Source organism: Schistocerca nitens, chromosome 4, assembly GCF_023898315.1.
Source record: "Schistocerca nitens isolate TAMUIC-IGC-003100 chromosome 4, iqSchNite1.1, whole genome shotgun sequence".
NCBI classification, from domain to species: domain Eukaryota; kingdom Metazoa; phylum Arthropoda; class Insecta; order Orthoptera; family Acrididae; genus Schistocerca; species Schistocerca nitens.
In genome coordinates this window covers 754,248,505-754,536,862 of record NC_064617.1, presented here as the reverse complement: position 1 = coordinate 754,536,862, position 288,358 = coordinate 754,248,505, and the positions used below count along the sequence as shown (strand labels likewise).

Here is a 288,358-nt window from a genome sequence, read left to right as displayed (position 1 = left end):
GAATCTTGTTTCTGACCAGTTACCATAAACTATATTAAATCACAGTAACAGTGAATTTTTTAAATTTTATTTCATAAATATGGGCTGAATGACTGTAAATAATTAAAATTCAACTTAAACTGATCAGTCCCTTAATTAAATCTATAATGTGAAACAAAAAATCTTAAACGAAACAATGTTTTTCCTTGGTTGTAAGATCTGATATGATTTTTTATGATTACACAACATTTTAGTACCTGCTTTAGGGCAATCCATACACCAAAGTAGTTACAGTGTGATTATAGCACCCCCCCCCCCCCCCAATTCTGTGATGTCTTAATAAACATGGTGGTTACGCAAATTTGGAACAATAATTCCCTCAGAAATCCATGTGTGAGGAGGAGATGGTTTCAAGAACTACCTGATAAATTAATGGTGAGCGAGGGATGGCATACAATTATTTTTGTTTCCTATCAGCTGGGCTATACCACCGATAAGCAATAGTTTAACCAGAGCTTTTAAACATCAATTTATATGGAATAATATTCATATAATTTATACACTTTGAAATATTAAGTACTTTAAAATTTGTGATTTATAAAAATCAAATTTCAATGCTACATTAAAAACACAGAAGACCTTTAGATTTTAAGATATTCCTGATTTTCCGATAAAATCGCCACCCTGATAAATGTAACTATGAAACAAAGGTTGTGCTAACAGACTGATTTGTGGCACAGTCTATCAATACTTGCACCATATCCAACACATTTTTCATTATAAAAACAAATCATACAGTAAATTCAGAAAACCTACACTACATAATGGAAAAGTCTCTGATTAATATTTTGACTCTTATCATTTGCAAGTACCACATACATAAAAAAAAATATATAATGGGAGGTAAACACAGGGTGTCCACTATTTGGCATTAGGGAAGCGTCCAATTCCACTCGTCTGTTTTGACTCATGATGTCATCAATATGGCAGAAACACCTACTTCCAGCATATACAAAATAGCGAAGATGTTGTCACTACGTACACAGGAACAAACGTGAACAGAAATAAAAACTTTCAAACTGAAAACTAACCTATAAGAAATAAAAATGACAAGAACTTCTAACTCCAACAACAAAATGAAACTAACAGGCCAACCACAGTAAATAGCGGGTTTAGGGTATGGACAAGCTAAATATATAACAGTACAAAACACTGCACCATCCCAAAACAAATAGGCTATTATAAAAAAACTGAACTTACAACATAACACTACACCCACAAAACAAAACGAACAGGAACCTTATGCTTCACTATACCTATATAGGCTAGTTCAAATGAAGCTCTCTATACCAAAAACAAACACCCTCGAAAACTGGAATTGGGCATTTCCTTTAACCTATATAGCTCAAACACAGCTGTGCTCTCGACACACACAAAAAAAAAACCAGCACCTAAAACTCCAAAATGTGGAATCCAATGTTTTCCTTCACTCTTGATATCTAAGGGGGGTGGGGGAGAACCTTGCATAACTCACAAAACACCACCAAAACCAAAACACCAGTAACTTGAAAACCCAAAAATCCCCATATTCACTAGGTCAATTGAAACAACCAAAATACAAAACAAAACTGTCAAACAAACAAGGAAAAAACCGTAACAACTCACTGAAAACAAAGTAAACACTTCAAAATCCACATTACAGCACTAACTACCCTACACAGACATAAACCCACATTACCATGGTGATAACCACGACTCAAATGAACCCAATACCACATGTTAAAGTCAACAACTGCTACAAGAAGACATCATCAAGTACAACACCATATTTACAAACAGGAACTAACTCAAAAACACCGTGCCACAGTGGTGTCACACACTGCATTAATGTCTTAAGTCAAAGCAGACAGGTGGAGTAAGTTGCCTCCAATGACCCCATTACGTAACTTTAATCCACCAAATATGACTTGACACCAGAGAGAGCTAGTGATTATGTTCATGAAACTTTCTGGTAATATCCCAGTACGTAACTGGTAATTAGTATGAAAGAGTAATAGTACACAACTTTACATGCTGAGGGCATCAAAACATTAAAAGCAGGGCATTCAAGTGATGGCAATATAACGCCACTTAATTTATTCAGTATAATTTATATTTACAAGCTATGTCGGAATTTCTCCATATAGTCATAGTATATACAATTTCTTTTTTTTTACATGTTCAATACCTACAGTTCTCTACTCTGGTAAGTTTCATTTATAAAATCTGTGTTCTCAGAATAAATTAAAGGATAAAGATATAAAGTCACAACATACTGAAAAAACACCAATATTTTAAATAACATTCAGCTGCAACCAACTTTTATAACAATCACAGTAAATCTTCACTATGTAAATGCTGACACATAGGGAATGTTTTCACTTTATGAAAAAAAATTATCCTACATTATAATACTGGTGAAAAATGGGCATTTACATGGATATAACAATGAATATTTTTACAATATTATCAGCTATTAACATTGTATCCCACACACAATTTCAACAAAAGACTTTTATACATTATCTACACTCAATTATATTCCAGTAAATCAACAACCATTACACCAAAAATTAGATGTTTCATAAACATACAAAATAAAATTCATTCTTTGTGCAATGTGACTACCTAATGTGAGCTTACATGTCACATTCAACTTCTACCTGTTCAAAAACCTTACTGTTTTTATTGCTCTTCAATGTCACCTGCACAGTAACAAGCCAAAAAACCTGAAATAGCTGTTACAAATTTCCCTCATGTCAATTAATCAGTGGCATTAATGGTGATTGTCTTCCCCTTTGGATTGTCAAACTGATCCATGGTTTTGATATCCATTATCATTGTTAGGGCCCATATCATGACTATAGCCAAAAGTACAGTAATGAAAATACCAGACCATATTGGAGCAGAAAAAAAGGGGACGCAGTCATATGCATCGTTAAATGTATCATTAGAAGAAACATAGGGCTCCACTTGGAGCCCATAAAATGTTACACTTGCGTCATTGTCTTTAGATGTGAAAATAACGTTGGAAGAACAGTGGTACGAGAAATGGAGTGGTGCAGTTATGGGAGCTGATGGCAAAAGGGTATAATTTTGCGTGTCGTTCTTCACTTCAATTTTATCAAAGGACCAGTATCCGCTAGATTTACTAAAAGTAAGTCTCATGGAAACAGAACTTAAACTCTTTATTCTAACACTTAACATGACATTGCCTGCTATTGTTGAAGTGGTTATCGATATCACATCAGTAATATTAATTTCGTCGGTTCCATGACGAAAGACAGGTGGGCGTTTGGTGTACACAAGGGTATTATTCCGATTCCAGAAGCTACCGTTAGTTTCGAGTTCACTGCTGGTTTCTAACAACTGCCTAACCCTGCGAACATTGGGTTTTAAATATGGTTCTATCCACGATGAATGATGGGCTGTGTATACAGCAAGTACATCATCATATTTGTTAACCAAACTGTTATATACTTCACCAATTATATTATCATGACGCTTTAAGAAGTCTGGACGATCTTCTTCTGACCGAGCGTCGCCCAGTTTAAACACTAAGATACTTTTTTCTGCTTTTGGAAACGTGTAATCAAAGTCCTTAACATTCACAGCTTTCATTTTAAGTCCCAAAGTTTTCAAGGCTTTATAAGGAGATTGGACAGATGGCAGAAAATTAACATGAGATGAACTGGTTATATTTTTCAAGCTACTGAAAGTGTCATCCAAATTCAAACCTCCAAAATCTTCCATACTTAAGTTCTCTTCCAGAAATACCACAATATGTTTCCGCTCACCAATCTTCTTTGAAAAATAGTCCGAAAATTGTTCAACACTAACTTTTGCAAGAGAAGGTGGAGATCCAGCAACTTTACCATTAGCTTCATCAGGCTGCCACAATAATACAGGTATGTATTCGGAGTTCGTTCCAACAAAGGAAATACACAGCACAACCACATACAAATTGAACATCATTCTGGCTATATGTTCCACAATTCCAGCCAAATTTGCACCAAAACTATGACTTCTTACGCCCTATCGGTCATATGACTCAAAGATATTATTGTTACATCTTTGGCGTCGTAAAATCAAAGTTGCAGAGCGCATCTGCGCAAGAGTTCTATCGATTTATACTTGACGGAATGGAACGTCAAAACATTACACAAGACGTCAACGGGAAGGGGCGTAACAAAACGTCAGCTACAAGATTCACCAGGAAGAAAGTTTTGACGATGTTGGTGGGCTGGACCATAACCTAGTCTACACAAGACAGAGCCTTCAATATGAGAACATCGTGTGGGTATCAAATAGACTACCGGGAGTTCAGAAAAGGCATCTCGTTGTAGTTAAAAACGAAGTTATTTTAAGGCTACTTCACACGTGCAGCATCATCAAAGCGTGCCACGATGCATTTCGAATGGCAACATTCATACGGTCCATCAACGGACTGTTACGTCACGTCACCGTTCCCCGGAAGAGAGTTATGCGGATGTCGTTGTCTGCTAATATCGGTAGCTAACCTGTTTCCACCGCGGCCATTCGCGTTCTAGTACCTAGTGAATTTCGTGCTATTGTATCTTCTTAATCTTTATTTTGTTATTCTGCTTTGTGTTCCTGGAAAATCCCAATTTTTCCATGACGACTAGTGGGTTTATTTATGTATTTCGATTAGCAGCTTTGGATGTACATATTTATTTACTCGTCTATAGACCATTTAGTACAATAGAATCAGACACATTACGGAAATAATATATAATGTACATATACAAAACATTAACAATGTAGGATAGGATTAGGTTAGGATAGAGTAGGAAATCGGTCATGGCCTAATCAAAGGCACTATCCCAGCATTAACCTTAAAGGCCCGTCCACACGTTACGATCTGTCTGCGCAAATGTCTGCGCACATCACATCTGCGCAGACAGATCGTTGCGTGTGGACAGAAGATTTGCACCAACCTGAGGTGTGTACAAACCTGGAAGTTGGAGTTGGAGGTTTGAGCGAAACCTCTCAAATCTGTGGGTTCAAACCACATCTGCGCAGACAAGTTGGAGCGTGTGGACAGGAGATCGCCGCAAATCTGGCGCGAAACAGCTGTTTGCTCATCTAGTGTTTGTATTTGTGCGCACCGAGCATTAAATTGGCTGATACTCGTCAGTGTTCTCGAGAGTTTGTAAGTGAATTCATTGAAATATGTAGAAACCACCCATGTACCCATGTTTGTGGAAGATTAAAAGTAAAGAATATAGTGACCGAGACAAAAAGACTGCAGCATACAATGCTCTAATTGAGTTATCCAAAGTTCAGAAATCTAGATCTGGTGTAGGAGTAGGTCAAGTATACCAGCCAACGTTATGGTATTTTGATCTGCTTGGCTTTCTTAGTGATCAAGAAACACCAAGACCAAGCAGGAGTACAACTGAAGATGAAATTGGAGTGTCAATGTTACCGCCAGCCGTTCATGAGGAGAAATTGCCCTTCCCATACAATTATTTTTCTCATAATATGAAGGGTTACGAGCTTTAAGAGATAATTATAAGTTTCGACATCCATCCGCAAATAATTTCGCCAGTCGTTAGGTTCGTCCTGCAACTCTCTCAGTAAATTTACGTGAGAAAACTGCTTTCGCTTTAGCAGCCACTGTCTACACCATTTTGCCCGCTTTCTCTGTTTCCTGCGGTTGGTCTGAATGTTTTTTGCAACACAAGTTGCGAACACAGACCACAACAGAACTTCCTCCATTTCTATATTTCAAAATAACTGAATTAAATGTTTGACGTTTACGGGGAGCGTAGTCGCTTGCCACTGATATTTCTTTTCTACACCGACAGATGGCGGGCGAGTAGTAGATTGGGGTTTGTGTCGTGTGAACACACCACATTTGCAGCGATCTTTTGCATGTACAGACATCTGCACCGATGTCTGCGCAGACAGATCGTTGCGTGTGGACCGGGCTTAAGGCCTGTCCACACACAACGATCTGTCTGCGCGCGTCACATCAGCGCAGACAGATCGTTGCGTGTGGACAGAAGATTTGCGCCAACCTGAGGTGTGTGCAAACCTGGAAGTTGGAGTTGGAGGTTTGAGCGAAACCTCTCAAATCTGTGGGTTCAAACCACATCTGCGCAGACAAGATGGAGCGTGTGGACAGGAGATCGCCGTAAATCTGGCGCGAAACAGCTGTTTGTTCAGTCTAGTGTTTGTATTTGTGCGCACAGGGAATTAAAATGGCTGATACTCGTCAGTGTTCTCGAGAGTTTGTAAGTGAATTCATTGAAATATATAGAAACCACCCATGTTTGTGGAAGATTAAAGTAAAGAATATAGTGACTGAGACAAAAAGACAGCAGCATACAATGCTCTAATGGAAAAATTACGGGTATTATTTCACTCAACTCATGTTTCGATATTGCAGGTGAAAATTCCACATCCTTGTAGCTCCTCCCTGTTGCTAGGAATCTTAATGTTACCGCCAGCCGTTCATGAGGAGAAATTGCCCTTCTCTATACAAGTATTTCTTCACATAATATGACTGGTTACAAGCTTTAAGAGATAATTATAAGTTTCGACATCCATTCGCAAATAATTTCGCCAGTCGTTAGGTTCACCCTGCAACTCTCGCAGTAAATTTACGTGAGAAAACTGCTTTCGCTTTAGCAGCCACTGCCGGCCGCGGTGGTCTAGCGGTTCTAGGCGCTCAGTCCGGAACCGCGCGACTGCTGCGGTCGCAGGTTCGAATCCTGCCTCGGGCATGGATATGTGTGATGTCCTTAGGTTAGTGAGGTTTAGGTAGTTCTAAGTTCTAGGGGACTGATGACCACAGATGTTAAGTCCCATAGTGCTCAGAGCCAGCCAGCAGCCACTGTCTACATCATTTTGACCGCTTTCTCTGTTTCCTGCGGTTGGTCTGAATGTTTTTTGCAACACAAGTTGCGAACACAGACCACAACAGAACTTCCTCCATTTCTATATTTCAAAATAACTGAATTAAATTTTTGACGTTTACGGGGAGCGTAGTCGCTTGCTACTGATTTCTTTTCTACACCGACAGATGGCGGGCGAGTAGTAGATTGGGGTTTGTGTCGTGTGAACACACCACATTTGCAGCGATCTTTTGCATGTACAGACATCTGCGCTGATGTCTGCGCAGACAGATCGTTGCGTGTGGACCGGGCTTTAGTAACTTGGAGAAACTCTGGAAAACCCAAATAGGGATGGCCAGACAGGGAATACATAAACACAGCATACATGGTACATCAGTTAGGCGAATTAAAGCAAATCAACAATAAATAAGGGTCTAGTAGTCTTTTAAGCTAATGCATTCATTTATGTTGTAGAAATACTTCTAAAAAATGAGTTAACTCTGTTCTAAAATCTGTTTCCATCTCCAATGTCTTTATGTATGTTGGTAGTGAATTATAAAGAATAACACCAAAGTGGCTATATGGAGGGACCCATAGCTTCAAATATTATAACTATGGTAATCGAAGTAGGTTTGCAGGTCACCAAGTCTACCTCTAGATTTTGTATGTCCAACCTTGCGCCAGGAGATCTGGGGTACTATGGCCATTCACTAGAGTAGGAAAATGAAACACCTACAGCCTTTATTATGCTGTCATTTAGTATGTAGCTACCAGTTTCAGCGCTTCAATGCACTATCTTCAGGCCTGTATGCATAAACAGTGATGATAGCATTACGAATTTATCAACCTTGTAGTAAAAAGACAGATTAAAAACAAAATGAGAATCAAAGACAAGACTCTACAAGTGCATTTAGAGTAATCATTTAATAGAACGAATAAATACATTCACTGCCACATACCTAAAGTATACCATAACGAATTTCCACTCATTACATTGTACGAGTATACTATTTATTAATAGCTTCATTAAACAAATATTCCATAATTTTTATTGGCCAGTCAGGTGATACATTATCTGCACAGCCTGAAATAACACCTGAAGGACAAATAACTAGAAAATGATAAATGTGTGAAAGAGACTGTTGTGTCAAAGTATAAAATGCTGTGGTGTAAACTTTTGAGGGGCACACACTCATGTCATATAGATAAAATGATTGTCCAAAACATGTCAGAGGACCAAATGTAGGACACCACCTATGAACATAACATATGCAGAACATATGAAAAACCTCCACAAGAACTGTTCGTGGTGAACAACTTTCATAGGTGAATGCATCCATATCTCATGTACTGCCATGAAACAATAACACAGAAGAACACTAACTAGCTTGTGAGGATGCAATGCACCATAAAGGATGCCTTAGCGGTATCTATTCATGAAGTATCAGTAAAGCTTTCTGACTAGCAAATCACCCAAAAAGTACTCATATGTATTAAACACAAGTGAACACAAAAAATAAAATTAAATCTAAAATGACATATACTTATTAATAAGAATACTTTACCAGTACACACATTGGTTTTTCCACCACATTAAAACAAAAAGTCATTACATCCAAGCAGGAAAAATTTCAAAAGAAACATACCAGGCATACATATCGTCCAAAAGACAAACCACATTATTAATTGGCCAGTGATTAGGCTACACAACATGACAGAATGCCACAAATTGTTTTCAGTGGAACTTAAGTGAGGGTAATGTAAATCCATGGAAAATGGAAGATGGGTACATACACACGAAATGTGTCACAAGAACGAAGGGGGGCTATCACACTACCCTAAGGTACACCTATTTCTATTGTCCTTGCATCAGATACTAATCTGATCTTATGACTAGCATGAGGTGATGGTAGATTAACAGCATATGATCGATTTTGCAAATGGCATCATGAATAAAAGTTTCTGAGGTGTTTATGTCATTTATGTAAATAACGAAAGAAGGGGACCTAACACACTACCCTACGGTACACCTATTTCGACATTCCTTGCATCAGATATTAATCTGATTTCATGATTAGCATGAGCTGATATGAGCTCCACAACCTGTGATCTATTTTTCAAAATTAATTGAAACTACTTGTTTACTACATATTTTATTCCCATTACTTCCAACTTAGCTAAAAGAACTTCATGACTAATCACACAGAAAACTTTAGAAAGATACAAATTAACTCCTACAGCAGTATTGTCATCCAAATTTCTAATTATTTCGTTGTTGTAAACGTTTATGGCTGTTTCTGTACTTCTATCTGTTCGCAATCCATGCTTATTATTATTCAGGAGGCTGTGATTGCCTAAATACTTGGCGATTACGTGTTTCATTTATCTGTCAGTTAAGTTAGAGAATGCCAAGAGGAGTGAAATGGCTCGGTAATTTTCGACCTTATGCATATTCCCACTCTTGAATGACGATATCATTTTCGATAATTTTAATATTTGGGGGAATGCTTCCTCAGTGAACGATCAATTAACAATGTGATCTAAGGATTTTGCAATTTTGAAGCGTACAGATTATAAGTGACACTGGTAAATCATCAACAGCAGCTCATATTTTTCGTTTGAGGCTTTTAATCAACTCTACTGCACCATGCTCACTAGCTATAACTAACCTCATGCTGTATGCTCGTGTGCAAAATCGAAGTTTATCTTGATTAAAGAAATTTAAGCTAAATATCTGGGAAACATTTTAAAGCAATATGACAGGTCTTTGTTGCAAATATTGATACTAAAGTTCAATGTAAAGTGAAGTGTAGTGCTACACATGCAAGTGATAGGTCCATGCACTCATTATTTCTGATACACGCACATTATTTGATTTACATTTGTTCTCTGTTTCTTAATTGTTCTATTGTTTAAATTCCCTGTCCAAGAATAGTCGTATGAGTTACAGGATTGCGTTAAATGTTGCGATAAAGTCATTTTATTAAAGCCACACAAAGTAAGGAACGTCCATGTCAACTGTGTCACACATGTCTGTCATGGTAACTCAATGATGTTATACCTGCTACCAGCTGCAGCCATGCCTACAGGCACAGTAATCAATTATATGATAATAAAATCGCCACCGTTTTGGTAAAAGAATACTGTCCTGTGGTTCACACAGTTAATAAGACAATTTTTGCTAGCACACATAACTGCAGATGACACCAATTACAATTATGTCATTGCAGGGCTCAGTGAAGATATGACCTTTGAGGTGCAAGACATTCTGGTGTTACCAACGGGCGCTGATCGCTAAACAGCTATCAAGAACGTTCTATTTATCCACCTCTCACAATCTGAGGCAAAGAGATTAAGAAGCTACTCCATACTGAAAATTTAGATAATCATACTCCATCACAGCTACTGTGCCACCTGCATATGTTAGCGAGCAGTACTGTCAATGAAGACATCCTGCAGAATATTTGGTTATCACATCTCCCATATGATCAACACAAGATATTAATGGTGTTCACAGGAAATCTCGATGCACTCATGCAAGCTCCAGATTGCGTAGTGGAGATGTATCTGACTGTCGCCTGAGTATGCCCATAGCCTCACGCAGATAATGCTCCTGCCTCATTACAAGTGTACATCACTGACTCACTACACAAGTTAGTGCCTTACCACTCAGAGTAACTGTCGCCAATCCTGTCGCCAACCCTGTCAGGGATTGCACAGTTGCTCACACCATTGTCAGCAAGAATCTGCTGGTACCACCGATGGTTTGGCTCTGAGGTGTAGAATTCCAGTGAGAATTTAAACTCAGCAGGAAGTTAGTGATGACAGCTACTCACTCTCCATATGGCAGCCGTCGACAGTTCGTGGCAGAGTATATAATATACTGCTACAGTTCCTGATAGACAGGAGTGTTGACATGTCAGCTTGTGCTAGCACACATAACCGCAGATGACACCAGTTATAATTATGTCGTTGCAGGCGACCTCAACAAATGGTCGATTCACATTAAAATTAACCTGAGGTCTGCGGCGCAAATTCGACTGGTAGTTCGTCATAGTGGACATAACACAGCCATACTTCCTACCATTCTATGGAATCCTACCTGACCTTCGTGCCTCCTTGACACCATTACCAGCCTGGTAAGCCAAGGGCGAGCACCTTGTGTAAATGACACTAAAGAGCTGGTGATAACCAATAACTCTCCATTTACAGAGTTCCTCAAGTACTTCCAAGAGATCATACACCGGACGCCCACACTAGTACCTGTGCAACAGTCGACATTATGCTACATATTAACCACACCAGGACTCCCATTTCATGCTCAACCACGCCACCTGACACCAGAGAAACTGAAGGTAGTGAAACAGGAATTCTCGTCCATAATTTCACATGGAATCTGCCACCCATCGAACACCAGTTGGGTTACCTCCACTGAATGTGGTCCCAAAGAAGAACAATGGATGATGCCCATGTGGAGATTATACATGGCTCAACGCCAGAACCATCTATGAACAGTATCGGATATGGTATATCGAAGATTTCGTATTCATTGTCTATAGTAAGCGCATTTTTGCTACAATAGATTTAGTATGTTCGTTCTATGAAATACGTGTGGCACCAGACGACATTAATAAGATCATTTGGAATGTTTGAGTTCACTAGAATGCCTTTTGGACTTTTTAATCCTGCTCAAACGATTCAATGATTTATGGTTGAGGTTACACGCAACCTAGATTTTTGCTGTGTGTATATAGACGCCGTTTTGGTCATGTCAAGCTCTGAGGCAGAACACCTGTCACACTTACAGCAGATTTTCACTCTTCTCCATGCACAGAGTCTTATTATCAACCCATCGAAGTGTATTTTCAAAGCAGCTGAGATTCAGTTCCTAGGCTACTCTATAAATGCTCAAGATGCATGGCCTCCACAGAAGAAAGTCGATGCTATAGTTAATTTTTCCTGGCCTCAGATAGTTAGAGAAATACGACGATTCCTTGCCATCACCAATTTCACCCGTGGCTAAGGACATCACATACAACCATGCCCGAGGGAGGATTCGAACCTGCGACCGTAGCGGTCGCGCGGTTCCAGACTGAAGCGCCTAGATCCGCTCGGTCACACCGGCCGGCCCCTGGCTGCACCTTTGAATTAAATATTGTGTGCTGAACTTAGGTCAAAAGACAAACTGCTGTTGCATAGCAAGGCCGAGCGGGTATTTAACGAGGTGTAGACGCTCACTGAACAGGCTACTCTGTTAGCACAACCAGTTCCACAGATGCTTCTCGATCTAATGGCCGACCTGTCTGCCACTACAATCGGTTCTGCACTACAACATCAAGTAGGTGAACACGGCAGCCCTCGGCCTTATTCAGTCAGAAATTATCGCCATCACTGTCGGACTAGCCATGTACGACCGTGAAATGTACACTTCATATGCTTCCATTGAGAAGTTTCGCTACAGGTTAAGAGGAACAGCAGTGCAACCTAGTCACATACCACGATCCACTGACGTACGCTTTCCGGTAGCATCCAGGGAAAGCTTCACCGCGTTAACTGCGCCATTTGGACCACATCGGACAGTTAGCTACTTATATAGCCTATATCGAGGGAGACATGGCTGTGGAAGCGCATAGTCTCTCTTGGATCGAAGTAATCACTTATGCAGTTGATTTCGAAGCTCCTGCTGCACCGCAACAAGAAGATAGCGAGTTGCAAGACTTTACGATGCAACCATCAGGCCTACAGCTACGCCGTGTTACAGCGCCACCATCTAACACACTACTGTATCTGTAATGTCGCAACTACCGAACTGCAGCCATTTGTGACCGTTGACTTTCGACTGCAGGCATTGGCCTCCTTACATTACCTATCGCAACCTGGGGTACAGGGCAGCACAAACATAGTGAAACGAGGTTTTGTGTGGCCAAGAACTGACAAAGATTGTAAGGACTATCTGCGCCATTGCGTGGACTGCCAGCAGAACAAAACCAGCCGGCATCTCAAGGCACCTATTGGCACATTCGTTCCACCGGAGCAAAGATTTAAATGTTTGCATCTGGACATCATCAGACCGCTCCCACCATCATAAGGGTATACCTACTGTCTTACTGCCACTGCTTGTTTCACACAATGATGTTCACTTTGAACCGTGAGACCTCGTACACAATCTGTGTGCACAAATCCGGCAGCTATGCCCTGTTTCCTTGAGGGACCAACAGACCGTCAACCCTCTTTTTTCGACGAGCTACAGAGATGTGATCATGTTCTTGTATGGCATGACAAAGTGCACAAGCCGCTGCAGCCAACTTACTATGGACTTTATCGTGTTATCAGTAAGGAGGAAAAGACGTTCTAGGTCGACGTGGTGGGTATGCCAACCACCATCATCATTGACACGGTTAAACCAGGTTTCTGCACCCTCTTCAGCGGTACAGACACAGCTATGGACACAGCCACTATAGGCTTCATAAATGCATCAGCTGCTCCACTGCCCAACACAGATAAGCCGCAATAGCTATGAGAGGTTATCTCTGATGATCCAGGAGCAGCCTGTGTAAGACCCATCTGGATGGTCTGCACGACGTGTCTGATTCAACAAGAAATATTGTGACACTAAAGGGGAAACTGAAGAGCAGCGTAAGTGAAGTACAGTGTTATGCTTGCTAGTCATTATTCCAAGTGGTGATTATCTCTGACGCAATGCTAGTGGCAAGATACGGTCAGTGTCATATCTGTGCTATAGCAATGGAAGTACTATCGATGAAAGAGCTGCTAAAGCAGAGTTACTAAATCCAGCCTTCCCAAATTCCTCCACTAAAGAAGAAGAAGCAAATATTCCAAAATTCGTATCAACAACACCTGCAAACATGAGTAATTTAGAAGTTGATATCCTCAGAGTACTGAAGGAGCTTTAATCACTTAACAAAAGCAAGTTTCCGGTCCAGACTGTATACCAATTAGGTTCCTTTCAGAGTGTGCTGATGCAATAGCTCCATACTTGACAATCATATACAGTCGCTCACTCGATGGAAGATCTGTACCCAAAGACTGGAAAGTTGCCCAGGTCACACCAGTATTCAAAAAAATTACAGGCCCGTATCATTAACGTCGATATGCAGCAGGATTTTGGAACTTATATTGTGTTCGAACATTACGAATTGCCTCAAAGAGAATGGTCAATTGACACACAGTCAACATAGATTTAGAAAATATCGTTCTTGTGAAACACAACTAGCTCTTTACTTTCACGATGTGTTGGGTGCTATTGACAGGAATATCAGATTGATTCCATATTTCTAGCTTTCCAGAAGGCTTTTAACACTGTACCTTACAAGTGGCTTGTAATGAAATGGCATGGTATGGAATATCATCTCAGTTTAGCAACTGGATTCATGATTTCCTGTTCAAATGGCTCTGAGCACTATGGGACTTAACATCTGAGGACATCAGTCCCCTAGAACTTAGAACTACTTAAACCTAACTAACCTAAGGACATCATACACATCCAAGCCTGAGGCAGGAGTCGAACCTGCGACCGTAGCGGTCGCACGGTTCCAGACTGAAGCGCCTAGAACCGCTCGGCCACACTGGCCGGCATTTCCTGTTCGACAGGTCACAGTTCATAGTAAATGACGAAAGTCGTCGAGTAAAACAGAAGTGATGTCTGGCGTTTCCCAAGGCAGTGTTGTGGATCTCCACTGTTCCTTATCCATATAAACGATTTAGGAGCCAATCTGAACAGCTGTCTTAGGTTGTTTGCAGATGATGCTGTAGTTTACAATCTTGTTAAGTCATCAGAAGATCAAAACAAATTGCAAAACTGTTTGGAAAAGACATCTGAATCTTTGCGAAAATTGACAATTGACCATAAATAATGAAAAGTTTGAGATCATCCAAATGAGTCCTAAAAGGAATCCGTTAAACTTTGGTTACATGATAAATCGGTCAAATCGAAAGTCCATAGCTTCAACTAAATACATAGGAATTACAATTCGAAACATCTCAAATTGGAGAGAACACATAGAAAATGTCGTTTGGAAGGTGAAGCAAAGTCTGCTTTTTATTGGCAGAACACTTAAAACTACTAAAAAGACTGCCTACAATACAGTTGTCAGTCCTCTTTTGCAGTACTGCTGCATGGTATGGGATCTTTACCAGATAGGATTAATGTAATATATTGAGAAAGTTCTAAGAAGGGCAGCACGTTTTGTGTTGTCGAGGAAAGGGGGAAAGATTGTCATGGATATGATACAAGATTTAGGTGGACATCATCAAAACAAAGGCGTTCCTCAGTGTGGCGGATTCTTCGTACGAAATTTCAAACCCTAACTTTCTCCTCTGTATATGAAAATATTTTGTTGATGTCAACCTACATAGGGAAAGACGAACATCATAATAAAATAAGGGAAATCAGAGCTCGTATGGAAAGGTATAGGTGTTATTTTTTTCCACACACTGTTCGAGATTAGAATAACAGAGAATTACTGTGAAGGCATTTAAGTGTAATTGGCAGAGATTCCATGTAGACGTAGATGCTGAATCTCCCAATTTGACTTATGTTTCTTCCCTGTTCTTTAATTAGTATGTTGTTTGAAGTTTCTGTCTAAAAAAAGTTGTATGTGTTATGGGATAGTTTCAAATGTTGCAGTAAAGTGAATTTATTAGACCCACAACAGTATCGTCAGTATATATAAGTGTAATTTCCTGCTCCTCATGTATCTTCCCTGTTTTAATCTTTACAATATCCACACAGATTGTGATTTGCTGCCCAATATTATATCACTTCTAAGAAGCGCTGCCTTTACAATTATCTCATATCCTTATATGTATTTACATATTCTATAAACTGGGTATCTGTGGATCTTTTCATTTGAGAATGTGCATTTTTAAATTCCTACAGGTTATCTTAATGTCTGACATAATCCAGGAACTAGATTTAGTGTTCTGAAATGAATGGACTCCAGTCAATTCCTCATTTCAAAATTGGACATGAATATTGAAGAGAAGCACTTGACTGTGAAAATACTTCTAACCTGAATTCCTTACTTAGACACCAACAGAACTAGCACAATTTTGCATTGTCCATTTTATGAATTAATGATCTCATACACTATTTAACTATCATAGGTTTATCGTTTTTAAATATGGTAACACCATACATAAGAGCATATTCTGAATCAAACATATAACACGTCAGCCTGAGTTGCAGATAGAAACCAATCTTTACCTAGGTTTCAGCCAAAATAATTTAGCCTTCCTCAGAAGCTATTGGCATTAAACTATTGCATGACAAAGTTTGGCCATGTCAAATGTAAAACTATAGCACTGTAGTACCCAGTCATACATCTACATTACTTAGCTGAAGAGAAACAGCACGCCCCACTGCGCGGACGAGGTCGGTAGGCCGCGAGAGCAGCGCCGGAACTAATAGCAGCGAGGAGCTATGTACCGTGCACCGCTAATAGTCATGCGCATGTGTACGTGGACATATAGATGCATAATGGTAGCTACTTTTACGTTAGGAATTGTATTAATATAACCATTAAAACTGTTAATGGCGTAATATGTAATCGAACTTTTGAGAAGAACGAGAACCCTATAAACGGATTCGGAGCCTGTATGAAAGACTAGCTATTACTTGGCAAAATTATTCGTCAATTTTGAATACATCACTATTCGACTAAAGAAAGTGGGGTCAGGCGTCTACAAAGGCAGCGTAGCATCAGGGCCGAAGAAGCAAAGGTTGAAAACCTTCGAAAAAGTTCTTATTTCTCAGTTGTAGCTGGTCATTAAGTAGGTTTTCTTTATCAAGCAACAGATGTTTAAAGGTTTGCAACTCCTCAAGGATGTCAAGCCTAGTGCCTTTAACCTGGCAATTTAAAAGCTCTGTCTTATTTGGTGGATTGGGAGCACGGACCAATAGAACAATGTGCTCAGCAAAAGTCGAGCCATGCGTGCCATCACCAGTTTTCGTGGGTATATGTTCTTTAGATCTAGCTTATCGGCTCTCCCTATCTGGCCAATGTAATAACTTGGGCAATCACTTCAGGTGATTTTGTACACCACAGAACGAGATAATTTGTCATTAGTATTCTTTAACGAGTTGACCAAGTTCTTTTTGAGGCTGTTATTCGTAGAATATGCAATCTTAAAGCCATGGCCCTTTAAGCTGCTCACTGAGATTAGTTCCGGCGCTGCTCTCGCGGCCTACCGACCTCGTCTGCACAGTGGGGCGTGCTGTTTCTCTTCAGCTAAGTAATGTAGATTTATGACTGGGTACTACTGTGCTATGGTTTTATACTTGACGGCCAAACTTTGGCATGCAATAGCTTCTGAAGAAGGCAAAATTATTTTGGCTGAAACCTACATAAAGATTGGTTTCTACTTGCAACTGAGGCTGACATATTATAAGTTTAGTTATCACAGTTGCTGATGGGTCTGCACGATGTTAAAAATTCTTATATTCTGAATCCACAGTACAATATACCTGTATATATTTTAAATCTATTACTCCATACGTAAGTAAACATCTTGAATCTACTACCGGTCTATCTCAGCACATTTTAATTCTCTTACACCACACTTAAGTGCACATCTTGCATCTACTACTAGTCTACCTACCCATATTTTAACCTATTAACTATATGCCTATTTCCAGTTTTTTTAATTTAGCATGAAATCACTGACTGAATAGAAAGGAATTTCTACAAGAATTACATTTATTGTACTTTATGCAGTTTTGGCTCTGAGCACTATGGGACTTAACTGCTGTGGTCATCAGTCTATGCAGTTTTGGTAGCATTGCTATGTGTGTCTTAATTTTTATTTACCATCCATAAAATAGTATATATATATATATATATATATATATATATATATATACTACTGCATTCATATACTTTGCTTCTAATTATGAGGTTTTCACGTTTTTCTTGTGTTATTGCTCCTGAACAGCATTTTTTCATTGAGTTTTCTCATAAGCAGTGTCAAATATCTTAAGGCAAAAAATGATTTAGGTTGTATATATATATATATATATATACACTCCTGGAAATGGAAAAAAGAACACATTGACACCGGTGTGTCAGACCCACCATACTTGCTCCGGACACTGCGAGAGGGCTGTACAAGCAATGATCACACGCACGGCACAGCGGACACACCAGGAACCGCGGTGTTGGCCGTCGAATGGCGCTAGCTGCGCAGCATTTGTGCACCGCCGCCGTCAGTGTCAGCCAGTTTGCCGTGGCATACGGAGCTCCATCGCAGTCTTTAACACTGGTAGCATGCCGCGACAGCGTGGATGTGAACCGTATGTGCAGTTGACGGACTTTGAGTGAGGGCGTATAGTGTGCATGCGGGAGGCCGGGTGGACGTACCGCCGAATTGCTCAACACGTGGGGCGTGAGGTCTCCACAGTACATCGATGTTGTCGCCAGAGGTCGGCGGAAGGTGCACGTGCCCGTCGACCTGGGACCAGACCGCAGCGACGCACGGATGCACGCCAAGACCGTAGGATCCTACGCAGTGCCGTAGGGGACCGAACCGCCACTTCCCAGCAAATTAGGGACACTGTTGCTCCTGGGGTATCGGCGAGGACCATTCGCAACCGTCTCCATGAAGCTGGGCTACGGTCCTGCACACCGTTAGGCCGTCTTCCGCTCACGCCCCAACATCGTGCAGCCCGCCTCCAGTGGTGTCGCGACAGGCGTGAATGGAGGGACGAATGGAGACGTGTCGTCTTCAGTGATGAGAGTCGCTTCTGCCTTGGTGCCAATGATGGTCGTATGCGTGTTTGGCGCCGTGCAGGTGAGCGCCACAATCAGGGCTGCATATGACCGAGGCACACAGGGCCAACACCCGGCATCATGGTGTGGGGAACGATCTCCTACACTGGCCGTACACCACTGGTGATCGTCGAGGGGACACTGAATAGTGCACGGTACATCCAAACCGTCATCGAACCCATCGTTCTACCATTCCTAGACCGGCAAGGGAACTTGCTGTTCCAACAGGACAATGCACGTCCGCATGTATCCCGTGCCACCCAACGTGCTCTAGAAGGTGTAAGTCAACTACCCTGGCCAGCAAGATCTCCGGATCTGTCCCCCATTGAGCATGTTTGGGACTGGATGAAGCGTCGTCTCACGCGGTCTGCACGTCCAGCATGAACGCTGGTCCAACTGAGGCGCCAGGTGGAAATGGCATGGCAAGCCATTCCACAGGACTACATCCAGCATCTCTACGATCGTCTCCATGGGAGAATAGCAGCCTGCATTGCTGCGAAAGGTGGATATACACTGTACTAGTGCCGACATTGTGCATGCTCTGTCCCTGTGTCTATGTGCCTGTGGTTCTGTCAGTGTGATCATGTGATGTATCTGACCCCAGGAATGTGTCAATAAAGTTTCCCCTTCCTGGGACAATGGATTCACGGTGTTCTTATTTCAATTTCCAGGAGTGTATATATATATATATATATATATATATATATATATATATATATATATATATATATATATATATATATATAATGAATAGCAGCTTACAAATGCCTTTTCTTCTTGCTTATTCAATATTCTATTAGTTGTTCTTTGCAGTTTGGAGACTTTTATCGCTTGCCTTCACTGACTTGCATTCTATGTCATCGGTTCCACTTTAAAGCCGCCATTTTAAATACAAAGCAGTGAAATATGTGAAATATACCACTGGCATAACATCATCTGCTGCTAGTGGTTTAATGTTTTGAAGAACATATACAGAGGAACTTAGTTTGCTATTTATGGTTGCAATGTGGTCTTCCCACAGTAAATAGTAATGTAAGGCTTAAGGATTTTGTGTTTTGAACTGCATTCATATACTTTGCTTCTAATTATGAGGTTTCCACGTTTTTCTTGTGGTATTACTCCTGAACAGCATTTTTTCATTGATTGTTCTCATAAGCAGTGTCAAATATCTTAAGGCGAAAAATGATTTAGGTTGTACAATAAGAGAATAGAACTGACCCCTACACTGTTATTCCCTTATAAATATTGTTTGATGTGCATGAATATAGACATATATAGTCTCTAATTAATAAATGTCGACTTTTTTGGAACGCTGTTTCACTTCTCAGCATTTTATCACATAAAACTGATCAAGAACATTCATTATGAAGTTTGCTTTGGCCATAAATAAATTTTATTGTTTTTAGTTCCCTAATTACGATACTGTGTTCTGTCCTTCTGTACCACAGATGCTACCAGTACCCCAAAATCTCATTTACAAATGAGTCGAAGTGTTTGAACATTTTACATCACAGTTCAGGAAATCTTGGGTTCTATTCGAGCTTTTGATCGGTCTGCGATCTAGTGTCTTTTGTTGGTAATAACACAATGACCTATCTTAGCATATTAATGCATTATGGGCTTATCAATAAAAATTCTCTGAAACTTGCAGTGAAATATCTTCTAGGGTTCAAGTCAACTGTAACAATGCAAACTAATAAACAAATAAAAGATTACACTGTAATTTATTCTCATGATAAAAATTACAGTAATTTAATTACAATACATTTCATTTATTCAACATGTAGTTCTTGTTTAGTTGTCTTCATTGATTCATCTGAATTTTGTTGTCTTGTTTTCAGAGTGATTATAAACTGGTAAAGAATTTATCTCTTATTTAAATATGTGAACAGGGACTGAACTGCTCTTCAGCAACCCCCTGATAAATCATTACCGCCTCTCATAATGAAATAGAATATTATACAGGGTTTCATCAAGCAATATTTTTTGGAGGACAAATGCCAAACTAAAAAACTGCAGAGAACGAAACTTGTGTAGCTTGAAGGGGGAAACCAGATGGCGCTATGGTTGGCCCACTAGATGGCGCTACCAATAGTCAAACGGATATCAACTGTTTTTTTTAAATAGGAACCCCCATTTTTATTACATATTCGTGTAGTACGTAAAGAAATATGAATGTTTTAGTTGGACCACTTTTTTTGCTTTGTGATAGATGGCGCTGTAATAGTGACAAACATATGACTCACAATTTTAGATGAACAGTTGGTAACAGGTAGGTTATTTAAATTAAGATACAGAATATAGGTACGTTTGAACATTTTATTTTGGTTGTTCCAATCTGATACATGTACCTTTGTGAACTTATCATTTCTCAGAATGCATGCTGTTACAGCGTGATTACCTGTAAATACCACATTAATAAAAAAAATGGTTCAAATGGCTCTGAGCACTATGGGACTTAACATCTGTGGTCATCAGTCCCCTAGAACTTAGAACTAACCTAAGGACATCACACACATCCATGCCCGAGGCAGGATTCGAACCTGCGACCGTAGCAGTCGCGCGGTTCCGACTGAGCGCCTTAACCGCGAGACCACCGCAGCCGGCCCACATTAATACAATAGATGCTCAAAATGATGTCCGTCAACCTCAATGCATTAGGCAATACGTGTAACGTCATTCCTCTCAACAGCGAGCAGTTCGCATTCCGTAATGTTCGCACATGTAATTGACAATGCACTGACACATGTTGTCAGGTGTTGTCGGTGGATCACGATAGCAAATATCCTTCAACTTTCCCCACATAAAGAAACTGGGGACGTCAGATCCGGTGAAGGTATGGGCCATGGTATGGTGCTTCGACGACCAATCCACCTGTCATGAAATGTGTTATTCAATACCGCTTCAACCGCATGCAAGCTATGTGCCGGACATTCATCATGTTTGAAGTACATCGCCATTCTGTCATGAAGTGAAACATCTTGTAGTAACATCGATAGGACATTACGTAGGAAATCAGCATACATTGCACCATTTAGATTGGCACCGATAAAATGGGGGCCAATTATCCTTCCTCCCATAATGTCGCACTATACATTAACCCACCAATGTTCCACTTGTCGCAGCCATCGTGTATCATATTGGAACAATCGAAATAAAATGTTCAAACGTACCTAAGTTCTGCATTTTAATTTAAAAAACCTACCTGTTACCAACTGTTTGGCTAAAATTGTGAGCCATATGTTTGTGACTATTACAGGACTATCACAAAGCGAAAAAAGTTGTCCGACTAAAACATTCATATTTCTTTACGTACTACACGAATATGAAATAAAAAATGGAGGTTCCTATTTTAAAAAAACGCAGTTGATATCCGTTTGACGTATGGCAGCGCCATCTAGAGAGCCAACAATAGCGCCATCTGGTTTCCCCCTTCAAGCTAGACAAGTTTTGTTCTTTGTATTTTTTTTTGTTTGGCGCTTATTTCGTGAGATATTTAGCCCAGTCACTATCAATGGACCACCCTGTATAATGTATGAGAACACATACTGTAAATCTGTTCAAATGCAATAGGAGTTTGTGTAGTGGTAGGATTTAAATCTCTTTTGTCCACTGTTTCACGAAATTGTGAAATCTATGAAGAGCTGCAGCTTATTGTTGTGGCTAGTTCATAGTTTCTTGTGTATCCCTTGCACTCGCCCCATGTGGGTCAAATGTCACATGACTGTGTGAACTACCTCGATACTGTATCAAATACTGCAGTATATCAGGAAATCTCAAGCTCATTCAAATGCGAGTATCATTTGCACAGCCTTATTTACACCGCTCAGTGCTGGGTTTAAGTGAATTGATATGAAGAGACATCTAGTGTGAATATGGCTTAATATGACAGGAAAATGATGGGATGGTCCATTGAAGTCTAGTGTGAATCAGACTTTTCTCTCTAATATATGCAATTTGTACATTTAACATATACATGCAAGTTCAAATCACCAATATCTTCCCATTCAAATAGTCACAAATGTAATTTCAACAGCTTTGAAAGTTATGAAATGTGAATACGGAACACTGTGCATAAGACAATTTCCACTGTATAGATGCAGACAAGGCATACACTATCTGAATTACATGTATGCATACAACATAACACATATCTCATTTAGACAAAATTTAATCACTCTTAGATAAAATATCCAACACTTACATGAAATTTCCTAGACATAAGTTGGATGAGGTAAAAAACATGAATAATAACACTTTATTGTCCACATAACATTCACACTCTCATTTTCATAGTCTTACACTTTCACCACTTTGTTTCTGCTGTGTACATCATGCACTCGATAGTTTTCGGTGTCTAACTCTGGAGGGCTCATTTTGTAGCACCATGTCTCTCCAAGGCACCTGGAGCAATCAAAACGAGCAGTCGGCAGCAGAATTATCCACACATTACGAAAAAGTACATTTATTATACATTTGTGCATCCTGATCTATAGGCATGCTGCTGTCCTAATATTTTTTATACAAATAGAAGAATAAAAAGTCACTAATCCTGGAAGAAGCGTGCGATGTGAACACAGCTTTCCCTACAGTAAATGTTTTAAAACTTTGTGGTAGGATAACTTTTTGATTGGTTGGTTGGTTGATTTTAGGAAAGGGACCAAACAGTGAAGTCATTGGCCAAGTAGGTTAGGGAAGGTTGAGGAAGGAAGTCAGCCATGTCCTGTCAGAGGAACCATCCTGGCATTTGCCCAAAACAATTTAGTGAACTCATGGAAAACCTAAATCAGAATGGCCAGACACGGGTTTCAACTGTCGTCCTCACAAATGTGAGTCCAGTGTGCTTGCCACATCTCGCTCAGTAAACGTCTTGAAATCTGTGCGTCCTTTACTTTATGCTGTTTTATCACCACAGTATTTTATTCATGAAAACAAACATGTAATTATTAGAATCAATTAGGATATGTTTAATTGATGTATTTTTTTACCCGAAGTGTTCGAGGAAAAAATATCTATATATCATTTTACTTACATTGTCTACAAGCCACTGCTCATTTCTCTTACAGAGACGTTTCTCTTGGTTCACTCTTATTTCATTTCAGTCTTTCACATACACAGATTTTGCTTGTGTACTTAACTATTGCAGTAGACTTGGAAAAATTCTAGGAATCGCTCCTTAAGTGGAGTTCTTAGGCACCTCTGCTCATATCCTTGCAATTCTTTAAAATTACCATTTGTTAATATGACTGCTTCTTCAAAATGGATCTATTGACATTTTTCCAGCCTTTCCTTGGAATTGCGCTATGCAAGTCCATCTCCATTGGGAGCCACAATAGGCCTACAATGCTTTGTTGACCCACATGAGCAGAGGTGTGAACAACTGCTATGAAATTTATTTGGCACCATAGTTTTCGATGACACAACAACTTTCATGGCAAGAACTTTATTGTAACTAATTTTCTTGGAAGTGTGCAAAGAAATTATAGTCAGCTATGAACACTTGTTTGATGTTCAAAGTTTAAAAATATAATGTTTTATCACCTTCATAGATATTTCAAATATCATATCAGATTTTTTGATATTGTTTTTAATGATATTGTTATTGTTTAACCTCAAGCAGCTACTCTTATATTAATATAGATGGTTGTGATTGCCTTTTGCTTATAAATGGTAAATTCGTTTGAATTTCATATACAGTTTGTTAATGACTATTTTCAATAATTATTCATGCTTCATGTTCTCAAATATGGCTACCACAGAGCTACATAATAACTACGTTGCTTGCACCCATCTTGTATTCAAGTATAAAAGTAGATAAAGTTATAAGTTTCAGAATTTCATAGTAAACGTCATAAAAATTAAACTTTTGCTCCTTCCAAGATGGCGACTGTTTTTGTTAGAATAACATTTATTTCAGAGGGATTGTCACATGATATGTTAATACCAGATCTCATCTTGTCTTTTAACAACAATATCGTTGATTGGTGGATGGAACCAAGTTATGTAAGGGATAACTTACGTACGGAGTGCAGTGGAATATTTGTGTTGGTGTTACAGATTATAATCGAACCACACATCCACGTTACACTTTAGAAATAAAAATTCCATTGCCTTAAAAATAATAATTTCAGTCTGTGTAATACATGGTAAAATTAAGTGAAAATTGTGCTTAATAAAATGCTTGTGCAGTGTAAAGAACTGTGTGTGTTTGTGCGTGTGTATGTGTGTCTATTGTTGACAAAGGCCTTAATGGCTGAGAGCTATAATCGTGGGAATCTTTTTGTTGTGGCTATCATGATTCAGCATCTCCACTACATGGTGAGTAGCAACTTTCCTTCTCTAATATTATTACATGCTAATAGATGGTTAAATGTAGCAGTTAAGCTTCACAATAAAGTAAAAAGACGTGAAGTACACCAGGTCACACATAATTACACAATAGTAAAACAAATCTGATACAAGAGCTTCAGGTTTGATTACACTCGATTTTTTTTCACAAAAAAGTGGGAAACAGAGGACATTTAGATTGGAGGGTTTGTTTATAAGTTACGTCTATCCAGTTTATTATGTAGCTGCACGATCTCACGGTATCTTTAAAAATCATTCTCATAATATCAGACCAGTAAGAAACCCTCCCTTCACAGATAGGTCTGTAATTTGTTTCGTCTTCTTGATTTTTAATTCCTAGTTTAATCTTCTTTCCTTCCACTTTACTTTCATTCCAGGATTGCCACATGCAATAGTGTGGTCAATGTTTGTCTTAAAAATGAACTACACATCTCTTCTATAGCAGTTGTTAAACTACTGACTAGATGAAATCCTCTTAAAACTTGATTCAACGCCAATATCTACTAAGTCAGTATCCTCACTACTTGGAGTTACCAACAGGATTTATCATACTTTGACTATGTGTCAGATAAGAGAGTAGTCATTAGCATGTTTCTTTATGTGAGGCTGACATCCTATTCAGAGTCTCACATTCAACCAACTAAACAAAATTCTGTTTCAAAAAGATTCAGCAAATAGTGACTTTATTCCACTGTACCATGTTCAAGTTCAAAAATGGCTCTGAGCACTATGCGACTTAACATCTATGGCCATCAGTCCCCTAGAACTTAGAACTACTTAAACCTGACTGACCTAAGGACATCACACAACACCCAGTCATCACAAGGCAGAGAAAATCCCTGACCCGCCGGTAATCGAACCCGGGAACCTGGGCGTGGGAAGCGAGAACGCTACCGCACGACCACGAGCTGTGGACCATGTTCAAGTAATTGATATCCTTGGAGCTGTGTATGATGCAGAAGCTCTCTGCTTAGCATGTGGAGACGTCAATTACAGTACTACAGCTCTCACTGCCACACTCTGCCCCTTAGCAATACCTCAGACAAATAAATAGAATGAACCACAACAGAATGTGCTCCATAATGAATCTTCATACATAATAAAGATAGTTCTAACCCTCGAATTGATCTTTCTATTCAACGTTTCCTAGATGCACAATTATATAAACTTGTTATGCATCAAGCTAGTATGGGATTTTCCTATTAATCATATGACTGACATGTATAAATTCTTACCAATAAAATAATGTCAGACCTACTGTAGTACCCTCTCATATTGATCCTGATTACAGTCATAAACTTCATTGTTTATATGGTAGCCAAGAATATGCAAACGATACCAATAAAATAATGTCAGACCTACCCTAGTACCCTCTCATATCGATCCTGATTACAGTCATAAATCTCACTGCTTATCTGGAAGCCAAGAATATGCAAACAATAGAGAAGTTAATCAATGGGACATTGGGATGTCTATAAAAGACCTGAGGTGAGCAGACATCTTGGGATTTACTCCTGCAGTCCATCTGACATAGCTCTCCACAATCAACCTCACATGGGGAACTACTTATGATGGTAGCAGGGCTGACACAGTAATATATCAAGTCAGGAGCTTACCTTGCAATGGAAATCACTAAAGGATACGCTACAACTGTTTCCTAGTATATGCAGGCAGTTATTGGTACAGTGACAACAAGACCTACATGACACTATTCCAGTTACCAAATGATGCAGACATGTACAGAACCATTTTGAAGAAAGGATATTCATGGTCTACACTAAGCATTTTGAAGAAAAGGGCATGATAACGAGTGATATTGTTCAAGTTTTAAGATTTGCAAGAAAATGAGAAGAGATAGTCAGGCAATAGACCAAAATTATATGAATGTGCAAGTCCAAGACTTTAATCCAATCTACCACATTATTTAAGGAAACCAGTTAAATATGTGTTGAGATAGAACCAGGTGAAAGAAGACTGAAGTGAGAGGATGATATTCATTAGAAAAATGAAGATTAGATTACAGAAAATGCAATTAAAATCTTTACAGAGCTGTCTCTAAGTTCAGGTAAGACTGAAGGTAATAACAAATAGTTCATACAAGGTAATAATTGATAGTCTGTCATAATAAAATTTTAGTCTATATCAATGGATATCAATGGAAGGACTCTAAAAATTCAATTTATTATAAAGTCTGCCAATTACAAATGTTGCTTCCTTACAGATTTAATCTGAATATAAATCAAATAACCTTATATACAACATCCTCCCATATGAATTCTCATGTTACATTATTTCTGACTCTAGCTAAAACAAGATTTCTTGCTATTAACCCTATTAGACCCACTGGCTTTAATTGTGTACATTAATATTTAATGTGTATTAACTGCAACAGCAATATTTTTCCTTAATGGAAACTTCATATAGACATAAGTGCATGTTTAGTCTTTTAATCATGCAGAAGTACACCCACCTGTTGGACATCACTGTAGAATCATCAACAAGTGAATGTAGCAGTGCACAGAATCTTGTCATCGCCAGAATTCATGGAAGATGTTGGATAATTATACTCCACTGTATAACTGAATATCATTATTGTTACTTTGCTTGGTGATTACTGATTTATTAGTTTATTTATTACAACAGTGAATATTTCAAAATTATTTATTTTAGGCCTTGAAAACAAGTGCATACAAACTATACATACAAAGTATATTTGTATAAATCATACATATAAAATCATTAAAAATATCACCTAAGAGTATTAGAGAGTAACCAAAAATTTCGCTTCCACTGGAAAAAAATCCAGGGTCGAAATTGTTAAACTGGATGCAATGAAAATGAAAACTGGATCAATGAAAATGAAGAGCAGTACCCTTGACCAAAAGCAGATGATGATGGGATAGCAATAACATTCCAAAGTCTGCCACCTTACTTAAGCAAAGTAGTTTGTGAGTCTGGAAAAAAATTAATGAAATACACTGAAACAAAGGGATACTTCACAATAGAAACTAAGAGTGGCTTAAGTAAAGTGAGATTAAAAGTTTCACAGATGAGTGTAAAAATTTAGGTATGACTAGTGGAAGCGACAAGTGATACCATACTGTAATTCATTATATTTCTGCAGGTTGTCAGTGGAAGGAAATAAAAAATTCAAACTTGGGTTCAGATTGTATTGCTTCCTTAAGCATTTTAGCTGAATATACTCGTAAGTCACATAAACATATCTCAAAACATTTCATACTTAATTATCATAATTATGACTCTAGCTTTGTTTTCGCAATTTACGCTGGTTTTGCACATTAGGGTACTTACCTGATGTACCTTCAATTAGCTGCTTTCAAGAATCAGTACATAATAGTATGAATGTTTGGACTAGATGAATAATAATCAATTACTTAATATGAAAGACAAATATGAACTGTGTTTACATATCTATTGTATATAAATAAAAAGAAAAATTATGTTTATTATAATGTTTAATATTTGAAACAGACTTCTTAGAAAATAGTAACACACTTACTCATTTGTATTTGCCAGGATGTCTAAGGATACAGTATTTTTGCGAGCTAAATTCGGGATTCTTCCTTTAAGAGTCAAAGGTGCGAAGTTTTATGTATCTTCATCATCTATAAATGAGAAAATCTGTTGGTAATTAATTTTCTGTTAAAGGTTAGAGTTTCTAAATTACATTCTTACATACAATGTTATGCATTTGTGCAAAGATTTGAGTTATGTTGTATTTTTTGAGGTGCTCTTTGGGTTGTATGCAGCAGTTGGAACTCGCCATCAGATGCCCGTACTTGACAGAAAGTGTTGCATTAAATTACAACACCATTCAGATTGCTCAGGATCTTGCAAACCAAGAGCTTCCTGCAAAGAAACAAATTATAATGGGTTTCATTCCTATTGAAAATCTTCGAACATTTTAATTTAGTATGTTTAGGCCTATTCAAACGTGAAGTCTATAGTTGGATAGATAATAAATGTTCATTTTTACCTATAACAGTTGATGCACGTTTGAATGGCCGAGATTTTAGAGGAACAAATAAGTAATATATCAAGTTTAGAGCTACAAAAATTTTTTAACATTTTGCCACCCAGAACCCTGTCAATGTACAGGGTTTAGGAATGATTTATGAAAGATCCAGATCACAACTGCATTGTTTGTGAAAGCTGGCGTGGCACTGCATCCAAATTAAAGATGGGCAAACTCGTTCATTCTTGGGAACTAGTTCAGTGGTGATCGCTCTTTTTTGAGAAGCGTTCAGTTTTACTCGTTCACCGTTCATTTGTACATGGTATAAGGTTCTTATGAAAAACTGAAAATTAGTAACATAGGTGACTGAAGATAGAAGGCGCTACGAGGGGGCACTTGCCTCCCCCATGGAGTACAGAGTTTTCATTCATTACAAAATTCTCATACACTTGTAGAAGTAATTTTCGTGATTCTGCAAAACCTCTCGTTTCACCAACTGTAGCTTTATGTGGCTAGTCGCAGTAAAATACGAGTCATATAACATGGCGCACGGAAAACCGAGAACAGAATGCTCGCCAATTACGCACGATTTGTTGACCGCTACAAGCAGAAGAGAAAGACATGTAATAATTAGGCATTAGAGAAATAACAAATGAGCTAATGAAAACAACAAATTCGAAACAATAGATGACGATTGGTGGGCGACAATGAGCATTTTAGTACGCGGGGCCGATTTTTGTGCGCCTCGCTGTACCACTGAAATAATATTGTAGAAGTTATCATGGTCTCTTTACAAAACACCAGACAGTCGGTTATGGAGCACGGGGTTCATTCGGTTGTAAGTCGATCTTCCTCCCATAACAATGAACATGCTGTTTTACCTTGGATCAAAAAAAGACGGAAAATGGCCACTCATGTGAGCTGTGTCGACTTCGTTTGCATGTGTAATAACAAAAAAGCTTGCCTTTTTGTAATATGGCTTCACCTGTTTATCGAAATAGTGAAGTAAGGTGATATGCCCTTTTATTGCCTGAAAAGATGTATATATTAAATAACACATAATTTCATATAATTTATGTTATTATAAAATACGTTTTAATTGCCGGTCATGGACGCTGAATAGAATACCAAAAGAACCAGAAGTCCGGAGTTCAAAAAGGTTTGAAACAGGTCTAGAATGGAAGTGCACAGCGAAAGATATGGACAACAACTCGATACTGAACTAACTAGAAGCAGTCGGCAGTGGAACTGCGACAAGTGGCCACGCGAAGAAGGACGAGTCTGGCCGAGGGAGACGAGACAGCGACGGGAACGGGACCCAGCCTGAAATGAGACCGGCCGATGTGCCGTTGCGAGAACGAGACCGACCGTTTCCTGTTTCCGGGAACTGTAAGTAGACAGCCGCGACCGAAGTGAACTATGAAAGACCGTTCCTTAAAATTCGTTCTTCGGTCCTTCCGTTTATCTTGGTGAACCGTTCCGTTGGTTCTGTTAGTTCGCGAAAGACGCATCTCTAATCTAAATGTGTACACTGAGGAAATTAGTATGAAAGTTCCTTTGAATGGAACAGCTGTATAACAACATTACAAATTATTTGCTGCAGCATAAATTTAATATCTGATAACAAACTGTCATTATGTTTGAAATCTGTTGCCATGGGAAAATGTCTTTCTTACGTTTTATTTATGTGCACACCGTACTGCTGCGGCAGTAGAAGATACCAAAACGAAAGCTGGACTTTAAATTTCGCGTCTAAGAAACTGTTCACTGAGGAGCATTGTACAAACACACTGTCATTTGATCATGGCACACAGTCCCAAAGGGAAGACATAGTAATGAGCATCATGGCATAGAGAAACAAATGGAAGGGCTGAGAATGAATAAATCACCAAGTGTGGATGGAATTACATTTCCATTTTAAAAAGAGTATTCTATGGCATTGGCTCCTAATGCAGCTTGCATTTGTAGAAAATATCACACCCAGCTCAAAGGCCCAAGCCACTGGAAGAAATTGCAGGTAACTCCTGTATTTAAGAAGGCTAAAAGTACGGACCACGAAATTACTTTCCAATACTCTTAACACCACTTCGTTGCAAAATTCTTGAATATATTCTGAGTTTGAATATTAAGATTAATTAAGACTGAAAAGGTTATGTCCACAAATCAGCACGATTTTAGAAAGGATAGCTCATGTGAAAATCAGCTTGCTCTTCTTTCATATGACATACTGTGAATCATGGATGAAAGACAACGGGCATATTCCACTTTTCTAGATTTTCGAAAAGCATTTGACATGGTGTTCCACTACAGACTGTTAACGAAGGTACAAGAATATGGAATAGGTTCCCAGATGTGTGAATGGCTTGAAGACTTCTTAAATAATAGAATTCAGTACGTTGTTCTCGATGGCAAGTGTTCGTCAGAGCAAGGTACTGCTAGGAGTGCCCCAGAGAAGTATGATAGGACTTCTGTAGTTTTTTGTATTCATCAATGATCTGGCAGACAGGATGGACAGAAATCTGCAGTTGTTTGCTGTTGAGTAAAAAAATGGTTCGAATGGCTCTGAGCACTATGGGACTTAACTTCTGAGGTCATCAGTCCCCTAGAACGTAGAACTACTTAAACCTAACTAACCTAAGGACAACACGCACATCCATGCCCGAGGCAGGATTCGAACCTGCGACCGTAGCGGTCGCACGGTTCCAGACTGTAGCACCTAGAACTGCTTGGCCTCTCTGGCCGGCATAGTTGAGTAACTGTAGAAGGATATAAGATGATACAGACAAAATTTTTAGTTGGTGTGGTGAATGGTAGCTAGCTCTAAATGTAGAAAAATGTAAGTTAATGCAGATGAGTAGGTTAAACAAACCATTAATGGTCGGATATATCATTAGTAGTGTCTTGCTTAACACAAAAAACAAACAAAACAAACACCATCCGAACAGGCCTTGAAGGCCCAACTCTACACAGTCATGTCACTTAAATATCTGGACATAACGTTGCATAGCGATATGAAATGGAATGAACATGTGAGGATTGTGGTGGGTGCAGCACTGGTCAACTTCGGCTTACTGGGTGAATCTTGAGAAATTGTGATTCATCTGTATATGCAACCCCATACAGAAAGCTAGTGTGATCTATTCTTGAGTACAGCTCATGTGTTTGGGATCCACACCAGGTTCGATTACAGGAAGACATCGAAGCAATTCAGAGGCGGGATGTTAGGTTTGTTACTGCTGGATTCAAAAATACACGTATATTATGGAGATACTTCTGGAATGCAAAAGGGAATCCCTGACGGGAAGGTGACGTTCTCTTTGAGGAACACCATTGAGAAAATTTAGGGAAATGGTATTTGAAGCTGATGGCAGTAAGATTCTACTGCCGCTATCATACGTTTCGCATAAGGACTATGAAGATAAGATACAAGAAATTGGGTTTCAATTGGCAGGTCTATAAGAGGATCAACCCATGAACCAGGTAGCAACTTACACTGTTTTATGTAATGAAAGTTCTTGGTGAGAATCATAGAAAATTCTGGATGGACAAAAAATGATAACTGGGTCAAAGCCTTCTATTCAGTCACCCATCAAACCATCTAGTGAGGTAATAAAAGATAGCCAAAAAAAGATGATGTAGTAAATTTCACGTTTACAAACATTTTCATGCAAGATTATCACACAGACATTCGATGTACACAGAAACATTTATCTCTAAAGTTGAAAAGCTCCTGAAAAATGTTCAAACCAAATAAGTTGCCATGGCTGTGTGGAATCTAAAATCGGTTTTACAGAGAGTACTGTTTGGCCTTGGCTCCTTACTTAGTTTTCATTTATTGTAAATGTGTTGCCAAGAGCCAAGTCTCAAGTGACTGGAGAAAAGTGTCGATGACTCGCATATACATGATGTTCCAGGAGGAATGCAAAGCAACATGATATTGTATGAGCATGGAATGTTAGTTGTAGGGAATATGAATGGTCGACTTCGGTGAAGTTCATCTATAAAGCATGCTGTACACATTCTTGAGTATTGTTAGAGTGTTTGGTATCCTCACTACGTCAGATTAAGGATTAAGTAATTCCGAGGTGTGCTGACATGTTTGAAGGCTTGATCAGCAAGTAAGTGTTATAGAAATCCCCCATGAACTGAAGTAGGAATTTTGAGAAAGTTTAGAGAACCAGAATTTGCAACAGGCTGCAGAACAATTCCTCTGCCATCTATGTATATGTTGCTTAAGGACCACAGAAACAAGATAAGAAAAATCAGGGCTCATATGTGTAAGCATATTGTAGTATCAATACCTATCCTGCATGCGAATATTGATAGTCGCCTCTCAGGCGAGTGCAGAGCATGATTGCAGGGGAGTCGTGGGTTAGCTTCCTTGGTGGGTGTATCACACAGCGTCACTGCTGCAATTGCAGAACACAATATACTGTATGTTTGTCCAAGTATTTTAAATTTATGTCACAGAAATTCTGTATATCTTTATCAGTGTGGAAGTTCAGTATTGGTGATTTATTTCAGAATGATAATTGAGCAGTCACGTCTCATATCAGAGAACAACAATCAACTGCGTTGGTTGCAGTACTAGTAACGTGTACTAAATAGTCATCCAGGTGAACATTAAAAATGAAGAGAGAGACATGGCATCAGTTTGGCCAAATATCACAAGTGCAGGTACTTTTCCTTTGGACATTGTACCACCAAATCATTAGCCAGACATGTTGCGATCAATCACTCACGAAAATAGCTAATAACGTCACTAGAATTGATTAACGCTAATTGCAAGCGCTGTATCACTCTTGTAAATTTATTACAGCCCGTCTGAACAATGGATTTTCATGTGTTGCGCTCCATGCATTCGAAATGAGTGATTAACATGTAACAAGTGGCCATGAATGAGTACACCAACTGCTGATATATGTGAACAGTGCATTAGAAAATTTAAAGTGTTTGATTATCAGAATATATTAACTTGGATCTCATTGTGTGTAGACACCCAATCTCTCACAAGTAATTAACATTGCAGGACAAAATCTTTAACTAGCACTGGAAGAAGCAAGAAGACAGCCATAAGAAATCCACTTACATAGGGCTTAGGCATGCGATCATTAAATATCCAGCTGTCATACCTGTATTTATGTTAGCTGTGCAGTTAACAAAGTTGGGAAGACCGGGCGTTATTACAATGCTTTGCCCCTAAGCATCTTATATGGTGACCGTGACAGGACTCGTAATCTTCGGTGAAGAAGTGCCGATATTGTAATTTCAAAACTGTGAGTGATTGGGCATAAACAGTGATCAGAATTCTCATTGTTGTGTCATATTAGACAGACTGTGGCTTCAGACAAGGATCTTGGATTACAGTGATAACACTCGCGTTTGTGCAGTGCAAAGAGCCTGTGTTGAGGTGTGATTCTAGTATTCATGCTACAGTACCTGCGAAACAGGCGACACCTACGAGCAACTACAAGGCGACTATTGCAATGGTTCATCAGATGGCACTGCTGCACATCAACACGCAACATCTGGAAGTGGAGCGACATCACAGGAGACATGCCAGCAGCCGAGCAGAGTTGATTGCTGTGCAACGATCTCTCAATCAATTAGAGCACTGGAGTGTAACTGACTGGTAATGCAGGCTTTAGATCAGCTAATTTCAGTAGAATCAAACAGGAATAAATGAATATAGTGATGGTAACTTTTAATATTGGTATTATACCTTTCCGCTTATTAATCAGTAAGGTAAATGTAGTTGCTCAGTTGTGCCATAGTAGCCCACATTAATTTATTAATGCAATACTAAATCAGAATTGAATCAACTGTACAAATATAAGTTCATTCCTGTGTTATTTCATTGTATTTATGCCTACATCAATATACATTTACATGTGTAGGCCTACTCTGCAAGCCACTGAAAGGTATGTGGCAGAGGGTATCTTGTACCATTGGTAGCAATTCCTTTCCTGTTCCACTTTGAAGTAGAGCAAGGGAAAAGCGACTGTCATTATAATTCCTTATGAGCCCTAATTTCTCGTATCTTATCTTCATGGTCCTACGCAAAATGTATGTTGGTAGCAGTAGACACGGTCTGCAGTCAGATTCAAACGCCAGTTACCTAAATTTTCTCAATAGTATTCCTCGAAGAGATCGAAACCTGGCGTGAATTTTACACTAAATGTGGCGTTGAAATGAATAAAGCATAGCATTTTGATTTATTGTTCTGTTTGTGCACTGCGGAAAAGAGTTATTGTGATTCAGTGTCGCAATTACATTTTCTGCTCCTATCAGTCAACGAGATCAATGGTGCTGCAATAGTCAGAAAGGCAGATGCACACTCATCACGTGAAAATGGTCCTACAAACATAAAAAAACGAAGCAAGCGGTGGTGATATGTCGAAATATTCCGGTATAGGGGATTGTAGTTTGTTAGTAGACATGGGAAGTCGAGGTGATGAATCGTCACCTATCCAGCGACACACCGATGAGAAGATCGTTGGGCCCAGTCTAACATTTTCACAACATTGATGAAAACGCTGAAGAAGGTATTTGAGGAGAGCGCTAATAAAATAGAACAAACTAATAAAAAATAGAAGAGAAAGTAAGCAAATGGAACAGAATAGTAAGCAAATGGACCAAACTAGTTAGCAATTAGAACAGGGTAATAAGGATCTTTCTGCAAAGACTGATGAAACCAATGAAGCTATAACCAAAAAACAGATATGCTCACTGCTTGGTTATATCAACAGGTCGAAGAGTACTGGAAACGTTTTGAGAATGTCAAATCGGTGAAGTGCAAAGCAAACTCAGCAGAAAAATTGCAGTCTACGATGAGCACTTGCACAGACTGGACAGGGAAATTCAGGAGTGCAAACACAGAGTGCAGACCTTGGCACTGAACCAAGATGCTTACACACACTGTCTGGAGGAGGTGTGTGATGATGTGACCGGGACACGATCACTTATTGGCAATGTTATGCAGGGGGTTGGACAAGAGGTGAAAAATGGAGTCTAATCACTATTACGTGCTGCGGACGTAAAAGGAGGCATTATAGTGGATGGGAAAAAATGAGGAAGTCTTCCTTACAATTTGGAATTTCAGAAAATTTGGTACAAACGGAAGACGTCATCTGAGGACTATTTAGATCACTTTAAAGGGATGTTACGTTAACGATGGGATGAAAAGCAGAAGATACGCTTCACTCAATCACGACTGGAGGGTGAAGCTGGAACTTGAGGAATGAGAATTGGACTGAAATGTTAGATGTATGATGACTTTGAAAAGGACTTTTTAAAATAATATGGTACAGGTGAAATCAGAATGACATGCAAAACACTTTGTGGCAAGGCAAAAGTTTTTGAAAGAGGACGCGACATAAATCTAAAAAGTTTTTCGAAGACAATTATGAAAAAAACTAGTATGTGGATGAGCCTGGTCAAATGTAAATTGCTGGTAGCTGTTCAGGAAATGTTGATGGGATCCTCAAGGACCGATGTAGACGCAATAAAGTCATCTTTGGGACAACCAGATACATTGTATGGACGACAGGGAAGTGAAGAACTCGAATACAATAGAGGCAGTCGGGAAACGGTGAAAAGAACCTCGGTAGACGGTCACATAATGACAGAAGTTGTAATGGCAAGCATAGGAAGATAGAAAAATAGGTAATCGTTTTGGACTGAATGGTAGATAAATCTTTGGGCTCACTTTCTTTCATCTTTTTTAATTAAATAAGATGCATTACAGCCACCTGTTATGTAGTGACCAATCAGGCAAATTAAATGACTGTGCAGCATAGAATGCAGAGTTTGTTTTCTGCTAGGACTAATAGCTGTGAGCAACTTATAATTAGAATTGTGAATCATTTTTCGTGTCAGCGCGTATGCCTGGCAGGTAGTTCTATCGTTTGAGCCCAGGTGAAAGCTGAGGGAGTGAGGATGGGGGTGTGGTGGTGGTTTAGCAGTTTTGTGGGAGGTGTACGCTGGTTCACCTAGACTGTCACAAAAGTAATGACCGCACCAAATGGTGGATACCGATAGTTTTGGGCGCCTTTCATGTTTGACCTTCTGATCCCTGAAAGCCCAGGTGAACAACCAACATGCCGCAGGACATTGTCTGGCGCTTTTCATTACGCTATGGGACGTATTGACCAGCTCGGAAGGTGCTGGCCATTTACTTCAGGATTTTGCATGCAACACCCTGCTGTCTACTTTAAGTATCGCTCTGGGTAGAAGAGAATTGTCTGCCACAGGAAGGCATACTTGTACGACTCTATGGCACGAGAGTAGCGTTGGAGCCAAACCTCCACATATGGGATGATATTGCAGCATGATTGGAGGCCGGACATAGAAATCAGAACTCGTTGTGGGAGTGTACGTAGTTCTTTGGCGGCAAGCTTCCTCACTGGGAGAATATTTTACGCCATGTCTAGGAGTGAGTTCTGGCACGGTGTCATAATCACCCCACTGGCGCGAAATGCGCACCGCTTGATGATTAGTGACTACAGTTTTTGTCGATGCTCCTCATGTAGCAATGATGTTGAGAAGGGAATGATGAGAAGATTTTTCGTGGCAATCAATGGAGGTACACTAGAGAGTATGGTCTTGGTGTTCCGATGGGTTCCAATGGTGATTCTCCACTCATTTTGGTGCAAGGGTGCACTGGTTGCAGTCTTAGCTGTTATGCACCTACGAGTTGTTTCCACATCACTCGTTGAACAGTATATTGGTGAGCCAGCCCACAAATATTAGGGATCTTTCTTTGAGGATCTTAGTCTTCACTGCAGCCAGTCCGTCTGACTTGCAGCACTTGTATTTCAGCCAATGCATCTCTCTTTGAACGTTCATAATCTCTTTGAATTCAACTCATGTCAGTCATACGGCGTTTATTGCCGTTATTCTATGGGAGTCATCATGTTGACTTGATCACACCGTTCCCCTTTAATAACTTTCCCAATTGTCGTTATCATCTGTGAGCGTGAATTTTATTTCATGTTTGTTTTACATTTTAACCAGTCTTTTATTTCTGTGTATTCCCATGTTTTGTATGATAATAAACTAAGTGTGAGGAAAACAATATTTCGTTTCAGTGGCTTATTCTTCCTGATCATTTACGAATTTATTAATTTTCTTGTGAGTTAAGGATACATTAGGAGGGCATGATTCTTATAATACAATACCCAACTTGAGATCACTGCTGGGGGCCACAGTGTGATTGTTAGGGTTGTTTAGTCTGTTACTCGAATATTATCAGTGGTGAGCCTTAAGGATGGTTCTGACATGGGCAGGAGATTCTGCGTTAGGTGTACCAGTAACGTAAATTATGTTTTACCTCTTTGTATTTCCAAACCATCATGGTTTTTTGTATAAATTGGGGATGTTTGCCAGGTTATTTCCAATATGGTAATTCAATTATGCAGTCAGATAAATAGTGTTTACCTTATAGTGTTTCATGTCAGAAACAGACTGTGAACAAATTAGATTCACAGTAACCTTACGTTGCTGTCGCCATATATACTAATACAGGTATATTCTTTTCAGGTGCTAATTTTACTGTATGTTTGTGTCCTGTGGTTTGTGCACCACATATATTGTTTCACTACAGGAATTGAAAAAAAGCATTTTGAATTTTTGGAGGGTTATTTCTTTGATGGGTAGGTGTGTTTGGGTAGTGAAGGTATCTACATCTACATCTACATACATACTCTGCAAGATATTGTACGGTGTGTGGCAGATGGTCATGTGTACCACATCTAGTCATTTCCTTTCCCGTTCCACTCGCAAACAGAGTGAGAGAAAATTGACTGTCTATATGGCTCTGTATGAGCCCTAATTTGCCCTGTCTTACCTTTCTGGTTCTTACGAGAAATGTATATTGGTAGCCTTAGAATTGTTTCCCAGTCTGCTTCTAATGTCAATAGTGATCTTAAAAAAAGACGTCGCCTTCCCTCCAAGGACACCCATGTACACTCCTGAAGTTTCTCCGTAATACTTGCGTTTTGTTCGAATCTGTGTTAATAAATCTAGCAGCCTGCCTCCGAATTACTTTGATGTCTTTCTTTAATCCAACCTGGTGCACATCCCGAAGAGTAGAGCAGTACTGAAGAATAGATCGCGCTAGCGTCCTATATGCGGTCTCATTTACAGATGAACCACACTTTCCCAAAATTATCCCAATAAACCAAAATCTAATATTTCGGTTTGCAACCTCATGTCCAGATATTTAAGCGACGTGACTGTGTCATGCAGGAGACCAGTAATGCTGTATCCCTACTCATATGCATTAACTTAACATTTTTCTACATTTAGAGCTAGCTGCCATTCATCACACCAACTAGAAATTTTGTCTAAGCCATTTTGTACTTTTGTACTCTCCTGCAGTCACTCAACTTCGACAGCTTCGTGTACATCGCAGCATCATCAGCAAACAACAGCAGACTGATGCCCACTATGTTTGCCAAGTCATTTATGTATACAGGGTGGTCCATTGATAGTGACTGGGCCAAATACCTCACGAAATAAGTATCAAGCGAAATAACTACAAAGAACTAAACTCGTCTAGCTTGAAGGGGGAAACCAGATGGCGCTATGGTTGGCCCGCTAAATGGCACTGCCTTAGGTCAAACGGATATCAACTGCGATTTTTTAAGTAGGAACTCCAGACGATAACCTCGTCTCTGATGAACACTCGCCATCAGGGACAACACATTATGTTTTATTACTTAAGAATTCTTTGTGTCATTCACATATATGGGAATCTGTTCGATTCACTTACATCTTGTTTAACAGTTTGTAGTGCGGCAGTATATCAAATGCTCTTCGGATATCTAGGAATATGGAATCTGCCCGTTGCCCTTCATCCATAGTTTTGGAGTAATTATGTTCACTGCAGGTTCCACCTTGTTCTGAGATGCTTATTTAACGTCTGTATGTTAACTAGAAACAGGGCGAGAGTCGTTACGGTAAGGTGTGGAATGAACAGCTCTGTTAATATGGAAAACAATCAGACTATACATCAGGACGAATCTGGAGAAAGAACACTCAAATTCAGATGTAACTAACATTTAGGGGACGCTGTGAGAGACGCGAAGATATTGAAGACTCGCGTCATGTTGATATAGAAGTTAACATTAGAAACCCATCAGTGGCTGACAATAACAGGATGATCCTATCTCTGAGCGCAAATGCAGAAAGTAGCAGTAGATGAACCACATCCTTGAGTTTCTGAGGCAATTCGAAGAGAACAGGTACGAAGAAGCTAATAATCTAGAAAGGTGATTAAAGTAAATGAAAAAGTTAAGAAGAAGGAGCTTGAGTGAGCGGAAAGGATGGGGAAAGCGCAAGTGGAAAAAAAAGAGCGGCCACAGAATTCTAAGGCAGGTTATCACAAAGTATCAAGGATGTGTTAGGAGAGGTAGCGACGAGCAAGAAGCTAGCAGGTGAAGCAAAGGAGATCACATGGAAGCAAAAAAGATATTTATGTTGCTAGAAAGCTGACAGTTTGCACCTGGAAGGTCATATTGGTGGCTGAGAAGTATATTACGTCAGTCAACCAGCAAAGTTCGTAATGCAGTGCAGGCTCAAGGACACGAGATAATATGGGAGACTCAATAACAGATTCAGAGCATTTCATGAAAATTATGTCACTGGGAAGAAAAGCAACAAAGTTGAAGCAGCTGCAACAAGACAATGATAGGGTCCTGAAGGAAGTTAAGGACACAAGTAGGAATCTAAAATAGTCGGAGGTTCAATGAGCTAATAGGCAGAAGGAGGACGAGCAGTGTCAGCAGCGAATCGAACAGACACTCGATCTGATACCACTGAACCCGTAAATGTCGTTGAATCCCTACAGCAGAGATCTGCTTATGTTTGTATTCCATGTACATGCGCAAGTAGAGACCCACATCACGGTAGTAGAACAATGAACGTAATTGCATACCTATTAGGAGATGGTTCAAATGGCTCTGAGCACTATGGGACTTAACATCTGAGGTCATCAGTCCCCTAGACTTAGAACTACTTAAACCTAACTAACTTAAGGACATCACACCCGTCCATGCCCGAGGCAGGATTCGAACCTGCGACCGAAGCAGCAGTGCGGTTCCGGACTGAAGTGCCTAGAACCGCTCGGCCACAATGGCCGGCCCTATTAGGAGATTCGACACATAAATTTATGATGGGAGCTCTATGGAGCATAGCTATAATGGTGAATAGGATGAAGTTCCACAGGATGTCGAACGCATTAGGGTCAAAGAGAGAGGAGTGAGAGCACATGCAACTGAGGTCTTTCATTTCGACCATAAACATTTTATTTCCGTGAAAAATGTCAAGTTGAAATAAATGTATGTCACCTTGACTCCTCTGAGAAAAGCAAGAGGATTAACAGTGGCAAAGGCCTTAAGAAAAAATTTCTTGCCGTTTGTAGGACATGTTGAAAAAATTATTTCAGATGGTGGTAAGTTCCTATGGGACCAAACTGCTGAGGTCATCGATCCCTAGGCTTACACACTACTTAACCTAACTTAAACTAACTTATGCTAAGGACAACACACACACCCATGCCTGAGGGAGGACTCGAACCTCCGATGCGGGGGTGGGGGGCAGGGGGAGAGCCGCGCGAACCGTGGCAAGGCGCCTCAGAACCCGCGGCTACCCCGCATGGCAAAATTATATTCAGACAGTGGGCCACAATATCGATCCAAAATGTGGCAGGCGACATTTGAGCGTCATTGGATCGACTTCATATATACATCGTCACCACACCCATGTAAAATCCAGCAGAATGTATGATGCACGAATTGGGCAATCTATGTCAGATATATTATGCAACACAGCACACGACGTGGGACATCTTCCTCCAAGATTTTCAGGCCGTAATGAACGAAGTACCCTACGGGGTTACAATGATAGTCGCTGTCTCAGTACTCAAGAATCGTCAGATTAATGACCCAAAATGAGAAGTCATCAACTTCTCCCCGAGACTCCAAGAACAGCACAAAAAGATAGTAGAGGATACACAGCACAACGTCCAGATTGCAGAGAGGAGAATTAAGGAATACTCTGACAGGAAAGCTCGAGAAAGAGAATTCTTTGTGGGACAGAATGTGTTGTATCGTTTCAGCTCTGCGACAAACAGAAGAAACTGCGTCACAAGTTTTTGCTGTCGACAATGGACTGGTATGCATCAAAAGAACTGCACAGTCAAATGCTGTAGAACTAGAAGCATTAAAGTCAAGAAAGTAGGTCGGCATCAACCATGTCAGCCACATAAAATGTTTGTGGAATGAGAGATAAGCTGAAAGATGAAATTTTTATTAGGTTAGATTGAATAGTTTTAGGTATGTTATATTGTGGATTATCGTATAACATGTTTTGTGTAGGAATGTACACGATGTTTCTGTTCGGAGTTTTATGGATGGCTGTGTATGTGCCGTGTCATAGATAAATTATGGACATGCACAGAGCACCAGCTTTAGCATGGTAGTTTGAGGCGTGATTAACTATATTGTTCAGGGTATACGGAGGAAATACACCGATGAAAAAAAAATCGCAACGCCAAAAAATAATTAATGTGGAATTATGAAATTTCCATAATACGTTCGTCTAGGTAACATGTTCAAGTGATTAACATTGCAAGATCACAGGTTAATGTGAGTGAGAGATAAGCCACTGCAAATGTGAAATGCTGCTACTTTAATAACCGGTATAACTGTGGTAATGTTGAATGTAAGCATGCAAACATGCATACATTGTGTTGCACAGGTGCTGGATGTCAGTTTACGAGTGGAGTTCCATGCCTGCTGCACTTTGTTAGTCAATACAGGGACTGTTAATGTGATGGTAGTTGGCCTCGGAGTTGTCGCTCTATGATTTTGCATATTTGCTCAATAGCAAACAGATCTGGTAAACGAGCAGGCTAATGCAACATGTCGACACTCTGTAGAGCGTGTTAGGTTACAACAGCGGTATGAGGGCGACCTTTATCCTATTGGAAAACACCGCCTGGAGTGCTGCTCGTGAATGGCAGCACAACAGGTAGAATCGTCAGATTGACATATAGATTTGCAGTCAGGTTGTGGGGGATAACGATGAGAGTGCTCCTGCTGTTATATGAAATCGTACCCCAGACCATAACTCCAGGTATACGTCCAGGAGCACGCAGACAGGTGGGCTGCAGGCCCTCACCTGACTTCCTTCTAACCAGCGCTTGACCACTGAGGCAGAACAAGCTTTCATCAAAAACACAACAGACTTCCAACCTGTCCTCCAAAGAGCTCTCGCTTGACACCACTAAAGTCGCAAATGGCTGTGGTTTGGGGTCAGTGGAATGTATACTACAGGGCATCTTGCTCAGAGATGTCCTTGAAGTAACCAATGTCTAACAGTTCATTGTGTGACTGTGGTAACAACTGCTGCTCAAATTGCTGCTGCAGATGCAGTATGATGCACCAGAGCCATACGTCTAGCATAATGGTCTTCCCTCTCAGTAGTACCATGTCGCCATCTGGAGCCCAGTCTTCTTGCTATCATACATCCTGTGACCACCACTACCAGCAAACATGTACAGTGGCTACATTCCTGCTAAGTTTTTCTGCAGTACAGCAGAGGAAACATCCAGCTTCTCATAGCCCTGTCACACGACCTCGTTCAAACTCAGTGAGGTGTTGACAATGGCGTCTTTGTCGCCTTAAAGGCATTCTTGACTAACATCAACTCACCACGTCCAGTTTCAAAAGATGACCGTTACAGTGTGTATTTAAAGCAAACCTGATCGGCATCCTCACAGTATCACTACTAGCGCCGCTCATATGTAACTGGTGCGAAATATGAACAGACATCATCTTTCATATGTAGAGCCACTTCTACCAACTTTCTATATGTCGCACAACTCCTTCTTGGCCTCGCGATTCTTACTTGTGTAACCAGTCAATTATAACTGGGACATTTCCTGACTGGCTAAAATATGCAGATGTTAAGCCTCTATTCAAGAAAGGGGATAAAGATATACCATCAAACTACAGACCGATTTCACTTTTGCCAGCATTCTCAAAAATTTTAGAAAAAGTAATGTATAGGCAGCTGCTCAACCATCTGACCACAAATAACATATTATCAAGAACACAGTTTGGATTTCTGAAGGGTTCTGATATCGAGAAGGCTATTTACACCTACAGTGAAAATGTACTTAATTCATTAAATAACAAATTACAAGCAGCAGGTATTTTCTGTGATTTGTCAAAGGCATTTGATTGTGTGAACCACAACATCCTTTTAAGTAAATTAGAATTCTATGGTATCACGGGCAGTGCTGCAAAATGGTTCAAGTCATACCTCACTAACAGGAAACAAAGGGTGTCAGTGCAAGGGACTAGTGAATTAAGTCATCAGTCATCATCAGAATGGCAAGAAATTACATGTGGTGTCCCACAGGGATCCATCTTAGGGCCATTGCTTTTTCTTGTGTACATTAATGATCTCTCATCAGTTACACTGCCAGAAGCAGAGTTCGTTTTGTTTGCAGATGACACAAGTATTGCAATAAATAGTATGTCAAGTGTAGTTCTAGAAAGATCTGCTAATGATATTTTCATGGATATTAATAAATGGTTTCAAGCCAACTCACTGACATTAAACTTAGAAAAGACTCACTATATGCAATTCAGAACCTGTAAGAGGTTTCCACCCAGCATATGCATAAAATACGAAGAAGAGCAGATAGAAGAGGTTGACAGTCTTAAATTCCTGGGATTACAACCTGATAATAAATTCAGTTGGGAAGAGCACACCACAGAACTGCAGAAACGCCTTAACAAATCTGTATTTGCAATTCGAGTGTTGGCAGACATAGGCGACATAAAAATGAAAAAGCTTGCATACTTTCCTTACTTTCATTCCATAATGTCATATGGTATAATATTTTGGGGTAACTATTAAAGTCAAACAAAAGTTTTCAGAGTCCAAAAGCGTGTAATACGTACTATTTGTGGAGTAAATTCACGGACGTCCTGTAGAAACCTCTTCAAAGAACAGGGTATACTAACTACAGCCTCTCAGTATATTTACTCCTTAATGAAATTTGTCCTAAATAATATATTTCTTTTTCCAACAAACAGCTCAGTTTATACATACAATACCAGGAACAAAAATTATCTACACAAAGACTTAAAAGCACTTAATTTAGTTCAAAAAGGGGTCCACTACTCATGAACACTCATCTTCAATAATTTGCCAGTAAACATAAAAAATTTAGTTACAAATAAAGATCAGTTTAAAAGGAGCCTGAAAGACTTACTAGTGGCCAACTCCTTATACTCCATTGACGAATATTTTAATAGAAACAAATGATGCATTGTATATATTCATAGTATTAGTATTGTTATTTCAGCTTAAAAAAAATTGACATGTTCCACATCCACGAGGATCTCCTCAGCACGGATCTATGGAACGAAAACTAATCTAATCTAATCTAATCTAACCCTGTCAGTGTACATAGTTGTGTTGCAGATAACAGAATCAGATGTCATTGTTGTCACCTATCCAGATAGATGATTCAGGAAGCTGTGCTTGCCCATCACATCCTGCTGGCATTGGGCGAAGTGGTAGAATTTGCTTGCTTGATCAACATTCTGTGTTTCAAATTATTTAGGATCTAAGATTTCGTCCTCATTGCTCTGATAGTCGACGTTGTTGGTGTTCCTTTTTTGTGTCACTGCATTTGACCACATAGCTGAAGCATTGTGCCTTTGTTTTTTTTTTTTTGGTGTCTTCAATTGTGTCCACATGCTGGATGTGTATATTATTCAAGTTGAACCTAAAGAGTTTGGTCCAATCTGGGATGGTAGTCAGATCCTACTTTTGGTGATGTGCAAGAGATTTGTGGACACCCCACGTCTCAGTATGTGTGCAAAGCGATGGCGCGTGTGCACTATCTCGCTATAGATGTTTTTTATAGCACACTCAATGCAATGCGCTATGAGTTCTGGTTCCCTCGTATGAAGGGAAGAAAAAGATTGACCAAGAGGAGGAGTACAGTTGTTCCCTGCAGAGGGTGCAGTATTTGCTCTATGGCACAAATTAACACCATTGTGATAACCGATAGCTGTGCTTATCTTAATGTGTTTGGAATTTGGAGCAGTCGGGTAAAATCGTTTTGTGAGTTTCAGATGCAAAATATTAAAAAAAAGTAAGAAAAAAATGCCTTGAAATGAAAGAGACAGAGAGAGAATTTTCGTTTCAAATAGACACATCAATGGGCAAGGCACTGAAATTAAGGGACGTGATACATCCGTCTTATTTCGTAAATATGTATTGCAGGACAGAAGGTAACAGACTACTGGGTAGAACCGTTGCGACCAGTTATGGCAGTGACAAATCACGTCTATGTTACTACAATTCCATCCATCCAGAAGCCGTACATCATTGATCGAGTTTTGTTTGTGTGGTTGTGTGCTCTAAATTGATCACTGATTGACCAATTCAGTCATCGAAGCTTGCCCAAGGATGGCAGCGAAAAGTTTGCAAAGGAAATGTTGGGGGGTAAGGTTACCAGCTGTAACTTCTTTCTATTCCTCAATTAAGCTTAGTTTAATGGTGTGCATGATATGCTACATTGTCGTGTTTAAGCCTCAGAGGAACAGCATAAGAATTTAATTACCTTTAGTTCACTATGAAGGTACTAATTCTTCACTGGTGACTGGTAGGCTACTGGCACTTGAGGATGGAGTCACTTTGACTCATATTGGGCTAGTAGACAGATTAGTTAAGACTAATCTACTACTGTATTCTGACACCACATACATTTACTCCCAAAGCTCAGGTTTACTTGTACTTATTATTATTTGTATGATGTCTAAAGTGTTTTTTTAATTGTCAATTTATTCCTTTAATATGTAACTATGACTATCAGAGAAGATCATAGGAGTATGTATTTCAGTCCTTCCTTCAGGAGTTTATTCACTATTATTCAATATATAACGTTTAGTGTATGTCGTGTTTGCTGTGCATATGACTTGTGTAGGCCAGTTGTTTATGTGGCATGCGAAATATGTGTCCAGATGGGGCCCGGGTGGATGGCGACATGAGAAGTCGACATGCGATCGATTTCCTGGAGAGCAGAGATAGACAGATGTCTCAGAAATAGCGGTGCGCTGTCATGTGGCGGCCTGATGACAGACAGTGGTGACCCACATTCGAGGTGAAGGATGGCAGCTTCCACAACAAGCAGGACTGGGGGAACGGCTGCATCCCTGAGCTACCAGGCTGGGCTACTATACTGAGGGACATCCCAAGAACATATTCTGAACTATCTTTCCAGCCGATGTTTGCTCGTATCTGAGACAGAGTCGCCAAGAGACTGACTGGTGTATGCTAGGGTCGCATGTCACGTTCAATCCCTGTCGTCACAGGAATGAGCAGGAAGCAACGACGAGGCTGGGCTCTAATTAGGCCTGTAGTTCCACTAAAGGACCACTGTAGGAGCAGCAGTTAGACTTGTGTGAGGAAACCCACGATGTTACCTTCTTACATTTCTAGTTGACGCATTTTATCATTGAGCTGGTCTGTAACTGTTAAGCTGATCTACACTAAGGGACAGAATTTCTGTAATATCTAATTTTTCTCCTTGGGAGAACATGTCTTGCCATCAGTCATGATCATGGTTTGGATCAGCCCTATCTACACATCTATCTAACTACACTCCTGGAAATGGAAAAAAGAACACATTGACACCGGTGTGTCAGACCCACCATACTTGCTCCGGACACTGCGAGAGGGCTGTACAAGCAATGATCACACGCACGGCACAGCGGACACACCGGGAACCGCGGTGTTGGCCGTCGAATGGCGCTAGCTGCGCAGCATTTGTGCACCGCCGCCGTCAGTGTCAGCCAGTTTGCCGTGGCATACGTAGCTTCATCGCAGTCTTTAACACTGGTAGCATGCCGCGACAGCGTGGACGTGAACCGTATGTGCAGTTGACGGACTTTGAGCGAGGGCATATAGTGGGCATGCGGGAGGCCGGGTGGACGTACCGCCGAATTGCTCAACACGTGGGGCGTGAGGTCTCCACAGTACATCGATGTTGTCGCCAGTGGTCGGCGGAAGGTGCACGTGCCCATCGACCTGGGACCGGACCGCAGCGACGCACGGATACACGCCAAGACCGTAGGATCCTACGCAGTGCCGTAGGGGACCGCACCGCCACTTCCCAGCAAATTAGGGACACTGTTGCTCCTGGGGTATCGGCGAGGACCATTCGCAACCGTCTCCATGAAGCTGGGCTACGGTCCCGCACACCGTTAGGCCGTCTTCCGCTCACGCCCCAACATCGTGCAGCCCACCTCCAGTGGTGTCGCGACAGGCGTGAATGGAGGGACGAATGGAGACGTGTCGTCTTCAGCGATGAGAGTCGCTTCTGCCTCGGTGCCAATGATGGTCGTATGCATGTTTGGCGCCGTGCAGGTGAGCGCCACAATCAGGACTGCATACGACCGAGGCACACAGGGCCAACACCCGGCATCATGGTGTGGGGAGCGATCTCCTACACTGGCCGTACACCACTGGTGATCGTCGAGGGGACACTGAATAGTGCACGGTACATCCAAACCTTCATCGAACCCATCGTTCTACCATTCCTAGACCGGCAAGGGAACTTGCTGTTCCAACAGGACAATGCACGTCCGCATGTATCCCGTGCCACCCAACGTGCTCTAGAAGGTGTAAGTCAACTACCCTGGCCAGCAAGATCTCCGGATCTGTCCCCCATTGAGCATGTTTGGGACTGGATGAAGCGTCGTCTCACGCGGTCTGCACGTCCAGCACGAACGCTGGTCCAACTGAGGCGCCAGGTGGAAATGGCATGGCAAGCCGTTCCACAGGACTACATCCAGCATCTCTACGATCGTCTCCATGGGAGAATAGCAGCCTGCATTGCTGCGAAAGGTGGATATACACTGTACTAGTGCCGACATTGTGCATGCTCTGTTGCCTGTGTCTATGTGCCTGTGGTTCTGTCAGTGTGATAATGTGATGTATCTGACCCCAGGAATGTGTCAATAAAGTTTCCCCTTCCTGGGACAATGAATTCACGGTGTTCTTATTTCAATTTCCAGGAGTGTATATGGATAGTTCCTGATGTCTCCTGGACTGTTCCATCCATCTAGTTCCTATTTGCTCCTACAAAACAAATGTTTCTCACTGCCACCTGACAGCTGACAGCAACACCGATTTCCAGTCAGAGACTATGAGGTCATCATTAAATAACGAGCCCTCAGTCATAATATATTCAAAGAGACTACACATGAAACCTTCCCGGCTGCCTTACCAGTTTATTGGCCTCACTGCTCACCGACGTCATGTGCTGCCACTTCGATGCCAAGAGCCACTGTTCCAGTGGGGCTATTTCACATGACTGATGGAAAGACATTCAATACTACTTATACCTGTATCACACTCAGAGGTACAACTGCGGATTATCCTACCTCTACCCATGAAATCCGCACTCTCCTTTCACCATCGAATGCAGACGCAGCTTCTTTAGACAACTCAAAAAGAGTGGGTGGTCTTCAAACTTCAGTATCTGGTGCTGCACTGCAAACTTATGTATATATGAATGACTAATCAATTTCCAACACGTTTCTATTAGGTCAGCTTCTTGTATATTGGATAGGTACAAATTTCAAACTTGATCGCAGCCTCTCTTGTTGATAAAGCAATCCCAACTCGGTTTTCCCCCCACAACCTTGAGATTTGTGATTTTCTGCTTGTACTCAGAATCTGAGGTAAACAGTATCCTCCCCAAGACCATGGGGTGGTATTTACCTACATTACCATTAAGTCCATCAACAAATACATAAAATGGAGCTACTGATTCACTATGATATCTGTTACATTTGTTTTGATCCTATACATTTGTTTGCGAAAGACTTTATCTTGGTTTACTACTCTTTTCTTGCGTAGTTGAGTGCTAAATGAGTTACCAACCTGTGCCATTCTCAAAGTACCCCTGCAGGGAAGGGAGATTGAGACTCCGTTGAAATTAAAATTGTCAGACATACCGGTGTTGAGCGCTGTCGGATTATTTACGTCCTTTGTTATTTGTTGTTGGTGTTGTTGAATGGTGCCTGTTCATTTCTTCTTTTTAATCCTTTCTTCCGCACCAGTTTACGTTTTCCTGCAGAGCTAGACATTTCTGCTCCCTGTAATTCTCGATCGTATAACTCCACGTCGGGGGGGGGGGGGGGGGGAGACCCCCTCCTTCCCCAATTGGGCCACTGTCCACTTTATTGTTTGGTCCTGCTGTATTTATTTAACACACTTGTATGCGTCCTAATAACTTTTTCCTGCCATTTTCGCAAGAAAATTGGCAGATTATCTATCTACTTACTCGGTTTCTAAGCAAAGATCCCGCCAAGTTTATAACATCTCACAAATCCATAGAATAACAAGACAGAGATGTAACCATAGTACATCGTTAAAACTGTCAAAAGAAGCTAACAAATACAAAATTAATCGACCATCTCAAAAACAGTGTGCAGTACCTCCATAAATTGAAAGTTAATACATCTCCACCTACACTACGTGATCGAAAGTATCCGGACACCTGGCTGAAAATGACTTACAAGTTAGTGGCGCACTCCATCGGTAATGCTCGAATTCAGTATGGTGTTGCCCCACCCATAGCCTTTATGACAGCTTCCACTCTCGCAGGCATACGTTCAATCAGCTGCTGGAAGGTTTCTTGTGGAATGGCAGCCCATTTCTCACGCAGTGCTGCACTGAGGAGAGGTATCGATGTCGGTCGGTGAGGCCTGGCACGAAGTCGGCGTTCCAAAACGTCCCAAAGGTGTTCTGTAGGATTCAGGTCAGGACTCTGTGCAGGCCAGTCCATTACAGGGACGTTATTGTCATATAACCACTCCGCCACAGTCCATGCATTATGAACAGGTGCTCGATCGTGTTGAAAGATGCAATCGCCATCCCTGAATTGCTTTTCAACTGTGGGAGGCAAGAAGGTGCTTAAACCATCAATGTATGGCTGTGCTGTCATAGTGCTACGCAAAACAACAAGGAGTACAAGCCCTTTCCATGAAAAACACGACCACATAATAACACCACCGCCTCCGAATTTTATTGATGGCACTACACACGCTTGCAGATGACGTTCACCGGGCATTTGCCATACCCACACCCTGCCATCGGATTGCCACGTTGTGTACTGTGATTTGTCACTTCATACAACGTTTTTCCACTGTTCAATCGTCCAATATTTACGCTACTTACACCAAGCGAGAAGTCGTTTGGCATTTACCGGCGTGATGTATGGCATATGAGCAGTTTTTTCACTTTGCGCCTAACTATCATAGTACTTTCAGTGAATCCTGATGCAATTTGGAATTCCTGTGTGATGGTCTGGATAGTTGTCTGCCTATTACACATTATGACCCTCTTCACCTCAGACTCTGTCAGTCAACAGACGAGGTGCACCTGTTCGCTTTTGTACTGTACGTGTCCCTTCACGTTTCCACTTCACTATCAGATCGGAAACGGTCGATCTAGGGATGGTAGGGAGTGTGGAAATCTCGCGTACAGACGTATGACAAAAGTGACACCCAATCATCTGACCACGTTCGAAGACCATGTCTTTCGCAGAGCGCCCCATTCTGCTCTCTCACGACGTCTGGTGACTACTGAGGTCGCTGATATGGAGTACCTGACAGTAGGTGGCAGCACAATGGACCTAATAGGAAAACGTATATTTTTGGGGGTGTCCGGATACTTTTGATCACATAACATTTCGACAGCACCAGCAACAACGATGTGCTAAGGATGTAAGTAATTCAGAATGGCAATATAATTTGAAAATAACGAAAATGTACATTAACTTTTGTTTCAAGACTGCATTCGTTGCAGATAGAATACTGAATTCCTTGCAGATAGATTGAAAATGAACATGGAGTTCGAAATGAGTTGATAGCGATCAAAAAAGCTCAATAAAAACATTATAGCAGCGTAATTGGTTTTAATTATATAATATCCGTACTAAATCGTCACAGGTGTTATTGTTCACTCTACTGCACAGGCCAGCGATGTTTATTTCGTCAGAGGCGACATACAGTCACAATGTCGCCACAGAGGCGACCCCCCGCCTCCCTGTAGTGTGGAGCACAAGAGAAGGGAAAGCACTGCAAGGAGGTGAGATATCAGCATTGATCTGTGGTGCTGAGTGATGATGGAGATCTCGTAGTCTCTGAGGTGGGCAAGAGGCGGGAGGGCGCGTCCATAGTGGATTGCGCTGTCTTCAGTAGCAGCCTCGGCAATGGGCATCAAGCATGGAGTGGGTGACGGTGTAGTTCTATTGTTGGGTGTAGGTGGGACAGCCATGCCATAAACTGGGGCGATTATGATGAGGGAGCCCTCAGTAGTGAGTTGGGACGTCAATTCCGAAGTGTCCACGTCGGCTGGTATACACGAGGTGTGATGGTAATGGTGTGGAATCGTGCTGGCCTCAGATCTCCTTTCGCAAAGACAAACAGGTTTTTGTTGGTGAGCGCCATAGGTATATCTCCAGAGTGAAAGTTGGTGAGGTTGAGCTGCAGTGTCAAAGGGGTAGGAGATGGTTGGTCAGGAGCAGGGTTAGATGGCAGCTTTGGAGACCGTTCTGTGATGGTCTAAGCTCGCTTCAGTCTGTTAACAAGACTCTGTTGGTCGTTTGCCCCTGATCATGATGCTGAATGTGTTCATGCCGCAGGTTATTACTTTATGAGGGCCTGTATATTGTTGGTGCAGGGGCAGCCTCACCACTTCAAGGCATAACATCATATGTGAACAAGTGGACAGGACCTTACAGATGAAGACCCTCTTCATTGCATTGTGTGATGGGGCGGGGGGTGTATGTAGGTGCTGCATGTGGCATCTGACGTGGGCGACGAGATCTGGCAAGTCACAAATTGTGGGGAATGTAAGGATAACATCTCGATGTACAGGATCTTGACTAAAGATGCATCAAGGTCTTCCTTATGGACAGTGTGGATGCCGAGCACTACCCAGAGAAGGGCCTCTGTCCATGATTGAGGATGGCACATTGGTGTCGCTTTTAGCGTTCATCGCCATCTTTCAACGAGACCGTTCGACTGCAGTTGATATGTGGTGGTGTGGAAAGAGTGACAACTGCAAAAATGACACAGTTCATTAAACCGAGAAAGCTTAAACTCTCTACACTTGTCAGTAGTGGGTTAAAAAGGGCAGCCACTGGGTGAAGCAGTGGATACACTGTCAGAATCGGGCACTGAAGTTGGATACGGCACTTCACTGACCTGTTACGATTCCTTGTAGATAGGCTCTGGAACTATGCTGACTCCTCCGAAGAGGCAGACATACGGCATGACTGTTTCTAACATTATAAGACATCAATGGTGTGCTTGGCAGTGTGAAGTGATACTGCAGTGTCAGCAATGTGCTGCCGAATATCCATGACTGACCTCGTGATATTATTCGTGGTGTGTAGTGAACAATAGTTGGACATCAGAGATTGAAGTTCACTGTAGAGCGCTGAGCACTTTAGGAGGAGGTCCAGTGGTGTATCTCCATGTGATGAAGAGGTGGGAGGTGGGCAGGAATGTTTGGGGAGAACTTCGCTGATAACTCCAATTAATAGCTGCTGACCATCATGACATAATAACAACCACATGCGAGGTCAGGAAGCAGGTGACAGTGATGCAGAAAGTCTGCTCCCAGGATGGGCTCGACTGTCTTGGCGACAAGGCAGGTCCAGTGCATGTTATTCTCTGTCCCAAAGTCCTAAGTGATTGAGGCAGTGCCAGCGACCGCGATGACAGCACAGATTGCGGCACATAATTGGAGTGATGATACCGAGAGAGTAGTCGGCGCTAGAACTGGAGGGAGGATGCTGACGTCAGCGCCCATGACGACGAGGAAGTAGTTTTGCGTTAGATGGTCGTAAACAAATAAGCGTGAGCCATGGGGAGGGCAACGTGAGGTTTCAGAACTGTGCAGGTGTGGATGATTAAGGCGTATTGGGGTTGCAGAGCAGCCTGGTGTCCATATGGCAGGCCGCTGTGCTCGTTTGAATAAGCACAAGGTGCTCTGCAGTTGATAACCTCCGAGACTGGTATCGAACCAACAGTATCGCTCAGATGTCGAAGAGGTGAAGGCAGGCAGAGTTGTTCTCTGAAGTGGCGTCTGTAAAAAGTGCTGGGTTGCAGGTGAATCAGGGAGGTGAGCATATTCGCTGTATTGTTTGGCGATTTTTGTTCGTTGGCACTGTGAAGGTCGCGTGGCATGGCTGTGGGAGAGGGCCCAGGCAGGGTCGACCAGAGTCAGCTGACCTTGGATGTGTTGTGACTGTGAGGAGTGGAGGCAGGGATGGCTGCCATTGGTGAGTGGTGCAGCTCAGGCCAGCTCAATGGCAGTGAGTTAGCCTTGATCGCCTCTTAGCTGAGCGAGATTATGACCTTGCCAACGTCAGAGAAGCAGTTGATGAGAGTACGATTCTGCACCTGGGCGTTAAGTCGGTCTGTGACGCAAAGTCTGGAGTCGAAAGGGCCGTTCTCGTGTGAGACCGTTGTGGTATGGACATGTATAGGAAGTTTCAATAGCCACAGTGTCCAGAGTGTGTGGTTAGATATCAGCATATGATCAATCTGCTTCTTAGGCATCGCCAGATTGAGGGTGGCGGTTGCCTCTGAACGTTTCTTCATGCATAACTAAGTGTAGTTGCTGTTCCAGGAAGCGTGAGAGGCGCTGGAGCATCAAAGCCTTAGATGTCTCGTACTCATCAGTGGGTGCTGCCAGGAACAGGTTGCTAATTATGTCCACATCATGACTGAGGTGGCTGTGTAAGGTAATAAATCTTGCATCGTCATCGATGATCCCATGGGAGCACTTGCATAGAGTTAACCATATTGCTGAAAGATTGGTACAGAATGGGAGCAGTTTAAAACGAGGCTGGGTGATGTGAAGACTGTCTGTAGGTTGTACCTGCAGGACCGGACAGAGCATGGCGTTGACTGACGCGGCTGGCGCGGGAGCGACAAAGTATGTAGTATGCTGTCCGCTTCTCTTGCCTGTCTGGCGGCAACGTGGAAGCTTGCGACGTGGATTGCGCGGACGTCACGTGGTACGGAGCACAGACCTTGGACGACGTACCGTATTGATGTGGTAATCGCGGGAGCGTGCTGTTGTGCGGCTCGAAAACTGACATGGCCGATGGCCGATATGATCGTTCCAACAGATGCGTCCCGTCTCCGTGAGCAGTGTATGAGAGGTCAAAAGTACGTGGTGCAGCTGGTGCAGATGTGACGTCAGACATCGGTTGGCGCAATGTAAATGGAATCTGAAGCGGTGAATGCTGCGAAAGCTCAGGGCTGCGGAGCATTTTAGCACTGTACACAGAATGCACCTGAGAGGCGTGAGATGCGAGGTGTGTGGCGGTGGTAAGGTTAAACACTGTACACTTTGCAGGACGTGCAGCTGGCACGAGCGGACGTCACTTTTCAATGCACTGGGATCTTTTCTGAGCAGAATGAACAGTGCGGAAATAGTTGTAAAATGAGACTCAGACACCATTGGGGGAACTGGCTATTGTGCTTTACTGTCCGTATATTGAAGCGGTCGGCGAGGTAACCGTAGGATTATTTGCAAAGTCCATTGTTGATAAATTGGAAATGCGACATTAGGGAGGTCCGTGTAGCATTGTGGCCAGAGAATATCACTCAAAAAGTCACTGAAAAGGTTCAGGAGTCCTTACGTAGGAGCAGGAGCTGGAACAGAGGAAAAACTATAGGCCCACAAGGTAACAGTTACAGAATAAACAGGCCACCATTGTTCGTTACTGCACTTGGTACTGTTTCCGTCTCAATCACTGCACTGAAATTCCACTTCTCCAGGTCGAATATTACATTGTAAATTATCACTTGGAATGTTCGTATCACATTGTGGCACTGTTTGCGAAATATCCTCGTCGTCGTCGTTGAAGTGGTGCGGCGATGCGACAGACAGCGTGTTGAGTACTCAACTGGCGGGGCAGATTTGCACATTACACGGAGTGTGGTAGACAAATCCTTACTTTATTAGGTGGTCTACACCGATCATAGGTTCGACACATATTAAACCATCATAGGTATTACTGCTCACTGCACAGAGCAACAATGTTTATTTTGTCAGTCAGAGGCGATGTATAGTCGCTGTCACCACAAGGGCAAATAATTTATTGATCTCCTGTCATACAATTAAGACTGTTGCCTCACAGTTACGATTTATTTTTAGTCATTTCTTATAAATTTTAACGAAAGAAATAAAGAAACTAAACAATTTATAACAAATAACGAACATTAAACAACTGATATCAACAACGCAAACCACTACGAAATGAAATAAAGAGATCTGCACATGGCGATGTATAGGGAGGAAATGAGCATGGCATCACATGAGTAACAATGGACGGATGACGTCAACTGTCAAAACTTTCTTCCTGACAAAGCTTGATGGTGCCGTGATGTGACGTGATGGGATAGCCAGTGTGGTTGCCGCCATTTGAAATGCATTGCAGAATGTTTTGACAGGATGGGACGTGACGTGACAGCCAGTGTGAAATGGTCTTCAGCCAGATTCAAACAAGCACCTAATGTGGCGCCACAGCTTGTGCCTTGCTGTTGTGGCATCATGAGCTACCGTTCATACACAACTCCACAAATTGTACGTAGTTGCACAGCTTTCAATAAGGCGTCAATTGAACTTTTTATTTATTTATTTGTCCATATAAATCTCTTTTTAAGTACATATATTGTAAACAGGATATTGGACAGAAAACCTTTTTAGCTATTGGATTTTCAAATGTCAAACATACATTTTATAAATTTTTATGACAAATTCGATCTATACAGTTAGTAATTACAAATTTTTGAAATACTGTATATTTATAACTTATTTCTACAATTAAAGATACAAATTACATTTTTTCTTGCATGAGATACTGTGAGTTTGAATAGTAGTAGTTTTTCAGAAGGTAGGATGTCACAGACTTTTTAAAGCTTTATAGTTCAGTAAGAGATTTTATATGTCTTGGTAATCTGTTGTAAAGTTTTGTTCCTGCATGATATACACCTTTTTGGTATAATGTGGTGTTACAATGATTAACATGTTTGTCACTGTATGACCTGGTACTGTAATCATGGACACTTTTGTTTTGAGGGAAAAGGTTTTCTTTTCTCAGTATGCTTTTTTTGACATGTGTGACTACTTCCAGTATATAAATGCAGGGAAGGGGTAGGATCTTTAGATCTTTAAAGAAAGGTTTCCATGATTTTCTGCTGCTCACTTGTTTCATTATTCTTATAATTGCCTTTTCTTTCCTGAAAACTGTTATGGCCTGATGTACATTTCCCCAGAAAATGATACCGTTCTTCAGTATTGAATGTACATGAACAAAGTATACAGCCCTTACTGTTTCTGCACTAGTACTGTAGCAGAGAATTCTTACCACATATCTCATTTTTGCTAGTTTTGAATTTAGGGCTGTGATATGAGTGTTCCATTTAAGATTTTCCTGGATATGAATCCCAAGAAATTTAGTTTCATTGACAGCACTAATGTTTTGGTTATCTATACATATTACAGGTTGTGCCGGATTTTTATTTTGATCAGTGAGGAAATTCATGAGTACCGTTTTTTGGGGATTAACTATTAGCCTGTTTCTGGTAAACCATTCAGACACTCCTTTTGTAATATCTTTTGCAGATGCAGTAAGATTTTCTGCATTATTCCCTTCAATCAATAGACTGGTGTTATCTGCAAACAGTACTGGTTCAGAATCCCTAACGTGTGATGGGAAATCATTAATGTAGACCAAAAAAAAAGAAAGGGAGCTAAAATGGAGCCCTGTGGAACACCATGCCTTAGTCCACATGGGCGGGTGTGAATGTTGTAGTGCGCGGCGTGTTATGTTGTTAGAGCTGCGAGAGGAGTTAAATACAAGGAAGAAGAAACCCAAATGCTGTATCCGAAAATAGATTTCGCACGGGCATAAATCAGAGGAGACAAACCCAATTATAAAACAAATCACACGCAAGAGACGAAAATATTGTCTGCAATGGCAAATTATTAGCTACCATCTGGCATGTAAATACCATCAGCAGACATGCCATCCTTCCAAGATTTTAGAATCTTATTATATTCGTTGATACAATGCTTGGTCTCAGAAATTATGAAGATTATACAACTATATATATATATATATATATATATATATATATATATATATATATATATATACTACTGCAGAAAATCAGACATAGGTTGCAATAGTTTTAGAAGCTGCAAAAGTGTACCTGCAGACCATTGTTTTCAATTTTACAGAAGTAAAAATATAAAAAACAATTAATCGAACGCCGTACAGCAGCAATTTCATCACGATAAGCGCGACAGAATGCTCGTGTTTCGAAATACTGGCACCAGGGAGCAGTGACGGTAGGAAAGTGGCAGGACAAAGTGCAACCAAGCTGAACTTTTTGTGGCGCGAAAGAATTTGATTCTCTTAACTTGTGCCACTAAAACCTGAGTGTTCACACATGTAACTGCAATGCAACTGCATTATGGCACTATTTTTTTTCATTAGCTGTGGCGACACTTTTGTTGCTGACGCTGAAAAGACGAGTCTATCCTTGGCTCGAGGTGGTGCAGTTTAGACAAAATTTGCCATTCTTGCGGTTCCTGTAAAAGAGAGAAAGATAGATTACCACTCTTGTTGATTGGTCCTAGCTGGTGTAACCTGAAAAAACGAAGGACACACTCTGTTGAGGGATTAGTGAAACTTAATCCCTCAGCAGGTCAGGGAACACTTTTGTTGCGTGTGTGACAGCGGCTTTATAGTCAAAGATTGTATCAATCGAATTTCGATTATCGATTTAACTTTCCTTTTTGTGGGCGGTCTAGCGTAGGTCGATCTTGTTGTTGTGTACTTACCTGTACATACACGTGTTTGCGTATGTGATGGATGTTCAGTTTTGGTATTATTTTCTTTCGTGTGTACATGTTCATTTTAGTTCACCTACGTAGAGGCTCAGTTCAATGAAGTATGGAATGATGATCTTTTCTTATTGTAGTTTTTACGTGATCAGTGTTTAGAATTTAGTTTGTGCCTTAAATTTTTCGTGATAATCTCCTCGACCATGGTTGCTACTGCTGAAAGAAGTTTTCCTCGCGGTGGGACAAAACCAGGAGTTGCGTCACTCAAGAAACAAACATTCAGCGTAAGTTCTTGTTGTGATAATTTTTTGATTTAACATGAAATTGATGTTTGTAATGATAGCTTTCATTATGCTCTTGTATGTGCTGAGGGTAAGATGGGATAATAGTCTCAATTGCGACTTGCATAATTCCAAAATTCTTGAATAGCCGCTATAATACGCGTAGGCCAGTGGTACTGTGTTTTGGCCAATAATATTTAGAACGCTACAGTCGGCACTTTAGCTGGCACAAAACTATGTTTGCTGCAGTTTCGCGTACACTGTAGCAAGTCTGATTTTATTCCGTAGGCATTGATGTTGACGCTTTATAATGCAGGAACCATCCCGGCATATACTTGAAGCGATTTAGGAAAATGAGTCATTCCATGTCAAATCAACACACCTATTTTACCTCACCCTCTTAGATTTTGCTGAAAGTTCGTAGGCCTATACTTATAGTGGGCACTGAGACTAAGAAAAATATCAAATTTCAATTTTTTAGCTCAAACCATTGCAGAAATATTGCTATGTAAACTTTTCAAAAACCAGCCAAAAATGTGTGAACGGACTTTTTTTTAATTGTCCTAGGAGCTGCCCTAATTGAGGTAGAGAACTGGTGAAGGTGTCATTTTGCATGCTCTTTCCAGGGATATACAACAAAACATAGCTTCTAATTAAGAACCTTTTTCAAAATACTAATTAATATTTTGATTTAATTGTAATTTTTTTTACAAAAAGTACATAATTCAAAATTTTCAAAATATTTCCATAACTACTTCATACTATTGTAAATCACATGGCAAAATATAAATCTGGGATGATGATGGTTTCATTGTTAAAAAAAATTATTTCGGACTCTTGTTTTTCACTAATGTCCCTAGTTTGACCAAACCGACCTTTAACAAACAGGAATTTCATTAAAGTATACTGTAAGGTAAGTAAAAAAAGAAATTGGAAATATCAAAACATCATCTTATTAAGACAAAACTAATCAGCATATTTTATAATTGATTGCTTATTTCAATTTCATACAACTTAACTAACAGTACATTAACTGATAAAACAAAAAAGTTTTAGCATTTAACTACAAACTGAAATAAAGTATGAAAAAGTACAAGTATTACATAATAGTTGTGGTTCATGATGTTTGAAATGGATCTATTAAACAAATTAAATACGTAATGCTTGTTTTTGAGTAACAGGTTTCTGTACATAGCTAAATTTAACACAATAGGTACTAACAATAATTTTGAAACAACTTTCTATAAAATATACATTAACACTAACCTGAGACAAAAATTAAGTTTTGAGTTGAAAGCAGTTTCCCAATAAATTGTCTTGGAACTTCACATAGCCTTTTACATTTTAATAAAGCTGACTGGGTTTGGTTTACATCGCTTTCATTAAGAATGTATGTTCTCCCTGTTGGAGTAAATGGATTCACTTTTGTGAGAACATCGACAACTGACACCCACAGGACATCTGCATGTCCAGGATAGGAGAATGACTTAGCTGGTCCACATGGGTGAAGAAAAGTTATTTTCACTTCATCAAGTTCTTCATTTTTTTTTTCCTAAAATGTACCCAAGCCACCAGTTTCTGCCATATACAGTGGTGACATAGCCTGATATATCTTGTAACTTCAGTTTGTCTGGTGATGTAGTTACTTCCCTCTCGCAACTCTGCATATCACCTGAGAAGTATTTGACTATTAATTTTGATGTAGTGTTGGGAATGAAAGTGTGAAATTGCTGTGTTCCTTTGATTGTCAATGCCTCTTCAAGTCGGCTTTTTAAGAATATTTCTGAAGCAGCGTAATCTTCTTGAGTGGAATATGCAAAATCAACATTTATGATATTATCTACTGCCCACTCAAATAGATCTCGTGCGGTTTGGATCTGATTTTGGTATGGCCTTTGCAAACTTGCATGAGCTGCCAGTCTCTTTACTGAACCCCCTACTCCATCACAAGGCCTCTTCCCATGTGCTGTGGCTGAAAAGTGCCACTCAGCTTTTATGTTGAAGTCTTCCTCATGAAGGCAAAGGTTCAGGAAATTTTTCTTATTTTTATACTGAGCGGCAGAACCGTCAGAAATATAGTATATCTTTTTTGGAATCTTTTGAAATTTATTTGTTAGATATGAAATTAGCTTCTTTTGAAACGTGTAAACCACAGTTGTATTGTGCTCCAGGCAATCAGAAACAATGACAAAGCTCATATGCTCAGTTTTGTCTTCATGTTTCTAATATATAACAAAAGGATGAATGGTAATCTGTTGTCTTGTCCCGTGGAAACTCTGAGCTTCATCCTGTAGAACTATACTATAATTTTCTGAAAAATCACATATGACAACAAATTCAGATTCCATAAGGTTTTCTCTTGTGGAGTTAAGGAATGTTCGTTGTTGCTTTGCAGTGAAGTCATGCCGAATCAAAGTCGACATCTTACTACAAAATAAATCTATGAATTCTTCAGAAGTTTTCTGAACAATTCCAGATTACATCGGTCAACTGACATCCACTGTCGGAACTGAACTTGTTCAATTAAGTTTTCATAAAAAGTCTTTTAAAATTTTACGTATGACAGTTTCTCCTGGGCAGTATTCACAGTTTCAACTGATGATGGGTTGCAAAGCATTTTTGCAATGCACTGCTTATAATTGTTTAAGCTGCTGTTTGTTACTGTATTTAGTTTGGCATTTTCTATCATTAATTTTATGTTTTGGTGAGTTGTGCACCCCCAGACAGTGTGTGTGTGTGTGTGTGTGTGTGTGTGTGTGTGTGTGTGTGTGCCACTCCGGCCAGCTAATACACAATGTTTTGGTCTCAACTCAGCAAATTTTGAGAAACATATTTTTAAGTTAGGAAACTTGTCTTTTAAAATGCTTGTAAGCTTCATTAAGGTTATGCAAAATAAGTCTTTTTGATATTTTTGTTTTATTTCCATTTGTTTCTGTAATTGTCACACAATCTTTAATACCTGGCATTGCCCTGCTAACTTCATCATTTTCATAAAATGAATGTACAGTTTTGACAGTTTCTGTTGGTAAACACTTCCCTGGTTTTGGGTTTGGACCTTCCATGAATCCTTTCTCTTTCAAAATTTTTTTAGACTGCCGAACAATGTAATTAGGAGCATTAAATTCCCTCATTATTTTCCTGACACTCCACTTTTCAGGTGAACTTGTAAGAATCATTAGTTTTTTTGCTCTACTTATAGAATTTTTAAAGTTTATTTTAAGATTTTCAAGAACGGATTCATCAGTATCTGACGAAGAAGTTTCAGGAGCAACAAAAAGTTTATGTGTCATTGATGAGATTTTCTTCACTTTTGACTTGGCGTAATACCTAGATGTTAGTTTTCTCTTGTCAGTTGGGGACTCACCTAGTTCTGGAAGTGTTGTGTTAAATGTTTTACAGCTACTGAAGTTGGAGTGAAGTCAGGGTCTTGGTCTCGGATGATTATCTCTGATCCAGAAGATTCTTCTTCAGCACTTTCATCACTGATGGGCTCTGGTGTATTTTTCAATTTGGTTACATCTTTCCTACATTTATCACAAATCTTGGCACCACTTGGTATTTGATGAAATAATTTGTGCATCAGTTTTTTTCTGTCTCTAATAAAATGATTTGACTTCCTCAATGGATTACAGCACTGCACTCTTACAGCACTGCACTTTTTACTTGGTTCCATATTTATACAAAAACCACTTATAAACTGCCCTTTAATGTATAGATTTACTTGAAAATGAACTATTAAATGTAATAGATACAGACAGGTCAACACAGAGGTAATAATTGATTTGCACTAAAACCACAGTGCACAATAATGCCGTAGGCACACAATGCCTTCGAAGGTAACAATGCAGACTACATCATCTCAACAACGGCTCCAGTCTCTGAATTATTGTACAGACATCAAGCCCTATGTATACGGTCCTCTACTAACATACTACCTTAAAGGTCAGTTTGGTCAAACTAGGGCCGTTAGTGAAAAACAAGAGTCCAGAATTATTTTTTTTTTAACAATGAAATCATCATCTCACATTTATGTTTTGCCATGTGATTTACAACAGTATGAAGTAGTTATGGAAATATTTTGAAAATTTTCAATTATGTACTTTTTGTAAAAAAATTAAATCAAAATATTAATTACCATTTTGAAAAAGGTTATTAATTAAAAGCTATGTTTTTTGTCTATCGCTGGAAAGAGCACGAAAAATGCTGCAAAATGACACCTTTCCCAGTTCTCTAGCTCAATTAGGGCAGTTCCTAGGGCAATTTAAAAAAAGTCCGTTCACACATTTTTGGCCAGTTTTTGAAAAGTTGACATGACCATATTTCAGGAATGGTTTGAGGTAAAAAATTGAAATTTGGTATTTTTTTTTTTAGTTTCAGTACCCACTGTAAGTATACCAACTTTCAGCAAAATCTAACAGGGTGAGGTAAAATTTTTATTTAAAGTGTGTTGATTTGACATGGAATGACCCAAACAGTGAAATTTTACAAAGAGCCGTCAGGGAAATCTGTGCCTAGGCGCCCAGGGAGGTGTTCGATTCTAGTGGATAATGTAATTTAGTTGATTGTGGGAAGGTTGTGGTCGTTTTATTTGTCGTTTTGTTTACTGGCGTGTGTTTTAGTTTGTCCCCACCCAAAACCCCCAATTTCCCCTCGCTTGTCCCGTTAGTTTCATTATATGTTTGGAGGAATATGTATTTGATGGTTTCTCGATCTATTTTTGTGTTTGTTGTTATGTTTACTTCATGACGTCATAATCACGATATGGGAGTTGTGAATGGTCACGGGTTTATAGGACTATTAGTAACATGCTTTGTAAAGCTTTCCCTGATATACATAACAGGTAATTGGATATTCAGTTGGTGCAGTAACGATCTCACAGCTAAGAACTGAGTGTACATTATAGAAGTATCTGATTCCACCCGTCTGTTTTGACCCATGATGTCATCAATATGGCGCTTATTACATCACTACATACACACGGCAACAAACATGAAAATACATATAAATAAGACATTGTTATATCACTCCATAAATACAATGAAACTAATGGAACAACCGTGGGTGGGGGCAAGCTAATTATAGTAGGAAAAAAAGACCACGAACCCCCAAAACACACAAAATGAAGAAAAAATGACACCAAGAAAATCTACAGGAATTGGACATTTTCCTTGACCTACATGGCTCAACCGCAGTTCCCAATACCACCTTATAAACTCCCAAAAACTACACCACCACCACAGCTTTTAATATCACCAAACCACACTTACAAAAACAAAATGGGAATCGAACACTTCCCTTGGCCTATATACAGGGTTATTACAAATGATTGAAGCGATTTCACAGCTCTGCAATAACTTTATTATTTGAGATATTTTCACAATGCTTTGCACACACATACAAAAACTCAAAAAGTTCTTTTAGGCATTCACAAATGTTCGATATGTGCCCCTTTAGTGATTCGGCAGACATCAAGCCGATAATCAAGTTCCTCCCACACTCGGCGCAGCATGTCCCCATCAATGAGTTCGAAAGCATCGTTGATGCGAGCTCGGAGTTCTGGCATGTTTCTTGGTAGAGGAGGTTTAAACACTGAATCTTTCACATAACCCCACAGAAAGAAATCGCATGGGGTTAAGTCGAGAGAGCGTGGAGGTCATGACATGAATTGCTGATCATGATCTCCACCACGACCGATCCATCGGTTTTCCAATCTCCTTTTTAAGAAATGCCGAACATTATGATGGAAGTGCGGTGGAGCACCATCCTGTTGAAAGATGAGGTCGGCGCTGTCAGTCTCCAGTTGTGGCATGAGCCAATTTTCCAGCATGTCCAGATACACGTGTCCTATAACGTTTTTTTCGCAGAAGAAAAAGGGACCGTAAACTTTAAACCGTGAGATTGCACAAAACACGTTAACTTTTGGTGAATTGCGAATTTGCTGCACGAATGCGTGAGGATTCTCTACCGCCCAGATTCGCACATTGTGTCTGTTCACTTCACCATTAAGAAAAAATGTTGCTTCATCACTGAAAACAAGTTTCGCACTGAACGCATCCTCTTCCATGAGCTGTTGCAACCGCGCCGAAAATTCAAAGCGTTTGACTTTGTCATCGGGTGTCAGGGCTTGTAGCAATTGTAAACGGTAAGGCTTCTGCTTTAGCCTTTTTCGTAATATTTTCCAAACCGTCGGCTGTGGTACGTTTAGCTCCCTGCTTGCTTTATTCGTCGGCTTCCGCGGGCTACGCGTGAAACTTGCCCGCACGCGTTCAACCGTTTCTTTGCTCACTGCAGGCCGACCCGTTTATTTCCCCTGACAGAGGCATCCAGAAGCTTTAAACTGCGCATACCATCGCTGAATGGAGTTAGCAGTTGGTGGATCTTTGTTGAACTTCGTCCTGAAGTGTCGTTGCACTGTTATGACTGACTGATGTGAGTGCATTTCACGCACGACATACGCTTTCTCGGCTCCTGTCGCCATTTTGTCTCACTGCGCCCTCGAGCGCTCTGGCGGCAGAAACCTGAAGTGCGGCTTCAGCCGAACAAAACTTTATGAGTTTTTCTATGCCTCTCTAGTGTGTCGTGACCATATGTCAATGAATGGAGCTACAGTGAATTTATGAAATCGCTTCAATCATTTGTAATAGCCCTGTACAACTCCACAGCAGCTTCCGATAACAGAACACCCATTGTCATAACTACACGTTGGAATCGAACACTTCCCTTGACGTATATAGCTCAACAGCAACTCTCGATACCAGAACACCCACAGCCACGACCACACATAGGGATCGAACCACACTTTAGAATCGAACACTTCCCTTCACCTGTATAGGTCAACAGCTGCTCCCGATACCAAACTGCCCACTAAAATGATCACAATTTTGAACCGAATAGTTCTCTTCATCTGCATGCGTCAGCAGCGGCTCCCGAAACCGGATCACCCACAACTTCAGCCACACCGTGAAATCGAACAGTTCCCTTCACCCGCATAGGTCAGCAGTGGCTCCCAATACCAAAACACCCACAGATACAACCACACATTGGAATTGAAAACTTCCATTCAACTGCAAACCAACACACGATACCATATCACCACTACCACAACTCAGAACCACCCCACCAGCAACAACAACACACAACAATTACACTTAAAGAAAACAAAAACTTACCACGACATAGTTCTGGTGCTACAACTTAGGTCAGCCACTACACACACACAAACAACAACAAAATTCACAACCAAAAGAAAGACCCAACCCACCCACACACCACCCACCCAACCTCCCCCCTCACCCCAAAATAAAATACCCATAAGCAAAATAACCACCCCCATGAACCATGGACCTTGCCTTTGGTGGGGAGGCTTGCGTGCCTCAGCGATACAGATGGCCGTACCGTAGGTGCAACCACAACGGAGGGGTATCTGTTGAGAGGCCAGACAAACGTGTGGTTCCTGAAGAGGGGCAGCAACCTTTTCAGTAGTTGCATGGGCAACAGTCTGGATGATTGACTGATCTGGCCTTGTAACATTAACCAAAACGGCCTTGCTGTGATGGTACTGCGAACAGCTGAAAGCAAGGGGAAACTACAGCCGTTATTTTTCCTGAGGACATGCAGCTTTACTATAGAAGAATGCTGAAGATAAGGTGGGTAGATCACGTAACTAATGAGGAGGTATTGAATAGGATTGGGGAGAAGAGAAGTTTGTGGCACAACATGACTAGAAGAAGGGATCGGTTGGTAGGACATGTTTTGAGGCATCAAGGGATCACAAATTTAGCAGTGGAGGGCAGCGTGGAGGGTAAAAATCGTAGAGGGAGACCAAGAGATGAATACACTAAGCAGATTCAGAAGGATGTAGGTTGCAGTAGGTACTGGGAGATGAAGAAGCTTGCACAGGATAGAGTAGCATGGAGAGCTGCATCAAACCAGTCTCAGGACTGAAGACCACAACAACAACAAGCAAAATAAATAAATAAACAAACCAATCTCAATCACACACTACAACTCAACAAAAATTGCAACAAAATAGATCCTCCACAATTAAATCACAAACCAACCCCCCCCCCCCCCCCCCCACTAACACTACCAACAACTATTCCCCCCCCCCCTCCCTCCCCAAGTCGCACCCACCCACCCACACAAACCACCCTAACTAACCACGTTTGGCCTGTACATCTTACTGATAGTCCTTAAAAAAACCTGAAAAAAACAATAGCACTCAGGGAAGCTCTTCCGTCAACAGTTCTCATCTAAATGAGACTGAAGGTTAGAAGAGCGCCTCTTCCCCCTCCCAAGAACTGACTTAACGCCCCCTCCCACAACCCCTCTATGGTATTCATACAAGCCCCTGTCTCATAATTTTTAAACTCTAAACTATAGTTCACTACTAAATGATTGTACCCCTCCTCGCCCAGCCCCCTATAAGAAGAAAAAGCATCAGAAACTACAGTAGAACACGGTTCTATAAACTCCTCAATTAACCCCACTAATTCCCTCTTAGTCTGCTCCTCCAAAAACCTAAAGACACATTCCGAACACTCAAACCCCCCCCCCCCTCCCCAATACAGTGGCCCCCCACACCCAGGCACCAACCACAGACTTACCCATCTTATACTTCCTTTTCCCAAATGGCGACTCTTCCACCTCCACCACAACCCCAGGCCCACCCAACTTACCGCTGTACTTAATAAACTCCGAACACACTTCACGACAAAACGAAAACCAGTCAAGCACACTCTTCTCACTCACACCAGTCTCATGCGCTATGATGGGAAATGGGCACACGTCCATCCATTTGCATGCTACATTGTTTAGTGATGATAAAGTATTAACAGTTTATTGAAGATTGACCAACAGGAATTAACATAACATTAAATTAGATTTATATTATTGAGTTGCCATTTCATATTTTACATTTTGCTGTGTCAATAAACCCAGGTGCCACACAGTGCGCAACATGTAAAAATCTTCAAAAATTTCAAATGGCTGAACAAGGAATAAAACGAACATCTTATTGTGTTCAGTCTAAAGTTCCCAATTGCAATAAAACAGCTTCTTCCAATATATTGTTGAATTGTAACATAGAACAAACTGCCAAACATATTACCACATTTTTATGAATGCTAATGAATTCTTTAGTTTCCACATTTATTCAAATTTCGCTGCTACCTCCAGGATGTTTGTTTCTGGTGTATCATTGCTGTTGGTTTAAACTGATTTCAGTTAATGCCCTAATTACAAATACAAAAAATTGATTTTTGAAAACACAGGTAACTTGTGTGATATCTAGAAGAAATGTTTTTCGAAACTAGTGGAGATAGAGGTCCTCTCAAGTAGGAGATTTTAGCGGGTTTTAAAAGTGTTTATCAATAGTTTATTCATTAAGGAAGATCAGAGCTTAACATCCTGTCGACATCAGCTCATTAGAAATGGAGCACATGTTTGGATCATTTCAAGGGTGGGGAAGGAAATTGGCCATGCCCTTTCAAAGGAACCATTCCGGTATTTGCCTGGAGTGATTTAGGGAAATTATGGGAAACCTAAATCAGAAAGGCCAGATGAGGATTTTCACTGCTGTCCTCCCAAATGTGGGAGCAGCACTGTACCACTGCACCACCTCACTCGCATCATTCGTTCCTGTGAAAGGCAAGGGTGACGGAGTTCGTGGCAACTGTGCAATTCCTGTGAGGAAATTTCAGTGTTCAGACTGATGAACCTTTACATTGAGTGATAATTTCAAACTGAGAAATGTTGTAGTCTTTCAGTTTAGTACAATTACTCATATAGTGCTTTTATGAGATAAAAATTATACTAGTGTTAACAACAACATTAAGCCTGCTCAAAAGTTCAGAGTTAACCGTGTGGCATTGTTGGCTAATACTGTCAGAATTCTTAGATTTGTAACAACTTGATAAGACACTTTTCCCAAGGTGAAAAAAAGCTGAACTTATAACTAGCTGTGTAGGAAAAGACATATTGTCTACTGACTGGAAATAAGGCACGTCAAGTTGCATACAGGCACAGTTAAAAAACACTATAAAGCATTCAGCCACAGCCTTCATTAGTAGAAGAGAGGTGCACACACACCATTTACACACACACAAGCAAGCAAATCTCATGCACACACACGACCACCAACTACAGCTTTTTGGCCCGAGATGCTGGAGTTGGGGGTTGTATGTGCATGAGGTGTGCTTAGTTGTGTGTGTGAATGGTGTGCGTCTCTCTTTTACTGATGAAGGTTGTGGCCAAAAGCTTTATATGAGTGTGTTTTAATTGTGCCTGTCCGCAACTTGACGTGTCTTCTTTACAGTAAGTAGCAGTTTATCTTTTCCTACATTGTTGATATTCCTACCTGAACTTATATTTACATTGAGTCCCTTTTTAGGCACTTGCTTATCAGTGTTGATTCCTTATTATGTTACAAGCATGGTTTCAAGTAGTTTCCATTCATTAAATAAAAGCTCATATCAAAGAAGATTGATGTTGAAAATATGCAGCAAGGGAAGCCTGATGATGCTCAGAGTTGAGGCACTCTGGCTCTAAAAATTTTACCAGTAAACTGTTAAGGTATTCATAATAAAGTTCATGAATTTACATCCTTCCTGGAAAGTTCTCATGCTTCAATTATTCTTGGGACCAAGAACCAGCTGAAACTCGAGGTGGAAACTTCTGATACATTTAGCAAGTCATGGAACATATATCGGAAAGAGAGATTAGAAGCCATAGGAGGGGGAGTGCTGTCATTGCAGTCTATCGAGACCAAAGTTGAGTGTGACAGTGAAGTTACCTCGTCGGGTATAACAGGTGTAGGTGAAACCAAGTTAGTTGTTGAATGATTTTACTGACCACCTGATTTGGATGTGACAGTTCTAAAGTAATTCAAAGAAAGTCTAGGGTCAGTAGTGTGTAAATATGCAGATTATGCAGTACTATTTTGATGCAACTTTATCATACTGAGTATAGACTGGGATGTGTCTGGATTCATTGCGGTGGGGGGTTACAGACTGACAGTAATGCAAAATACTGTTGAACATGGTTTCTGAAAACTGTCTTGAGCAGCTAGCACAGTAGCTCACACACAATGGAAATATCTTATATGTTGTAGCTACAAATAGGCTGGAATTTATTGACAATGTCAGTATAGAAATGGGAATTAGCGATCCTGATGTTGTTATAGCAACTATGATTACAAAAGTTAATAAATCAGTCAAGAGGGCTAGGAGTGTGTTTCTGCTGGACAGAGCAGATAAGCAGTTGTTAGCATCTCACTTAGACAGTGAACTGACATAACCTATGGATGTAGATGAATTATGGACAAAGTTTAAACAGATTGTAAATCTTGATCTGGAGAGTTATGAGTGTAGTATGTATTTAAAGGATGGAAGAGACCTACTGTGGTTTAACAACAAAATTTGGTAGACACTGAGGAACTAGAGGCTGTTGCACTCTCAGTTCAGAAGGGAACACACAAATGACAACAAGCGAAGGTTAATAAAGATTCTTGCATGTGTGAAGAGATCTATGCTCAAAGCATCCAACTACTACCATTGTCACACCTTAACAAAAGATCTGGCAGAGAACCTGAGAAAATTCTGGTCATATGTAAAATCACAAAGCGGGTCTAAGGCTTCCATTCAGTCCCTTGTTGACCAGTCTGGTGTAGCAGTTGAAGATAGCAAAATGAAAGCCAAAGTTTTGAATTGCACATTCAAGAAATTGTTCACACAGGAGAATTGTATAAACATACCATCATTTGACCATTGGACAAAATCCTGTAAGGACGACATAGTAATAAGCATCCCTGGTGTAGAAAGCCAACTGAAAGATTTGAAAGCAAATAAATCACCAGTCTGGATAGAATCCCAGTTTGGTTTTACAAAGAGCACTTTGTGGCATTGGCCCCTTACCCAGCCAGCATTTATCATGAACTCTCACCCAGCATGGAGTCTCAAGTGACCGGTAAAAGCGCAGGTGACTCCAGTACATAAGAAGGGCAAAAAAACGGACCCGCAAAATTACAAACCAATATCTCTGACTTCAGTTTGCTATAGAATCTTTGAACATATTCACAGTTCGAATATATTAAACTTTCTTAGACTGAGAATCTTATGTCCATGAGTCAGCATGTTTTTAGAAAGTATCGCTCATATGAAACTCAGCTTGCCCTTTTCCCACATGATATACTGTGCACTATGGATGAAGGGCAACAGGCATATTCCATATTTCTGGATTTCTGGGAAGCATTTGACATGGTGCCCCATTGCATGCTGTTATTGCAGGTAAGAGCGTATGGAATAAGTTCACAGATATGTGAGTCGCTCGAAGACTTCTTAAGTAAAGGAACCCAGTATATTGTCCTCAACTGGACTGTTCCTGAGAGATGAAATATGTAAATGATTTGGCGGAGGAGTTGGGCAATAATCAATGGTTGTTTGCCAATTATGTGATTTTAGGTAAGATGTCAAAGTTTGAGTGATCGTAGATGATGAGTTGGACGAAATTTCTAGTTGGTGTAATGAATGGCAGCTAGCTCTAAGTGTGGAAAAATGTAAGTTAATGCAGATAAGGAGGAAGAAAAAGGCTGTAATGTCTGGATACAGTGTTAGTGGTCCCCTGCTTGACACAGTCATGTGCTTTAAATATCTGGGCATAATGTTGCAAAGCGATATGAAATGGAACGAGCCTGTGAGAGCTGTGGTAGGGATGAATGGTCAACTTCAGATTAGGAAAGTGTGGTTCACCTCTAAAAGAGACTGCATATAGGATACTGGTGTGACCTATTGTTGAATATTGCTAGAGTGTTTTGAATTTGTACCAGGTCCGATTGAAGTAAGACATTGAAGCAATTCAGAGGCAGGCTGCTAGATATGTTACTGGTAGGTTCGAACAACATGTGTTACAGAGATTCTTTGAGCTCAAATGGGATTCCCTGGAGGGAAGAAGACATTCTTTTCGAGAAACACTATTGAGAAAATTTAGAGAAATTGCATTTGAAGCAGACTGCCACACAATTCTACTGCCGCCAACATACACTCCTGGAAATGGAAAAAAGAACACATTGACACCGGTGTGTCAGACCCACCATACTTGCTCCGGACACTGCGAGAGGGCTGTACAAGCAATGATCACACGCACGGCACAGCGGACACACCAGGAACCGCGGTGTTGGCCGTCGAATGGCGCTAGCTGCGCAGCATTTGTGCACCGCCGCCGTCAGTGTCAGCCAGTTTGCCGTGGCATACGGAGCTCCATCGCAGTCTTTAACACTGGTAGCATGCCGCGACAGCGTGGACGTGAACCGTATGTGCAGTTGACGGACTTTGAGCGAGGGCGTATAGTGGGCATGCGGGAGGCTGGGTGGACGTACCGCCGAATTGCTCAACACATGGGGCGTGAGGTCTCCACAGTACATCGATGTTGTCGCCAGTGGTCGGCGGAAGGTGCACGTGCCCGTCGACCTGGGACCGGACCGCAGCGACGCACGGATGCACGCCAAGGCCGTAGGATCCTACGCAGTGCCGTAGGGGACCGCACCGCCACTTCCCAGCAAATTAGGGACACTGTTGCTCCTGGGGTATCGGCGAGGACCATTCGCAACCGTCTCCATGAAGCTGGGCTACGGTCCCGCACACCGTTAGGCCGTCTTCCGCTCACGCCCCAACATCGTGCAGCCCGCCTCCAGTGGTGTCGCGACAGGCGTGAATGGAGGGACGAATGGAGACGTGTCGTCGTCAGCGATGAGAGTCGCTTCTGCCTTGGTGCCAATGATGGTCGTATGCGTGTTTGGCGCCGTGCAGGTGAGCGCCACAATCAGGACTGCATACGACCGAGGCACACAGGGCCAACACCCGGCATCATGGTGTGGGGAGCGATCTCCTACACTGGCTGTACACCACTGGTGATCGTCGAGGGGACACTGAATAGTGCACGGTACATCCAAACCGTCATCGAACCCATCGTTCTACCATTCCTAGACCGGCAAGGGAACTTGCTGTTCCAACAGGACAATGCACGTCCGCATGTATCCCGTGCCACCCAACGTGCTCTAGAAGGTGTAAGTCAACTACCCTGGCCAGCAAGATCTCCGGATCTGTCCCCCATTGAGCATGTTTGGGACTGGATGAAGCGTCGTCTCACGCGATCTGCACGTCCAGCACGAACGCTGGTCCAACTGAGGCGCCAGGTGGAAATGGCATGGCAAGGACTACATCCAGCATCTCTACGATCGTCTCCATGGGAGAATAGCAGCCTGCATTGCTGCGAAAGGTGGATATACACTGTACTAGTGCTGACATTGTGCATGCTCTGTTGCCTGTGTCTATGTGCCTGTGGTTCTGTCAGTGTGATCATGTGATGTGTCTGACCCCAGGAATGTGTCAATAAAGTTTCCCCTTCCTGGGACAATGAATTCACGGTGTTCTTATTTCAATTTCCAGGAGTGTACATTGCATGTAAGAACCACAAAAATAAGATACAAGAAGTTAGGGTTCATATGGAGGCATATAGACAGTTATTTTTCCCTCACTCTATTTGCAAGTGGAACTGGAAAGGAAAAGACTAGTAGTGGTACAGGGTACCCTCTGCCACGCTCAGTACAATGGCATGTGGAGAATTGATTATGTGTTTGTATGCCAAGATTTTTGGTGAATTTTTTAAAGGTGCTGAGGAAAGTAGTATAAGGCAGCTGGCATCCCACCTTTCAGCCGGAGTCTTTTAATAAACTGGGGCTTACTCAGCGTTCTTGTGGTCCAATAGCAGTATTTTTCTGCTGGTTCCCTTCTTTTCCCTACTACGGCAGGGCATGTCTGTCATCTATAAAGAACTTCCTGGATCAGTAAGATTTTCATTTTTTACTTATTTAGGTGCATGAAAATTTAGCATGTGCTCCAGTACTACAACATGGTTATCAGAATCTTTCTGATGATAATGGAGACATTTTACAGCATGTTTTTCCATGCTATATCACATTATAAATGATGTTGTCACCTCACACTGCATTTTACATGCAAGATTTTATGTATACAAGTTGGGTAATTTTGAGTCCCTGTATCTTGGAAATAGATAAAGACATCAAGAAAATTCTGAAGATTGTTTGAGATTGGGATCTTAGGAGTAGATCATAAAAAAATTCAGGCATTTGCTGTACATAGCCCCATCTTGGCATCTGTGGTTCTGTTTTCATAGCAAAAAAAAAATAAAGTTTCTCGGGTTTTCTTAGGAAACCACCCTTGAACTAAATGGTGCCTCCTAAGATGCACATCTAATGCGAAGAGAAAGAGAAGCAACCAGTTTGCTCCATTTGCCTAAGCTGGAGGAATTGTGAATATTTTAACTTTGATCCTGTAATGTAGATTAATTACATTAAAGGCAATCCTATTGGCTATACAAATAGTCTCTAGCACAATGGCTATCCAAAGACTTGTCTCTACTGTTCTGTCACCAATAGAGCCTGAGGTATGAGCCCCAGAAATATTCTTTTCTTCTGCACCGCATTTTGGAACATATTAGGTAGTGCATACCGTCGCTTGCATACCGATAATGGGATTAAGATATTGCCTTCTCTCTGTTGACCTTAATGACAGTAAGATAGCATCCTAAATTATTCATCATTCCATTTATGAAATTTTTCAAATCAGTGCCTTGAGTATTACTTGTCTGCCTCCACATATAGGATTTGTTTATTTGTTCTCTATGTGGTAAATCTTTTTGTTTTCAGCTCTTTGGTAAGAAGAAAACGTTCAGTAAGAAACCCAGCAGGAAGCAACAAAGGAAATTAAAGAAAGGAGCTGTATCAAAAGTAACAAAGGTCCCTAAAACTTACACTGCAGTAGGTAAAACTGTGAAAAAATTGACCTATAAGGTAAGTTTCATGTTAAAGTGAAGATTATGACTGTGTGTGAGATATCCCCTCCCTTCTTTCCTTCCCGCAGAAAATCAAAAAGTGATGCCGCAAATATCTGTAGAGACAATAGGTCCACTTACGGTGCCAGTGAGTCCACAGGTGGCGGCAAACCTGACGCATGGGGATAGTGAATGGTATCCCAAAGGAAATACACTGCTGCACATTAAAATTGCTACTCCAAGAAAGAAATAACCTTATTACGAGTACAGAGTGCACTACTAAGAATATATGACTAAATTTGTAGGTGATTTGGAGGGATACATCTGTGAAATTTAATACACAGAGCTGCAACTCAGGGCTTCAACTAAAAAAGACTCTATAATGGCTGGGCATCAAGTCCTATTGAACTTGGGTGGCAGATATTGGTATGTCATTCCACATTGCTGCATCTAGTTGCCAGAGTTCATCATAGTGGCTTGCAGGTGGTGGGCAGACAGTCGCTTCGCAACTCAAGACCAGATATTTTCAGTGGATATGCTGGCCACGGCATCAGTCGCACTCCTTCTGTATGGAGATGGATCAGGACAGCAGATTCATGAAGACTTTGAAGATAAGCACAGTTACGAGCCTTAACATGTTGAAAAGTAATGCCTGGTGTCCAAATTATTCAGTGTGCAAATCAGAGGTGATATTCCAGACTGAAATTTTCACTCTGCTGTGGAATGTGCGCTGATATGAAACTTCCTGGCAGATTAAAAGTATGTTCTGGACTGAGACTCGATCTTGGGACCTTTGCCTTTTGCAGACAAGAGCTCTACTGACTGATTTACCCAAGCACAACTCATGACTTGTCCTCACAGCTTTACTTCCGCCAGTACCTCGCCCCCTACCTTCCAAATTTCATGGAAGCTCTCCTGTGAAACTTGCGAGGCTAGCACATCCAGAAGAAAGGAGAACTTCTGTGAAGTTTGGAAGCTAGGAGATGAGGCACTGGCGGAAATAAAGCTGTGAAGACAGGTCGTGAGTAGTGCTTGGGTAGCTCAGTCGGTAGAGCACTTGCCCGTGAAAGACGAAGGTCCAGAGTTTGAGTCTTGGTGTGGCACACAGTTTTAATCTGCCAGGAAGTATCATATCATGCACACTCAGCTGGAGAGTGAAAATTTCATTCTGGAAACATCCTCCAGGCTGTGGCTTAGCCATGTCTCTGCAATATCCTTTCTTCCAGGAGTGCTAGTTTTGCAGGTTTCACAGGAGAACTTAGGTGAAGGTTGGAGATGAGGTTCTATCGGAAGTAAAGCTGTGAGGACGGTTCATGCTTGGATAGCTCAGTTGATAGAGCACTTGGCTGCGAGAGGCAAAGGCCCTGAGTTTAGTCTTGGTCCGGCACACAGTTTTAATCTGCCAGGAAGCTTCAAGGGTGATGTTGTTGCCTCTCTTGTTTCATGTGCCAGAGAGAAGTGATACAGCTGAGGCTGGAGATAGCAGTCATTTATGTATGAGGTGTGGCTGCTTGTGTGAATGTGTGGATGTTTTCTTTTCTGAAGGAGACTTTGGCCAGAGGCTAGATGGTAACACACTTTTCTCAAACTCAGTGTGTCAGCTTTACAATGAGTAGCAATCTCTCCATTTCATAATATTGTTGATCAGTGTATTTGGTGTTTAGTATTTTAACCAGTGTAAGAGAAGATGTCATTTCATAATCATGAATTCAGTTGTGTGTGTCTTAGGTTAGGTCGTTAGTAGTTGTCTACCACTTATATTATCACTTCATTCCCCACAATGCCAGTGACATTCCATAATACCATTTCCTTGGTTTTCAATGGCTGAGATGGATGATTCCTGAAAAATTCGTAATAATCTGAGTGCGAGGTGCCAAACCCTGGCTCTTAAATTATTCTCACCTTCTCTGTGTGTCAGATATTCTGACATATCTACTTCAGCTGATTATTTAATGATCTTTTCTGAAGTTTGGTACATTTTCTCACATACACACACACACACACACACACACACACACACACACACACACACAAACGAGCGAGCACACCTAATGCATAAATTACTGCTCTCTCCAGCCACTGCTTCCAGAATGCATTGGTGACAAGTCGAGTGGAAATAACAGTCTGTAGTGGGACAAGGAATGGGGAGGGATGATAGGGTACAGGTGGGGTGCAGGGGGAGGATAGAGCATGCAGGGACCAGATGATGGCCAGACAAGGCTGCTGGTGCAGTGTCGGGAGGCTGTGGGGGCTGGAGGAGAGCAACAGGGAAGGGGAAAAGGCCAACAGAGTGCGGAGCACAATGAAAGTGCTTGGGGGAGGGGGGGGGGGGGGAGGTTGGAAAGTGGAAACTGTTGGGTGGATGGTGTGGAGACAGTAGATTACATTAGGATGAGGCCGGGATGATTTCAAGAGTGTAGAATATGTGGAAGGATAACTCCCATCTGTGAAGTTGATAGAAGCTTTTCTGAGGTGTGCTTCCTTGTGTGAATGTATGTATTATCTCTCTTATTTTCTGAAGAAGGCTTTGGCCAAATGACAGTCTTTTCATTGTGCCTATCTGCAACTCGGCAAGTCATTTTTATGGTGAATAGCTATCCATCTTTTTCATAATATGATTGATATTCTAACCTGGACTTACCATTTTATAGATAAGTGGTCTTGAAAATCCTTTGGTGATTATGTTGCATAGTGTTCAATGACTGCTGATTTCCCTGCTGACTTAAGTTGATTATGATTTTTGCCTTCATTTGTCTCATATCGTAGCAGAATTGTACAGGGTGAGCACAAAGTCTTGCCCTGATTATAACAATTTATTACAGAATAACCATATGACATAATAATTTACATTTCATGCTGTTACTTAGGTTAGTGGTACTAGTTCTTTGTAAACCTCAACGTGTGCTCCTTTGGCAGCTCGGAGAATATCGAGGCGGTATTCCAATTCCCTCCAGGTGTTTCGTAATATGTGTTCTGTCACAGTACCCACAGCAGCTTGTATCCTAGCCTTCAGTTCGTCGTCGTCAGCAACTGGTGTGATGAAGAGTCTGGCCTTGATATAGCCCCAGAAAAAAAAAAAAGTTGAGGGGCATAATGTCTGGAGAGCGTGGTGGCCAGGGTGTTGGACCGTTCCTTCCAATCCACTGATCTGGAAATGTTTCATCCAGGAAATCACGCACTATCTAAGCCCATTGGGGGGGGGGGGGGGGGGGGCTCCATCTTACTGGAAAATTATCCATGGTTGATATTCTTTTAACTGTGGGGCAATGAACTGTTGCAAAACGTCTTAAGTAAATGTTAGTGGTAATGGATTTTTCCATGAAGAAAAACAGTCCAAAAACCTTGTTATGCATGAGGCCGCACCAAACATTCACTTTTTCGCTGTCTCGCTGTAACTGTACCGTAGCATGTGGAGACTCTGAACCCCATATATGGACATTATGCCTATTTACCATTCCACTGACATGAAAGGTGGATTCATTGGTAAAGCATATGCGATTTAAGTAATCATTAGCGCCATTGTTCCTGTTGAGAATCTCAGCTGCAAATTCAGCATGTGTAAGCAAATCATTCGGTTGCAAGGCCTGCACGATTTGCATTTTGTAAGCATGCAACCTAAGTCTTTCACGAAGAATCTTCACCACACTTGCTTGTGGTATTTGAAGTTCATGTGATGCTTGATGAGTTGATTTAGACGGACTCCGTTGAAACGATTGCCGAACACAATCAACAGTTGCATCACTCACATGAGGTCTGCCACTTTGAGGACGATCTTCAATGCTGCTTGTTTCGTTAAACTTTGCATACCATCACTTGATTGATTTAATTTCAGGAGGGCTGCTTCCATAAGAAGCCCAAAGTTTTACGATGGGTGATTTCGTTTCGTGCAACCAAAGCACACATTGTGCTTTCTCCTGCTTCGACACCATTTTGCCAGCAACTAGCGTGACCTAACATACCATGTCGGTCTTGAGGAGCACTAGCACCACATGTTGGTCACAACAACTAGTAACACTAGCCTATGTAACGGCATCAGATGTAACTTATTATGTCAAATGGTTATTCTGTTATAAATTTTTATAATCAGAGCAAAACTTTGTGCTCACCCCGTATATCTGTCTGAATTTACTATTATCCCCATTGGCATGACATATGATAAACACTGCTAGATAGTCTTGAACATTTCTTACCATATAATTTAATTTTAATTTTTACTGGGACCCCATCAGTAACCAAAATGATAAAATAACTTGAAAGGCAGGGGAAAAAAAATACTTTATAGTTGGAAACATGATTACAAGTTTTTCATGGATATGGCTAATACATTGTTTGGAAGGTGGACACCAGCTGCAGTTGTGGGTTTAATCAAGATATTCAATTGGTTGAACCTTGCTCAAAGTATGATGTTGCAGAAATTGCTGTCTCTCAACTGTATGTGTTTGCTCCGAAAGTATGGTGGAATGTCTGCATTTTTTTTGTCGTCCCTTCCTTTCCTTTTTCTCTGCTGCTCCCTGTTAAGCAAAGTTACGTATTGGCTAAAATATTAAACTACTATGCAAGAGGAGTGGCATTCAGTACTATGTGTGATCATCTAGATGAAAATTTACCATGTTTTCCTAAATCACTTTAATTTTGCAATCATTCATTAAAAAATCTGTGTTTTGATTTCTTCCCCCGTTCTTGTCTGAATGAGTTGCTATCCCACTTCCTATTTTTACATCGTGAACAAGACATTAAATTCCTACCTTTCTTCCTGTTATTGTTTTTTCCTGTTGTGTCTTTGACTCTCCTCCTTTCCTACAATTTTTGTTTGTGTTTTTGGCATAGCAGTGTAACTAAGAAATAACGTAGCTTGCTCTATATTACAGGAACTAATTGAAGGAATGCTGGTTTTGGGATGTGTGAAAGAAGTACGGGAATATGACCTGTCTGTTAATCTTCCTGGTTGTCTTGTGGCGAAAGTACCAGTGACAAACATCTCTGATGCGTACACATCAGTTCTTCAGTCTCTGACTGAAGGAAAATCTCCAGATGGTGTGAGTCTAGTAAATAGGATGTTAAACTTTTTAATGTTGTTGATTTACAAATAAAATTTGCAAATAGGGTAAATGTGATGTCTTGCATTGTGTACTGCCATATCTTACATGTTCGTTCCTAAATCCTTTACATGTATACAGTAAGGAATCAGAGGTGAACAGTACAATTTCCTTTAATCTGTGTCGGAAATCATAAAGTAGTTGCTGTGCTACCTGCACAATATCTGTAGAATGTAGGTACTTTCAATTTGGATTCTGAACCAGTTATATTGCTATAAATTTTAGGAACTTTTTGCATTACAAGTCTTTCATGTATCCTTTGAGACTCTTTGGTTATCAGCATTTGTAGCTTAATGTGCTAATGTTCCAATTGGGTAGTGAGTTCCTATACTTCCAGATTTTTGACAAAATTTCCAGAAAAGGTGCTGGTAAGTCGATACAGGCTATCGCACACAAAACCAGTATTCAAGTAACAGTTTACTAACTAAAAAAGGATAGATAATAGTAACATTAAAAAAAAATGTAGTTACCTGTTTATGTGAGGGGGAAGTGGTGGCCATGGGCATCCAGGCATCACTGACTTTGTGAGATGACATTACCAACAACAAGATGTAATTCTGCAGGTGTGATGTTGTTAATTTTTCTAGTAATGTTGCATTTTAAGATCATCTATTGTGCAAGGATTGTCAGCATACACTTTGCTTTTTAGTTTGCTCCATAAATAAAAAATCACATGATGTTAAGTCAGGGGACCTTGGGGGCCATGAGGCCTTTACTTACATGTCTGTCTTCAGGAAACATGTTGGTGATGTGGGCCATACTTTGGTTGGATGTGTGAGCAGTTGCTCCATCTAATTGGGATACTGTTTACTACGTCTCTGCATCTGTTAATTGTACTTAGAAAGAATCAAAGATCTCTAGATATCTGGCATCGTTTAAGGTGTAATTGAAAAATATGGGGCTAAAATGCACAAGCCAGACAACACACACTGAACACACATCTTCTATGAGTGGAGAGGCTCTTCATGCAGAATACTTGGATTGTCCTGCGACCAACATATGCCATTCTGGGAGTTTACGTAACCTGACAGGTGAAACCAGGTCACACCTGATATAAAGTAAAGCAAGGGGTCCAAGTAACCATTAGCAATTGATGTGAAAAGTCATTTGCAATAATGCACTTCTTTTTCCTGATCTTCAGATTTCAACTCTTTCACCACACTCATATGAAAGGCTTTTAATTTCATATCATTTAGTACACAATGACACAATGTATGAGACACACCTTCCTGCTGTGATAACCTCTTTACTGACTTGTGGGGACATCTCATAATTTCCGTGTGAATTTTGTCAATAGTTTCAGGTGTCCTCACTGTCAGTCACCTATTCCTCTGTACATTTGAAATGGATCTTACAGCCCTCCATTTCTTGTACAGATCTTGAATAGTGCTCGTCATGGGGAGCTTCCTACCAGGATATTTCACTTGAAACATATCTTTACATTTGTTTGCTGGAGGTTGTCATTATGTAAACTCCACAATATCGGTTCCCTGTTTTAATGGAAACTGCCCCACTTGAGTAACAACTCAACAATACAAGCTTCTCACAACAAGTGATGCACGAACACACAGCTGTACTCAACTCTCCAATAAAATGCAGTAGAGCCAACTTTCAAGGCAATTTCGACTAGAGAAGATTAACTGGTGTGTGGGGCATATTGGTTTTATGTGAAACACTCAGTTTTTTTTTTTAAATGGTTGCATGGTATTTGAGATAATATTAAACTGCAACCATGAAATTTGGTGAAGGTGTTTGCCTTTCTCTATATTTTCACTCTTCAGAGTGACATTTTTTTCCCAGTGATGGATTATTTGATAGATATCTCAGTTTTGAAAGAATTCTTTTGGCTGTTGCTTTGTTGTGATTCTGGTAATCCCTATCACACAATGGTTTCTTCATGGTTTCTTCACCTCAATCTGTTCTATTGGGAGGAATTTGATAGTCAAGAAGAGCAGCCTGTGTGACTGTGTCATAGTGAATGGGTGTTCACAGTAGTGGAACTCAGAAGAGTGAATGGATGTGCGCGGTAGTGGAACTCAGCATGTGGTGACCTTTACTATATTCAAAATGTTGTGCAATATGTTGCAAACTGACCTATGAGTGATGTTCACTTTTTGCACCACCCTGTCAGTTGTGAAATGCTGCTCTTAGACACCAGGGTATCCACTACTTTTGCAATTCCTGGGTCTTTACAGGGAGATGACATGTGACCTCCTTCTATGTGATTCAGCCCTGTTTTACCACACTGGAGACATCTGTGCCACTTGACTGCTCTGCCGTATGTTAGTGCAATGTTGCCATACACTTCCACCAGCTCGGCATGGATTGTTTGCAGCATTGTTCCCCTTCTAATGCAGACAATGAGTTAGCGCATGATTCTCCACTTGGGGTGCGGGTATTTCAATGTGTGCCAAGATTGCAGACATAAACCTGCAAACAAATGAAGGAATTACATAACTTTAGTCTTTTGAGGTGATAGCTGAAGCCTTATGACTATCCCGTGTGCAACACAGCATGAAAATGAATAAATCTGGGCCAGGATATGGCTGTTATCATCATTGATGTTATCGCTATCAATTGAAACTCAAAAAAGACCTGTTAATTGTGGACATGCTTATGGATTTACTTTCATTTATTAAAAGGCTATTGTTTCATTTTTATACATAATGTTACAGGATTTCTACAAGTTACGTCAGATATTTTTGGAAGGCCAGCATGTTGTTTGCAAAGTAACTCAGGTCCGTCATACAGATACTGGTGGCCACAGAGTAACTGCAACATTGGCTCCTCATGAATTGCATGCAGACTGCCCACCAGCATCTCTTGTTGTGCAAGGAACTGTCTTAACAACAGCAGTAAAGAGTGCGGAAGATCATGGCTATGTTATGGACACAGGCATGTTTGGTGTCCGTGCTTTTTTGAAAAAGGATTTTGCGAAAGAGTTTGAGAGAGTATGGAACTCTGGAAGACCGCTTGGTAAGTAATTCCCTTTGCATTTGTTCCATCTTAAAGATAATGGACAAGATTGTTTGTACTTTCCTACTACATTCCCCTCATTGTGATCTTTCTCATTGTCCCTGTAGAAATAGAATTAAAAGTGCATTCCAGACTTTTATTCCATCTGGCATTCTGGAGAACATGACAGCCCTCATGTGTTATTTACATCTCTATAATCAAACACTTATAGAGAAAATTTCTACTCAGCCAATGACAGCTAGCCTGACAAACATAAAAACGATATAAAAATGATATTTTTAAACAAATTGTTTCTTGATGTAGCAAGATAGGAGAAAGTGGAAACTTCACTGTAACACAAAAGTTGCTTAAAATTATCTTTCTTGTCATTTAAAACAATGGGAAATCCAGCAAGGAATGTAACAATATAATGAAAAGGATAGTTGCTACTTACCATGTAGTGGGGTTGCTGAGTTGCGCCAGCCGTTGTGGCCGAGCGGTTTTAGGCGTTTCAGTCTGGAACTGCGCTGCTGCTATGGTCGCAGGTTCGAATCCTGCCTCGGGCATGGATGTGTGTGATGTCCTTAGGTTAGTTAGGTTTAAGTAGTTCTAAGTCTAGGGGACTGGTGACCTCAGATGTTAAATCCCCACACACTCGTGTGTGTGTGTGTGTGTGTGTGTATGTGTGTGTGTGTGTGTGTGTGTGTGTGTGTGTGTGCGCGCGCACGCGCACAAGTGCAACTCACACACACGTGACCAGTTGCTGCCAGCTGGTGCCAGACTGTGATAAGCAGCCCATTATGGGAGAGGCAACCAGGTGGGGGTAAAGAGGACGCTGGGTTGGGGAGGGGGACAATAAAGCGCTGCTGGGAATATGCAGGGATGAGGTGGAGAATTGGGAAGCAAGGTGCAGTCAGGGCATTAGATGCAGTGGGGGGAGGGGGGGGGAAGAGGGAGAGAGTGGAGGGGAATGGAAAAGGAGAGAAGAAAGACTGGGTGCATTGGTGGAATAGAGGGCTGTGTAGTGCTGGAATGGGAACAGGGAAGGAGCTAGATGGAGAATGATGACTGATGAAGGCCATCAAGCACCTTCCATGTTCCTATTCCAGCGCAACGCGACCAGTCTTTTTCTTCTCTCCTTTTCAACCCGCCCATCCCTACCTGCTCTCTCCTCTGCCTTCCGTTTCACCTCCCGACTGCACCTAGCTGCCCCCCTCTCCACCTCGTCCCTGTACACTCCCAGCAGTACTTTACTGTCCCTCACCCCTGTCACCGAGCGAGGTGGCGCAGTGGTCAGCACGCTAGGCTCGCATTCGGGAGGACGATGGTTCAATCCTGCATCTGGCCATCCTGATTTAGGTTTTTCATGATTTCCCTATGTAGTGGACTGTTAAGGCAGCCAGTCCACAGTGAAGTAGCCGAAAGGGCACGCGTCAACTCACGCCGTCTGGCGTTAAGTCTGGAACAGGATTCGTAATGAATGTGATAAAGAAAAGAACGTAGCTACTAGAACACTTAACTTTTATATTGTCCTTTGGTATACAGCATTCTGGATGATACAAGTGAGACTCGATCTTGAGGTACATGCAATGGTACAAATGGCGCCTTGCTAGGTCGTAGCCATTAACTTAGCTGAAGGTTATTCTAACTGTCTCTCGGCAAATGAGAGAAAGGCTTAGTACGTGTAGTCACTAGCAATGTCATCGTACAACTGGGGCGAGTGCTAGTCAGTCTCTCGAGACCTGCCTTGTGGTGGCGCCCGGTCTGCGATCCTGACAGTGGCGACACGTGGGTCCAACATGTACTAATGGACCGCGGCCGATTTAAGCTACCACCTAGCAAGTGTGGTGTCTGGCGGTGACACCACATTCCTCCCCCGCAAATCGGCGAACGGTCGTGTGATAAGGCTTCCGCCCGCCGTGGGGAGGACCCCATGTTGACGTATGCGATGGGGTGGGGAGCCTAACAACAGGCGAGGCTGTGCCACCCGCACCCTGCCATTCGGTCCGAGGGGAGCTAGGAAACGCCTGAAAACCTAGTCCAGGGTGCACGTCAACATGCGGTGTATGCGCCCGTAATGAGACAGGAGGGGCCGAAGGGTCGACCTCCATGTGGTCGGGGCACCCGACAGCGAAGACATCTGGTCCGGAGCGGGCAAGAGGTCCATGGCGGAGCACAGCTGGTCACGGGAAGCGATCGGCGGCGCGCGACCCAGGGAGGCGCTGGGCGGCTGCAGCGAAGCGTCCACTGCGGGCGGCTCCGGCGGGAGAACAGGCGGCGGCGGCGGCATGTCGCCATGAGGCAAAATGGAAGGCATCGTCGGTAACACCTGGGGATGAGGCGAGCCAGTAGATGGGTCCCCAGGGTGCTGACCGGACGGCACCGTCGCTGAAAGCAGACGGGGAGCGGCAGAACCCAGGCGACGACAGAGGCGCAGCTGATTGAGATGCCGACGCACCTCACCAGAGGCCCCCAAAACCAAATACATCGCGCGGCCGAGGCAGCGAAGAATGCGCCCTGCGAGCCAACGGCGTGAACCTCGATAGTTGCAATAGAAGGCAACGTCGCCAGGAGCAAAAGCAGGAGTCTGCCGCGGCACAGGAACCTGATGCGGCGGATGCAGCAAAGACATCAAGGTTCGATGAGGACGACCGTGGAGCAACTCAGCTGGCGAGCGACCATCGCGGGGCTGAGAGTGATACAAGGACAAAAAGAGTAATAACGCGTCCTCCCGAGAATGCGACTCTTTCAACTTCAACATCTGTGACTTGAAAGTCCGGACCAATCGTTCAGCGGCACCGTTTGACTGAGGCGAAAACGGCGCGGATGTCAGATGTTGAATACCATTGGCCTTGCAGAATGACTGAAATTCTGCGGACATGAATTGTGGGCCATTGTCGGAAACAATAGTCTGTGGATTCACAGTTGCCTGGAAGTCCACGCAAAGTCTCAATTGTCCGGAAGGTTTTTTCAAAATTACTAAGGGTGAGGCCCAGAGAGAAGCATGCACACGTTCAATGACACCTTGTGATTCTAAATCGTTTAATGTTCTGGCGACCACATCACGCAATGCGTGGGGAACATTGCGCGCTCTGAAAAATTTCGGTTGCGCGTTCACTTTTAGTTCCAAATGTGCTTCATAGTTCTTAGCGCAACCAAGGCCCGGTGCAAAAATGTCTGCAAATTCTTCACATACACTAGAAACACTGGCTGAAGGCACAGTCTGGTTCACTGATAGGACCTGATTTACGATAGACAAGTTAAACAACTGAAATAAATCTAAACCAAACAAGTTCACTGCAGTAGAAGAACGAAGAACGTAAAATGACACAAGTTTCGTTTGTCCCTTGTATGTGGCAAGAAGGCTGCACTGTCCTAACACAGGGATATTCTGTCCTGAATAACTCATGAGCTGAACATTTGCGGCATGTAACAGCGGTGCGCCCAGTTGTTTGTACGTGGCGAGATTGAGCAATGAAACTGCAGCTCCGGTATCGAGCTGGAATGGTATCACTTGTCCGGCAAAGTCCAAATCTACAAAAAGTTTATTGTCCTGCTGACGACAAGAGCGACTGTTATGTGCAACTTGAAAAGACACTGGTACAGAATCACGTGTGACGTGACGGGACTTCCGTCAACGTCGACGCACACTTTTTGTGGGACGAACACAGTCACTGTTAGCGAGAGGAACACTGGGCGGAGTGGCACTAACTACATGAATGTCCATGGGCAAAGGTTCCCGAGCCTGTGTGTCCTTGATTCGATTCCGGCGCGAAGCAAAGGGCCTGGAATGGTTGTGATCGTCTGATCGGAGCTTTTTCTGGCAAACACTTTGAACATGTCCTTTCTTATGACAGTAAAAGCAAATAGCCTGGCGTGACGGGCAATTCTCACGCGAATGTCTAGTTGCACACCGCGGGCATGATTTCACTGCATTTGCTTGCTTGCGCGGGACACGTGGCGGTGCGGACGTGCGCGAAGGCTGTTTACAGGTCCGCGCAGCGCGCCCGGCAGGCCGGTTAATGCGACACACTGCTGGCGAAGTTTCAAATGATTCCTGAGCAAAGTCAAGTGTGTCTTGCCTATCCAATATGTCTATCACTTGTTGAAGGGAGGGATTAACTAGTTTCAAAATCTGTTCCCTTATGCGAACATCAGAAACGTTCTGTGCTATTGCATCACGCACCATAGTATCTGAATAAGGGAGGCCACAGTCACATTCAAATGCACACTCCCTAGTAAGTCCTTGCAAAGTTGCAACCCACTCCCTATTAGTCTGACCGGCCGTACGTTGTGTACGAAAGAATGCATACCTTTTTGCAACGACATTTACTGTTTCCTTGAAATTGGCATCTAAAGCAGACAAAATTTCTTCGTATGACAGAGTTGCTACGTCACGCCGGGGAAACAATTTCACTATCACATGGTAGGTGGACAAACCTACACACGAAAGCAAAAACGGCTGCCGCTCATTACCTTGAATTCTGTAGGCGGCGAGATGAAATCCAAATTGTCGGGACCATTCCGTCCACGTTTCAATAGCTGCATCAAAGCTACGAAACGATGGTGCAACGGCATGTTGTGGCTGCGGTAGCGATGAAGCGGCGGCGGCCGCATCGTTTTGCGGCGCACGTTGACCCTGGACGAGCTGTCCCAGGGCATCCAATAACGCCTGCGTCTGCTGAGTCTGCAAGCGATAAAATTCGGACAGTACATCTGGAGAATGTGGCGAAGCCATGACACAAGCAAATTAATACAATACGAACGCTAAAGTCCCTTGTGAGACTCGTCGCCAATGTAGTGGACTGTTAAGGCAGCCAGTCCACAGTGAAGTAGCCGAAAGGGCACGCGTCAACTCACGCCGTCTGGCGTTAAGTCTGGAACAGGATTCGTAATGAATGTGATAAAGAAAAGAACGTAGCTACTAGAACACTTAACTTTTATATTGTCCTTTGGTATACAGCATTCTGGATGATACAAGTGAGACTCGATCTTGAGGTACATGCAATGGTACAAATGGCGCCTTGCTAGGTCGTAGCCATTAACTTAGCTGAAGGTTATTCTAACTGTCTCTCGGCAAATGAGAGAAAGGCTTAGTACGTGTAGTCGCTAGCAATGTCGTCGTACAACTGGGGCGAGTGCTAGTCAGTCTCTCGAGACCTGCCTTGTGGTGGCGCTCGGTCTGTGATCCTGACAGTGGCGACACGCGGGTCCGACATGTACTAATGGACCGCGGCCGATTTAAGCTACCACCTAGCAAGTGTGGTGTCTGGCGGTGACACCACACCCTAAATCGCTCCAGGCAAATATCGGGATGGTTCCTTTGAAAGGGCACGGCCCACTTACTTCCCCGTCCTTCCCTAATCTGATGAGACCGATGACCTCGCTATTTGGTCTCTTCCCCCAAACAACCTAACCCCTCACCCCTATCCTGCTATTCCTCCCCCTCCCCACCCCACCCCCCCTCCTTACCTCCACACAGTTGCCTCTCCCACTATGCGCTGGTTCTCGCAGTCTGGCTCCAGCTGCCAGAGACTGTCGTTTGTGTTTGTGTGTGTGTGTTTTTGACAAAGACCTTGTTGACGTTGTTTTTCTGTGGTCCAAGACATTCCATGTTGGAAGCAATAACTTTCTGTTGGAGCAATTATGTTTTACGTCAGTGGTGATGCAGTAACATACAATCATTTCATTTCAACTGGGTAATGGTACACACATGACTTACCAATAGAAAAAAGTAATGTGGAGTTACAGACTCCCATTGCACCCTAAGGTGAAAGGCTGAGGGGAGACTAAATAACAGCTGGAGTAATTTTATCCAAATCTGATACACATAAAAGTTACTTTCTTGGGGAAGGGGGGTGGGGTTGTGCTATAGTGCCTATGACATCTGTAGCATTCCTAGGGAGGGCATGGAGATGGAAAGGTTTTGAGTGTAAATACAGTGTAAGGATATCTGTGGAATGTGTAGAACAATTGTAACCAAAGTTGGAGTTAAGAAATAATGTGGGGTAACCTATCTCTACTGCTCCCAGAGGCGGTTTCAAATGTTGGAATAACTTTGTTTTCATTCGCAGTTAGTACATATGTGAATTTCTGCCTGGTAAACATAGTGGGTAGAGGGAGTATGACAGCAAAGTCATATGCTGGTAACAAACAGCTAGATTTCGTAAGAGTACAGTAAGTATTAGCAAGAGGGTGACATGTAAGAATATGTAGAAATGTCGGTTGTTAGGTTGATTGGTGAAAGTTCAAAGACACGTCAACCTCAAATTCACAGGGATAGAAGAGAGTACGAAAAAATTGAAAATGACCAATATTAGTCTTAGATTTACATATTTTGCATTAATTAGTAATAGTGACATTTAATTGCAAGTGTAGTTGAATAGAACTCTTGAGAACCTTCTGGAATGCGTAGTAATATTTTCCCATGCTTTTATCTTCTAAGAAAGAGTTCATTTAACTATACACACACATACAGTACATGGAAATGCATGTGGTTAAGAGGAATCGAAGGTTGTTCCAAGCATCCCATAGATAACAACTTGTGTGTGTAGCTTTAAAGATATGCCAGTGAAACAACTTTAATTTTACACTGTAGTTAAATTTTATTTTCTTTTCTGTCTAAAGGTAGAGAGGGATAATGAGACAACACTGAGCTGTCAGCTAGTTATTGAGGGGAAAAAAGTTATGTTAGGAAGTCTCTCCAGTTTTCATAAGGAATCATCTTCTGACTAATAGTAATTTGATACCTGCATGCCACAGAGCTCAATACTGTCTTCACCCTAACATTATATGCACTTTTGTTTGGAAGGAGAGTTGTTTGAAGCCCTTCAGTGGATGCAGACTAAGGCTTTCCCTCGTTACTCTAAAGAGTTAAAAATGAACACTGTGATAGATCTTTTGTAAAGGTACATGCTGGCTTCCAGCTCCATCTCGGTCAATATGAAGTAGTCCTCAGTCTCGAATGATGATGATATTGATCAAAAATTAATGTTTAATCTGTCTTCCTTCTTTTCTACTCTTGTATCTATAAATGTTGTCCAACTTTGTATTAGTAAATTGGAAAGAAACTACACATAAAAGAAACAAACAATAAATTGAACTTTCACTAAGGTTATGCTTAATTCTGTAAACTGACTTTAACTTAACACACTATCTCGACTGTTCTTTATAAGACGGGCTGTTAATTCATCAAACACAATGTGCGTGTTGGTATTTGTTGCAATTGAAACTGGAATGCACATATGACAAATTTTCCCAACCACTTCAGTTAAGCAACTGCAAAATACACAAGTTTCCTCAAACTGGTAATTGGAGTGACTGCTTTGAATGCTTTGCTGACTACTCATGGGGTAATGTTACTCAGGCCCAGCAATGAGAAAATCACACCGCCATAAAAATATTTGTTCACTTTCCCTGCACTTTAATACAATGATGTGAAATTACTTAGAAAAATTTGAGACTCAGAAAAAATGGTTGGTATATCTTAGAGTGATACACACTTAAAACCAAACTTGAAGATTTATCTTTATTTTAATTCAGTGATAGATTACAAATTTTGCAATAATGATTACAGTAAGCATAATTATCCTTTCAAATAAAAGATGAGTTCTTGAGCAGTCCATATTTAAGTGGCTTTTGTACTAAAAAACCTGAAACATTCTGGCGTGGAAAGAAGTGCATTGCTATCAGAGTAGTCCCCAGCTTGTTTCTTCCCTGCTTGCTTTGCCAGTAGATTGTTTCCTCTCCTCTTAACAAATCTTGGATGCTTCTGTTTCTCAGTTACAAGAATTTAATCAGAAAAGTGTTGTCCTACATGGCTGTTGCTGATAGTTGGACTAGGAGCTAATGTATTACCTTTCTGGAAGTGTTTCACTATTTCTTCAAACTGTCCGCACACTTATGTTTCTCCACCTGATTCAGAACACTTCAATTCTTCCTCTAGAGCTTCTGAAATTTCTTACTCACTCAACAAACATGACATATTTGCAGCAGCAAAGCCTGACGATTACTTGCATGAATTTTGCAACAATGTAAGCATACAATAGCTCAATCAGTCTCAGTAACAGCTCCTATGTTTGTTGCTGCTTCTTTCAAAGTAATTTTAGAAACTGACAACAGAGAGTAGCACCTATCAGGGAACAGGTACTGGGATATCCATAGATTGTTCCCATATGAATCCATTCCTTGTTCTGAGCAATAACTGGCTTTCATGTAGAGAAACATCTTAGCCTGAGATATACTTTGGTGCAGTCCTTTGGACGCAATGTCATAGTCTGATTTACACTTGGTCTTGGTTGTCAAAGTATTAAAGGTGCTGGTTAACCAGTAAAACAGAAATTGAAGTAATTTTTGCTTGATAAATTTTGTAGTCAAAATAGTAATTGAAGAGATAATACTTCCATGTGTTTCTCATTTAGGGTTACACTCGTGTAGAAATTCAGTATATCCTTGTGTAAGTCAGTTCCACATCATAACAAGATATTGTGTAAATGACTCCATGAACATGACAATAACTGACTATATGAAGTCAGTCACTAATTGGATTTGGCAGCCCTGTAACTTGTTTGAATGATGCTCTGTATAAAAAACCTTTTTCAATTGGAATTTTGTTTTAAATATGCTATGGTCATCTTACAGGTGTGGGACAGCTAGTGCGATGCGTGGTGTCCAAAGCTGTCAGTGCAGGGAACATAACAACTGTTTCACTTACAGCTGTACCCAATGCTGTAGCAAGTGCAGTGCAAGAGGACACTCCTCTTCATTGTTTACTTCCAGGTGCTCTTGTTAATATTACCATTGCAGAGGTAATGAAAAATTCTGATGAAATTTCTATCTTTCTCTTCATTAACATAAAGCAGTTTGAGTTCTGAATCTAATGGTTACACTTATTTGGTAGTAGTTTTAAAGCAGGTTGGCTTTTATCATCATTTTATATGTTTCACCTCAGCATTTTTCTCATCACATCTAAAAAATTACTTCCTTTATATGTAGCACAGGAAACCTGTAGATACCTAATGTTTTAGAAAAATACTGAATTTTATTTGGTTGAATGAGTGCATTTCTGGACCAAAGAGCCTTTTTAAGAGATCAAGGAAAGTGATATAAAATGCTCTTTGTAGTATTAAGATTTAAAAACTGCTATAAATTGACACTGAAATTCTTAAATTCTATTGTTAAATATGACTGCTGTGCAAAAATACCTGATGAAGAAAGTGGCAACAAATTTTTCATTGAATAAACTTATAGATTTTATAGCTAGGGATGTGTTCAAATAAACCAGCCCATAGTCCAGTAAAATTGAGCCTTCATACCATTGTGTCTGTTAATGTAACCATAACTGGATGACTATGTGCTTCCATATTCCACATTTGTCATATTTCATGTCAGAAATACAGTCACTACAGTCTTCTGGTCCTGCAAACAGCCCCATGGAGCTTCTGATGTTATGCACTAGATCATTTATATAAATATATATTGTAAGCAGTAGTGATTCTACTACACTTCCTTTCTGCAATCCATAAATTATTTTTACATCTGTTGATTTTGTTCCGCTAAAACTGACATGTTGCCAATGGCCTTGCCTTAGTGGTAACACCGGTTCCTGTCAGATCACCAAAGTTAAGCACTGTTGGGCTGGGCTCGCACTTGGATGGGTGACCATCAGGTCGGCTGAGCGCTGTTGGCAGACGGGGTGCACTCAGTCCTTGTGAGGCAAATTGAGGAGCTACCTGCTACTTGATTTAGAAGCAGTGGCTCCAGTCTCGTATACTGATATATGGCCGGGAGAGCATTGTGCTGACCATATGCCCCTCCATATTCGCATCGTGTGGCACCTGTGGGCTGAGGATGAAATGGCGGCCAGTTGGTCCCATAGGGCCTGTGGGGGCAGAGTTTAGTTAAAAAAAAAGAAGAAGAATAAATGAAGTCCTGACTCCATTCCAAAATCTGGTCAATACTTGATAAGCTCTTTTACACACACACACACACGAAAGGGAGAGAGAGAGAGAACTGAGCATTGCAGAAGTCAGGGAACATGGAACATGATATTAATCTGGGCATATCACTGTAGATCTTGTAATGGATCTGGGAGATGTGTTATTTTCTACCGGATTTGTCGATACCAAATTGTAAATGTTTTCTTATATTTTTGTCAGAATTTTTTTTATTGTAATTTGCCTTATTATATGCTAATTTACTTATATTTTTGAGAGCGAAAGCATATTGATTACTATTAGTAAATGTGACGAAGAATATCAAAGAGACTGATTACAAGTGGAAGCTTGTGTGTTGTGTAAAATGTCTTTGACGCTGGAGTCGTCTTTGACTGTAGTCACTCGGCAGTGAACTCTTGGTGTGTGTTGACGGTAGAACAATGTGCAGTTCGCCGTTATAAATATTTGTTAGTGAACAGAAAAAATGAATTATGTTACTACTTGTTTTATATAAACTTTAAGAAGAAACCACATTCGAAGAAACGGTATTTGAAGCACCAAAAATAAGGGAAACACATTGAACCAGGTCATTTCTGCAGCCGACAAAACTGCATTGTGGAATCATACTTCCATTAGACAACTGAAGCCAAGACAAATATCGCCTTGTAAACATTTTACGGAAAAGGTACTGTCACGAAATATGCCAAATTTAAGTAAATAAAAAATAGTGACCATATTTCAACTGGGGGCTCAGCCGGGATAGCATATTTCAATCTCATGGAAGAACAGAGCAAGCTGAGTTTCAGAAGATCTCTGTTTGTGGAATCCATGTTAATTTTTATGTAGGAGATTTTGCTTTTCTAGAAAGTTATAATTTTTGAGCACATAAAACACATTCCATAACTCTGCAACAAATTGACATTGACAGTATAGGCCTATAAATATGTGATCTGTAATATGACCCTTCTTGAAAATGGAAATTACCTGCACTTTTCTTTCCAGCCTTTAGGTACCCCTTGTTGCTCCAGCAACCTATGATAAACTGCTGCTACGTGGGAAGCAAGTCCTTTTGTGTAATCTCTATAGAATCTTACAGGTATCTTGTCTTGTTCTGGTGCCTTTCTACTATTAAGCATTTGTAGTTACTTTCCTGTTCTGCGATCACCTATGTGAATATCTGTGATTTTGCTGTTCGTGCATTGATCAGGAGGAGGGATCATATTACGATCTTCCGTGGGGAAACAGTTTCAAAATGCTTTATTCAGTATTTTGGCCTTCTCTCTGTCATCTTCCATTTCAGTGGCAGTAAGGTCACTGAACGATTGAATAGATGATGAGCTTGACCCTCTGACTTGAGTTTACATAAGACAACACTTTTTAATGTTTGTTAAAACTGGTTGTCAAAATTTTACTTGCAGATTCATTTGAGTGCTTCTCTTGTTTCTTTCCTTTTGTTCATTTACTCTTCATTCAGCTTTTGTTCGACAATTAAGTTTCGACTACACGTAAATATTTGATGCTTTCTGTGTCCACAGCAACTTTCTAACACAGCTATAAAACCACAGCAGGTTTTTCCCATCCCTTAGAAGCTTCCTCAGAATGCACTTGCCTAAGGTGCATTGAACAGTGTTTTTGAATTTTATACTTTTGTGCTCCACATCTTCATTCTCAGAACTGAATATTTGATATTAGCTACCCAAAAGCAAAAATTTTTCCCATCTTTCTTAACATTTCTTCTAATAACCCTGGTCATGGGTGCTATCACAGCATTATGATGTGTATCCCAAAAGTTCAGGAATAAAGTCAAATGAGTTTCTGTCTTTGGTACAAATCTTGATTGCATGACTCGGCTGTTCTGTAGCAGGAAAATTGAAGTCTTCCCTTATTACAGCAGCATGATTATAAAAATTATTCATAAGATTCTGCAAGTTGTCCCTGAAGTGCTTTGCCACTGCAGCTCATGACACAGGTGGTCTATAGAAACATCAGATTCCAATGTTTGACCTACCTTTGACACTTAACTTCACCCACATAATTTCACATTCGGAATCTGTAATAATCTTACCACATATTATTGAATACTTTACTGCAATAAACATGCTGCCACTATTGGTATCTCACCTGTCCTTGCAATATAAAGGTTGGTCAGAAATGATCTGTAAAGCTTGTGAGGGTATTGCAGGATAGGTTGTGCTGAGAAATAATTATTAAAAAAAATTGACATTTTGTGCCATTTCCAAGTTAATTAGTGTTGAAGTTAGCCAATCAGGCCATTGCACACTAAATTCAAATGGCCTGCCTGATACAATTAGTGTCACTTGCTCTCATAGGGTAAATGATAGTGCACGAGACTGCTCAGCCTTTGGCTTGGGTTCGATCCTTACTACCATCTACTGTCCAGTTTTTGTATTAATCTCTTGTTTGGTTTTAGGAAAACAAATGAAGAACATGTTTGGTGACAGCATCTCTGGTGGGACACTTGAATATGCGCGCAATGGTCTGATTGGCTAACTTAAGTGTTAATTAACTGGGAAACATTCCAGTGTATCAATTTTTTTTCTTAGCAGTTATTCATCAGTACAACCTACCCTTCAACATGCTTACAAGCTTTTCAAACTGATTCTGACCATCCTGAGTATTTTATTTTACTGAGTATTTAGGAGTGTCTAATAATATGAGTGTTTCAGCATGGGTCCATATATGGTATCCCAGAAATGTTTGAGGTATTAATCTGTAAATGCAGTCATTCCACATACTCCATAAGTATTGTTCCATAGATTTTAAATGAAATGCTAAACTGACCATTTGTTTTCTTATTTCGTTTTCAACAATCTACCTGATATTCAAAGTTTCAGAAGTAATTTACCCAATTTTTCTCCAGAAAATGTTTGTTATTTAATTTTAATATTACCCAACATGTGTTTGTGTGTTCTTTTTGCCTTATCATATTCTATATGTAATTTTTTTAAAACTGTGTTGTATACAGGGTGACCCAAAAGTCCATTATCATGTGAAAATGCACTAATTCCCGGACTAATGTAGGTAGAGACAGGGTGTATGCACCCCAGGACTACTGGGATATCGAGAAAAAAACCAGGAATTTTTTCATCTGGGAAACAACCGTTAAAAACCCGAGAATTTTTTAGAATGCTGGAAATTTTTCATTATTTTAGTTTCCATTAATTTTTTGTAATTTCAGTAGGTAAGAACTGATACTCCAACAAAGAATTTTACTTTAGGTCGCTAATGCAGAATAATACTGCAGCAACAAAACATAAACAAGAGAATGACACCAAAATAAAACTTTATGGGGGGGGGGGGGGTGTCATTTACTACAACAAAACACAGTGCACACACGTGCATGCTGACAGCAAAATGTGTCAAAGCCTTTAGGATGATGACTGCGCAATACATCGTAACAAAATAAAGATTTCGATGAGTGTAACGTCACAGCTGTTTACGTTAGGTTTGTTTGAGCAGATGCCAGCAGCTTCATGGGCATACTCATAGCTGAAGTTCTGCATGTGCACCACCATCTTCAGCATCTGGCTACCTGAAGTGTGTCTATCAGCCGTATAAGCAGTAGCAGTAAGCAGCCATATGCTAGCTGAAAAATTTTTTCTAGTGTGCAAAATTAATGGGCGAGGTGGGGGGCCTTCATGTGACCAGTGTTTACGTTTTGTGATATTGCTGTTCCCTCTTTGTTTACAGCTTTCACATCGGGTGAAAACAAAATGGATTTTTGTGGTCGGGAGCTATCTAGTGAATTAAAATACATTCACATAATTATGGAAGACTAAAATTTTATTAATTTCAGAACAGTGAAGTTACTTTTGTTGGTTTGCTCAAGAAATTTGGCTTTTATCAATCTTTTATTTGAAGGGGAGTGTTTCATTCCACACTATTGCCTGGTTTTAACTGTTCACTGAATTTCAAGTGTACTTTTTCATCTTCTGGCACATACAGCATAATGCCATAATAAAGAACCAAACAAGACAATACACTACTGGTACTCCAAGAAAATTGGCATCCCAAAAACCTCACTGAGGAGCTGAATGCCAGTTAGGGTCTTACTTCAGTGTGAATCTGATATAAGAATGTGCAATTTAAGCCTAATTATGCGTTTGAATATGGTTTATGAAATTCTGATGTTGTTGGAGTATTTCTGATGTCCTGTCTGTTAGAAGAATTTCACAAATTTTACTTCTGTGAAAAACTATGTTTTCGATTGCGAGGCATGTTTCAACCCTTGTCTGATACCTCGTCTAGGCTTCACATTATTTCTTAATTTGTGTTGTTCACAGAAAGTTGTTCTTTGGTAAATTACAGACTGGCAGCACAACGTGTTTTACGATTATAACTCCCTACAAGGCTTTATATTTAGCCCTGGATTAAAATATAAACTGACAGTTATACAGCTTCTGAGCTTCACAGATAACCTTGTTATACTGCTTGAAAAAGTAATGGAAAACTTACTGTCCTTAGTTTTGGTGTATACAAACAGTATTTTTTTTTTGTTTTTGCAAGAAATTTGTATTCTTTCTTACTAGCTTTTTGCAGTGCTGTGTGGATGTAAACCTGCGTTGAAGTGAAACATAACAGTATCCCAGAGCAAAAAAAAAAAAAAAAAAAAAAAAGGTGTCACCTGTTAGCAAAGTGTTAGGGTACTTTGAGTTGTAGAGTCTTGTTTTGAAATGAATATTATGCCAAGGACTGCTTCTTTTATTTTGCATTCCTTGTCTGGATAGGATATGATAAAACAACAGGCATAAGTGCAATAACTCTGTAAATTCCCTCCGAACAACGTGTCACAGTGCTGCACATGGTCATGTGATGTCCCACTTAGCACAAATTTTCAAATAGAAATGGGACAAAAGGCATATAAGCGCAGCAAACACCAAGCATGGGCTTCCTATATCATCATAGCTGCTCATGCACAGTAACACCGGTTTTCTGGCGCTCTCAGGCAAGTATTGAAATGCATGTAAATTTTTAATAGACTGCAGGAAAATACTGCGAATGGTAGTTTGAGAAGCATTACTTTCAAAGAAAATTTCCTTTTACACAAGGTAAACTATGTTATGTGTGAGAATGTGTGATGAATTTCTTAAGTCACAGAGCATTTGACTCTCATTCAAAACTTGAAGACCAACCACTTAGAAAAATTTTTCACCCAAAATACCAGCCATGTATATCATTAGTTAAAATTTTACTGGCACGTTTGTGTCTGATGTATATTAAAGGGCAACACACACGAAGAAGACCAATATTGTATGTGAAAACATAGCTTTTCTTGTAGCCATATACTGTGTTCATTAATTTAAACCATTAACTTTTCCTATTTGTGTGTTCACGCTACTTAACAATGATGTTGCTATTGTCTGACTACAGCACGTGTTCTATGCTTTGAGTATCTGCTGTCATTGGCTGGCAAGTTCATGTGATGTGAGCTATGATTGGCTGAAAAAAGTGCACCACAGTCTTGGCTTCAGTTCTTCGGAAACTAATATGCTGGATTTGATGGAATTCGTATTTATGCTTTTGCAATAAGAAAATATGTAGTGTACATGTTGCAGCATCAAAGGTCTTTCCAAAATATGTTGTTTAACACAGAAAAAGTGTATTTTTACCCATGAAAAAGTGTATTTTCGTCTGGGAAAAAGTGTATTTTTAACCAGATAATCAGGGAGTTTTTTGTTGTCCACGTGTACACCCTATAGAGAGGTAAAACTTGACACATGTGCTTGAAATGACATAAGGTTTTATTGAAACCAAAAACGAGTGCAAAAATTGGCCAATATGTGGTTCTAGGTGCTGTTTGGAGAACATGAAGGCTTACCCTCCAGTGCTATCCATACTAAATGCAGCGCCGCCATGAGCTGTTAGCCACAGATTTTGAGTTGCAGAAAGCATTTGCAGTATGGTTACCTCAAAAAATGGAGGAAGATGAAAACAGGTTGTCTAACGTGTTGTGGACTGACGAAGCCCATTTCACACTCTGAGGCTCTGTCAGTATCCACAACTGCAGAATGTGCGCTACTGAAAATCTTAGAACTGTCATCGAAGCCCTATTACATGACAAGAAAGTCACGGTGTGGTGTGGATTTACTACATCAGTCATGATCAGACACTTTTCCTTCAAGGAAATGCAGGGTGCTGCTTTTCAGACTCTCAGCGTGGTGGGTTTGAGATACACAGATATGTTACAGAATCAGATCACACCTAGCCTAGCTGACAGATACTTGCTGGAAGATACGACTTTTATTCAGGACGGCATTCCAACCTATATTGGTACATGTGTGAATCGTTTGGTGAAGATTGCATGCTGAGCTACTGCTTTCATCATGCTTGGCCTCCCAGGTCCCCAGACCTCAACTGTTGTGATGAAAAGGTTGTGGGTTACCTGAAGTCACAAATATACAACCATCTGACCTCATTAGGGATGCTAAAATACAACATCCGATGGCAATTTCTCACCATATCTACTGATGTGCTGTACAATACTGTTCGCAACATTGTCCCTCGACTACAGTTATTGTTGATGAGTGATGGTTGACATGCTGAGCAGTTGCTATAAAGAACATCATCTTTGCTAAAAATCAATTGTTGTACTAATTATTGTTTTTGTATCACATGAAGCACCATCTGCTTATCATTGTGTGCACCTTTTTTTGGTTTCAATAAAACCCTATGTCATTTCAAGCATATGTCAACTTTTACCTCTCTACCTACATTGTTCTATGAAGTTAGGAATTTTCAAAAGTTAATGGATTTTTGGGTCATCCTGTACTGTGACTTGACTTGGATCTTTGGCTTTTGTAAAGCAACACATTACCAACTGAGATATCCAACACACTTCATAGGCCTCACAGCTGATAATTTGCCTGTTGTAACCTTTATTCCAAGAGTGCTAATCCAGTACAAGTTATACAGAACTACTTCTGAGGAATTGGGGAAAATAGACGGAAGTATTGACAAAATAGAGCTTTGAGTCAGGTTGTGCAATGAGATCACATACCTCAATTCATGAAACATTGTTGTTCAAGGCAGTGGTCTATCTGGTCTTGGAGACTTTTTTTTATCTGACCTTTCACAAAGTTTGGCTTGAAAAATATTCCTCTGCACAGTGGAAATTTCATTAATATTTTAATTTGTACTTGTGAGTGCAGCTGTACAGGTGTTCTGTTATGTCTCTAAATTGAGCTCACTTCCCGAGCACGGGGTCCTGGTTTCGATTCCCGGCAGGGTCAGGGATTTTCACTTGCCTCGAGATGACTGGGTGTTTGTGTTGTCCTCGTCATTTCGTCATCATTCATGAAAGTGGTGAGTTTGGACTGAGCAAAGGTTGGGAATTTGTACGGGCGGTGATAACCGCGCAGTTGAGTGCCCAAAAAACCAAACATCATCATCATCATCATCTAAATTGAGTAAAGCAAATTTAGGGATGATTGCTTTGAAGAGGATAGGGCTGACTTCTTCCTTAATTGGAGACTGTGCTACAGCTCTAATGATCTTGGAGTTGATGGGATGTTAAGGATAAGTCCAGATGATGGAAGTCTGACATGTGTTTTCAAAACACTTGTTTAGACATCTAACATTCAAGTTACAACCAACCATAGGAGCGCGAGTTAATGCAGTGTTCACAGAAAAAAATCTCTGGACGCAGGAGAACTCCTGTTGAAGCCCGGTTAGAAAGATAGGTAGCTCCTGTGTCCTGTTGAAGCCCGGTTAGAAAGATAGGTAGCTCCTGTGTCCATTCAGTTGGCTGCGCGTTTCCATCATAATCAGATGTATTTTCAGTGATTTCTGTTATTTTTCTTTGTTGGACACTGAAAAGAGTGAAATGGAAGACGAGAATATGGACATTGAACTACAACTTGACAAAGTAGAAAGAAGGCCAGCAATTTGGAATATAGTGTCAGAAACACATGAAAATAAAATTTTGAGATGGCAGGTTTGGGAAGGATTGGTTTTGGTCTTTTGTGAGGGAAATGCCTCTCAGGAGAAAAAAAGAAAAAGAAAAAAAAGAATAATATAGATAAGAAAATATTATTGCTAGCAAGTACACTTTTGTTCATGTTATATGATTTGCATGTTCAAGTCTACCTTCGACTAATGTCTGAAGCAGTGCTGGAGGGAATTGACACCATGAATCCTGCAGGGCTGTCCATAAATACATAAGAATACAAGTGGGTGGAGATCTCTTCTGAATCAGTGGTTGTCAAGGGTACGCGAGTGGGCCTTCTGCTCTGAAAGCCCACATCGATGATGTTTCGTTGAATGGTTCGCACGCTGACACTTGTTGATGGGCCAGTATTGAAATCTGCAGTCATTGGCGGTCCTGTTCTTGCAGGATGTTTTTCTGGCTGCAGCGATGTAGGAGATGTGATGTTTTACTGGATTCCTTATATTCACAGTGCACTCGTGAAATGATTGTATGGGAAAATCCCCACCTAATCGCTACCTTGGAAATCCTATGTCCCATTGATCGTGCATCGACTGTAACATCATGTTCAAACTCACTTAAATCTTGATAACCTGACATTGTAGCAGCAGTAACCGATCGAACAACTGTGCCAGACACTTGTTTTATATAGACGTTGCTGACCGCAGCGCCATGTTCTGCATATTTACATATATCTGTATTTGAATATGCATACCTATACCAGTTTCTTTGGCGCTTCAGTGTGTGTGTGTGTGTGTGTGTGTGTGTGTGTGTGTGTGTCTATATATATTGTCATTTTTATTTTTAGGTGAGTACTGGCCAATAATTGTGTCTCACAATTTTATATGTTTCTCTAGTACATTTTTCCTTTTGATATGTTTGATGGAATAAATCTTATAAATTTGTCATATTTGAAAATTTGACTGCAGTAACTAATTTAGAAGTTAGTGTTACATCAGTGTAGAAAACAAACTTCTTCTACCCAACTAATAAATTGATATGAGCGTATCACAGATATCTTAATATAGAAGATTGTTAACTTTCTTCCAGTGCTAGCCTTATAGTTCTGTCACTTTGATAATTCATATTTTGTTACTAAAGCATCATGAATCTTGAGGTGTCTGCGTCTAAATAAATGATGCATGTCTTTTACCTTTGTATTTTGTCTGTCATGAGTAAGTATAGGGATTTATCTATTTTGGACAGGTGCTGAGAAATGGACTTCGTGTGTTGTATAATGATGACAAAGTTGGCTATATCTCTGAGAGGCACCTGTCAACACCTGGCAAGAATCTGCAAAATTATTCTGTTGGCAGCGAGTTAAAAGCGAGGCTCCTGTATATCCTGCCTGCTGTTAAGATTGCATACTTTTCTTTAGACCCTACAATATTATCAGTAGATCTACCAATGTCACCATTCACTACAATTAATATTGGGGACATTATTGTCAAAGCAAAGGTAAATATATTGTGTCAAATATGTTTAAATCATTAGTGCAGTGTGATATTACTAAATATATTATTTTATCTAAAAATTGAACAAACTCACCACTATTTACGTAAATAATTGGTAGTAAAGGAGCCCAGTTAACAAATAGCAGGAACATTGAGTTGTTGGCAGGCGCACACAAAGAAAAGACAAAACTGCTACCTTTTGGAATAAATCCTTTACCCAGATGCAGTACACACACACACACACACACACACACACACACACACACACACCTACACCTACACCTACATGTGCCCTTACGTTGTGCTGCCTGGACACACAATGTCAGGGTTGCAGTTTGGCATGCGGACTGGAGCTGAAGGTTGTGTCAGTTCGGTAAAGAAAGAAAGAGGTGGGAAGCAGGAGAGGGGTTGGGGATGGGTAGCTAGCAGCTTGGAGGGAGGCAACAAGTGTGCAAAATAGAAATGAGGGAGGAAGAGATGACAGATACAAGGGGTGAATTGTGTGGTGCAGTGCTGGAACTGGTAGGAAGCAGCACACAATGAAGCTGACTTGGGAGATATGAATTGGGAGGAGGTGATAGGTGGAGGAAGAGGAAACTGTTCTGTGGTGGGTGTGGGGACAGTGGTGTAAGGAAGCCTTTTCTGGAAGTATTTGTATGGAGTGTAGCCATGTATATGAGTGAAACATGGACGATAAACAGTTTAGGCAAGAAGAGAGTAGAAACTTTTGAAAAGTGGTGCTATGGAAGAATGCTGAAGATTAGGTGGGTAGATCACATAACTAATGGGAAGGAACTGAATAGAATTGGGGAGACAGAAATGTGTGGCGCAGATTGACCAAAAGTAGGGATCAGTTGATAGGACGTGTTCTGGGACATCGAGGGATCACCAATTTAGTATTGTATTGGAGGGAAGTGTGTGTGTGTGGGGGGGGGGGGGGGGGGCTAAAAATCATAGGTGAATACAGTAAGCAGATCAAGAAGGATGTAGGTTGCAGTAGTTACTTGGTGATGAAGGGGGTTGCATGGGATAGAATAGCGTGGAGAGCTGCATCAAACTAGTGTTTGGACTGAAGACAACAGCAACAACAACAACAATTCATGCAGATTGTATGCGCAATTGAAATCATTGAATTCAAAGTGGATTTGCTTTGTGTATTCAAACACAAAACAGTGAACCTAGTGTTGTTGATTTAGGACAAAATACCATTTACCTGTGCATCCGCATGACACCACTTTTAGCATCCAAGTGAATAGTCTCTTATATGGTTACAAACAGTGTAGTATTTGATTTTCTTACATTGTAAAGTGAAGAAACAGTTTCATCCTGTGTTTTGAGAAGCAAGAAACATTGAAATGTTACACCTGAATGAAGCGGTTACTCGACTGATAACCAGAAACAATTTTTGCAAACTAATTAATAAAACCTTGTATTCGGATTGGGGTTTGATAACTAATCATTGATGAAATCTTCTCAGACTTCCATCAGTGTGGCTGCATTGACATGATTTACACAAATGTTTTGTCTATTCTGCAGCTTATTTGCCTGTCTTGTTTGCAAATTACTCTTGAATCAGTGGGTTTTGCGCCACTTCGGCTTCCTTGTTCATATGGCGATAAATTTGACAGTTAGATAATCTATACAAGTGTTGAAATGCAACAAAAATATTGTCAGAAAAGTGATTTGAGATCACCCCATTGACTAACAAATACGTAGTATCATGGTAATTAATTGCATTGCTGTGAAGCCAGTAATACTTGATTCATAACCCTTGTTGAAGATGATTGTATGTAATGGCTCCCAGTAATGCTTCCATAGTAAATAGATTACATGCACTGCTGCTGAGTGAAGTTGGCATTGTGTTTGCTCATCTTTCTTCCTCTCCTGTACGGTTATCATCAGTTGTTGGATGAGAATCATAACTTTAGTATACAGGGTGACAATTTTTGAACTACATGAAATAAAATCATCATAACATCTGAATGGTTTGTGTTAGGATGTTCAAACTGCATGGTTGGCCATGTGAAATGATGGGAATTAGTATGTGCATGCACAATGCAAACGTGCCTTCTTGTTGTCGGCCATTTACACGTGAAAATGTCACGGTACAGAGTGCCTGAGCATGTAGTGCTTGTGAAGGCCTACTATGCAAGCAGTAACGCCCAACTGCAGCGCAAAGGAAGTTTGTGACCAGTTCAAGCTGAAGGCAACCAGTCCAAGTGTGTTAAAAATCAAGAATTTGGTTCGCAAGTTTGAGAGAATGGGTAGTGTTAGTGATGACACTTTTGGCAATGTAGGTCGTCCAAAAAGGGTGAAAATGCTTGAAAACATCGAGAAGATGTGTGTTGTGTTTCAAACCAGCCCCAGCAAATCGATCAGACGAGCTGCGTAACAGGTGAGTATCAGCTGGGAGACACTGCAACAAATTGTTGTTGAAGACTTACATCTTTTCCCATATAAAATTCAAACCCATCAGCCTTGAAGCTCCAGGGACATGGAACAGTGGTTGTGTTTCGCCAAAATTATTGTCCTCAGAATTGACAAACAGGACTTTGATGTGAATATGGTTTGGTTTAGCAATGAAGTTAAATAAGCAAAATTGGCACTTTTGGGGGACTCAGAATCTGCATTTTGCGACTGATAAGTCTCTCACTCTCAGTGGGTGACTATGTAGTGTGCTATGTCCAGTCATGGGATAATTGGTGCGATATTCCTTGATGGCATGGTGACTAGTGAACGGTACGTGAAGGTTTTGTAAGCTGATTTAATTCCTGTTATCCAAAGTTACCCTGATTTTGACAGGATGTGGTTCGTGCAAGATGGAACTCGACTCCATGAAAGCAGGAGTGTGTTTGATGTCCTGGAGGAGCTTTTTGGGGACCGCATTCTGGCTCTGGGGTACCCAGAGGCCACTGGCATGGGCCTCAATTGGCCTACATATTCTCTGGATCCAAACACATGCTACACCTTTTTATGGGGCTATATTGAAGACAGAGTGTACAGAAATAACCGCAAAACCATTGCTGAGCTGAAAGCAGCCATTTAGGAGGTCATCGACGGCATCAATGTTCTGATACTTAAGTGGGTCATGCAGAATTTTGCCGTTGTCTGCACCACATCATCGCCAATGATGGCAGGCATATCGAACATGTCATAACTTAAATCCAAATACCTGTAGTGGTGTTTATATGTTGAATAAAGTTTGTAAGTAATTCATGTTTTTCTTTTTCATATAGTTCAATAATTGTCACCCTGTAGTTCAGTACATAATGGTTCATTTTAGCCTTTTCTGTAGTGGTGTACACGTAAGAAGGCAGGTGATGGGGAGATGTGCAGAGGTACCCCTGCCAGTAACATCATTCTGCTATTTTGGCCTTTAGCATGCACGTCAAGGTGCGCGTAAAACATTTAGCATTGATTTTCATGTTAATATAGGTTTGGTGTGGTTACTTGGTCACTGTAATTTTGAATATGGGTGGCATAAAGCAAACACAACAAGTATTATGTTAAAAAGCAACAGCGATAGTTTTCCAAGCATATAAATTCTGATAAGCAGAGTCAGAAGCAGAAACTGTGGTCAGGTATAGCACACACCACTGCATTGTCAGTTACTATGGTAGGTAACAACTGTAGCCTGAGGTGCGGTTCATAGACAGAGACCACACTGACTACCGTCTCTCTCTGCAAGGAATACATTGTTCTGCTGTCTTCTTACATACACCCCAATATAACAGCAGCTGTAAGTGCTGGATATTTATCAAAGGACACTATTGACCCTACATTTTGCCTGCCTTACAGTTAAATGACAGCTCTTTGGTTGTGGACATCAGTTAGGGACAGTGTGGGACATCATAGTTGAACTGCCCTGTGCGGTTTCTTCTTTTATGTAATGCTCCCACGCAGTCTATGAAGTTGTAATGAGCATTGCATCTCTCTCAGCCCTTCATTGTGTGTACAGGTGTTCCATGTATCTTGCAGGCAATGACAGTCACTTTCATGAATCATAGCGTCAAGTTTTCAGTGTGCCATGTGCCTATTTACACGCGTCGTATAAGGGGCATCTATTTGTGTCCTTGCATAATAATGTATATTCCCATTTAATATGGTGAAACTTTCATCACTTGACTCTCTTCTTGTGATAGAAGTGTGCATGAGAGTTATACATAAGCTAAAGGAGAGGCAACCACTAACCTATAGTGAATCAATGCATGGAGCACAGTAATATATAACAGAAAACAGCATTCACACTAACTTTTGAACACTAATTCTTTTTAATTCTTTTTTTAGCAATAGAGCACGCACGTGCGCGCGTGCGCCCCCCCCCCCCCCCCCCCCCCCACACACACACACCCTTGGACGACCCAATGCACGCTCCCGGGCTGTTGTGTCTGAATGTGTGTACTATTGCTAGTGCACAAAAACTACTGAATGCTATTTTCTGTTATGTCTTACTGTGTTCCACACATCGATTTGCTACAGGTGAGTGGTTGCATTTTTAGATATTGCTTCATCCAGGAATTTCCATTATTGGATATGAGAGTTGGTTTTACCAAATGCCTGTACACGGTCAATATAAAGTGTAAAATAGCATGTTAAGTTATAATGTGTGGTAATTTTGTTTACAAGAAACATTCAGTAAGTATGGTTTGGTGTCAGGACAGTTCAGATAATGGATGCATTTTTCATATGAAATTCAAATTAAGGCCTTTTCTGAAGGAAATGATGGTTTTACAGGAATGTGTGGATAAAATCCAATGCCATTACCATTGTGAATTGATTGAATGCCTGCACTGGACGAAACTTGGTTACTTTGTCACAGCATTGGGTACAGTTAATGTAGACCTCTGTGGTGTATATTGCTGCTAATGAAATCTCTGGCAGAAAGATGAGAGTGACACCCATGTCCCAGAATCTCAATGCAGCAACACAAATGGAAGTACGAAAAGATTTCATTGATGATTAGTTGTCAACACCAAGTGTTAGCTGAGTGCAATGTTTATTAGTGAATTTGATTGAAGGAAAAAAAAAAGTTTCTTGGTTTCTTCATCCAGATACAAGGTTTCAGTGTCTCCTGCTTGTCACAGTACAAGATGAAGCTGCTACTTGGCTTTACAATGTGAGACGATTTCACCAGCCCGAAAACTGGCTTGAACACCACAGCTCATTACTGGGCAAGGCCTATTCAAAATTGTATGCCATTGCCTTCCTCTGGCATAACTGATCCATAAGGTGTGTTTAAATGCTATGTACTATGTATTGTGCAGCCAGAACCATAGTGCAGCTTGACATTTTCCATGTGCTCAAAACATTATGAGAGGTGAAAATCATATTCAGTGCTAGAAAAACTCTATAGAGCATATGAAAAAAGAAAACATAAGTCTTGGACCCATATTTTTTATTTATCTAAGTACAAGAAATGAGATACAGAATATTTTTAAGCTTGAAGTGTTCCACAATTTTAAGTATACAATATGAAATGCACTGTTAGATTATTTACATCTCCCTCACTCAAAGCTTTGTCTGTTGTCTTTATTGTAATTGGGAAATAAATTTTAATAATGTTTTGTTTTACAGGTGATTGGTATTGATGCGAATGGTGTAAGCATTCGACTTGGAAAAAAGAACCAGGGTTTAAGAGGCTTAGTTTCAACGTTCCGTATTCGTAAGGAACTTTCAAAAGAACCAGAAGTATCACTTATTAAAAGATTGGGAAGGCTATACCCTATAGGTGCAAAACAGAAGTGCAAAGTCATAGGATATGATTTCATGGAAAGGTTATTTTTCTGCACTTTTGAGAAGTAAGTTTTACACATGACAGTTCACATTAAATCTGACATTTCAGTGGTAATCAACTGTATGGAATATTGACTTTCTTTATTATGTAAAGAGTAAGTGTGTGTGGGGGGGGGGGGGGGCGTGGCAGCTCTTGGGCTTGGAATCACCTTACCAGTTGTTTGTTGCACATTTTAGCAGGTAATAATTTATTCTGCAGAAGAGCTTGCAATTTTCTTACGTCTTAAAAGTTGATGACATATGACGACACGAAATCAGATAAAAGGCAGGAATGTTTTAAGATATCTTTTATGTGAAACTTCCTGGCAGATTGAAACTGTGTGCGCGACCGAGACTCGAACTCGGGACCTTTGCCTTTCGCGGGCAAGTGCTCTACCATCTGAGCTACCGAAGCACGACTCACACCCGGTACTCACAGCTTTACTTCTGCTAGTACCTCGTCTCCTACCTTCCAAACTTTACAGGAGAGCTTCTGTAAAGTTTGGAAGGCAGGAGACGAGGTACTGGCAGAAGTAAAGCTTTGAGTACCGGGCGTGAGTCGTGCTTCGGTAGCTCAGATGGTAGAGCACTTGCCCGCGAAAGGCAAAGGTCCCGAGTTCGAATCTCGGTCGGGCACACAGTTTTAATCTGCCAGGAAGTTTCATATCAGCGCACACTCCGCTGCAGAGTGAAAATCTCATTCTATCTTTTATGTGGTAGTTTAGAGAAGTTTAGTTGTACATATGAATATGAGTGAAGTTATTTACATGAATTTGAATTTACATACATGTTTCTTGATTGCAAATATGTCCTGTCATGTAGGGTTTGTTGTTACAAATTTCACAGTTATCAAATGATGAAGTTGTTCATATTCCTTGGATTCATCTGTGACAGCTGGTACATTTTATTTTTCCCTTGCTTTCTGCAGGAATCTGAAAACTTACACCATATGCCATTTTTTGATGTTTTTCACTTGTCATTTACATTTTGTGCTTCATTTTGCGAAATGTGTGTTGTCATTCACGTATCGTCATCCACAGTTTTTGTGTAATTCATGTTGGTTCAGATCATGTTAGTCATTTCATCTTCGTCACAATTTTCCGATTTTGTTTGTTTGTTTTTATTTTGACCACAGTAATGTGTTGTTATTCCCAGACTCTTTATTGTTAGAAATGCAATTTGTTTCTATTCTTATTTGATTTGCCTGCCAACAATTAGGATTAAAGTGTGCACTATAAACCAACTTTTATTTACAGAAATGAATTAGAAGATCAGCCTCTTGGCAAAAATCCACTATCTCTGGGGCAGAAGGTACGATGCATAGTGAAAAAAATTGTCAAAAGTGGTCTTGCGGTGCAGGTTATACATGGCAAGAAGTTATTTGATGCTACTGTGCCACCACTGCATATGTCTGACGTGCCACTGCAACATCCAGAAAAGAAGTTTACAACTGGATTAAAATTCAATGGAAGGGTAAATATTCTGCTGAAAGAAAATTGATAAGTGTGTCATTTAAAGATGTTACATATATATTTCAGATTCTTTACTTGTAGTGAAGTGGCAGTGTTTCTTTGGATCACTAGTAAATGATCGTAAAGTAGTCATACAGAAGCAGTAAAAAAGATTGTGATTGTTGCCAAGCATATTTAGTCCACTCCTTGCTAAAATATAAAGGATGCTGTGGGGTTGAATTGTAGTCTTATCTTCATTCATTCCTGTTAACTAATGATGGCTTTGGAAAACTTAATCCTCAGCTGCAGCCTAGAAGTAATGTAAATTTTCTTTGTGCTGAATATGGAAGGTGCTGTAATTTGAAATCCAACAGCTTTATAAAAAATATTTTGAACCATCTACGTACTAGATCTGGGTTTGCACTAACAGTTACTTGAAAATTATAGTTAGTAATGCAATAAAGATTGTGTTCTTTATAATAGAGCAGCACGTCATTGACAAGTATCTTATTCTGTTTTCTTTCATTTTCACTCATTAGGTTAATCATTAATTAATGATTATTCTCAGAGATTTTAAGTGAATAAATAATTGTCATCTGGCGTAGGTTTTGTCATTGAAGGATGGCAAGTTGCGGCTGACACTTAAACCTTCATTAGTGTCATCAAAGGTGCCTCCTGTAACAAAGCCTGAAGATGTAATACCTGGTCTAGAATGTGAAGGTGTAATTGTGCATCTATCAGAGAAAGGTGCATTGATAGCATTTTATGGAGATGCTCGTGGTTGGTTACCTGCCAAAAAAATCAGTTTGGGGCGTGTAAATCCAGCTACAGTTTTTTATCTTGGACAAGTGGTGAGTTATATTACAGTTAGTGACGTACATTTATAAAGGCTGAAGAAAAATTTAGTTTATTCACTGTTGTTCTCATAACCAAATGTTCAGACTTATTTAGTATTATTTTAAGGTGGTAGTAGCAGCTATTATCTCTAATAATGTAGATCTTCCTTGAAATACGGCATAGCTGCTCTCACAGGAAGGGCCCTGTTTCCAACGGGATGTGCATGACCACTTGTGCCAGCAACTGCTGTGCAGATTTTTAAATGGTTGTGACTACCAACCTGCTGTCGATTTATGTAAATGGTAACTACAAAACTGTGGCAAAGAGTGGGTTTGACCACCCATTATCGAAACATGCTGATCAGGACAGCGTAGCAAACTTCAGAGGCCATGTTAACTCTTCTCCCCCTCCCTTTCCACTATCCTTGAAGCTTGGTGCTGAATTCTACAGGTGTGGAAGCTTCCACCAACACACCCTTTAGTTCTGCAACCCTTGGTCTCCACTAAACACTTCTACAGGTATTTCTGCCTCATTCCATGTAGTTTTCACAGCATTTTCCCCTTTTTCTCCTTCCTTTGTCTCCAATACCTTATCTTTTATCTGTTGTTAAGACTTAATCATCCTTCAAATGTGCCCACAACCCCCTTGCCTTTTCTTGATCCATTTTTTAATCTGAACACCCATATGTGTAAAGCTTCGAATTATGTCCTTCTTTTTGGAAGTGAACAGATTGTGGCTTCTTTTGTGAACACAAGCAGTTTTTTGCTGTCTTATGTCTGTTTATTGCACTGAGTTAAGTTACTATTACTTTACAGGATAACTCCTGTTAACAAATGAAATGACCCAGCTTCAGAGATTCCACTGGTCTGATATAGATATGATTTTTTAAAATGTTGTGTGTGTATAAACATGAGCAGCAAGTGAAAATTTGTACCAAGGCTGGGTAGTGAACTTGGGTCTCCTGCTTAGTAGGCGGATGTATTAGCCACTAAGCCAGCTTGGCAGAGCGGTTCACCAACTGCAGGGATTACCCTGGCATGTGTCCCTCCCTCCTCAATCCAGATTCTCACTGCTGCCCCAGTCTACTTTAAATTGTCTCTTACACACAAATAGAATTGCCAAGGGCCCGATGTTCTGGAATAGCACCTCAGCAACAAACATAAATGGTGGGATCCAGCCTGAAACCCAGGTGCAGGTACATACACAAATGAAATTACACTGTTTCAGAGACTTTACTGGTCTCATACAGATATGATTTTTTAAAAAATTTTCTTATGTATATAGACCGGAGTGGTGAGCGAAAATTTGTACCAAGGCTGAGAATCGAACCCGCGTCTCCTGTTTACTAGGCAGGTGCGTTAGCCACTAAGCCACCTTGGCACATTGGTTCACACAACAGCGCAGATTACCTGCAGCTTGGTTACAGGTAGGATCCTCCATTTATATTCGACGCTGAGGTGCTATTCCAGAACATGGAGAGCCTCAACAATTCTGTTCGTGTGTAAGGGGAGGAATTCAAAGTTGACTGGGGCGGCAGTGAGAATTTGGATCAAGGAGGGAGGCATGCCAGGGTAACCCGTGCAGTTGTGTGAACCGCTGTGCCAAGGCGGCTTAATGGCTAACGCACCTGCCTAGTAAGCAGGAGACCTGGGTTTCATTTCCTGATGTGGTTTGTTTGTTCGCTGCAGCTAAGGTAACATATTCACATCTCATTAGTACACTGAAATGGGGCCTGGTGCAGCTGTAGTTAGCCCTATTAGTTGTAAATGCCATATTCTCTTTCAGATGTTTGGGTTCTCTATCAGATTAGATAACTTATTGTGATCTTCAGTCCGAAGACTGGTATGATGCAGCTCTTCATGCTAGTCTACCCTGAGGAAGTCTCTTCATCTCTATGTTACTCCTGCAGCATACATCTATTTAAACCTGCTAATTGTCTCAGTGTACTATTTATACCGTTCAAATTTCTCTTCATAACAAAGTGATGATTCATTGATACCTGTAGATGTATTATACCAATCAAACCTTTTTTTTAGTCAATTTGTGCCAATATTTTAAATTGTCTTTGATGTGCTTTATTTGTTGTACCTAATAGTGGAAAATGCATGGGGACTGAACTTACAAAGAAATTGGCTACTGCTTGTAAACAGCTAGCAGTGATGATGGCCGTAGGCAGTAGGCTTCAATCCCTGCGCTTGGTTGTGGCAGCAGTAGGGTACCTGGGATGGAGGCTGTGGCACCTCTTGTACTTCTAGCATCATCTGGGATTCGTCACACCAGTTAATATAGTTGATTTATCCCCATCTGACACTGGATATAGGATATTTGGATGTTATGCAAATGTGGTTATTGGCTACATGGCTGTTCCTGTATGCCTTAACAAGAAATGTGTATTGCAGATTGTTGCTTGTAAGATTTCCGAACAAGCATGAGTTGCTTCATCTTTTCATACTGGGAACAGTTTTATTGTAATCTGTGAACTTGCTTAGGGGGACATGTTGGGGGAGAGGGGGGAGATGGGTGCTCTCTGAGATATGGAGGAGACCATGCTGCCATCTCATGAAATCACTGGGTGCAGCCAACTGCAATTTGTGGTTCATAACAGGGCTGAAGGTGAGTGGAAGCCCTAAATGGAAGACTCATCTACTTCTACATATATACTCCACAAACCATCATATGGTACCTCATATTACAACTAGTCATTTCCTCTCCTGTTCCACTTACGAATAGAGTGAGGTAATCCTGTAGTAATCTTGGTGCAGTTTTCTTGACCTGTTCAGCAGGGTGCAGAACTGCAGGGTCTCTTGAAAAGTTCAGCAGTGTACAGCACGTAGGAAGCCGTGGCTGAATCACTTATACTTCTTGTGAAGTAGGGTACGCGTACCTGCTGATCAGAAAAGAGGTAGTCAACTGCAGAAGCTTTCAGGCTGGGAGTCCTGATCTACTGTCACAAACTAACATTACTAAAGAAGACACAGTACTTAGAGCATAAAGTGACTGAAACCATAAATTAGAAGCAAGAGTATCTTAAATTTTTAGTGTAGTAAATATCAACAAGATAGGATGGACTATCAGTGCTATTGACCTGATTATTTCTATAAAAAACTGAGCACTGTCTAGTATGATTATTAAAATTGAGATTCAAGATAGTATAAGTGAATGTAAGTGTCACAATAGGAACTGTTTTTATCAGCTGACCACATCAAATATTAAAGTGGTGAAAAATTTCAGCGAAATCTTGAAGATACCACTTTTAAATACCAGTTCTTTAACATCATCATTTACCACTCCTTCCTCTCCACCATAAAACACGCCATTTCATACTTCTTTGTCACTTGCTTTTTGGCAAGAGTTATTGAACATTTGAGAAAAGTAAACAGTTTTGCCCACAATTTTTTTGTTCCAGTTGCTTTAGCAGCTACTTTATCTCGTTCCACTAAGCTGATATGTCTAGATCTGGCAGGTCTCTCTCTTTGGTTGACGTCAATGAAATATGGTGTCCACCAGTGGCTGACATCTCTAAAATGTGATGGCGATATCTGCGGCTTTCCACAGGCTGGTGTCTCTTCGGGTTCTCGGCTCAAGTCCTTTTTCATACAGTTTCTCTTCTAAGCATGAAATTCAGATATCTTTCTATGTGTTTGCCCATACATTGGCAACTTTCATCACATTTATTCACTTTGTCATGAATATGATTTCTGCCTTAGCAATTTGTGTAATTTCAACAATTTTGTAATTGGAACTATCCTCAGTTCGAGGTACCATTTGTGATATTACCAATTTGTTTGTTATTTTGCCTGATAAATCATGGATTTTTGCCTTTAAATACCTTCCTTAGCTCACGGTTCTTTTGTGAGTTCATGTGTAACGCACATGGGGCTCAGAGCTATTGTAGCCCCATTCTTCTTTCCCTGTTCATTCAAAGAAAACCATCCATGACGATTTCTAAATCTCTTGGCAGTTTTTGTATTTGATAAATATCATGCTGGGTGTTCCTAACACCATTTTCACTGTTTGGTATTTTGATAAATTCATTTTCAATCAGGCAGTGCAGGCCGATACCTTATGAACAGCTCTGCAAGCTGTTGCTAAGTCTACTTAAAACAGATCACCAACCATTATTTGAAAGGTTCCTGTGTTGTAAAATCTTAAGGTTAACATTGACATTGCACTCAGTGACTGATTTCATCAGATAGTCTCTGAGTCTTAGTTCCAACTGCTCTATGGTACTTTTCTCCAAATGAAACCCCCAGCTTAAATGAATTGTTATTTAACTCCAAGAGTAGATTCGCCTTGTCACGGAACATTCGGGGAGCTTGCTGGACCTCGTTGTCAGTGTCCTTAGTAGTCGCATCTGAATATTCACATATCTGTAAAGCAAACAATAGGAAACAATGTAATTCACATTGTATAGGGTTGTTGCACACGGAATTTTGCCCAGTGGTAAAGTGCTGCTTGTGGGAGCATACAGGGATGAGGTGGGGAGAGGGTAGGGCAGCTAGGTGTAGTTGGGAGGTTAGATGGACGGTGGGGGGGGGGGGGGCAGCAGAAAAGGAGAGAAATAAAAAACATCTGTGGGTGCCTTGGTGGAGTAGAGGTCTGTGTAGTGCTAAAATGAGAACAGGTTAGGGGATAAGTGGGTGAAGGACAATGACTAATAAAGGTTGAGGCCAGGAGGGTTAAGGAAACGTAGGATATATTGCAGGAAGAGTTCCCACCTGCACAATTCAGAAAAAAAACTGGTGTTTGTAGGAAGGATTCAGGTGAACAACTGTGAAGCAGTCATTAAAATGAAGAACATTATGACAATGTGCAAGCAACTGGGTGCTCCAGCTGTTTCTTGGCCACAGTCATCAAATCAACCCCTGTAATCCATCCACCTATAAACCCTGTCAAAGTGACCCCATTCCAGAAATCAGCAGGATCTCCAGTCCCTCATCAAATCCTTAGGCCCGTCCCAGAACCTCTCCTTCAAGCCCATCTCTCTCCTCACCCCTACCACTTGTGCACTCCTACCTTCTATATGCTTCCTGAAATCCATAAACCCAACCACCATGGGCACCCCATTGTGGCTGGTTAGCGTGCCCCCACTGAGAGAAACTCTGCTCTCATAGACCAACACTCTAAGCCTATTACTTGAAACTTACCTTTCTACGTAAAAGTTACTGACTATTTCCCCAACCAACTCACCATAGTTCCTGTTTCTTTACCATGTGATGCCCTGCTCATCACTGTTGATGCCACCACCCTTTACACTAACATCCCTAATGCCTATGGCCTTGCTGCTTATGAACACTATCTTTCCCAATGCCCAATGGATTCCAAACTTACAGCCTACTTCCTGGTCACCATGACCAACTATATCCTCACCCACAATTACTTCTCCTTTGAAGGCATCACCTACAGACAGAGCTTCGATATGGCAATGGGTACCTTCATGGCACCATCCTGTGCCAACCTATTCGTGGGCCATCTAACACGAAACTGTCTAACCATACAGAGTCCCAAACCTCTCACTTGGTTCAGATTCATTGATGATAGCTTCCTGATCTGGATGGAAGATGAGGACACCCTATCTGCATTCCTCCAGAACCTCAACACTTTCTTCTCCATTCACTTCACCTAGTCTTCCTCAACCCAACAAGCTACTTTCCTCAATGTTGACCTGCACCTCAAAGATGGCTACATCAGTACCTCCTTACATATCAAACCTACTAACCACCAGCAGTACATAGACTTCGACAGCTGCTACCCATTCCATACCAAGCAGTCCCATCCACACAGCCTAGCCACCCGTGACTCACTGTTGCATCTGTAGTGATGACCAGTTCCTCTTGAGGTATACCGAGGGTCACAGTGAGACCTTCACAGACCATAATTCACCTCCCAACCTTGTATAGAAATAGATATATGCCTTATCCCTCCAGTCACACCCCCCCCCTTCCCCCCACCATCACCTTCCAAAGTCCCATCATCTGGCCACAGAGGAGCATTGCCCTCATGACTCAGTACCTCCTAGGAATAGAGCAACTGAATCCATCAGAATTTTTGACTACCTCTCGTCATACTCTGAAATGAGGAATGTCCTATCCAGTATCCTTCCCACCTCTCCGACAGTGGTATTCCACCACCCACTGAATCTACAGGGCTATTACAAATGATTGAAGCGATTTCATAAATTCACTGTAGCTCCATTCATTGACATATGGTCACGACACACTACAGATACGTAGAAAAACTCATAAAGTTTTGTTCGGCTGAAGCCGCACTTCAGGTTTCTGCCGCCAGAGCGCTCGACAGCGCAGTGAGACAAAATGGCGACAGGAGCCGAGAAAGCGTATGTCGTGCTTGAAATGCACTCACATCAGTCAGTCATAACAGTGCAACGACACTTCAGGACGAAGTTCAACAAAGATCCACCAACTGCTAACTCCATTCGGCGATGGTATGCGCAGTTTAAAGCTTCTGGATGCCTCTGTAAGGGGAAATAAACGGGTCGGCCTGCAGTGAGCAAAGAAACGGTTGAACGCGTGCGGGCAAGTTTCACGCGTAGCCTGCGGAAGCCGACGAATAAAGCAAGCAGGGAGCTAAACGTACCACAGCCGACGGTTTGGAAAATCTTACGAAAAAGGCTAAAGCAGAAGCCTTACCGTTTACAATTGCTACAAGCCCTGACACCCGATGACAAAGTCAAACGCTTTGAATTTTCGGCGCGGTTGCAACAGCTCATGGAAGAGGATGCGTTCAGTGCGAAACTTGTTTTCAGTGATGAAGCAACATTTTTTCTTAATGGTGAAGTGAACAGACACAATGTGCGTATCTGGGCGGTAGAGAATCCTCACGCATTCGTGCAGCAAATTCGCAATTCACCAAAAGTTAACGTGTTTTGTGCAATCTCACGGTTTAAAGTTTACGGCCCCTTTTTCTTCTGCGAAAAAAACGTTACAGGACACGTGTATCAGGAGATGCTGGAAAATTGGCTCATGCCACAACTGGAGACTGACAGCACCGACTTCATCTTTCAACAGGATGGTGCTCCACCGCACTTCCATCATGAAGTTCGGCATTTCTTAAACAGGATATTGGAAAACCGATGGATCGGTCGTGGTGGAGATCATGATCAGCAATTCATGTCGTGGTCTCCACGCTCTCCCGACTTAACCCCATGTGATTTCTTTCTGTGGGGTTATGTGAAAGATTCAGTGTTTAAACCTCCTCTACCAAGAAACGTGCCAGATCTCCGAGCTCGCATCAACGATGCTTTTGAACTCATTGATGGGGACATGCTGCGCCGAGTGTGGGAGGAACTTGATTATCGGCTTGATGTCTGCCGAATCACTAAAGGGGCACATATCGAACATTTGTGAATGCCTAAAAGAACTTTTTGAGTTTTTGTATGTGTGTGCAAAGCATTGTGAAAATATCTCAAATAATAAAGTAATTGTAGAGCTGTGAAATCGCTTCAATCATTTGTAATAACCCTGTACATAATATCCTTGTCCATCCCTACACAACTCCTGCTCCCAATCCCTTGCATCATGGCTCATACTTCTGTGGTATACGTAAATGCAAGACCTGTCCTATACCTCCTCCTGCCACCACCTTCTCCATTCTGGTCATAAGCATCACCTATTCCATTAAAGGCAGACCTACCTGTGAAACTGGTCATGTGATCTACAAGCTAAGCTGCAACCACTGTGCTGCGTCTATGTGGGCTTGACAATCAAGAGGCTGTCTGTCTGTCTGTATAAATGGCCACTGACATACTGTGGTCAAGTAACACCTGGACCACCCAGTTGCTGAGCACAGTGCCCAACATAATATTCTTCACTTCAGTGACTGCTTCACAGCCTGTGCTCTCTAGAGCCTTCCTACCAACACCAGATTTTCTGAATTATGCAAGTGAAAACTCTCCCTGCAGTATATCCTACATACCTGTAACCCTCCTTGCCTCAACCTTTGTTAGTCGTGTCCTTCATCCACTTATCTCCTCTGTTTTCACTCCAGCACTACAAAGCTCTCCCCTGTTCCCACTCCAGCACTACACAGCTCTCCATTCCACTACGCACCCACAGTCTTTTTACTTGTCTTCTTTTGTGCTGCCCCCTTCCCCTGGCCCGCTCCCTGACCTGCAGTCTACCAGTCTGACTGCACCTAGCTGCCCTACTTTCTCTCCATCTCATTCCTGTATGCTCCCACAAACAGCAATTTACTGTCCCCCACACCTATTCTGGTATCCCTCCCCCTCCCCATCCCAACATCCTCTTTACCTCCACTACCCAGACTGCTTTTTCCTTCATGCACAGCTGCTTGCACTTTGGCCTGGGCAGCCAGAGATGATTGTAATGTGTGTGTGTGTGTGTGTGTGTGTGTGTGTGTGTGTGTGTGTGTGTGTGTGTGTGTGTCTTTTGTCTAATTCAGAAGAAGGCCTTTTCGGCTGAAAGCGTACTTGTTTGACAGTCATTTTGTTGTGCCTCTGTGACTCAGAATCTCTGCTCTGTGGTGAGTAGCTATCTATTCTTTATTATGAAGTTCTTGCTGGAAGTGAAAGAACCTATTCTGATAGATAGCCAAAAGGATGGAAGTACAAGACAAAGAGCTGAACAAAATGTGACAACATTGGCAAGGGGGAAAAAATTGAATCAATGGACAATGACTGGTTACCTCAACAAGTGATGCAATACCACCGAGCAGACATGTGAAACTTGGGGAGACCTCATAGAAGATGGACTGAAGTGTGGTCTTATAGCTGATGGTCACTAGATCCATGAAATGTAGAACAAGAAGAAAATATGGTGGTAACTTCTTATTGGAAGAAATAGTTAAGATCTTTTTGATGTGAGGATGGTCATTAGGTTAACTGGACAATTGCAGTAAAGGACTGTAAGTGTGTTCCACAGGGGCAACTAACTATGTTAAAAGGTAACTTTTTCCACTTCTGTTGTATTTATTTTAGTGGTTGATGACAAGTTTCTGCCTCTTAGGCCTTTTTTAAGTGAGTTTCTGTATAAAGGAAAACACACTACTTCACCTCCATGAATACAAACACAATTATATGAATTATCAGAAAGATTGTTACTAACAGTAGAAAAATGTGCCATATGTATTGAAATGACATTGTCTTTAAATGTAAATTTTCTTTTTGGTTTTTGTTGATGTGTATGTTATCTTGTTAGTTTGACAGCTTTACATTTTAATATGACACAAAATTTACAAATATTAAATTGATCAATGAATAAAGTTAAGGAAGGGATAATACTTTCAGACAACTAAGATTATATATTTCTGTGTGTATTTGAATAGTGTTAAAAAGAGTAAAGAATAAAAATATGGAAAATAAAAATGCAATAAAAATGTTGTATGTGGTGAGGTAAGAATAAAATTTAAACTTCATTTATTGTCGAGACTATTTTTGATTAACCATTAGCAGAATGTGAGTGAACTTTTCGAGAAGCTTTCGATTCTGGAGATCTGTTTGTTCATTAATAAGGTACCTGGTTGACTTTTTAAATGGCTGAAAATTTCAGTTTCTTCGAAGATATTCATTTTTTCCCTTTCTTAGTAGAAATGGAGCTTCCCATTAATGTGTTTGGACATATGTTTGTTGTTTAAGAGATGTAATGCAAAGGTACTTGTATTGTTATGTTTGATTTTATGTGCCCATTGAAAGATAATTTTCAAGAGTGATTACCTATTGAACATGCAGGCCCCCAGTAATCTATATTGAATGTGCAACTCAATGTCCATCACACAATTTTGGTGGTGGGAATTATGGTAAATGTTTAGTGCATTGGGGAACATAGTTTATTTCTACTGAGTGTGTACAGCAGTGAGTGAAAGCATTGTAGTTTTGTGTGCTGATAGTTTCACAGGGTGAAATCTAATTCCTTGGTTATATTGTGTGGAAATTTGTTTTAAATTTTGTTGGAACTTCAGATTACTTCCAAACAAGGATGGCAGAAATTGTCTAGAATGTCATGAACTCAACTGTGTGAAACTTTGCAAGGAAGGTGTGGATGCTGATTTTCCTTCGCAGTTGTCCTCCACCCAATGTCACTGGAACATCTGTAAGAAAGAACACATGACTGACAGTGCCAAGTTATCTATTGAGAAGAACATCATTTTAGTTTCTTGTTGGATAAGACACTATAATGTACAAGGAACATAATCTGAAACACAATTGTGCACGAACACTGTTTACTTTTTTTGCCAAGAAGTCTGTTACATCATGGTCGTGAATGAGAATGTTCCAGTCAGTGGACAAAACAAGATTGTCGAAATAGACAAATCACATATCACTGCTAGGAAATACCAGACAGGATGGTCATTGAGAAATGAAGTTGAACATGTTTGAGCATTTGGTGGCATTGAAAGAGAATCTTGCAATTGCATTATAGTTAAAGTTTATTCAAGGGGGAAGAAAATTTTAGTTTCTCTGATAAAGCACTTTATATTGCTCGATATGAAGGCGATAACAGATGACTTTGTCATACAGCACCTTAAAAACAGAAGGATTTCATCATGAATTTGTGAATTATTCTGTTGAATTCGTGTCTTCGGACAGTCCAGCTTCCCATACACAGAACATCAAATGCTTCTGTGAAAATCTATCAAATTATTGATAAAAAGGGATCGGTGTTCAGGAGATCGGGACGAACTCTACCTCTTCCAATACCTATATTTCACCAGCTTGAGGCTATGTGGAAAAATTGACCCTCATGATACTCTCCCAATATTTCTGACTGACATAGCAGGAGTGTACCCAGGTTCTGGGAAAAAAAGTACTGCTGTTGTTGGGCTATATAATTTCGTGTGGTTCACTGACCTGGTGCAAGTGTTTCAATTGGATGCCATTTTGGTGACTTGCGTGTCCCTAACCATCCTCAGTTATCCAACCAGGGAAAGTGTACATACAGTTCAATGTGGAATCCGAACCACATATCATCTGCTGACTCCTCACAACGTTGAGAGGTGAAGGCTGGGTTAAAACCCATACTGAAAAATCCAAGATCCAACTTGTATTCGATCCCGTGACCTCTGGGTTTTGAGTCAAGTGCTTTACTGCTAGACCACCAGTCCTGGCTCTGCAAGCGGCTTATACAACACGAGGAATAGTGCATGAAGAAGATGTGGGAAGTTACCATTTAAATTGTTTCCAAAAGTTTCTGCCAGTTTTCGTGATATGCAGTTCACCATAACTGACACATCCAATCTGGTATATACCTGGCTTATTAAATGGGTTTGTTATATTGCTAGCGTGTCTTATAATATGACTAATATTATTTTCAATACATACAATTTTAAACAATGGAGAATTGAGGATGGAATGTAACAATACTAGGAAAAGGAAAGTTGCTGCTCACCACAAGTGGAGATGCTGTGTTGTGGATAGACACAACAAAAAGACTATTTCAAATAAAGCTTTTGGGCAGTAAGGCCTTCGTCAAAAGCAGACAACATACAAGCGTGCCCGCGCACACACACACACACACACACACACACACACACACACACACACACACACACACAGAGGCGCGCGTGTGCGCGTGTCTGCAGTCTCAGGTAACTGAAACCAAATTCAGCATCTCCGATGTATGGGGAGTAGCAAATTTCCTTGTCTTAATGTTGTTACAGACTTCAATTTTGATATTCATATTTTTAAAAGTTGTGACTATTATGTCTGAAATGTTTCTGTGATAGGGCAGAACTGCAAATTTAATCTTTTGCTTGCCTTTCTTTCTTTCGTTCTAGTGTTATTTCATTTGCATCTGACTTTTGCTTAACTTTCAGTTTCTGTGTGTACATTTGTTGAGTAAAGGAAGTATGGTGTAAAATTATTTACTGTGGCTAAATTTTCTAGGACTGCCATGTCTTTGTCGATCTCGTATTCATCAAGTTGAAAATGTATTGATCTCTATATCTTTGAGTGATAGCTTTTTATAGATTTCTGTGTGTAATGATTCTTTGCTGATTAATGTGTCTGTAGTGGCTGGTTTTCAAAAATTTCCAAATTTGTGCATATAATTTCCTGTCTTTATTGTAATGTTTAAACAGTTAATACAGTTATTTATTTAACTTAATTTTATCCATTATAGTTGTTTCTGGAGCTACATTACCTCTTTTATTAGCTTCTTGCACTGGAGTTGTGTCAACATTCCTATTATGCTCCTGCACACTCTAAACGTAACCATGATGAAATGCACTTTCGTTTAAACTTTCTCTGCCTCGTATATTAATCCTATTGGCAAGTATTGCAGACGAATGAGCTCACTGGATGAATGAGGTGTTTGTAAACTACCACCTTCATGTGTGAATTACATTTTCTGAGGATTCTTACAATTAATCTCAGTCTAGCATATTTGGTTTTCTTGTGCCCTTTTGCTGCTGTAGATGTGCTCTCTGCATTTCGTGCTGAGCATGGCTTTGTTTTCGCTATACTGCTCGCCAAATGCTGCTACCTGTGCTGAGAGATGGCTTTCTAGCCATTGTAAAATACTTATATTCCAATTTTAGGAAAAATATTCACTAAAATATTTGATTTTTGTACATATTACAGTGTGATATCTTCATTCGATAAGGGACTGAATTTCCGTTTGTTATTCATCATAGTTACTGTGCTGCACGGATTAAGTAAAACGTTGCACGAAATTTAAAGAGTTTTCAGAGGTAAAAATGCATTGCATAAACTTTGCATATGGCTGATTTAAGCTTGTATATTGCCATTTATGAAATGTAGATAAGATATCAGAATTTTACTTAAAATTGAGAGCTGAGGAATATCTCATTTTGTTCTTGAGTTATTGGTTTTATATCCGGCAGATGGTTGTGCACGGCACACCCAGTTCTGTCCCCGAACATCAGGAACATGTTGTCAAACAATTGTTATATTTCATAAACAGTTCAAGATATTGAAACAAGGTCTTGCAAATTATTGCATGCAGAGAGGCATGTATGTTGTATGGTAAACACTTGAAACTTTTGTATTCACTTAGACATTGAAGTAACTCATCTGCAGCAGTGAGAGGTCAGTGAAGGGAAGTGGGTCATATGTACACATCAATAGTGCTTAAAGGAGAACCCAGAGGCTGCGTTTAAACACCTCGTTAGCACCTGGGTAGTGGCAGAGTATGACGAGATAACTCATTATCATGGTTGTGTTACCCTTTAATTTACTCTTGACACATGCTCCTAGATCCTAGATATTCAACAGTTACGATTGTTTACAGTGTTTGATTTCCAATTGTATAATCAACAATAATTGATATTTGTGCCTATTTATGTGCAGCACATTAAATTTGTTTATGTTGACGATCAGGTTCCAGTCCCTAGACCAAGTGTTGCAGATCTTACTGCATTTCATTACAGTTTTCTAGTGAGTTGGATTTCCTGTACACAACAGCATCATCTGCAAACAGTTTTACAGAGGTTCTTATGTTAAACAGCATATCATATGTATATATTGTGATCTTAATATTTCTATATCACTGGGGTTTTCCACAAAATTTAGTGTTTTACCAATTTAAGGCTTAGCATTTGAAACAGACATATATCAGTTTATGATCTGGCTATGTTCCTGTTTATTTTCATATTGATTTTCATGTTTATTTGGATCTACAGTTATCACTATAATTCCATGTTTAGGTTCGCGGTTATGTTGATGAAGTTAACTTGGATAAAAATAGTGTAATCCTTACACTATTGCCTCATGGAAAAGCCAGTACTCATACAAATATTAAATTTGGAACTGCTTACAACTTGGTGGTGAAAAGTGTCCAACCTGATGGCCTGCATGTAGCTGTTGAAGGAATCAGTGCAGGTGAGTTACTGTTAATGATACATTCTGACATGTTCTATTGTGTATGCCCTTTAAATTCGTAAAATATTTTCAATTAGAATGAAGGGTTCATGTAGTTACCATTGAGGAAGTATAAAGTTAACATAAAATACTGCTGTACCAAAATTGAAAGAAATTTAGCAATTGCTCTGTGCATTTTGAAGCACCATGGGTGGTAAGTGCACTGGTCTTGCACACAGGAATGATGTTTGAACCTTGATCCAACCATCCTGATTTAGTGTCAAAATAAAACACCTACAGCCTAGCAACATTGGTTGGAGTGGTGACACATTATCTGCTTATCCAGTTACGCTGACAACTGATGTGGTATATACAGGGATCATATCAACCCATACTGCATCAACAACAGCCTGAAGATTGAGGCGTTGAAACTGGTTGCAACAAAATAAAATAAAATTGTAAGGATGGCTGTAGGTGTTTTACTTTGTCACAATAGTAAACAGCCATTGCCCCAAAGACCTCCTGCCAAAAGGATCGACACACACACACAAAATCCTGATTTAGGTTTTCCATTGTTTGAGAAATCAGTTAAGATAACTGTTCTTTGAAATGGATATGTCCAATTTCCTTCATCATTCTTGACCACCACAAGCTTGTGCTCTGCCTCTAATGAAGTTGTTGGCTAGCAGATAGTGATGCAGCTGGATAAATGGCATGCGTTCATGATGAAACCAAATACATTATATAAACCGTATGAGTGTCAGTTCTTTGAACACTGTTAATACAGAGCCCAGGAGCAGGAACTGCCTTTCCAGCAAATATATGGCTCTATCTACCCACATGATCATCATTAATGTCTATCATTACCATTCAGTTTTTCCATTCAATATCTTGATGTTTCTTACTAGCGCTGTTGATAAAATATCAGTATATCAATAATTTTTCCAAAAAATAACATTATATATCAGTGATATTTTTTTCCACAATATATCGATATCAAAATGGCAATATCAAATACCGAAAGTTTTATTTTATATTATATTTTTTGAAATTTGTGTTAGGTACTTGAAATTGTTCTTTTGAAATTGTAGTAGAACATAATTTTATCCACTTTTTGAGCTTTCATCACGTCCAGCCTTTTTCTTTGACTGTGTGAAGAGAGTATAGTGACACAAAAAAGAAGTCCAAATGCCCTGAGAGGTGGCTGTGTGAGTGGAATAACAAGATTCCCAATGTGAAGAAATAGCGCATCCATTGCAATACAAAGAAAACAATTTTTAATGCAACTAGTGTGCTATTTCTTTACATCAGCATTCTTTAAAAACAGTTGCTGTAAATGAAGAACAAAATGCAAATGACGAGATTGATCTTCGCAGTGGGTGGAGATGTGTAAGGGGAAATGCTGATGTAATCGGCACTTGGTGCTGCCAACAGAAATTGCAGTGTTTAACTTCACCACTCAATTTTGACACTACAACTGCTAGGTCACTGGCGTTGACAGAAATGAAAAAAACAGGGAAGTTGTCATAAAGTGTTCTGAACAAATGTGATGAAACAGAATGGCGGACACCTTTTGTTGTGCCACTTAATTGCAGTTACCATTGTTAGCAAAGTGGTTATTGCCGTGCGTGAACATGCGTAGTTTTCCTTTCAGTTCTTGCTTTAGGGGCGATAGGCAGGCTGCTATCTTGTTGATGTACAGGATATGTAATAATAAATAAAGACTTAAAAGTGCAGTTCAGTAACTGGCATTATATTTACAGTGTGCAGCCAATATTTGTATAAGTCAGTATACGGCAATATTTTTTACATCGATACTTTTTTTCAATATATCGAGGGTTGAAAATGATGTTTTTTTAATCAGTTTTCCGATATTTTTTAAAGTATCAGCAGTCCTGTTTTCTTCTGCAATTTGTTCACTTTCAACTTTATTATTACTTTCCTTTATTTCTTCAGCATCACATTCCTTTTACAGTATTTTTCCCCTTTGTGATGTCTCCCAAAATTTTCCCAGTTGTTTTCCACCAATTGTAAGTAGTAAACTAAAACATGGGTCTGGGCTTTTTTGACCATTATTACTTAAATACATTTCTAGTGTGTGTGATCTAAGCTTTGAAGTGACTGTTTCTTAACATTTATACATCTTGTCATTTCTTTTTCATGTTTCTTTATTTTCGCAGTGAATGTTTTTGTATGTCTTAAAGTCAGTCATGGCTATTTCTTCTTTTATTTCTCCTCCCCCACTCCTTTCTCTCTCTAGTTATTTTTTGTCATGTCTGTCAGTTGTGTTCCAATGGCTCCTGTTTCGGTGGCTGGTAATGTTTTTCTTTCCAAAAGCCACTGAGAAGGGGCTTTTGTGAAATCTCTGGCATGGCAACCTTTGACGTGGTATAGATTATGTATTTGCCGTCTAAACTCTTGATGGGAATTAAGTTCTTCATTTTGTGAGGCAGGTCAATTCTTTTCTATTTCAGGGTAGCACTTTTTTATAGTGTCAACATTCATCTAGCTGAAAGTCACAGTATGTTCACTATGACATTTACCCCTCCTGCCATGTAAAATATTATCTCCTCTACAACCGAGGATTCAACTTTCTTCTAACCCAGAATTCGTTTATAAATTTAGTGACATCAGGTGAATGATTCTGTGCAGGGAACAACCATAATCGGTCTGTATGTGGAAGATCTTTATGACCCTTGTGACTCGGGCCAAGTAAGGTGATGCTCAGGAAAAATATGAATGTGTAGTAAATATGTTTTTATGGACGATGCCGTCTTTTTCCCCATACACACAGTTCCTTCGCCTATGTAAAATAAACTACAGTTTGGTGTTTCTCATATGCAATATCTTTACTCATTATCTTGCGCTGTTGCCACCAGGGCGATGAGTGCTGTTTATAACATCAGATGTGATTGTGGGTGGGATGAGTCGCATGTCATCTTTTCACTCTCTATCTAAAATAATATGACATCAGAAACATTGTGTGTATTTTTTAAATGTGGCTTTAGTATGCAGAAAGGAAGCATGCCTCAATAGGAATGATGATACAAAATGTAAGTACCAAATATGCATACAATAGAAGTTCTTTGGTAGTACAGTATTTGCATATATGCTTCACAACCTAATTTTCCCGATATCTCTTCCGAGTTAACTCTGTGTTTGTGCATTATACTTTTAGACACATAATTGAATATATCAAGTTCATTGTATGTAATTAAAGAAAGAAAGCTTTAATCTGGACCCAATAAAACATATCTAATCAGTGAAGTTTGTTATTTAAGCGATACTTAGGAAACCACTAAACTTCTAACTTTTTTTCCAGCGGTTGAGGGGCTCGTACCATTGCATCTTTTAAGTGACCACACTGGACTGTTACATCTGTTACTACAAACATTCCAGACAGGAGAAACTTTGCATAATGTGTTTTGTTGTGAGGAGGGTTTGCATCCGAAGTTCACCCTGAGGCAGTCACTTAATGATTTCTTCAATGTGAGTATGAGAATATAGCAAAACCTTAAATGTTAATTATCACTGCATGTAGAGCTCACAGTGTGTCATATTTTCTATTATTGTTGTGTTCATTCTGTAGTATTAATGCATAGATAAACCTATAATAGAAAGGATATCAGTAAAACTTTTAGCTTTAGTTTTCCAGTATACTTGGACAGAATTTGAGGTTGAAAACACAGTTGAGATTTCTTTGTAGTTTCTTCCTTTTTATTGCACTGGATCCAGTTGTGCTTATGCACAAGCTTCCATATTCTTTCAAGATTTATTCATTCTTGAGATAAATCTAAAACCCAACTGATTGGTCCCGGGTTCGATTCCCGGCGGGGTCAAGGATTTTCTCTGCCTCGTGATGGCTGGGTGTTGTGTGTTGTCCTTAGGTTAGTTAGGTTTAAGTAGTTCTAAGTTCTATGGGACTTATGACCACAGCAGTTGAGTCCCATAGTGCTCAGAGCCATTTGAACCATTTTTGAACCCAACTGATTGGTGGTTACAAAAGCATGACTAGCCATTGTGGATGATTTAATAGATAGAAAAATCACCATTCTGCTGAGAAGATACTGCATTGTCAGCTGTAACTCACTGGTTCAGAAGTGCAATTTCATACTCACTGACACTATATAAGTATGGAGTGAGGTGGTTCAGTGATTAGCACAGTGGAATAGTATTTGGGAAGATGACAGTTGAAATTCCCATCAAGCTATCCAGATTAAGGTTTTCTATGATTTCCCCCTAAATTGCTTAAGGCAAATGGCGGGATGGTTCCTTTGAAAGAGCACAGACAACTTCCTTCCCTGTCCTTCCCTAATCCAAGTTTGTGCACCATCTCCAATGATCTCATTATTGGCGCACATTAAACATGGATCCCTCTGTAAACGTGTTGAAAATTGATGAACATTCTGAGATTCAATTTTATGCATAAGCTTCGTCTGGCCAGTTGTAAATTTCTTCATCTGCACTTGCACACTTCTCATTAGAGGACATTGTCAATACACTACACTGCTCACCATTACGGGCAGATGTAGGGCAGAATTCCAAAAAATCCTTTTTTTTTTAAATAGTATAATTTATTCTATGAGAATAACATAGCAAAGTTTCATAATTGAATTATGGGTTGAAATATGTTTTAAAAATCTTTGTTTGGGCGTCTGCGCTTGCCATGCCCTCTCTGTCTGTACTATCATCTGCACCATCTGTACACTATAAATTTTTTGTGCATTAATTTTTTGTTCACACAATTGAAACGAGCTGCCGATGAGTCTAAAAGGTTGTGAGAAAGAGAATATTTGCTTATTTCTTTGTTTAGAATTTGTTTTTTGATAGTGTGTGCTACAAACTTATTTCAGTTTTTAGTCTTGCATATATCAATCTTTTTTTAATTTCTCGAAATAAGTTGTAACAGTGGACGCATATTCAAAGAAGTGAGGAAATGTCAAATTTCACATGTAAAAGGTACAGGAAATTTAAATAACAGTGTTATAGTTGTCGCTCCTCAGTGTGAAGAACAATTTTCGACAAAGTCACTGAGTTCGTCGAAGAAGAAAATTAATGAAGGAATTGGTGATGCTGTGTGTAGTGCCAAAGACGAGTTTGCTGTGGATTTAGATACACTGACTTAGAATTACTTGCCAATATGATTAATGTTTCATGCGCATGTGGTAATTTGGCTCAAAGGGCACTGACAGAATTGGCGTTGCAAGTAATATACATATGTTGTGTAAAGTTTGTAAATATGATGTTCAGTTCAAGGCTTCTGCTCTCCATGGGAAGATATACGAGGCAAATACAATATTGTGTTAAGCCATGAGATGCTTATGTGCGGGCAAAGACGGCACACATTTGTTTTGTGGTTCGATGAACATGCCTGTACCAGTGATTAGATTCTGTGGTTGCAACAGAATACTCCTCAGTGCTCTTGAAGTTGAGTTCGAGGAGGGCATGAAAGCAGCTGTTGAGGAAGCTGTAGGTATTAACAGTGAGGGGGAAGAAGGACACTGTGTAGTGAAGACTGATCTGTGTGTCTCTTGTGATGGAAACTGGGTGAAGAGGGGCCATACATAACTTCATGGTGTATCATCTGTTAGTGTGGGTGCAGGGAAAATCTTAGACTTTCAAGTAATGAGCAAATATTGCTCTCAGTGTGATGCAAGAGAGAACAGTGATGGCAATAGTGAAGAAGAAAGGTGGCAGCAGAAACACAATAAAGTGTGCAGCAAGAACTACCAGTGGTCAAGATGTGGGATGGAAGCAGCTGGCTTGAAACTAATATTCCAAAGATCAGTCGAACAGTATGGTGTTATTAGGTATGTGAAGTATCTAGGTGTTGGAGATTCCAGTGTTTTTAAGACTGTTTTAGAGAGCAGTCCTTATGGCTCACAAACTAAAATTGAGAAACTGGAATGTGGGGGGGCATGGTCAAAAGCGAATTCGAGATAGATTTCCCAGGTTGAAGAAAGAAATAAAAGACAAGAAATTAAAAGATGGAAAGCCACTGGGAGGTGTTAACAGACAGACAGACAAGGAAATTTACATTTCACAAATATACTATGAAGAAGCTATCAAGGATAACTTACATAGTGTGAAAACAATGCAGCAAGCCATGCGGGCAATATTCTTTCACAAACCTTCCACAGATGATAATCCTCAACATTCCCTTTGTGACATATCATGGTGCATGTATCGTCAGGCAGAAGCCAATGGAAAGCCATACATCCACCAATGTGGTTTGCTACTTGCTGATTTAGATGTTATAAAACCAACTTTCAGGTACCTAGCCAATCCTGAACTGCTGAAAAATGTGTTCATGGGAAAACACAGAATTCAAATGAGGGCTTCACTCGCCTTATATGAATGCTTGTCCAAAAAACAGTATTTGTGTCCTCAGTTGTTGTGAAGATAGCTGCTTGTGATACCTGACTAGTGTCCGATAGTAGAAACATAGGTAGGATTGAGTGCCTGCAGAGACTAGGGTTCCATCTAGGTGCATTCACACTGAAGGCACTCAGAAGCATTGATGAAATGCAACTGGACAAAGCTAAGGCAGCAGAAGGAAAAAACGCAAAAGTTGGCTAAGCAAAGGAGGCAGAGGAGGAGAATGCTCCAGGAAGGAAAGGAAGAGAATAAAGATGATGGATATGGACAGCATTAGTCAGTAGAGGTACATCAATATTGTCAAAAATTGAAGTAAAAACTTGAAATGCGAATAGCTGTAAACTGTACCTTTTTTCAGGAACCATGAAAGCTATCATCGTGAAATTTGGCATAGTTCTTAAGAATTATTTACTAAATAATCCTGTGCAGCTTTTTTCTCTTATCTTTTCACTGAGAAAAGTTCTCCTTTAAAATCTGAGGAGGGGGGAAAGAGTCATCAGTCTTGGTTAACAGAAAACTGAAAAATTAATTTCAAAGCAGCTGTGACCTTTAACAAAAATCTGTTTCACGTATTTTATTAGCCTCTTACGTAGATGTAAACTGTGAAATTCCAGTTTTATTGCTTGATTAGTTTACGAGAAAAGGTACATTAAAGGAGCAATGATAATTAAAAACTTAGATCCGTATAAAGTATATGTCAATAGGCATTTTCAAACAAAAATGCCACAGAATGTCAAGCATTATGTTGTACATAGTACTCTCATGTTTTACTATTTTAGCTGTAATATTTTTGGAGCTATATATGTTTAAGTATAAGAATGAATTTTGCCCTACGTCTGTCCTTAAACACTATTGTGTCTGCACAATATAGTAGGAATAGTACATGATTACTTTTTATATATTTGGGGACATACAGCATGTACGGTTCAGTATACAGAGCAGCCACCTCTGGCAGCAACAGCTCTAACCTGGCTCTAATGAGTCAAAGTGAGCTTGGATGATAGATATGGGTGTGTTGTTATACATACATACATACATACCATGGTGCATATATCTTCAGGCAGAAGCCAATGGAAAGCCATACATCCACCAATATGGTGGATGAATATTAAGAAAACTAACAAATTACAGTGATGGATCCCTGACTAGAAATGGAGGAAAAAAGGTCCTATGAACATGTGTCCAGAAATACATTGTTGCTGTGGTAGATGGTGCTGACAAATGAAGTTCCTATGACAGTGGCCATGTGTTCCTTTGGTGTTGGAGGTTGTGTGATTGATACAGCAGACTGTAAGCAGCAGAATGTTCTAGTATTCATGTCAGGAACAAGCCAAGATGGTGTCTGTATATGGCCAAGTAGATGGAAACGATCAAGAGGCAGCATGGCTCTACCAAAACAAGAATCCTCGCAGACACTAAACCACTTCTCACAAGTCAAGCCATTTTTGGGCCTTTGTGTGCTCATTGGTCCTTTAAGGCAGATGAATGTGTAGGGAGTTGGCTGACTGTGCAAACACCAGGTTTGGAGGACTGAGTTCTGCTACAGGATATTGAGACAAACCCTAGTGCAAACTCTAGGGAAGGAAAGATTTTGTCGATGTCTTTTGCACTGAGACCATCACAATTGTGGGATTTCTGTTGTCAGTCCTCTTTACTGACAAAGCAACCTTTACCAGAACTGTTATAATCGATCTACATAATCGTCATTTGTGGGCGCCTGACAACTCTTGGGGAATGGTTGAGGCATTTCATCAGCATCAGTACACCATCAGTGCATTGGCAGGGATTGTGTGCAACCACATACTTAGATCATTTATTATTCCGCCTGACAACTCTTGGGGAATGGTTGAGGCATTTCATCAGCATCAGTACACCATCAGTGCGTTGGCAGGGATTGTGTGCAACCACATACTTGGATAATTTATTATTCCTGCGGAATACTCCGTCTGGGCTGCTTGAGAATATGTCTTTGGCAGTAAGACAGGTTATGTGGTCCAGAATGAGATTTTCACTCTGCAGTGGAGTGTGCGCTGATATGAAACTTCCTGGCAGATTAAAACTGTGTGCCCGACCGAGACTCTAACTCGGGACCTTTGCCTCAGAGTGAAAATCTCATTCTGGAAACATCCCCCAGGCTGTGGCTAAGCCATGTCTCCGCAATATCCTTTCTTTCAGGAGTGCTAGTTCTGCAAGGTTCGCAGGAGAGCTTCTGTAAAGTTTGGAAGGTAGGAGACGAGATACTGGCAGAAGTAAAGCTGTGAGGCCGGGCGTGAGTCGTGCTTCGGTAGCTCAGATGGTAGAGCACTTGCCCGCGAAAGGCAAAGGTCCCGAGTTCGAGTCTCGGTCGGACACACAGTTTTAATCTGCCAGGAAGTTTCAGGTTATGTGGTTTCTGCATGATGGAGCACCAGCCCACTTCTGCATTACAATTTACCGACACATCATCGTCATCATCATCATCATCTTCTCTGGACATTGGATGGGATGTGAGGCCCTGTAGCATAGTCTGCTAGATCACTGGATTTAAACCCCCTAGATTTTTTTCCTCTAAAGTCATCTGAAAAGTGTTGTGTATGCAGAACCAGTTCCTGATGTGCAGACCGTTCAACAGTGTGTTCACGATGCCTGTGACACTATTTGGAGGGAGGCCAGAATATGCGAAAGAGTGTGGCAGTCTATTGTGCAATGTGTGAACATGTGTGTTGCATCCCATGGTAGCAACTTTGAACTTCTGTTGTGAAATGGATGTGACGCAGCTCTGTATTGTGTTCGAGGGTGACCTTTCGTTATTGCACTCACACTGTCAATTTCTGGACACACATTTATAGGACCTTTTTTCCTCCATTTCCAGTGAGGAATCCGACCCTGAAGTTTGTTGGTTTTATTATTAATGTTCACCCTCTATGGAGTGGCAGTCATGCGGCAACCCTTGAGAATTAGTTGACAATGGAGAAAGTGCTGAAGAGTAACCGTCTGGGTAGAGTTAGGCCAGGACATCACAGGCAATGTGTAGTATTGTATTTTTTTGCTGAAAGACAATGTCATGATGACCTAAGAGGGATGGGACAGTAATGGCTGCTGTCCATAGTACTTACTATGCAAACCATAGTTGATGGAGAACAGGTCAGAGATAGTCAGACTGCATGTTCCAGACACACCTTGCTCCTGCTGAGGTGCCGCTATGGTGAACATGTCACATGGAGCTATCTGCTGACACAAGATTGCTTGTAAATACCAGGGCCTGACGACACTTGGCGGTCAGTCCCTTGCTAAGCTCTGAAACCTTTAGTTATGCATCATTAAACAGTAGAGTTACGTGTCTTACATTTGTGATTTGAATTGCTCCCTGGACTGTAGTATGCTCTTAATACGCCTTTGCTACACTCTATACATGTTTTCATTAGCTGTTCACTTCGAAAACTTTGCTGTCATTAACCACAATAACTGCCTGTTTTGTTACACCGATCTCTGCATTACCGCCCATACAAGTGATCATAAGCAGTGTTCCAGCTGTCCAGAGTAGGACAGGAAAATAGCTATGAGAACTTGCTCACTGTACAGCTTCCAGCTTTCCAGAGTAGGACAGGAAAATGGCTATGAGAACTTGCTCACTGTACAGCTATTCCAGGAGAATAGGGATCCTTGGTTTGTAAAGTTGTGGCAGCAACAGTTGCACATGCAACAGCAAGAGCTAGAAAAACAGACCGAGCGAGGTGGCACGGTTGTTGGCACATTTAACTTGCATTTGGGAGGACAACGGTTCAAATCTACGTACGGATTTCCTGATTTAGGTTTTCTGTGGTTTCCCTAAATCACTTGAGGCAAATGCCGGAATGGTTCCTTTGAAAGGCCTAAATCGATGGTACTGATGACCTCGCTGTTTGGTCACCTCCCCTGAATCGAACAACCAAGAAAAGCAGTGGGAATTCCACCAGTCATAGCAGCCTGCTGTTACAACAGCTTTAAAACCAACAACATTCGACAGCTACAGTTTCCTCGCCTCTCCGAATGCCATCTGCTTCCTCAACGAGGCAAACAAGAGTTGGGAGATCTGTTTACATAATTTTGTTATTCACTGCAAGGCAAACCAAATGACCGGCTCTGAATGTCAGTGTACCCTCTTATTACCTTTTATTAGTATAAACTGTACAAAATGGTACAAAAGCTATGCCCACTCTCTAAGCCTAGTAATTTGAATTTTTCTGATTTTTGTGGTTTTCTGACTAACTGTTATGATTACCAAACCCATGTCTTTGCAACTAGGCTCAAGTTCATTTGATGTCTTAAGCAACGTAAGCAAGCCTATGCTTCATAGGCTGCTAACTAATAAGGCTTGGCACAGAGATGTGATTTTTCCTTTAGTCAGCATGGCACATCATGTGTGGTATCCATAATCCATAATGTTGTTATGTCATACCATTCTGAGCAATGATTTAAAAGTTGCCAAAGCTCACACAATAACTGCATCAGTGCAAGCTATGTTTCCTCTGGTGTTGACAGTGTCAGTAGTATTAACCACTGTTGTGCCCCACAATGTCCGGTGACATGGGTTTCAGTGGTTAGTGCTGTAGTTGGTGACTCACTGCCCTATTCATTGGTAGAGGTGCGAAAACAGAAGTGCTTTTCTTCACCGGTAGTGTGTACTAAAGTGAGCAGGGGCTGATGTAACAGTTTCATTCCCATCATTGTCAGTGTGGCCCAGTAAAGTCCGTACCATCAAGCTGTATCCAGATTGTGGTCCTGAGAGCAATGGCATCATTGCCATTTGTGTAACATCACCTGTTTTGCATGCCGCAAACCATGGCACCCAGCAAGTGCCTCCTCAGCGATCATATGTCAACAGCTTCGACTGTTAGTGTGCTGACAGTGGATTTATAGTTGGTCAAAGGCACAGCTATATCTGTGATAAATGAGGACACGTAATGGCACAATGGTCTCCACATCTGAAGTCCACTCAGTTTAGAGGGCTGACATACAGTGACCAGCCGATCCCATTGTGGGGTCAGATTGTAGTCCAAGCTAAGCACAAAAATGTAGTTTGGCAACTAACCCTGCTAGTAGTAGTCAACTAATGGATGACAACTAACATTTTTGGCTTAGATACTTTTACACTTCACTTCATGGTTGCAAAGATTAGAATTATATCCCTGGTGTCTTCCAACCAGTGAGCTGTACCCGCAGTCGTAGTTAAGAAACCAGATGGATCTTTAGCATTTGTGTTGATTTTAAGTCTACAGCTTATGCTCAAGCAAATCTCAATCTGTATCTAACTTGTAGCTGAGAGAATTGTTGACCAAAATTCATTGAGGGACAATATTTTTCAAAGAAATAGTCCTTGCTTACACCTACTTTCAGTTGCCTGACGATGATCAGATGAAGCAGCTATTTTGTGATTAATATGCCATCCAGCATGTATTGTTATAACACTTAAACATGATGTACTTTCCTGCTCTCAGATGCGGAGTTTGACAGGCATGAAGTGCTGTATTTTGCCCGAAGCAAAAATCAGTGACAATCCCTCGATGAATTCCAGATTATGGTAGGCAAAGTGGCAGCAGAAACATGGTGTAATGCACTATTCTGCAGGGTGTTGTGCCATACTGCACTGTTGGCCAGAGCATTTGCATAAAGGCGCTGACCTGACATGGTGCACCTGTTTTCATTGTGGCATAGGTATAGTCATTCCTCCCACACTCCACTCCTCCCACAGCGTGTAGGGGAATGTACAGAATGAAGGCAATGGCTGCCACAGCCACAGTACGTCCCGTCAGGAACTGCTAGACCTGTGCAACCTACGTCGACACAAGTCAGTCCCACCACAGTGTTGCAACCCATGGTCACGCCCTGACCAACCCCGGCAAAGAGTTCATGTTGATTTCATCAGTCTGTTCTGAGGGGCAATGTGTTTGCTGGTTGTCACGCCCTCTCTAACTTTTCCTATGTGATAGAGATGACTACCACCACCAACAACACCACTGTCACAGCTGTTACCGCCTATACCCTTCCCATCATATCTGCAATACAAGAGACACCTTTCAATCCTAGTTTCCAACAATGCCCATTGGTTCATGGCATCTGTGTTTCAGGATTTTTGTCATCGCAATGGCATTGAGCATGTGACTACTGTCCCTTTCCGTCCTGCCTCCAATTCAGATGCCAAGCAGTTGGTCAGGACCTTCAAGACACATGTACACAAAATAATGGTAACAGACAACTCTGATGACACAATCACCAGCTACCTTGCCACCTACTGGTCCCCCTCCGTCAGTGAAATACCCTGGCTGAAGTTACATGCAGGCACAGATCCTGCAACCTCTTTGAGCTGCTGCAGCTGGCTCAGTGGAGCCACCATCTGTGCACACAGCCACATTACCTCACAGATTTCCACATCTGGGCTTGTACTTCCAGGCAGAAGCTCAAGCGAATCCAAGGTCTTGTCATTGGCAAATGTTTGATGTTGCAGCCGGCCAGAAGCAGGCATCGACTGATACAAGTCGTGGCTCCTGCCTACCCCCCCCCCCCCCCCTCCGCCTACCCCTCCCCCTCCTTCCCCCCTCCCTCCCACACCCATTCCCTTCAAAAATCGCTAATTGGGTGAGATCCCCACCACTGTGCCTGGGACATTCCTGTCTGTTACTGCTACAACCTTGTGTTTGGCATCAACAGGTGGTTGACAAGACCAACACAGGGAGCTGAGGGTGGAGGAGGAACCATTTTCCCCCTAGGCCGCTTTTGGCTACCACCAACTCCAGTGACACCCCCACAATGCAACAACAGTGGTGGTTCATTTTCAGACTCAAGTGCCAGTGCAGACCAAATTTTTCTCCCCGTATCCTACGTGGATGGCACCCACTGCCCTGCAGACAGGACCAAACTGTGCCCCAGGACCCATTGATCAGTCAGCAATCCAATGCGTGCGCTGACATTCAACTTGAATGAACGCTTCAATGACCAGAAGGCTTCCAGCATCTCTCTCTTCCCTTTCTCGCTGAATTTGGCACAGGCTGGGCCATTTCGAGCCATGCTGATTATAATGGGGAGGTGTTTAGTTCTGATAGTGATTCAGATTCCTCGTCCAGCCCAAGTAGGACTATAGAGAACAGGGCAAATGTACTTGGGCTAGATGCTCTCCAGCCACAGCATGCTCCCAGGCGAGTCACTGCCACAGCACACGTGCATGTTTGTGTGTGATTAATTGCCCAGACTAAAATCAAGAATAATGTCAATTTTAGGAATTTTGTGCATTAAAATGGAATTGTTACCTAGATGTACTCCAGATAATGTGTCATCTGCCAATAGTAATGTTGTTATCTTACATAATTTTGTGAGTATCAGTATTTTATGGATTAAATAATCTGAATAATTGAAGGATCGTTATGTCATCAATTACTGTTATGGTATTTTCTTTCAGAAATTAATACTTCTTGTCAAAAGTTCCAAAATTTAATGCAGTAGTCTTACTCTGTGGACCGAAATACATCAATGACTTTTATAAATAATTTGGGAGTAAAAGTAACAACTTGTTGAATGGCAGATATGCTCAGTTGTCAAAAGGCACATAAAGAGGCGTGAGAACTGGACTAGCATTTGAATCAATTCTTTTTCAGAGCTACTAGTTTTATCATCAACAATGTTACAGTTCCAAAATTTGTTAGCCAATCTAATGTAAGAGATTCAGAAATATTCCTGACTGTGTGCATTTTGAGAAAACTTGTAAAAAATATTTGTCGTCACTGGACATGTAAATAAGTGATCAAACATTGGAGCTCGGCTTTTGGATGCGCATTCTTCAGTGCACAGCAGAGAAATAAGTGTACACGCATTAGAGTAGCTCTTATTTTTCTGATTTTGAAGCTCCCTTCTTCCTTTCCTATTGAGCCCAAATTACACACAGCTCATTTTTACAAGGAATTGGGGGGGGGGGGGGGGGGATTAGAGAATCAGTAAGATGATAATTTGACCCATTATGGATATTATTACTCTTGTGCATGTTTTGAGTTCCATTCCCATTTATTGTTTTTGCTAATTCCCCATGGCCCACCTCCCCGTCCCTCTTCACACACACACATACACACACACACACACACACACACACACCACTTATGGAGATTAACTTTGTTTCCATAGAAATGGAACTCTAACTAGCTTTGTCTTATATTATGGTAGCCGTACTATAGTTGCAGATTTGTCTGATTTCTGCCGATGTTAGTAGATATCTGTACAAAATATATTTATATTGTATAATTAATGTAGTTGGCCTAGAGTTTTATATGACTTTTGGTATGTTTTCATTTACAGTGGTGGGCATCAAGAACTGATAACACTGTTGGTTGGGAAGCACTTGAGAAAGATCTTATTGTGCCAAGTGTTGTCACTAAAGTCGAAGAAAAAGGCGTTAGTGTACAGCTTCTCTTTCCAGGCATACACAACAATTTCTTTATCCCTGTTAAGGTAAGGACCTACATCTCCATCTATGCTCTCCGAACCACTGCGAAGTGTATGGTAGAGGATGCTTCCCATTGTGTCAGCGACTACTGCTTTGTCCTAACCCATTCATGTGTGAAAAGTGGGAAGAATGATTGCTTAACACCTCTGTATGTGCTGTAATTAATCTGGTCTTGTCCTCGTTATCCCTACGGGAATGGTATATTTCTAGTATATTTCTAGCTGCTCATTGACACTTTATAAGTATATTTAATGAGATGGCTTGTATTTGTCTTCAAGTGTCCGCTACTACAAGTTTTGTCAGTGTTTCTGTGGTGCTTTCACATGGGTCAGATAAACTCGTAACTGTTTGTGTTGCCCTTTGTATAAATGCAGTATCTCCAGTGGGTCTTATTTGGTACCGAGCGCACACACTTGAACAATATTCTCTTTCTTGTATTCTGTTGGTTGAAATATGTTTGGTACAAGGATTTTATGATTGCCATTACCATGTGGAATTCCAATATCAAGTCCGTAACAAGTATTTGTATCTTTTCAAAAAAGCCAACAGTTCTACGAATAGACTGATTATGAACTAATGAATTGGTAAATTAAACATGGGAGTATGGCTACGAAGTCTTTCGCGATGTATTTCTTGAGTAAAAATGTCTCGGTGTACATGCCGCGTCAATTCAGGATAAAACTCCAAGCTTTCGACCACTACCTCCATGGTCGTCGTCAGGGCTAAAACTGACTGTCGTGAACTAGCGAGGTTCCCACTTTTATATGCAAAGGACGGCTTCTGATTGGCCATATCGCTGACATATTCCAGCCAATCAGAAGCCGTCCTTTGCATATAAAAGTGGGAACCTCGCTAGTTCACGACAGTCAGTTTTAGCCCTGACGACGACCATGGAGGTAGTGGTCGAAAGCTTGGAGTTTTATCCTGAATTGACGCGGCATGTACACCGAGAGATTTTTACTAAACATGGGAGTGAAACAAATAAAAAGGTGCATATGCAAATAAGAAAGAAAATCAAATAGAAAACTATGTGTGGGCAAGATATGAATGAGTGAGGGGGGTCAAGGAATGAAGGTAAAATGGAGCAGAGGGAAAAAGAGGAAGGAAAAAATGGGGAAGGAAAAAAATAAATGAGTAGCCCAGATGAAAACGCCACAAACTGCATGATGAGCAAAACTGAGATAATAGGGAAAACTTTTCACATCCGAACTATTAAAGTTAAAGATTTCCTTTCTTTTTTTGTATTATATGTTAAAATATTAAGTGAAACATTGACTTGGCAGTTTTTGCACACAATTCATGCAGTTAGTGGGTTTTGCAAACATATAAATTCAATTGTGAAATAAACATTCTGTTTGCAAAACCCACTATTCAGTGATATGTCAGGAATGACAGGAGGAAGGAATTTAATTACTGTGAATATAAAGAGAATACAATCCTACAAAACTGGTATGTAAAAATGTGAAATTGATATTATTTTACCAGGAAAAACTGACTTGTTTGATGTCAAAAAGAGAACAAAAATGAATGTTCAACATTAGGTTTTTTTGAAAAAAAACATACACTACTGTGCTTTTGACATTACAAGATATTGTAGAAAATAAAATAAACTCCAAATTGCTTCTTAGTAAAACATTGACAAAATTTTAGAAATGAAATAATTGGCGGAAAGTTGCATCATAGCTAAAACAGTGACAAAAAGTCTAGAAAGTGAAATTGGGTGAAAATTGCTTTTAAGTACCATCGACCTCAACATTGTCTATCAACTCAAAATCGCTTCCAGCTTCTTCCTTGTTCTGAGGGTTGGCAGTGACTGGTGTGACTTGGGGAGTGCCTTTCTGCCCTTCTGCCCTTCAAACATGTCGGTGTAGAAATTGAGTTTGTAATTGGTTGCTCAGTCTTCAACAATTTGAAGCTCCAAAAAGCTTTTTGACGTCTCCAAGTTTCGCTTCTGTAAGTTCTACACCTGCTGCGATTGGTGTTGGTCCATTTGCATTGTTGAAACTTTTTGCCTTCTTCAAAATGGTCTTCCCCTCTCCAGCTTCAAAACTGTAGGAGGGCTCTCCACAAACTAGATAAATCTTCTTGTTTTTGCTTTTTGTGAACAGAATTTTTGTGGCTTTTTGAACCTTGAAGTACCAGTAACTTCCACTAGCCTTTCATGTATTCTTTCCACTCTTGAACAGGATATTCATTTTGTCTTAAATACACTACTGTTGCAAATTTCTCAGTGTGCTGAATGTATACAGACAAGTTTTCAATGATGCTCAACTTGCGGAAGTTGTCTTTCGATGTTACCAAAAATCTTGCCTGGTGGGATAAATGAGTGGCTCACCATTGGAAACCACAGTTCTATTTCTTCTACATTGTCAAGAGCTCTGAGAATAAGCCAGTAACATAACATGCTGATCATTGTCCTGGTTTTATTCTGACGCCCAACTCTGTCGGAAAACAACCAAAGTTTTTTCGCTTGTTTGAAATTTAGGTGAGGTAGTATGTGTTGAACCATTGATACTCTTTGGTTTACTACTTTGGATTATTTGTGTTTCAGCCATATGTACAAAAACACTGTTTCAGTATTCTGGCGGAACTCTGGCAGACTGTAAAGTTGTAAAGGTATGCCTGATGGGAATAATAGGCCACTTGATCTAGTACCTTTGGTAGTACTAGATTCTTTTGACAGTCATAGCTAAGAGTTATTTCATCCTTGTTATTTTCTTTCAGCTTTGTGTAGAATATGTCAGTTCTCATATTGTGAACTTTGAGCTGGGTTTGCAGGCTCTCCTTTGCGGCACTTCATTTTTCCACTTCAATATTATTTTCCAGTGTGGAACATGTTGAGCCGGTATCAACATATGGGGTACCAAAGCCAGTATTGGAATCTTGTCAAAAAATGCTCTTATAGTAATAATATTTGACAGCTTTTCAGGGTTCTCTTCTCAGTACACGGTCCATATCTTCGTTATGCTCAGTTCATTATGTAAATAGGCTTTTTGGGTGTTGGCTCCTTGTGAGTAGAGACAACTTAAGGTGATGAACTTCTTAATATCATTTTTCACTCTTTTTCTTTTCTCACTTCAGACAACATTGTTCTTCTGTCGCCTCCTCTTGTCTCAGTGGGAATTTGCATCATGTTAAAATTTGTGGTACAGCCTGGTAATCCTATCTTTCTTAATTTGTAAAATTGACAAAAAGACTGCTTTGCACATAGAAACATTTGTGATCTCCTCACCCCCCTCTTTTTTGATAAAGAAAAATGAGTGGTGATGGTTCATTTTCTTTATTTGTTCTCACCAGATCATCTTTTAGGGAATGTGGTAGACACATGCTGAGCTATTTAGTTGCTCTGCCCCCTAGGGTTCGTTTCTGTAAAACGTTCGATGAATTTTTCGTACATTTTGCATGATAAGTTTGTTATATCTTAATTTTATGAAGGGATATTTACAATCAGGCATCTCTGGGAAGGCCTTGGGTTTGTATCTTAAACAAAATCCTATGCTTAAGTATGTAGAAGCAGTAAACGGCAATGAGGGTGGGAGGGGGAACCACATCATGGGTCTTGGAAAGTAGGCAGAAGTCTGTACATGCAAAAATAAAAGGAGTAGTAAGCATGATGAGCGAAATTAAAAAAAATCAAGTAGCATTTATAAAAAGGTGTGATTAAACCATATGATTGGTGGAAAATTTTGTGTTTTACTCCCAACAACCACTCTCCCAGTGCTCACTTAAAATCCTCCCCAATGGATAATTCCTGTGAAACTGAAACTGGGAGCAATCTGGCAACAGTGTAATTGTAGTGCATAGCACATCTATGCATGCTTGAGAGCACTTCGTGCTGCTTCCTGTGAGATCTACTGCACTTAACACAAATTTTCGTTAGGGTTGTTATGGACTACACTCTTACTTTTTTGCCAGATTGCTACCAGTTTCAGTTTTGCAGGAATTGTCCATTGTATTGGTTGGACTACACTACTATACCATCTTCTACGTTTAAACCATCCACAAAATCACTCATTTTCTTCAAACACGCATGCAAATACATCAACAGACACCCTCCTGATCAGCTGAACTGTGCTTACTGGTGTATATTTTAGCAATGCTTCGGCAGCGATAGCTTCAATGTTGCCTAAGCGTTCACTACAACACAGCCAACCTAACTCCGAATAAGAAAAATATTCCTTCTAATCATAACAAACTGAAAGGTAGCTTTGAATGTCTGTGTTGGGAAGTCTGATGTCAGTTTGCTAGCTTTGCATCTGGATGTGGCATGGCGACTGCCATTCCTGTTGAAGTTTGCAGGTTTTGCAAATGTTGGACATTTAGCGAGCTTTGTATCTGAAGACATTGTGTAGTTAGTGGCTTTTGCAAGCAAACACAACTTTCTATGGCCATTTTCAACATTGTATAGTGGGTTTTGTACCCTGAAATCTATTCCATCGTGTAAGTTCTGAAAAAATTTGTACGCCAGGACAACTCAAAAATCACCGGCTTTTGCATCTGGGCTACTCAAATCTAAAAAAGATGAAATAGCGAACTGGGCGTACATACACAAATAATGTTGATGCAGAATATTAATAGAAAAAGGAAGATTGAAGACTATGGAAGTGACAGAGTGGGAGAAGAGAGCAGTGTGAATGATGATGATGATGATGATGATGATGAGAATCCTATATAAAATTAGTTAGCAGTTATCAAATACAGAGGAATTCATGTTGGATAGAAGGATGCAGATGATTTATGAACTGGTAACTAAATCACCATTGTTATTTTCCACTCCATACTCGGTGACAGAATATTGGATAAAAATTTTGTAGTGACAGTTTTGCTAATATAAAAGTATATCGAAAGCTTACTGTTTGGTTGGTGGTTTTATTGTTGTCTTCCTGTGGGCAAAATTTAGTTTTTGGTTGCAGATCTTGGAAATTGAGTTTTCAGTAATTGCAGTGTGTGTAGTACGGGCTTTACAATGGAGCTACTTACTTAGGTAATTGATATGGTTAAAGTAACTCAGTTAAGCATGCCACAGAAACAATTATGGAGTTTAGAATGAATGTGAATAGCACTCTTTTATGCAGAAGGGAAGGATAACTTCTGATAGCGTCAATCTTATTTCAACGCATGATTTAAGAAAAATACACCCTTTAAGGCATTGGAAGGTGGACTTCACGACAGATGCAGAATATCAGAATATGTTTCTGAATGACCCATGGTGCTTGGTTTGAACCTCTGTAGCCTAAGAAAAAACAGATAAGTTTTCTACTTTTTCTGTAATGGTGAAAAACTTAGTTCAATACTGTTGAGATTCGCTCTCTCTCTCTCTCTCTCTCTCTCTCTCTCTCTCTCTCTTTTTTCTGTGTGTGTGTGTGTGTGTGTGTGTGTGTGTGTGTGTGTGTGTGTGTGTGTGTGTGTGTGTGTGTGTGTGTGTGTGTGTGTGCACTTGCATGCGAGCATGCAGGCGTGTGTCAGTGAAATATCTAGGGATAACCTTGGATGAGAAGCTAACTTGGACCCTTCATATTAAGAGTATCTGCTCCAAGGCAAAAAGCACTTTAGTGAGTACTAGGAGGGTTTGTGGCAAGTACTAGGAGGGTTTGTGGCACTGGATATACACCACAGTGGTTAGACCTAGGATTTCCTATGGGGCCGTAGTGTGGTGGAAGAAGGTAGAACAGTGGGTTGCTGCTAAAGAGCTTGCTAAGGTGCAGAGATTGGCTTGTTTAGCCATAACGGGTGGAATTAGCAGCACACCAACCGCTGGAATGGAAGCCATGCTGGACATGCCTCCACTTCACTTTTGGGTTTAAGATGGAGGCAGCAGCTGGGGCATACAGACTTAAAACTGGCCAAAACTGGGTCTCATTTGGATATCCAGAACCACACACTAACATAGTGAGTGAGGTAAATATAGGTATGGCTGGGAAAATGCCCGCAGACTATATAATAATTCCCTAACTGCTTCGACAAACCTTACAGTATAATAATTGGAAGTAGGGAGCAGTGGGAGAAAACAGTTCGACACCGTACAGGGGACATTGGTTCTCCGATGGGTCGAAAACAGATCAAGGCGTTGTGGCAGGGTTGTACGGGGTTCAGCCAAGACTGGAGAGCAGCATCTCTCTATGGAAACTGGCCTCTGTATTCCAAGTCAAAATTACTGCAATCAGGGCATGTGTGGAGGAGAATATGAGTAGGTGCTACAATGATCGTAGCATCTACATCTATTCAGACAGCCAGGCAGCCCTGAAATCATTGGCAGCTCCTGCAACAAGATCTAAGATTGTTGCAGATTGCCACAGGGCTCTGGTGGAGCTAGGGGGAAGCAATAGGGCGTACCTAGTGTGGGTCCCTGGCCACTCAGGGATCTGTGGCAGTGAACAAGCCGATAGATTGGCTAGGATGGGGGCAACAACTCCATTTATTGGACCGGAACCTATCTTGACAATCACCAAGGCTATGATCAAATTAGAACTATGGAACTGGCTTAGGAAACAGCATGTAGGGTATTGGACCAAGGTCCATAAACAAAAACATGGTAAGGTAATGATGCCCAAGCCATGTTTTAAAAGAAGCTCTGTAATCCTGGGATTGAACAGGAAAGAGATCAAACTCATGACTGAACTGATGACTGGCCATGGGAACTTCAAAAAACACCTACACACAATGGGTATAATGGAAGAGGACCCTAAATGTAGGATCTGTGATGAGGGTGAAGAAACTGCATCACACCTAATCTTTGAATGCATGGCATTGGAGAGTAAAAGATACAGAATCTTCGGGACAACTAGACCTGAAGAAATTGTCTAACAAAAAACTGGTAGAGGGACTCCTTGCACTATTTAACGGCACTGGTTGGTTTTACTAGATATACAGGGAGCGATACCGCACAATAAACCTAGTTTCAGTGTGGGCAGTGGCGGGTTAGACCTAAGCTGTTGTAGCTCTCCTGTTAAAATCAAATCAAAAATCAAATATCAAATCAATGCATGCGTGTGTGCCAATCCCATTGCTCTTCTTATGGATTGTTCTACGAAAATCCTCCATTCCGAAAATAATCCAGTTCTGATTAGTACAAATTTTTGACATAATTGTAAATATACTTCATGTAAACATTGTGCTCATTCATTGATATAACACTTACAAACTGGATAGTTAAGAACACTCCTGTAGCTGACATGCATGACTGATATACTAGTGTGTTTATTGATGATTCGACATCACCCCCAACCTCTGGTGATTAGTTAGGGTTGAATATGACACCAACTGCAAGTTGACCTAATACCACATTAAATGAGAAGATAAATGTGAAACATATAAAAAATTCATGAAAATAGATTTAATTGGGCCTGTGGAGATGAATTGACAGTCACGAAGAGTGCAAGTCAATCAGTTGTTGGTAGTTCTGTAGTATGTTTTGGTAATAACCTGTTGCAACATGCTTGCTACTAATGCATTATGAAGCTGAGTGGTATGTACTTAATCTCAGTAGACTCATCATTGAAAATGTTACATCTACACACACAACATTCTGCAAGGTAGTGGGCAAATATTATACAAAAGATAACAATTGCAAAATCCTTCTTGATTTACAGTATAGGAACAGTTAATACTAAGAATATTCAATTACATTACCTTTATCTTGAAAAGAACTCTTTAAGTTCATGACTAGCATTTCTTTACTCCAGAGAATATAAAGAAAGTGCTTTTGTTAATGTCATAAATAAGTTATCTGAGCTCGATTAAGGAAAAAAGAACTCATATCAAATCAAACTGGCAACAGAAACGGGCAAGAATATCATGATTTCTGTTTTTATCACATTCTTCCTGAAGACGTGAAGTAATGAATAAATTAAGCAAGGGTGAAATGAAAGTAAAAGTGAAATTTTCTGTATTTGATCAAACTAAAGATGTCTTCAACCCAAAGCCTTGTTTAAAAATCACAATGCTTGCTGGATGTGATCCTGTTGAAGGTGGTGTGACATTGCCTTCACCTGCCATTTGAACTGACTTAGTTATAGGACAGTCTGCAGTTTAGAAATTCAAATTATATTAGACTCATAAGATGCAGAATAGAAATTGGTACAAAGCTTGAAAGAAACAGATTCATTTGGTAGGAAATAAGAAATGTTGCTTGTAAGAATGTATTTAAGAATAATGAGGCACACCGCATTAAATTAAACAAAAGTTTCAGCATCTTAGAAAGTTAAAATTATACGGGAAGGGAAAATTATTTTACAAAGGTACTCGGGGAAAGAGCAAAACATCGTGAGACTATGAAAAAATGGAACAAGGCAGTTAACAAAAGGAAAGTTAGAGTTTCAGGCAAACAAAAACCAAGAACATGCTCAATTAAACAAAATTATTTGGGAATGTCTTCAGGACGATATGAAAAAAATACAATACAATTTTGTTAAAAATGTTGAAAACTATGAAACTATGAAGAAAACAAAACAGGCTCTTACATTTGTTAGTCACCACATTTCATCAGCTAAGATGTTGACTGGAACCGTAATTAAGAACAGAGAGGTACCTTTAAAGTTACCTTTAAATATTTGTATGAATAGGAGACGAAGTTAATAATGAAAATAATGACACGCCAGCAGTCGTGCCAGATTAGGTTTGTAAAGTAATTCGAGATACAAAGACTGGAAAGGTGCCTAAGAATGAAGGTGTTTCAGTAGAGGTAGTTAAAGCTGGAGATGTCATAATACAAAAGGAACTTGAAAAATTGTTTACAGGCTGTACGTGGAGGGACACAGTTTACCAAAAACTGGAAAGTTACTTCACAAGTAATGAGAGTGAAAAAAAAGTTTAAAAGTAATGACCCATAAGGCTAATTGCTCTAATGAACTAGATAGTCCATATAGTTATCACCTACTACATAGAAAAATTGTAGATTTTAATCAAGCAAGAGAAGAGGCTGGCTTAGAATTGGATACAGCACACTGGACCAACTGCAAGCCAGAATGAAATAAAAGAATGGTACAATGAGATTGAATTATTACTTTGTCTTAAATTAATAGACTTTTGAGAAAAAGATTTATGGAAAAGTTAATTAGATATTAGTAAATACAAATGTAAATGTATCAGGTTGTTGAGAATTTAATAAATGATACTGAATGCAGTGTACAGTTGTCTCAATAAAACAACTACAAATCCAGAAACTTTTCAAAAATTTGGAGGGAAAATTTGCTGTATATCGTCCATATATACTTACAAGGGAACCTCCCCATCGCACCCCCCTCAGATTTAGTTATAACTTGGCACAGTGGATAGGCCTTGATAAACTGAACACAGATCAATTGAGAAAACAGGAAGAAGTTGTGTGGAACTGTGAAAAAATAAGCAAAATATTCAAACTGAGTAGTCCATGGGCCACATAGGCAACATCAAAGAGAACGTGAGCTCAGGAGCGCTGTGGTCCCATGGTAGCATGAGCAGCTGTAGATGGAGAGGTCCTTGGTTCAAGTCTTCCCTCGTATGAAAATTTTAGTTTCTTTATTTTTGCATAGTTATCATCTGTCCGTCCGTTCATTGACGTCTCTGTTCACTGTAATAAGTTTAGTGTCTGTGTTTTGCGACAGCATCGCAAAACCGTGCGATTAGTAGACGAAAGGACGTGCGCCTCCGATCGGAACCGAAAACATTTGATCGCAAGGTCATAGGTCAACCGATTCCTCCACAGGAAAACACATCTGATATATTCTATACGACACTGGTGACTGCATGTGCGTCACATGACAGGAATATGTTGTCGACCCACCTAACTTGTACACTTGGCTACCTTGCCCGATTTAGGTTTTCTTGTGGATGTGATAATCACTCCCAAAAAAGTGATGAAAACATAATAGTTTGTTACATAAACTGAAAATAAAAAAGTAAACTTTTCACTCGATGGAAGATTTGAACCAAGGACCTTTCGTTCTGCAGCTGCTCACGTTACCACGAGACCACGGCGCTTCTGCGTTCCCAGTGTCTTTGATGTTGCCTATCTTCCCATGAACCACTCAGTTTGTTTATTTTGCTTATTTTTTCACAGTTCCACACAACTTCTTCCTGTTTTCTCAATTGATCTGTGTTCAGTTTTTCAAGGCCTATCCACTGTGCCAACTTATAACTAAATCTGAGGGGGGTGCGATGGGGAGGTTCCCTTGTTAGAAGTGGAGAAGTGCATTTGTGCCACTACTTGTAGTTAAATATAGTCATTCCACTAGTGCTTCGGTTTATTAGTCTGCGTTGTAGTTGGTTCTTTGACTCACAAAGGTCTAATGTTAGCTTGCTGCTACTGTTATTGTATTTTATATTTTATGGGGTGTTCTTAGTGATTTATTATAACCAGTATTTCATAAATTTTCACAGTAGAAGTTACTACAATTAGTAACAATAGATTGTCTGTGATGTTTGTAACCCACTGTTTATTTGCTCTATGACCCTAAAAGCACAGAGCTTTGTTTCACATGCCCTTCATCTGATCTGTATCTGGTCTTGTTAATATTACATTACAATACGTGTTAACCCTTTGCATTATGGTGTCGGACCTCCTCTAAAACACAGATTTTTCGTATTGACTCCAGTGTTGTGTGATACCTGGTAACAATTTTTATTTATGTATTTATTTTCCCTACAACTTTCTCTTTCTGTTGCAAGCAGTCCAACGTGTTTTGACATGTATTACCAACAGGTAATGAAAGTTGTTCCCTCTGTTTAACATTAGCCTACGTACTCACGTGTATGCTGGTTATACTGTCATTTTTGTGTGTCGAAGAAATGTTGGACATTAGTTCAGTAAATTGTAGTTGTAGATCTGAAGGCTTGTAAGCTTATTTCATCAAAATATGTGGGAAATTAAAGGTAGAGTAAATAAATTTGTAATGGAACTTGAATCTCACATAATTTGTATCTCACAGCATTGTTTATGTAGTGTAGAAGTACTGATGATAGAGCACAACTTACCTGATTTCTATGCAAAGATTCCTTACAGGTGGGACTGGCCATTTACACAAGTGTATTTTTCTGTGTAACAGAGTGGACATATCGGAACATCGTAAAGATCAAATATTTGAAGGTTATGCAGTATAGTTTGAATTTTTGACGGAAAAGTAGTTATAATCATCCTGACCCTCAAGTCCAGATACAGTATTTTCCTCTTTGGACGTGGCTCTGTACTGCGCTGGTTTTTAAGAAAGACATTTACTTAGTTTTGTGTGGGTAATATCAGTATAAAATTTCTGACATGTTTCCAGAGAAAGAACTTTATTGGATTTATTTGAGTCCTAGTATAGACTGTGTACTTTCTGACTAAAGTTCAGTGAAACAGCAACACAATTACAGACACTATCTTCATAGATTGTACTCTGGTTGGTGGTACCGTGTGAGGAAAATTAGTAACGGCTTGTTATACCATACTGGAAGGAGTCAAGGAAGATTCATATCTGAAAGGGTAAATCTGCCAATAAATCAATACAGACAACTTTATTCACAAATATAATAGATTTCTCCAAACCTTTATCACTTATTTGATAAATCTTTTCCATTGAATAACTGTAAGCAGATATGCAGTACTAATAAGCAACGAGTTTGGATAACCAGTGGCATTGGAATATCATGTAGGAGAAACAGAAGCTGTATTTTAGTATGGATAGTCACAGCTCAGTTACAGAATTTCATTACAGGCAGTACTGGAAAGTGCTGAAGCTGAATCATCAGACTACTAAAACAATGCATCCGCCAAGAGAATAGAAAGCTCTCAGAATAAAGTTAAACATATGGTCAGTGATCAAAGAGGTATCGAGGCAGAATATGGATGCTCAACATATTGCACCTCTCTTATGTGAGAATGAAGCTGTTAGTAACCCACCAGAGTTATGCAAAATATTTAATGACCCTTTCCTGTCAGTAGTTGACAGGTTACATCAAAATTTTATTGGGATAGGTAAATATGCAAAGCTCCTAAAAGATTGTGTTCTGAGACAATTATATCATATGTAGCTACAATAAACTAGCAAAGATGAATTGGAATCAGTTATTAAGTCACTAAGGAGTAAAGATTTCCATTGGTTTGATGAAATATCAAGTAGGACTAGGAAGATCAGTGCATCACGTATTAGTTCTGTACCCAATCACCTGCCTGTGGAATGTGTCTTTCAAGTGTGACCAGTTTCCTGACACACTGAAATTCTCGTTATTGAAATACTAATTTCCTTTACACTGTTCTTGCCACAGTGGACCCTTGCTCTATCTTTCTGCACCAGTTCAGAAAAGTATCCCTTTCCGTGGCTAAAATCCTGTCCCAAGTCCTGTTTCTCAGATGCTGCCTAAACCATGGACTCCCCCCAAATGCTCAAACTGTAAAGATTCCTTTCTCTGGATCCCATCCCTCCTTTCACAGTGACCTACACCTCTTCATATTCTGCCAATCCCTAGCCCTGGTACTGCAAAAATACATCTCCAAGGCACAGGCATACCATAACCACCTCTGCTCCCTCTGCAAGATACTACTACGCGGCAGTACCTACTCCATACATCACATATCTGAAATTGAATCCCTTGCTCTCCAGCACCTGGAGGAGCTTACCAGACACCACCTTGATAAGTTATCCAACCTGCTGACATCCTACTGCCAGCTCAGGGTGCCACTATCCAACCCTATCGCACCCCACCCACAGCCCACAGTGTTCCTCCTTGTCCACCCCTCATAGCAGCTAAACCCTGCCTAGCTGAACTTTTCAGCTTGACACATCCCGCAAAACTCCCTACCAAACCTCCAACAAATCCAGAGCCAAAACATTCCCGTAACACTGTTACTAACATTTTGACCAAAACCCTCAGCTCCACAGAAGTTTCAGTACTATCCAAAGGTGTCATCTTTTGCCCTAGACCCAGTTTAAGCATGTTGGACTTGTCAAAGACATACTTGCCATCTCATGATCCCTGCAATGGAAGCACTTCTTTGCCATCAGTCCCTCCAACCAAAACCACCCTAATTTCAACATTGAACCCTGTGTCTTCCAGTTCATATCCCCATCCAGCCATGATCCTGCCCCCCCCCCTCCCACCCTAACCACCTGGTGGTTACCTTCTAGGAATTCTTTACCTCCAACTGAACCTATCATCCCTCCCCAGCTCCCCTCCTCAGAATATCAACCTTTCAGTAGAAGTAAGAATAGCTATACACAACCTCAAAACAAATCCTGATCTAATCACCTTATCTGTAGACACCACTGTTGTTATGAATTGCTGTGACTACCTGGCAGAAGGCCTCCACCAGTTATCTGACTTCTTCGCCTATAAACTCTACGAGAGAGATGCCATCCCAGAAGTCCAACACAAACTCCAATCCCTGCTTATAGCCTTAGGCCCTTCCCAGACCATCTTCCCTGAATCCATTTCACCTTCACCTTTATGACAGCCCGCGCACCCACCTTCTACATGCTGTTCAAAATCACAAACCCAACAACCCTGGACTCCACATTGTGGCTGGTTATTGTGCTCCCACTGAAAGAATTTCAGCCCTCATTGACCAACACCTCCAACCAGTTGCCCATAATCTAGCCTCCCACGTCAAAGATACCAACAGTTTACTTCACTGACTCTCCACCATCCCCACCCCTTTATCTCCTGGATCCCTAATTGTCACTGTTGACACCATCTCCCTATACACCAACATTCCTTGTGCCCATGGTCTTACTGCTATTGAACCCCAAATTTCCCAAGGGAAAGGCTCCAAACTCTCTACATCATTCCTCATACACTTTACTAGCTTTATCATAATTCACAACTACTTCTCTTGTGAAGGGAAGATATGTAAACAAATCCACAGCACAGCCATGGGCACCTGCATGGCACCCTCCTAAGCCACCCTTTTTATGAGCCTTCTAGAGGAGACCTTCCTAGCCTCCTTAAACACCAAGCCCCTAGTCTGGTTCAGTTTAATTGATGACACCATGATCTGGACTCAGGGCCAAGACACCATATCTTCGTTCCTTCACAGCCTCAACACCTTCTCTCCCATTTGTTTCATGGGGTCCTCCTCAATCGTCCTCCTCAATCCATGTGCCACCTTTCTAGATATTGACCTCCTCCTCTCTGATGGCTCTGTCTGCACCTCTGTCCACCTTATACCCACCAGTTGGCAACAGTACCTGCATTTTGACAGCTGTCATCCCTTTCACACCAAAAAAATCTCTCCCATGCAGCCTGGTCACCTGGGAATGCAGTGACAAATACTCCCTTGCTCAGTATGCTCAGGGTTTCAGCAAGGTCTAGACAGACAGACTGTATCCCCTATGTCCCCCAGACCTAGTCCGCAAACAAATCTCGTGTGCCATTTCCTCTCGCATACCCAATCCTCTCTCAACCCCCAGGAACCAGCTCAAAAAGGAGTGTCCCTTTCATCACCCAGTACCACTCTGGAATGGAACAACTGAACCACATCCTTTGCCAGGGTTTTGATTACCTATCATCATGCCCTGAAATGAGGGGCATCCCACCTAAGATACTTTTCACCCCTCCTGAAGTGGTGTTCCATCACCTATCCAACCTCCAAAACATCCTAGTCCGTCCCTATGCCACTCCCAATCCCTTGCCACAAGGATCATATCCCTGTGGAACACTCATGTGCAAAACCTACTCAATCCACCCACCCAGCATTTCTTATTCCAGTGCTGTCATAGGTTTATCCTACCCCATCAGTTGATGGGCCACCTATGAGAACAGCCATGTCATTTACCAGCTCTTCTGCAATCATTGCACAGCTTTTCATATTGGTATGACTACCAACCAGCTGTCCAACAGGATGACTGGCCACTGCCAACTGTATGGTCAAGAGCAGAGTAGACCAACCTCTGGCACAACATGCAGCTGAACACTACACACTTGATTTCAATGGCTGTTTCAGTACCCGAGCCATCTTGATCCTTCTCTCCACCACCAGCTTTTCTGAATTGCATAGATGGGAGTTATCCTTACAACACATTCTCTGCTCCTGTAATTAAACTGGACCAATTTCCCCCCCCCCCCCCCCCCTCCCTGTCCTATCATCTCCTCCCCATTCTCACCTTCCACCCTGTTATATTTCAGCCCTCTGCCAGTGCATCTGCCTATCCTTCCTCATTCCTCTTTTTCTTTTTTTTTTTTCTTTTTTTTCTTTTTTCCGCACCTTCCTGCCCCACAAACACTTGAGGGAAAATGGTAACCTCACACTTTGGAAAACACGCAATATATCCCAAAGCTAAAGAAAAAATTATTTCAGTTGGAGCAATAATAAAAAGAAGAATGAAAGTATTTTTAATGAGAACAGAGTGGAAGTTTGCAACTCAGGTTTAGTTACAGCAGGAATTAAGATGGCTAATCAGTGTTTTCAAGTGTTTAATCAGTGTTATCAAACATTGTTTAAATGTCCAAATGTACTACAGGCAGATGCAGCTGCATTGAATTCCACAATGATCTGGCATGAGAAACTTGGACACATCAGTTCAGAAGTCTGAAGAACATGGCTGACATGAACTTAATTCCTGGTGGAAAAATGAAGGAAGATGAAGATCTGGATATTGAATTATGCCAGTCTGGCAAGATGAGGAGAAAATTATTTAATTAAAATTTAGAATCATGATCAAAAGTTCTGATGAATTTATTCATGCAGATTTGGGTGGATGATTGAGAAAATCATCTCTTGGAGGTGCACATTTGTACATAGTTTTCAAGGATGATTGCACATCAAGTAGATTTGTGTATTTTCCTAAAGGGGAACAGGATACTTTCCCTGTGCCTTTGGAATGTCAGGGACTGATTGAAAGACAAACTGGAAACAAAATCAAAGTTATGAGAATTGAAAAAGGAATGGAATCTGTAAATAAGCAATCTGAAGATTATTAAAATGGAATAATACATGAGAAAACAAGTCCATATACACCACAGCAAGATGGGCAGATTGATCAAGAAAACAGGTCCATAGTTGACTGTGCACACACAATTTTATTAAGTACAGACTTGTGTAACAAGTTGTGGGCAGAGCCATTGAATTGGGCTGCATATATCTTAAATCAATGGCCATGTGAAGCAAACAATAATGTTACACTGTATGAAAACTGGTTTGGAAAACATCTTTTAAAACACGTGAGGGAGTTTCGATCAGCGGCATCTGTACATATTCCTAATCAGTTAAGATCAAAATGGGATAGTAAATTGAAGAAACTGATCATGGTGGGCTGTGATGGGTATAGTACCAATTATCACATCTACAATCTTGAGTTGAAGAAAATTACAATTTCCTGCAGTGTCTCTTTCAGTGAAGAAGAAATCCATGGCTTAAACAGGAACAGAAATATGCTGCACTTTATGTCAAGACACCGTGCTGTAGAAATTGTTCAAGAGGAATCTGAAGAGAATGATACTAGTAAACAAGTTAGGAAAAGGGAAGGTTGAATCTGGATCAATCTGATCGGTGAACACCTGCTCGTTTTCAGTACCAAGATACAGAGTTTTCTGCCGTTATCTGTGAACATCAACTTTTTTAAGAGGCAGTGGCATTGCAAGATTCATCAAAGTGGGAACAAGCAATGGAAGAGGAAATGACATCTTTGAAGAAGAATGCAACTTATGACTTGCTATCATTACCAAACAATCCAGTGCCGTTTGATGTAAGTGGGCCTATCATGTGAAGCAAAATTCTGATTGAAAAATTTACCACTTTAATGCTGGATTATGTGTAAAGAGCTATTTGCTGTGAGAAGGCACTGATTATGAAGACAGTTCTCTACTGTGGTCCGATATGCCTGAGAGTTTTACAAGATATCTAAAGACTGTGTTCCTCTATGGGGATTTCAAAGAAATAGTTTACATGTAACAATCAAAAAGGTTTGTTTTAGGAGACCCAAATATCATTTACAAATTGAGGAAGAGTCTATACTGACTCAGTCAACATGCTATCATAATCAAAAATTTGTAAAATTTCACAAAATATTTGGCCTTGAGCATCTAATTCCAGACAAATGTGTTTTCCATGCTTTAATAAATGCCTGATTCTCTATGCCGATGACGACAAGCTTATCTGTAAGTCTCCAAAAATATTGGAAAACATTTTGACAACAATAGGTGCAACATTCGAAAATACTTTGGGAAATTTTTTAGATTAGATTAGATTAACTTTCATTCCAACTGATCCGTAGTGAGGAGGTCCTCTAGGATGTGGAACATGTCAGAAGAACAACAATACATGACAAATATATACGACTAAAACAAATAAGCTAATGTACCATTCCACAGTTCCCAAGTGGAATGATCATCATTTTTTAATGAACACTATATGAGTCATTTTACAAATACTAATGCACTGAATTTAAAATAAAAAAGTTTTTTATTTATTTATAAGGTAATAAACATGTAATACAACTACTATAATACTTATTTACAATGAACACATTACTGCACTGAAATGGTGCAGAAGTTAGATTGTACTTACACACACACACACACACACACACACACACACACACACACACAAATTTTCAATGAACACATTACTGCACTGAAATTGTGCAGAAGTTATATTGTACTTATATACAAATCAGTTGGTTTTATTGAGAAATTCATCAATGGAGTAGGAGGAGTTGGCCACCAATAAATCCTTCAGGCTTCTCTTAAACTGAATTTCATTGGTTGTTAAGCTTTTTATGGCTGCTGGCAAGTTATTGAAAATGTGTGTTCCTGAATAATGCACACCTTTTTGTACAAGACTAAGTGACTTTAAATCCTTGTGAAGATTATTCTTATTTCTAATATTGATTCCATGAATTGAGCTGTTAGTTTGAAAAAGTGATATATTTTTAATGACAAATGGAAAATACTTCTGTGGATTCGAAATTGAACACAACCATTCTGCAAAAGAAATTTACACAGGTCAGCAAAGATATATCAGTCGTCTATTTTGGAAGTTGAACACAGATTCAAAACCAAACTCCACTCCTTTTGAAGCTGGAACCATGTTGCATAGTGGACAATCTCCAGCAAAACCAACATGAGGTAAAGGAGATGGAAAACAAGCCCTATCGATAGGCAGTCAGTAGCTTAATGTTTGCAGCAACTGTCTTGTGGTCAGACATCATGTTTATTGTGAGCATGTTGAGCAGGTTTCTACCTAATCCAGGTCTTGATCATTGGCATTCTGTCAAAAAGATTATGAGGAATCTGTAGAGGACCAAGGATCCAGTCATAAGGTACAGACCCAACTCTACTAGTTGATGATCTATGATACTTTGACACTGGTTTTGCTTTTGAGTTTAGAACTCTTCAGTGAGCTTGTTAACAGCTGTACCTGTGACATAGTGTTTATGCTGGCAGAAATGTGTAACTGGATCAACAGTGGAGAGCGAATACATTGCAGTGGCAGATGCTGATACAGAAGTTGTATGGTTGCAAGGTTTTCTTAATGAATTTTGTTTTCAATTAGAAAAACCAACTGTGATCTATGTGGACAATCAAACTCCTATTCACTTGATTAAAAACATAGAACATTTCAAACGTACCATACACATACACATTTTCTACCATTATACATGTGAACGCATTGCAAATAATGAGGTTGAAGTTTGTTCTGATAAACAGTTCACAGATTTGTATGCGAAACCTTTAACTATGGACAAATTTATATTGGATAGAAGAGCTCTCTGTCAGTGATGTCAAAAACAAACTCAAGAAATCGAGTGGGGGTGTTTGCAAGAGAAAGGTTCTTGTATTGAGTATTGTTGATGGCTTTATTTCAAGATTCGTAATGTGAGCGCAACATGTTCTGTGACATTATCTTTATTATTGTGGTCATGGTGTCACTTGGTACTGATAATAAGAGCAATTTTTTATTTAACTCTAATTTATTTTAATGTGATTTAGTACTTTTGTTACTAGCCAATATCCATTACATATTCTGGCTTTTTACAAATGAATACAGAATTGATACATATTCCTGTATGGCTGGCAGGGATAAAATCATAATTTCTGCCTTGGGAAGGATAGTTGTCCATGTCCCGTTTTGCTTTTGTTGATGTTCATCTTATATCCTCCTTTTAAAACCCTGTCCATTCTGTTCAGCTGCTCTTCCAGGCCCTTTGCTGTCTCTGACAGAATTACGTCATGCTTTTTTATATATTTTTAAAATATTATTTAATATTAATTTTGGAAAACTTTCTTTTGGAGAACACTGTTATGTAGTTATCAAACAATTTTTTCAGCAGTGAATAAAGATAGTGTGCAGACACTTTTATTTTATGTTAAGTGAAACTGTCACAAAAAGTATGTCAAATTAATATGCACCTGAATAGATTTTGTGCACACTTCTGACATTATTCATAAAAATGTAAAATTGAATGTAGTTACAGACATTGAGGGTATTTTTGTTCCATCGTTACAACTGTTTGTATTTGTTGTTAACTTTCATTTAACTTCTTTGCAGGAACTCAGTGATGTTGGAAAGAGTGTCACTGAATTGGGTATTCAACAGAACCACGTATTAACTGTTAAAATTCTCAGAATTGTTGCGAATAAAAACAAACTTGTGCTATCTGCAAAGGTGTCTCACTGTTGGAATGGCAATATTCAAGTAAGTTAGTTTTCTGTTGCATATTTTAAGAATTCTATAGGTAAATTTATGTGGTAATGGCTGCAATATTGTCACATAGAAGAAGGTGTAATTAGATGAATGATGAACACTAGCTTCAGTTAACGAAGGTTTATTCAGCACTTAGACATATAAGAGTGCAGAGCGAAATGCCTCCGCCCAGAACACATACGGTGTATATATACACTTACAGAACATTCCAGTACAATGATTCTTGACGTTTGTGGATACTTCTAGAATGTACTCGAACCGAATATTGAACTCACGACCCTCCACGCAACAGTCTAGTATCATAACCACTACACCACGGTGACTGTGCTACTCAACTTCTTCTGTGACAGTATGAGTAATATTGACATTTAATTTGTTGTTTTCCTTGTCCTGTTCAGTATTTGTGGCTTGGGGTTATGTTCTATCATTAATCATTTCTGTCTAGACATCATAGGAGATAAAATGATAATAAAGAAACAAAAATTCATTGCGTGCCAAAGAATTTCTTGAATATAAAAACAAATAATTTCCAATTTAAGTCTTTTAAGGCAGTGAAGGCTTGTCAGTCAGCACAAAAGTTAAAGATGTTAATTTCAGTTAGTACTATATTAACTCTGAGCATCATAACAGCTTTAATTTAATCACCTCTGTAATAACATAACAGGATATGATTGAAGAAAGTGACAGATGGTGGATAGTATGAAATGATATAGTGTAGATCCTCAAAAAAGAGTAAATTTTGCTGGTAAAAGGAAAGTGTATGTAAAACATAGAGGTGAAATATCAGACCTAAATGAACGTGTTCCTGGTTTGCAAATTACGATCAGTACACTAAAAGTGGATACAAGTAAACTTACATTCGAAATTTGTGAGCTGATGTTGAAGCAAACTACGATGAAATGCAATCGAGAAAATGCAATGTCTGTGGATAAGTGGACAAAAGTTGTGTACAAAAGCAGTCCTCAGAAAGGGGAAAGCCTAAAGAAATGTGAAAACAATGTAAATTTCATGGATGACAACCGTTACAAAGCACTAACTGTAATGAACTGTGAAAACTCGACAAGTGAACAGAGTGCTCTCAAAATGTTAGAAAATGGTCAGGACAGTAACTCCTTTAAGATAAGTAAAGGAAACTGCAAGAAAGCGGAAAACCAATAAAAGTGTGAAAGCAATGCAGATGTAGTGAACAACAGCTGTGATATTAAAAGAGAACTGAACACACTAAAATTTCCTTGTGATAGCTCAATTCATTTTGAAAAACAGACAGATAGGAAACCAATTGTGAACTTGATGACCTTAAGCTATGCTGAAGTATTGAGTGATGCCACACACTATAATGTTGCCACACAGCTTGATAATGAATATGTGCAAAGAGACCAGGGCACTACTTCAGATCCCCAATCTCAGTCTATCCTAAAAACAGTCATACAAAGGAAGGTAATCATTCTTGGTGACACCCATGGTTGTGGCATTTCTTTCCGTTTGATCGAACCATCTAATACACGTGCAGCAGCTTTCATTAAGCTTGGTATGTCATTTATGGAAATTAATAAACTTACAAAACTTCCAGAAATAGTTGAGCTGTCTTCCAGTGGTTTTGTTATGTTAATCGGAGGCTTGAATGGTGTTTAGAAGAATGAAACGTCCATAGCCCACATTCAGGCGGGACAGACCTCTTGCTGTCTTGTAATAACACTCTGATATTTTTGCATGTCAGCATCAGGTTAACAAAGTGGATTACATTCAGGTGGGACAGACCTCTTGCTGTCTTGTAATAACACTCTGATAGTTTTGCATGTCAGCGTCAGATCTTTAAAAAATAAGGTAGATGTTCTTAGTGTTATCCTAGGAGAGATTCGACAATATTTGTATGAGCCTTCAAGCTGTTGTTTAGTATCAAGTTTTTGTAGAAGTTGAACAACTATGAAGGTACTTCAACATACATCAGCAATGATCTTTTGGTAAAATACACTAATCTTGAAGTCAGTAATTTCTGCATTGAAAGTGTGTTTGAGTCTGCTGCTATATTATTGCCAGGTCTCACATTAATTGTAGTGTCTTTATGCCACATTCCTGTCAGCAGTGTTGATGTCTTCACAGAGATACTAGATATAACAATCTCCCACTTGCAAAAATACAGTCAACATAAAATTTTAATCTTTGGGGTTATTGACACTGACATTAGGGTTACAACAAAAAACCACTTTTTACTTGCTTAATGTTCTCAGGTCACACAATAACATTTTGTGCAAATAACAAGCCAACAAAACAGCTATCGTGTCTGGACAATGTTATAACAAATATAGAAAGAAATATTTATGAAATAGGGCTTCTTAATACCATATATCTATCAAATCATGAAGGGATATGGTTGAAACTGCTGACAACAAATCCCACAGAGCAATTTGAACAACCAAAGAACATTAAAATTGTTAAGATTCTCAATGCCTTCAGATGCTGTGTATGATAGAATGCTCAAACGTCCTCTCTTAGTTTACAAATGTTGATGATGAAACTTTTGACAACAGCTTTGTAAATCTTATTTCTAATGTGCTTAATAATTCTAATATGTGTAATAAATGCTGCCCTAAAATATTAAAAAGACACAAGGGGAAACCAGGAAAAAGTAATCATGTAAGTTTATATTGCTGGTTCACACCTGACCTCAAAAAATTAAGAACAAAGTCATCAATCCCTTTAACATATCAAAGAACAGAACAAAAACAAGAACTAAATAAGAGGTGCAGTACAGATCAGGAACTGGGTAATACTAATAGTGCCACTTGTGACAATGTCACACACAATTAAATGAACAACTTCTGATAACAAAGGACACACAACAAAATGACTACTATAAGCCAGGCATTAATAAACATAAAAAACAAAGTTATTCATATCCCACAACAAACTTGCATCATCATCATTCAAGCGGGCACAAATTGCAGTCACTGATGTCTTAGTAACTATAGCAACAATTCAGCAATTCAAACACAGAAGATTTCTATGGTCTGTCTAATTTTCTCAATAAAAAGATAGCAGACATTATAGTTTGACCACTCTTTGACAACTCTGTGTACTAATAAATTGGATTTTTATGAGTTTTTCTTTTCCAGCCTGCTTAAAGATAACAGTAGTTATTCTCCATAAAGGAGGAGACAAATCATGTGTTGATAACTACTGTATTATTTCTCATATACCAACACTTTCGAAAATAGTAGAATATTACATGTACCAGGAAATTTAGAACCATTTCACATGCAGTGTAACACTAACCAACACTCAGTATCACTTCAGGGCAAAATTCATCCACACTGCAAGCTGTCGAACATTACTCCGTGCCTTTGAAGCAAAATCATCTGTTGAGGCCCTACTGATTGACCTAGTCAAGATATTTGACTCTGTGAGTCATCAGATCCTAATAGATAAACTTACGTACTGCGACATTCGAGATATAGAATTATATCTTGATAATAGGAAACAGAAGTTGTACACTTTAATGGTATGAGCTCTGGATTCCTAGGTCTTTCAAGAGGCGTGCCTCAAGGCTATGTACTGGGACACTTATTGTTTATAATCTATATTAATGACCTACATAGTATCATACCATGTAAATCTGTTCTGTATACTGATGGTACCATTGCAACTGGAAATGGCATAAGGACCTACAGGAACAAAGCAGAGCTAACCTAAGAATTTCTAGTAACTGATTTAAAGACAATGGATTAACTGCAAATCAAAATAAAACCAAAAATATGATTTTTTAGTTTACGTGATACCAAAAATGATGGTTGGTTAAACTTCTTGGTGCGCGCTTGGGTTACAAATTAACTTGGAAGCTCCACACAGATTCTACAAGCACTAAATTATCAAGAGTCATTTATCTGTTACATAAACTTAGAGCATGTGTGAATGAAAGCATGATGCTCAACTCCTATTATGCATTTTTTCATAGTCACATAACATGCTGCATTCTGCTTTGGGACAGCTCCACTGGAGTAAAAAGAGCTTTTACATGGCAGAAAGAGGCTATCAGATGCATAGTGAGTATTCTCAAAAACATGTATCATGTAGGCTGCTGTTCAAGAAACTGGGTGTCATGACAGTTCCATCATTATTTTGTTTAGTTGTCTAGTCTACATAAAAGAAAACGAAGAGAGCTACATATAAGGCAATCATTTCATTGTCACAATAAATGTTGCAAAGGAAAGATTGAGAAATCCTTTACAAGAATAAGCAAGACTCACAATAGTTGTACATATCATGGAGCAGAACTGTTCAATGTACTGCTGCCAGAAGCACATGCTACCTCATTAAGAACTTCTAGAAATTTTCTACAAAATTGGCTTAAAAAGAAAGCTTTTGATGCCGTAGAAGAATTTTTTGATTATGCAAAGCAAGATCTAAAATTTTAGCTTATACTCATTGTATGTTTGTATGCAAATCTAAAGGATTTAACTGTTTTCTTTATTGTTATATGTAGCATTATGTATTATTCAATTTGTACAAACTATTAACATCAATAGCATGCGAAATGATCAAAGACGAAATAAGCACATTGTCGTCGGCGGTGGCTGATACTCGTATCCGAGTTTTCATTTCTCTCCTGAGATTTCCTTTGTCACGGTTCAGGCATGGAAGTGTTGTTGATGGCTTAGCAATCCAATCCTAGCGTGGAACAGGCAGCCACAGACATTACAGCTGATGGAAGGTGGAGGACGTGGCTGAGCCTGGAGGAGTTTACGTCTCCGGCGTTTATCATTCTCCATTCTTCGACGTTCCTGCTCAAAGTTTTGAAGAGAATTTGAGGTAACTGAGTGCCAGCGACTTCGATCTTCTGCTATTGTGGACCAGTTACTCGGATCCATGTTCAAGTTTTTCAGATTTTTCTTGTACTGATCCTTATAACGTTTGAGAGGGGCACATAGTGGCCTTTTTTACCTGTGCTCACTTCGCTGTACAGCATTTGGCGTGGAAGTCTGTCATTTTTCATCCGCTGGACATGTCCGACCCATCTGAGTTGATGCCCAATGATAAGAGCTTCCATGCTATACATTTTTGCTTTCAAGAACAGCCGTGTTGTATATGAAGTCATCCCATTTCAGGTTCATGATATATCTTAGCTTCTGTTGGTTGAAGCGCTCTAGTTTCCTCAGATCACAGCAATATAACATCCAGGTTTCGCAACCATATAGCAGGGTGGAAATGACTACAGCATATTACAATGCCACTAAATGCAAAACTGAATAAAAGAAGACATGTCTAATTTAAATATGAAAATGGTTAATCATAAATAATGCACTTTTGTTAGAAACAACACTTCTTGGGGTTTTGTTTAACATCATTTTTCACCCCCACATAAAGTCTAGCATTCTCTAAAATTTTTTTGAAATGAACTGGTATGTACGATACTGCTGCTCGTAACATGTTAAGTGGAACATTGGCTAACACATTAGATATTACTACTTTCAATTCATCTTAGTTCTGTAGTTTATCTTGTATAAATCCTCCTCAGCCCACAACCAGCGAAAAAACATTGGAAGGCATTAAATCAGGGCTGTGGGTAGGTCATTCATGTGTACCACGTCTGCCAATCCAATGACATGGGAAATGATCATGCAGCCATTCGCAGACATCATTTGCAAAATGTGCAGGTGCTCCATCCTGCGTGAAGTGAAGCTGTGAGTTGTTCCATTGTGAAATTACTGGCCAGACACGATCTTGCAACATTTCCAGGTATCTTTTGCCATTCATTGTATTCCTTAGAAAGAACAGATCAACAGCTTTGTGTAACATATCACACCATACTGTTACCTTCTGACACCCCTGTCCTTTTTCAACACATTCAGATCGGTTTTTATCTGCCCAATAATGGCAGTTATGTCTGTTTACAAATACTCCAATGTGGAAAACTGCCTCATTGGTCCACAGGATGTTCTCAAAAAATTCAGGCCAATCATCATTCCAACACAAGAATTTTTTTCCAAATTCCATTCTTCTGTCACAGTCATCAGGAAACAATTGCTGCACATAATATGGCTTCCACAGTGTAAAAGTGATATCCTTCTTAAGAACCATTGCAACTACATAACGTGAAAGACCACTTTCAGGAGATTCTTGATGCAGCGATTTCTTAGGGCTCCTTGTGAACATTTCATGAACTCTGGTGTCCCTGAAGTTGATCTTTCTTATCTTATTGCATCGGCAACACTCCATGTCGTTAGTAATTTGGAATGGTAATTTTTAACTGTTTTTGCATCTAGCATTGCATGGCTCCCTCATTCAGCGCTCCACCAACTTTGTACTCGCACCACAGATCCCCAGACCTCATAACGAGCTGCCATTTTGGCCCGTTCTTCCAAACTCAACAGAGGCGGCATTTTCCAGCTGAAACAAAAGAAAAATGGTGTTGAAGCCAACACCGAGGAGTGCTGATTCAACAAAAGTAGTTCTAAGAAAATTGGTTCGTAAATAAATAAATTAAAACTTTTAAAAAATAGGGAGAGACTTATCAGACATCCTGTACACAATCATTAATTCATGTGAAAAAAGCTGTTTTCAAACAACTATCTCATTTAAAGCAATATTGTGCTCTCTGTGTGCTATGCTTTATAACTGCCTAGATTTCTTCATTCAGCTGAAATATGACTACTGACACATTTTGTATAACTTTTTGAAAATTTGGTAAAAGTGCCAAAATTTGAAATTCATAAGTTCACTAATAGTATTCATCAATACCAGTGATGTCACAAACACTGCAGTTGCAGTTGCTGTGTTAGTAAAAGATTGTGACATCTTTAGTGGCCCTTGTACAGTGACACTTGTCTCTGTCACAAGAAAATATCTTACCTACACTCCTCGACTAAAAATAAACAGCTGTAAGAATAACATTTACCAACAAACTTTGACGGTTGTAAAGAACCTCTTTATGTCCTTATAACTGTTGAAACAGAGACAGATGTGGGCAAGAAAAAACAGCACTACACTAGTAAAAAAGCAAGAAGAAAAAGATAAATTGAGAATATTATTATAAGTAGGGCAGGCATTTCATTCTTCATAAAAATTGCATTGCTGAGGATAGTGTCTGCAACAGATGTCAAAATATTAATTTTTAACTTTGCATGCTTGTCCTTTCTTGTATTATTGTCTCATGATGCAGCTGATTGCCTTACCATCATTGTGGACGTAATTGTGCAGCAGTTAATTAGGTTTTGTCTACTTTTAAGGACGGTGTGCTGTTATTGGCTAGCTATTTGCATGACAAGCAGCGAATATTACACCATCTGAGTGAGAAGAATGAGCCACTAGCACATCTAAAACCTGGTATGGTTGTTGAAGGTTGTGTCTCATCAGTTTCAAGCTTGGGTGCTGTTTTGCAACTTACGTCTGGTGTTCGAGCTGTTGTTGAATCTCATCATTATAATCCAGGTAATGTGATGCAGAAAGCATTTTAATTTTGTGTAGCTGAAGGGGAGGTGAAATAGTTGTAATTTAGTGAATTAACTGTCATTAATATGAATAATTTTTTATGTTTGAAAAACATAAAACTGCTGCTTAGTTATTATTGAAATTGTGGATTTGAGTTTAGTTTGACATATCATATTCCAACTAGCATTCAGAGGTATTTTTAATCTGTCAAGGGGTACCTATTTGGCAATAGTGTTAGATGTTAAGTGTGACTTTGGAAAGCTTTTGGGGTAGCTAGTTGCCATAGCACGATGAATTTGTGAGATTTCAGTATGTTACATTTAACAACAGTAGCAACTCCGGAAAGTGTGCAACTGAATGAGTGTTCATCAGAGACAAGGGTATTGTCTGAAGTGCACCAGGGAAGTGTGATAGGACCACTGTTATTCTCTATGTACATCAGTGATCTGACGGATGGGCTGAGCAGAAGTCTGTTGCTGTTTGCTGATAACATTTTGGTGTACAGGAAGCTGTTGTGGTTGAGTGAGTGTTGTAGGATACAATATGACTTAGACAATATTTCTAGCTAGTGTGTGGAAAGGCAACTTGCTCTAAATATAGAAATATATCTGGGTAGAAAAAAACAATCCCATAACGTTTGATTACAGCTTTAGTAGTGTGCTCTTTGACACACTTGAAGCAACAAAAAAACACAGGTATAAAACAGGTATATAAGAAGGGTAGAAGAATGGACCCGCAAAATTACAGACCAATATCCTTAACATTGATACGCTGCAGAATTCTTGAACATATTTTGAGTTCAAATATAAGAAGAGTTCTGTGAGAGCGAAAAGCTTATGTCTTGGAATCAATACATTTTTAGAAAGCATTGGTGGCTTAGACAGTAAGAATTTCCTTTTCTGTTGTGGTAAGCTGTCTGAAGATGTTATAGTGGATACATGCTAGTTTTGAATCTGTACATCACTGTTTCATTATGCCACAATGAAAGTGTAATTTTAACAAAAATATGAAAAGCCATTTTCCTACTGTCACTGGTAATGGAGAGTCTGTAGAATGTATGTCATGCAAATTAAACTTTGGTACTGGACATTGTGGAAGGTTTGACAATGTGGTAAATTTCTGTTTCTGTTAAATTTTGTTAATACAATTTGTCTCCCCTTTATTTCCATCAATTGTCCCAGGCTTGTTTCTAAGCTTTTTTAAAATGTTAGCTTTTGCATTTCATATGGGCTTCCTATATAAGTTTCTGACAAAATCGTTAGTATTCCAATGTTGGCAATGTTGCTGCCACTTGTGATTCTATCTCTGAAAGTAATATACTCATATGCACACAGTTTCTTTTGGTTCTGTTGCATGAATATAATTTGTTCTCTCTCTGCTTTTGTGTATGTATCAGCTAAAAACTTGAAATTGAAGTGGTTTTCGGTATTTTCTAAGACAAGCACGATCTATTTCCCTGCTGATATGGGTGCCACCTTTTCCTTACAAGTATCTTGCGGTCACCATTCTTGAAGTTACTTGCTGTAGTGGACTGGCTATACAGTGCTGTCACTTTTTCACCTTCTGCAGTTGACAGGTGATGAGAGTGAGGTGATATTCAAGGTACTAAAATGACAGTCACTTTTACAATAACTCTTCTGAATTATAATAGCATTTTTCCACTGTACAATTTTGTTTATAGTTGTGGCTGATAAATAATGGCTCATAATTTGTAGCTCACAGTAGATCATAACATGTATGCTGTATTCATTTGACATTACAGAATAACAGTTCCCGTCTATAACCTTCAACTGTTCTTGTGTTGACATTGTTGTCTGCACCCTTTGCTCTGTGACTTCCAAGGCACCACAAGACTGTGACACCAAAGCATAGGCAGGCCTCCTAATCAAGTGGAGACACTCACTCACTGTCACACTTTGTCGATGTTCTGAGGTGACACATTTTATGCCAAATCTGTATATATGGCAAACCAGAGCAGGCACAGTGGGATATTCCACACTTAGCAGCTGCCTAAACATCATTTCAGGTTTTCATGAACATCTTTCGACAGCCTAAGTGGTTAGAAATGGAACATGTTATTCCATAGAATTGACATGTTATAACACAAAATAAATGATGGAAATATGGTATGTGATTGTATCCCTTGTCGTCTCTGATCATTATACGATACATGTAAAATTCCATCTATGTTACTTTTCTGTTCATTCCTACACTTGTATTTTGGATTACTTTTTTCGAATTGAAATGGAAATCATTTCTCCTCTTACAAAAATTAATGGATATTGAAGTGCATTGTGAGAAAGATGTGTTTCCGCAGACTGTCATCATTACAGCGGCAAATTTATTGACTTGAGAGTCTGAAGTTCATTCAATCGACAATGTTTGATAAAAGTAGCAACGATCCCACTCAATAATAAACTTGCCTTTTAATGGAAAACACAGGCTTGAATTGATTTTATTCACTGCTCACTGAAGTATCACCAAATGATGTCATTTGAAAGTGAGCATTGTAAACTGAAATATTTTGTGGAAAATGCTTTGATTCTGGAGTTTATCTAGTCATGTAATGTAATTATTCTGGTGGAGGCACTTCCAATGATGCTAATCAAATTTTTCTATTCATGCAGCGCATTCTATATTGAATTTCTTGGCAGTGCAGAACTGACACACATGATCTGTTATGCCAGTGACAAGTTTGTGTGTGTTGTAGTCTTAACAGTATCATAAAGGAATGTTTCACCTGCCAAACAGTAATATCTACTTTTTAACTGTTTTTCACAAATGTCACTCTATTGTCTTTCACAGAGTTCACTGACTGCAACACTGCTTAATTAATTTTGTTACATGGTTTCTTCAGCAGTTTCTCTGCCTGCCTGCTGTGTGTCTCTACTTCCATTTTGTTTTCAACTGTTAAGTTTCCTCTCTCTTTATTCATTCTCTTCTGTTGTTAAGGTAAATGTGCATCTTGCTCCTCATCTGTTTCTTTTCCTCATTTTTCTTTGTGCTTCCTTCTTTTCAATTCACCACTGGCAAGAGCTCCTCTTCTTTCATATGTTGGCCTTCTTTAAGTGTTAACATACTTAACACACTAATATTAACATAAACAATTCACTTTTGCTTAGAATTATTTCACTTTCTATCACACTTTCTCTTTTTCTTGATTTGCTCTAGTTGATTTCCAAAAGTATCCTCACACACCCTTCTAAGTTGGAATATATCCTTGCCACAAGAGGATAACAGAACATTTGAGACCATTATTAAACATCATGGAACTTAACATACGGGATGAGAAGGAAAGACGGATTGTTGGGGACTGCATCGGACGAGATTTGAAAATGTGAGGGCTTAAAGGTGGAAGACAGGGTAAAATGCAGACAGGTATTACTGCTTAAACATCATGCCTGAGTTAACATAAATTAAGGCCAGATGGATGGTAAGAACCAAGGACGTGTTGTAGTGCTAGTTCTCACCTGTGGAATTGTGAGAAACTGGTGTCTGGGAGAAGAATCCAGATGGTGCATCTGGTGAATATCATACGATGCAGTCCCCAACAATCAGTCTTTCCTTCTCATCCATACAGTAAGTATACCCCTACCCGCGTCTACCCATGACCCGCGGTTCTGGGTGACTTTCCCAAAATCAACCACCAGACTTCTCTAGTCCTTTTCTTCACCCCTCTTCCTTCCCCTTCAACCCTTCTGCCTGAAGAAGGAACCACTCACTCCGAAAACCTGCCAATTACAACTGTCTATTATGTGTGTGTTCTGCCAGCGCTCGGTGAGTAGATTTTGTATCTATCCTAATAATCTGGAACATTATAGAAGATTCTTGAACCTTCTGGATGATTCTATAACATTTTGGATTATTCTACAACAATCATGAATATTCTAGAGGGAGTTCTCTGACATTTGATTCTAAGCTGTTTCACTGATTTCACATAAGGAGTCTACTGTGATGCTCTCTTTTAACAGCCATATCTTCGAACACAAACCATGCAGTTCCAAACCAAAACCATATTGTATAACCCTGATAGGGCTCCAGGGGTGAATTGTGGAATTATAGCAGCGTACATGGACAAACAACACATACATTTATTGACAAAAATAATTAATTTTTGAAAATATAATGTAATTAGGTAGATAAAAAATCTTCTCGTCAAGTGGCGGCAGGGAACACACATATCAAAGGTATTACGTATGCAAGCTTTTGGAGTCAGTGGCTCTTTCTCTTTGCAGAAGGGTTGAAAGGGAAGGAAGAGGGGTGGAGGAAAAGGACTGGTGAGGTTTAGAAAAAGATTTAGTGTGTGGAAAAGTTACTTTGAACCCAGGGTCAGAGGAGCTTTACCAGATGGGATGAGAAGGAAAGACTGATTGTTGGGGACTGCATCGGACGAGATTTGAAAACTTGAGAGCTTAAGGGTCGAAGGTAGGTTAATACGGAAGATAGAGATTACTACTAAAACATTGTGCATCAGTTGAAAAGAATGAAAAACAAAGTTCAGTGTATGTGATAAAGGTGGGAGGGCAAAAAATTGACAGATAAGGAAATGAAAAATGTAGAAAACTATAAAACGGATTGAAGAACGGAATAGCTACTATGAAGAAATGGTGGGACTGAAGAAGTTAATGTAAGTTAATGTCTGGTGGGTGGCGAGAACCAACGACGTGTTTTAGTGTCAGTTACCACCTGCGGAGTTCTGAGAAACTGGTGCCTAGGGGAAGAATCCAGATTTCACATGTGGTGAAACAGACGCCAAGGTCATGACTGTCATGTTGTAGGGCACGCTCTGCAACAGGATATTGTGCGTTGCCAGTATACACCCTCTGCCTATGCCCATTAATCATAATTAACAACTTGGTGGTAGTCTTGCTGATGTAAAAGGCCAAACAGCGTTTACATAATATCTGATATATAATGTATCATTTCACAGGTGGCTCCCCATTTGATAGTCTATGTTTTGCCAGTTACAGGGCTGGTATAAGTGGTGGTAGGAGGGTCAAAGGGCAAGTTTTGCAGTGGGGATGGTCACAGGGGTATGAGCGACAGGGTAGGGGATGGATGCAGGAGGAGTAAGGTTTCATAAGATACTGTGGAGGTTGGGAGGACAACGAAAAGCTGTTCTAGGTTTGGTGAGCAAAATCTCAGACAGAATGGACTTTATTTCGGGGATGATTTTAGGAAGCCATGGCCTTGTCAAAGTAGCTGATTCAAGACCATGATAAGATTGAGTGACAAATTACTCCTAAGTTATTTTTTTTTTGGAGAGATCAGCAGTACCAGGATTAGATGTGATGGCCCAGGAAACCTGTTTTGAACTAGGCTTATTGTGTAATTATGTCCAGTGAAGGCTGATGTGAGAATGGTAGTGTGTTGCTGTGGAGAGTCTGCATTTGAACAAATAAGTTTGCCTCAAATTCCCAGGCTATATGAGAGAGAATGTTTCACATGGAAAGGATGGCAATTGTCAAAAGGTAAGTACTGTTGTTAGTAAATTTAATGTGAACAGGAGTGTGTAGCTGGCATTTGGTGAGGATGAGATCAACATCAAGGAAAGTGGCATGGGATTCGGAATAGGATCATGTGAAATTTAATTAGGAGAGTATATTTAGAGATTCCAGGAGTTAATAGGTCAGCCCCACCATGAGTCTCCATACGGCAAAAATGTCATCAATGTATCTGAACCAGATCATTGGCTGTACGCTTATGGATCTCAGGAAAGCCTACTCCTAGTGACCCATGAAAAGGTTGGTATAGGAAAGGACCACCCTGATCCAGTCTCTGCCTTCCTGGTTCAGTATCAGCAGTTTTTCACAGCAACTTCAGTGAAACTTCAATTTTACATTCTCCGGTTTTATGTTTTTCGCAATTCTGCACCATAAATTTGTAGCCCCTCTGCAAAACCTTAAGGTCAGTGTTAAAAATTCCCTGTTTTTATGTTTCTTTCTATTAAGATTTACTCAAGTCTATGTTCTTACTAGACGTCTGCTTGACTTCATCCCATTTTCTTTCTATTGATATTTGGTGTGATTAAATGAGTTTTAAGTGGCACTAAAGACAGACAGTTCATACTGTGGGTGATGACAGAGTTAAGGGAATATTTTAGGCCGTTGCAGAGAGGGGAAAAGTGAGAGAGGAAATGCTGACGTAATCCACTATCAGTGTTGCCAACACAGCATGCAGTGTTTAACTTCACTGCGGAATGATGATGCATCAAGTATATTTCACAGTACTTTTTGCAAGAACTGATGTAATCATAACTCGGTGGTGACGTGAAGGTGACCAGGAACAAGGCTCTTGACTTGTCGGTTGCTATAGCATCAAGTTGATGTTTATGTATGTGTTAATGACGGGGGAATCTCAGTTGCAACAAGAACTCTGTAGAGGAATATGTTAGAGGAATATGTTTGTGTTGTGCAGCTTACGAAATGTTCATGACAGGGAAGAGTATGAATGTTATTGCTCATCATTTCACTTTCAGATTTAGCTATCCTATTAGGTTCCTGCCTAACCACACACTCAGAAATCGGCACACATTCAGAAATAAACAGCGAAGTGTTTGTGAGAAGGAAAAGAGTGAATTTTATTGCTGCTTGTTTAACTTGCAGGAATGTAAGCTGTCCTCTTAGATTTCTGTTGAACCACACACTCGGGAATTGCCACACATTTGGAAATAAACAGGCAAATATTTATTTCATCCTGTATTCTCTAACCAGACAGAAATGTTTAACAACATTGAACATTGCAGAACATGTTTTATTACAATCATAATGAGCACAATAACAACACTAAGTTGGGGGGGGGGGGGGGGGGCGTGGCACTCAGCAAGTTGTGAACCTGTAAACCTGTAACCTCTTAATCAGCTAACATGATGCTATCTATTTGTGCTACAGGTTTTGCATCTGAATTCAATATTGTGCATAGTTATCATAAACTCTTTTGAGGCCTGACATTATTGATGCTTTATTAATTGGCATTAAATGATAAGTGTGACATATTTGTGATGTATTTTCAATCCGCCGTTGTTTTGAAATGACATACTGCACAAATATGTCACAACTACTAAGGAAATGAATAATCGAAATGCACACATTTCACACAGGGGTCCTTCACAAGTGCTTGCAAAAGTTGATAGTCAAAAGCCCACTAGGGACGTCACAACTGCAAAAAGTGTGAAGCTGCATCCACACTGCCACTGGAAACATCTTTCTGTTAGAAACATTATTTCCTGCAGTGTATCACATCTGTTTAACTTTGTTTCTTGTCTCTGTTTCTGTCCACCCTGATAGTAAACATTTCTCAGTGTATTCACATCGTCTGCAATGCCATATGTTGCATTGTTTTCATATTGTCTGCCACATCGTGTCCAGAGACAAGGAAATGTAACATGTGCTGCTGCATCATTAATACTCGAAGGTTCACACAAACACTGTGAAAGATGTTGCCATTCTTTTATTGTTTCTTTATCATTACTTGTGACATGAAGGCAATAAGCATCTCTCAGTGTTTCGTAATTTTACAGAATAAGGTTGTGTTTATCAAAGAATTTTGTAATTGGTTTTAAAACTATGATATTATTTTGATTGAGAGTTTGTATAGTGGTTGGTTATGGTTGGTAAAATCGGATTAGTTGTTGTAAGAAATAGATTTGTTGCTTTGCATACAGTTCTCATCCTTGGTGAGCGAAAACATAATGTAGAACAACTGGTGGGAAAAATTTGCTACATACGGGAACTGAATATGGAAGTCAGCTGTAGTTCCCATAATTGTACTAGAGTATCATCTAACAATTTTGAATTTATGGCATCACCATTTCTTGGAAAGACATAGAAATTTCAGGAAAGCAATTACAACCAGAAATGCTGTTAGTCTTCGTTTTTTGTCAACGGGAGATTTATTCCAGAGCCTTGACTATTTATTCCACATTTTGAAGCAAGCTATGACAAACAAACTTATTTTGTTTTCTATGCAGTCTTTCTCAGTAGTCTACCAAGCATGACAGCAGTTTCCTGCAGTGTGTATTGTTTTATTGTTGTTCTTGTGCTGCTTGCTTCATATATTCAACAAACAGCCATCGGGCTGGTACAACAATAACAACTCAGCAGTCTGATGCGTTGTCCACTGCAAATTTATTTATTTTTTGATTTTTTTTTTGTGTGAAAAACTTATAGAGCAAGAGAAAACAAAACACATAACAACTCTATACAACAGATGACACAATGTGACGCATAAACACACACTTGTGCAGTGGTGATATGGGGTAGCTGGCCTGAAACATTGTTTTCTTTGATCTATACTGACACCGGTATGGATAGGTGTTTCCATGTTTCGAAAGATATTTCCAAATGGCATCCACATCAGGTAGTCGGAAACAGGTTTCGAAAACGTGTTTCCAGCTCAGTGTGTATGCGGCTTGAAATCTACTCGACCCAATTAAACTGCCATTGGCTGCGGAAGGAAAACACACACCACCACATATCAGTTTCCAATGCATATCACTGTACTTCACAGTTTTTGGTTTAATTGGCCATGTTCATAAATTTTCACTTTTTCTGGGTAAACACAAACAAAACGTGTCTCAAGAATGCATGTTTCGACATATAATTTGTGGTCATAGCATGTTGGAAAATAGCGCAGTTATTTGTGGTCGTAGCATGTTGGAAAATAACTCGGTTACCTTGTAACCAGATACCAATTTCAATGTTTTTTTTTTTTTTTTTTTTTTTTTTTTTTTTTTTTTTTTTTTTTTTTTTTTTTTTTTTTTAAAGAACTGATGAAATTCATTGCCACAAATTATTATATAAACATGGTATTGTACGTTTAATTTCCTTCACTTATACAGATTTTATAAAATTGGTGAGGATTATTGTTTTTAATCATATATGCCATTTGCATATGTTTTTGTTTGTATTTTGGTGGTTTTAACTTTTTCCTCAATTCTGCATTTTCCTCAGTTTTATGGTTTTTAAGTCTAGGCCCCACAATAACATAAAATAGGGGTCTACTGTATTCCTTTCTTCACTCCATTTTATAGTTTCCTACATCTTTCATTTTATAACCTATCTATTTTTTTGCCTCCCATCTCTATCACATATAGTGCACTTAGCTTTTTGCTCTTATTAACTTGTACACAATGTTTTAGCAGTAATCTATGTCTTGTGTATTACCCTATCTTCCACGTCTAAGCTCTCAGTTTTTCAAATCCCATTCGATGCAGTCCCCAACAATCAGTCTTTCTTTCTCATCCAGTCTGGTAAGTCACCTCTGACCCAGGGTTGAGCATGACTTTTCCGGACTCTCCCCTTTTTCCTAAACCTCACCAGTCCTTTTCCTTCAGCCCTCTTCCTTCCCCTTCAACCCTTCTGCCAGAAGAAGGAGCCACTGACTCCGAAAGTGTGCATACGTAATACCTTTTAGTTGTGTGTTCTGCCTCCACTTGGTGAGTAGTTTTTTATCTGTACACTTACTTTTATTGTATATAATGATTTGCAGTTCAGTTGGAGTGATAATTATTGTCCAGACCTGAAACAGTGGAAGTGTGTTGTGTACATCCATCCCTAAACCTTAAAATGTTGGCACTTGTATTTAAATGAAGTACATTCTGCACCAATGCAGTATGGTTTCGAGAAAACTGTTTTTAATGCATTATATTGTGTGGAACTTTAAATATTTTTACTTCATATATATTTCTTTTTTTTGCAGATATCAAAATAGAAGTTGGTGCAAAAGTAACAGGTAAAGTTATCATGGTTGATGTTGGGCACAATTGTGTTGATGTAACTCTTCGCCCTGATGTGCTAGATAGGATTGGCACCAACCAAGGTAAGCTGTCTATTGATCACTGTTTGTATGGTTCTTTATCTTCTAAATCCATTCCTTCTCATGTATTATTTCTGTTGATTTTTGCAAATGCTGTAATTTTATATTTCCCTGTGCAACTTTGTATGCAAATAGTAGAGCTCAAAAATGTTCTTAAAATCTGCTATTAGTAATACAATGTGAACACAAAATTGCATTTTTTTAAAAGTTAATTACATACTCTGAATATTATGTACAGTTCATGTTTTTCTGATATTCCTGCAATAGAATATATACATTATGTTAAGTATATAAGAAGTGTTCTTTGGAATTATAATCAGATAATTGGGCCTTTAGATCTTTCAGAGTTAGAGGCTGGACTCAGTGTACGTGCTGAGACATTATTAGTGAAACCAGAATGTGTCATTGTGAGCTTGCGTGGAGTTGGCTTGTACAATCTTGCATCAGTCCCCACCAGACGACATATCAATGATATACTTCCTTTTACACTTCTCTTTAGCCTGGGGAAAGTGTCAAAAGTTGTCCTGCAACTGTAAGTATTTTTAAGAACTTTTACTGAAGTGGTTATATGTTATGATACTATGTATTATGTTATTGCTGGGTGCCATGTGCTACTTTATGGCTTTTATTTCTTTGCTGGGAGGAGTTAACAAATAACTGATGTGAAACTGGAACATACTGCAAACCAGTAAAAAATTCTCCTACTGAAGCACAAAAAGCAAATTTGCTCCTTTTTAAAAGAGTCTGAATAGTGGGGTACTGGCTGCCTCATTCTATCTTCCTCAACACCTATAAAAATTTTCCCAAAAATTTTGGCATGCAAACACATTTGCATAAGTTCCCTTAAAACACACAAGTTCCCTTAACTGTAACTCACTCACGCCCACTAGTCCATCGTCGTAAGTCGCTCGCACTCATGTGCTCCCACTTGCCCATTCTCACTCACTCATTCACTCAGCCCAACTCATTATCATTATTTCTTTAAATCTTTATAACTGTCCCTGTCTCCTCTCTCGTAGCCACAGTCTCCTTCATTCAGTCCTACTACATTATCATTGCCATAGACTCTGCCTCTCATTGTCACTGGCTTCAATTTCTCCTTCTCTTTATTCCTCTCCCACTAACACTGTTCCTTAACTCTTTCTTAGCACTGTTCTGTCACTGCCAACGATATTCCTCTGCCACATTGTCTCTCTCTTTCTCTCACACTACCATTGTCTCCTCTCTTTCTATACCACAACCGCTGTCTACTGTATTCCAGTTTTTATTACTTTTCCATCTCTTTCCCACTGCTACTGTCATCTTATCTCTTAGCAAAAAAGAATGTGAACATGTTACTATGCCAAAATTTTTGGGAAAAAATTTGAAGGTGCCGATGAGGAGCATAGGAGCTGGTGCTCCACTTTTCAATGTCTTTTATAGAGAAGCAAAGTCGCCTTTTTTGTGCTTCAATAGGAGCATTTTTACACTGGTTCTCTTCTTTTCCCTGCTGCAGTAAGTAATGCCACTTGTATGAAAAGAACTTGACAGCTGAGTAAAATTTTGATAGTTTACTTATGTTAAATTCAAATAACACAACTAATTTTCAATATTGTTCAAGATCAGGATTGCTGTGCATAGCCATCTTGGAATCTGCAGCTTGGTTTTGGTCCCTCAAAACCATGTTTTTGGGGTGTTCCTCAATAATGGGTAAAGATTTTTTGGAAATTGGAAGATGGAACTTCTAGATAAATGCCTAGAGATAGAAATGTACCTTTAAAATTTGAGCAATTTGCTGCAGTTAGTTATTTAGATATCAGCTACTGGTGGCAAAAAAATGGTGATAAACACCTTTTTTGGATTTTCTGAGGAACTGCCCATGAACTAAATGGTGCCTCCATAACTCCTTAAGGCACCCCATAGATCACATCCAATGGTCCCTAGCCCAAGGGCTACCAAAAACACGTGAAACTGCCTTTCTGTCACCAATAGAACTCGAGGTATGAGCCTCGGAAAAATCCTGCTTTTTGTACAGCATTTTGGAACATATTGATAGTGTGTCCTGTCACGTGCATACTACCGATGACACACATTTATATGCTTAAAGGGAACTGTGAACCCTCTGATTAGTGGCAGTAAATTGTTTTTGAACCTGTGTTAATGCTAGAATATTTGGTTCCATGTCCTATTAGCTGCTGGTACCCACAACATGGATGTATTTTAGAAACTACTTATAGTAGCTATCAGACTACTTTTCCCAATGTGTAAGCTTATTCCAAGAATTCACCTACATAGCAAGGCAATGTCTTGTGGATCCTAACACAGTTATGAATATTGTTTTGGTTCACTGGGTGCTGAATAAGTTCTGTTATATCTTAAGTGATTAGTAATTCTTTTTGGGCTAGCACTGTAATTAAATGGTAGTTAAGAAACCATCTAAAGTGAAACAATAAGTAACTCTGTTTCTGATTATGAAATAAAAGTAGTCAGAGATGTTCAAAAAATATTATATTTTATTGTGTTGTATTTAGAATGGGATGATTCATATTCATTATAGGTAATCGTAAATGTTTCCTGTGGTAGTCAAGTCAATGAAGGAACTTTAGGGGGGAAAATTTGTGTAGTCGCAAATATTTGTGCCATGGTAGGGAAGATTGTCATGATCAACGTACTGAAAATCCCAATCTGTGAGAGGTGAGATTTGGGGTGGTGTGGCATTTAACCCTTTTGACTGCTGTGGATGTGTTAACTCATCATGTCTCGCTATTCCCCTGGCACAGCAGTTGAGTCTTCCCTACAACGCTAAGGATGTGTTGATGTGTACTGTGTCACCGGCCTTTTCACTGCTAGGGACGAGTTTGGGCTCGCAGAGTCACAGCTACCTGAGTGCAATGGACACATAAACGTGCAGAGCTGTCTTTCCACCCTGCTCTTCCAGTAGCTCTTTAGTGGTCTGACTGTATAGTTTGAGAGTGTGTATATGTTTGTTGCTATGTTTCTTCTTTGCAGAATTGACTTTGCTTCCCGTGTTTTTGTCAGTTTTCATGTTTTCTATGGGAGAAATGTCACGTCGTCGTGGTTGCAGAGATAAAGAGATCCTGGATATGTTCACTAGGAGCAACAGTGAGTGTGAATTATCTGAGTTTGCTAGTGGTGATGAGTCTTCAACAGAATCTCAGAGCTGTAGTCCTCAGTCCTTTACATCAGAGGGGAGAGCAAGAATTACAGTAAGCAGTTCCTCTGAATCTGAGGAATCAGAAAGTGACAGTGAAACGGTTCAAAAAAGAGTGTGCTTAAGTGACATGTTTGACTTGGAAAAAAAACGATTTCCAACTGCTAAGCTGCTACTTTCATGACTCAAGTTCAGGACACAAATGTCAGCTGGATACTGACCCAAACATTCTTTCATTTTTTGTGATATTTATGTCTGAAGAACTGTTGCAATTTATTGCAGACAAAATAAATCGCTTTTACGTTTACACCACAGAAAATCCTACAGAATCTGTGAATTCTCTACTGTCAAAGTGGAAAGACACTGGATTTGAGGAAATATATTGTTTTGTTGTTATTTGCTTTCTAATAGTGCAAGTGAAGAAGTTAAAATTAACTGGTTATTGGTCCAGAGATGATACACTTTTGAACGTACCAGTTTTCAGCAAAATTATGTCCCGAGACCGTTTTTGTGTACTTCTGAGAATGCTACACTTCAGTGATAACTTTGCAAGTACTGGAGGCAACAGTGTATTTAAAATTAGGACGATTGTTGGCAAAGTTCGTAAGACATTTCGTAATTAATTTTGTCCACACGACAAGCTTTGTATAGATGAAAATCTCATGCTGTTCAAAGGACAATCATCTTTTAAGCAATTTATTGCAACCAAGCAAAGTAGATTCGGAAGAAAGATATTTGTATTACATGACCGTCACAGTGGGTATATTTTGGATTTTATTGTATATACAGGTACAACAACAGAAATTTGGTTCCACAATTTAGGGAAAAGTGACGATGCAGTGGCAACTCTTATGGGATCGTATTTGGAACAGGATCATATTCTATATGTCGATAATTGGTGCCCCAGCCCGGACCTGTTCCTCTGGCTTCAAAACGATGGAACAGCTGCATGTGGCACTGTTCGTAAGAATAGATGCAACATGCCAAAACTGCAGAAGAAATTAAGACGAGGAGAAACTGAGTAAAGTTCACTGACAAGATCCTTGCTATCAAATGGTGCGACAAGAGAGAGGTGTGCATATTGACCACAAGTCACACAACACAAATGGTTGAAACAGAGAAGACTGACAGAAATACTGGCAAAAAATTAAAGAAACCACAATGTATTTTAGATTACAATTTGAGTATGGGGATCAGTTGACTATTGTGACATTGAACTGAGCTCAGTGGGATCAGTGCGAAGACTGAAATGGTACAAGAAATATTTTTTTCAAATTCTGAATTTATGCATTCTAAATGCTAATGCTCTGCACTGGTTGGTAACAGGGCGAAAAATGGCACTAGCAGAGTTTCACCTCTCTCTCATGAGGGAGATTGTAAAAAAATATGCTACAGAATGGAAAAATGCTGGTAGGGGAAGGTGCTGTAATGACAAGAATCCTCTGTGATTCACGGGGGGAGACATGAGCATTACTAATCATTGGGAATTAAATCTGAGAAAATTTATTGACACTTCTGAATGAATTAGTAAAAAAGGCAAAAAATGTAAAAAATAAATAAATAAATCTATATTTAACTTTGCCAGTGCCGGTCCAAAGCTCGTATTGAAAAGAACTTTGGGAAATAGATGCAACAGGTGTAAAATTATTCAAACAGTGCACGACTTCTTCGTATGTAGCAGTTTGCTGGCAAATAAATGTACTTGGTGATTGAGATCATGCAATATCTGTACTGTGGTAAATGTAATTACGCCAAGTACATTGCACCAGTATAGCAAAACCCATATATTAATCTGTGTACAATACATTTAAATTATTAACACGTAACATACTTAGTAGTACAAATATAAATTACATTCCACCTGCTTGTATAAAATCTGTTTCCCATATCTGATTTCAAACGCCTTTGATCAACAAGGAATAACATGCCAAAGTTAAAAAACTCTGTTCTCAGTGCAATTTTTCTTGCTTCTTTGCTGCTGTTGTTCACCAACATTAGAAATTAAACTCACTTTTCTGGGGAGGGTGGGGGGCTTAAAATTGTTTGTTCGAATGAGACTGGTTTTGAAGCATTAATAGAAAACGATATTTGTAAAAGAAGTATCGAATATACTCTGCTTTCATCTTTTCATAAAAATCGACATCTTTTCAACTAATTTGTAGATTATTGGAAAATAGTAGAGGAATAAAAATTTTTATTCCACATCTTTGTGCTATCAGTCTATTGCACTCTAAATTTCATTTTCATTGTGTGTTCACTCTACTAGGTATGCGAATCCAAAGGTTACATTGTTTACAGGCCTGATTTTTGCACCCAACTTTCATTCCAATTAAACTGCTTGGAATGTTTTACAGAACATAGTTTTTTAGCAAAATAAGATCAAAAATACTGCATTTTTACTTTTTACAAAATCTTCAATTTTGTGCTTACTTTATTCAGTACTGGAAAGTGCTACTCAAATGAAACTTTATATTTGAGAACCTTGTGATGTTAGGTTAGTACATGCCAAGTTTCACGTTTGTCATAGCATTAGTCCAGGAGATGCAGGAAGCCAAACTTCGAAATTTTTTCAGGCACGTATTTTTCTGGCCGATTTTACCTACAATTTTCTGGCTCAATATGGCTCGTAAAATTCTTTTCATTGTTGTTCTTAAGAGAGCGCACAAAGTTGTACATGATGGCCATATTTCATTTCTTTACAAGAACTATTGCCCGAGATATTACAGCTCAAAGTTGCCAAAAATTCACACTAGCTCTGCACAAGCCATAATCAGTCCACAACTATTCAGCACAGATCAGGCCGCTCCAGTCACGGCGGTGGCTCTGAGGGACAGGCACTTAGCGCAGGTAGCCGGATTATGCTGCAGGCCATGGTGCCTCAGCGCAGCAAGCAGATGGTGCTCCTCCAGCAGCCAAAGGTTCAAAGGTCACTTTTTTATGTTTTTCTTGAATAACGCAAAAACTCGGCTTCCGTTAAAAATGTTTCCCGGTAAAAAATTAAACGACATCAAATTTACTTAAAAAAAGAGCCTTCTCATTTTTTCTCTGCAACTAATAATCTGTGGATTGCAGAGGGCAGAAAAATCACAAATTATTAAAAATAGTGTTTTAATGGTATAAAACTGGTTTAGGACCCACTAAGAAATAACAAAATCTACATTATTAGTTATAAATCAAACAATGGAAAATCCAGGATAGAATGTGACAATATTATGAAAAGGAAAGTTGGCACACACCATATAGCGCAGTGCTGATCCGCATATAGGCACAACTAAAAGACTGTCACAAATATAGCTTTCAGCCAGTAAGGCCTTCATCAAAAATGATGACACACACACGCACGCATGACTGCCATCTCAGGCAACTGGCGGTGTATTTTTTTCTGACTAAGGCATTACTAGAATGAGATTCTCACTCTGCAGTGGAGTGTGTGCTGATATGAATTTTCCTCGGTCCGGCACACAGTTTTAATCTGCCAGGAAGTTTCGAAGGCATTACTGGCCGAAAGCTTTATTTGTGAAAGTCTTTTTGTTGTGCCTATCCACGACTCAGCTTTTCTGCTACTTGACGAGTGGCAACTTTCTGTTTCATAATATTGTTAATAATTATAAAATAACATCTCGGATGGGTAGATTTCCAAAATCAAAAGTTGCATCATCATCGTCATCATCTTGCAGATTGAGTAATGCTGCACCATTCATACACATACTGTGGCACATGCTATGGAACATTTAATACAAATTTTTCAGTATCAGCATTGCCCCCACATCCAGTAGAACATCTGCAAAAGTTATTGTTGAGTATAGCTTTGGGTGCTACTGGGTCTTCTGTTGTCATTGGTAGAGCAATCCATCCTCCCCTCAGCTCCATCCCCACTCGGTTTGTAGCGGGGGGCTATTGAGCCATTGTTGTATCTATAAATAAGTAACCAAACACCTGCAAGTAACAAGAAATGGTTTTTAAAAAGCATTTGTATAAAACAGAAAATTAATACACCTGTAAATAAACTCTAAAAGAGTGCTTCTGTGGGGGTCCAGTGGTTGACAACAGTGAAGTGAGATCTGGATTTGGTTTTGTTGATGCTTTTAAGAATGGAGCATACAGGAGTTAATTCAGATCTCACTGATGTTCAGGCACTTGGTGAATTTCCAGAAAAATTTTCTCGCCAGGCTTTACAACCTTCTCTGCCGGTGTCGAAGAGTTAGTGAAGTTGTCAGATATTGTCTTCCTTTGTGTAGGAATTTTACTGAACAGCTTAACCATTCCTCCTTTGCTTTCATCCTCAGGTGCTGAGCCTACAAAGAACTCTTTAAAGCAGTCCTCGTGATATCTTGCATGTTCAACGTGTATATCCCCAACAGAGAGATACATCTTCAGATGATGTCTCCCCATTCATCCTTCCTCTCTTCTGCACAAACTGTAATTACATGATTGTAATTGAAGGATCAAACACTTTGAAACTTTTGCCAACATATTTGGATTTTTTCCTTCTGTTTATCAAAAATTCATCAGCAATAGCTTCTGCACAAATCAGATAGCTAGTTTTAAAATCAAATTTCCATTCAGATGATTTGCAAATGTTTGATGCCAGCTGATGTTGAAGGCCATCCCTCTGAAACAGCCTCTCTTAGAAATCTTTTAATTGACTTAGCTCTAGTGCACGCTTTTCTGTAAGATGCACGAACAACACAGCATCTTCTGTTTCTGACACTATCAGGTATCCCATCTTTTCTCAAATAACTGCCATTTATCAAGCCACGTATTCCTTTTTCACTAGCATTGCATAGGTCACTGACAATACCATTCTCACAGATTAAACATGTCTCAGCCCTTGTTTATAGGAACTCTCTTAATCACAGCAAATCAGTTCTCACTTAATAAACTGAAAGTCTCTCCACTATTTAAACATGGGCACAGTGAAGTTGGTAAACAGTTTTTGATGTTGCTGAGTAACAGTCATACTATAATTTTTAAATGAACACACTGCCATTTCACTGATTTGTCGTTTATTTGATTACGACCCAGGTTTCAGCCTTTTATGCCATTTTCAAGTGACTGAGTGACTCAGTCACTTGAATTGAAAATGGCGTAAAAGGCCAAAACCTGGGTTGTAATTAAATAAATGACAATACATTCAAATGGCAGTGTGCTCATTTTAAAAACAGTGAAGTTATTTTGTGTATTGACATGTGAGAATTGAACAGAGAATGCTGTGGAGGGTACAGTCAATTATTTTGCATGTAAAGTGAAGAGCGAGCATTTCTTATGTTGCGGAACTGACCTTTCCCCAAGGAAACAACAACATTCTTATAGAATGACTAACAATCGATTACTCTACAAGCAGCGCAAGGTGGTGTGTGGTGTAAATACATTTTGTGAAAAATAAATGCATCCCAGAAATGTCTGCACACAATGTATTTTTTAGAAAATAATCACTCCCAAGGTGTGTTTGTGCACTGTGTCACCAGTGACTTACAAGATGTGCTGCAGCTGGGTTGGTACAGTTGTGAAACAGCATGTAATTGTTTCCTATGACTTAGTGGTGTAGAGAGAGTGGGAACACACTAGCTCCCTCTTCGTTTTGCAGACACACAAGTGAGCCCATTGTGGTGACTTGCCTTCTCTCACTCTTCTACCCTCCACCACTGCTCCCCCCCACAGCCACAGTCACATATCCAGATCACAATTTATCCCTTAATACTACTCTACAGTATGTACGCATGGTACAGTCATTTAATATTTGGTCTAAACCCACTCTGTTTAACAATAAACATTAATTTTATACCAGTAAAATATTGTTTTTAATAATTTGCAGTTTTTTTTCCATTCCTCTACAATGCAGAAACTATTGCTTCTAGAGAAACAGTGAAATGCGGGAAACTTAATGTAGTTTAATTTTATACTGGGAGGCACGGTTTTCAAGTTACTCAAGAAAAATGTAAAAAAGTGACCTTTAAATACTCTGCCACCTCAGCGTTCTCATCCCACAGCCGAGAATTTTTAATATGTTGTGCATGACACTCCTCCCTACCACTACACAAAAATTTATAACTACGTGAATTTCCCCCTCCTTTTCGCCCTTTTATGGTCTTCATTGACAAGACTGTAGTGAAAAAGTGCTTGTTTGTGAAGATTTCAATATTCTTTGTTTATCAGTACCCAGTTACAGTAGAACAGCTTTCATTGTGAAATAAAGCGATGATGTACAGTAAAATTCTTGAATTTCAGCACTACTATTAAAGATGAAAGACATTAAATTGAGGGAATTTTTAATAAAATGGTTTTCATTTTGTCAAAAACTTTAGTTGGGTACTTTTTTGCTGTAAGATGTGTCGAAATTGAACTTTTAATGGTGACTGAAAGTTTTTTATATTAGCTATTTTTCAGCTGTCTCTAATTTTGGATTGTTCTTAGTTGTACATAGTTATTTGTTGAGTTTTTAAAAAAATGTATTTTCATACATTTTTGTTTTCTAGTGTTGAAAATGATCTCATCATTGCCCTGCCAAAAACTTATGTAACAAAGCCACAACTTCTGAAAAAAACAAATATGTTATACCATGACATGCTGGTGGCTAAAAATTCTGGTACTGAAAATAAATCTGAAATTGTATCAGTGGACATTATGGAAGGGTCTGATGTTGAGAAGAAACAGCTTCTGATAGAAGAAGTTGGAATCAAAAAGGAATTGGAGAGCAGTGGAGTTGATGCAGGTGTCACCGATATTAACATTGACAAAAGGCAAAAAAACAGAAAGAGGAAAATTTCAGAGACAGAACAGCAGTGTAGTCTCCTTGACAGTCATGGAAGTAAAAGCATAGCAACACCTAGTAAGGCGAAGGAAGCCACTACTAAGAAAAACAATGAGACTTCTCCTCCCAAAAGAAAATTACAGGTGCCTCACAGCAGTTTTAAGGAGGAAACTGATAGTGAGTGTGGCCATCCTGATGAATCTCATCTTCAAGACTCAGTCAGTGGTTGTCCAGAGTTTCCACTGTCCCCAAAGAAGAAATTAAAAGATTCCTCTTTTCACACAGATTGTACTGGAACTGAAGTCAAACCCTTGGGCTCAGGCACTACATTTATTTGGAATGCTGATCCATCCATGTTACCAGCTGTAAGAATTGTTCAGGCACAGAATGAGAGTTCCAGTGATGAGGGTGATGACCAAGAAGTGAGTAACTCTACGTCAAGTCTGTAGAATTGTGCTTTATGTACTGCTTTCTTGATGAACCACAATTGCTTATTTACAAATTCCTTATTTTCTTAACAATATGTATAGGACATATGGTGAGCCAAATGCATGTAGATTTAATTCAGCCAAGTTAGTACATTATATACTTCAGCAGAAAATGTGGAATGAGTTACTTGCACTGTAGCCACTTCATTCATTATTCCAGGGATTGCAGCAGCATCTGTTCTAAGTTCAGACATGCTTTTAACCTGAAATCAACAACAGAAAAAATAAGATGGCAGAAATTTACAAATTAGGTTTTATTGTTAAATAATATTAATTATAATACAAGCAGAAAAGATATGTGGAAGATAAGAAGCACATTATTTTAGCTGTAAAACTGAAATTAGTGATGGCATGCCTCTTAATTTTGCATAATTTTACATATTATATCTACACATCTTTTGAGCTGAATAGAAGGCTGGAATCAACGAACAGCACCAATTGCACTTCCGTTCTTGATCATCATAACTGGTTTTCACTGCCAAGACTAATTTCCAGTGATTATGAGTCTGTTGTTTGCTCCCGTGGTAGACTTATAACCACTTGAAAATGGCCTTGGTGTCTGAAACCATACATGGTGATCGAAAATAAAAGTGCAACTGTTGCCATTATTTGATTCCAAGTAATTACTACATTTGCAGAACCTGCAGCATCATGTTGCACATGCTGGACAAGAAAAATGAGTAGATGGTTTTACCTTCTAATTAATCATATCATATCATATCATAGAGTTATTGAATATTCTAAATATCTCATTACCATTGGTCCACTGTAATATTTTGCTGTTCAGGTTAGTAGTAAAAAGCGGAAAAAATTGTCAGCAGCTGAACGACGTGAGCTAGCTCGTCAGGAAGAGGAGAAACTACGAGAAGCAGAAAGACGTCTTGCTGATTCGCAACTTGTACCACAGTCTGCAGATGACTTTGACCGTCTTGTTCTAGCTTCACCCAACAGCTCCATGTGCTGGATCAAATACATGGCATTCCATTTACAGGTAATACATGGTTTTTATACATCCAGTCATTATACACACATATTACTGCTGGTAGTCTGGTTTTCGGTTATAGTCTTCCTGTAATATCCTCTGTTAAGTCCATTCCTTTTTCCTTCATTTTAGCCTACTTGATAAACTAGTCAGTCAGTAGTTAGTTACTTGTCCCAGACAACACATTCATGATAAACATATTGATCTGGAATGTAGAAGTGCAGCAAATGTTGAAGTTGCTCTACAGATTTGTAATTGACTGCTTATTTATATTTTTCAGAATTATGGAACTGTTAACGATAAACAGCGTTACTCAGTGTTTGAAAATGCCTTTGCTCTCTGCCAAGCATTTTATTTCTGTGGCTCAATGGCTTAGTGGGCAATTGCTAAATCAAAGGCCAGGGATTTGATCCCTAATATGTCGTAGAATTTTTTATCGCTTTTATGGGTTGTGGGAGTGAATTTTTAAAGTGGAGAATGCCAAGGTGTTGCATGGTTTGGAAACACAAACTCTAAATCCCATACCACTTGGTGCACAAGTTGGTTTAAAGGTCAGAGGAAATCAAGGACGTAGCACCTACATTAGGACCATACTGAGTTAAACAGTGTGGTGTTCAAACAACGTTTGAGTTGATATGAGCTTTTCATTTACTGACTGAGTCTTACAGTTGTGCATTTCATCCTTTTTTGTGCCATCGATAGAGTACATTGAAGATCACTTCTTCCTTCTAATAATTTATTCATAACGGTCATTTTTGCTTATATAATGAGCTACCACACAATATTGTACCATGTGATACCAAAGAATTAAAAAATGCAAAATGTCTTAAATTACTGATTTCAATGTCTCTGAAGTTGCTAATTATTCTTACAGCAAATGAACTAAAATGTTTTAGCAGGTGTACTGTATGTTTTCCACATTAGGTTTTCATCAATATGCACTCCAAAAACTTTGAACTTTTTCATTATTCCTTGTTGCTCCAGTACATTAACAGAAGTGTGGTGGTATTGATTGTGCAAAACTGGATGAGATTTGCAAAGCTAACCCATTTTTGCAAAACCGAACAACTTTAACAAAATGTTGATGCTTTGTTATTTACCTTGACATCAGTATTGTTATATACAAAAAGGACTAATTTTGTTGCCTATTTCAAATAAAATACTAGAACAAGGACAGTAGTGGATCCATAAGAGAGCACTGTGAAATCTCCATTATAACTTCTCCCTGTTAATGTCCTGTGGTATTCCCTTTAACTATTTGAAGTGAATTTTGTTACTTTGGGTATCCTGTTTTTTGAATAGCAATTGAACCTTGCATGTGCTAAACTACACATTCCATGGAAGTGAATAAAATGATAAGATTACCAGAATCATATGATTTTGGTAAGTCACATATAATTTGAACTGGCAATACTTTCTCATTTAAAAATGTTATAATGTGCTCACTGAATGTGCTAGTTGTCTTGGTAGAGCAATTGCTTTGAAATTAAAATTGAAATTTTCTGTTTATTTCTTCATTGCAGTCATCGGTGGCAACCCTTGATTGAGATACTCACAAAAAATTTTGTATTATGATGTGAGATGAGATTAACTGGTGAAATCTGTGGAGTCATACTCCCTCTTTTTGTATCTAGTACTCCATACACCACCCTTGGTACACAACTCATCATCAAACAAAATTAATGTAGATTGTGCATAGAAATATAACACATTTAGAAATAACACAGAATTCACTCAGTATGTTTGCAGAAGGATGGTAGTTAAAATCCCTATCCAGTCATCCAGTTTCATGTAATTTTTTTCCCCTAAATTGCTTAATGCAAACACTGGGATGGCCTCTTCGAAAAGGACAAAACCAAGGTTCCTCCACATCCTTCCCAAATCTACATCTACACTCTGGGAACTACCATGAAGTGCATAGCAGAGGGTAGATCCCATTGTACCTGTTATTAGGGTTTCTTCTCATTCCATTCATGTGTGGAGTGTGGGAAGAATGAGTGTTTAAGTGCCTCTGTGCATACTGTAATTATTCTAATCTTACCCTCATGATTCTTATGCGAGCAGCTTGTAGGTGGTTGTAGTGTGCTCCTAGAGTCACCATGTGAAGTTGGTTCTTGAAACTTTGGTAACAGAATTTCTCAGGATAGTTTATGCCTTCTTCAAGAGTCTGCCACTTCAGTTCCTTCCGTATATCTGCGACACTCTGGCATGGATTCAACAAATCTGTGACCATTCTTGCTGCTCTTCTCTGTATACATTCAATATCCCCTGCTAGTCCTATTTGGTATGGGTTGCACACACTTGAGCAGTATTCTAGGATGGGTCGCATGAGTGATTTGTAAACAATCTTCTGTGTAGACTGATTGCACTTCCCCAGTATTCTACCAATATCTACCACCTGCTTAACCCATGACTGAACCTATGTTGTCATTCTATTTCATATCCCTACGAAGCGTTCCATCCAGGTATTTGTATGAGTTGTCTGATTCCAACAGTGACTCAGTGAATATTATAGTCTTAGGATACAATTTTTTTTTAAGTGCATAGTTTTACATTTCTCAACACTGAGAGCAAGATGCTAATCTTGGCACCATTTTGAAGTCTTATCAAGATCTTACTGAACATTTATGCAGCTTCTTTCAGATGGTCTTCATTGCAGATAACTGCATCATCTGCAAAAAGCCTGACGTTACTATTAATATTCTCTGCAAGGTCATTAATATAAAACATGAACCTCAAGGCTCCCAACACACTTCCCAGTGGTACACCCAAAGTTACTTCTACATCTGACAGTGACTCTCTATCCAAGAAAACATGCTGCGTTCTCCATACTAAAAAATCCTCAATCCAGTCACAGATTTCTCTTGATACCTCATGTGGTCATACTTTTGATAATAAGTGTAAGTGCGGTACTCAGTCAAATGTTTTTCAGAAATCAAGAAATACTGCACCTGCCCGATTCCCTTGATACAAAGCTTTCAGTATGTCATGTGAGAATAGTGCAACTTCGGTTTTACATGATCCATGTTTTTGGAATCCATGCTGGTTGGCATTGAGGAAGTCATTCCGTTCGAAATACCTCGGAATATATTCTAAGATTTTACAACAAACTGATGACAAGGATATTGGATGGTAGTTTTGTGGGTCACTCCTACTACCCTTCTTGTAGACGGGTGTGACCTGTGCTTTCCTCCAATTATTGGGCATAATTTTTTGTTTTAGGGATCTATGATAGACTATAGTTAAAATATGGACTAACTCAGCTGCAAATTCAGTATAGAATCTGACAGGAATTCCATCAGGCCCTGGAGCTTTTTTCAGTTTTAACGATTTTAGCTGTTTCTCAACACCACTGGCACTAATACTTATTTCAGTCTTCTTTTCGGTGGCATGAAGATGAAAGTGGGGTAATTCTCCTTGGTTTTCCTTTGTAAAGGAACATTTTAAAATGGAGCATTTCAGCTTTTGCTTTGCTGCCCTCAATTTCGGTTCCTTTCCCCTTTGCTAGGAACTGGACATTAACTTTGACGTCACCAACAGTTTTTACATATGACCAGAATTATTTTAATTTTGTGAAAGATTATTTGAAAATATTCTGCTGTGGCAATCATTGAAGGATTCACACATCTCTTGTGACAGTGAAACACATTTCATTCTGCTTCTCTTTATCTATAGCCCTGCACTTTGTTTTACAACTATTGTGCAGTAATCTCTGTTTTGTGGTAGATTTTAATTTCTTGTCTATTGTAACACCACCTCCATTTCCCATTTGCATATCCTTTCGGTATACACTTAAATTTTACCCAAAAATGTCACTGCTATCAATTTCAGATTTCAACCAGCTCTCTGTACCTAGTATTATGCTCTCACCTATGGGATGCATTTCTTTTGACCTTAACACTGATACTTCTGGGTTTCATACAACTGTTGTTATCTGGATTGAATGGAGAATCGCCTAATCTAAAAAGCCCTTTAGTGCATCCCACACACAGTCAGTTTACCTGTGATGATCTGTGGTGATTAGAGGGAGCCTACAGTTCTCAACCCAATGGCGCTAGTCCAGGGACTTGCAGCTTAGCTTGTCACAGAATGTTCGAAATCTCGAGGTCAGTCCTTCCACTCAAATCAGAACAAAAGGGCCACGATCAGTTCTGTGGGCAATGCTGCAAATTGTTAGTGTCATTGAAATCAGAGTATCAACTCTGTCTCTGGTGACCTCGTCATTAATAAGATGTTGTGTTGAACTGTTATCTTCCTTACTTTTTCTTGATAGTACACTCCGTAATGACATGCATATGTGATTTTTGATTACATTTATACAATACAGTATTGAGTTGCGTATTGAGAGTACAAAGGCAGTTACATGCACAGAGAGTGGCCAGAATCTGAGGTCCACCAATTTCAGTGAACTTCAACATACTAGTCAGAGGGCACTTGAAAGTAATTCCTGTGAGAGAGGAAAAAGAGAGAGAAATCATCGAATCAGATGATCCAGCATCTGCTTTGGCCCAGATGGAATTAATGCAACATTCAAAAATAAGAAAATTTTGTTAATATGTATCTGTCCCACAACCTAGTAGCTTCAATGAAGTTGAATAATAAATGATTCCAATCAATTGCAGATAATTTGAGAAGGAAAATCCTTGCTAACTGGCATGGTGGCCAAGTGATACAAGGCCTGATTTCAGATGACAGTGAACGCTTTAGTTTGAATCCCTTTCTGAAAATTTCTGCTCCTTGGCAGGAGAATGAAAGCAGTCTCAAAAGCTATGTCTAGGGTTATTCAAAAAGATGTATCAGATTAAATTAATTTTTATGTAGTGGAATATGTGTTGGATGTGAATAATCTATGGAAACAGCAACTTGTAAAGTTTGCTAACAAAGCCATAAATGTTTAATGGTGTCACCCTCCTGCTGCATGGGAAACACTGATTAATAGTCAGACTCATCCCACATATGGAACATCATTGCTACAGCTGTGATATGGTTCTGCATGTCAGCCAGAGGTGTTGAGGTTGTATGTAGAGTTTCTTTTGCAAAGTCCACAGGCAAAACTCATGATGTGAGATGAGGACGACTTGGTGGCCACAATGTAAGAACCAAGTTTTCTTTTCCTGTACTTGTTTCTGTAGTTGAGAAGGGGATTGATTAAAAAATGTTTTGGACATCAAGGTGTCCTTGGGTCAGAGTTCTATTCTGTTGAAAAATGAAGTCTTGTGAGACTTCAATAGATTGAGGAAAAAATCATTGTTCCAGTATATTCAGATATAAACCAGTTGCCCATAAACTTTTTGTGAAAGGCACAAAACATATTTAGCACTGCCGAGTCTCTCATGTTGCAACATTTCATCGGGATTGGCAGATTCCAAATGTGAACATCATATCTATTCGCCTCTCCACTAGGATTGTGTTCCTTCGCTCCTAGAAATTAAGTGTGAGAGAAACATTTCTTACAGTATTGCCACAAAAATCAATAGACTTTTCTGTCTTATTCAGTAATAACCTGCATAAGTTGTCAGCAGTAGGGCCTGTATGGCAAAAAGTGTCTCAATACTTGCCATACTGTTGGTTGAGGGATTTTTAGTTCTTTACAAGCTCTATTTGTTTGACTTACTTGGACTATGCTCAAAACTTTCTTCAATGCATCTCATGTTCTCATTCAACATGTGGTCGGCCCATACTTTGTTCTTTGCAGAGACACAGTTTGTTGAAATTGTTTAAAACAATGGCTTATACTTATCCTAGTTGATGGTTCATTGCGGAATTGGAGACGTAATGTATGTCCTTCAACCTACAATTCGCATTCGGGAGGACGACGGTTCAATCCCGTCTCCGGCCATCCTGATTTAGGTTTTCCGTGATTTCCCTAAATCGTTTCAGGCAAATGCCGGGATGGTTCCTTTGAAAGGGCACGGCCGATTTCCTTCCCAATCCTTCCCTAACCCGAGCTTGCGCTCCGTCTCTAATGACCTCGTTGTCGACGGGACGTTAAACACTAACCACCATCAACCTACAATTTTTTGAAAATGCTGTTGTAGTGACCTAAACTGTTTCCGAGGAGGTACTTTCAAATGTTCTCTGACTAATATGCTACAACTCACTAAAATCAATGGTCCAGCCTCTTTTTATATGTTTACATGCTGTAAGGGACGATCACAAAGTTTCTGTTTGAGGGTGTTGTTACAGTGTTGTAGCGTAACTCCGTAGCAGGTATATAAGCACTGGTGTGTAGGCAAGGGATTAGTATTTCATTCATATCTTTCTGACATGCATGTGGTAAATGTGGCAGTGTGAACTATGGCAATGTTATTACCAAATGTGTTCAGACAGGACCAATGTGCTGTTGTTATTTTCTTGGCATTTGAAGGGAAAACACTGGTAGACATCCATCGGAGAATGAAGGATGTGTGTGGGGCAGCATGTCTCTTAAAAACAATTGTTGTGGAAAGGTGTGCCAAGGGGTGCTGCTGCTTCGTGATAATGCATGTCCCCATATTGTAAATGGTGTAAGACAGAAGTTACGCCAACTCAACTGGGAGACATTTGAGCACCAACACTGCAGTCCTAATCTCACCCTATGTGATTATCATGCTTTCAGTCCCTTGAAAAACGCTTTGAAGGATCAACAATTCATGTCAGACAAGGATGTGCAGCAGGCAATTACAGACCTCTTCATGCAACAGGACACATTGTTTTACCAAATAGGTTTGTTCAATGTGATGTGTTGGTGGAGTGACTATCTCAGTGCTTATGATGATTTTGCCTGGTTGGCATACCAATTCTGGACTGTATGTCCTTCAAACAGAAACTTTTTGATCACTCAATATATTATAAATTTGTACAATGTATATGTGCATAGTTTCTGTGTAATAAGCTGGACATACACCAAGGAGATTGGATTCCTAGTTTACTCAGTTGACAGATTAGTTCTTTATTATTGTGTTCGAAGAAATTGAAGAAATGTATGATGAAATAAAAGAAATTATTCAGATAGTGAAGGGAGACGAAAATTTAATAGTCATGGGTGACTGGAATTCGTCAGTAGGAAAAGGGAGAGAAGGAAACATAGTAGGTGAATATGGATTGGGGGGAAGAAATGAAAGAGGAAGCCGCCTGGTAGAATTTTGCACAGAGCACAAATTAATCATAGCTAACACGTGGTTTAAGAATCACGATAGAAGGTTGTATACATGGAAGAACCCTGGAGATACTAAAAGGTATCAGATAGATTATATAATGGTAAGACAGAGATTTAGGAACCAGGTTTTAAATTGTAAGACATTTCCAGGGGCAGATGTGGACTCTGACCACAATCTATTGGTTATGACCTGTAGATTAAAACTGAAGAAACTGCAAAAAGGTGGGAATTTAAGGAGATGGGACCTGGATAAACTGAAAGAACCAGAGGTTGTACAGAGTTTCAGGGAGAGCATAAGGGAACAATTGACAGGAATGGGGGAAAGAAATACAGTAGAAGAAGAATGGGTAACTTTGAGGGATAAAATAGTGAAGGCAGCAGAGGATCAAATAGGTAAAAAAACGAGGGCTAGTAGAAACCCTTGGGTAACAGAAGAAATATTGAATTTAATTGATGAAAGGAGAAAATATAAAAATACAGTAAATGAAGCAGGCAGAAAGGAATACAAACTTCTCAAAAATGAGATCGACAGGAAGTGCAAAATGGCTAAGCAGGGATGGCTAGAGGACAGATGTAAGGATGTAGAGGCTTATCTCATTAGGGGTAAGATAGATACTGCCTACAGGAAAATTAAAGAGACCTTTGGAGATAAGAGAACCACTTGTATGAACATCAAGAGCTCAGATGGAAACCCAGTTCTAAGCAAAGAAGGGAAAGCAGAAAGGTGGAAGGAGTATATAGAGGGTCTATACAAGGGCGATGTACTTGAGGACAATATTATGGAAATGGAAGAGGATGTAGATGAAGATGAAGTGGGAGATACGATACTGCGTGAAGAGTTTGACAGAGCACTGAAAGACCTAAGTCGAAACAAGGCCCCGGGAGTAGACAACATTCCATTAGAACTACTGATGGCCTTGGGAGAACCAGTCATGACAAAACTCTACCATCTGGTGAGCAAGATGTATGAAACAGGCGAAATACCCACAGACTTCAAGAAGAATATAATAATTCCAATCCCAAAGAAAGTAGGTGTTGACAGATGTGAAAATTACCGAACTATCAGTTTAATAAGTCACAGCTGCAAAATACTAACGCGAATTCTTTACAGACGAATGGAAAAACTGGTAGAAGCCGACCTCGGGGAAGATCAGTTTGGATTCCGTAGAAATGTTGGAACACGTGAGGCAATACTAACCTTACGACTTATCTTAGAAGAAAGATTAAGAAAAGGCAAACCTACGTTTCTAGCATTTGTAGACTTAGAGAAAGCTTTTGACAATGTTAACTGGAATACTCTCTTTCAAATTCTGAAGGTGGCAGGGGTAAAATACAGGGAGCAAAAGGCTATTTACAATTTGTACAGAAACCAGATGGCAGTTATAAGAGTCGAGGGGCATGAAAGGGAAGCAGTGGTTGGGAAAGGAGTGAGACAGGGTTGTAGCCTCTCCCCGATGTTATTCAATCTGTATATTGAGCAAGCAGTAAAGGAAACAAAAGAAAAATTCGGAGTAGGTATTAAAATTCATGGAGAAGAAGTAAAAACTTTGAGGTTCGCCGATGACATTGTAATTCTGTCCGAGACAGCAAAGGACTTGGAAGAGCAGTTGAACGGAATGGACAGTGTCTTGAAAGGAGGGTATAAGATGAACATCAACAAAAGCAAAACGAGGATAATGGAATGTAGTCAAATTAAATCGGGTGATGCTGAGGGGATTAGATTAGGAAATGAGACACTTAAAGTAGTAAAGGAGTTTTGCTATTTAGGGAGTAAAATAACTGATGATGGTCGAAGTAGAGAGGATATAAAATGTAGACTGGCAATGGCAAGGAAATCGTTTCTGAAGAAGAGAAATTTGTTAACATCGAGTATAGATTTAAGTGTCAGGAAGTCGTTTCTGAAAGTATTTGTATGGAGTGTAGCCATGTATGGAAGTGAAACATGGACGATAACTAGTTTGGACAAGAAGAGAATAGAAGCTTTCGAAATGTGGTGCTACAGAAGAATGCTGAAGATAAGGTGGGTAGATCACGTAACTAATGAAGAGGTATTGAATAGGATTGGGGAGAAGAGATGTTTGTGGCACAACTTGACTAGAAGAAGGGATCGGTTGGTAGGACATGTTTTGAGGCATCAAGGAATCACAAATTTAGCATTGGAGGGCAGCGTGGAGGGTAAAAATCGTAGAGGGAGACCAAGAGATGAATACACTAAGCAGATTCAGAAGGATGTAGGTTGTAGTAAGTACTGGGAGATGAAGAAGCTTGCACAGGATAGAGTAGCATGGAGAGCTGCATCAAACCAGTCTCAGGACTGAAGACCTTAACAACAACAACATTTGAAACATGTGAAGACATTTAGTTCACCATTGCAGTCACATTTGGGATTGTTTACAACATCAACTGTGAAGAGATGAGCTGGGAAAATGTTGCAGTTGAATCTAGTTCTTGTTATGCTTGTGGTGAGACATCTGCAGATCTTGCGGTTGTTGATCCCAGGTTTTAGAGGTACTACTGGCTGGACAGTGTTACACCACTTTTCTTTGATAGTTCTAGAGTATTTCCAAGTTTCTCTCCAATGTTATCAACCTGTGTTTTTTTGCTCAAGATTCAAGATAAGACTATCGTTATATTTCAGAGATTTTGTGTAGTTAAAGCACTGTTTACCAAATTGTTCACTTATTTCTTAAAAACTATTCCTGTGTAAGCTGAAATCATTAGTCATATTTATTTATCTACATTTACTTTTCACTGTGCCATGCATGATATCTACTAAACAACTATTATTTTTACTATTCCTGTTTGGATTTTCTAGTGACTGTGGACACTCTTTGAATTGGTTATGATTAACAGTTTTATATATTGAACCCTGGAAACTGAAAGTTGTAATATCAACTATATTAGGAAACTGATAGAGTGCTACTCACACATTGAGTTGCAGACAGGCACAACAAAATTACTGTTACACATTTAGCTTTCGGCCAAAGCCTTCTATAAAAAAAAGTACACACACACATTCAGACAAGCGAGCACAACTCATGCACACATGACCGCTCTCTCTGGTGGCTCCGACCAAAAAAATCTGTCATATTGAATGAAAGCAGAAGTCTGGAGTGCGGCGGGGAATGGGGAGTGGTACAGTGGGGTACAGGTATTGGGACAGAAGAACACTGTCTAGCAGTGTGCGCAGGGTATAGATGGTAGCTTGACAAGACTACCAGGCACAGCATTGGGAGACTGAGGGGGCAGGGAGTTGGGACATTGTCAGGGGGCAGGGAAGGATAGAAGACCGGCACGTGCATTGGCAGAGGGCAACACACAGTGAAAGTAAGGGGAAGTGAATAGGGAGGAGTTGATGGGACAGAGGGGGCAGAAACTATTGAGTGGAGGGTGTGGGGGCAGTAGGTCACCATAGGTTGAGGCCAGGATAATTTCGGGAGAGGAGAATGTATTGTAAGGATAACTCCTATCTGTGCAGTTCAGAAAAGCTGGTGGTGGAGGGGAGGATCCAGATGGTCTGGGTTTGAGATATTGTGTATGTATCCTGAAAAATCATCATTTCTCTTGTGATGATAGACTCTACTGTGGATATGGTTGGATTAATTGGAGATAATGAATTGTGCAATCAGTGACATCCTGAGGGTTGTTTTTCTTCAGTTATCTGTGTAAATTTTAATATAGATTGCTGATATGCTTTTAATCCAATCTCTTACTGAATAATTACAATGTTAATATCTTTCAGTTTTAAGCTGCCATGAAGTACTTTTGGCTGCATCAAAAGGAAAAGTCAGCTGACAGAAGTACTAAATTTTGAGGCAAAATTGCTGGCCAGTACTTAACTTGAGTAGCTGAAATATTAAGTAGTTTTGACAAAACTAAAATTATGTGACACTATGTTAGCTTTCAGAACTATTACTCCCTTCTTCGTGGAGGAGAGAGGGATAAGTAGAGGAAGGTGAAGGTGAAAGAGGAAGGGCAGGTCGATCCTACCTGTAGTGAAGTGGTCAGCAATTTTGTATTGTAATTATATACAGTCCTTTTATCGTATTTAATTGGTAACTCTATGGCTGCTCAAAAGGAATTCCACTAGTATATTTACAAACTATCTGTATGTGTAGCTTTATAAGCTGTGGGGACATGATTGACATCGATGCAAATGGATCGCATTGTTCTGAGGTATGTTATTAGACATTGGAATCAACATCTGTCCAGTTTTAAATGTCTTTTTGGAATCACTATCTTAATAAAGCAGCTATAAGCTACAATTGATTGTATCAGAGTTGTGTACAAAGTTAAGAATACTGGACAGAGCTCCTCTCCAGGTGCCAGCTATTGATCTTATTATGTTAAATGACTTCTTTTGGCTTTGTTTGTGATACAGGGTTGTTCTAAATGATGACCAATTTTCAAAAATTCATAGTATTCATGTACATATCCAAAATGAACAAGCTTTATACAAATGAAAAGAGGAAGTGTACTAATGAAAAGAGGAAGTTTCAAAGTTTTTGGCGAGCGAGCTGTGATGGTTTCAGAAGCGGCCGGTTATGTAAAGTAAGCTGTTTATGTCTTGCCTGTACTGACCACTGTGAATGATCTGCGGAACTGGATCACTGCTGCCATGCACCCAGTAACAGCAGATACACTTTTACATGTGTGTGGGACAAGTTTGGCTACCACATCAATGTTTGCTGTGCAGCCAACAGTGGCCACATAGAACATTCATAATGTTTATCACATTTTTAATTATTAAATAATTATTAAGAACTAATTAATTAGAAAGTGTTACAAATAGTTAAATTTATTAAATTGATATCAAACATTATGAAAAAAGCTTTGAAACTTCCTCTTTTCATTAGTGTAAAGCTTGTTCATTTTGAATCCGTATTTGAATAAATCCGTAGATTTGAAAATGGGTCCATCATTTGGAATAAGCCTGTATATTCAGTTAAGCTGATACATGTAGACAGCATTTCAGAAACTACCTGAGAAATTAACTTTTGTCTTTATTGAGAAAGATTAACTGAGGTGATAATTAACTCTTTGCTGATCCCTTGTGCACACACATTAAATTGTGGCACAATAGATAACTTTTGCATGAAAAAGTTTAGCAAACGTGTTTACACTGCCGAATTTTGAAAGCAATTGTAATTACTTGGAACATAATGAATGTAAAAATGGGATAACAAGAAAATAAGTTTAAGAAAGGCAGAATATGCTGCTGTGTAAGCATATTACACATATTAACTTTATTTAAGGAATGTGTGACTTATTTCTCCATTAAAAACTACAGAAATCTTTCTATCAAAAGACTGCACTCAACACTTATCTATTTAAATCATTATCTAACATTTGTAACATTTTTACTATCTTCTGTAAAAAAAAACTGTTGTTAGTCACTCATTCAGCATCATGTTTAGGATAACTAATTCTTTCATTTTTTTTCCTTTTATTCTAGGCAACAGAGATAGAGAAAGCTAGGGCAGTTGCCTTCCGTGCCCTGAAAACTATTTCGTTTCGTGAAGAGCAAGAGAAACTGAATGTGTGGGTAGCGTTGCTCAATTTAGAAAACTTATATGGCACAAAGGTGAGGAAAGCTATATTGATAGACAGGCCTGGTGACAAGATTTTTATGTAAAGAGCTTATAAAGTTTGTTTCACATTTGACATCCATTTTAAAAGTTTTCACCATTCCATTTCTTATAAAACAATTGCAGTGAAATCAGTCATAAGTTTGACCAAATATCAACTTTTAGTGTGTAGTAGTACATTCAATTTTTCTTTTTGAAACTATCAATAAAATATTTGTTCCAAGTTGCACAATAAGAATTAATGAAAAAATTGACAAGACTTCACTCATTAAGTGTGTGTTCATAATTTTAGTTTCTATTTTGCACTGTTTTAAACTGAAAGCAGATGTAATGTCATAGCAATACATAATGTATCTGAAATAGTAGCCATGGTGAAATCAACATATACGAGCCATTCCATGAAAAGTTAGGAGCTTTAATATTGATTTTATATTTTCGTAATTGGACCTTGATAGTTCAATAGTATCAAGTAGACCAATTACAGGAGTCGTCTCCAATTTGAGTAGAATTTTGCACAGATTTATCCATTAGAATAAAACTAGTCTGTGCAAAATTTGATCTCAAGATACCAGCTAATCCAAGGTTTAAAGATCTTTTCAGTGTAAACTTTCAAAATATTGTTTGAGTTCTTCAACAGTTTTTGGCCACCTTTAACGTTTATAAAAGTGGAAACTAGTAGTAATGTAAGTGGCACTTGGTATAGGGACAGGTGTGTGTGTGTGTGTGTGTGTGTGTGTGTGTGTGTGTGTGTGTGTGTCCAGCTGGAGAAAGGATTACTCTGAAAGCTAGCATGGTATCTATCTTTTTTTGTGTGTGGCTGTTGACAATTCGATGCTTGTGCTTTTCGGTGAGTCGTCTCCTTTATTCCTACTTTTGTACATTAAGGCACAGTGAGTGTCCTTGAGTAGAAGTTTTATATTAATAACATGCCACCCAAATTTTTTTAACAAATTTTTGCTGTCATTTTGCTAAAGAATATCATCTACCGTATTTACTCGAATCTAAGCCGCACTTTTTTTCCAGTTTTTGTAATCCAAAAAACCGTCTGCGGCTTAGAATCGAGTGCAAAGTAAGCGGAATTTCTGAAAATTGTTGGTAGGTGCCGCCACAACTAACTTCTGCCGTCGAATATATAAAGCGCTATACAGGCATGCTTTGCGGACACAAAGATAAATACTGGCGTCAAAACCTCTGAGTCAGTAAATAAATTTAAAAAAAGGTGGAAGACGAGCTTTTTTCTCTGCCCCAAGTTTCGACCACTGCATTTTCTTACATTATCCAACGAAATAAATACAAATTCCATATTGTTCATCTTCGAATGTAGCAGCATTTCAATGTACTATGAAAATCCGACTGGCAAGACTGTTTGGGATGTTTGTCAATATGGCCAACTCTACGTTCAGAATTTTTTCCTACCTGTGAGAAGAGATGGTTGCTAATAGGAACATTTATGAATTGTGAATCATATGCAGTATTCTCTTCACCATAAGAATAATACGAATATTAACATTTTGCCATGTATTCTTTCGTTTTTGCTGCTATCTCGTTTAAATCCTGTCTGCCTAATAAACTACGAAACTAGTGTGAGACAACAGCAAACACGGAAGAATATACATATCATGTCATGTTTATATTCGTATTATTCTTATGCCTAATAGTGATATAGTCAGAAATGAAGCACAGCAATTGACTAGATTTTTAAATCTAAGATGACTCTAATTTCTGTGCAGAATATAATGTACAAAAGAGGCGTCTGCAAAGTTTTTCAAACGGCGAAAAATTTTAGCTAAACTCTCGTTCAGAACATCTATCAAACGCAGTCTATTACTTGGTTCTTGTTGATCATTATCAAAGAAATCAGCAGTGTAAGTAATAACAAAGAGCAGTCTCTTGCCATTGTTTCGCTAATGAGACAATTCCTCTCTGTTTTTTAAAACTGTAAGCGGCGGTAGCGCGCACAAAAGCAAGCCATGCCGCGAGCGGCGACAGATCGTAAACACACATTATCAGAATGCGACAAACAATGCATGACACAGTACAATAACGCATTTTCAGCTTAGAGTGACGTAAACACCTAGAACAAAGAGAACAGCACTTATCAGATCAAAGAAAAATAAGCAATCGATTCAAACCAGACAAAGCACGTGAAAAAGGAAGGGTAACCGTATAAATACGGACGGAGCACCTGATGCATAGCAATGGCTACCTGGTAAAGCTTAACTGCTAAGCTTACGACTCGAACCAAACTACTGTAGCTGTATCATCATTCATTCGACCTAAATTGTGTCTCATATTACAATGGACCAACTTTGTTTCGATTTGGAGGTGCAGCCTAAAACTTTTCTCTCCCTTGAATTTAGAGTCTCAAATTTCAGGTGCGGCTTCAATTCGGGAAATTTTTTTTTCCTTGATTTCGAGTCTCATTTTTCAGGTGCGGCTTAGATTCGAGTAAATACGGTATTTATTTTTATTTTGTTAGAAAGTGCAGGTGTTTCATACTAGAAAAGGTTTTGTTAGTTTTGGGAAACCTCGAGATGAGGCTTATGAAATGATCTTGAAAATACTACTATCAGAAATTAAGAAACTGTTGTTACATTTATTGTTTGATAGATTTTCATTATTTTTTAGGTGCTGTAATTTTGCATATTTCACAAGAGTTTTACTTTTTATCTATATTTGATCATAAACCAGTGGTGGCTGTTGTGTAAGAGCGCAAGAGCAGGTGAACACCCTAACTTTTGACAACTTGTGGATTTATTAGTTATTTTTCGTTGGTGAGTGTTAAACATAACATAGATGCTGAAATCTGAAAGACAAAGTACCTAAATCTACTGCGTTACTGCTCCTCTAGGCACTGTAAAACTTGGCAACAGGGTCGCAAGAACATTTTCAGTTGTGCATCTTTTAAGGAGCTTTTGTGCATGCACAATTCGTGTAACCTAATTGTCTTAAGTGCCAAATACATATGGATTTAATTAACAATTTGCATGATTCACGATATGCATAGCAAGACCCTGCCACTCAACTAGAAGTTTATGTCAGTGGCACTGGATGGCAGCACACTGCAGCAGACTTTAATCTCCAATCCTCTGCATAAATCCTGCTAGATGATAGCTCACTCCTCAGATATGCTAATTCACTTAGTTCATACTGTAGTAAAATCAGATTGGATGTCAGTGTAAGTTAAAGTTATACTGACAGTTTCTGAATGAGTTTTATTATATTAAGTTATGAATTTTATCATACAGTAATCCATTTGAGGCGCTGACAATGAAACTCCCCATCACACTCTCCTCTGCTTTTGTGGTAAGAGGGCCCAGTGGACAGCCCGTCAAAACTTGAACACAGATCAAGCGTGAACTGTGAAAAAAAGAAAAGAAAAGAAAAGAAAAGGAAAGGAAAACAGAAACACTGAACGGTCCATGGAAAAGGAAGTGCAATAAAGCTGAAAGATCGATGGTCTTGTGGTGAAGCAGTCGCAGTGTTGGACTAACAAGCAAGCAAGCGGTGTTCAAACCTCTCACTCATGCGCCGATTTCCCCCCCCCCCCCCCCCCCTGTATTAAAATTTGTGCCTCTGTCATGGTGTAATGTCAGTGTGCAAAAGTAATGTGTGAGGAAAGGGCCTGTAATGGCAGTTGATTGTGCACAACTACTCTATTAGCAGCCGAAAGGAAGTGGCTTTCGAATGGGAACTGCAAATGTTTGATGGCAAAGCGGCAAGTCAACCAAATCCTCCACTGGTAAACACCTCTGGTTTGTAATACACAGCATTAGTGTCAGTATGTGTATCATATGAAAAATATGACAGAAATCTCTTGCTGATGCATGTAAGTTGTACGCCAGGTAATGGAGTGAGATATGCTTCCTTTCCTGATTTAGGTGTTCGTATGAATGTGAATGTGATCACTCCCAAGGAAATGATGAAAACATAGTAGTTCATCACTTAAACTGCAACAAATGAATGTAACAGTTTCACAATTGCACAGTTTCTGTGTGCTCTGTCAAAACATATGTTTTTGTTGTTTTTGAAGTTGCATTCCATTTTGGAAATTCTGGCTCTTGAATTACTTTCTTGTAACATAATTCACACCCATTTACTTGTTGTTTTCGTTTCTGTGAGATGTCTATGTGGTATCTCAGCTGCTTTCACTGTTCATCACGTTTACTTGAGACAGTAATGTATTCTTACCACATGACTCATATTCTGTAACCAGTGTATAGTATGACAGCTGCCAAGACCACAGAAAGAGAACAAACATTTCAGTGACCGGACGGACAGTTCATAATGTTGGGGGAAAAGAATAAAATAAAGAAATGGCATGAGAGAGATTTGAACATGGCTTGTGCCCTTCACAGTCCAATGTGGCCACCCTTTTTTTAAATGTCTTTTTGTTATTTATTGCTCGTTGCATTTGTGTTGAGGGCAGACGTCCGACGACACACTTTCAAGTTCATTGTTGATCCATTTGCTCAGTTTTTTTTTATTACACAGGGCAACTAACCCTATGACTGAACATGCTGAGCTACTATGCCGTTTTTACAGTTCAGTATACTTTCTTCCCATTTTCATGCTTGGTCTGCGTTCAGTTTTTGACGGGCTATTGACTGGGCCATCTTACCACTAAATTTTGTTGGGAGTGCGATGGGTTGTTTCCCTTGTGAGAATCATAACGATCTAAAGCACTCACCATTGAACGTGAAGCTGTAGATTTATTCATGCTTCTAAAATATGTTGATCTTATGGTGACTCAGGTTTATCTGAGCTGTATCCCCACATTGCATGTATGAAAATTCATGAGAAGCTATTTCAGTGGTTTCTCTATATTCACTTAAATGGGGGATTGACGGCAGTGTGCTTTAGTCCTTCCCACCTCATTTGTATTCCAATTAAGTGACCATATTGGCAGACATTACAACTTGAGTTTCATCATTTCCGCAAATGGCACTTTGTGTTTGGAGTTGGTTGTTTACGGGGTGGGAATTGGCTTTTGTATAGAGTGTAAATATGAACTATGTTGAATCTATTTTAAATGCTAACAGAAAAGTAAAGCTGTGAGGACAGGTCATGAGTCCTGCTTGGGTAACTCAGTTGGTAGAGCACCTGAACGCAAAAGGCAAAGATCCCGAGTTCGAGTCTCAGTGTGGCACACAGCTTCAGCTTTAACGCGCCAGGAAGTTTCATATCAGCGCACACTCCGCTGCAGAGTGAAAATCTCATTCTGGGAACAGAAAAGTAAATTACCAGGGAAAGTTTGCCACAAAGGAGCTAGGACCTCTGAGAACAGATCCTTTTATTAAGAAAGTAAAGAAATCAAATAAGCATGACTACAGGCGAACATTTAACAAGGAAGTGTACAGTTAGCACAAGTTGTTGTGTGGGTGCAGCATAAGAATATCTGATTTTCAGCCCAGAAGTAAATTCGTGAACTAATACATCCTCAAGGGATCTTGTACATTTGTCCAAAAAATAGAAAAGCACAAAAACTCCCACTTACGCATAAATGTGAAAGGGAGAGTTGCGAAAGCTTACACATAATTTCGTTATTGCCGTAAGCTGTACTTAATTATATACAAAACAACAAAATCCACAAAACAATTCTTTCTTTTGTCAGATACGTTATACATTTTATAATCAGAGAGATTAGAGGCCACACAGAGGCATACCGACAATGCTTCTTTCCACAAACAATACGAGACTGGAATAGAAGGGAGAACCGATAGAGGTACTCAAAGTACCCTCCGCCACACACCGTCAAGTGGCTTGCGGAGTATGGATGTAGATGTAGATTATTATTGGCAGTGGCTGTAGCTGTATAAATTTGTTTATAAGTGTAACTGTTATACAGCAGATGCTATTAATTTCACATTCCCAAATGTATCTAAATCTAAAAATTTGTGAACACCCAGAATATATACCTGTGAGCTGCTACTGATCATAACCAGGAAATTATGAAACAAAGGAAATTCAGGATTGAAATAATTAAAAGGGATAGTAAATATATGGTAGAATAAAGTTCACAAGAAACTTACTGTTCTGTTATGCTCCTAATAGGCTTCAGTTGCCGATGCTGGTAAAAAAATGAGAACTGCAGAAAGAATCAATTCAGGCTATGGCAAGTCATGGCCATTCTCCTCTAAAATGTCAAAAAATCTCCAAACTAGATGCACAAGATTTGTCAAGAACAAACTGAATTGTTATTGTTGGTTTTAATATTTTATAAACTGCGGCTTCTGATACATTTAAGCTAGATACATTTGTATAACAAAATTCTGATGGTTATCAAACCTCATTGTGGCCTACTGAAAGAGTTGAAGCAAAAATGGCGAATTTTCTTTTCCTTTTTTTTTCTTTTTTCTTTTCTTTTCTTCTCTCTCCCTCCCTCCCTCCCTCCCTCCCCCTCTCTCCTTTCCCCCCCCCCCCCCATATTTGCAAATGTTGAAACTTGCTCCATAATGTTGATCGACACCACTGGTGGCTTCTGAATTTACATTTTCTAGCAAAATTTTCAAAACAACTAGAACATGCTAATAATAGGTGGTTATATTAACAGTACCTGGTGGCAACAATGAGAGAAAAGCACTTTCTCATATCATAAAAAACAGTGTTGTAGCTTTCTTTCATGACAACAAATTTATGTGGAATTGTTATGGGCTGTTGCTTCGGGAATATGAGGGCGAGCAGCTCTCTGCTGGAGGTGTAGGCTATATGGGCAACTGCCAGCAATGTATGGCATCAGTGAGACAACCGGTAGCTAGGGCTAGGCAGGCGAGGCCCGTGTGACTACCTGGGTGATGAAATGCAACTGTAGGCTGCAGGATGCAGACTGGTAGTGAGTGGTGACCACGAACAGTTGGAACTCACTGCCACTATGGAGGTGGCAGCAGATGACTGGTGACCCAGGCTCAGGCGATCAGATGCTGGTCACTGCTTTACCGTCCGGAGATGGCAAATGTAGCTGTGTCATGAGTATGGCAGTGACTAACATGGGCTTTACATCACAATAGGGCCCGGTGGTGCCAATGATGGTGGGCTGAACCTGGGAGGTTTAAATATTGCTGCCCAGGGCTGAGTTTGCGGGAGATCTGTGTTTTTGGAAACCTCTGGTATCTGACGGGGGTCTGGCCTTTTCAAGGCACTCAGTCACACTGCAGAAACTTCCTGAAAGCTCTTCCATTCCCTGGTTGTTGGCACGCAGAAGTGGTGATACTGAAGTGGCAGCATGTGTGGAATTGCTGTCTTGGAAGCAGGGACATTGTCTGACTGGCAGTCTATGGTTGCGGCCTGGTTACAGTTCCATGCTGCTACAAAATGGAAATGGATCAAATGGACTGTTAAGTGTGAAAATAATACAACTCTTTGCAAAAGCTGTACTTCATAGCCAGATTAAAGAATGTCACTACTACACAAATATTTTTGAGTTTGTTCTACGGAATGCACTTCTGTGTTATGATGGTGTGTGAGTGGTTGACTGTAGTACCTACAGGCTATTTTTTAACCTTATCCAGATGGTCTGTTAAGTCAACAAAACCTTTTCTTGTACAAAACACCTGTATTTTCTAATATAAAAAAAATAAAACTAAAGGAAATAGGAGTTGCTGATATTTAGCAGTTGACATCAAAAGATGCACACATTTGATAAAAAGAAGTCTGATGGTATGCTTACATGTTAATAACTTTTCAAATACTTACAAATAAAGGCTGTAGTTCGCTAGAATTGATAACAAGTAACTTCCCTTTGGAAAAAGTAATAGGCACTCAGTATAAGTTGTTCGTTTAAGACATTGCAGTCACAAAACAGCAGAAATTTGTCAGATTGATTTCCCCCCAGTTTTGATCTTGTATAGCTCAAAAATTACTAATGTCACAGCTATGAAATTTTAACTGTGTGTTGAGCACAAATGTCTGTGTATAATCCAAATATCTCCTTTGGTTTACTGATAGTTGAAGCTATCTTAAATTTGACGAAAAGTGCCACAGAAACCACACCTCATTTTGTAGTCCCCTACTGAAACCTTCCTAAAAGCATGAAATCTTTGTATTTAGAAGTCAAATTTTGTGCAGTTTAATTGCATTCTGTGTGGAACATCTGTGCAAAATTTCATGTAGATGCCAGTGGTTGGGTGGGGGCCATTGATTCAATTGATGTGGAATGACTATTATGTATTCTGAATATGTACCTTACCTGTGGCTAGAGATACATTGTAATAAAAGTTCTGTACTTGTTAAAAATCAAAGAATGTTTTTATTTTTCTCCATGACAAATCATCTATAAAAGTGATTTATACTCCACTGATAGAATTTCAGAAGTCGTTCCTGGATGTTTTTAAATAGTTTTGGTTTAAGGGACCCACAGTCTCTGGTGATTCTGTACAGAGTAGTAATGTAATTATAATTTATTGAGTTTGTTACCCAGTTACCTTTGTTCCAGTGAAGATACCTTCACTACAGCTAAAAAGCCTGTAAAATGCAATCACCAAGAAGTGCAGTACGAAGCAGAGTGTAATAAAACTACTCTTCAACTTAACACACACACTTTTATCATAGTATATTCACTCTGTTCTGTCAGTGTACAGTATGGTACAATACGTCACACACACAAGATGCATATAGGTCAACTCAATCAAATTTCTTCCTATCAACACTGCCTGCATATCACTGTTAACATACAAGTAATCCGCCAGAAAAACAAACCCGAGGCAATGCCAAACTTTACCGAATGCTAACTTGAAAGTTCAGAGTAAAGTGGACATTATTGTTGTTAACAGCAAGCATCGTAAGTCAGTGGCACAAGTTGGCTTTGAAACAAGACACATGGCACATACCATTGACATTTGACTATTGTGCAACTCGACTGAAACAAGCCAGCATAGATCATGAATCCCTTATACTAAGGTACTCATAAAATATTCCTGAACAACCTTCAAAATTTTGTCAGTGGAATTTGGCTTCATCCTGTATAATCTATGAACAGATAACGAGTAGTAGCAAAAGAAAAGTCATTTCACACTAAGAGAAATATATTCTCAAATAAATGTCTGCTGTTCTTCTTTTATTGCAGGAAAGCCTTGATAAAGTTTTAGAAGATGCTGTGCAGGCCAATGATCCTTTCAAGGTTAATATGCAAATGTTGCAAATTTATGCTGATAGTGGTAAACTGCAGGTATGTGTGTAAACTGATAATTGCCAAATATTTATTTCATTAACGAATGTCAATCAAACCTATGTTACATTTGTATTAGGAGGTTGACCAATTGATTGGACAAATAATGAAACGATTCTGCAGCAACAAGGAAATGTGGCTGCATGCTGGTGGAGTGCTGATGCGACTTGGGCAGTTGGATAAAGCTCGTGATCTCCTACAGAAAGCTCTCTCAAAGCTTGATAAGAAGCTACGTAAGTTATATCCTATTTGCTCTAATTTCACATATCTCTACCTTGCACAGAATTTGAGCTGCCTATTTGAGAAGCTACATGAAAGTGTTACATATTGTTTTTTACTCACTTGATATTTAATTTCTTTGGTTTATAGACTGTGAATAATTATACTTCATTAGTATTATCCAAGAATCCAGACATGTTGACCTTGCCAATTTTTCAGCATCTCTTCTATCAAAATTTTGTTTTTACATCAACTGCCTTTTGATGTTGCCCTGTATACTCCCTCATAAAAAACACTAGTTGTTTTGCTTGTACATATATCAGTGTTTTTCCAGAACTTCATCTGTCCGTGTGTTGCTTCTCATATTAATCGTGCCACATAATATTTTCTTGTCCTGTAGCATCAAGTGTATAGTGTGCTGTTTATTGTATTGCTGCATTTTTATAGTTGTAGTACTACCCATCACTTTCCATTGTTTATGAGAAGCACCTTTTCCTTGACATAGTCCACCAGTTATTCATAAGGAGCAAGTGATCCCGTGACTGGATGAGTTAACTCATCATGGCCCACCACTCCCCAGCTGCTGAAAACTTATTTAAACACAGCTTATGGTTTTTCCTTAACTGCTAGTGATGTGTTTACTTGTCCCATTCTGCCAACTCTCTCAGTGGTGTGGACAAGTTACTTCCATCTCTCAGCGAATAAAAAAGTTTTGAATATTTCTCATACAACATGTGTACCTCTTTGCCTGCTACCATTTGTAAAAGTCCTTCTTTTGATATCTTGATCCGTTATATGAAATACAACAATTGTTGTGACACATGATCCCAGTGTTCAGTTATGGAACTGGGCACACCACGTGCAACTGTCTGCCAGATATAAAAACCAATAACTCTAGAACAAAATGAGATTCTTTGACAGCTGCCCCCCGTTCCATACCACGAAGTCCCTTCCATACAGCCTAGCTACCCTCGGTCATTGCATCTGCAGTGGCAAGCAGTATCTCTCTAAATATACTGAGGGTCTCACTGAAGCCTTTGCTGACTGTAATTATCCTCCCAACCATGTACAGAAACAAATCTCCCATGCCTTATCTTTCCAGTCTCCACCAGCTCACAAAGTCCCACCATCTGGCCACAGAGGAGCGTTCGCCTCGTAACTCAGTACCACCTGGGACTGGAACAACTAAATTACATTCTCCGCTGTGGTTTCGATTATCTCTCGTCATTCTCTGAAATGAGAAATGTCCTGTGCACTATTCTTCCCACCCCTCCCACGGTGGTACTCCACCATCCACCAAACCTACACAATATACTCGTCCATCCTTACACAATCCATGCTTCTAATCCCGTACCTCATGGTTCATACCCCTATAATAGACCTAGATGTAAGACCTGTCCCATACATCCTCCCACAGCTACCTACTCCAGTCCAGTCACTAACATTACCTATCCCATCAAAGACAGGGCTACCTGTGAAACCAGTCGTGATTTACAAGCTAAGCTGCACCCAGTGTGCTGCATTCTATGTAGGCATGACAACCAACAAGCTGTCTGTCCGCATGAATGGCCACCGACAAACTGTGGCCAAAAAACAAATGGACCACCATGTTGCTGAACACACTTCCAAACATGATATCCCACATCTCAATGACTGCTTCACAGCCTGTGCCATATGGATCCTTCCCACCAACACCAGCTTTTCTGAATTGTGCAGGTGAGAACTTTCCCTGCAATACATCCTACATACTTGTAACCCTCCTGGCCTCAAGCTTCGTTAGTCCTCACCATCCACCCCTTTCCCATTCCAGCACTACACAGCCGTCATTCCACCACCATGCCCAGTCTTTTTATTTCTCTCCTTTTCCGCTATTTCCTCCCTAACTCTCCCCTGCCCTCCATCTAACCTGCAGCACTTCATTGTCCACCACCCCCTTCCATACTATCCCGCCCCCTCCCCGCCCCAGCCTCCTCGTAACGCCCACCCAGTTGCCACTCTCATCATGTACTGGTGCTGCTGCTCCCAATGTAGTTTCTGCTGACTGAGACTGCAGTCGTGTGTGTGTGTGTGTGTGTGTGTGTGTGTGTGTGTGTGTGTACACGTGAAAGTCTTTTTCTTGTGTCTATCTGCGTCTCGGTATCTCCACTGTATAGTGAGTAGTAACTTCCCTTCTCATAATATTGTTACACCCCAGCCTGGATTTTCCATTGTTTGATTAACAAAATATAGAAGCTTTTTTGGCCCATTGTTAAACAGAGATGTTAATGGTAGCAGCAAAGTGCATTATGTACCACGTAACACAATAAACACATGAACTATACTATAAAAATTCAGAAATACAACATTAACTTCCTATAATTTACCACCAACTAGAGAATCATAACGACACCCTTTGAATTCTACAGCAAAGCAACAGAAACAGATGCTGCCACCTCTTTCCCCTCATAAACTCATAGGCATGACAGGCTGCAACATCTGTTCAAATGAGTAGAACTGTCTGTCCCCCATATCTTTTCTAAAGAAGAGAAGTGAGCTCCTGCAAGAGTTCAATATAATTAGTCAAACAGGCACACCAAATGTATAGGACGAGTCATTTGTAGACAATCAAATTGGAAACACTATGAGTTGTAGACAGGCACACACAAAATAGGATGGAAACTGTGCTAGATTTTGGAATAAATCCTTTTTATGTTGGCTGGACAAACAATGCTGGGATTGTAGTTTAGTAGGTAGTATGGGGCAGGGGTTGTGTTAATTAGGGTGAGTAGAGGGAGAAAGAGGTGGGAAGCCAGAAGAGGTGTTGGGAAGGGTAGTTAGTGGCTCAGAGAGAGGTAGCACATGTGCAGGCTATAAACGGAGGAGGGAGAGGTGGCAGGTACATGGGTGAGGCATGCAACACACGAGTATTTGAACTGGTGTGGAGCAGGCACATGAAGATGATGTGGAGGTGTGGGTAGCAGGGGAAGATAGGCTTGAGGAAGAGGAAACTGTTGGCTATAGGGTGTGGGGACAGTGGATAAGCGAGTTTAAGGCAAGGAGGATTCCGGGATGTAGGGTGTATTGCAAGGATAACACCCACCTAAGTAGTTCAGAAAAGCTGGTGCTGTAGGGAACTCGAGCATGTTGTGTTGTGTTCAACAGCATGTTGTGTGCCACTGAGTGGTCAACTTTGTTCTGTGCCACAGTTTGGCAGCAGCCATTCATTCTGTGGTTGTGTCCACATAAAATGCCATGCAGTGACTGCAGCAAAGTTGATATTTGTGACATAGTTGCTTTTACAGATGGCCCTACCTCTGGTGGGACTGGATAAGTCTGACATGACTGGAGTACGGTGTGTTGGGTGGGTAAATTTGGAAGGGCTTGTATCTGGGTCTTCCACATGGATATGACCCCTGTGGCAAGGGGTTGGGAGTGGAGTGGAGTTGAGTTGCTCAGAGATGGGCCAGGATGTTGTTTAGGTAGGGTGGGCGACAGAATACCACTTTAGAAGATGGGAATGATCTTGGGTAGGATATTTTCAATTTCTGGGCATGATGATAGATAATTGAAGGCCTGGCAAAGGATATGGTTCAGCTGCTCCAGTCAGGAGTGACATTGGTTTTTTCTTTTTTTTCCCTTCCTTTTTTTTTGGGGGGGGGGGGTTGCTCCTTTTCAGTTGATTCCAAAGGATGATGGGAGGATTAAGAATCGGCTGGAAAGAAATGCCTCCTCATCACCCTGTATCGCCCATAACTGGAGAAACAGAATCATATCCTTCATTGGGACTTTGATTATCTATCATTGTGCCTAGAAATGAGGAACATTCTATCCTTCCCACCTATCCTTAAGTGCTATTCCATCACCCACCCAAACTAAACAACATCCTGGTTCAACAAGGCCTGGCCACTTCTACTCCAAATCCATTGCCACTTGAGTGTAACCATGTGGAAGATCAAGAGGAAAGACCTGCCCGATTTATTCATTCACCACATACTTCACCACTCCTGTCACTGTCTTATCCTACCCCATAAGAGGTATGTCACATACCAGCAATGCTGCAATAACTGCACAGCATTTTATGTTGGCATTACCACCAACTAGCTGTCCAGCAGAATTGCCACACCCAAACTGTGTAGCACACTGTTTTAATCTGCAAGGAAGGTTTGTAGCAATCTTGTGTTTCAGTATGATGGTTTCCAGGTGGTAACTGTAAAAGTTTTGGACTTGTCAGTGTAAGCAACTGTCATATTGAATGTGTTTTTATTTATAAGTAGATAAAGTATTGAGCAAAATAATACCTGAATCCCTCAAAAATTTGTACTGAAGTTAAGCCTTTATAATGTGCATTTAGTCTACAACAGACACTTCAGAATTATGAATATCTTCTCAGCTTTGAAGTTTATACTGTGGGACATTAGCCTACAAAAAAGATTAACATGTTAAGTGTACAATTTTTGTTCTATTTTATTAAAAGAATGCCAGGAAAAAAAAGTGAAAATAATGTATGTATTGGCTAACTGTTCTTATGAATATTGACATCTAATAACAGTAGAGAACATGAAATTTAATAAACTTTTGTTCCCTCTTCTGTGCAGATGTGGAAGTAATTTCAAGGTTTGCTCATCTGGAAAACAAACATGGATCAGCAGAACGGGCTCAGACACTAATGGAACACATTTTAGCATCATACCCTAAGAGAGTGGATGTGTGGTGTAGTTATGTTGATATGCTTGTCAAAGCAGAACAGTTTGAAATTGCCAGGTATGTCATTGTTTTTATTAGTTTTATTTTTGTTGCTGCTGTTATGTGGGCAGCTTTTGAAGTCTCCTGTTTCTCCAAGCTCACACTTGGATTGGAACATAATGAAAATAGTGCAGTAACTGAATGAAAATCAAAGCAGCAATGAAATATTACTGTGTAAACCTCTCTGTGTGAGATGACTGAATAGGGGCTAGATTCACAGAACCATTATCCTGTGATATGTTTTTGGAATCATACAGATCCTAAACTGCTATTCATTGCAGAATATAAATACGCTCCAGACTATTTATCATGTAGCATTTCGTACAATTGACCACAATTGTTTGTATCATGTGCATCCATGTACAACAGTAGCCTTTGCCTGATATTAACTGTTTCCTATCTTATACCATAGGCATAATTGGGGGGAGGGACCTTCTTGTGCCAACTATCTTACTTACAACTCCTCTTACTTTGGTTTTGAATTGAAATATGTAATCAATCCTATCCACAAACATATTTTTCATTTATCATGGCATTGGCAATGTCTCAACTGAACGTTCAGGAAGAATTTATTACCTGCCATTACGTTATCATGGATATCAGGCTGTTGCTTTCCAAAATCTGAGCCTAAACTGAACTCCACAGACCTCACATGATATGCTCTTCATTCAACGTGTAAAGCATTATGATATGTGGTTGATACACTGGTAAGGTGAACAATCCACTACCTATACCATTTTTGTGTTTTATAATGCTTCTCAATTAGACAGAAGGATGTCGAAGTGAGGAAATGTACAGGTAAGTTGCCCTTCACTGCTGCAAAAAGTGGCTCTTAATGCAAGTGGTTGGGCACAAATAAACAATTTAGAATAACAATGTACTACTGCAGGGAACTGCTTGTTTGGTCATTTTTGCTGATGGACCAGGGCTTTTGATTATTTTGGAAGACTACATCTATCCATAACTCTTACTAAAGTATAAAGCATAAACTTTTTGATGGAGAGAGGATCTCTAGTTTATTACTTAAGCCACCAACAAATTGCATCCATTTTGGAAACTTACAAATGAACATTGTCTCTTCAAGAATGGATGGTAATGTAATGTCACTGACTGCCTTACAGAATATCTAATAAAGGATTAATTTTAAATTTTAACATGGACATTTACCAGTCAGAGAAATGACTGTAGAAAGGTCCTAATTTGACTGGTTACTAAGTATCTTTAGCATATCGGTTGGTGTAAAGAGGAATGAAGTGAAATCAGAGAGTTGCTATGTAATACAGAAGAAACCTTAAGTCCGTGGTAAAGATGAATTTCACAGAAAGTAAACTATTTTTCATCAAACAAAAGACATCAGTTCAAACAGCCAAATAGTTTTCAGACATTATTTATTGTGGTGTGGTAATAATGTAATCAATGTGAACAATGAAACAGCTAACAAAATTGATTGTGGGAGAGACTTTGTTACAATCCAGAGCCACATAGCTTTTAATAAGTAAGTAAAAATTTAAAGATCATATTATCCCATAGATTGCTGTTTGTGAAATACATCATCTGATAACTAAAGACCTCCTTCAGATTCTGTCTAGCAAAAAGCTGAATGAAAGAGGTATTAGTGGAGTAGGCAAACATTACACATTGGAATTTTGTTTTGTTTTCATTACACACAAGTATCAAGATATATGTCATGACTGGAATTTTTGGGATGTCTTTCTGGTCATGATAGAAATCATTTCCAACTGCAACTTTTTGAATCGTCGGCTGCAAAATACATTATATGATTTGATCCAATTCATGTTTTTCAACACTAAATTGCTATGGAAAACAATACGAAAGTCTTGATGCAATAATGGATCAACGAAGATTAACAATACGAAATGACCTGATTGGATCCAATAGCGTTAAAGAGCATATCACAGTTGGGGTGAAAACACATCAAACTGTATTTTGACCTTGGCTGCATTCAATACATGTTGAAATGACACTCCTCATTTCTTTAAACCAACTGCTCAGAATTCTGTCATTAGTAGCCCAAATGGCAAAATACCCCCCCCCCCCCAATCTGGTCACCTGGCGGTACTGTTATGGAAATGGAATCGATACTGCATGATAGGATGAAGTTTGTGAAGAGCGGAATGAGTAATTGATTATGTGATGACAGCACATTCTATAGTTTGCCTGTTCCTTCATTTGTAAAAGATTTTTACAGCATGCTGCTTCAGTTCCTCCGAGCCAACTGCACCCTCAGTGCCCCCCCCCCCCCCCCACCCCCCCCCCCCCCCTTCGGCCAAATACTGTTCACGATTTTGTAATGTTATAGTAATTGAAGCCAGGAACTCCAGTACAATTAAATCTTAAAATACGTATGCATTTATGGACTATCACATGATCAAACATGCATAATTCAAGGAAAACCTTGCAGTATCAAAATTCTGTCTTTTCTTGTGATGCATTTTACTTTATTTTGAAACAATGTACAAGAATCAGTTTTTTCCAGTTTCTCCACTGAGTGGCATTGAGGCATTGAGGCAAATCCTTGTATTTGGAGGTGAGGTGGTTCAAATCCATGTGCCAGTAATCTTCAAAATTATTTTCTGTGGCTTCTAATTTTCAGTGTAGGCAAATGCCAGAGTTGGTCCCATACTGCAGGCAAAGCCTATTGCTTGAGAATTCCTTTCTTTCCCAAAAGATTCCATTTCCCTTTAAGATGCGTAAATGAAAAGAGCTGCATCGAAAATGAGCCAAACATCTTTTCCAAGGATGTGCTGGTATATCATGTCTTCAAGTTTTATTACAAAGATGTTCTGTAGTTAAATGTCTTATTTGTAATATCCTTGGAACAGTGAGTCCAACAATTGCAACTCTAATATATTTGTAAAGAAAAATAATACTAAACATAACATATGTTGTACATCATATAGGGCTTTATTAGCATCAAGGCTATGTAGCCATATTACCATGGATAAATACAAACTGATTTATGGTCACATACATTAGAAGTCTAGTTGAAATTAATGTGTGACTCAATGAAGATCACAAAACTGTAGCTCATGATATATGTGTATTCCATTTTGTTTAATATATAAATCTGGTTGCTACAGTTTCAAGCTGGCTGTTGAAATAATAATTGTTAAAGAATTTCTTGATACCATAAAGAAAGTGAAGAAGCTTAATGAAATACACCTTAATAAAATTTGAGATTGAATTGAGGAACCTGGGATGCTTTGATGAAGGAATTCTGACTTGGTTTCAGAGAAATCAGAAATTAAAATACAAGCTTGTTATAGGAAAAAGATAGCTGTTGTCAAAAGAAATTTAAAGCTGTGTAACCTTATGAGTTATTTGGCCCAGCTTTAAGATTCCTTTGCTTTGCAATAGTGAACCTTATGGTAGAAGACTGAGCTGTGTCTTTTTAGCACAGAGGCAATGCATTACATTAGATTGTTGGCCGTAGAATGAAGTTATCATATTGACAAATAAAGAAGTATTTAATAGTGCATTTGGGGAGGGAGAGGGGGGGGGGGGGCGGGAGAGAGAGAGAGAGAGAGAGAGAGAGAGAGAGAGAGAGTTCTACTTTTTTAAGATAACCTTTTCTTGCTTAAGTTTATGCACCAAATGCTACATGTATGAATGCCTCCCGAAAGCAATTTATGTACATAAAATTAGAAAATAAATGAATGTGCTTTCAGAATAAATAAAAAACATTAGCCTTTTTAAGGTTCCTTTTCATCTCTATCTTAGAGAAATTTGTAATTAGGCAAGATTTTGGAGCAAGTGGCTCCCTCTTCAGGCAGAAGGGTTGAAGGGGAAGGAAGAGGAGCGAAGGAACAGGCCAGGAGAGGTCTACGAAAAGGGGTAGATTCTGGGAAAGTCAGCCAGAACTGCGGATCAGGGGAGACTTACTAGATGGGTTGAGAAGGAAAGACATTGTTGCGACTGCATCATATGAGATTTGAAAACCTGATACCTCAAAGGTGGAGAACGGGGTAATATGCAAGACAGCGATTACTGCTTGAACGTCATACATGAGTTAATAAGATTGAAAAGCTAATTTCTGGAGTGAAAAGCTAATTTCTGGAGTGTAAAGCTAATTTCATTGTATGAACAGAGGTGGGAGGGGGGCGATGAAAAATAGAGCAGTAAGACAATGAGAGATGTTTAAAACTAAAGCAGAGTAAAGAAAAGACTATTCAGAGTGAAGAAATGCTGAGACAGAAGAAATTAATGTAAATTAAGGTCAGGTGGGTGGCGAGAACCAAGGACATATAGAGCAATTTCTCACCTTCAGAGTTCTGAGAAACTGTGCCTGGTGGAAGAATCCAGATGGTGCATGTGGTGAAACAGGCACCGAGGTCCCGACTGTCATGTTGTAGAGCATGCTCTGCCACAGGATATTGTGTGTTGCCAGTATACTCTCTCTGCCTATGCCCATTTACTCTAGTCGATAATTTGGTGGTACTCATGCCAATGTAAAGGCCGAATAAAGCACTCCGTCTTCAGGCCACAAGTGGCCCATCGGGACCATCCGACCGCCGTGTCATCCTCAGTTGAGGATGCAGATAGGAGGGGTGTGTGGTCAGCACACCGCTCTCCCGGTCGTTATGATGGTTTTCTTTGACCGGAGCCGCTACTGTTTGGTCGAGTAGCTCCTCAGTTGGCATCACGAGGCTGAGTGCACACCGAAAAACGGCAACAGTGCATGGCGGCTGGATGGTCACCCATCCAAGTGCCGGCCATGCCCTACGGCGCTTAACTTCGGTGATCTCACGGGAACCGGTGTATCCACTGCGGCAAGGCCATTGCCTTAAAGGCCGAATGGTGTTTACATAACAACTGGTATACGACACATGTCGTTTCACAGATGGCTGCCCCTTTGATAATATATGTTTTTCGAGTCACAGGGCTGGTATTGGTGGTGGTAGGAGGTTGCATAGGGCACGTCTTGCAGCAGGGACAGTCACAGTGGTGGGAGCCATAGGGTAGGGAGATGGGTGCAGAAGGTTTTCAAATCTCGTACCATGCAGTCACCAGCAATCAGTCTTTCCTTTTCATCCCGTCTGGTAAGTCTCCCCTGATCCTCAGTTTTGGGTGATTTTCCAAAAATCTGTGCCTTTTTCTAGACCTTCCCAGTCCTTTTCCTTCGCCTCTCTTCCTTTCCCTTCAGCCCTTCCGCCTGAGGGAGGAGCCACTGGCTGCGAAAGCTTTCCTAAGTATAAATTTCTTTTGTGTGTGTTCTGCCACCATTTGATGAGTAGATTTTTTAATCCATCCAGTTAAATTATTTTCTCAAATATTGATTGTTTTCATTGTTATTTTAGAATGAATAGACACACGCACAATATCTGTGTGACCTGTTTCAAAAAATATGTGATCAATGGACCGTAAGTTTCGATGGTTCTTGAACAGGATGATACACATAGACACATCACCCTCACTTATGTAATTTTTAGTAGTACCATGATGTAACCTTTCACAATATCATCATCATCATCATCGTTGTATCCTTCCAATGAGCCATGTAAGACGTTTGTGGACAAGATACCTCCATCTGTTCCCATGATTATAAGCTTCATCTCTTTCTACATCTTGCAGTGTTATTCCTTGGTCTAGCCATATTCTTCTGGGATTTCCAGCAGGTCTCATTCCATTTTTAGCAGTTTGCCTACTTTGTTTATTTTGGTTGTTGTCCTCGGTGTTGACATACTGCATTGCTTCACGGGCTGAAAAATGGGGTTTGTAATTTGGACACTGGCTACGGTAAATAACGTAGCTGACAGATGCGCAGTTACGGTTCACAGTCTTTTACTTTCACTTTTTGCACCCCCCCCCCCCCCCTCAATAATACATAGTTATATATTTATGGCCAGTGCACTATTGTTTAAACTTTCTGTAAGCCTCATTAATAGTTTGCAGGTGAACCTCCACATACTGCAACAATAGTTTTCTGTTGAACATCTACGAACAGTAAAAACATAACCACATAGTTCACAGTCCTTTAAATAAATTGAACAGTCACTGTCATTGCTTTAACACACGGCCTATTGGTGTAACACTCATTTCACTGTTGTTCTAAGCACAGGTTCCTCGTCTGAAACTTGGCCATGGGCTGACTGTCTTGTGACCAAAAATCGGGCTCTTATATATCATCACAATAATAGGTACTAAAACTACACATTGTTCAAAGTTAAATTTGCAGAAATTACAATTAAAACGTAACTCATTAAATTAACTGAATACATCAAAAAACTGCGTATTTTTACAGTTTCTTGTACTGCAAGATTTAGGCCAAATTATTGGTTTAAATCATGAAATTAACAAATATAAGTCCACAAACAATACTTTGGACAAAACCGTTAATTACTTTGGAATTAATTAAGGGCTGGCTTGGCTAACATTTTTTCGAATAGAGCCAAATAGATATTTTAAGATGGCTAGTATTTCGTCTTCAAAATGTTTATAGTTAGTGCTGAATCTATATTTGTTTATATGTCAACAGTAGAATTTAAATGATGAAACAATCAGTTATTTCGCCCTGTAATGAAAGTTACTGACTAGTGTGAGTCAAAATAAATTAGAAAATCAGTAACATACATAAAACTAAGCACAAAATTAGGTCTGGTGTTACAGTCTTTTAAACTGAGGACCAACCTTTCTCTTTTATTAAAATGCAGATTATATTCATGTATGTTAATGGTAAGTAGTTAAAGTGAGAAAATGAATTTTGAGAAGCCAGATGGCAAAACAAGAGGGGAATTAAAATATATCCCAGCTTGCTTCGTCACAACATTAACTTTTACTCATTATAGTTGTTTTTCTGGCAAGCTAATTTCCTCTGAACTTTTTGCTTTTTCTCTCCCCAGATATAACATCATGTGCAAAGACTAATGCATTTAAAGCTACTAATTCTCAGCTTTAATTTCTTAATAATTGCACCTATGATGTAAATGCAAGAAACCATCCTGATCTACAATTTCCTATTTGTACACTGTATTTACAGTTTTGGTACAGCAGTTGGATCCTTCAAATTTGAAAACTTGAAACCCCTAATTTATGCAGAGACTCTCATATCTTGCTTGTCAGAATACTGTCGTAGGCCGTCAGATAGAGCTCTATTGTATTGATCTTTACAACCAACCAACCAGTCAGGAACTTCAATGCTCAACCACTCTCATACAAAAAGATGCCAATGACGAAGGGCGGTAGGTTGTGGCCAGATAAAACTTTCAGGTTCACCTCCCATAAGGGAAAGAGCCATTCTTGCAACAGATACCTCCTGTTATGGGGTTTTTGCTTCAGCGAGGGGGGGGGGGGTGTCTTTTGGCATCAGGACACAGGCAGAAAACATTTAACTTTGTGGAATCTCTTTTATATTTCACAGGTTAATGATGGTGTTCTTACACCCAGATGCAAACATTACGGGGATTTACATATTTACCTTCCCACTGAGATGAAAAGTTGCCTCATTCCTAAACACTACTCGGTCAGAAAAATCATCTTTCTGTTGCAAAACTTCAATTGCAAAGCCATAACATACACCATAATCATGTCTTTAATGCGTGTACCAACTGTAACCAGTAAGAATTCACGTGTAATCTTTTTTTTTTAAACCTTCCACACTGTTGACTTTGGCAATTGAAGTTCAAGACTTGCTTTTCAAGCAGACTTCTTAGGACTGTGAAGGTAAGATACTCTGACATGATTAGCATCTTCTTCAGACACTTCTGGAAATCCCATGCTTTTCCCTTTACACACACATTCAGTTGTTCCCAATAACTATATCATTGGCAGAGGTTTTTGCCACACAGGGGATCAAAATTAAACTTTAAACAAAACACACATTGAAGTGAAATTACTGCAGAACACAAAATGCTGTATGCTCAGGAGATGCCATTTGGCGTTTGTGAGACTGCAAGCAAGAAAACTACAAGCCAGTATACATACATGTGCTTATCTAAAACTGTTGACTTACTCTTTAATTGTGACCTGGAATCAACAATGTACAACACTTACTGCAACTTATGTCCTTCTGAATGGTCATACAGTATTGATCTCTCAGTCTCCATCTACAATTTTTACCCTCACACTCCCCTCCAGTACTAAATTGGCGATCCGGTGATTTCTCATAATGTGTCCATCAATTGATCCCTTTTTGTGGTCACATTGTACCACAAATTTGTTTTCTGCCCATTTCTGTTCTGTACTTCCTCTTTAGTTTCATCATCTATGACTTTGATCTTCAGCCTTCTTCTGTTGTACCACATTTCAAAACTTCTGTACTCCTCTTTTTTAAACTTTTTATCATCCAATTTTCACTTCCATAATTGGGTACTCTCCATACAAGTACTTTCAGAAAACACTTCCTGACACTTAAATATGTATTCAGTTGTAACAAATTTCTCTTCTTCAAAACCATTTTCATGCCATTGCCTGTCTACATTTTATATCTTCTCTACTTTGGCCATCATTAGTCATTTTTCTGCCCAAATTGCAAAACTCATTTACTGCTTTAAGTGTCTCTTTTCCTAATGTAATTCCGTCAGCATCACCTGTTTTAATTTGATTACATTCCATTATCTTTGTTTTGCTTGTATTGGTCATCTTAGATTGTCCTTTCAAAACACTGTCCACTCTGCTCAACTGCTCTTCCAAGTCCTTCGCTGTATCTGACAGAATTATGATGTTATTGGCAAACCTCAAGGTTTTTATTTCTTCTTTGTGAACTGTAATTCCTACTCCAAATTTTTCTTTGGTTTCGTTTACTGCTTGCTCAGCATACGGATTGAGTAACATCAGGGGTGGGCTACAACACTGTCTCACACCCTTCTGAACCACTGTTTCTGTTTCATGGCCCTGGTTATTTTACCCCTGCTACCTTCAGAATTTCAAAGAGAGTATTCCAGTCAACATTGTCAAAAGCTTCAATTCTCCAAAAGTTGCCATTAAGTGTATGTGTCCTTGCAGGCAGGAAAACAACAAGGCAGCCTATCCTTCACATATCTTCCAAGATAAGTCATAGGATCAGTATTGCCTCATGTGTTCCTATCTTTCTCCAGAATCCAAACAGGTCTTCACTGAGGTTGGTTTCTACCAGTTTTTCCATTCTTCTGTAAAGAATTCGTGTTAGTATTTTGCAACTGTGACTTATTAAGCTGATAGTTCAGTAATATTCACACCTGTCAGCACTTGCATTCTTTGGAATTGGAATTATTATATTCTTCTTGAAATCTGAGGGTATTTTGCCTGTATCAAACATCTTGCACACCAGAAGAAAGAGTTTTTTCAGGGCTGGTTCTCCCAAGGCTATCAGTAGTTCCAACGGAATGTCGTCTACTCCCAGGACCCGGTTTTGACTGAGGTCTTTCAGGACTCTGTCAAATTCTTGTAGCAGTATCACAACTCCCACCTCATCTTCATCTACATTGTCTTCCATTTGTATAGTAATGCCATCAAGTAAATCTCCCCTATGTATACCCTGTATATACTCTTTCAGCTTTCCTTTCTTTGCTTAGGACTGACCCTCTATGTACTCTTTCAACTTTCCTTTCTTTGCTTATGACTGGTTTTTCATCTGAGCTCTTTATATTTATACAGCCAGTTCTCTTTTTCCAAAGACCTCTTTAATTTTCTTGTAAGTGATATTTTTCCCCTAGTGATATATGCTACTAAAGCTTACATTTGTCCTCTAGCCATTCCTGCATAGCCATTATGTACTTCGTGTCGATCTCATTTTTTAGACGTTTGTATTGTCTTTCACATGCTTCATTTATTGCATTTTTATATTTTCTACTTTCGTCAGTTAAATTCAGTATCTCCTGTGTTATCTAAGGATTTCTATTGGCCTTGTCATTTTACTTATTTGACCTTGTACATCCCCATAAATTTCATGACATTTTCTGTTTCTAAAGATGTAATTGGTTTTTCTCCTTCTCCTGGTTCCTGAGGTTTTTTCTTTACAGCCTTTTCTTCTTTGTTGCCATTTGACAACTTGTCAAAAGAGTCTTTTGTTTCCTATCTTATTTTTTCTACCTCGTGGATCACAGTTTCATGCCTTAATAGCTTCTCTGATCTCCCATTCTTCAGTATTCCATACAGCATTTTTTAATTCCCATTAGGGTCTTTTTCTAGTTGTTTGTGTGAATGCTTCCAAACTCGTATCCTTCTCTTCCTTCACAATTCTCTTACTGAATATCTTGCATTTCTTTTTGCTTCTCAACATCCTTATTTCTCTTAGCTGTATTGTGATCTGTAATAGTAGAGTTGACTTTTCCTCTTGTTTTGCCACAATTCATTAATGATGTTTTGGACTAATTTATCTACTCTCTGCACTTTTGTGTTTCATTCCTTGGCAACTTTTGCTTTGTAAGAATGTGGAAATGTTTCTTATTTGCCTCATCTTTTATTTTCCAGTCTTTTATTGTTTGTGCTTTGTGTGTATTTGTTGTTCGTGCAGTTTTATAATTCAGGTCAGCTGCTAGTAGGCTGTGGTCGCTATCTAAATATTCACTAAAAATAACTTTTGCTTCTCTCACACTTTCTCCAATATGTCTGTCTGTTAATACATAATCAATATTGTTTTAGATCTCCCATTCCAGTTACGTCTAGTTATTTTATGGCTGTCTTTTCTTTTTAAGAAGGTGTTTATTATTATCGTGTTGTTTCTGGCACAGAAGTCTAGGATGTTCTTGCCTTCAGTATTCTTGTCCCCAAATCTGAAGGGCCCCACACCTCTTCATAGCCTGCTATATCTGCTACAGCTTGGTCATTGAGCTCCCTTGTTATCATCAAATTGTCCTCTTGTGCTTGGTCCTCCAAATTTCAAGGAATTCTTCTTTCCCACCATCATTACATCTTCTATGCGGGACATATACCTAGATTATTGTGAGACTCCTATTGACTAATGTCACTTTGATGATTCTTTAGTCTACAAATGCAATATTTGTTACAACTTCAGTACCTTCACGCAGCACAAACTAACGCTATTTATTGCTTCCTTCCTGTTGCCATGCCATTATAGCTTGTAAACTTTCCTCAGTTCCTTTGATTTCATCCTCTTCCATTTTGTCGCACTTATTCCTAACATATATATCTTCCTCCTTTCCATCAAGTTAACTACTTTCGTCAATCAATGTAATTATGTTCAGGGTTCCTACTTTCTGTTTGATTTCCTGGTAAGGTTCACTCCGGTTATTGAGACACTGGTTCGTATCTCTTTCTGCCTTCTCAGGATGAGTGTCAGACTCCGTCATTAATTCCTAAGGCATTGGAAGTGATGTCGTCATCTGGTGTGTTCAGTCCAAGTACTGTACTTGTAGTGAAAGCAACAAAACTGTTTCTTCTCTAAATGCTTGTTAGGCCTAACATATACAAGAATTTTCTTCCTGGGTTTACTCCCTTAGCCTTTGAGGAGCCCTTCCCATCCCTCGAGGCAGTGGGTTACATCTGCACTACCCCAGGGGAATGAGTTGTCCACTCCACCAGCTTCGCTGTACTAAATCATTTTTTCTGTCTTTGCTGTCATTGAGTTCTTTACCCATAGCTCTGGCACGGGTTCTCTGATATACCCCACAGGACTGTGTTCCTGCCTGACTCGGGCATCCTATCATTCCAGCCTGTGGGATGTAGGATGTCTACCCCTGCATTGTGGGTATACCAGACAGGAATTACTCAGTTGGAGAAACAAGGAAGGTGACCTGTCTCCATGGGCTGGGGGGGGGGGGGGGCAGTATAGAAACTCTACATGTTTCTCATAAAAGCCGCTTATACAGATTCAGAATCTAGTCAGTGAACATAGCAGACTTTTTTGTTTGCCGTATGTCATTTTCTTACATTGTTTAAATTTTTCATACTTTTCTCTCTTGTTTGAATGTGCTGTGTTCTAACATTGCCTAAATTGGTCTCTGTTTTTATTTCTCATCAACAGTGCCGTCTTAGCAATGCCAGGTAAACTCTTTGCAGATATCTGTTGTGACCTTCCATTTTTCATCAAGCTCTGTTTTTATTTTAAGCAAAATATCAGTTTGTTGTTTCAGTTTATCTACCATTTTGTGTAAGAAAGCAAATCTACAGTATGTGTGTTGTGGTCTTCAGTCCTGAGACTGGTTTGATGCAGCTCTCCATGCTACTCTATCCTGTGCAAGCTTCTTCATCTCCCAGTACCTACTGCAACCTACATCCTTCTGAATCTGCTTAGTGTATTGATCTCTTGGTCTCCCTCTACGATTTTTTCCCCCACGCTGCCCTCCAATGCTAAATTTGTGATCCCTTGATGCCTCAAAACATGTCCTACCAACCGATCCCTTCTTCTAGTCAAGTTGTGCCACAAACTTCTCTTCTCCCCAATCCTATTCAATACCTCCTCATTAGTTACGTGATCTACCCACCTTATCTTCAGCATTCTTCTGTAGCACCACATTTCGAAAGCTTCTATTCTCTTCTTGTCCAAACTGGTTATCGTCCATGTTTCACTTCCATACATGGCTACACTCCATACAAATAATTTCAGAAATGACTTCCTGACACTTAAATCTATACTCGATGTTAACAAATTTCTCTTCTTCAGAAACGCTTTCCTTGCCATTGCCAGTCTACATTTTATATCCTCTCTACTTTGACCATCATCAGTTATTTTACTCCCTAAATAGCAAAACTCCTTTACTACTTTAAGTGTCTCATTTCCTAATCTAACCCCCTCAGCATCACCCGATTTAATTTGACTACATTCCATTATCCTCGTTTTGCTTTTGTTGATGTTCATCTTATATCCTCCTTTCAAGACACTGTCCATTCCGTTCAACTGCTCTTCCAAGTCCTTTGCTGTCTCTGACAGAATTACAATGTCATCGACGAACCTCAAAGTTTTTACTTCTTCTCCATGAATTTTAATACCTACTCCGAATTTTTCTTTTGTTTCCTTTACTGCTTGCTCAATATACAGATTGAATAACATTGGGGAGGGGCTACAACCCTGTCTCAGTCCCTTCCCAACCACTGCTTTCCTTTCATGCCCCTTGACTCTCATAACTGCCATCTGGTTTCTGTACAAATTGTAAATAGCCTTTCGCTCCCTGTATTTTACCCCTGCCACCTTTAGAATTTGAAAGAGACTATTCCAGTCAACATTATCAAAACCTTTCTCCAAGTCTAAAAATGCTAGAAATGACATAGGTTTGCCTTTCCTTAATCTTTCTTCTAAGATAAGCCGTAAGGTCAGTATTGCCTCATGTGTTCCAACATTTCTCTGGAATCCAAACTGATCTTCCCAGAGGTCGGCTTCTACCAGTTTTCCCATTCGTCTGTAAAGAATTCGCGTTAGTATTTTACAGCTGTAACTTATTAAACTGATAGTTCAGTAATTTTCACATTTGTCAACACCTGCTTTCTTTGGTATTGGAATTATTATATTCTTCTTGAAGTCTGTGGGTATTTCGCCTGTCTCATACATCTTGCTCACCAGATGGTAGAGTTTTGTCATGACTGGCTCTCCCAAGGCCATCAGTAGTTCTAATGCAATGTTGTCTACTCCCGGGGCCTTGTTTCAACTCAGGTCTTTCAGTGCTCTGTCAAACTCTTCACGCAGTATCTTATCTCCCATTTCATCTTCATCTACATCCTCTTCCATTTCCATAATACTGTCCTCAAGTACATCGCCCTTGTATAAACCCTCTATATACTCCTTCCACCTTTCTGCCTTCCCTTCTTTGCTTAGAACTGGGTTGCCATCTGAGCTCTTGATATTCATACAAGTGGTTCTCTTCTCTCCAAAGGTCTCTTTAATTTTCCTGTAGGCAGTATCTATCTTACCCCTAGTGAGACAAGCCTCTACATCCTTACATTTGTCCTCTAGCCATCCCTGCTTAGCCATTTTGCACTTTCTGTCGATCTCATTTTTGAGACGTTTGTATTCCCTTTTGCCTGCTTCATTTACTGCATTTTTATATTTTCTCCTTTCATCAACTAAATTCAATATTTCTTCTGTTACCCAAGGATTTCTATTAGCCCTCATCTTTTTACCTACTTGATCGTCTGCTGCCTTCACTACTTCATCCCTCAGAGCTACCCATTCTTCTTCTACTGTATTTCTTTCCCCCATTCCTGTCAATTGTTCCCTTATGCTCTCCCTGAAACTCTCTACAACCTCTGGTTCTTTCAGTTTATCCAGGTCCCATCTCCTTAAATTCCCACCTTTTTGCAGTTTCTTCAGTTTCAATCTGCAGTTCATAACCAATAGATTGTGGTCAGAATCTACATCTGCCCCTGGAAATGTCTTACAATTTAAAACCTGGTTCCTAAATCTCTGTCTTAGCATTATATAATCTATCTGATACCTATTAGTATCTCCAGGATTCTTCCATGTATACAACCTTCTTTTATGGTTCTTGAACCAAGTGTTAGCTATGATTAAGTTATGCTCTGTGCAAAATTCTACAAGGCGGCTTCCTCTTTCATTTCTTCCCCCCAATCCATATTCACCTACTATGTTTCCTTCTCTCCCTTTTCCTACTGATGAATTCCAGTCACCCATGACTATTAAATTTTCGTCTCCCTTCACTACCTGAATAATTTCTTTTATCTCATCATATATTTCATCAATTTCTTCATCATCTGCAGAGCTAGTTGGCATATAAACTTGTACTACTGTAGTAGGCATTGGCTTTGTGTCTATCTTGGCCACAATAATGCGTTCACTATGCTGTTTGTAGTAGCTAACCCGCACTCCTATTTTTTTATTCATTATTAAACCTACTCCTGCATTACCCCTATTTGATTTTGTATTTATAACCCTGTAATCACCTGACCAAAAGTCTTGTTCCTCCTGCCACCGAACTTCACTAATTCCCACTATATCTAACTTTAACCTTTCCATTTCCCATTTTAAATTTTCTAACCTACCTGCCCGATTAAGGGATCTGACATTCCACGCTCCAATCCGTAGAATGCCAGTTTTCTTTCTCCTGATAACGACGTCCTCTTGAGTAGTCCCCGCCCGGAGATCCGAATGGGGGACTATTTTACCTCCGGAATATTTTACCCAAGAGGACGCCATCATCATTTAATCATACAGTAAAGCTGCATGTATATGCATATATACAGTATATGCATTAAAAACTAAACTGTTTTGGCACAAAATATACAAATTCCAACACACTATTCAGCAACATTGCCACATGCTACATGTACCAACAGATCTGACTGGATCGTTTCGAGAATGGCAACATACAAAGGCATGCAGTAACGTAGTAATAGTAGTAACTGTTCTTTACCTCGTTTTGTCCAACAAAGAGAAAAAGACCCAGTAAATTCAAGTGATGCCATGCCTGCAGAAGTAGGTATTTGTCCAATAAGCAAAATATTTTAATGTTAGTGGATTTTTTTCCATGGTTAAAGGAAAAAAGAAACATAAAATTACATAACATTTTGTTGCGACCATAGTATTAGTTCACATTAAATTCTTTTCATTGTAGTAATATGTGAATGATCCTGATCCCCTCAAGTGATATACGAGGGCGGTTCAGAAAGTAACCTCCGATTGGTCACAGTGCGGGTTGTGGGAGGAGTAGCGACGCCATCTGTGCGTTCACGCACTCAACAGGTCAGTTGGCATCAAGCCGTGGTCGAGTGAACGTCGTACCTGCGCTAGTTTAGTTTTTGTGGCAGTTTGAAATGTGTGCTGCAATAGAAAACCCCGCCAAATGTGAAGTGCGTGCTGTCATAAGGTTTTTTACAGCCAAAGGATATTCTGCAGCAGCTATTCATCGTGAGCTTTGTGCCGTGTACAGACCAAGAGTTATGAGTGAAGGAGTTGTCCGTGAATGGGTACGTTTATTTAAAAGTGGATGAGAAAACGTTCATGATGAAGAGAGGAGTGGTAGACCATCATTGGTGACTGACGAACTCGTTCAGACAGTTGATGCAAAAGTTCGTGAAAATCGACGTTTCTCAATGTCGGAGTTGTCTACTGGTTTTCCACAGATTTCTAAGACTCTCTTGTACGAGATAGTGACAGCAAGATTGGGTTACCGTAAGTTCTGTGCATGATGGGTGCCCAAAATTCTTACCGACCACCACAAAACTCAAAGAATGGCCTCTGCATTAGACTTTCTGTCACGTTATGAGGATGAAGGAGAACCATTGTTAAACAGAATCGTGACTGGTGACGAAACCTGGATTAAGTACGTGAACCCTGAGACAAAAGAACAATCAAAGATGTGGGCACATTCAAATTCGCCTACCAAACCAAGAAAAGCCTCGCAAGATTTTTCTGCCAGAAAACTGATGGCAACGGTGTTTTGGGATGCCAAAGGGGTGTTGTTGGTTGAATTCATGGAATGTGGTAAGACCATTAATCAAGACGTGTACTGTGAAACAATAAAAAAGTTACGACGGGCTATACAGAACAAACGCCGTGGTATGCTGACTTCCGGTATCGTTTTTTTGCACGATAACGCCCGTCCTCACTCTGCTCGCAGAACAACGGCCCTTCTTGAGTCCTTCAAGTGGGACGTTATCAACCATCCACCTTACAGCCCAGACCTGGCGCCAAGTGATTATCACCTCTTCATGCATTTGAAGAAATGGCTCGGGTCACAGCGGTTTGATGACGACGAAGAGCTCAAAGATGCGGTCACAGGCTGGCTCCAGGCACAAGCGGGTGATTTTTATGCAGAAGGAATTTCAAAGCTTGTGAAGAGATACGATAAGTGCCTCAATCGCTATGGAGACTATGTAGAAAAATAGTGCAAAGATGTAGTTGTAAGATGTATATATTAAAATATTTTTATTTAACTTGGTGTATTTTTTTTTAAATCAACCGGAGGTTACTTTCTGAACGGCCCTCGTATATGCAGATTTTAATCCCTGCGTGTTTACTCCATTAATCATATTGATATTCATAACACCTGCCTCAAATTTTTCATTCTTACAGGAAAGTATTAGAAAGAGCTGTTGCCCAACACCTCCCTGCTCGAAAAATGAAAGCCCTCTTCAAGAAGTTTCTTCAGTTTGAAGAACAGCATGGTACACCAGAAGGAGCTGAACGAGTTCGGCAGATGGCATTGGACTATGTTGAATCAAGTACAGTTGCATGTGAAAGTGAAGCAAAGGACTAGCATTGTGACTTTTTGCATTTCACATGAAATAAGTGTGTGTACATTGCAACCAGTGTGCAAAACTGATCACCATTTTATGTACCTGAGTGCTTACGTTTCCTGAAAATGTGTAAAAATGATTTTATATGAACAGAATAAAATATTTATTGAATAGACAAATTGGAATGCTTCATTTTAGTGTTACTTGTGAAGTTGTAATAATTTGTACAGGGGCAGTTGGGTACTGAAGATAACAGGAACTGAAGTGGAAAATAATCAAAATGTAAAAATATTAAGAACAACATGATGTTGATCTTACTTAGATGGCCATTTTACTGTAGGCAGCCAACCACAACTGCTCTTTCACTGATCATCCTCTTGTAATATTTGATGGGGAAAATGTTTGTTGTATCTCCTTGCCTTCTTTTGGAGCTTTTGTTTGTGTGACCAAGCCAAAGTGTAGCCTCCCGTTTATGGACATTGCCAGAGTTTCATTGGGGCTTAAAAAAGCCTACCCCTGAAACAGCTTGACCACTGTAATTAAAATACATGGTTAATTACCCTTACGTACTGGAGTATTCTTTAGTGTATGTGATTCTTAAGCTTTTCATATTGTTGTGGTTCTGTATCTCAGTCGGTAAAAACGAAACCCTGGTAGGATCACTTTGTTGTGTCTGTCCAACTGTTAAGAACCCTTTTTCTAAGGAACAGGTAGATGTATCAAGCTGAATAGATGTATCAAGCTGAATAGATGTATCAAGCTGAACAGATGTTTCAAGCTGAACAGATGTTTCAAGCTGAATAGATGTTTCAGGCTGAAATTTCTGCCACATTCTAAGGTGAGTGGTCCCTTGGTGGTGTAAAAAGTTTAAGATTCTAAATGAATGAAATCAAAAGATATGGCCATTTATGTCATGTATTTTAATACTTGCAAACTCACTCATCAAAATCTATAGGTTATTTCCTGTTGACCAGGAAACATGAAAATATGCAAAAACAATAGTTTCCTGGTACAAATAAAGAAAAAAATCCGAAAATTCGAAATTATATGACACAGAGGTTTTCTTTTTATTTCCCCCGTGTTATCTGGCTGTCCGTCTGTCCATTCGTCAGTTAAGACCCTTTTCCTCTCAAAGTTTGGTGTGTCAAATTCAAATTAACATCACATACTAAGGTCAAGGTCTCTTGTCAGTGTAGTAAATGTGCGCTTCTAAGTCAATGAAATTAAAAGTTAGGTCATTTACATCATATATTTTGATACTTGCAAATGCACCCATCAAAACCTGTAGGGTGCCTCCTGAGGATCTAGAATCATGAAATTTGGCAAGATCAAGGTTTCATACTTCGCATTAAGGAAAAAAATCCGAAAATTGTTAATTTGCAATGATATCACTAAGAAGAATATTTCTTTTGTCATTTGATATCTGACTTCAAACTTAAAATTAAAACATTCACGAAAGTTTTGTAATTGCAAGGTCCGATATCTTGACAGTTTCAATGTTGATAATAGGCAAAACCTGTAGAGATTCTTAATTGCCGAGTTTAGTGAACTGTTTATGTGCAAAATTAAGCTTGTATGGACCCATCAGAGTGCAAGGCCCATGGTTTTTTATTTTTTACTTTCTTTAAATGTACTCATTGAAACAAGTGAATCAGTCCATATACCTTCAGTCTTCCAAGTAATAAGTTGGATTTTCACTGTCATCTTTTCTCCCAGAACTTCTTCATTGCTTCATCAGTTATGCTGTATTGTTTTTGTTTACACATTTTTAGGTTAAATCTCATGTATCTATTCCTCAAAATTATCTTCTGTTCTTTGTTTTCAGTTTGATGCATTCCTATATTTAACTTTTCTAAATCATCCTGGGCCCCTTTGAACCAGTCATTATTGCTTTTATTTTTCGAAAATTAGTTGAATATTTGTTTTTCTAGCCTAGTTTGTGGTAATATTGATGTATGGGAGAAAAAGCAAGCCTACTTTTCACAAGGTGTATATTGCTGACACTCTTTCTGAATACACTACTTCTTTAGACAACAGTCTCCATTGTCTGTGTATTTGGTATTTTTTAGTTGATTGTTTTGATAATTCTTCTGTCTGCCTTCTGTTGTATTTTGTCTCTTATTGATTTGATGTTCAGCTTGAGTGTGTTGACAGGTTTAATAACATAGTAATAATGGCTGAATTTTGCATTCATTGAGAGAGTTCTTCAATTACGTTGGCTATATGTTACATTTTGGTTGTTTCAATTTATTTGTTCTGCATTGTGTTGAGACTTTCTCATTTGAGTTCCAGGTTATGGTTTCCACAAAATATTTGAACTGCTTTTACAATCTTAATTTGTTCGTTATTTTTCAGTAGAACAGCTCATGTTTAAACTTTGGGTGTTGCATAGTTTCTCGATTTTATGAATGAAATTTGCAATCCAATTTTTGCTGCTGGTCTTTCAAGTATTAATTTGAAGTTTAGTCTCTTCCATATTACTTGCTCGTACTGCAAGATTAGTAGCAAATGCTAGAGAATTTTTAAGTGTGGTAGTTGTTTTCTAAACTCAATGTTTGTTTGGCATTTGTTTTTTCATTCTTGCAAGATTTTCTCCAATATGCTGTTAAACAGAGATGGTGAGTCCCTCCCCATGTTGAAGGCCTGTTTGGATTTCGAACCATTTAGACAAGTTACTTCTAAATTTTATTTTTGATCTGCTGTTCTTAACAGTGATTCAAATGAGTTGTTTGTTTCTTGTGTAGACTGAAGTCCTTAAGGATTATCAGCAATAACAAAAGTGATGAGTGAACTCTTGTTTTGCAGTCTCTTGATTTTTTATGATCCACTTAGTACTGATAGTTTGATCAGGACCGCTGCTTTCTGTTTGAAATCCTCTTTGATATTCTTCAAGTTCTTGGCCCAGTTGTTCTTGAATTCTTGGTGCATAATCCTAGATAAAATTTTCAGTGTGATCTCAAACGGAGATATACACAAAATAATATAATTAAAAAGGATAGTTGCTACTCACCATACAATGGAGATGCCAAGTCACTGGAAGGCACAACAAAAAGCCTGTTGGAAAGTAAGCTTTTGGCCAACACAGCCTTTGTCAAAAATAAACATACACACATGCACACACTCACTCAGATGCAACTCAAACACACACACACACACACACACACACACACACACACACACACACACACATCACCACAGTCTCTGGCTGCTGGGGCCAGTCTGGCTCTGGCTTCAGCTGCCAGAGATTGTGGTGATGTGTGAATGAGTTACGTGTGTGTGTGTGTGTGTAGTCTATTTTTGACAAAGGCTTTGTTGGCCAAAAGCTAATTTTTCCGACAGTCTTTTTGTTGTGCCTTTCAGCAACTCAGCATCTCCACTTTTCATTGAGTAGAGACTATTCTTTTCATTACATTGTTACATTCCATTCTGAATTTTCCATTGTTAGATGTCCACAAAGTAATTATTTGAGCCCGATCTCTCATGTTCTTTGTATAATGAATGGTTTATTGCTGTGTTCCACTCCTTAGGCTTTTTCTCAGTTTCCCAGGTGTCCACGATGTTTTTATGCAGATTTTGAAGTTTTGTTCATTTGCCTTCTTCCACAGTTCTGTAACAAGTTGATTCTCTACTACTCCTTTGTAGTTCTTCAGTGAACCAACTGCTTCGATTGCTTTGTTGTAATCTGATGCTATAACCTTCCTTAGTATTTTAGTTTTTTAGATGAAGATCAAATGCTATATATTCTTTTGGTCATTCACAGTTGAGTAATTTTTTGAAGTAGTTGGCCATAATATTTAATATTGTCCATTTTCCTGTTTATGCTGTTCATAACACCTGTGAGTGGAATGTACTCAGATGCTGTCTCAATGCTTTATCATAGTACTTTATTTTATGTTGACTGTATACTTCTTCTGTAGTTTTCAGTGTTTCCTTTTGCTGATCTCTCTTGATTCTTCCAATTTTTTTTTGGCCATTTGTATTCTAGCATTGGTTAGTTGTTCTTGGGATCTTACAGTTTTCTTTTGTTGGTATTTAATCATGTCTTGTGTCTTTTTGGATTGCTTTATCACAGTCCTCATTCTTTCTCTTTTTATTGGGGGCAGTTTCTTCACCTGTGGTTTTCAGTGTAATATTTATCGTCTCCAATTCATCACTTAGACATATTTTAGATTTTTCCAAATATACTGTACCATATATTAAATGACTGGGCTTGTAATACCTCCGATTATTGGATTGGAATAGTTTGTGTTTCCTTTTTGGTGTCAACTTGACTTTTATCCTTGGGATGTAATGATCCAAGTCAGGTTCTGCCCCATGGAGGACTCTGACATAATAAATTTCTTTGTAGTAATTTTTATCCATACCCACATGATTAAGTAGTTGTGAGAAGAGCTGTCTCCAAAGTCAACATCAGAATTTTTAATTTCTTACTGGCTGTGGAAAATTGGGGAAGATTTCCATTCAGAATAGTATGTGCATGAGTTTTCAGAAAATCTTCCTTTACTATTTTAATTTAGCATTTCCTGTTGAAGGAAAAACATTAAAACCTAAGACCAGTAAGCAGTGGGTAATTGAAGGCATAAAAATTTCCAGTGAGAAGCAGGTTTCATATGAGATAGAGACTGGAACAGGTGACTGTAACACCTAATCCTTGGTAGGAGATTATGAAGATGGCGGTGGCAGTGGCAGAGGCAGTGGTGATAACAATTGTTGTAAAACATAGTCACCCAAGACTATTTAGAGCATTCTAAAGCCTACAAAAGAATCTATAATTGAGTAATTAGACAGGCAAAAATTTTGGTAATGACAATTTAATAAGAAACTCTTCAAACAAAATGAAATCTGTGTGGAGAGTTTATATAATATAGACACACACACACACACACACACACACACACACACACACACACACACACACACACACACACACCTTGACCCTCATTACCAAAAACAAAGAATGTATCATTAATACTAGAGGTCTCAAAAGTCACAGACCATAAATCTATTACGAAAAAATACAATGAACACTTCACTTCACTAGCCAAAGATCCTGTCTCCAATAAGTCGATGATTTTGGGTGCCTTTATGGAACAAAACCTAATGAAATTTTAAATTAAATAATTGTTGTTGTTGTGGTCTTCAGTCCAGAGACTGGTTTGATGCAGCTCTCCATGCAACTCTATTCTGTGCAAGCTTTTTCATCTCCCAGTACCTACTGCAACCTACATCCTTCTGAATCTGCTTAGTGTATTCATCTCTTGGTCTACCTCTACGGTTTTTACCCTCCATGCTGCCCTCCAATACTAAATTGGTGATCCCTTGATGCCTCAGAACATGTCCTACCAACCTATCCCTTCTTCTAGTCAAGTTGTGCCACAAACTTCTCTTCTCCCCAATCCTATTCAACACCTCCTCATTAGTTATGTGATCTACCCATCTAATCTTCAGCATTCTTCTGTAGCACCACATTTCGAAAGCTTCTATTCTCTTCTTGTCTAAACTATTTATCGTCCACGTCTCACTTCCATACATGGCTACACACCATACAAATACTTTCAGAAACGACTTCCTGACACTTAAATCTATACTCGATGTTAACAAATTTTTCTTCAGAAACGCTTTCCTTGCCATTGCCAGTCTACATTTTATATCCTCTCTACTTCGACCATCATCAGTATTTTGCTCTCCAAATAGCAAAACTCATTTACTTCTTTAAGTGTCTCATTTCCTAATCTAATTCCCTCTGCATCACCTGACTTAATGCGACTACATTCTATTATCCTCGTTTTGCTTTTGTTGATGTTCATCTTATATCCTCGTTTCAAGACACTGTCCATTCCGTTCTACTGCTCTTCCAAGTCCTTTGCTGACTCTGACAGAATTACAATGTCATCGGTGAACCTCAAAGTTTTTATTTCTTCTCTATGGATTTTAATACCTACTCTGATTTTTTCTTTTGTTTCCTTTACTGCTTGCTCAATATACAGATTGAATAACATTGGGGAGGGGCTACAACCCTGTCTCACTCCCTTCCCAACCACTGCTTTCCTTTCATGCCCCTTGACTCTCATAACTGCCATCTGGTTTCTGTACAAATTGTAAATAGCCTTTCGCTCCCTGTATTTTACCCCTGCCACCTTTAGAATTTGAAAGAGACTATTCCAGTCAATATTGTCAAAACCTTTCTCCAAGTCTAAAAATGCTAGAAATGACATAGGTTTGCCTTTCCTTAATCTTTCTTCTAAGATAAGTCGTAAGGTCAGTATTGCCTCATGTGTTCCAACATTTCTCTGGAATCCAAACTGATCTTCCCAGAGGTCGGATTCTACCAGTTTTCCCATTCGTCTGTAAAGAATTCGCGTTAGTATTTTACAGCTGTAACTTATTAAACTGATAGTTCAGTAATTTTCACATTTGTCAACACCTACTTTCCTTGGGGCTGAAATTATTATATTCTTGAAGTGTGAGGGTATTTCGCCTGTCTCATACATCTTGCTCACCATATGGTAGAGTTTTGTCATGACTGGCTCTCCCAAGGCCATCAGTAGTTCTAATGGAATGTGTACTCCCGAGGCCTTGTTTCAAGTTAGGTCTCTCAGTGCTCTGTCAAACTCTTCACGCAGTATCGTATCTCCCATTTCATCTTCATCTACATCCTCTTCCATTTCCATAATATTGACCTCAAGTACATTGCCCCTGTATAGACCCTCTATATACTCCTGCCACCTTTCTGCTTTCCCTTCTTTGCTTAGAACTGGGTTTCCATCTGAGCTCTTGATATTCATACAAGTGGCTCTCTTTTCTCCAAAGGTCTCTTTAATTTTCCTGTAGGCAGTATCTATCTTACTCCTAATGAGATAAGCCTTTACATCCTTACATTTGTCCTCTAGCCATCCCTGCTTAGCCATTTTGCACTTCCTGTTGATCTCATTTTTGAGACGTGTGTATACCTTTTTGCCTGCTCCATTTACTGTGTTTTTATATTTTCTCCTTTCATCAATTAAATTCAATATTTCCTCTGTTACCCAAGGATTTGTACTAGCCCTTGTCTTTTTACGTACTTGATCCTTTGCTGTCTTCACTACTTAATCCCTCAGAGCTACCCGTTCTTCTACCGTATTTCTTTCCCCCATTCCTGTCAATCGTTCGCTAATGCTCTCCCTGAAGCTCTCTACAACCTCTGGTTCTTTCAGTTTATCCAGATTCCATCTTAAATTCCCACCTTTTTGCAGTTTCTTCAGTTTTGATCTACAGTTCATAACCAATAGATTGTGGTCAGAGTCCACATCTGCCCCTGGAAATGTCTTACAATGTAAAACATGTTTCCTAAATTTCTGTATTACCGTTATATAATCTATCTGACACCTTCCAGTATTTCCAGGTTTCTTCCAAGTATACAATCTTCTTTCATGATTCTTGAACCACGTGTTAGCTATGATTAAGTTATGCTCTGTGCAAAATTCTACCAGGTGGCTTCCTCTTTCATTCCTTACCCCCATTCCGCATTCACCTACTACGTTTCCTTCTCTTCCTTTTCCTACTATCGAATTCCAGTCACCCATGACCATTAAATTTTCGTCTCCCTTCACTATCTGAATAATTTCTTTTATCTCATCATATATTTCATCAATCTCTTCATCATCTGCAGAGCTAGTTGGCATATAAACTTGTACTACTGTGGTAGGCATGAGCTTTATATCTGTCTTGACCATAATAATGCGTTCAATATGCTGTTTGTAGTAGCTTACCCATACTCCTATTTTTTTATTCATTATTAAACCTACTCCTGCATTACCCCTATTTGATTTTGTATTTATAACCCTGTATTCACCTGACCAAAAGTCTTGTTCCACCTGCCACCGAACTTCACTAATTCCCACTATATCTAACTTTAACCTATCCATTCCCTTTTTAAATTTTCTAACCTACCTGCCATATTAAGGGATCTGACATTCCATGCTCCGACCCGTAGAACACCACTTTTCTTTCTTCTGATAACGACGTCCTCTTGAGTAGTCCCCACCCGGAGATCCGAATGGGGGACTATCTTACCTCCGGAATATTTTACCCAAGAGGATGCCATCATCATTTAATCATAGAGTAAAGCTGCATGCCCTCGGGAAAAAATTACGGCTGTAGTTTCCCCTTGCTTTCAGCCGTTCGCAGTACCAGCACAGCAAGACCGGTTTGGTTAGTGTTACAAGGCCAGATCAGTCAATTATCCAGATTGTTGCCCCTGCAACTACTGAAAAGGCTGCTGCCCCTCTTCAGGAACCACACGTACGTCTGGCCTCTCAACAGATACCCCTCCGTTGTGGTTGCACCTACAGTACAGCTATTTGTATCGCTGAGGCACACAAACCTCCCCACCAACGGCAAGGTCCATGGTTCATGGGGGGAGGATTAAATAATTAAGCTATAAAATTTCAAGTGGCCCTGATGAAGTACGCGACTTCTCATTAAAAGCATGTGCTACCACACAGAAGTACCACTGACAAAAATGTTCAGTCTCTCTTTAGAAACTGGTGTCTTTCCAGATCTTCTGAGAATAGCATTAGTTTCACCATTGCTAAAAAGAAGTCCTGATAAAACGTCAAATGACTGGCCTTTGTCACAGATAAGTTCCCCAGTGAAAAATTCAAGAACTTTTTATGATTAGCTCATAAGTTTCATAAATAAATATTAATCTCTTACTATCCAACATCTTGGCTGTAGAAAGTCTAAATCTACACAAACAGAAAGTTTTGAATTCTTGGACTGTACTTTAAAACCCATGGATCAGTATACATTATTTGTAGGTATTCGAAAAATTAAGAAGACAAGGTGTAAGTGGTGTAGTGCACAACTGGTTTTTCATACCTGAGAAACCACAGGCCAAAAGTATCACATCACTATTAGCTCAGCACACTGAATAAAACAAGAAACAACTCTTTCCTTTCCACTAAATTATCTTATTGATAACAAATGTCATGCCTCAGGGCTAAGTTTTAAGACCAATGCTATTCTTGAATTATGTGGATTCATTGGACATAACAGATAAACACAGAGAGAAATTATCCATGAATATGCTCTCTAATTATATAAAACAGGCTGACTTCTCAACGATGGTTGTGAGGATAGGAGTGGGAAAAGTTAATTGAGGATGCAAGATCAGAAGAAAAAGGGCAGCAAAGGATGACTTCCGAAACAAGCTGCTGGATAATTCCTTTGTAATATCAGCAAATTGCTAATAGCCTTTTTTGTGCATAAACAACCTCTGATGCTATGTTATTGGTTGTTTCTTTATAGTGCGACTGAAAAGTGTCTCAGTTTGAAACAAACACCAGCTGTGATAAAAACAATTCTGGGGATCTGCTCGTAGTACACAGCATCCTCTTTGTGCCACCAGATGCAACAAATCATTGTTTTTTAGAGACACACTGCCCTTTGCTTGAGGAACTGTTTCTTGATAGGGTTCAGTCATTGTTTTCTGAAGTTAACATAAAGGCACAATATTTCATACTAGTAATGACATTCTATAAGAGTGCTGAAACTGGTGGGATTCAAGCAAAAATGCAAACATGCAGTACCACTAAACCTTTCTTTTGAAACTTGCTCAGTGAATACATTTTAAGAAGGTAAAACACTCACAGTTCACCACATTTACCAGTTATTGGGCACCTACTTGAAATGACAAAACAATTTTCTGGCATGATTTCTTCAATAGCAGTCAACCCATGTACATCACTAATGATTCGAACTGCCTCCATTACCATCACCCATCTATTAAATACATGATGAACAAAATGACACAAATTTCTTTCCATTGAATTGTTCATTGTCAGATATTTGAGCAACAGTTCACATAACATGCAAATATGCAACATTCAATATGTCACTGCAAAAATAATTCTTGAACTTCAAATAGAAGCAGCATTTGATAAGTACACTTATAGCAACCTGTGAGCCAGCACACCAAACAAAAATGTCATGATGGATTATGTACTTCAATATTCCTCTTTTAATATGCTACATGAGAAGTGGTCACAATGCTGTTGTTATTGCATGGTGTTCACTTGGGTAACCAAAGATATTTTGCACAAAGAACCAAAATAAAATAATAAATGATTTAATGCCTGTCAATGTGAGTGCAGAAACATCCACTCTAGAACATAGGCACAAGGTGTGATGCATCATGATCCCTTTGAAGAATGCTGATTGCGTTAGGTGGCCTCTGGTCGGTGGCTTGTGCCCTCGAGAAGAAATTGTTCTCATTGTGACAGACAGCCAAATGCTCCTTCACAGAAATATTTTTATAAAATTTTGCTATTGCTGTGAGCATCTGTCAGACTGATGTTTATAACCAACAGATGAAATGCAGTGTAAAAAAATAAGTGAAGGGTGAGATCAGACCTTCGACTTTGCACTTACTCTGCTTGTTGTTTACCTCTAGCCCATGAACAGATACAACACAATACTCACTTGTGAGGGGTCAGGGGGAATAGACAGAGGTAGTAGGGAAGGACGGGATAGATAGAGAGAGAGAGGGGGGGGGGGAGGAGGAGGTGGTCAGAGAGAGGAAAGAGCAGGGGAAGATGTAGGAGGTGGCGAAAGGTGTAGTGGAGTAGTGGGCGGGTGGAAAAGGAAGAGGGGAGGGGAAGATACAGTCTAAGAGAGGGGGCAGAGGAGGAGGACAAATAGAGGGATCAAGAGGATATGAAGAGATAGAGTGAGTTAGGAGGATGAGATATACGAATGGATTTGGGAGGATGAGGTGGAGAGAGAGAGAGAAAGAGAGACAAAGTGTTGGACACAGAGAGGTGAGTAAAATATGTGTCAATCACACATGCGGGTGAAGCCACTGTGAAAAGGCTAGTATGTGATCCTAAACCACTGGATGAATTTCAACCAAATTTGATACATAAATTACTTGCTCTATGAGAATCTGCACTGTGAGGCTTAAAATCTCCCAGTTTCCATAGGAGCAGGCTGGCCTCCTGAACAGGCATATTGTATAGGTAGTATCAGCATGCCTTGCAGGGGCTGTGTGTGTGGATGGCACATCTGAGCAGAGAAACTGGGGGGAGGGGGGGAGGAGGGATGGATAGTGAGAGAATGAGGAGGATAAGGTGGAGTGAGAGAGTGAGATTGAGGTGGTGACGAACAGAAAGGGGGAAGAATTGGATTGACATAGAGAGGCGGGGGGAGGGGAGGAAGTTGGCAGAAAGAGTGAGGAGGAGGATGAAATGAATAGTTTGAAGGAGGTGGAGGAGTTGGACAGAGAGAGAGGGTGTGAAGATGAGACAGAGAGAGACAGGGAGTAGGAGATGTATGGAGAGAAGGGGGAGGAGGAAATGGACAGAGAAAGGGGGAAGGAGGAGGAGACATAGGGAGCAAGTAGGAAGTGTTGGGTAATAGTGGGTAGCTGGGAAAGGAGGATGAGGGAGGAGCAAATGTATACCTTTTCCAACTTCTCTTGAAGCAATGCCCCCTTTTACTGCTCGGTATTCATTGGTAGAATTTGGAAGTTTTTGTGATGCCATGTTGCTTGTTGATCTACACAAGCTAACACCAAGTGGCACTGCACTAGTCACTACAAGATGTGAATTGCTTGACCTTGTGCTGTGACATTTATTAAATTATTTATTTATTGATCTTTAATTACTGCTTTATTTAATTGCATTTCACATTCATCACTTCAAGTGAACAGGAATATTGCTGCAATACACTTTCATGATACCTTGTAACTTCCTTCCATCATTTTCCTCACAGAAAGCCGCCAGATCGGAGTACGAGCTGCAGATGTTATCATCATTGTGGGCGATTTTGACCTGCAACATTTCTCTCATCACGATGGGACTTAGTGCTTACTACTTCAATTCCTGCACTCTCTGCTGAGATGTCACAAAAAACGTAGCACAAGCTATACTGCTGTTGGGTTATGGCAGAAAAATAATATCCACCATACTGGATTTATGCAATTTTGCTGTATTCAACAGTTTCCAGTTTCCATCATCATGTTGTGAATTTTTGCTGGTTTAAAAAAAAAAAGCATGCTTAAGACATAATTTGTAGGTGTCACATACCAGGGAAAGGATTGGCATTCCTTTGAAACTATTACCAAAATGAATAGAATTGAATGCAAAATGCGAAATACACTCCTGGAAATGGAAAAAAGAACACATTGACACCGGTGTGTCAGACCCACCATACTTGCTCCGGACACTGCGAGAGGGCTGTACAAGCAATGATCACACTCACGGCACAGCGGACACACCAGGAACCGCGGTGTTGGCCGTCGAATGGCGCTAGCTGCGCAGCATTTGTGCACCGCCGCCGTCAGTGTCAGCCAGTTTGCCGTGGCATACGGAGCTCCATCGCAGTCTTTAACACTGGTAGCATGCCGCGACAGTGTGGACGTGAACCATATGTGCAGTTGACGGACTTTGAGCGAGGGCGTATAGTGGGCATGCGGGAGGCCGGGTGGACGTACCGCCGAATTGCTCAACACGTGGGGCGTGAGGTCTCCACAGTACATCGATGTTGTCGCCAGTGGTCAGCGGAAGGTGCACGTGCCCGTCGACCTGGGACCGGACCGCAGCGACGCACGGATGCACGCCAAGACCGTAGGATCCTACGCAGTGCCGTAGGGGACCGCACTGCCACTTCCCAGCAAATTAGGGACACTGTTGCTCCTGGGGTATCGGCGAGGACCATTCGCATCCGTCTCCATGAAGCTGGGCTACGGTCCCGCACACCGTTAGGCCGTCTTCCGCTCACGCCCCAACATCGTGCAGCCTGCCTCCAGTGGTGTCGCGACAGGCGTGAATGGAGGGACGAATGGAGACGTGTCGTCTTCAGCGATGAGAGTCGCTTCTGCCCTGGTGCCAATGATGGTCGTATGCGTGTTTGGCGCCGTGCAGGTGAGCGCCACGATCAGGACTGCATACGACCGAGGCACACAGGGCCAACACCCGGCATCATGGTGTGGGGAGCGATCTCCTACACTGGCCGTACACCACTGGTGATCGTCGAGGGGACACTGAATAGTGCACGGTACATCCAGACCGTCAACGAACCCATCGTTCTACCATTCCTAGACCGGCAAGGGAACTTGCTGTTCCAACAGGACAATGCACGTCCGCATGTATCCCGTGCCACCCAACGTGCTCTAGAAGGTGTAAGTCAACTACCCTGGCCAGCAAGATCTCCGGATCTGTCCCCCATTGAGCATGTTTGGGACTGGATGAAGCGTCGTCTCACGCGGTCTGCACGTCCGGCACGAACGCTGGTCCAACTGAGGCGCCAGGTGGAAATGGCATGGCAAGCCGTTCCACAGGACTACATCCAGCATCTCTACGATCGTCTCCATGGGAGAATAGCAGCCTGCATTGCTGCGAAAGGTGGATATACACTGTACTAGTGCCGACATTGTGCATGCTCTGTTGCCTGTGTCTATGTGCCTGTGGTTCTGTCAGTGTGATCATGTGATGTATCTGACCCCAGGAATGTGTCAATAAAGTTTCCCCTTCCTGGGACAATGAATTCACGGTGTTCTTATTTCAATTTCCAGGAGTGTATTTAGGTGTACCAAACTATTGGATGGCTTTATAGCTGCTCTCTTCCCCCTCACAGCAGGCCCTATGTGTACGGTAAATTACATCCATGTTTAAGGGTCAATCAAAAAGTTTCCATTTGAGAGTGAGACTTGGTGTATATGCAATGCAGTACAACTCCGATGTCAGTATATAAACACTGACATGTAGACAAGAGATTAGTGTGGCATTTGTGTCTTTCCGACATGTGGGCGGTAAATGTAGAAATGTGGTCTATGGTGAAATTATTATCAAAAGCATCCAAAAGGGCCAAAATGCTGTTATTCTTTTCTTGGCTGCCAGAGGGTAACACCTGTAGACATCTAGGCAGATTAAATTTGGTAGATCACTTGGCCATGATAGGCAAAGGTTCCTAGTTTGAGTCTCGATCTGACATATAGTTTTAATCTGCCAGGAAGTTTCATTCGAGAATTAAAAATGTGCATTGGCTAGTTCCATGCTGGTTGCAATTCGACAGAAGATGCTGGTCGATCTGGGAGACCACCCTCGTCTATCGTAGGCATAGACAATCAATCGCTCGTCTTGTTACTGACATCATCCCATAGCAGGACACAATATTTTACCAAGCAGTATCTTCAACCTGGTGTGTTGGTGGGATGACTGCCTCAATGCTCATGACGATTTTGCCTGATCGGCATGCCAATTCTGGCCTGTACAACTTTCGAATGAAAACTTTTTGATCATCCATTATAATTGAGTGAGTAAAGAAACATTCGCTGTTTGTTTGCGAACATTATCCTATACTTCACAGTAGATATAAAGTTGCATTTCCATTCTTAAAGTGTTTTTATACTAACAGGTCTGTCTTCTGGAGCATTACCCTCATTTTCTAATTAATTTAAAAGACCATTAGAAACAGGTTACTTACAAGTATGGTTTATTTAAATGAGAACCACATAAGCTTAACATTGAATGGATGTTACAACAGCTAAATTTACTGCCATGTAATGTGAGCATGATTCAAATAACACATGACAGTTCACAGCACCAATATGCTCCAAAAAGCTGCACAGTAAAATGCAATTTTTCATGGAGTTATATCTCGAGTTCTATTTATCACAGTCACAAAAGCTCAAATGTTTTGGATAGCCCTCGGTCTAGCAACCATTTGTATACCTATCAGAAGAATGGACATACTGTAATTACCCTCCAGTATAGGGTTAAAATTTAAATATTACACACTTCCTCCAACACAGGCAAATTGAACGTTAGGTGTGGGCTATGAAGGACCTTAGGTGTCATATGAAACATTTATTTGTTCATGGTCGTTTCCTGAGAAAACTAAGATTTTTGGACACGAAAACTACCAGTTGTGGGGACTGCCAAAAATTATGTAAAACTGTACAGACTGCACATTCAGTAAAATATTTCTAATAACATTTTTGCTCTTTTAAGACACAAATCATAAGTCTGGCGATCAATGTGCAAAGTATGCAGAAAAAAACTAAAGCAAAGGATTTTATGTTAACGTTATGTTATGCTTACTTGTTATTTACATGAGTCAAAGTATATAAGTGTGTTGATGCATATAAATAAACTGTCAAACTTTACTGGTCTATAGAATTCATTCTGTATAAGTAGCACACCTTAGTGTAGCAGTGAAAAGATGAGAACCAGTAGAAAAATGTTCCTGTCGGAGCACAAAAAAGGCAACACTCTGACAGAAAATTGGGGAACACGCTACCTCAATCCTCATTCTGCTTTTGTAACAAAAAATTTTGGCATGTGAACATCTTAGCTCTTTTTTGTGCTGAAAGAGGTTAGCAAAGGGATATTGGTGGTGGAAGAGAGGGAAGACAGTGATGGTGCAAGAGAGAATGTGGCAATGAAAGAGAAAGAAAGATGGATGAAGACAATAGCCGTGGAAGCCAAAGAGAGAGGAGAAATTGATAGTCAATGAGAGTATGGTCAGTGGTAGTAAAAGAGGAAGAGAGTTGTATGGAGATAGAACCTCTGGGAGCAAAAGAGAGAGGAGGCAGTCTAAATGAAAAATACAGATGGAAGCAGACCATACATAGGCTTGTGGGGTCTGGACCCTCCCACACTGGTGAACTTTAATGTAGGTATAAGGAAGGATGCAGTTTGGAGTGCAATTTGAAACACATTGGTGTATGGGAAAATTAAACTGGACCACCCAGGAATTTTGAGCTGTCAAGGTATTGTGGAAACAGTGGCAGTGGGAAAGAAAGACCAAGTGAGACTGTGTAGATGAGACAGGAAAGACGCCAGTTGGCTATGTTGTAAATCAGTGGGAGAAAACGTAGGCAGTTGGTGGGAGACATTTATAGACTCTGGCAATGAAGGGGAGATGCTGAGTATGAAGGTGTAACTACAAAGAGAGACTGGATAAAGGGGTTTTGAATATTATGTGTTAAAAGAGTGTGAATATGTTCGCATGTCAAAATTTTTGTTGAGGCGGGTGGTTTCCCACTTCTCAGCCAGGTTTTTTTTTTTTTTTAAAGAGGGACATTTTTAATTTTTCTGCTTGGTACTAATGCTTCACTCTTCCAAAATATAAATAATGAAACTTACCATGAAATATCATTCTAGTTGAATTGCACAATCAATACAATCTCAGTCATGCTAAGTACTGTAATTCCCTTCTTGTTGTCAGTGTGATGAAACTTTTTGAAACTTCTACAATCCCTATTCATCGCTTAACCCTCATGCAAACTAACAAGTGACCCTGGACACCCTTGGAAATAAGTCCAACTTATCTATTAGGAATACTGTTATCACATCGCTACCAATGAAACTATGAGACACACTAAACCCTTAAGTTTTAAAAGCTTTCAAGCAATGACCACACTGTTTACGCCATGGTTCTTTTGCTTCAGGTTTTAGTGGTCTCAGACACCATACTTCCGCTCCATAGATATCAACAGACATCAATGTAAGTTCTCGGTGCTAAGTTAAGCTTCAACAGTGGTGGAATGAGATATGGAGAGCAAGCAGGAAGGAGAACTTTGTCACCCCATTGAGAAGGGGTGTAAGAGGGGGAATCTGTCTGCTACGTAATGATGCCACTTTATGCATCCAGTACACTGATAATCAGCTGCTATGGTGTAAATTACGCATGGAAATAACAAGGTTCTGCGAAATAATACCGTATAGTTTTTCATGTTCAAACATACTGGTTACACTATTTACATTTTAGTTGACACAGGACATGGGTTCACCACACTACTATAGTTCTATAGCTGATTTATCACTGAAGTTGGCAGGAATCGTAAATACGAGGGTAAGTCAATTATTATCCACAAAGTAGTTATAAAATTTTATTGTAATCAAATGGGAAACTTACAAGAACATCATTTTTCGACATAGTCCCCTTGCATTTCAACGCAATTTGTTCATCGTGGTACAAGCTTCCTGATGCCCTCATAAAAGAAGGTTCTCAGTTGAGCTGCGAGCCAGGAATGCACCGCTTCTTTCACTGCTTCGTCAGAGGCAAATCGACGGCCCCTTAATGCCTGTTTGAGTGGACCAAACAAGTGATAGTCAGTAGGGGCAAGATCGGGACTATATGGAGCATGATCCAGTACTTCAAATTTGAGTTTCTGGAGCGTTTCACTAGTGTGGGCAGCAGTATGTGGACAGGCATTGTCGTGCAGCAACCAACACCTTCTGACATCAGTCCTCGGCATTTGCTTCGAATTAGCAATAAGCATGTCACTATAATGTACTCTTTTTATTGTTGTGCCCCTTTCCTGATAATGTTCCAGTACTGGACCGTGTGCATCCCAAAAATCCTTAAGCATCAGTTGTCCTGCAGATGGCTGGGTCTTGAACTTTTTCTTGCACAGCGAAGTAATGATCCTGTCTAAGAAGTTGTCCCCTTCATTACCATAGCGATCCAAATGTTTTTTGCAGATGTCCAAGTGCGTTTGTTTATGCAACTGTGCGAGTTGTTTTGGGACCCATCTTGTACAAACTTTATGAAGCCCAAGTCTGTTGTGGATGATTTTGTAGACAGAACCATGACTAATTTGCAGACAATGTGCCACTTCTTCAATAGCTAATCGTCTGTCTAAGAGAATCATTTCACGTGAATGCTCAATAGTTTCTTCATTTGTGGCAGTAAACGGTCGTCCAGCTCCTTCATCGTGCGTAACACTTGTATGACTATTTCGGCATATTTCAGTCCATTCGTAGACACTCCATTGTGGCAAAACACTGTTCCCAGACTGTAATGAAAGTCTTTGATGAATTTCGGGCCCTGATATGCCTTCCGACCTTAAAAAACGGATCACTGAACATTGCTCTCCTTTGATGCAAATAGACAGTGGAGCAGCCATGATTGACAGCACGGCAGCGATAACAAAACTACCCTAGCAGCTTGAAAATTGCGAAGATGTAACAACAAATAACCAAAGCATGTGTCATCAACTTAAAATGACAGTACTACCAAAATAAACAAAAATATAACTAAATTGTGGATAATAATTGACTTACCTTCATATAAGACAGTTGATACAAAGTGTACCAATGTGAACCATTAGTAATTAGGGAGCCAAACCTCAACTTAGCACCGACATATTATAGACATCCTGGAATTTCTCACTGCTGCCAAACTTTGCTATATAACAGTTAGTGTAAACATTCAATAGCAAAATTTCCTTCCATATTCATTACTGCTTATAACTGGCATATTTCAATGTCACCAACTTTGCGTGCGCACGTTTGAGTGACCTAGAAGTGAGTAGATGTAAGGGCAATTAGATGTTTTGGTGATTTCCCAATGTAATGTCTGATTTATCAGTTTTGTAACGGCTGATCTTTTTGCCTAATGGATGGAGTAGGATGACAGATTGAAAGTGTATGTGAGGCACAACCTCAAGTTTGCACTCTAGCAATTACTTATGCCAAAATTTTCATAAAATTTTTAACATAATTGATTAGATTGTTATGTAGGTCGAGTTCCTGTGATCATTGATGTGACACGATTCAGACAATTTTTTATTAATGACTGACACTAAATTATTAACACTACAAGCTGAGGAGCAAGGGTCCAGGCTTCATCCTTATTACTAGTACTCATATCTGTGGACAGAGCCTGCTATGGCCTTCAGCTGATGCTAAAAAATCTAGCTCCATGACATGACCTTTTCCTTTAGAAAAATGTTTCTTGGAGTCTTTCTCCGCTACGAAATCAACATATGGTGTGCCATCAGCCACCAAGCTGTCAACAATGAGGAAGGTGGACACACTACTTCTACTTTCAGTTTTAGTTCTAGATGAGCCTATAGCTTTATAGTCTTACTTCACGTACCTACAGCAGCATCTGTTCTGAACATGCCAATAGGTAATGTTGACACCTCCTTCTATTGAGAAATACTTTTGGACAAGGCGCTTGAAATTATCATCATCTTGGCCACTGTATCAATGCCTTCCATTTGAACAATGATAGGTGATTGCTTCTTATTCATTTCTATCCATGGAGAACCTTTGTAGATATCTTGCAAATAATTTCTCATGTGCACTCCACTCTTGTAATGTAATATGTTAATGTCTAAATCTGCTTCCCTCTCATCCCTCCTTCTGATCAGTACACAGGGGACAGCTTGTATAGAAGCACGCAGTTTCCTGCAGACTCATCCAACCCATGATTCTGATCTTGATCTCTGTTCTGATATCAGGGCCTCTTCAGTTTTCCCATAGTCTGTTATTTTCTAGTCAAGAATTCTGTTCAGCACCATTCAAGTTTCCACATCACTAACCACATGCATCAGTGGTGCCTGTTGGTCGCACGGCTGTTCTGCCTACTCTTGTGTCTATGGTTATTGTCATGTGACGTATGAACATTGTACTCAGAGTCAGCCTATCCTTTTCAAGTAAATTGATTATTTCAGTTGTGAATAAAAACATACCGTTGTAGGTAACTATATTGAACACTTCTTTACATAATCATTCTTGGTGGCCTTTCAATCAACAGTTGGCCAGAAATGCTTCCTTAAAGTCATTTTATGTTAAATATTTCTCCTGTACTCTTGTGGCCCAAAGCACACTATCACCCTTCATATATACTGCTATGATCAAGTTACCTTTAATTAGGAATGTGGAATGCAATCAAGGATTGTGATGTTACATTCAAAATGATGGAGAACAGCAGTCAGTCATCCTTTCCTTTCAGACTTTTTAAAAATAAACCTAGATTTTGGATAGTTCATTCAAGACTACTCTCAGTAGTTTAAAATGTAGATTTGCTTTAATAAAGTCTGAAAGGAATGAACGACTGATTGCTGTTATCAATAATTTTGAAAGACACTGTTACTGAATTTGAATTTTTGTATATAATTTCAGCTTTTCGGAATGAAGCAATGAAACAATTTAATAAACACCACTGGGTGGACTTAATGCAATCCCAGCACAAATGTCACGAATTTTCATTGTCAGAGCATGTTTTCTCCATAATAAGGGGGAAGGTACTGTATTGCCCACACAGCATGATGTATATTTGGTGTTTTGACATTGCTTTGTAGGTGTGTGGCACTTGGACTACCATTATTATTCTATTATTGTTGCTGCTCATGCTAGACTCCCTACTTTCATCAAAAACAGACATGCCAGTTCCCAACAATTTAAATTTCAGATTATTCTTCAACTTCAGAATATTGTGGTGCACAGGTTCATTTCCTTATGGAAGTTATCAACATGGTGACTGTGACAAATTCCAATTTCAACTAATCACTGAGCCGCACCTTGAAAGACAATTGCTTCCAAATCTTCCAAACAATTTTGGGGTTGTGTTCTGACTTTGCTATGGTTTCATATAATTCTATCTAGGCACCATTCTGAAATCTGTTCATTCATTAATTTTTTAAAATGTTGATATTTCATTATCTACTGTTCCTGATTTCTTGGTTTTTCTGATCTGTCCAGTTTGATGCTTTCTCTTTCATTACAGAAACCTATCTGTCTAGTATCTGATTAACATGTTTCTTGATCTCATTCATTGTACGATCCACATGACAAGATATGTTGTTTGTGGTCTGATTTATTTGAGCTTGTGTGGTAGCCAAATTGTTTGATCAGCAGTAATGATACCATTCTTTCCAACCTTGTGCACCATATCCTTCTGTTCATTAACTAAGGGGTTTTGTTCAGTCTTATTGGAGTATATGGTCTCTACCTTTACTGCAGATCAATTTTGTTCACCAACCATTGTGATAACAACACTGACAATGGGCTCTAATGTGGACAACACATATGAAATTTTTATCATGGAGGATTTGCACAGTCACACCTACATCCACAATTTCAGGTTGGAGGCTTTTGAGATGTGGTCATGTTGGAAGATGGAAAGAACAAGTGGGATGTAGATAGTGAAAAATTAGGAAAGACTGAGAATTGTGGAAGAGCAAAATGAAATTTAAAAAAAAAAAAAAAAAAGGAAGATAAATTGGATAGGAAATATACAAACAAAGAAGGACGGTCTCCTAAAAATTGTCTTAGAAACATGTGCGGAAGGGAAGAAGCAGCAAAGGTGGAAGAGAGTTCACATTCTGCATGATGTGCTGGATGGCAGCACATAGCAATAATGTCTCACCAGTCTCTGACTGAAGTTCACTTCAACTGCATGAGTCATCTTAATCTCAAAATAAAAATAGAAATAATCTCTCTTACTTGTAGTAATCTCTCTTAGAATATATGCAATGGATCTTTATGTTAACAAATTTCGCACAACACTGGCTGATCAAATTACAAGTAACAATCTCATAGCAGTATACTGCATATTCCGTTGTGATTGAAAATTTTCCTAACAATTACAATGACTACAATTAACAAACATTTTCATGTTCTTATTTCTGCTGCTTGTAAACTCTGTTAAAGCAAAACTTCTATAACTAACTGTTAGTACAGAATTTGCTACTATAAAGACCAGGAAACAATGTTTTCTTCATGAGTTTGCATTTAATATTCAGCAGAGTTAATAATTGTTGCGCATTTTATTTGCATATGGATTTCGCACTCTCTTTTTTTGTCCATCATCCAAATGTTTGTTCTATACAACAAAAGGTAATATATTATGTCTGCTTTTACTAAGTATTAATCCTGTCCCTACAGAGCCTACTGTACACAAGAATTTGGCAAATTTACTTTATTAAACTTTGTGGGTGGATACGCTTCCTGTCACTACAATTGTCGGCTATCCAAGCCGTGTGCACCACCTGTCTGTGAAATGTGGAAAATTTTTTCTGTTTTATTGTATTTTAACTGTTTGTGTAACATATTTCTGGGTCACAAATTGAGTATCAGCCCAGCATTTGCCTAAACAAGCATGGGAATATATCTAAAAGCTACACCCAAGCTGGCTGGTGTACCTGCATGGTGGATTTTATTTTTGCCTAGCTCACCTTCTTGCATGACACACTAGCAAGCTGTGCACAGATAGAAAGGGCGTTACCTGTGTCTGTCAGTTTCATGTTGAAGTGCCCACCGTTTCATTAACGGCCATAGTTATTGTGTTATTTTACTTAAAGTAAGACACTGCATGAAATTAGAATAGTTTGCAATGAAAAGTAGGGGTTGCTATGATTTTGCGTTTGGTTCATATTAGAACATGTAAGAAACTTCGCTAACATACTGATTTTTTCTTAATACTTGGGAGACGGTTTCTATCTCCAGTCTCGAGAAAATGGATTGTATATAGCGTGTTCACTGCTGCTTGCACACACGTGAGAATAAAATATTCATAACATATATCATAAATGGTTTGAGATATTGAAACAGGAGCTGGAATTTTTAAGAATGTTTGCCAATCGAAGCTGTGGGCTTCAACCGATAGGTAACGACCGTGCGACTGTAAATCGATCACGCGACTGTGGTGCCAGGAATTACGAAAAATTATTTGTGCATTGCTATGGAGACCTAAACGATTTACATCGGTAGTGAGTTGGAATGTCTGGTGTCGTAGACGTTTCTTCGGCCGATTCCCTGACGTGGAAGAATCTAATTCCATGCTTATGTGACGTAGAGAATTGTTTGAATTTTTGTCGGAAATATGGACTAATACCGGGTGAAGAAAGGATAGGTAGTGTAGACTGCAGGGGGGCAAAGTCTATGAAAGTTCGTGAGAAGGGTTCTGATAGTGAAATACCTTTACAATCTCACTAAGGAAACCGTGTTAAAAGAACAAGTATCAAGGAAAATACATTTTTTTACTATTCAAAATTATCGATCCAGACCAACATAACTCTTGTATCTTGTTGAATTAGAGAGTACACCCTGCAAGCGACAGCATCAGAAATTGACTTATCTACCAATACCGTGTGCGACTATTTTGGGTTATGTGATAGTGACGAATGACAGTGTACCGATCGGTGTATCAAATAAAGTTGTTCAAGGGGCAAGTCGCACATAGCAAGAAGGAAAAATCAGAGAGGATGACCTTTAAAGAATGAAATCGAACACATCTGGGTATTCAGTGAGAACGAGAACCCCGGAAGTGCTTTGTGGTAAGTGTGTTCTCCAGAGACAAGGTAATTTTAGTCAGTTTGATAAAGCGCTTCATACTGCGCAGTAGCAAAGTGATTACAGACTGCTCTCGGTAATTTCCAAGAATGATTGCCTATCAAAGTTGGAGCACTCCAAACGATACATATCGAAGTTGAGATAGTAAATCGATTATGGAAGTATCGTGGTGCGCGTTATGATAAATTACTTGTGATCGTTATTTGTATCAGTTTTGCGTTGTTTCTTCACTTTGAGTACATTACGTTCCTGCCATAATTGTTTGTGACAGTTTCTCTTCATACCGAGTGTAATGTGTGCTGCTTCTCAAGTTTCTTCTGCGGATTGCCTCACACGGAAAACTCTAATTCCATGCATATGCAGTGTAGACAAATGTTTGACTTTTTCCCGGAAATATGGACTTCTGGCGGACGACGACAGGAGAGACTGTATTGACTGTGGTGCTGCAAAGTTTGTGAAACTGCGTAAGAGCAGTGCGGACATTGAGATTCCGTTGCAATTTCATTGCGGACTTTGTGCAAAGCGAACCAGCATCAGGAAAAATACGTGGTTCGAGTCCTCTAAATTATCGATTCAGACGAGTGTAATTCTTGGGTCGTGCTGGATTCGTGATTATACTCTGCAAGCCACAGCATCAGAAACTGAGCTGTCGCCGAATACCGTCTGTGATTACTTCGGGTTTTGCCAAGAAGTGTGCTACGTCATAGTGACAAATGACAGCGTGCCAATTGGTGGACCGAATAAAATAGTGGAAGTAGACGAGTCTGACATTGCTAGACGAAAGAATCACAGAGGACGACCTTCTAAAACTGAAGTTCATCATATTTGGGTTTTTGGTGGGATAGAAAGGGAGTCACGCAAATGTTTCGTTGTCTGGGTATTGTCGCGAGACAAGGTCACTCTAGTGGGTCTTATAAAGCATTTCATGCTGCCAGGAACAAAAGTCATCACCGACGGGTTTCAGTCATACCAGAGTCTCAAAGCTGAAGGCTTCGAGCACGAATTTGTGAACCACTCTTGTCGAGTTTGTCTCTTCAGATGACGCCAGTGTCCATACCCAGAACATAGAACGCCTCTGGAAGTCTGTCAAGTCAACCAATAAAAGAGAAGGACGTCCAGGACAGAGGGACGAAGTGTATTGTTCCAGTACCTATAATTTCACAACTTGCGTTTGCGGGGGAAAGTCGACGCATACGACTCTGCTAATATTCCTATGCGATATTGGCAGAGTTTACCCTGGGTATGGGAAAGAAGGACTTGTCCCTGCAGCTTATACATCACGCGGACTGTCACAACACGATAACACCGATGACGACTAAGACAAGTTGTCTCCTTTCCATTTGGGAGTGCTTCTCTAACGCTTTTCTTTTGTCGTTCTGTAGTGACACCTTCAAACATACTCGTAACACGCGCAACGAGACTTCCATTATCGATTTACTATCGCAACTTCGATATGTATCGTTTGGAGCGCTCCAACTTCGAAAGGCAATCATTCTTGGAAATTACCCGGCTCTCAATCCTACAAGACATTAAAGGAGAAAGTTTCAACGACAAGTTCGTGAACCATTGTGTACATTTCGTGCCTTTCGATGATCGCAGTGGGCACACGCAGAACGTCGAGCGTCTGTGGAAATCGGTGAAATCTTTCACTAAAAGAGAAGGGCGTCCAGGAGAAAGGGACCAACACTACTTGTTTCAAAGTTTGTATTTCCATAACTTGCGGTTGCCAGTAGTAGTTGACGCATGTGACACACTTCCCACATTTGTACATGACATAAGCAGAGTCTACCCAGGTTACGGCAAACACAGATTGCTTCCTGTGGTATACATGTCAAATGGACTTTTTTGATAACGACAACGGTGATGACGAGTGAGGTAGGTAGTTTGTAGTTACAAGTATTTTAGTTGTTTTTTAGTGACCACTGTAAACACTGCTCAGAACTCCCATCACCATCACAGTGGTCGATTTAGAATCACACGTTCTACATCTATTCGTTTGGGGCCCGCGGTTTATATAGGCAAACGTTGTTGGAAATTACCCAAGATTTTTGCGACGAGGAGAGTATTTTGCCACGCGATTAACATGTGAAACTTTCTTTTTCCACAGCGATAGAAGCAGAAGCTATAGTTTTTATTTTGTTTTTTCAATGCAGTCATCGACAACTTCTGAAAACAGAATTTGCTAGTAGGAGAATAATCATGAATTTTCTTCTCTTATGTTATATTGGTGATTTGTTTTTGTCTGAATTGTTGAGATTTTCTTATTTGAAGAAGTATCCTCAGTTATGAGTAACGTCTACATTTCTCTTGTTGACGGGTTTAATTTTTCTTCTTTTGCCAAAACAAATTATTTTTTGCACAACGCAGTAGCTATTGTGATGGAATACTGGGACAGTCTATTAAACAAGCAACTGGCGACCAGAAAAGTCAGTAGCTTGCAGAAAACCTTACTGCATCAGTTCTAGTTGTCGATGACTCTTAAAAATGACAGCACTGCCTTGAAAAATAAAATAAAAACTTTAGATTCTGCTTCATCACAGTAAATAAGGAAGTCCCGCAAATTAACTGTGGGGAAAATACTCTCCTCTTTGTATGCTGTAATTTGGCAAAACCTCATTTCGATATCTCGAACCATTTGAGATACAAGGAATGTTACTAATATTTCATTCTTGTGTGTACGCTCGTGGAAGTGAATGCGCTATATACAACCCATTTTCTCAATATTTGAGGTAGATAGAGACCTCCAAAGTCTAAAGCAGGAAACACATATAATCTTGTGAATCTTCAGTTTTTGGCGGCGCAAAGACTGTTCCATTAGTTTTCGGGTGTGCAGCCGCAAGAAATCTCCTTCTTCTTCGTCTAATATATCGGCTGTATAACGTTCAACCATCTTCAGAGTGAGCCGCAAGACTGCCGCTCCAGTTTTTTTTTTTTTTTTTTCTTTATTGTGATTTCATTCCCCTGCCCCATACGGGCAGGGGAGGGCTGTCAGCAGCACAATCCGCCGCTCTTCAGCCGAGTGACATGACAATTAAAACAAGAATAAAATAATACATACATAAGGAGGTAAAAAGGGGGAACATAAAACAGAGTAAGGGGAGAAAATGGAGGTAAAAATACACTGATATGTAGACGTTCATTGGGGACAGTTAAAAAAGTCACCAGAAAGTTAAAGCCGCTCCAGTGATCGCTTCCTCCCTTTATACTGTTGTACCACGCGACTGCGCATGCGGCCACAGATGCAAATGCCCCAGAGACGTTGGTCGGCGGCAGAGACGTGCATAGTGCGCGAGTTGTACAGTATCTATGACTCCGCAGTTGATGTTTGTTGGCATATCGATATATCATTGTGAGCTGCACTGTGACGACGTCTTTGCGAGTTTATTGCAGCAAGTGCCGGATTCCAGGATTTATCAAGATTGAAACCACTGTCTCTATTAATTACGTTCGTCGTCAAGCGAATTTCAATTGCCTCCTTTACTATCGAGTCCCAAAAGGACGATGTAGTTGCCAAAATTTCGACGTTGTCGTACAACATACTGTGACCATTATCAATACAGTGCTCTGCCACTGCCGACTTGTTAGGTTGTAAAAGTCGTGTGTACCTCTGGTGCTCTGTACATCTCTCTTGGACAGTACGAGTTGTTTGTCCGATGTAAGAAAGGCCACATTCACATGGAATTTTGTAAACTCCAGATTTTCGGAGCGGCAAATCATCTTTGACGGAGCCCACGAGTGCAGCTGTCTTAGGTGGAGTCGCCATGGGTAGTCCCTTATCCCCTCTGGTGGCCAATTTATTTACGGAGGACTTCGAGGAGAAGGCGCTTGAATCTGCTGACTTGAAACCCACAGTATTCTGGAGGTATGTTGATGATACCTTTGTAGTTTGGCCCCATGGTGAAGACAACTTGCAAGACTTCTTAAGACATCTGAACTCCCTCCATGATCAAATAAAGTTCACAATGGAAATTGAAAAGGAGGGATGCCTTCCATTCTTGGATGTTTTGGTTCGGCGCAGAGAAGATGGCACTTTGGGACATGAAGTGTATAGGAAGCCGACACACACCGATCTGTATTTACGTGCAAATAGCTGCCACCATCCTGCCCAGACAATGAGTGTTCTCCGAACTTTGACAGAGCGCATATTATTTCTGACGAAAGCAGTCTGCTAGATGAACTTCCCCACTTACAAAGAGTGTTTGAAGACAATGGGTACTCTCCACAACAAATACAGAGGGCACTGAAAATGAAACCGAAAGAGGTCACAAAGAAAGCAGAAGAAGATGAAGAAACCTTTACATCGATGGCCTTCCTGCCATATGTGGGTAGCCTCTCATCAAAAATAGGACGCATTCTCGGCGGACACAAAGTAAAAGTGATTTTTCGTCCTCCACCTAAGACAGCTGCACTCGTGGGCTCCATCAAAGATGATTTGGTGTTCCGAAAATCTGGAGTTTACAAAATTCCATGTGAATGTGGCCTTTCTTACATCGGACAAACAACTCGTACTGTCCAAGAGAGATGTACAGAACACCAGAGGTACACACGACTTTTACAACCTAACAAGTCGGCAGTGGCAGAGCACTGCATTGATAATGGTCACAGTATGTTGTACGACAACGTCGAAATTTTTGCAACTATATCGTCCTTTTGGGACTCGATAGTAAAGGAGGCAATTGAAATTCGCTTGACGACGAACGTAATTAATAGAGACAGTGGTTTCAATCTTGATAAATCCTGGAATCCGGCACTTGCTGTAATAAACTCGCAAAGACGTCGTCACAGTGCGGCTCAAATGATATATCGATATGCCAACAAACATCAACTGCGGAGTCATAGATACTGTACAACTCGCGCACTATGCACGTCTCTGCCGCCGACCAACGTCTCTGGCGCATTTGCATCTGTGGCCGCATGCGCAGTCGTGCGGTACAACAGTATAAAGGGACGAAGCGGATAACATCACAGCCCGCATCCTGTGACGCCTGATTCAAAAACTAACATGTTTACGGAGGTGACAGTAGAACTTTTGGTTTGGTCACCACGTTGGTGTGGGCGTGGAGGGGCCTCATCCTTTATAAAACTGGAGCGGCAGTCTTGCGGCTCACTCTGAAGATGGCTGAACTTTATACAGCCGAAATATTAGAAGAAGAAGGAGATTTCTTGCGGCTGCACACCCGAAACTTAATGAAACTCATATAATCTTTATTGATTTCGTTGAAGCTTTTGATAGTGTTAAAAGAGCCAGTTCTGTGCTATTTTGTCGAAACCTGACTTTCTGATGTTGATTCTTGCGGAGCAGATAACAGCAGACAGTCACTTTTTATAACGCTATGTATCCCCTCCCCCCCCCCCCCCCCCCCATGAACCATGGACCTTGCCGTTGGTGGGGAGGTTTGCGTGCCTCAGTGATACAAATAGCTGTACTGTAGGTGCAACCACAATGGAGGGGTATCTGTTGAGAGGCCAGACGTACGAGTGGTTCCTGAAGAGGGGCAGCAGCCTTTTCAGTAGTTGCAGGGGCAACAATCTGGATAATTGACTGATCTGGCCTTGTAACACTAACCAAACCGGTCTTGCTGTGCTGGTACTGCGAACGGCTGAAAGCAAGGGGAAACTACAGCCGTAATTTTTTCCCGAGGGCATGCAGCTTTACTCTATGATTAAATGATGATGGCATCCTCTTGGGTAAAATATTCCGGAGGTAAGATAGTCCCCCATTCGGACCTCCGGGTGGAGACTACTCAAGAGGACGTCGTTATCAGAAGAAAGAAAAGAGGTGTTCTACGGGTCGGAGCGTGGAATGTCAGATCCCTTAATATGGCAGGTAGGTTAGAAAATTTAAAAAGGGAACGGGATAGGTTAAAGTTAGATATAGTGGGAATTAGTGAAGTTTGGTGGCAGGAGGGTCAAGACTTCTGGTCAAGTGAATACAGGGTTATAAATACAAAATCAAATAGGGGTAATGCAGGAGTAGGTTTAATAATGAATAAAATGATAGGAATGCAGGTAAGCTGCTATAAACAGCATAATGAACACATTATTGTGGCCAAAATAGATACGAAGCTCACGCCTACCACAGTAGTACAAGTTTATATGCCAACTAGCTCCGCAGATGATGAAGAGATTGATGAAATGTATGATGAGATAAAAGAAATTATTCAGACAGTGAAGGGAGACGAAAATTTAATAGTCATGGGCGACTGGAATTCGATAGTAGGAAAAGGAAGAGAAGGAAACGTAGTAGGTGAATGTGGAATGGGGGTAAGGAATTTGTGGAATGGGGGTAAGGAATGAAAGAGGAAGCCGCCTGGTAGAATTTTGCACAGAGCATAACTTAATCATAGCTAACACGTAGTTCAAGAATCATGAAAGAAGGTTGTATACGTGGAAGAAATCTGGAGATACTGGAAGGTGTCAGATAGATTATATAATGGTAAGACAGAGATTTAGGAACCATGTTTTAAATTGTAAGACATTTCCAGGGGCAGATGTGGACTCTGACCACAATCTGTTGGTTATGAACTGTAGATTAAAACTGAAGAAACTGCAAAAAGTTGGGATTTAAGGGGATGGGGCCTGGATAAACAGAAAGAACCAGAGGTTGTAGAGAGTTTCAGGGAGAGCATTAGGGAATGATTGACAAGAATCAGGGAAAGAAATGCAGTAGAACAGGGCTTCACAACATACGTGCTCGCGGAGCAAGCTGTGAGCAGCAAGGCGCGAGCACGGAGCAGCGCGAGCACGCTACCCCCACTACCGGACCAGAGCTGAGAGTGGGGAGAGTCACGTGGGGCACACAAGGGCTGCCGCCAGTCAATGTAAATCCGCGGCCACCTTCAGGGATATCACTCACGAATTATTACTGCGACAAATTAAACAAATAAAGGAGAATGTACACGTGCCACATAATTTTTATTAGCTTAGTGTATGCCTCTACATTCGTATTAATTTGTGAATAAAAGGTGTCACTGAAGTGTGAGATTCTCGGTTATCTTGTACTTTTTGCCCTTTACAATTGCGTCTATGTTCGGAGTAATTGTTCTTGTGCATCGTAGGCGCAGCATGCAGTTTAAATTTTGATCAGACAATGCGTTCCTCAGGCGCGTCTTGTTACATTTCATTGCAGAGAACAGTTGTTCACAAACATACGTGGAACCGAACATTGATATTATTGTAGCCGCCAGTTTGTGCAAACGAGGAAATCTATCCTGAGGAAAGTGTCTGTAGAATTCCAAAATGTTTTTCTTGTTCTGAAATTTGTCTCTGTATTCTCTGTCACACTGCAGGTCAATAATTTCTAGTTGCAGCTCAGGACGAATCTCTTCAATATTCGCTGAATATGGAGAGCAGAACAGATCAAAATCACTGTCTAGTGCTGTCAGATCTTGAAAGCGTTGATCAAATTCTTCCTTAAGGGCAACTAAACTATGGGAATAACGTTCACAGTCTTTGTGAACATCTTGCATGGATGATAATTTAGGAAAATGAGCTAGATTTCCTGTTTCCAGCTGACTCACCCAAAGTGTCAATTTCATTTTAAAAGCTCGTATTCGATCTATGAAATGAGTAATTAGCAGATCTTTACCTTGCAGTGGAATGATCAAAGCATTCACATGACTAGTTAAATCTGCTAAGAATGCGAGATCACATTTCCATGAAGGTTCAAAAATGGCTCTGAGCACTATGGGACTCAACTGCTGAGGTCATTAGTCCCCTAGAACTTAGAACTAGTTAAACCTAACTAACCTAAAGACATCACAAACATCCATGCCCGAGGCATGATTCGAACCTGCGACCGTAGCGGTCTTGCGGTTCCAGACTGCAGCGCCTTTAACCGCACGGCCACTTCGGCCGGCTCCATGAAGGTTCTTTCAATTCAGAAACACACATGTTATTTATTTCCATGAACATATTTATCTCATCTAATAGGCAAAAAAATCGATTTAATAATTCGCCACGACTAAGCCAGCGGACCTCGCTGTAATAAGGCAGGCTGCCACACTGGCTTTCTATATCCTCAAGAAAGCTTTTAAATTGCCTGTGTTGTAGCCCATGCTTCCTTATATAATTGGTTGTACAAACAACAAAACTCATTACATTTTTTAGAGTGATACTCTTTGCACATAAGTTTTCCTGGTGGATCACACAGTAAACGCCCCCATATTTCCTTCGGCACGGTCAGTTTTTGCATTTTCTCCTTCAACAGCGCAACGAAACCTGATTATTTCCCTGTCATCGCTGGTGCACCATCTGTAGACACTGAAACTAAAGAATTCCACGACAATCCTATATTTTCAACACTTTCTTCAATACTACCTCCGGTTGTAGTGTTCTTCATGGCTGCTACATCGAGGAGCTCCTCCCTCACCTGAAGATCTCTTTTAACACCTCTAATAAATATGGCAAGCTGCGCTGTTCCAGTGATATCAACATTTTCGTCCAGAGCTATAGAATAAGCCATAAAATCTTTACAGATATTTGCAAGCTTGCTCTGGACGTCGTCTGCCATGTTCTGTATGTGACGCATAATGGTCATGTTAGATAATGGCACAAATCGAAACTGTTCAACTTGAGATGGACACAAATGTTCCGCTGCAACTACCAAACATTCTTTTATTAAATCGCCATCAGTGAAGGGGCGCAGGAATTTTGCTAAAAGCAAAGCAATTTTGTAACTCAATCTGAAAGCTGCCACAGTTTATTTTTCTTCGTCGTCCAGATCTTCTTCGGATAGCTTTCTTTTAAGTTTAATAACTTCCTGTGCACGATCTGGTCCATCATATTTTCCACTTCCGTAGTCTTCCGCGTGGTACGACATATAATGTTGCTGCAAATTAAATTTCCTAAAAGAATTCAGCGTTTTGTGACACACTAAACATTTTGCAACACCATCTTTTTTTTTAAACAGATACAATTCCTCCCAGCTGCGAAAGCATGGTTCGGGTTACACAACGGCGACTTGACATGATTCTTAACCAGCGAAGTGACTGTTAGAGCTGATCGTAGTACTTTAAACGTTACACAGTCGTTGCGATTTCAATAGGCAAGCTGCGGCCCTATTCAAACGTGCGCGCGCATTTCCCCTCCCTCCCTACTCCGGGACCTTGCACCTGCTCGCGAGCATGTGCCTGAGCAGAGGCGAGTACTCGCGCTCAAAACCGGCCAGTTGTTAAGCCCTGCAGTAGAAGAAGAATGAGTAGCTTTGAGAGGTGAAATAGTGAAAGCAGCAGAGGATCAAGTAGGTAAAAAGACGAGGGCTAATAGAAATCCTTGGGTAACAGAAGAGATATTGAATTTAATTGATGAAAGGAGAAAATACAAAAATTCAGTGAATGAATCAGGTAAAAAGGAATACAAACGTCTCAAAAATGAGATCGACAGGAAGTGCAAAATGGCTAAGCAGGGATGGCTAGAGGACAAATGTAAGGATGTAGAGGCACTAGGGGTATCACTAGGGGTAAGATAGATACTGCCTACAGGAAAATTAAAGAGACCTTTGGAGAAAAGAGAATCACTTGCATGGGTATCACGAGCTCAGATGGAAACCCAATTCTAAGCAAGAAAGCAGAAAGTGGAAGGAGTATATAGAAGTTCTATACAAGGGTGATGTTCTTGAGGACAATATTATGGAAATGGAAGAGGAGGTAGATGAAGATGAAATGGGAGATATGATACTGCGTGAAGAGTTTGACAGAGCACTGAAAGACCAAATTGAAACAAGGCCCTGGGAGTAGACAACATTCCATTAGAACAGGCACATGCTCGCGAGCAGGTGCAAGGTCCCGGAGTAGGGAGGGAGGGGAGGGAGGGGAAATGCGCGCGCACTGGGAGAGCCAGCCCAGACAAAACTCTACCATCTGGTGAGCAAGATGTATGAGACAGGCAAAATACCCTCAGACTTCAAGAAGAATATAATAATTTCAATCCCAAAGAAGGCAGGTGTTGACAGATGTGAAAATTACTGAACTATCAGTTTAATAAGTCACAGCTAAAAAATACTAACACGAATTCTTTACAGACGAATGGAAAAACTGGTAGAAGCCAACCTCGGGGAAGATCAGTTTGGATTCCATAGAAATGTTGGAACACGAGAGGCAATACTGACCTTATGACTTATCTTAGAAGAAAGATTAAGGAAAGGCAAACATACATTTCTAGCATTTGTAGACTTAGAGAAAGCTTTTGACAATGTTGACTGGAATAGATAATATTCTTCTCGGGTGTGCAGCCGGATCATAACGTCTTCATGGCACAATATTTCCGCGGTCCAACTGGCCGCCACCTTCAGGTGAGAGTGTTGGTGCACGATCTCGCTGGAACTGACTTCCCAGCGCAAGCGGCGGCCCCTATAGCATTCTGCTATATGATGAGACACAAATGGTTGCCCCAGCATCTCGCTATTGGGACTGTGTTTTAAAAGAATCCATAGAGATTCGTTTATCTCATAATCTTATTAATAGAGACAAGGGTTATCTTTAAGTAAGACTGGGACCCGGTGTTATCAGACAACCCGCATCTCGTGGTCGTGCGGTAGCGTTCTCGCTACCCACGCCCGGGTTCCCGGGTTCGATTCCCGGCGGGGTCAGGGATTTTCTCCGCCTCGTGATGGCTGGGAGTTGTGTGATGTCCTTAGGTTAGTTAGGTTTAAGTAGTTCTAAGTTCTAGGGGACTGATGACCATAGATGTTAAGTCCCATAGTGCTCAGAGCCATTTGAACCATTTGTTATCAGACATTAAAAAAACAACGGTCTGTGTTTCGATCGTCGGAATAAAATTTATAAAATTTTTTGATTTTTGATAGCGATATCTCGATTTCGCCTGTTTCCACCACTGGCGGCGCGGTATGTTTATTTGCGCTAGAGGGCAGTTGCGGCACCTTCTCACGCATGCGTTGTGACCCTTCTGCAGCCTACATAGGGGCCGCCGCTTGCGCTGGGAAGTCAGTTCCGGCGAGATCGAGCGCCAGCACTCTCATCTGAAGATGGCGGCCAGTTGGACCGCGGAAATATAGTGTCATGAAGACGTTATGATCCGGCTGCACACCCGAGAAGAATATTATCAATTATTACGCCGGGAAAGCCTTCGTAGTCACATTGACTGGAATAGTCTCTTTCAAATTCTAAAGGTGGCAGGGGTAAAATGCAGGGAGCTAAAGGCTATTTACAATTTGTACAGAAACCAGATGGCAGTTATAAGAGTCAAGGGGCATGAAAGGAAAGCAGTGGTTGGGAAGGGAGTGAGACAGTGTTGTAGCCTCTCCCCGATGTTATTCAATCTGTATATTGAGCAAGCATTAAAGGAAATAAAAGAAAAAATCAGAGTAGGTATTAAAATCCATAGAGAACAAATAAAAACTTTGAGGTTCGCCGATGACATTGTAATTCTGTCAGAGACAACAAAGGACTTGGAAGAGCAGTTGAACGGAATGGACAGTGTCTTGAAACGAGGATCTAAGATGAACATCAACAAAAGCAAAACGAGGATAATGGAATGTAGTCGCATTAAGTCAGGTGATGCTGAGGGAATTAGATTAGGAAATGAGACACTTAAAGAAGTAAATGAGTTTTGCTATTTGGAGAGCAAAATACTGATGATGGTCGAAGTAGAGAGGATATAAAATGTAGACTGGCAATGGCAAGGAAAGCGTTTCTGAAGAAAAATTTGTTAACATCGAGTATAGATTTAAGTGTCAGGAAGTCGTTTCTGAAAGTATTTGTATGTAGTGTAGCCATGTATGGAAGTGAGACGTGGATGATAAATAGTTTAGACAAGAAGAGAATAGAAGCTTTCGAAGAATGCTGAAGATTAGATGGGTAGATCACATAACTAATGAGGAGGTATTGAATAGAATTGGAGAGAAGAGGAATTTATGGCACTAGAAGTAGGGATCGCTTGGTAGGACATATTCTGAGGCATCAAGGGATCACCAATTTAGTGTTGGAGGGCAGCATGGAGGGTAAAAATCGTAGAGGGAGACCAAGAGATGAATACACTAAACAGATTCAGAAGGATGTAGGTTGCAGTAGGTACTGGGAGATGAAGAAGCTTGTACAGGGTAGAGTAGCATTGAGAGCTGCATGAAACCAGTCTCTGGAGTGAAGACCACAACAACAATACTGATATGTATACAAATACCAGTGTTACCGATTTCGAACGGTCAGGTTCATCAACAGACTGCTTGTTCCTGTTAAGATACGTTTTTGTTACTTTAAATTTAGTTTTCACTTTTTGTTCTCACATATGATTAAATTTCCTTCAGATGGTCCTGCTTGACTACTAAAACATGATGTGAGCCAATGTCTATTTAACTGTAATTGTGCCTCACAGCGATTTTAAATGATGTAAGCAAATTACTAAGACCAACTCTTACATGTTTCTAAGAACTGCTGTTTCTCTAAACATATAATAGAAGTCATAAAAAGTATATTTGAAGAGTCACATATACAGTGTGTGCAGAAAAACTGTTTTAATTGGTGTATCAAGGTGGAATGGTGTTATTGGCAACACTGAATGTCTGTAGAATGCTTCAGGTAGCTACGCCATTTGCTGAGATGGTGCGTTGGAGTGGGCCTGAATGTGCTATAGCTGTGAAGGCCTTTTACAAAAACGGTGACTGTGTTGCTGCTGATTACCATCGTCATTTGAACCTTAAGATTAGATTCAGGATACAGCAACAGCGACTGACCACAACTGCGGACGGCAGACGAACAGCACTTGCTTGTGAGAACTGCGTGACGTGGGATGTCGGGTAACTCCAACGTGGTTATTGCACTGTTCTTGGAAGAAGAAGATAATGATGTTTTATTGTTGGATACCAGTAAGAGACGAAAGCTGACAATGTCTTAATCCGTATATATTATAAAAACTTGCTGAGTATCCTGTATTGTCTGGGTAGCTATTTACTCCAGTCTTGTATTAGTCCATCTCCTCCTTCCCCTCACTCTGTCCATATTTCCCATCCCTTCTCTCCGTTCACTTCCTCCACTCCCCTCTCTTTCCATCTGCTCCTCCCCTCTCTATCCACTTGCTCTTTCGCCCTCTGTCCACCTCCTCCTTCCCCCTCTAATTGCTTCTCCTCCTTTCCCCTCGCTCTATCCATTTCCTCATCCTCTCTCTCTCTCTTTCTCTCTCTCTGTCCATCTCCTCATCTTCCCATTCTCTGTCTGTTTCTTCATCTCCTGTCTCTCTGTCCATTTCCTCCTCCGCCTATCCTTCCTCCTCGCTGTCTGTCCATGTCATCCTGCCCCCTTCTGCATGTTTTCATGCTCACATCACTATGATGCTGGTGGTTCTTATCCTTACAGTATTTATTTCCAGATCACAACTAAAATGCATCGCCAGTGATCTAGGTGTTGCTTTTTTGAGTAGTAATGAAACGTCCTGTATCTCAGTGTGCGATTTGCAGGGGAGCATTCCCCCACCCCTCCCCCTCTGCATCAGAACATCCCGTCCTCTGGTTTTAGTTTATGCATCCCAACCTGGGATGTTTATTTCCCACGCACTGGAGTAAAACTTTACATATAATTTAAATTTGTGGAGCTGAACACTGAAAGTTTTTAATAAGTCTTACTATTAATACTATTAATATGTTTCAGTTTTCTATCATCATAATAAGTACAGCTTTTCACAAATGTGCCTCTACTTTTTGGATTCCCCTCGTATACCTGTATGTAGATGATTTTGTAAATAAGATTTACCTATAATGTACTTTTAAAGATATAACAGGGGATGGCTTTTCTGATAGTGCATACGCGTAATAGTGAGTTTCAGCATTAACATCTATTTATAAATAGCTGTTTAACCATGCGTAACGCCACGGTCCAAGCTAGTAACATATATAATTCTACTAACCCCCTAAGACATCCCCCCCCCCCCCCCCCCCACTCGTAAAAGCACAAATCGCACCCTGCTGTATCTTGAGTTCAAACCTTGCTCCTGCTTTGAAAAAAATCTTCAGCAATGGTGGCAGATTTCCGGCATAAGACATCACCCTGTTTCTGCCCACTGCCTTGTCAAAGAGGGTGGAGGAGCGGACAGAGGATTAGGCTAGTCTCTTGCCCTTGGGGTGGAAAATTGCCCCTAAAAGGTGGAAGAATCAGCAATGATCAGCGACATGAGGATGCAGAAGGGAATGGAAACCACAGTGTTAAAGACACAAACTGCGTATTGTGTTGTAATATAAACAAAAAAAAAAATAAACGTATGAAAAACATTTAAAGGAGATAATACAATTGCGTTATTGGAAATGTTCTGTGCTTGTACGAATTTCAGGCTATCGAACTTCTTCTCTTATACTTCAATTGTAGTTGCAGGCAGCACACTTCAAGTACACCAGTGCCTGTCACAAATAAGAAAATCCTCCTTACTTGGTTTCACTTCACTTGAATAAAAAATACTTAATACTGGTATCAATTTTTTTCTTCTTTCTAAACATGTATGATACAAAACATATTCCGGATGGCACTTCTTAAGAGAACTTCTACATACAAGAGAGTGAGAAACATAATAATGTACAAAAAAATGAATGAACGTTTTTTCAACTGTCTGCGCCTTACCTTGCATTCATAATTAACGGCTTTGCCAACGCTTGTAGTCGATCGGTGTTTCATTCTTTGTTTCTAATAAATTTTAACTTTACGATATCCTGGGGGTCTTTCATAATGTACCTACACATTTTCCCTCGCACTCTACGTTGACATGGTATGGAGACGTACAGTGTTTGTTGCTTGTACATATTTACATTTGCCGATAGTGGTGGATGCCCTTTATTTGTCGGCTTCTCTTTTATTTAATGGAATGGATATGCCAGCTTATCATATGTATGTTAGAGTTCTAAAAAAATTAAAACATTATATACATTATATAATAGTCCATTACATATTTGCATTTAGCACGCTGACAATAATGTTCAGTTTGCTTCAGTATCGCTGCCGGGTTCCGTGCTCGTGCACTGGCCGATTTGGTGGCTAAGAGCTAGACGCTAACGGTCAACATGTTAGATGCTACCGTCGCACGTGCGTGCAGTAGTTTTCTGTGTTGATTTCACACTGTGTGTCACACTTTCACCTGAGTGTCACATATTGAAGAACTGTCGTGGCGTTTGTGTTCATTCTGGGTGCAGTGGGTGTGTGCTTAATTTTCAAAATCCGACGCTGTGGCAGAAGATCACCACTTTTTTCGGCCTGGGCGTCATTTTTACCCATCGTACTCGCATTTTCAGCAGAGAGAAGCCCGACCAACAGCATCCGTCGAGGTAAGTACCGGATCGAGCAACTATAGTTCACTTGTTAATGTATCAACGTTGTTGTTGTTTTGTTGTGGTCTTCAGTCCTGAGACTGGTTTGATGCAGCTCTCCATGCTACTCTATCCTGTGCAATCTTCTTCATCTCCCAGTACCTACTGCAGCCTACGTCCTTCTGAATCTGCTTAGTGTATTCATCTCTTGGTCTACCTCTACGATTTTTACCCTCCACACTGCCCTCCAATGCTAAATTTGTGATCCCTTGATGCCTCAAAACATGTCCTACCAACCGATCCCTTCTTCTAGTCAAGTTGTGCCACAAACTTCTCTTCTCCCCAATCCTATTCAATACCTCCTCATTAGTTACGTGATCTACCCACCTTGTTACGTGATCTACCCACCTTATCTTCAGCATTCTTCTGTAGCACCACATTTCGAAAGCTTCTATTCTCTTCTTGTCCAAACTAGTTATCGTCCATGTTTCACTTCCATACATGGCTACACTCCATACAAATACTTTCAGAAACGACTTCCTGACACTTAAATCTATACCCGATGTTAACAAATTTCTCTTCTTCAGAAACGATTTCCTTGCCATTGCCAGTCTACATTTTATATCCTCTCTACTTCAACCATCATCAGTTATTTTACTCCCTAAATAGCAAAACTCCTTTACTACTTTAAGTATCTCATTTCCTAATCTAATTCCCTCAGCATCACCCGATTTAATTTGACTACATTCCATTATCCTAGTTTTGCTTTTGTTGATGTTCATCTTATATCATTCTTTCAAGACACTGTCCATTCCGTTCAACTGCTCTTCCAAGTCCTTTGCTGTCTCTGACAGAATTACAATGTCATCGGCAAACCTCAAAGTTTTTATTTCTTCTCTATGGATTGGTTTCCAATGAAAATTCATATAAGTTTTGAGTTACAACAATATACATAACATGATAGCTTATACCTATGGCTGACATTCCATCCCTCGCTTATACTACGAACATAAATTTCTTAAGTTTAAAAACGCCACAAAATTTTCGTTAACTGTGTTCTGTTACTACAGTTCTTTTGCTAGCTTCAATTTATCTTCGTTCATATCACATATACAGATTAATTACATACACATTATCATGATACAATACAAGCATATGATACATTTGTGCTTCATTTTATAGATAGGCTTTTATTACTTATGGGAGCTCATTTCCTCCTAGGGGTGGAAGAGGAAGAAAAACATTGGAAATAGGACTAATCATTACGCATAGCTGGCCTAACTACGCTTGGCGCAGCCTCCTTTGTTTGGGAGGGAAGAAAGGAAATGCTCATCTACTGGTTCAAGGATTTGTGAGGAAATGTTACTCGTACAGTCATGTACTAGTTGCTAGGGAACTTTTGTTTCATGGCAATGATGTGTACTGACTAGTATCAAGTTGTTTCTTCATGTGCTAGTGCTATTTACTCCAATTCACGTGTAGCTTAGTGTGAAATAGTCTTCTCAAATAGTTAATAAGTAATAGTCTGATATTTTTGGCTGTTGCATTTTTAATGGCTTACATTTTGATAAGTTTCGAGAAAATATCGTTTAGTGCTACTACGTAAGTTACTCCTTTACTTCTTGGAAATGGACCAGCTATGTCCAGGGATACTACATGTAGAGGTTTTTTTGTGAGTATTGGTTGTAGCTCAGTACATCTTGACACACTGGACTATTTTGATTTTTGACGTATTGCACATTTTCTTAATACTTGTAGGACTCACCTTCTCAAATTTGGAAAATAAGGAAGTGTTGCAACTTTTTCAGTACATTTGCCTACTCAATAATATCCCCATACTTCATGTGTGTGTCTTATAAATTCGTCGATATAATCTTCAGGAATACACAAACACCATTGATCAGATTTTTCATGTTTCCTATAAAACAAAACACCCTTGTACTCCTGATAACATTTACCTTCATCTTGCTTAAGGTTTTGCACGACTTTACTCCATCTGGGATCTTGGTGTTGTATAATTTTCATTTGCTTACAAAACATATGGTAATCAGACTGTTGTACCTTGAATTAATAACATTCTGATTTCTGCATTTTTCTCTGTTAATTCATCAAATTCCTCTAAGCCTTGTCGTAACCAATACAAGACATCTGCAATAACATTCTGACGTTCTTTAATATAAACTCGAAATTGAATTCTTTTAAATATAGACACCACCTAGCTAATCAATGGTGCAATATTTTATATATTAAAATAAATGACAGTGACTGATGGTCACAGTAAACTTTCGTATTCTTAACTCACAGAAAATATTCAAACCTTTTAAATGCCCATATTACAGCTAAACTTTCCAACTCTGACATAGAGTAAGATCTTTCTGCTTCTGATAATGTGCGACTAGCAAAACTGATGACCTTTGGCACTTCTTTACCTTCTTCTTCTCGCATCTGGAACAAGCATGTCCCCAGCCCCTGAGACGAGGCATCTGCTCATAGACAAAAATCCTTGGATATATCAAGATGGCTAAGAATGTTTGCTTTGACTAACCTGCTTAATGTTATTAAGTCCTCTTGACACTTATCATCCCAAAACTAAGGCCTATTTTTCTCGTAACAAATTGAGCAGTGCATCACTGTTTATCGGCTGCTGTGGTACGAATTTACGAAAAAAAGATGCTAGTCCTAATATCAGCGGACACTCCGCTTCAGAGTGAAAATTTCACTCTGCAAGCTTTTGGTTGTTTTTTATTCCTTGGAGCTGGACAATTGCATATGGCATCAAGTTTTTTCGGATTGGGTAATATACCTTCTTCTGACACAATATGGCCTAAGAATTTGACTTGCTCCCTACCAAAACTAGACTTTTTTAAAATTGGCTGTTAGTCTGTAATCTGCAAATCGTTGAAGCACCTGTTCAGTGAGCCTGATATGTTCTAACAAAGTGGGTGTGGCTATTAGCAGGTCGTCTACAGTGACTTTGTTAAGCAATTCTTGTCCTAAACCTTGTCCAATGCAGATATAACTTGTGTCGTTAGCTGTTGTGCCGTTATTTTGCTGCCCAAAGGTCGGCTGTTGTACAGTGTAATCTGATGTTGCTGCGCATCGGCCCCTGCTGCGGCTGACTGTTTCTGTTTATGTTCAGCATAGGGCCTAGTGATGGTGGATTGTAATTCGCTCATGCATTGAAATTACTTCTGTTGTTTTGAAAATTTCTTTTAAATCGTTTGCTTTTTCCGTTCTCGTTACCTCAGTGTCGTGCTCTGGCGTTGTGACTAATTTTTCTCTAATGTGCGATGGTAAACGACTTTTCAAAATTTTTAACACGTCTATCTGTGATATTTGGTTCGTCAAGTAGCGTGTCTTGTTCAGGTATTTTTCTAAGTTTCCACGTAGACTACCGTATTTTCCATCCTCGCGTCTGAGTCTTTCTTGCATTGCCTCAAACAAGTATTTGTCGAGGAAAGCTCGTACAAATTGGATATAAGTGCTGCAACGTTCGGCCACTTCAGTTGCCCTTAAAAGAATATCACCTTGCGTGTATCCCACGACAAATCTGATTTTCTGTGCTTCCGTCCAGTTGCGTGGAAATACATGACGAAAAGCACTGATAAATACTTCTGGAGTAATTCTTTTACCTTCTGTAGTGAATGTAGTAAATTGTCAATGTCTCAACAAACCTTCGTCTGCAAAAATAGTTGATAGATTCGTGGCATTTTCGCTCGTATTTATGTTGTTATTGTAGTTACATGTAATTCCAGTTGGTAGTATGATTGTTCAGGTTTTTAGTTGCCGTTATGTTTACATTTTGCACTCCACAACTGTTACTGGTACCTGCTGTGGGACTCGTGACAATTTGTGGATAAATACCGACAGGTTATGGTTTGCTCACTGTAGCCTGTGTATTATTTACATGCATATATCGTAATCCAATAATATTTTCTTCTAAAAGATTGCGGATCCTATCTTCCGCGGCTTGTAGATTGATGTTTACCTTGTTCACTGTTTCACTTTCTGTTTTCTGAATAGCCTTTTATACTACATCTGTGTATAACTTACAATCGGTTACTAACTTCTCTACAATGGTATTTCCCTTATCTAACGTACCTGCTTCAGCTTGACTAATGATATTACTCAGATTTTCATTGATCTTCTCTCTTTCCTTCTTAGCACATGCTGAGTCAACTTCTAATGTTGCTGCTCTTAAAGTAAGTTCTTCTACAGCTAGACATACACCTTCATAATCTTGTTTTAGTTTGTTAACGACAGTCGTTACCTTTTTTACTGTCGAACACAACTGGTTTTGTGTGGCTTCAGTGTTTGTGTTTGCATTTGTGATTTTCTTTATCTGTTACTCTACTAGATCATAATGGTCGTTAAAAGAATCTACCTTCTGTTTTAACTCCGCAATGTTACTGTTAACATCAGAAAGTACTTCATGCTTTACTTGTTTTTTCATATCATTCAATTTTGCGTCGATTTTTTGCTAAGTCATTGAATTTCTGTGAGACCGTGTCTTGCAAATCCTTGAATACTTTTTTTTTGTTTCATTGTATTGTAACAGTGTTTTGTTGCTGTTTTACCGTGTTCATATCTTGTGTTAAATTATCAATTTTGGCATTCATATCTTGTTTCACATCACTGAAATTGGTGTTCATATTGTGTTTCATATCACTGAGATTGATGCTCATATCATCAAATTTCGTGTTTGTATTAGATAACTGTGGTTGCTGTCAGCTGTGCTTTCCAAGTTATTGTTTGTGTTGTGACCACGTGGTGTTGGTAACGTGTTGTCAGGAATTATATTTGAATCGCTCTCCGATGTTTCATTCATGAGCGGTATATCACTCTGGAAGATGCGTGACTTTCTCTCGTCAGTAGTAAACATTGTATCGTCAAGATTATTCTGCTGTGGAGCGTCGCTATCATTTGTCACACCTGCGACACTCATCTCTGACCTACTTAAACCTTCTGCAGGAGGCATGCATGGCGCCCGAACTTCAATTGTTCGATCGCGCAATTCTACGCCATCTTGGCTGATTGGCTGATGCGCAAACAATTGTGTCAGAATTCTCTAAGTTTTACTGACAACGCGTATCACACTGAAAAACTCCTGTAAATTTTCCACCATAATAGTCAAGAAAGGGAATAATGAGGAAAAGGTTTCTATCTACATCAGAAGTGGTGCTACGAAGCGTAACAATGCAAGCAACTTGCGTAGCTGTCCTACCTTTTCTGCGTCGTACAAAACAGCTTACTATGAAAAATTTTTAGTAACCTGCGTTCAGTTCTTATTCCTTTCCAAAATTTTCTCCTCAGTTTTTGCCATTTTGCTTTACTTGCTCCCCATTGTCATTCATGCAAACAGAAGATGTAGAGAATTAGTTTTTATGATTCATAACAACGTCATAGAAATTTCTTACTATAACAATAGTTAACAAATCCTACTGACAATCGGTGCCCTGAAGTCCTGGCACACAGGTCGATAGTTGTGTTGTAATATAAATAAAAAAATATGCATATGAAAAATAATTAAAGGGATCAATACAACTGCATTATTAGAAATGTTCTGTGCTTGTAGGAATTTTACGCTGTCGGACTTCTTCTCTTACATTTCAATTGTAGCTGCAGGCAATGGACTTCCAAGTACACCAGTGCGTGTCATAAATAAGAAAATCCGCCTTACTTCGTTTCACTTCACTTGAATAAAAAATATTTAATACTGGTATCAAATTTTTTCTTATTTCGAAACATGTATGACAAAAAACACTCTTAGTCCGCCATATTCCGAACTTCTTAACAGAACTTGTACATACAAAGAGAGTGAGAAACAAAATAATGTACAAAAAATTGAATTAATATTTTTTCATTTGTTTGCGCCTTACCGCGCATTCATAATTAAAGTCTTTGCCGATGCTTATGGTCGATCGGTGTTTCATTTTATGTTTTTAATAAATTTTAACTTTGCAGGGTCCTGGGTGTCTTTCATAATGTACCTACACAGTATCCACACAGCATGGTGCCTGTACTTGAAAAGGTGTCGTAATGATCTCTCTATTGGAAAAATATTCCAGGTTAGTCCTCCATTAGGAACTCCGGGAGGGCACAGGAATGGGAGACGTGACCATGAGAATAACCGACGAAAGGGTAACGTTCTGCGAGCCGAGGTGTGGAATATCAGATGTCTGAACGTGATAGGAAAGCTAAAACAATCTGCAAAGTTGAATGAAAAGGCCCAATCTAGACATAGTGGGTGTCAGCGAAGTGAAATGGAAAGGAGATGAGGATTTCTGGTTAGACAAGTGTAGGATAAGATCAACAGCAGCAGAAAATGGTATCACAGGGGTGGAATTTGTAATGAATTGGTAGGTAGGGCAGAGAATGAGTTACCATGAACAGTTCAGTGATAGCAACAACAGTGGTTCAGGTAGAGATGCCAAAATCGTAGTCAGAAGAAGAAGAGATAGAGGAAGTATGCGAGGATATTGACTGGGTAATTCAGCATGTAAAGGGAGATGAAAATCTAATAGTCTTGGGGGGCTGAAATGCGGTTGTAGGGAAAGTAGGAGAAGAAAGGTTTACAGGAGAATATAGGCTCGGTAGTAGGAATGAGAGAGGAGAAAGAGTGATTGAGTTCTTCAATAAATTTCATTTAGTAACAGCAAATACAATGTTAAAAGATCACAAGAGGAGGTGAGATGCTTGAGAAAGACCTGGTGATGTGGAAAGATTCCAGTTGGGTTGCATCGTGGTGAGATAGAGATTCTGAGATTGGATACTAAATAGTAAAGCGTACCCAGGAGCAGATATAGACTCAGTTCACACTGTAGTAGTGATGAAGAGCAGGCTGAAGTTGAAGAGATTAGTCAGGAAGAATCAATACACAAGGATGTGGGAAATGGAAGTACTAAAGAATGAGGAGATACGCTCGAAGTTCTCAGAGGCTATAGATATTGCGATAATGAGTAGTGCAATAGGCAGTTCAGTTGAAGAGGAATGAGCATCTCCAAAAAGAGCAATCATAGAAGTTGGAAAGTGAAATGTATAGGTACCAAGGAAATAACTGCGAAGAAACCATAGGTAACAAATGAAATACTTTATTTGATCGACGAATGAAGGAAGCACAGTAACGTTCACGGAAGTTCAGAAAGAAATAAAGGTCACTTAGGAATGAAAAACAGGAAGCGCAGGGAATCTAAGGCGAAGTGGCTACATGGAAAATGAGAAGTTGAAAAAGAAATGATTGTCAGGAAGACTGACTCACCATATAGAAAAGCCAAAACAGTCTTCGCTGATGTTAAAGGCAATGGCGGTAACAAAAATAAAAAAAAAATAATAAAATGATTGTGTGGCAGTGTTGGCCGGGAGACCCCTTCCTGGGTAGCTCACCCACCAGATTGCAAGTCTTATTTCAGGTGACACCACATTGGGTGATGTATAGTTACATAAGGAAAAGCCCCAACACGCTACAACAAAAGTTAAAAACCAATGATAATAAACACTAGCAGACCGCAGTAACCGTTGGAAAAGATGTATTTTACTATGCTGGAAGGCGAATGACAAATGATGGAAATTTCATTCAATTTTTTTTGTCAATTATTTAATAGACTCTGTCTTTAGTCCTCGTAGGGAGAAGACGTATTTTTTGTGAGAAGTGTGTAGTAGAATTTGTGATATCGGAATAATAGTTTCTAGAAAAATATGAAGTGTGAGGATTCTTATTAGTGCAAAACCATGAAAGTTTTTATTTTCTTCCGTGCATTATGCTAACGTCATGTCACTGTAGCTGTCTGCATCTGAAGAGGAAGTCCGATAAAAATCAGTATTGTTTTCACGGTCAAAAATGAGAAGTACTTATGGCGGAAGAAGAAGCACATAGCTATATTACGTAAATCTCAACGGCGTAGAGGACGGAAAAACTGACATAAGTTCACGCTAATACTGATTTCAAATTTACAAGATTTGTAAATTAAGACTGAAAGACAATTCATTCACTTCAAAATTTATAAAAATCAAATTTGATACTATTGTAATTAATTTGTTTATATATATTTGTACAACTTGTCGACCTGGTGACGTGACATTTGGAAAGCCATGAAACCAGTTGTGTATAAAGTAAATTGTTCAAAATTATTTATGACATTGTATGAAGATTTTTGCATATACTAGTTGTTTTTAAATTCTCATGTGCAGCATCACGACTGGGAGCAAATTAACCAGAACCAAAAATTCTTGTGGATAAAGTAACCAATTCAAAAGGGAATCAAAAGTGAAACCAGAATTTGCGGAAAATTTTGGAAATAAGCCGTTTGTTTCATCCCAGCAAAGGTAGGACCACTAAACAACCGCTTGCTTAGCTATGCTTGGTAGCATCTCCTGCGTAGTAGTTAGACATCCCTTTCCTCTATTTCCCTTCCTAAATGTATTGTAATGAATTTTTCAGAAATTTTACATAATGATTAGCGAGAGAAAAATTTGAAGTTGTTTTTGTGTCACATCTCGTGCGTCATAAAAGTAGCCAATTACCGCTTGACGACATATAAATCGTATGTTTAAATTTCCAAAAATAATATATTTCAATTTTCTATTTTTCAAAATTTTAATATTCAATCAAAATGGCACAAAATCCAGTTTCCATTATTGTTGACAATGGCGAAAACGCAATGAGCCAAGATGGCTTACAATTGCTAGACAGATCATCTGAAGAACCAGCGCCATATCTTCCACACTCAGAAGTATTAAGTAGTTCAGAGATGAACATAACCGAAGTAACAAGTCCTAGTGAGCTTTCACAGATGTTGCGCTGATGACAATAGATGAAACTACATGACGTGTCTCCATGAGCAACATTCTGCTCGCACAGGAAAACATGGAAAGCGAAGATAACACGAATTTTGACGACACCTTACCGTCACCCATCATACGAAATCCAAATGTCAGTTTACAAAGTACAGTTGTTAACAACCAAAGTACATTCGACAGCCACCAAAATGACGCACTTGCCGTGACACCTCAAAAACTCGATAGTATGAATACCAATTACACCAATTTGCGTGCAGACATAAAAAATACAAACACCAGTTTGCGTATGGACATAAATACAAAATTTGACAGTTAATCGCAAAACCTTACCACAGTCACACAAAAATAAACAACATAAAACAAGAACAGAAACAAGTTTGGGAACAGTCTGAATACCACATTGACATGTGCCGTGCATCTCAAAGGGGGCATATTGAACACGTATGGAAAGATATGAAAAATCTTTTTGGTTTCCCGTTCATAAAAAAATCATTGTGTATGTTTATTAGTTTCAGAAATATCGACGTGCCAAATTGGATGGTTCTTTTTGACACACCCTGTATTAGTTTTGGCGCAGTGGTAAGTGTAAAAAATTTAATTGAGTATTACGTTGTGCTACACTTAAATGATTTGGAAAGTCGGTGTTACTTTCTAATAACGAATACTGCGTCAGAGGTGTCGGATTTCAGAAGTACTTCACAAGAATTTTGGCATAAATGAAACATACTTAATTGCGTTGACGGTACAATGGACATAAGAGCGCCACAGTAGAGTGGATCGCTGTTTTAATTACAAACGTTTCTTTTCAAGTGATTTATTGACCATTGTGGATGAAAATTGTAAATTCATTGGGGTTGATGTTGGCGCTGGAATTGTTTGTTACTCGTTTCCAGACTAGAGACGAAGTGTTTGTTGTTGAAGATTCTGTGATGATAGATTATTCGAGAATAAGTATAGCTTATGCCGTGCTCGTTGAGTGACAGATAACTCCTTTGGGCTGTTAAGCTGGGTGTTTAGGGACTTTTATAGTCCTGTTGCTGTGGCGCCTGTATGCCTGTCGGTGTGCTGTTTACACAATTTGCTACGTGGCTGGTATTTTGAAGGGGAAGATACTCCATTTTATAGTTATAGTGTTAATGAAGCAACCAGCCAAAATATTGTGCTTAGCTTTTCTCGTTTTGGAGAATTTCTAAACAGTAATGGATTTTAAATTAGAGACATTTACTATACGTACTGTTGCCTTTTTAACATATTCGTATTATAATTATCATAAACAATATGCAGATGAATCTATTCGTCAATAAATAACAGCTTTAATATACTTTCTTGTCTTATTTAACTCGTGTGCTATAGCTTTCCAGATGTTATCTTTCACTGAAACATTTCTGTATTCTTCATATTCTGCGTCACAAATTACAGAATACTTTGTCTCACTGTTTATTAACTTTTCATCCTCAGAATCTGAAAAACTAGTTTTTACTGACGAATTCAATTTGTTTGGTCAGTCAAAGCAGTTTACGGTCGCTATGCAGTTCGGCAGCAGTGGCGGAGGTGTGGTCTGTCTTCGAAGCAGGCGACGCGTTCCGCGTGACTCGCACTGGGAACAATGGCAACCAGTGACGTCGCTTGCGGCCGGTCACGGCAGTTCGCGGTCTTTTGTCGTGTCTTGAATCTCACCTTTAGACGGAATGATCCTGTCCCTTCGGCACATGCAATCAGGCTACGGCCGAAAAAAAAATTTGAACTAACAGGATGTGCACGTAAGCAGAAATCGCCAGGATGGCACAGAAATTGTCGCTCAGAGGAACAAATAGGGGAGGCGCAAATGTAACCAATAATCTACAGCGTCCTGTGAGACAAACTGCGGCAGTAGTGGGAATTTCTAGTCGTGGTGTGCACAGAATTTTACCGAATGATTTAAGTTGCGACTGTACAACAGGCAGGTTGTGCAACAGTTAAATGAAAGCGATTGTGGAAAGCGAATGACTGTTGAACTGTTGACTAAAATTATGGACAATGAAGTGTTCTTAAATTTGATATGGATGAGTGACGGGACACATTTTCATCTCAGTGATTATGTCAACAAACAAAACTGCTGTTACCAATGCCAGGAAAATCCTCACGAATTCCATCAACGCCACTTACACAGCCAGAAAGCCACAGTGTGGTGCGCTGTCTGTTGGAGGTGTCTTTATCTTTCGAGGATGAACATGGACGAGAATCACATCACATTTCAGCGCCATGGGGCCATGGTTGACACATCCCTCACACCTGAACTGCACCAGTTTCTGCAAATTTAATATTGATTTCACGAAGATGATTCTACATCTCACTGTGCACAAATTTCAATGGCAGCAGTGAACAGAGTGTTTGGTAACCACGTCATTTGAAATGGAATGGGAACATTTTCGGCCTCGCAGATCTCCCGACTTACTGATCTGTGATTACTGCCTTCGATGGTTCCTGAAACACAGGGTGTATGCGCATTCCTATACAGATGCTTGAACGTGCTGTGAAAGATCTACACTGCAGATTCTCTGAGTGTCAACGTCACAGTGGTGGCCGCCTACAAGACATCAGTTTCAGAACATGAACAGTACGTGAGAATTCAATATGCAAGCGTTGTGATTGAAAATGTATTATAATACAATCCTCGCCCTGTTTCGCTATCCCGTTTTTTTCCATATCCTGTGTCTACTGCAGGCAAAAGTTATCGAAACAGAGCTGGCCCCAACCCAGACTCGAGATAAGACCGCAGTTTATCATATGTGATTTCAAGTATCTACATAGCCTGAATCGTTTTTGAATGGATAAATGAACTATCAGTTTACTCTTTTAGCCCTAAAAATCCAGACTATGTACTGACAATGATATCTAGAGATGTCCAGCCAATTATTTCTCACAGTGTGAATAACCTACAAAGAGCAACAGTTTAACTACAAAGAATTGTTCCTCACACAAATTGCAGAATCTCTTATCAAACCAAAAGTGATTGTATTTTATCGGAAAAACAAAATTAGGTCAAAGTTCATATGAGAAAATGGAAAAATTATACAGCAGGTAACAAATATTAAATACACTCCTGGAAATGGAAAAAAGAACACATTGACACCGGTGTGTCAGACCCACCATACTTGCTCCGGACACTGCGAGAGGGCTGTACAAGCAATGATCACATGCACGGCACAGCGGACACACCAGGAACCGCTGTGTTGGCCGTCGAATGGCGCTAGCTGCGCAGCATTTGTGCACCGCCGCCGTCAGTGTCAGCCAGTTTGCCGTGGCATACGGAGCTCCATCGCAGTCTTTAACACTGGTAGCATGCCGCGACAGCGTGGACGTGAACCGTATGTGCAGTTGACGGACTTTGAGCGAAGGCGTATAGTGGGCATGCGGGAGGCCGGGTGGACGTACCGCCGAATTGCTCAACACGTGGGGCGTGAGGTCTCCACAGTACATCGATGTTGTCGCCAGTGGTCGGCGGAAGGTGCACGTGCCCGTCGACCTGGGACCGGACCGCAGCGAAGCACGGATGCACGCCAAGACCGTAGGATCCTACGCAGTGCCGTAGGGGACCGCACCGCCACTTCCCAGCAAATTAGGGACACTGTTGCTCCTGGGGTATCGGCGAGGACCATTCGCAACCGTCCCCATGAAGCTGGGCTACGGTCCCGCACACCGTTAGGCCGTCTTCCGCTCACGCCCCAACATCGTGCAACCCGCCTCCAGTGGTGTCGCGACAGGCGTGAATGGAGGGACGAATGGAGACGTGTCGTCTTCAGCGATGAGAGTCGCTTCTGCCTTGGTGCCAATGATGGTCGTATGCGTGTTTGGCGCCGTGCAGGTGAGCGCCACAATCAGGACTGCATACGACCGAGGCACACCGGGCCAACACCCGGCATCATGGTGTGGGGAGCGATCTCCTACACTGGCCGTACACCACTGGTGATCGTCGAGGGGACACTGAATAGTGCACGGTACATCCAAACCGTCATCGAACCCATCGTTCTACCATTCCTAGACCGGCAAGGGAACTTGCTGTTCCAACAGGACAATGCACGTCCGCATGTATCCCGTGCCACCCAACGTGCTCTAGAAGGTGTAAGTCAACTACCCTGGCCAGCAAGATCTCCGGATCTGTCCCCCATTGAGCATGTTTGGGACTGGATGAAGCGTCGTCTCACGCGGTCTGCACGTCCAGCACGAACGCTGGTCCAACTGAGGCGCCAGGTGGAAATGGCATGGCAAGCCGTTCCACAGGACTACATCCAGCATCTCTACGATCGTCTCCATGGGAGAATAGCAGCCTGCATTGCTGCGAAAGGTGGATATACACTGTACTAGTGCCGACATTGTGCATGCTCTGTTGCCTGTGTCTATGTGCCTGTGGTTCTGTCAGTGTGATCATGTGATGTATCTGACCCCAGGAATGTGTCAATAAAGTTTCCCCTTCCTGGGACAATGAATTCACGGTGTTCTTATTTCAATTTCCAGTAGTGTACTTAGATGCAATATATCACACAGAGACGAAACTGGTTTAACATAGTGAACCTTACAAGGGAAAGTAGAGAAAGAGACAATTCCGAAACTCCACAGAACATTGTCAGTTCACGTTGTAATGTAAGGAAACGAAACTCGGATATCATCAAGAAAAGATATGTTAAGATTCTGGAGTGTGTAAATGAGATTCCTCAGACATATAGCAGGATACACAAGACAAGACTGAAATCAAACTACAGGAATAAGATGAGCATTGGAATTAATGGATCTAAATGAAAAAAATGGGAAAGAACACTTCTATAAAAGGACGAAGAAACACACGTAGAACCGAAACCAGGTGTAAGGACTTGGAACTAAAGTCTATAAGGAAGCGTAACAGACAAAGTCTAACACGTGCAAGTGATGACGATGATGATGAATAAAGCAAAGACATTGATGATGATGAACAACAATAGAAAGGACAACGACTTACTGAACATCAAAGTTGTTTACAATGATGGAAAAAGTCTCCTTTCTAGGAAGAGGTAGACCGACACAGGTGAAGAAAGATTTCTGAAATAGAAAGGACTCTTCTGTATCAGATAGTGATATGGAATTGAAGAACAAGTTGTTTATAGTGTACATCAGGAGCACAGCACTGTACAGAAGTGAAAATGTGATCATTGGAAGTCAAGAGGAGAAGAAAATGAAATATGTTGTTTTGGAGACTTAAAAATTACATTGGCAGATAAAAAATGAAATGAAAAAATATTATAAAGAATAGATGAAGAAAGAAAGACTGTGTTAGATCCTTACCTGAAGAAGTGATAGGTTTGTGAGAAATTTGCTACGGTTGCAAGGAATGATTAACTTGAAACGGGAAGGAGAAGTAGAGCGGAAAAACAGTAGGAGCGACAAAGGCTAAAGTATGCAAAATAGCTTGTAATGGATGTTGGATAGAACAGTAACACAGGAAAAGTTGGTGCAAGATAAAAAATATTGGAGAGCGGCATCAGGCTCATCGAAAGACTGATAGCTCAATAAGAGATATCAAATTTATCAGTTTTGACAATAATGGTATGGGGTACATTACATGTGAGAGCTCGGCGTTAGCGTATCCAAATATGTTACTACAGGTGCTGCGGGCGTCAGGTATACCAGGTGGTTATAATTAAACTTTCCCTACCTAACACGCTATAACACGGAAATTAATTGCCATACGAGAAGCAAACTTGGTAGCGTTAATGTCAAGGACGTGAGGAAGAGAAATAATGCAGAATCAGTTCAACTGAAACACTGTTAATGTGCTGCTACGATACATAGTACCATTACATAACTGTGCCATTACTGCTACAAAAGGGGCTTAATATGGCGCCCATCAATGTCCAGAAGAGTCTGAAAGCTCAGGATTGCATTCTGCACAGCAGAACGAAGCATATCCGTTGGTATGTTGGCTACCTCTCTTGATATGCTGTCCTTCTGATCAGCACATGCATGAATATTCCCATGGTAAACCCTGTCCTTCAGGTAGCCCTACAACCACAAATCACAGGGAGTGAGATCAGATGACCGTGCTGGCAAGCATTTGGAAACGATCGGCTGATAATTCGATCGTTTCTAAAGATGTTTGGAAGAAGCAGGTGAACTTCACGAACGATGTGCGGTGGGGTCCCATCTTGCATGAAAATGAGTTTAATGCGTCTGTCTCCTGTAGGGCGGGTATGACATACTGGCGAAGCATACTGCAGTAACGCTGGGCAATCACACTGCACGTCTTTGGTCCTTGAGCGCCAATCTGTTCAAAAAAAGAATGGGCCAGTGAGAACGTAGCCATGAAGTCACACCATACGATGAGACTTTCACCATACAGAGAAACTTCATGCACGGTGACTGGAGGTGAAGATCCTCAAACTCGGCAATTCTGTGTGTTCACCTCACCTATCAGAGAAAACTGAGCTTGGCCTGTTCATAGGATGGTCTCAATCCTTGAGAGAAAGTGGAGAGCGAAGTCAACATGTCTTTGTGTATCCTGAGGTGCAAGCTGCTGTACGATATGGATCTTGTACAGATACCGTTTGAGAATGGTCTGAAGCACCATCTGTACAGTGGACCACGGGATGTTCAACTGTCGTGACACAGCACGCTCACTGCCTGGCGCAGCACTGTCTGCCATAGCAACAGCGACTTCATCAACCAGCTGTGGTGCAACGCCCAGTTCTCCAGTTGATTCAAACTTATTCATCGTGCTCCACACAGCAGGTGGAAAAAGAGGACCCTTCCGTAATCCTTTCAGCCAGCGATATTCTCGAAGTGCAGCTGCAACTTTATTGTTGTTTTGATAGTAGATCTTTACTAAGAATGCCCTGCTCCTTTTGTCCACGCTGATGTTCACACATCAAAAAGTGCACTGCGGGCTGGTCAGGTGCGTGAGACTATAAATCCCGATGACTGACCGCAGCACCTGGTGGCCATAGTTGGGACTGGACAGTGGCGCTGTCACGCATGGAATTCATGCACCACATACTCTGGACATTAATGCTATCAAGTTTGCTACTCGTACAGAAATTAGTCTCCGTGTTATAAAGTGTTAAATAGGGAAAAATTAATTATAACTACCCGGTACATAGCTGGAACGTTGTGGCATTATTCACAGTGCGAGAAAACCAAAGAAACAAGACTAAAAAAAACATTTGTAATGTTCCTTATGCTAGGCCCTGTAGGTTAGGGTGCATACCTGAAGCACAAAACAGTCTTACAGGAAATCTGGTGTCTAGATGATTCCTGTCTCTGAAGGCAGCAATAATCACACATAAAAGTAACTCTAGGATAATACCAAGTGAGTGTTATAAAACCATTAATTTTCACAATACACGGGGTGGTTCACAGGAAATAGTGCTTTTTCAATTGGCCACCCTGCTAACACGTAGATGTGTTCAAGCCGTCTATCACATCTAATCGTATCCACATAGTATGCCACGTAGTACAGTGCCAATGAATATTGGAGCAGTGGAGGACTTCTGTCGTATGCAAGATGTTGAAGCGCCCTTGAAGGGATCGATATCTCCAGGTTCCATACAGAAGGACAATATCCAGGTGAATAAAACAACGACGTGCGATGGGTACCGTAACGAACGTGAAGCATAATTGACTTGGAAATGACAGTTTGAACGCCGGAAAATATACGAAGAGTTAGTGTATTTCTGCAGCGAAGCCCATAGCGATCTCTGTCACCATTCCAGAACATTACAAATTCCTTGCATGTCTTTGCAGAGGATGTGAAATAGGATTTAAAGGGAGTTCAAAAGGTGGTGTTGGTATAAAATGTCTATTTTATTTATTTTTATTGAAAATGATTGTTTAGCGTTCTCTCTTTAATTTGATGTACATTTCGTTGATTCTAGATGACTAAGTATTTTGAACTTATTTTGAAATAATTTACTGCACAAGTAATTTTTACAGGTTCAATGAGCACTTATTAAGTTACGAGAAGATATCTTTCGCGAACTATTTGCTCTAGAACGTGGTGATCTATGTTGACATAGTTGAGATCCTGCTGCACAGGTTGGCAACATTGGTTGCTGTGATACCAGTTACTGCCTGTGATATAATGCGTGGTATCATCCATGTTTTGTAAAGCGCATTTCACCTTTCGTTGTGTGTATTTGGACTTTTTGCTCATCTAGTTGTGTTTCTCTTTTTAATACGACTCTACCAAAGGGAACATTTACGAGGAAGTGAAGGAAATATATTGTAGAGAACATGTCCTGTTCGAAGTTCACATCTCCTGAATTAGAACAAGCAACACTGAACATAGTACACCACCACTAAGTGATCCCAAGAAGCTTGCGAACAGCAATAAAATGTACAGTGAAATCAATGCCAGTGATATCAGTTTAATATTAGGTTTAAGTGTACTAAAAACAATATTTAATCCGTCCTGTAATTTGCGTGGTGGAGAGATAATAATTTCTGAAAAGTCTTCAAAAAGAAACAGTTCAGTTCTTATTTCGGAAGACACATGTTCAAGTTGTTTGAGTGAGAAAGAATTTTAGGCACTTGGAAGATGTAAAAACAGTAGCCTTTTTGAGAGGAAAGTCAGATATTTCTATGGGCTGAGATGCATCAGTAAAGGCTCTAGGGCAGGAAAAACTTTGTGTACCCTTATGAAACTGTATTGCCTCCCTACTAATGATTTCAAGGTACACAGTTGCTTTAGAGGAAACAGCAAAAGTAACTGCAAAAGAATCAATGAAATCCGCAACTATGGAAACAGTTGAGGAAAACGGTGGTAGAGTCCACGCATAATATCGCGGCCGGAAGATGTGCAGTCGGCTGCGCACGCATGGGAAGAGCTGAATCGGTGGGGTTTACCCACAGGCGCTGTAGGGAAAATGCCGTTTTAAACTGAAACCTGAGCTCACATTTTTTTCTACATTTTAACTGGAGCCCATCCACGCCCACAGTTGCAAGGTGACCGTACAAAAAGATCTGTCACATCAGTTTTGGCTAGTATCTAAAAAGAATTCCGCTGAAAATGTAGCGATTTATTTTCGCCAGGACGGTCCTCGGTACCGTTAGGCCTCCAAGGCCTATTTGGACGATGTCTCCTTTTAACTTCCAGAGAAGCGTTATGAGTGGCGAATTTCGAGAAAAACCTACACATTTTTCTTGTTGCCACATTAAAATTTACTTCCCTTGTCATAACAACCGGATTTTACAGAGTGTCACCTCACTAACACGTTGTGCAGACGCAATTGCGACAGAATTCAGCAACAGTGTCTTCTTTTTAACTTTGTTAAGTGAGGGTGGTTCATGGTGTGGGTTCCTGTTGTCATGCCCTAGTTCATGAACCACGGGCAACGTATGAGTGGCCAAGTAAGTGGTCCTGACAGTCGGGATACCAGTTACTTTGGAATAAGGCTGGGCATCTCGGACATATTCTGAGTCGTGGTCACCTTTGTGCTCAGATGGCAAAGACTACCAAATCCACCAGTTAGTCCCTCAACCGTTAGGGATAAAACTCAATGGGACCTAGGGCAAGTAAGGCTAGCAACCTGCTTCCCTGGTACTTTAAATATGATGTAAGGTGTCAGGCAAATCCAACACCTTCCATGAAAACCCTGACATGATAGCAAATCCGGCAGTATGTCACATAGCTCCGAATAAATCCTGACATTAAATTAACCAAAGTAATACGATCAACGAGTGAGCAAATGGAATACCACAGACTAACACAAGAACGCCTAAATGCATGTCATACCTTCCCACCGTGAAACAGACGCAGTTCCAAGGGAAGAAACGAGAACAGAAGCCGAGAGCAGAGTTGTGTAGGCCAGGAGGCCCTACGATAAGGGACGGACAGCCACGCCTCGGCCGACCGCCAGGACCACCACCCAGCCCATGTTAAAAGATAGAGCCCTCCAGAAGAACAGTATAGATCTCACGATAATACTAAAAGGACCACACCAGCTGAAAGTTTTAGCGTGAGACTAT

General features: G+C 40.0%; 2 protein-coding genes and 1 pseudogene across 2 annotated transcripts; 2 read left to right on the top strand and 1 right to left on the bottom strand.

Moving 5' to 3' along the window:
- Window positions 1–2,083: 2,083 nt before the first annotated feature.
- LOC126253038 (V-type proton ATPase subunit S1-like) lies at window positions 2,084–4,078 on the bottom strand. Its single transcript, XM_049954107.1, has one exon. It carries the CDS (start codon window positions 3,991–3,993, stop codon window positions 2,782–2,784), a length of 1,212 nt encoding a protein of 403 aa, XP_049810064.1. The 5' UTR covers window positions 3,994–4,078; the 3' UTR covers window positions 2,084–2,781.
- A 54,890-nt stretch (window positions 4,079–58,968) lies between these two features.
- On the top strand, window positions 58,969–231,462 carry LOC126253037 (protein RRP5 homolog). Its single transcript, XM_049954106.1, has 23 exons — window positions 58,969–59,254; window positions 74,973–75,116; window positions 79,966–80,133; window positions 82,869–83,169; window positions 91,789–91,955; window positions 102,235–102,486; window positions 108,057–108,280; window positions 109,511–109,727; window positions 110,311–110,556; window positions 124,184–124,358; window positions 127,660–127,826; window positions 139,014–139,166; window positions 158,600–158,746; window positions 165,979–166,180; window positions 175,880–175,999; window positions 176,333–176,528; window positions 185,624–186,320; window positions 187,174–187,377; window positions 199,962–200,090; window positions 209,156–209,257; window positions 209,337–209,490; window positions 214,051–214,216; window positions 231,120–231,462. Exons 1-23 carry the CDS (start codon window positions 59,174–59,176, stop codon window positions 231,301–231,303), a joined length of 4,596 nt encoding a protein of 1,531 aa, XP_049810063.1. The 5' UTR covers window positions 58,969–59,173; the 3' UTR covers window positions 231,304–231,462.
- Window positions 92,719–92,836, top strand: LOC126253769 (5S ribosomal RNA; annotated as a pseudogene).
- Window positions 231,463–288,358: the final 56,896 nt, after the last annotated feature.

Bases quoted from the DNA above. Each gene is read 5' to 3' on its own strand.
- LOC126253037 (XM_049954106.1), top strand. From the start codon at position 59,174: ATGGTTGCTACTGCTGAAAGAAGTTTTCCTCGCGGTGGGACAAAACCA. The intron at 75,117-79,965 runs GTAAGTTTCATG...TCTATATTACAG, and splicing joins TGAAAAAATTGACCTATAAG to GAACTAATTGAAGGAATGCT. The intron at 110,557-124,183 runs GTGAGTTATATT...TTCCATGTTTAG, and splicing joins TTTTTTATCTTGGACAAGTG to GTTCGCGGTTATGTTGATGA.
- LOC126253038 (XM_049954107.1), bottom strand. From the start codon at position 3,993: ATGATGTTCAATTTGTATGTGGTTGTGCTGTGTATTTCCTTTGTTGGA.